The sequence below is a fragment of the Anomaloglossus baeobatrachus genome, chromosome 5 (assembly GCF_048569485.1).
Source record: "Anomaloglossus baeobatrachus isolate aAnoBae1 chromosome 5, aAnoBae1.hap1, whole genome shotgun sequence".
Lineage (NCBI taxonomy): Eukaryota > Metazoa > Chordata > Amphibia > Anura > Aromobatidae > Anomaloglossus > Anomaloglossus baeobatrachus.
In genome coordinates, this window is record NC_134357.1 from 411,138,378 (window position 1) to 411,426,735 (window position 288,358).

The window sequence follows — 288,358 nt, forward strand, 5'->3', positions numbered from 1 at the left end:
CACCACATTGGATTTGAAATGAAACCTCTACAACAGAATTCAAGTGCAGATTGTAACGTTTAATTTGAAGGTTTGAACAAAAATATCTGATAGAAATTGTAGGAATTGTACACATTTCTTTACAAACACTCCACATTTTAGGAGGTCAAAAGTAATTGGACAAATAAACCAAACCCAAACAAAATATTTTTATTTTCAATATTTTGTTGCGAATCCTTTGAAGGCAATCACTGCCTTAAGTCTGGAACCCATGGACATCACCAAACGCTGGGTTTCCTCCTTCTTAATGCTTTGCCAGGCCTTTACAGCCGCATCCTTCAGGTCTTGCTTGTTTGTGGGTCTTTCCGTCTTAAGTCTGGATTTGAGCAAGTGAAATGCATGCTCAATTGGGTTAAGATCTGGTGATTGACTTGGCCATTGCAGAATGTTCCACTTTTTTGCACTCATGAACTCCTGGGTAGCTTTGGCTGTATGCTTGGGGTCATTGTCCATCTGTACTATGAAGCGCCGTCCGATCAACTTTGCGGCATTTGGCTGAATCTGGGCTGAAAGTATATCCCGGTACACTTCAGAATTCATCCGGCTACTCTTGTCTGCTGTTATGTCATCAATAAACACAAGTGACCCAGTGCCATGGAAAGCCATGCATGCCCATGCCATCACGTTGCCTCCACCATGTTTTACAGAGGATGTGGTGTGCCTTGGATCATGTGCCGTTCCTTTTCTTCTCCAAACTTTTTTCTTCCCATCATTCTGGTACAGGTTGACCTTTGTCTCATCTGTCCATAGAATACTTTTCCAGAACTGAGCTGGCTTCATGAGGTGTTTTTCAGCAAATTTAACTCTGGCCTGCCTATTTTTGGAATTGATGAATGGTTTGCATCTAGATGTGAACCCTTTGTATTTACTTTCATGGAGTCTTCTCTTTACTGTTGACTTAGAGACAGATACACCTACTTCACTGAGAGTGTTCTGGACTTCAGTTGATGTTGTGAACGGGTTCTTCTTCACCAAAGAAAGTATGCGGCGATCATCCACCACTGTTGTCATCCGTGGACGCCCAGGCCTTTTTGAGTTCCCAAGCTCACCAGTCAATTCCTTTTTTCTCAGAATGTACCCGACTGTTGATTTTGCTACTCCAAGCATGTCTGCTATCTCTCTGATGGATTTTTTCTTTTTTTTCAGCCTCAGGATGCTCTGCTTCACCTCAATTGAGAGTTCCTTAGACCGCATGTTGTCTGGTCACAGCAACAGGTTCCAAATGCAAAACCACACACCTGTAATCAACCCCAGACCTTTTAACTACTTCATTGATTACAGGTTAACGAGGGAGACGCCTTCAGAGTTAATTGCAGCCCTTAGAGTCCCTTGTCCAATTACTTTTGGTCCCTTGAAAAAGAGGAGGCTATGCATTACAGAGCTATGATTCCTAAACCCTTTCTCCGATTTGGATGTGAAAACTCTCATATTGCAGCTGGGAGTGTGCACTTTCAGCCCATATTATATATATATAATTGTATTTCTGAACATGTTTTTGTAAACAGCTAAAATAACAAAACTTGTGTCACTGTCCAAATATTTCTGGCCCTGACTGTACAAACACTATCCAACAATACCCATTTATGAAGATGGAAGGAACCCTATAAATTAGATTTTAAAGAATAGTAACATTATACCTAAATAATACTCTAGTATACCATCCACATAATACTTTCATTAAGTCCCCAAAAGAGCGCACTTAATATGGCAGTGCAATGCCCAAATAATATTTGGTGGTGAAAGGGTTCTTTTTACTCTAGATGTTGATGGTAGGATCCTGGGTGAGCTTGGGATTAAATATCCCATCCCTGGTGGTCTAGGATAGAGGTGTAGTTTGTAGTATACTGATTTAAAAAATTGCGCAGTTTTATCTATGGTAAGGCAGAGCATTAAAGGCCCATTTACACAGGGCTTTTCGGCCCACTAACAAGTGATGATCAGCTAGACATTACCGATTAGACGCTCGTCTATGGACCAGTTCACTCAGGCCAACAAGAACTTTATGGTAAAGAACATTTTTTTTAAAGGTATGGATTCCTTTAGCGGCTTTTTTTTTACTTAAATGCATGTATTTTTGGCTAAAAATAAGTTTTGCTATTATGTTTCATTAAAAACTTTGCACCATATGCCTTTTATACCCTCTGTGTTGCACTGTTTGTTGTTGGATGCAGAAAGAGTTAACTAATGTACCGCCCCAGGGCTCGGCCGGCTGCCGAGCCGCTCGGATCCGTGCTCGTCGGTGGGTGGCTCGAGCTCCTCCCGGACCCGGGGGTCACGTCGCTCTGAAGGGATGCTGGCGCTACGTGAGGGGTGGTGTTCGGTGGGGAAGGTTCACGGCCGGGGCCGCGGTTGTTTGGGGGTTAAGTTAGTGACGCCACCCACGGGTTGTGGTGAGTGTGGACGTTAACTAGGCTCCCGGGGACGGTGTTGTGCAGCCTGGTGTTGACCCCTCCGTGGGCAGGGTGTGATGGTCCCGGGGCCCGGTGGTTGTGAGGTGCGGGCGGGATGGTGCGGTGCGATGCGCTGCCCGAGGGCACTGTTGTACTCACTATTATAAATACATCGGAGTCTCTGGTAAACCAAAAGGATGGTGGTCGGTGCCCGCAGCCGGCTGCACTTTGCCCCTTACTCAGGTTGGTGGTCCCCGCCTTTCTCCTGCACCTCTGTAGTAGAATGCTGACTTCCTTCGCTTCAGCGACGGGAGTCCGCTCCCCAGCTAGTGGATGTCGGGGAGCCCGTTTGCCCGCAGACGCTGGCCCGTGGGATCTCTATGCCTTGGCGGTGGCTTTCTATCCCCCTCGTTGGGCTGTTGCCTTCAGTCGGGACATGGGTGGGAAAGAACCTAAGGTCCAGACCCAAATCAGTGAATTCGACTCGGTCCAGTGGCTTCTGGGCCTCGTACTGGGTCTGAGTACCCCTCCTTGTGCTCCGGTTTCTGTTCGGTTCCCTGGTTCGGTAGCGGGCTACTACCCTGTCCTGGTCCCTGACGGTTCCACCAGCCATCTTCCCGGCTCCTGCAGGCGGCCACCACTGTCTGCCTCCTAGCCACAGGGTATCCGGGCTCCTACCCAGATCCCTGACAGACGTTACTCCTCTCTACTCCACTTCCCTAACAGATCTCTCTCTCTCTGCCTGTTTTTCCCGCCTCAGGCTATCCGAACTCCTCGGAGGGTGTGGCCAACCGCCTGGCTCCGCCCCCAGGTGTGAACGTCAAGACCTGAGAGGGGTGACTCAGGGTTTTTAGGTTGGCTGATGATACCTTTTTAGGGCTGGTGTTTGTGCAGGGGGCCTACCTGTGACTACCTGGCTAGTCCAGGGCGTCACATTAAGAACCCGTCAGTGAGCTTGTTATAACAAGAGAGTTAATAACTAGTTGAATAGTAACTATTACTAATAGTAATTACTACTAATAGTTGAATAGTACCTATTTGTGTTCGGATTATTCATAATGAATCCTCAAGTACTATTTTGGTATTCATCATGAATAACAAACCTAATGCAAGTCAATGGGGAACCCGTGCATTTTTCTGGGAAATCTTCATGAAAAATGCTCAGGTTCCCCATTTACTTCCAATAGGTTCGTAATTCGTAATGAATACCGGAATAATAATTTGGGATTCATTACAAATAATCCGAACCCGAATAGTCACTGCTAATAATTCTTATCTTCCTTTCTATGAGCTCCATTCAGCTGATTTATGACCACAAAGTTCACCTTAATTGTCCTGTGGTCATAAATCAGTTAGAAGGAGCTGAGCAGTAGGAGCATAACCTGTATAAACTCTCCCATTAGAACAAGCTCGCTGATGGATTCTCAGTTAACTCATTCTGCAGCCAGCAAATATACTGTATATTGCAACAAAGCGACTACAGGAAAAAAACAGTGCAACATTTTTAAGGAAAACCAATTGCAAAAACAATCAGATCCTCTCAGGTTTTAGGAGTTACTCTTTAATCAACACCATAAAAACATCTTACACCTCGTGGCGTGTTTCAAGGTTGGCCTCATGAATATTTTAACAAGTTCCATTAGACCTCAGGAAAGTATCTTTAGAAAAATATTCAGTAATTCAAAAATGTCAACTTTGTAATTGAATTTTGGGGTTCCCAACACTAAAATATGTAAAAGCGCTGAAATATTGCAGGCAAACCATAATTTTCCTTCATTTTAATTAAAATTCCGCCAAGATTATGCCTTCCTCTATAAATCCTGCGCCTTCGATGCTCTTGTGTCAGGAGGATCTGCGATGGTGGTAATAAGGTAGGATGTTAGAGGATGGTTTAATGGAATGCAATTTCTTCATGTCAGTAATCTGCATGAATCTAGTTAAAAAGAGGAAAAATGCGTCACAAAAGTTTTAATGCTTCCAAAATGTTGTCGTTTCCTTTCATCGTTCCTTTTAATCACTACTTGGTATATTTCAGCTTTGCGTTTCCATTCGAGAAATAGACATAAAATTAAAGGGATTGTCTGGTTTAGAAAAAAAAAACTATTCTCAAATGCCTAATTGGGGTCTTTATATCCTTTATGTATTATACAGAAAGGATAACAGTAAGTACAATGTGCATGTCTTAAGCCTGCTTTACACGTTGCAATTTCGCATACGATATCGTATGCAATTTGCAACGCCCCCATCGTATGTGTGGCACGTTCAATTTGTTGAACGTGCCGCCCAAACGATTAACCCCCGTCACACGTACTTACCCTTCCATACGATCTCGATGTGGGTGGCGAACGTTCACCTCCTGGAGTGGGAGGGACGTTCGGCGTCACATCGACGTCACGCGGCAGCCGGCCAATAGAAGCGAAGGGGCAGAGCTGAGCGGGACGTAAACATCCCGCCCACCTCCTTTCTTCTGCATTGTGGGCCGGCAGCCGCAGGACGTAGGTAAGATCTGTTCATCGTTCCCGGGTTGTCACACACTGCAATGTGTGCTACCCCGGGTACGATGAACAATCTGATGTGCAATTCTAGAGAAAGGTATGATGTGCGTGCGATGAATGTTTTAACATTCAATCGCAATCGCACGTACCTGTCACACACTACAATGTAACTTACTATGCCGAATGTGCGTCACTTACGACATGACCCCGCCAACACATTGTAAGATACATTGCAGCGTGTAAAGCAGACTTTAGGCAGAGTGTCCATTAATTTCTATAGGAGCAGTGTAATACTTAATTTGGCCTGTGGGGGCACTGCAGAGGACATAATTCCTTGTTGCCCAGTTACAGCTATTCTCTGGTGGTCCCAGCACTGGAGCCCCCTTTGATCAGAAAAAAAGGGATTATCCAAAGCCAGCAACTCCTTTACTTTAATCTGTATGGATTTACACAGATCCACAAAGTGGAGCTGTATAGTATCAACTCCAATCAACTAATGACTTTAGTAGTACAGCTTCACAAATCTCTGGTAGCAATGGCAGCTAACCTTCCATAACCTGTTCTCAAAAACAGTAGTCCTCCCGATATCATACGTGTGTCATCTGAGCTGATTTGGCTAGGAAAAGCCGCGGTAACCCAGACAGTCCCTCGGCAGCAGCTGCTATAGTAGAAACCTTCTATTACTTGGTGGCCATTTCAAGTAATGGTAATAAATAAATATTTTGAGACTTCCAAACTGATGGCAGATCAGAGTATTGTATTGCATATATGCGGGTGGTTTTTGACCTTTCCTCGTGCCTGCGCATTACAGTACTTTGATCTGTCCTCAGCAGGGCAGATCAAAGTGTGCCTGCGCAGGACCGCAATGCCAGTGTCATGTCCCCACCGGAGTCCGCTCCTGCGACTTCTGCTCCGATCACCAGGCGACGCCATGTTCCCACCATGGATCTTGTTGGTGATTGGAGAGGAGTCGGTGCCCGTGGCTCTGCTGAGCGCAGGCTCCGCTCATCCACTAGGCTGGGTTTCCCTGGAACCTGCAGTACTACTGGCTGACTGTAGGTGGCGTGTGTCTTCCAGCTGAAGTTGCCATCATTCACCTGCAGCCAATGGGAAGACACCACACCCTTCCTATTCCCCTTCCTGTCATGTGACCACTGCCAGAGATAGTTTGTATTCCTGGTTCCTGTGCTGTTTGTATTTTGATTCCTGTGCGCTGACCTTGCTTGTGTTCTGACTACCCTTCTGCCTGTCGTTTATGTACCTCGCTGCCTGATCTGATTTGACCTCTGCTTCGTTTACTGATTACGTCCTTGCCTGCCAATTCTGTCCCTGTTCTGCAATTCCTGGTTTGACCCTGCCTGACTACTACTCTCCGGGCTGCAGCCCTCCACAGGTAGTGATCACCTTGGGCCCTGTGTAATACCAAATCCCTGTATAGGGGTTAAAGAGTTTCAGGGTTCTAGGGGACCTGCTTGGTCAGTGGCTTCCCTCTAGCCTGTCCCTTACAGCCCGTCTGAGTCTGTGGATCCAGGCAGGCATTACAGATAGCGTGTGTGGATGACATAGAACCCATCATCCACGTGGGGCTGGGAAAGAGGATGGTGATTGCAGCACAGAGGAGGCGCCAGACTCATGAGCAGCGACGCCCATTGGAGTGGAGCGCCTCCTAGGTGAGTAAAATAAAGATGTTTTTTACGCTATACTGAACGGCTTTGGCACTTACTGTATATACAGTATTGTAGAATGCTGTATATAAGGGCCAAATGGTGGTGGCCGCAGCTTATCAGGGACAAATCTGGTGACGGGTTCTTTTTAAAGTCTTGAGCAAATTAGTATACTGTAAGCTCTGAAGCTCACCCTAGTGGTGGCAGGTGGCAGCTGGTTGATTCTAAGTGTATCCATTTAGAGTAAAAAACAAAATAGACTACCTTGCAGAAGCTGATGTCCTAAAAAATATCTAAAATATAAGATCACAAAACTGTGAGATTCTTGATAAAAGGCAAGGTGGCAATGGTCAAAATGTAATATTTTAATACGATATATCCCATATGTTAGTATTAATAGATCTCAGGGATGTTTAAGACCGTATTATCAGTATTCTAGCTAAAATAACCAGGGTAGTAGAGGTAAAGAGCTCAGCCTATAGTCCATATATTATTTCACTGTAATAGTTATTTGAAGCCCGCGGGCTTCAGAAATCAATCCTTAGACATTATTAAATTATTCTTAAAATTAGTTCAGCTCCAGTACTAGCATGAAAATGGATATACACAGGCCAGTTGACACGACCGGTTGCAGATAATGACCCATGCTTCCTGTAGCATAGGTCACGGAAACGTAATCTAGTAGCCTAAAATTTGAAGATGCATGCCAGCCAAAGAGAGCTGGTGAAAAAAGGATAAAAATGTGTAGTTAATATCAAGACAGGTTACTCCCCAGCAGAGGGGAATGGCACAAACTACATTTTATTTGCCAATAAGCTGCCCGAGACGACTAATATCTAACTGCCTATGAATGCTGCTTCAGTACCTCTAAGGTCTCAATTCAGACATTCAGTATGGTCCATGGGGTAGTTCACATGCGCAATTTTTCTTTCAGACTGAGTGGTCTGCACAAGATCGCGGACACATGTCCGATTCGGAGCTGAGTGTTAAAATTGGCAATGCAAGCCTATGGGTCTATGAAAAAAATGGACAGTACTTGGATGCCCTCCACAGACTGCTACGGTAGATAGGAAAAGGTAGCAAAATGTTTTTTTTTCTAATCCAGGAAACACTGATTTAACTCAAACCATATTTGGATGAAACTCATATGACTCTTTCTCTGATGAAAATCTGATGAAACAGTAACGCTCGCCAGGAAGGCGAACGGGAGTAGACTCACTAGACCACAGGGGGGACGTGGCTTACCCTGACGTGGGAGAGGCTTAACTAAGCGCCTACTGGGTTTTCACCAGAGTCTCTCATGATGAAGATGGGCTTGGCTGTAGATAGACGTCAGGTACCACTCCCATGGCAGTGTCCCAGGCCATGGCAGCTGACCCCCAGGGTTGGAAACGCAGGAACAGACTCAGTACAGGTGCAGACTGGACGGCTGGTGCAGGCAGATACAGACTGGATGGCAGGTTCTAACTGGAGCTGAGGGTACAGCAGATACTAGAACACAGGTACACGTTAGAAGACACAGGAAACGGGCACAGGAAACATAGGAACTGACAACTAGCAAGCAAAAAAAACAAAAAAGAAACCCCCATAAAATTTAATACTTTATTATATAAATTTCAAAAAGGTGCAAGTAAAAACAGGCTATTCATAGCATACACTTTAGGAGATGGGGCCCCCGGCCAAATTTCCCTAGTATCACCCTTCCTTACCACGGAGGTTGGCACCCTTGTAGATGACGGATTGGCGCCCCCGCTCACCGAGGACTGGCCCTTATGACCCTACACTCAACCTGTAGGTGCTGCTGGTCTAGTTAAGGGCCTTACAAAATCCACAGTGATATCATTACATTCATCCAGAATAGTATTCTTTACTCCTCATACCCAGTATATCATACACTTTTTTTATATTGATATTCGTTGTAGACCACAATGATCAAACAATGATTAAGATAAAGGACAAGGAGTATGGATAATAATAGGACTAAATAGTCAGTTTTAGGGTTATGGCAACATCACCATTCTCCATATGTGTATGCAGCAAATGTCCATCACAATCGATGATAGAAAAGGCCAAATGGCCAGTACTTAGCCACATTCAGCAGCTCATTGCCCTTGCCCGACGCGTTTCTCTCCCATAGCGGGCGATCATTTGGAGGTTCATCAGGGGCTGTCCACAATTAGACCACATCAAGATGACACAATTCTGTCAAAGTCATCCACAGAAAAAGAACAGTCCTCCAATGAGGTAATTTTACCGATCAGGGATCATGCTGCTCACAGATAAGAACACATACTGGCAATACAATGGCTGATGACCATCTGTGAGCAGCATGATCCCTGATCGGTAAAATTACCTCTCCTTGCCTGGCGGGTTGTAGGCCTTCCTTAATGCACTCTTAGTGGGAGCTGCTGCGGCCTGGAGCAGCACAGTGTCCCTTTCTCTATCTTTACTTTAAGATGACTGTCCCCTGTGACGGGCAACGTGAACTGGCAACGTGAACTGTTATGGGACCCGCCGGCTCTGTTCACACTGCAGAGTTTGACAAACAACCTGATGTCTCCTAGTTGTTGAGCCAGAGCTGGGCGTCGCCTTTTTTTATGCACTGTTCAATGGTCCTGCAGGAGTTAATTCCTGCTGACCTGGGGGAACTCTGCTAGAAGCTCAGGATGCTAATTACTAATCACAGCAGTCTCTTCCTACATAAGGTACTGGATTCTGCTGCTCAGTGCTGATAATAGCTCCTGTGACGCCCTGGCCTATCACGTCGTCACAGGGTATTGTGCAATCTGCCCTCCTGTACAATATCCACCTCCTCTTTGGTTAAGGGTCCCTAACCATTGATGTTGCCAAGAACAGCTAATCAAAATCCTAGGAACACTGCACCACACCCACCAGACACACCAGTGGACGGCCTGAGTGGAATAGGGTCGCCCACTTGGGGGGTTGGTTTAGGGAGGGTCAGGAGTGTCAGGAGACAGTCAGTTGAGCAGTGACTCTCAAGAGGAGAGGTCACAGGTGAGGAGCTGGGCTCCTTGAGACTACTAGGTGGCAGACGTTGGTCTGGGCCTGGTAGTAGCTGGAACCCCGGTCGCAGGGGATCATGACAAGGGGCACGGACTGTCGAGGACAACAGCCGGCGGCCTTGTGCCATCACCGGGCAGGGGCCAGGGCATGACGGGGTACGTGGACCCTAGGTCAGGGAGTAGCTTAAGGCATCCTGACAATATACACGACGAGGACGGAGCCTTCAAGACCCGTTCTCCACCCGCTCCAACATTGTGGTACTAGCGCAACAAGGGGGATAGGACTTTCCACACATACAGTCCAGAAAATCCCAAGCGTGAACCCTGAGAGCAAGCTCACCCAGTTAGCCACACTGATGAGTGGGACCCGACCAGTTTTATACTCAAGTGACCAACAAGAGAAACTAGGTGCCAAGGTAAAGGCCACAGACTAACAGGCAACACCAACGGGCACAGAATCCAGGCGTGCTCTCTCCAAGCAGCAGCGGTGTCCAGAACTTTGGTTTACCACAGTTGTCGGTATCAGTGTTATTGGACTGAGTGAGTACACAAACGACCCCTTACCGTCCCAATGGCACCTCCCGTCGCCCTCATTGAGTCCCGGGGCATTCCCCCTACCCGTGGAGGGGTTAAACATCTGGCTGCCCGCACCATCGCCACCGGGTACTCCCCATTGCAGTGGCGGTACTCCATCTTACCACGCACCACAGGTGGCGTCACGAACTGTCCTTACAATCCCCTGTAAATAATCCCCCTTTATTCCTAGTGGCCACGCGACCCCGTTCCCCGGGTCCGGAGATCCCTCGAGCGACCGCGGATCCAGATCCGAGCAGCCCTGCGGCTGACGTGGGGGCGGCACACTCCAGCTTGTCCAGCGATTCCGGGTTATTGTGGTGATGCAATTTTGGTGATCTGTGGTGTGTTTTCTGTGCAGTATCAAAGTTTCCCGGTTGTCAGTTTACTTCCTCCCTTTTATGTGATTTTTCCCTGAACCCGTATTGTCGCTCCTTTGTGTTTGATTGCCGTGTGTATGAGTTTTAGTTCTTCCCCTGTCCGTGTTTAGTTGTGGGGTTTGTGACTATGGTCCCGGTTCACCCATTGAGTGGAGAAGGGGGAGGGTAGTTACACCAGGGCTTTGACATGACTTAGGGTCACGCTGGCGACTCAAACCTTGCTACCACCAAGCGTACCTCTGAGGTAAGGAACAGTGCAGGGTCCCCAGTGTGAGGGCCAGCCTTGGTGTCCTTGTCCAGTCATCTCATCCCTGTGAGAATGAAGTCCATCATTCACATGACCCTAACAGCCAAAGTCTGGCTTCAGTAGTAACGTTTGTATGTGTGGCATGTGATCGCTGAGGTCAGTGATTGGCTGCAGCGTTCACATCGGTTAGGTATGGGATGTTATTGTAGCACCCCTGAATACATCAGGGTGCTACAGGGAATTGCATCCTGTTCCCTCAGGATGCAGGACCTACCCCCCATGGTTCCAAGTTCCCAGAAACCGGTGTCACCTCTATTAGCACCACAAATCCCAATCAACACCTCACATCATGACCTGTCAGATACACCAGTGGGTTGGTCCAGCTGGAAAAGGGCCATCCACCTAGAGGTCAGGCAGACTGGTGGGAGGGAAGTAGAGAGTCTAGTGAGAGCCCTCAAAGAGAGATGAGCTGGGGAGTGTGAGCTCCTGGGGGCTAGAAGGACCGAGGTTGGGTCGCAGACAGTGGTCCGGGACCAGAAGAGTCGGGGACCGGTAGTAGTGACATTGGATAAGGGTGCGACGGACATAATCTAGGAAGACTGTCGGCACCAGAAAGCCCAAAAGAACTGACCGGTACCGAGCACGACGGGGTACAGGAACCTAGGTCAGGAGCTGATTCAACATCCTGGCAATTAACCTGCAGAGGAAGGGGACCTTCAGGGACCTTCCCAGAGCGCTCAGAGACTGAGGGCATTAGCACACTGTGGGGGACAGGGTTTTCCAGAGAAAGCAACCCATTAAAGTCCCAAGTGCCAGCCCTTGGGAGCAAATCTTTACCTAAAAACTGAAGAGTGGGACCTTATAGTTCCAAGCTAGAGGGAGCCACACGGACAAGAAACTGTGCACGGAGGCAGGCTCCGGATTACTATGTGACACCGTGGGACCGGGTACTTGGATGGGCTTCCAACAGCGGCAGCAGCACACAGAGAATTTGGTTTACCTGCAGCGTTTGTATCTGCTTTATAATCCTCATCCAGCACCACGACTACCCACAGTGAGTACCTTGGTCCCCTGCACCCTGCGCTCCAAAATAGCTACCAACACCCCTGAGCCCGGGGCCTTCCTTACCTCTGGAGGGACTAACATCTGGCTGCTTAACTCCATCTGCCCCGGTACTCCCATTACCGCAACCCACAGGTGGCGTCACGAACTTATTCCCTGTAAATAACCCCTTTATTCGGATCAAAGTGTCTGCCAAGCCAGGTCCAGACCCCCTCGAGCCACGATCACGGATTTGAGTAGCCCGACTAACTCCGAGGTGGCACATCATCCCTGCAGGACCAACAGGGACCACCTGAACAGGTATTTTATTAATTAAACACATATCCAGTTCTTAGTCTCCAGAATTTAATGATAATTTAGTGTAGAAATAGTTTTCCTGCGTGGACATTCACTGTAAATTGGTGCAACCTGTGCGGCCGCATAGGGGCTCAAGAGGTCAGGGGGCTCATTTGACTTCCAGAGCAGGTGTAATTGTGCATTTTGATGAGTTCTTCGGCTGCAAAGGGCCCTTAGATTGTTTTGGCACAGGGACCTGTTCTATCTGTGTCCACCAGTGGTAAAACACATCTCCAACAGTGAGCTATTAGGGGCTTTGAGTGATGAGCTGAGAAATGATTGGCTGGTCCAGAAATAGTAATTTAGCAGAATGGATAATATCAATTAACGGTACAAGCAGCTAAAGAAAGATCATGACAAGTAGGTGGATCCTGTAAGTGATATAGGATGACTAGGAAGGATGGCCATGAAGGGCGAGACACTACAGAGGAGGACAGTATATGGGTGGGAGTGGAAGGGGTGTCAGGGAATAAAATAGTGCTGTGCAGAAAGTACCTGTCAGACTCAGCTGAATTATGCTATCTGCAGCACTTTGTTCTATGGATCCCGGTTTAGGTAATAAGTGGAGAGGGTTAGGAGTGTAAAACCACAAGTCAATGAGCTCGCACAGAAGTAATGAATGTATTGATCTGTCAACTTGTCCCATCTGATAGTCTTCGTCTTTGTAGAACCTCCTCTTCACTTTCTCTGACAATTTGCAGAATATCGACCATGACCTCTATAAAGATCTGCAGAGTATCTCACCCTCTCCAGTATAGATTCTGGTGTAAGTTCAGATCCACTAAAAGCACTTTCTTTTAGTTTTTAAGCCCATTGAGATCGTGTAAATTTCACTTGAATATAATGATCCCTCTTATTAAGCCTTTCTTTGGTACAGTGTGAATATACCAACTAAAGTGGGACAAAGAGATCGTGATAGAACAAACCACTACATAAAGATGAAGTATCTACTTCACCTTTCCACTCCCCAGAATTAGTTTTCTTGTAACACAACATTGCAGGCTTTTGTATCCATATCAATTTTGAGCCATCCAGGCTTCTGTAATGTATGGATTACTATCTAATATATAAAGTTGAGTATATGTATGTATGTTTATGTATGTGTGTATGTCCTCTAAAGAAATCCACACCATCGCATTTACAATAATGAAATTTTGCCCAGACACCTCATGTGATTCAGGGAACGTCATAGACTATGTTTGAGGGGAAATTTTAACCCTGCGCTTTACAGTTATTCACCAAAAAACCTGCTTACATTAAAGTCAATGGAACTGGGAACTACAGGTCATTAATAGGTTCTCTGATTGGTTGCTATAGGCAATGAAGGACATTCTTAGTATAGGAAGGTTATGTATGAGATAATATGATTTTGGTAAAGACAGACACACAAAGATAGACACACACAGAGATAGACACACACAGAGACAGACACACAGAGACACACAGAGACAGAGACACATAAATACACACACAGAGACAGACAGAGACACATAAATACACACACAGAGACAGACAGAGACACACAGAGACTGATACAGAGACACAGACACACACAGAGACAGAGACTGTTACAGAGACAGAGACACACACAGAGACAGAGACACACAGAGATTGATACAGAGACACACACAGATACAGAGACAGAGACACATAGAGACCGAGAGACACATAGAGACACACACAGAGCACAGAGACACAGAGACTGATACAGAGATACAGACACACACAGAAACACAGAGATAGACTCAAAGACATAGACACACTGACACACAGAGACACAGACACACACACACACACACACACAGAGACATAGACAGAGACACAGAGAGACAGAGTCACACAGAGACAGACACACAGAGACACACTCAGAGATAGAGACACACAGAGACAGTGACACACAGAGAAAGACAGAGAGATAGACACACAGAGACAGATACACAGACACACAGAGACAGACTCACAGGGCCGACATACAAAGACACACACAGAGACACACAGATATAGAGAGAGAGGCTGAAAGACAGAGAGGGAGACAGACAGAGACACAGGTACTATCCTGGGCAACGTCAGGTACTACAGCTAGTACCAACATAAAAGCCAACAATAAACCTCTAATAAACATGCACACAACACTCAATTCTTTTCATCCCTAAATGACAATCCACAAGTTTTTGCTTTCATGATCTCCTAAATCCTAACTGATCTGTCACCCTGTCCCGTCTGATCGTCTTCTGCTTTGTAGAACCTCCTCTTCACTTTCTCTGATAACAATAGTGGATCTCAATTTTCAAAAGAGTCTATACTGGGGAGGGTGAGGCAGATTTGTGTACAGAACATTGTCGATTATCAATCATGATCTCTCCAAAAATCTGCCTCACCCTCCCCAGTATAGACTCTTTTGGAAGTTGAGATCTACTATAAGGGGCTGTACAAGATTAGAAAACATGGCTGCTTTCTTCCAGATGTAATGTTACTCACATCATAGGGTTGTGTTTAGCATTGCAGCTAAGTTCCATGGGACTATATGATCTAAAGCTGCAGTTCCACTCACAACCTCTGGACAGATGGGGCGCTGTTATTGTAAGGGAGCAGTCATGTTTATAATCTTGAAAAAAACGTTTTAGAGTCTAATAAATGCTTGGTTCTCGTGTTTAGGGAATAGGTATTATTTGAGTTGTTCGTTCTCTCACACATGCAGTTTTATTATCACTATGTTCCAGCCAATATAACCTGCTGTGAATGGAATCCTTCCTTACAAGTCGGCCAAGATGCTTTATATTTCATTGTGATGTCCATCTATGGGTAGGACGAGATGAACAATAACATAAATCAGACCACTTGGCACAATATCTGCATCTTCTCAGCTTCTTTTCTCTCTTCCTACTAAGGTCAGGGATTCACAGGAGAAATGACAGATACAATGTAGAAGAGACTCAAGTGTTGGACATGGCATCTACAATCATCTGCCATGATGGACAGTCCCTACAGCTACTTATAAAAGCTTCTACTGAGTAACCAAGACATGATGATGACAATGATGATGATGGTCTCGCTGGATGCCTGATTGAGTGTTAATTGGAATTTGTCACCATGGTTTTGATACCCCGTCTAGGAGCAGAAACCTTTATTATAGTAATGTGTCACTTACTGGGTTGCTTGCTGCAGTTTTGATAAAAATCCCTGTTATTATATCTGCAGAAGTTCTACCATTTCTCTGAATGCTCTCTGTATAACCACCGATTGAAAGCTTTCTGTGTACACTGTACATAGGCAGAAAGCTGCCAATCAGTGGTGAGAGAGGGGTTATGCAGACCTTATGAATATACTTGACTACCTGACAGCAGGTTAACTAGTCCTCTATTGATAATCTCGTACTATTATAACATTGATTTTACCAAAACTACAGCAAGGAGCTTAGTAATTTATCTATCACTGGAATCAGGGTCTCTGTCTCTATATTATGCTGCTCTCAGATTAGGTTGTAACAAACTGGTGACAAATTCCCTTTAAGGGAACCTCCGTTCTTCCATTAGATAAGACTCCTGGAACTGGAAGGTGAACCTGTAACTATTTGACATTTATGACATGGACTCTGATTATTGTGGCCTTAGGGAGCAGTTCAGTAAGGCAAATTGGCACTAAGACAAAAAAAGGTTGTACGCCTCCGTATCCAGTGTTCTATAGACTACTCACATCACAGTCAACATTCAGACCCTGACTGTGATGGATATTGCTGAGGGTTAGACAGAGGTGTATCTAGGCTCTCCAGTGTGGCGCCCTGGCCTAGCCAGGTCGTCACAGATAACACACAAACACCCCCACCCCCATTAGACAGGGACACCAGCCAAACAAAAATCCTTGTTGCCTCCCTCTAGTGTCTGATGTCCACACCAGGTGGGGCAGAGCCAAGCGGTTGGCCCCACCCACCGAGGAGTTCACAGGCCTGGAGGCGGGAAAAGTGACAGTTGAGTGTAGGAGTTTGAAGTGAGAGGAGCAAGCACTTGGGTGTCTGGGTTTGTGGCCCAGGCACTGACAGCAAGGTTGGCAGACAGTGGTGGCCGTCTGCAGGAGTGGTGAAGCAACGCGGAACCGTAGGACCGAGGTCAGGCGACGGCCCGCCGGTACCGACCGGAGAGCGAAGTGAAGCCAGCACACACAGGCAGGGCCATCGAACCCAGACCAGGCTTGGAGCCGCCGACAATAGTCAAATCCGAATGTGACCGGAACCCCAGGGGTTTCCTAACAGCAAAAGTCCCGATTGAAGGCAACCGCCCACACCGTGAGGGTATACAGCTACCGTCTAAGGCTAGAGACCCAAGGGCCAGCGTCTGCGGGCAAACGGGCTCCTCCGGTACCCATACACAGGGAAGCGGACTACCGTTGGGAATCCATAGTAGTCAGAAGGAGAACATCAAGGTGCAGGGAAAGACAGCCGCCATCACCTGTCCGGGGAGAGACACTACAGCCGGCTGCGGGACCCGTCCATCCAGCCGTTTGGTTTACCGAGGACTTTGTGCATCTCTTACTGAGTGAGTACACCCGTGCCATCCGGCACCGCGCCGCGCTGTCCCTGCAACCCTGCACCTCACCAACCCTGCCTCCCCGTCACATCATCGGGCCCTGGGACCACCAATCCCTACCCACGGAGGGGGAAAACAACATCCCAGCTGCTCCTTACCATCGCTCCCGGGATCCCCGTCATCAGCAGCGGTGGTGCCTATCTTCACCACGACCCGTGGGTGGTGTCACGGACTAAATTCCCCAAACCAACCATCCCTTTCACTCACGGGCGAGGAGCGCCGCTCGAGTCCCCGGATCCGGCCCACCGCTCGAGCCACTGAGCAGCCATCGCAGCAGCGCCGGACCCGAGCGTTAGCGAGCGCAGCGGCGTCCTCCCCGCCCGCGACATCCAGCACCCGGGGCAAGAATTCAGTCTGGCGCCCCCCCCAAGCAATTTGGGTGGTCGTCATGTGACCAGTCACTCATATGTGATTTGCACACTTACAGTCACGTAGTAGCGAGCTTCTCTTAATAATTCTCTCAATGTTCAATGAGAAATGTATGAAGAAAAGCTAATTGTCACATGCAAGTATGAAAATCACATACGAGTGGAGTGGCCATGTGGTGACCAGCGAGCAGAGCTGAATTGTGACAGTGGGTCTATTACACACTGTTAGAACTGAGGATACTACACTACTTAATTTTGTAATTAAAGGGATTGTCCAGATTAGAGATGAAAGTCTGCAGTGACTCTATTAGTGACTTCAGGCTTCTGAATTCTCACAATGCAGGGTTCTGCACACTTTTAGGATTCTCCGGTGCCAGTGATGAGAATGGACGATCATGTGAGCACAGGTATGAGAGTTGTAGACTTCTGGCCACATTCTGGTTTGATGTGTCCAGCCTCAGTCAATTCATTTTCATTGAGCATGTCTGTTCAGCACGTGACCACATCTATGTAAATCGCATACTTGCAGCTTCATAACCTCCCACTCTCACTGCTGGCACCAGAGAATCCTGACAGCGTGCAGTGTGCGCACTGTGAGAATTCAGAAGTCTACAGTCACAGAGTGACACAAGGAGTGACTGCAGACTCATCACAAACTTGGGCAACCCCTTTAATGCTCCTAACAACATAAATAAAAACATAGTAACCCTTAACTTGTCAGACGGCACAAGACTTTATTAAAGAGATTGTCCATTACTTTAACACTGAAGACCTTTCCTTAAGATAGGTCACCAATGTCTGATTGGTCGGAATCTCTCGCCAATCGCCTGTTCTAGGTGCCGTGGCGGTGGTGGCAGGTGGCCGGAAGTGCTCAGTTCTGGATCTGCTCCGTCTTCTGATTGTGGCAGCAGTCTCCTATTAAAAGCAATGAGGCGGATGTGCAGTACCTGGCCGCGGACACCATCAGAGGACAGAGCAGATCCAGAAATAAACATTTCCGGCCACCTGCACCAAGAACAGCTGATCAGTGGGGGTCCCACTGCGCTCACATCAGAAGCGATGCACAAGTGAGACCAAGGCCTAATGATGGGACATAGTTAGTATCACAAATAAACATTTACATTCAGGTACCTTATAGATGATGTTGCCTCTGAGTCGTTTCTTTCTATTCACCTTGTCCTGACGCCATGATGACTTTTTCCACATTCACATCTCGTCTCTGCAGATTTCCATCTTCTCCGGTCTTCTGCAGCACATCCCATCACGATGCCCCTAAAATAGCAGAATGATTATAATACTTCTATTTAAAAATATCTGCCCTACACTGTGCCCCAGAATAAATAATGGTCCCTCACTGTGTTCTCTGCACAGAATATGACCCACACACTGCCCCTTTTATCATACATGCCCCACACACTCCCTCTCCTTTCCATACTACTCTTCACACTGTGCTCTCACTGTATCACCCTATACTGCCCAGTCTTTATACTGTGCCCTCTCATCCCACCCCCTCCTCGCTATGGCCTCACACTGTCCTCCAATTCTGCCCCCTCTTCATACAATGTCCCTCCACTACCCAGTCTCTATTCTGTGCCCCCTCACATTTTTCTCATCCCTTACTGTCTTCCTCACTACCTCCTGCGTTTCCATATACTTTTCCACCTCACTCTCCATCCTGCCCACTTGCTCCTCATACCATGTCACTCTTTATTCTGTGTCCTCAAAATTTCTTTCCCATTTGCTCCCCATACCATGTCTGTATACATCACCCCTCCCTCTCCCCATACATCATCCCCACTCTCCCTCTCCCCATACATCACCCCGCATCCTCCCTCTCCCCATACATCACCCCGCATCCTCCCTCTCCCCATACATCACCCCGCATCCTCCCTCTCCCCATACATCACCCCGCATCTTCCCTCTCCCTATACATCACCCCGCATCCTCCCTCTCCCCATACATCACACCGCATCCTCCCTCTCCCCATACATCACCCCGCATCCTCCCTCTCCCCACACATCACCCCGCATCCTCCCTCTCCCCATACATCACTCCGCATCCTCCCTCTCCCCATACATCACCCCGCATCCTCCCTCTCCCCATACATCACCCCTCATCCTTTCTCTCCCCATACATCACCCCTCATCCTTTCTCTCCCCATACATCACCCCTCATCCTTTCTCTCCCCATACATCACCCCTCATCCTTTCTCTCCCCATACATCACCCCTCATCCTTTCTCTCCCCGTACATCACCCCTCATCCTTTCTCTCCCCGTACATCACCCCTCATCCTTTCTCTCCCCGTACATCACCCCTCATCCTTTCTCTCCCCGTACATCACCCCTCATCCTTTCTCTCCCCGTACATCACCCCTCATCCTTTCTCTCCCCGTACATCACCCCTCATCCTTTCTCTTCCCGTACATCACCCCTCATCCTTTCTCTCCCCGTACATCACCCCTCATCCTTTCTCTCCCCATACATCACCCCTCATCCTTTCTCTCCCCATACATCACCCCTCATACTGTGCCCAAAGATGCTTCCCCCTCCTCAACCTCTCTTCCCACCATACTGTCAAAAGATCATTCCCCCCTCACCCCTACTGTGTCTATAGATACTGCTCCCTTCCCATCCTCTCTCCTCCATACTGTCGTTAGATACTGCCCCCTCCCCAGCCTCTATCACCTCATAATGTGTCCAGTAATAGTTCCCTCTCCCCACCCTCTGTCCTCCCATTCCGTGTGCATAGATACCTCCCTCCTCACCCCATAATGTTCCTCCGTCTGTGTCTTCAGCTCCACAGTGGAGCACTTATCAGCGCTCTCTGCCGCCTCTGCATTGCGGGCCTGAATTCCGGGTCAGCAGTGTGATCAGCTGATGTGATCACGTTACAGGCGTCGCTCTGGCTCGGAAGTAAGCATCGGCGTCACCGCTCCAATTGTCCTCGTGTCTGACAGATACAAGGACAGTTGAACAGTGGGAGCCGCAAGCTGCAGATTCTATGAGTGCGGCTGTCAGCATGACAGCTGCGCTCAGAGAATAGCGGCTCCCACTGCAGAGCGGCAAACGCAGCCCCTTGGGGAGACTTTCACAGCGCAGCATCAAGCAGCCCGAGAGCGCCCCCCTCACAGCTGCGCCCGGGGCAGATGCCCCCCCAGCCCTCCCTAGATACGCCTCTGGGGTTAGAGATGGGCAAACCCGCAGATGTTCGGGTTTGGCGGCTTCGGTTGGACTTAAAAATATAGTCCGGCTCGGGAACGGACTTGAACCCGAAGTTGACCCCAGACACCGAACCCCATATAAGTCTAAGGGATCTGAACTTAAGTGCTATATAATAGTGTTAGTAAGGGCTAGGGCGCTGCAAAAGGAAGCAAAATGGGGATTAAAGCAGGACAATTATACTTACCGTCTCCGCACAGCTGTCACACTGTTTCCGTGTCCACTCATTAAACCTCATGCATACTAATTGTTTCCCTTGCCCACCCTCTGTGATAGCGTCTGTGATTGGATGCAGTCAGACTACCGACATGCCGGTATCTGTGAGTGGTTGCTCTCACTGAAGCTGTCTGGGCCTGAGAATGAAGTGTAAAAATAAATTATTGGAAAAAATGGCATAGGGTCCCCCGTAGTTGAATGTCAAGCGCAAATAAAGCAAAGAGCTGGAGGATGCAGCCCCCAACAGTGTACATTATCTTGGCTGTGTTTCAAAATATGAGGGACCCCATGAGCCTTTTTTTTTAATTATTTAAACAAATAATTTTAAAAAACGGCCTGTGGTCCCCCCACCAATTTTGATAATGGATAAGCCAATGCTGAGGTGCCTGCAGGCAGCTATTTTTAGGCTGGGGAGGGCCCAAAAACCATGGGCCTCTCCACCCTGAGGATATTAGCTCCCATCTGTCTGCTTTCTCTTGGCTGGGTATCAAAATTGGGGGGACCGCAGTCCATTTTTTAAAATTATATATTTAAATAATTTTAAAAAGCTGCATAGGGTCCCTCATATTTTGATACACAGCCAAAATAACACACACAGCTGGGGGCTGCAGTCTCCAGCTGTCTAGTTTAACTCTGCTGGGTATCAAAATATGGGGGACCCAACTCCGTTGTTTCCAATTATTTATTTAATTTTACATTCCATTTCCGGGACCCAGACAGCTACTGTGATGTCAACCAATCACAGATACCGCCACACTGGCATTCTGACTGCAACCAATCACAGATGCTATCACAGAGGGTGGGCAAGGGAAGCAGTGAATACGCATGAGGTTTAATGAGTGGACCTGGAAGCAGTGTGACAGACACGCAGAGAGTTAGTAAATGTAGCGCCGCTGAAAACATCAGGGTGCTACAAGGTTCTGCATCCCCACCAGGATGCAGGGCCTATCCCCTAAAGCCCCGGAAGACTAGTGCCGGTCACATATAAAAAATTCAGGTAATCACAGTTTTCCCCAATAATCCCCCATACAATGGTACAGGGCTAGGGTCGGACCAATGGATGGTCGCCTAGAGGTGGAGCCAAACCAGTCCACTAGTTGACCAGGTGGGAGGGGCGGACTGAGAACAGAGAGTCAAATAGTCTGAGAGAGTCGAGGAGTGAAGGTGGACAGGAGGAGACGTACTGACGCGGGGTTAACAGTGACCTGGTACCCAGGAGAGTAGTTGCTTTTGGAGTACGGTGAAGTACTACCGGAACTACGCACTGACGGGGTACAGGATCCTAGGACAGAAAAGAGCTCGAAGCCGACCTGTTAACACCTGAACAGTGAGGGGACCATCAAGGGCCTCGCTGACCCTAAAAATCCGAAGACTCAGAAACAAAGGGAAAGCTGGGGACAGGACCAGAGACTCCAACCCCACAGGGTTCACGCTACCGTCAGGCAGACAGACGTGGACAAACCACTGGACGGGGACCCCCAGTTGCTCTACGCCATGGGGACCCATTTACCAGAGACAGGTTCAGGGTAAGAAGGTACCAGATCACTACATTGGCACTGGGACGAAGGGGACCTGGAGGTGAAACCAGCCGGCCTCGGGTAACCAGTTACCATCAACCAGCAGTGAGTAAAAACCAGTTGCACTAAACCTCTGTGTGGACTACCTTCTTCCGACGCCCGTCACATCACCCATCCTCTGAGGCCCGGCCCTGCTTGCGGAGGGCATACCATCCAGGCTGCAATTAACACCAGCCCCAGTAGTGACATTCTGCAGCGGCGGCTCCATCTAAATAGCTGCAACACCGCAAGTGGCATCACGTATGAATACTAATCTAATTCCCTGTAAATACACCTCCATTACAAAAATGGCCCAGGGCACGGAACCGGGCAACGGCCACCCCTGCGACATTCCCAAGATAAACACTGCCATACCCCTGGAAGCGACATAAGCATAATTGTCTTTCTTTAATCCCCATTTTGCCTTTTGTTTAATCTGGGTGGCCGAACCCGAACAGTAACATGGACTTCCCTGAGAAGTTCGTATTCGGGGTCCGTGCACTTTAGGTTATTTTAAATACATGGACAAAGTTGGGGGGTTTTGTTGAACCATCAACTTATAAGATTTTGGATCTATTCTGGTGAACTCCAAAGCGTTGGCTAATTTAGAAAACGCATTGTCAAATATACTTTGAAGACATTGTTAATCGAGTGGTCCCTCATTTAAATCCACAAATTAGAAAAGTGTCTGAAAATCTCATCTCTATCCGGATGACCCAGTGTAGCCTGATATTTTGCTGGGGACCATGTAATACTCTGTTTCTCCTGTGGTGGTGCTGCAGAGGACTTGTTTGCTGTCAGTCCCAAATGTCCTAAGTCACCTCAGCTAGAGATTGAATTTCCAACAATAAAATAAGTTCTATAAGAGCGATATGGGAAGGTGATCGGTGATGTGAGCAGAATATGCTAGAACTATAGGAAAACGGTTATAAAATTTGCAGGCAAGGTGACTGGGGACAGGAATATTTCATCAGTCAGTGATCTCTCCTCCAGACGCACTGCACAGGCCATGACCTGCGAGCCTCTAATGAGGACAAGGTGTATGGCTGCCTGCTCTACATATGTATACGGCATTTCTGTAGACGTGTAGTGGGAGGCACTAATCCTTTAATATGGATGTTTTTTTTAAACTGCAGATGTTCAAACCACAAAGGGCACAGCAGGTTAGCCAGTTGTTTTTTTCTGTTTTCTTTTTTTTGCTAAGAGGTTAATGATGTGTAGGTGCAAAGTGACCTAACGATAGTGCAAAATGTCTACAGCAAGCCAACCAGCCAACTCAAGGGACAATGACTTTAGCTGTTGCCTAACCATTCCTGGTATATGAAAGCCGATAGAACAGATCGAAAAGAGCTTGTAAACTATATTTCTGCTACATTTGTTTCTATCTATGCAATAAATATATATTTCATGTCTACTGTATTTTTAATCTATCCATCTTTTATTCTAAAAACTGCTGTGCTTCAAAGTCACATGTAAAAAAACGGATTTTAATCAGACCGCGTAACACTTAGGCTACTTTCACACATCAGTTTTTTGCATTCAGGCACAATCCTTTTTTTCCTGATCCAAAGGATCCGGCAAAAAAATGTAAAACCGTATCCACCGGATTCGGTTTTTAACGGATCCGTTATGCCGGATGCGTACAAAACCGGATCCGGTGGATACAGTTTGCATCCGTTTTTGCATCCGGTTTGTCCTTTTTTTTGAAGGATCAGCTTTTTTAATTAATTTGGTGCATGCGCAGTTTACAAAAACGGATCCGGTAGCCGCATCCATTTTTTACCGCATTGCGCCGGATCCGGCGTCCATAGGCTTTCATTGTAAAACACGCCGTATCGCGCCGGATCCGGCGCGATACGTTTTTTTTGCCGGACAAAAAAACGTTGCAAGACACGTTGCCTCCGGCCGCCGCTTTGACTAATTTTGCTGCATCCGGAAAAAAACGGATGCAACGCAAAGCCATCAGGTACAATCCGGTAACTATGCAAATCTATGGGGATAAAACGGATGCGGTACCGGATCCGTTTAATCCGTTTTTTTCCGGATTGTACCTGATGGAAAAAAACTGATGTGTGAAAGTAGCCTTAGGGTACCTTCACACTTAGCGATGCAGCAGCGATCCGACCAGCAATCTGACCTGGTCAGGATCGCTGCTGCATCGCTACATGGTCGCTGGTGAGCTGTCAAACAGGCAGATCTCACCAGCGACCAGTGAACAGCCCCCAGCCAGCAGCGACGTGCAAGCGACGCTGCGCTTGCACGGAGCCGCCGTCTGGAAGCTACGGAGACTGGTAACTAAGGTAAACATCGGGTATGGTTACCCGATGTTTACATTAGTTATCAGCGCACACCGCTTAGCTGTGTGTGCAGGGAGCAGGGAGCTGCGCACACTGAGCACTGGCTCCTTGCTCTCCTAGCTACAGTACACATCGGGTTAATTAACCCGATGTGTAATGCAGCTACATGTGCAGAGAGCAGGGAGCCGCGCACACTGCTTAGCGCTGGCTCCTTGCTCTCCTAGCTGCTGTACACATCGGGTTAATTAACCCGATGTGTACAGCAGCTACATGTGCAGAGAGCCGGAGCCGGCAGCACAGGCAGCGTGAGAGCTGCAGAGGCTGGTAACTAAGGTAAATATCGGGTAACCACCTTGGTTACCCGATGTTTATCTTGGTTACAAGCTTACCTCAGCTGTCAGACGCCGGCTCCTGCTCCCTGCTCGCTTCATTTGTCGCTCTCTCGCTGTCACACATAGCGATCTGTGTGTCACAGCGGGAGAGCGCCTTTGAAGAAAACGAACCAGGGCTGTGTGTAATGAGCAGCGATCTCGCAGCAGGGGCCAGATCGCTGCTCATTGTCACACACAGCGAGATCGCTAATGAGGTCACTGCTGCGTCACAAAAAGCGTGACTCAGCAGCGATCTCGGCAGCGAGCTCGCTGTGTGTGAAGCACCCCTTAGGCTCAAAATGGCAGAGCCGTAGACTGATTAAAATCTGTTCATTATCATCTAGTTTTGGGCTGCGCCAGTTATTTGGAGTTTTCCTGTGCAAGAGATTTTGGTAATAACATTATGGGCTTCGCATCCATCTTTGCACAAAAAGTGCTGCTATTTTTTGTTTTTACATCTATCTATCCCTCTATCTATCTACAGTATATGGCCACAGCAGACTTCATTAATTACAATTAAGAACATACTCAATATAGTAACCCCATCATAACCGTAACTTTTACTCTGAGGAGATCCTGGATGGCCTGAACCACTGAACAGCACCAGAATACCATCCCCAGTTGCACCACTCCGACTTGGGGCTGACAAATATCTCAGTGCTGTCCATTTTCCAAATTTTAACCTGTTCACAGGAATCCATCCTAGCAGCAACTTAATCATAACCAAGTATGGAGGGTCAGCATTAGGGATGACCTGCCGTAACCCTCAGTCTGATACAGCGCCGCACAATCAACTCTACCCTAACCTACTGTATCCTCACCTATCCCTTGTAGACTGTGAGCCCTCGCGGGCAGGGACCTCTATCCTCCTGTACCAGTCTGTGCCTTGTATTGTTTATGATTATTGTACTTGTCCCTATTATGTATACCCCTTTCACATGTAAAGCGCCATGGAATTGATGGTGCTATAATAATAAATAATACTAATAATAATAATAATCAAATACCTCAAATATTCGGCTTCGCGAATATTTTCCGAATAGGTCGCCGCTATGCAAATATTCGATGCGCAATGTAAGTCTATGGGAAGCCCGAATAGTTCCGAATAGTTGTTATTCGGGTTTCTCATAGACTTACATTGCACATCAAGTATTCACGAATAGTGGCGACCTATTCGGAAAGTATTCGCAAAGCCAAATATTTGGGGTATTCGATCATCCCTAGTTAGCATACCTCTGATGGGACCCCTTACTCCGTTAACCAAGGCCATCCCTGACATAAATGACACTAAAGGCCGCTTTACACGCAACGACATCGCTAACGAGATGTCGTTGGGGTCACGGAATTCATCACACACATCCGGCCTCGTTAGCGACGTCGTTGCGTGTGAAACGCACGAACGACCGCTAATGATCAAAAATACTCACTATATCGTTGTCCAGTCGCTCTAATCTCGATTATCGTTGCTGTTGCAGGGCGCAGGTTGTTCGTCGTTCCTGCGGCAGCACACATCGCTATGTGTGACACCGCAGGAACGAGTAACATCACCCTCCCTGCGGCCACCCGCAATGAGGAAAGTAGGAGGTGGGCGGGATGTTCCGCCTGCTCATCTCCGCCCCTCTGCTTCTATTGGGCCGCCGCTTAGTGACGCCGCTGTGACGCCGCACAAACCGCCCCCTTAGAAAGGAGGCGGTTCGCCGGCTACAGCGACCTCGCTAGGCAGGTAAGTATGTGTGACGGGTGTAAGCGATGTTGTGCGCCACAGGCAGCGATTTGCCCGTGACGCACAACCGACGGGGGCGGGTACGTTCACCAGCAACATCGCTAGCGATGTCGCTGTGTGTAAAGTGGCCTTAATACAACATATAATTAACCACCACCCTATCACTATATTAAGTGTGTGTATATATATATATATATATATATATATATATATTTTATTTTTTTTTTATTATTTATTTATTTATTTATTTATTTTAATAAACAACATTAATAAGGGCCGGTGGGCAGCTCATTCACCAGTCCTGGATCCACAAGACAAGGTGCCCTAATGGCTCTTCCTCTTCTTATAAAAGGTACTCCTTCTTCCCTTTCCACACCCCTAACTACAACCTTCCAACCAATCCTATTGCAGTCCCAAACCATTTGACCTACTCGAATCCTATAACTCCTCCCCCCAGCTCCTGTTGTGCAAACTAGCCAAAATTTCTGTTAACCCCTTCCTGCTCAGACTCCCTATTAATCCTATCTGTGCCATGTTCTTTCAAACTCGTCTTGTCTGGTCTTCCACTATAGCTGCACCCCGTTACAGCCCTTTTCTTTCTGGGAAATCTTACGGAAAAATGTTCGAGCTCCTCATTGATTTCCATTATACTTGGGTGCTTGAGTTGCGCCCATCCGAGCATCCAACTGCTCATGACAAGTACTGAGCAAACAAGCATGGTAGTGCCCACTCATCACTAATTATAACTTCTACCAAGCGCAAACCAATAGTGATGATTGGGAAACTTTATTTTACCCCCTGAAGAATTTAATGATCTTAGACAAGAGAATGGCCTAAAAGGTTTGTTAAAAAAAATATGATGGTTTCCAGAAATAATGCCACTCTTGACCATGGTTGGGTCTGGTATTGCAGCTCAGCCTCTGTGTTTTAATATTTAGGAAAAGTTTTGCATTATCGCATATCTTGTGAACTTTCTAAGCTTTTGCACCAGCAAACGATAAGAACTCGGTTCTTTTAAGAAAATATCTGTTTAATTTGGGGTTATAGTTTGATGCTTTTGGCTTCAGCTGGCAGCTGAATAATCCTGCCGACTAGAACCAGATGTGACCATCTGGGCTTCCATCCTTTTACCTTTGTCTTTCAGTACAAATGACATTGGCAGGCAGCCTGCTGATCGGTGACACGTGATCTTACATTTCGATGATTTGATGTTCATATTGAACGTTGAGATCCCTCGGGACTCCATTAGTACACGCATTACTATAACTTTCCCTTGCTAATAGCTTTCACCAGGTAACTGCATTTACAGGCTGTAACAACTGAAATCTCAGCAGGTTTTAACCATGCTGTGAAATCTAAGGGAATCCAATAGGCATAGCTATAGGGGGTGCAGAGGAAGCAGTTGCACCAAGGCCCTGGGGGACAAAAACCTCTCGACCACAGTGGTGTTATAGTTCCAGTGTTGGTTTTATCATTGACACATTGAAGTGGGACACTGTTGTACATTTTGCACCAGAGCTAATACCAAGTGCTAAACATATGGGGTGAATTTCATAGCCAAAAGGTAAAAATTTGGCATAAGTCATATGATATATGTGATACTGTGCCCTGTGAAGAGGCTAACTCATTTCATCATTCTGTACAGATAATGAAGGTACGAAATAACCTCCATTGTGTATCACTATGCAGGTAAAAAAAAATAGGGGCCAAGGACAATAGCAATGTGTTATTTTTCATTTTAAAAATACTAGTAGTCAGTTAATGTTATGGGGCCTGAATTTCAGAAGGACATGACTGATGCTATCTTTAGTCCTTATAAAATGGGGGCCGAGCAATGGTCGGCAGGGCTCCACTCCACTTCCCTTGACTGAACTTGTGCATGTGTTCCGCCCAGACTGGGGGGTGTGACTTGGGACTTGGGACATCAGGAGTGCATTCGCCATCCCACAGCTGGTCACCATCATGGACATAGAAGGGCAACACATCACACAGAGAGATTAATTTGCAATACAACAACAAACTCTTTATGTGTCTTTCAATCTTCTGGACAGATATGGCCACTTTCTTTATACGTTCCTATTCTGCCACCACCTTACTTTGGAGTACTTTTCTTTACACTAGCCTGTGGCCTGGGTATTAGCCTTCCAGTAGCCGAACTGTTTCTCCCGATTCCCGCCCTCGGATGGCTTTCTAGTCTCTCGACCTGTATATGGGCTTACCTGTGGCACACTGGCCTCGATGCTCAACTGGTCCCTGGTCTCTCTTAAGCCCGTCACGAGGTGAGCCATAGGCTTCAGACCACATGGAGGGTACCTACTGGTTCAGCAACAGAATCTAGTACAGAGCTCACCCTTGCTTGGCAGAACTGACTCACTTCTTGGTCTGTTTGGCTAACCAACCCTCTGCTCTCTCACACTCCTCCCATCCTGGCTCTAGTACCCTCAGCAACCATCTCCTAACTTTATACATTCTACAATCCTTCATGCTAACAGTCCTACTTAACATTTCACCTTAGTCAGGTTATACTATAAAATACTTATTACAATAAAATACATTAACTAGAGGGTGCCGAATGCTGCACTGCTCCAGCTCTACTTTATCGCCAGCCGTGCTCTTCAGCAACAGCACTTAAACAGTTAAACAAGTAGGAGTGAGGTGATCTGACCACCTCCTACACTTAGTTAGTTTATGGTGCACTGCACAGGAATAATCCATGTGCCAAACTGTGCAGACAGTGGCTAATGCATACTGCATTGGTAGAAGAATGGTTTGTAAGCAGAATATTAAATACTAGAAGGTGGCCCGATTCTACGCATCGGGTATTCTAGAATTTACGTATTGTGTAGTTAATGTATGATTTTTGTTATATATATATATATATATATATATATATAGATGTTGTGTGTAGTTACCAAGTGTTTGTGTAGGGCGCTGTACATGTTCTGGGTGTTGTCTGGGTGTGGCGGGGGGTGAGAGCGGTGTTGTTTGTGTGTTGCGTTGTATGTGTTGCGTTGTTTGTGGAGCGCTGTGTGTCTGTAGCGTTGTGTGTGTGTGTTGCGCGGTTTGTGTGGGTGTGGGGTGTGTGTGTGCGTTTTGGTGGGAGGTATGTTTTGTGCAATGTGTGTGTTGTGCGGCATGTGCGTATATTTGTATGTGCCGCAGTGTTTGTGTGTTGGGTGTTGTGTGTGTGGCGTTGTCTGTGTGTGTGGGTGTCTGTGTAGGGCGGTGTTTGTGGTTCCCAGTGTGTGTGTGTGGTGTGTTGTGCAGTGCGTGTGTGGCGGTGTGTGTGTTTTGGGGGGAGGTGGGCACCCCCCATCGTGCTCCATCCCCCATGCTGCGCACCCCCCATCGTGCTCCATCCCCCATGCTGCGCACCCCCCATCGTGCTCCATCCCCCATTCTGCGCACCCCCCATTGTGCTCCATCCCTATGCTGCGCACCCCCCATCGTGCTCCATCCCCCATGCTACGCACCCCCCATCGTGCTCCATCCCCCATGCTGCGCACCCCCCATCGTGATCCATCCCCCATGCTGTGCACCCCCCATCGTGCTCCATCCCCCATGCTGTGCACCCCCCATCATGCTCCATCCCCCATGCTGGGCACCCCCCATCGTGCTCCATCCCCCATGCTGCGCACCCCCCATCGTGCTCCATCCCCATGCTGCACACTCCCCATTGTGCTCCATCCCCCATGCTGCGCACTCCCCATCGTGCTCCATCCCCCATGCTGCGCATTCCCCATCGTGCTCCATCCCCCATGCTGCGCACTCCCAAACGTGCTCCATCCCCATGCTGCGCACTCCCCATTGTGCTCCATCCCCCATGCTGCGCACTCCCCATCGTGCTCCATCCCCCATGCTGCGCATTCCCCATCGTGCTCCATCCCCCATGCTCCATCCCCCATGCTGCGCACTCCCAAACGTGCTCCATCCCCATGCTGCGCACTCCCCATCGTGCTCCATCCCCCATGCTGCGCACTCCCCATCATGCTCCATCCCCCATGCTGCGCATTCCCCATCGTGCTCCATCCCCCATGCTGCGCACTCCCAAACGTGCTCCATCCCCCATGCTGCGCACTCCCAAACGTGCTCCATCCCCCATGCTGCGCACTCCCCATCGTGCTCCATCCCCCATGCTGCGCATTCCCCATCGTGCTCTATCCCCCATGCTGCGCACTCCCCATCGTGCTCCATCCCCCATGCTGCGCATTCCCCATCGTGCTCCATCCCCTATGCTGCGCACTCCCCATCGTGCTCCATCCCCCATGCTGTGCACCCCCCATCGTGCTCCATCCCCCATGCTGTGCACCCCCCATCGTGCTCCACAGTCACACATCAGACAGTATACACGCACACATCTGATCGCATACACTCACACCCCACTTCTGCCTGTGCCCTCCGGTGTGCGGTCCCAGCAGCTGTGCTGCACGCAGTGCTCCTCTGCCTTCTGCCGTCACGCACACATCCTATCGCATACACGCACACATCCTATCGCATACACGCACACATCCTATCGCATACACACACACACACACACTGACGATATCGCACATACGCGCTCACACACTCACAACATCCGGAGATACCACATGCTTCTGGCCATGTGATCCTCCGGCAGGTCCTGGAAGGTCACTGCACGCACAGTATCGCCGCCGAGAAGCAAGCGATATCACGGGATGATGTGAGTGTGTGGATGCGATCTGATGTGTGTGTGTGTGAGTTGTGTGTGGATGCGATCTGATGTGTGTGTGAGGTGTGTGTGAGTGTGATCTGATGTTTGTGTGTGTGTCTGTTCTTATGTGTGTGCGTGTGTGTGTGTTCCGCCGCTGCAGGACCTTGATGCGCTCACCTGGGCGCCGGTGTACGCTGGTAACCATGCTACACAATATTACATGGTTACCAGCGTACCCTGCCCTCCGCTCGCACGGGAGCCCACACCAGCGTACGCCGGCAACCCCAGCAATGCGAGGGTATGTGTCGGCTGGGTTGGCGGCGTACGCTGATGTGGGCTCCCGGGGGTACAGCACTCACGGCGGCGTACGCTGATGTGGGCTCCCGGGGGTACAGCACTCACCTGGGAGTCGGGGCTCCGTGTCGTTTCGGGGAATGCGTGCAGGGGGCGGGGCCAGAGCGAGCGTGCAATGCGTGAGGGGGGCGGGGCGTGGCCGAGTTGCCAATGCGTGCAGGGGGCCCGGGGCGAGAAGCCAATCCGTGTGGGGGGCGGAGCCTGGGCGAGCGGCCAATCCGTGCGTGGGGGCGGAGCTGAGGCGAGGCGAACGGCCAATCCGTGCGGGGGGCGGAGCCGAGGCGAGGCGAGCGGCCAATCCGCTGTTTGTCACCGTAAGGACACAATTTTGGAGCAAGACAGACAGACAGACAGAATAAGGCAATTATATATATAGATACTGTAGCTATGATTGCACACACAGTATTATTTCCTATTCTATCAATTAATTAAAGCTCTAAATCTGACATCCCCTTTAACACTGTTTGGTAACTTGATGCTCTAAAGATACCTGCCCTGTATACATTGGATGCTATTCAGCCAAACTCACCAGATTCTATGGGACTTTTGGCCAATGTGTATGGTTATCTCCCAACACTTCCTAGTAAGATGGCAGAAAAGAGAAGGACATGTTGGATTTCATTATGCCAGATGCTTTGTCCTGTGAAAGGAGTCTACATAGTCTACATAGGAGAATTCACGTCTTCCATCTAAACTTGGGAGACAGTGCTGAATCTGACATGTTGATGGTGGAGTAAAATAAACCCAAAAGAGACAGGGAATAAATGGTTTTAATGGTGATCAAATATAAAAAGTTGTTAAGTTTAGGTCCTTAATTGAATAGAATCAGAATATGAACTGATTGCCGGGTGGTCTGAAGTATCAGTGATATCAGTACAGTGAGTGGTTAGGCGAAAGCCATTGCATTATAATGGCGAAGCATCCTCTGCGAAACATGCGTTGGGTGTGGCAGGGTCCTGGGCCTGGACCTTCTTACCTATATAGCCGGATCTAACGGGTATTATACTCTGCTTTATGCCTTTTTTGTTCTACGCACTGTTGTGAAATATATGTTTCTCTTTTAAACCTTTGTGTTTGTTTTTAAAATGCATTGTAAACTTTATTGCTTTATACAGCAAAAGGGTAACAATGAAAAACAACCAAAAATTAGAACTTTTGACTTTCAGGCTCCATATGTCACCATCTACTACAGCATTGACCATGGGACTACCTTCATTTCATAGACAACCATCTTGGCTATCTCATACAAAAATTTTACTTTCAACTATTTAGCATATGATTAGTTATGCTAAATTTAATTATGCTAAATAGTTTAGATTCTTGTCATGTCACTGCATTGTTACTGTTTTGCTCTTAAAAATCTAAATTGAATTTTTATTATTTTGTTAGTATTTTTTTAAATCTCCTTTGGGTTTCAACACTGCCTGAACCCTTCTAGGCATGCTCTAGATCAGATGAAAGCATGTCTGGGCTGAAATCTGATCCCTGATCTATTCTACGCATTCCCAATATTGGTGCAAACTGGTCAAGTCACTTGGCTATGTATACAGCTTATTTCTTCAACTCTACCCATAAGTGTTTTCGATTTGGTTGAGGTCTGGGGATTGTGGGGCAATCCAGCACCTCTACTTTATTGTCATTGAACCATTTCTTTACCAATCTCAACATATCCTTTGGGTCATTGTTATGCTGGAACACTATGTTGTCCTTTTCATACCTATACTACTTGAATATACAAAGTAATTCATCTGGGGGAGAGGGGAGCCAGCACGATCTGAAATTCAGGAATTGAACTGAAATTGACTCAGTTACCTCACCCCTTTCCACAGGCAATGCTAATTAAGCACCATTCTTGGATCTGGTCCGCCTTTATCAATGGTTGCTGTTTGACACTGGGAGGATCAGTTCTGATATAGTCCTGGTATGTGTAGGGCTTGCTCCACATGCTGGGACCTGGGCTGGTCTCTATCCACAAGTGCCTTTTTTGCAACATGGAAGCGGCTATATACAGGTTGCAGGTATGTGTGCTCCATTATGGTTCTGCTTTTTACTTTATCTAGGAGGCCGCATGGCACATGAAATACAGAATGTAGAGTAGGACCCCCCTATTGAGATTTGCCGTGACGTTGGCAGGGGTGGCTCAAAAAATTGATCAATTATTTGCTAAAAATCTCATTTTTTTTATTATAGTACAGTTGGAATAAATTTGTGAATTTTCACTTTTTATATGATGCATGCCAATTTCAGATCGTGCTGGTTCCCCTTTTTTTTCTCTGTTTTGACCGTAGTTATGCTACAAATTTGGTGTCTGACCAACACCATACCATGCACGCCTGATTTTGGCTTGCAATATATTCCTCCTGTTGGTAGCTGTTCAGACTCAGTTACCTCACCCCTTTCCACAGGCATTGCTAATTAAGCACCATTCTTGGATCTGGTCCGCCTTTATCAATGGTTGCTGTTTGACACTGGGAGGATCAGTTCTGATATAGTCCTGGTATGTGTAGGGCTTGCTCCACATGCTGGGACCTGGGCTGGTCTCTATCCACAAGTGCCTTTTTTGCAACATGGAAGTGGCTATATACAGGTTGCAGGTATGTGTGCTCCATTATGGTTCTGCTTTTAACTTTATCTAGGAGGCCGCATGGCACATGAAATACAGAATGTAGAGTAGGACCCCCCTATTGAGATTTGCCGTGACGTTGGCAGGGGTGGCTCAAAAGATTGATCAATTATTTGCTAAAAATCTCATTTTTTTATTATAGTACAGTTGGAATAAATTTGTGAATTTTCACTTTTTATATGATGCATGCCAATTTCAGATCGTGCTGGTTCCCCTTTTTTTCAAAGTAATTCATCTGGTAGGATACTCACATAAAGCTCAGCATTGATACCACCATCGCTCCTAATCAAGTATCCAACTCCTTCGGCGGTGAAACACCCCCATATCATCAGACTTCCTCCCCCAAACTTGACAGTTCCTTCAATTTCTCAATCCGATCCGTTAGCCCCTCTTTCCCTTGTTTTTTCCAGTCCCATTTGGACCCATCACAGCCCAGTCTATTGATTTTCATCTCATCGCTCCAAATCACCCATTTCCAATCTACTACTGTTGACTTATTTGCATACTGGAGCCGAAATATACATAAATGGTTGCAAGTAACTTTATGTATGAGATAGCCAAAATGATTGTCTATAAATTGAAGGTATGTATATATACCTTTATTCCTAACCTATCCCTCCTGCAGCAACTATTCCTACACTGTGTCTGGGGTAGAGTGAGCGTTGTGGCCCACCAATCACAGTAATGCCAATAGCCAACATGTCTACAGCATTCTCATGATTGACAGATAATCCTTGCATGCATTCCCGTGATTGGCAGGTAATCCAAGCATGTTTAGTTGCTGAGAAACAGCCGCAAAACATGGAAGGCGGGGACTTGAGTATGGCGCTCGAGTACCAGGGATACTCAATCAAGTATCGAGCATACCTGCAGACTCCAATGCTCGGTTGTGTATTGAGCAGTGTCATGCATGCTCGTGCATCACTAGTTACTATACATGGACCATCCACACTCTTACCTACTGGCGCCAAACTTTCCGTTTAATCCACTCCTGATGGCTTATCCCATCAGAGATGCACGTGCACCGTTCAATTCCTTGTCTGGAAACATCCTTAATTAGCTGCAGCACCCTAACCTGGCAGTGCCACAGGCATCACAATGTGCAGTTTAGAAAACAATAAACATTTGGACTCATTTATTGCATTTGAGCCTGTTTTTGTCACGTTTTAAGTGTTTTGTGGCTTTTTTTTGGGTTGTTCCATATTCATCTTTTCATTTGTACCTTCCTTTTTAACGACTATTTTCGTGTTCCACTCACAGATTTTTTTAGTTCGCCACTGTGGGCATAGTTTATGGTTACCAAATATTTAAGTCTGATTCATCATTTGAAACTGTACAAAAAGTTGCATAATATGTCACAAATGAATTCTAGTCCCAACCTGGAGTGATTTTATGTATATCTTAAACTTTGGCTCAATTTTTGCAACAATTTAGTGAAACATGCCATTTCTTGCTCTACAAAATTGCAAAACATGTTAAAGGGGATTCTCAAGCTTTGAAAGTTATTTCTTCTCCACTTGATAGGGCATAATTTCCAATCACCGAAGGACCGACTGCCGTGACTTCCAGTGCCCCCGAGAAATAGGATTGCTTGGCTGATTGCGCAGTGCACATGATGTGGTCGGATCTCAGGATCGCTGACAACCATGGTGGTCGAAGCCCCAGTAATCGGGAAGTTCAAACTTGAGAATATCCCTTTAAAGACAAAAATGATGAAAATATTTTATTTGGCATAACATTCATTAACCATATGTGCCCTTTTGAAGAATTTGGTGAACTAAATGTCTGCACTTACCACAAGACAAAAAAAGAAAAATATGTAACTTCCAAAAATTTGCATATGATGAATGGGGCCCTTTAAATCCATTGACCCGAACAAGCAAACTTTGAAAGGTTTCATCCTTTGACCTTGTGCACCGAATGAAGAATAGGCAGCTCACCTTCCTTACAAATACGTGGTCCAAAAATAACTAGGATGATTAAAAAAACAGCATAAATTTCTTTATACACAAAGTTGGAACTAGATATAACTGGAGAGGAAAGTCTGAAGGCAGCAGGTCAGAGAACTGAGGGATTACAGGGATTACAGGATGGAAGGATGTACAAGGAAAACATCCACATACGTTATATATATTTATATATATATAATATACAGTATATATATCTATCTATAAATGTACATAATTTCCCCGAGTTTTATGGAGTTGGACAGCCGGCCTGCCACGTAGATGCAAGACCACCAGATATAAAGGAAACATATTTTCTTTGGAGAAAAGTCAATCAGTTTACCTCTCTGTGGGAATCTGCTGCCTCCTCATAGATCATCACAGTAGTGATAAGGAAACATGGTGATCCCATACAGCAGCCCCTGATATAAGGCCTGGAGAGCAGATCCTCTAATGAGAGCGATGTGCTATGGCTTACCACTAAGGCCCTCAGCTCCTCTGCCTACTATGTATTTGTTATTTGAGCTGTGAAATAAGGTTTTGATATGATACATATCTACCGCTGACTTTACAGTTCAGACACAGTAATCTCTAAAGGCTGCCGGTCTGGAGATGTGCAGAAGACGAAGGGGGAGCGAAAAATGAAAAGAACTGACATGGAAAAAAGAGCAGGCAATTCGGCAATGATTATAAAAGGGCAAGAATATATTTATCTGCAGTGCCCCCACAGGGAAAATGAGACATTACACAGATCTTAATTAAATCAATAGTTTGGCTGTGTAATGCACATACATCCCAAGTCCTCCAAAAGGAGAGGTGCGCTGTTTCCCCGAAAATAAGACCTACTCCAAAAATAAGCCAATGTAGGATTTTTGGAGCTTTTTTGAGTATGCTTAAAATATAAGCCCTACTCCAAAAATAAGCCCTGGTTGTGGTTCCATAAGGAAGGGTTCAATCAGCTAAAAAAGTTAAAGAATACAGCAGGACTCTTCATCAAAGAAAGCAGACACCTCCAAAAGAAAGCAGGCACCCTCCCCCCCCCCCCCCCCCGAAAAAAAATCACACTCACCAGACCCCGAACGATTACAGTTTGGCAAGTGCCAATAGTGGATGGACTCTCACACAGAGATAATAATATTTATTGACTTGTATAGTACTATTGATTCCACAGCGCCTTATGTGTCGCCCTGGGCAAGCCAGGGGACACAGGTCACACACCACCACACCTTACATCCCAGGTAGGAACACCACAGCTAACCAAAAATCCTTGTTGCCTTCCTCCAGAGGCTGATGATGCACACCAGGGGGTGGGCCAGGCGGTTGGCTCCGCCCACCGAGGAGTTCACAGCTCTGGAGGCGGGAAGTGACCAAAAGATTAGCCCAGGCAGGGCTTGAGTAAACAGCTAAGTGAAGGTAGTGAAAGTGGAAAAGTGAAAAAGGAGGAAAGCAAGTGAGGTGACAAGAAAGAAGGAAAGCCTGAAGGGTCCAGCTTTGTGTAGGACCAGGTCAGCAAGGTCAGCAACAGCGGTGACTGTCCGGAGGGGGACAGTTTGGAAGTTCCTGGAAGGACCCCGTTGGCTGTGTGCCCGGTGGTCTGGAGCAGTGTTCCGAAGGACAGTCAGCACCAGGGCAGGGGCCTCTCGGACCCCGGCAAGGCTAGGAGTCGCCAAATTTGCCAAATCCGTCAGTGAAGGGGACGTAGATCCCCCAACAACAAAGTCCCGATTGAAGGCAACAGCTCAGCCAGTATAGAAGACACACCGCCACCGCCAAGGCACCAGTTTCTTAGGGCCAGCGCCTGCGGGCAAAGAGTAGAGCTCCCCCGGTCCAGCTTGAAGCCGGGGAGCGGGTTACCGGTGGGGACCCATCGCAACCAACAAGTACATCAAGGTGCAAGGAAAAGGGACATCACCGTCACCTACTGGGAGAGCAAGTGCAGCCGTCCGTGGGACCGTCTATCCAGCCGTTTGGTTTACCGTAAAAACTGTGTCACGTCTCAGGCTGAGTGAGTACCACAGTGCCGCAAGGCACAGCGCTGCCCCCGCGTCCCTGCGCCCACCAGGCTCTGCACCTCCCAAGCCATCACCGGGCCCCGGGATCACCAACCCCTACCCACGGAGGGGCAACACAACACCTGGCTGCTCCGCATCACCATCCCCGGGAGCCCCGTATAGAGCAGCGGTGGTGAAATCACCACAATCGTGGGTGGCGTCACGGACAATAATCATCCCCACACCCAACAACCCCCTTTCACTCACGGGCGAGGAGTGCCGCTCGAGAAACCCCCGGGATCCGGCCCACCGCTCGAGCCACCACTGAGCAGCAGCCGCCGGACCCGAGCAGAAGGGGGTGAGCGTAGTGTGCCGACACCCTCCTCCCCGCTCGCGACAACTTGGCGTCACGAACAGGATCTTACCGCTCTGCCGTCTGGTAGAGGTGCGCCTTGTTACCGCCGGAGGTATCCGGCAGAAAAATTTCAGAAGCCGCCATCTTTGGCGCGAAAAGTTCCCGCTCGAGCGTCTTCTCGAGCAGTAGAGGCGCGAAGGCCAAAACCCCGCCCTGAAAGAGGAGGGGCCGGAAAGAGCTAAGGGGGACGAAAACAAGATGTCTGCGCCCGACGGAGCCGCTGGAGGAGCGGTGGTCGCAGCCGCAGCGGCACCCGCGGATGGGAATGGGCCTGCCCAAGTCCCGGCTGTACCGGCGGGAGGTGCCGCGGCCCCCGCGCTCGCTCAGGCCATGCCGTTCTCCTTGCCCTATGCGCCCGGAGCTGCCTGGCTACCGCAGTATGACGGGAAACCGGATGCCCTACAGGCCTTCCGGAAAAAGCTTAACCCGTTGCTAGAGCTGTACCCCCTGACTGATAAGCAACGTGCAGCGATAGTGCTAGGCCAGCTAACCGGTGCGGAGGAGCAGGAAGCGGAGACCTGGGCCGAGGGGGACCGGCTCTCTGTAGCCACCATCTTTGAGAAGCTACAGACTGCCTTCGAGACCCGGACTGAAGCGGAGCTGAGGATGCAGTTTTACCAGTGCCGGCAACGAGCTGGGGATAGCATTCGGGACTATGCTCTACGTTTGCAGACCGCCCTCCGCACGCTGAAGCGGGTGAATTCTATTAATGAGGCGCATAGCAACAAGATGTTAGTGGAGCAATTTGCGCAGGGGATGAGGTCCCCTGAGGATCGTAAACAACTCCGGCTGTGGGCCCTGGAACACCCTGATGTGGACTTTGCTGTGTTAAAGGAGCGGGCTATCAAAGCACTACAGCCCCCAGCTGCCGAAGTTCTGGAGTCCGTCCCATGGCCCGTCGAGACAGCTCCCGTTGTGGCGGCCTCAGCCAAACCAACCTCCCTAATACCTGCAGCCCCGAGCAGCACAGTAGAAGAGCTGGCAGCCCAGGTCCGTCGCATGGACGGGGACCTTACCAAAATCCTTGCTGCACTGCAACCTCTGACCAGATCTCGGCCTCCAGCACAGATACAGCTTGCTGACAGTCCCGAGGATGTTCCCTGGATGCAGCGGAGAAGTGCTAACAACCCGCGGCGCAGACCTCCAATCTGCTACAAGTGCCGTAAGCCGGGCCATTACTTCTGCCAGTGCCCGTTAAACGAGCAACCCCTGGGGCCCCGGGCCAATCCTCAGGAGTAGAACATCGTGGCCCCCCGGACTGGCGAGACCGATATATCGGGGCCCGCCCCATCATCCCCGTGGCTGTGGACGGTATACCAGTGATGGCTCTCTTGGACACTGGATCACAGGTAACTACCATACCGTACACGTTGTACCAGCGGTATTGGGCCATAGACGAGCTGGCGCCCCCAGACAATAGTATAACGTTGATTGCCGCTAATGGACTCCCATTGACCCAGGTGGGGTATAAACAAGTGGCTATGACAGTGGGGCAAGCTGAACTGCAACACCAGGGCATGATTTTGATCATGAATGAACCCAGTGATCATAACCCGAAAATAGTGCTGGGAACCAATGTGATGGAGCACTGCATGGCTGATGTGTTGACCCTATTGCAACAGCTAGCCGCCACAGCGGCAGGGAGCCGACAGAGGGCTGTGCAGCGTGAGATCCGAGCCCTGATGTACCGCCAGCATGTAAGCTCAACAGGAGGGGAGATTGGTGGAGTGAGAGTGATGGATGTTGCTCCATTGACTGTGCCCCCTAGGAGTGAGATGATGATCTGGTGTAGGGCAGCAGTAGGGCCTCAGGGGCGCGACTACCCTGCAATGATGGAACCCATGCCTTCCGAGCACTGGCCCACTGTAATGGCCGCCCGAGGGGTGGTGGATGTGAAGAAAGGGAGAGTGCCTGTGAGAGTGTTGAACTGTGGGGAGGAAGAAGTCAGGCTTCCCCGGTATGCCACCATTGCCAAGCTACTCACCTTAGATCCTCACACTATCCATGAAGCCAGTCCATCCACACTCCCACCTACCACCAACACTTCCTCACCCCAGGGGGAAACAAAGGAGTGGCACCAACAGCTACATGTAGGCACTGATGATACCCCTACACATCTTAGGGCAGGGGTGCACAGGGTGGTGCAGGAGTACGAACAGGTTTTCAGTAAGCACCCCCTAGATTTTGGACAGATCAAGGGGGTCCAACACCACATTCCCACAGGTGAACATCCCCCTATCAAAGAGAGGTATAGACCTATTCCCCCTGCACATTACCAGTGTGCCAAAGATATGTTGAGGAATATGAAGGAGGCAGGGGTTATTCGGGACAGCTGTAGTCCCTGGGCCGCTCCGTTGGTACTGGTCAAGAAGAAGGATGGTACCATGCGGATGTGTGTGGACTACCGGAAGATCAATCAGATAACCCATAAAGATGCCTATCCATTACCTCGTATTGAAGAGTCTCTGGCTGCACTGAGAACTGCAAACTACTTCTCGACCCTTGATCTCACCAGCGGATACTGGCAAGTGGCCGTGGCCCCAGAGGACCGAGAGAAAACCGCCTTCACCACCCCGATGGGGCTCTGCGAATTCAATAGCATGCCGTTTGGGCTGTGCAACGCCCCCGGAACCTTCCAACGGCTGATGGAGTGCTGTCTGGGACATTTAAACTTCGAGACCGTCCTGTTATACTTGGATGATGTGATTGTTTATTCCCAGACGTATGAGGCCCATCTGGAGCACCTGGCCGAGGTGTTCGCGTCCCTTGCCAAGTACGGGATGAAATTGAAGCCCTCTAAGTGCCACCTGCTGAAACCCAGGGTGCAGTATCTAGGGCATGTGGTGAGTGCGGATGGTGTCGCCCCCGACCCTGAGAAGATTACTGCCATCCAGAGCTGGCCGAGACCAACTACAGTGAGGGAAGTAAGGCAGTTTCTGGGTCTGGTGGGGTACTATCGGCGCTTTATAAAGGGGTACACGAAGATGGCTGCCCCCATGCAAGACCTCCTTGTGGGACAGACCAAAGGTGGTAGACCCATTGGAGCCCCACTGTCGTGGGAGGACAAGCATGAGGAGTCCTTTTGCCAGTTGAAGGCGGCCTTGACCGGAGAAGAGGTCCTGGCGTACCCTGATTATGGGTGCCCGTTCATCCTCCACACGGACGCCAGTAACGTGGGGCTAGGAGCGGTCCTATCCCAGGTCCAGGATGGAAAGGAGAAGGTGATTGCCTACGCTAGCCGAAAACTCCGGCCGACCGAAAGGAACCCTGAGAACTATAGCTCCTTCAAGCTTGAGCTATTGGCGTTGGTGTGGGCTATCACGGAGCGGTTCCGCCACTACTTGGCGGCAGCAACATTCACCGCATTTACGGACAACAATCCGCTAACTCACCTGAACACGGCCAAGTTGGGCGCGCTGGAGCAGCGGTGGGTAGCCCGGCTAGCCAACTATGATTTCACCATAAAGTACCGAGCTGGTCGAGTCAACATAAATGCTGATGCACTCTCCCGAATGCCCCATTTGTCAGCAGAGGGGTGCGAGGATGACGACCTCGAGGAGATCGAGTTGCCTGCGTTTCACCAGCCGCCTACTGAGAGGGTACAAGTACATCAGCAACGGGTGGATTTGGACCCACGGCCCAGTCAAGAGTGGCAGGAAGCTCAGGACCAAGCGCCGGCTGTTCGCCTTGTCAAGACTCTGGTGGAACAAGGCGCTACGGGAATAGACCCTGCCGCTCCGGCCGAAGCCCAACGCTTGTGGAAAGAACGGAAACGGCTTTACCTACACCAAGGGAGGCTGTACCGTGAGCTGATCAACCCGAAGACCCATGAGAAAATATGCCAGTTGGTCATTCCTCAAGCTGACGTCGCTACTGTCCTGCGGGCATACCATGATGGTGCTGGCCACTTCGGGTGGAAGAAGCTGGAGATGCTGTTAAGGGAGCGGTTCTATTGGAGTGGGATGCGTGAATCGGTGGAAGCCTGGTGCCGAGAATGCGGTCCTTGTACGCTGAGGAGAAAGGACGAGACTAGCCAGAGGGCACCCTTACATCCAATAGTCACCCATCAACCGCTGGAGCTGGTCGCCCTAGACCATGTCAAGCTCACCCCTAGCCGAAGTGGGTACACCTACGCATTGACCATTGTAGACCACTACTCAAGATTTATGGTGGTAGTCCCCGTTAAGGACCTGACTGGTCGAACTGTTGCTCGGGCGTTCCAGGCTTATTTTTGCCGACCCCATGGGTACCCCGAAAAGGTGCTGACTGACCAAGGCCCGGCCTTTGAAGCAGAGGTGTTCCACGAATTCTGCCAGTTGTACGGTTGCAAGAAAATCCGGACCACTCCGTACCACGCCCAAACCAACGGCATGTGCGAGAAAATGAACCACTTGGTCCTGGGGCTTCTCAAAACGCTACCCCTGGAAGAACGGAACCTGTGGCCGGAAAAGTTACCTGACTTGGTCGACATGTACAATAACATCCCCTCTAGCTCGACGAAGTGCACCCCAGCGTATCTGATGATGGCTCGGCCTGGCCGCCTGCCGGTGGATCTGGAGATGGGGTTGGAGCCCCCAGAAGCACTCCCTTCGACGGCGGAGTGGGAAAGTCGGAGGAGAGCACAATACCGGCAAATCCAGGAGTATGTGGAGAAAAACCTCAGTCGAAGTCGAGAGCAGCAGGAGCACCGGTTCAATCAGAAGGCGTCTGCAAGTCCTTTTACAGCCAGGAGATGTGGTGCTGAAACGGAAGAGGAAGGCCCACAAGCTGGATGATCAGTGGGAGCAAGTCCCTTACGTCATACAACCCACAGAATGGGAAGATGGGAAGGCCTACCAGATCAGTCGTGACCAAGGGGGCACCCTGGCCACAGTTTCCCGGGACCATCTAAAAAGGTGCCCCCCAGCGTTGAAGGCAGAGGCCGAAGTACTGGTTCCTCCACCAGCGGAGAAGGCAGCAGAGGTAATCCACACTGTAATGGGTGACTTCCCAGCAAACTGGCCTACACAGAACGGCGCGGTGATTCTTCCAGTGATACTGTTCCCACAACCCGTGGATGAAGAAGTAGTGGAAGCGGTTAACCGTGAGCCAGAACCAGTGCCAGTGCCCAGGGATGAACCTGTACCCAGCTCCCCTACACCTCCGCCTGCTCCACACTATAGCAGGGAGGAGAAACCGATTGTTTCCTCTACCCCACTGTCTAGCACCACTGACACCGGGCCCCGAAGGTCCACCCGTTCCAACCTAGGTAGACCCCCACTTAGGTACAGGGAGACCGTTCTATGAATAAAAGGGGTCAGGGAATGTACAGAGTGGTTGTTTGTTGTTTGAAAAGTTTGAAAAAGTTGAAAGAATGATAAGAAAATGATGATTACCGAAGTTTAACCTGATTTGCTTTGTGATTACAACCGGCTGGAGCCGGCACCGTTGTCCCCGTGGGGACCGTTTAAAGTTCTGCATGGAGGACTATCCATGGACAAGCCCGTGAACTTGCAGGGCAACCACAAACGTTAAGTGGCTTATAAATATGTTGTTTACCGTTACCGTTTTCCGCAATGCCGCCTCCGGAGAGGCAGGTTGGAGGGAGGGCCCTGAGCAGAGCAGGCTAGGGCCCAGACACCAAAGGAACCGGTGGCTACCCTCTGGAGGGAAGGACAGATCCCGCTCGGGTACCGTGTGCTGGACTGTGGGTCAAGGGGTGCTGCCTGGGTTTTAGGGGCAGCATCAGGGCCAGGTTGCTTGGGTGGGAGAGAGCGGAAACCGTAACCGTAAACCGTTTGCAACGTTAAAAGAAATGTGCCTCCCGTCTTGGGAAGAGTTATTATTAAAAATGTAAATATGTTATATTACTATGTTATCTTTTTCAGAAAAATAAAACCGGTGTTGGACGGCAGCCCGCGGACGGTCTGCATTTTGCTAAGGGGGAATGTGTCGCCCTGGGCAAGCCAGGGGACACAGGTCACACACCACCACACCTTACATCCCAGGTAGGAACACCACAGCTAACCAAAAATCCTTGTTGCCTTCCTCCAGAGGCTGATGATGCACACCAGGGGGTGGGCCAGGCGGTTGGCTCCGCCCACCGAGGAGTTCACAGCTCTGGAGGCGGGAAGTGACCAAAAGATTAGCCCAGGCAGGGCTTGAGTAAACAGCTAAGTGAAGGTAGTGAAAGTGGAAAAGTGAAAAAGGAGGAAAGCAAGTGAGGTGACAAGAAAGAAGGAAAGCCTGAAGGGTCCAGCTTTGTGTAGGACCAGGTCAGCAAGGTCAGCAACAGCGGTGACTGTCCGGAGGGGGACAGTTTGGAAGTTCCTGGAAGGGCCCCGTTGGCTGTGTGCCCGGTGGTCTGGAGCAGTGTTCCGAAGGACAGTCAGCACCAGGGCAGGGGCCTCTCGGACCCCGGCAAGGCTAGGAGTCGCCAAATTTGCCAAATCCGTCAGTGAAGGGGACGTAGATCCCCCAACAACAAAGTCCCGATTGAAGGCAACAGCCCAGCCAGTATAGAAGAGACACCGCCACCGCCAAGGCACCAGTTTCTTAGGGCCAGCGCCTGCGGGCAAAGAGTAGAGCTCCCCCGGTCCAGCTTGAAGCCGGGGAGCGGGTTACCGGTGGGGACCCATCGCAACCAACAAGTACATCAAGGTGCAAGGAAAAGGGACATCACCGTCACCTACTGGGAGAGCAAGTGCAGCCGTCCGTGGGACCGTCTATCCAGCCGTTTGGTTTACCGTAAAAACTGTGTCACGTCTCAGGCTGAGTGAGTACCACAGTGCCGCAAGGCACAGCGCTGCCCTCGCGTCCCTGCGCCCACCAGGCCCTGCACCTCCCAAGCCATCACCGGGCCCCGGGATCACCAACCCCTACCCACGGAGGGGCAACACAACACCTGGCTGCTCCGCATCACCATCCCCGGGAGCCCCGTATAGAGCAGCGGTGGTGAAATCACCACAACCGTGGGTGGCGTCACGGACAATAATCATCCCCACACCCAACAACCCCCTTTCACTCACGGGCGAGGAGTGCCGCTCGAGAAACCCCCGGGATCCGGCCCACCGCTCGAGCCACCACTGAGCAGCAGCCGCCGGACCCGAGCAGAAGGGGGTGAGCGTAGTGTGCCGACACCCTCCTCCCCGCTCGCGACACCTTACATACATTGGCAACACTGTCCCCATTGGGGCTCACAATCTAAATTCTCTATCTGTATGTCTTTGGAGTGTGGGAGGAAACCAGAGAACCCAGACCATACAACCTCCTTGCAAAAGTTCTCCTTGGTGGGATTTGAACCCAGGACTCCAGCGCTGGAAGGCTGCAATGTTAACCACTGAGTCACTGTGCCAATCTGAGTTGTTGTCGGGTAATTCGCCATTCCAGCTGCATTGTACTGCAGCTCTCGTGGATTGGGTACAAGTATCACTCTGTGCGAGTGATACTGCTTCCAGTCACCATGAGGAGCCAACCACTGTAGAAAGCAGGGGGATCTGACAGCGACACAGATTTGTATGTGAGAGCCCATTCACTTGCCAACTCTAATTGGGGTTTGGTAAGCTCGATTCTTTTGGAAGTTAAATGCTTTCTTTTGGGGGTAAATTTAGCAGTAAATGAAGAATAATAAATTGAGCAGGTAATTTAAACCTTTGTAAATATGGTATGTACCCACCGCTATAGGACTGATTCTGCATCAGGAGAATAGCAGCTCAGATAAGAAAATGTGCATCTGAACCAGTAATAGGATTAACACAAAATATTGAAGTTCCAGAAAGTGAGGATATGATTAGATTTGAATAAATGGTGATATTTTTTGTTCAAGAATAAATGTGGATTGTTATTCATTGGAAAATATATGACATCCCCTAAAAATAAGCCCTAGCACACCTTTCACAGCAAAAAATAATATAAGACTGTGTCTTATATCATTATGTATCTGTGGTATTCTGACTTGAACAAAAAAAATTGAATTTTTGTATAATGAAAATGTATGCATTATCCAATACAGTGTTTGAATTGCATCAAGCAGAGATCTTAAAACTGCCAAGAACGGAGACAGAATGTACAATGAAATTGCAAAAGGAAAATGTTGTGGAATTATGAAAATCACACCATCGATAGACATTTTAATGATATGCAAATTATGAGAAATTGGAAACAAAATAGTCAAAACATCTTGATTTATTCAGTATGGAGTAAGAGTGTCATGTTCAGAAATCCTTCACAGTCTTGGCTGCTATCAATAAGGTTATTAATGGCGGTGTGAGGAATGTTCTGCCATGCTGAATGCACTTGGCCATGTAAATCATCAAGATCCACTGCTGCCAACTTCCTTTGCAATTGCCAACCAATGATGTCCTAACTATGCTCGATAGTAAACAAAACTGAACCCCACCAGGCCATGGTAGTGCGCTTAGGCCACAGAGGCTACTTACAGCAGCACAAGCAGCTTGATGTTGTGTTCAAAAACAGCTCTGGGAATTGTTCACCTTGTTTCATGAAGTCCTCCTTGTGGCATTGCCAAAATGATCACCACACCAATCTGTGGCTATCATTGCATCCAAGAGAAAAGTGAGACTCATCTGTGAAGGGGATAGACCTGCATTCTATCCTCCATTGTCGTCTTGCTCTGCAGCATGATAGCTTATGAAAGCCATGGCGTGATGTCAGTGGAACACCTATAGCTGAACATCTGGCTCATAGCCCAGTGTTGTGCAGAGGCCTCCTGATGGTTTCTGTGAACACAGTTTGATAGCTTAGGCTTGGTATGTGACATCTAATTTTACTTGAAGTACAGTATTCTTCAAATCTTACAAGACCACAAGAATTGTAGAATGTATGGTAGCAGGACCCTTCTAGTCTTCATTTCAGGTACACTAACAGTTTGGCATTAAATGTATGAAATTCTATACTGGATACATTGTGATTTATTTAATTTTTTTTAATCATTTGCATATTTTAACATGTCTATCCACCCTATGACTTCTGTAATTCCATGACTTCTTCTTGATATTGCAATTTTAAAGTTGAGGGTACATTATAAATTTCAAGACATAAGACATACAAAGAATAACATTTATTTGCTGAAAGTGGAACAACCTTTTAAGACAAGTTAAAAAGGACTAAGCCACAGTACCAGGCACTGCCACAGCCATGTGTATGGTGCTGTAGCTGAGTACAAAATCAGGGGAGACAATGCAAACCTCATTCTCCTGATTCTGGGGTTTTCTAGGAGGTAAACTGTCACTAATCAAATTGTAATGGCCTATTCTGAAAATAGGCCATCAATATTTAAATGGGCTGCCTTACTAATTACATGAATCCTCTGATTGAGTATCCTGTGATGGAGTAAGCCATCAGTCTGCCCAATAGATGTAAATAGAGCAGTGGTGATGCATGCCACTACCACTCCATTCAAACAGTGGACTTTTAGGACACCCATGCTCAGGATGACTGGGCATCTCAGCGGTCAAAGCCCAAGCAATGATACATGTATTACTGGTGAACAGGTAATGAGTGTATTTAGTTATTGGTGATGTTACCTCTTTAAAGGGGTTGACCAGGACTAACATATTGATGGCCTAGTTATAGGTTAGCTGTGCTGTTTCGGCACTGCACATTGTTTACATGCAGTCACCACCGGAGTAAAAAACAGTTGTGCCAGACCTCCACAGGGTGCCAGACCTCCACCGATCTGATACGGTTAGTCCCGAACAATTCCTTTAAGTCTCAATAAAACCTCTATAAAATCTATATTTGCAATTAATAAAATCAGCAGAAGTTCCTAATTTACACCCTTGTCCTGGAAGAAATGCATTCTGGGGAAATCAATAGAAACAAATCACCAACAATATGTCATGTGTTTCCAAACCCTGATCAGCCATTGTTTAATCCAAAGGGCAATGAAAACCACAAACTTTTTTCAAAATATTCTGCAGAATCCTAAAATAACTTTTTTTTTAATGAAAATCACTGTTTCAGATGTCTGAATGGTCTTTGTGATGAATATGGGTTTTGTTCAGCTCATTGTTTGAGCGCTATGGGATATAATATTCACTATAGTAAAGCTATAAAGAGTGTGGACAGATTTGAAAAGAATCCCTGAAAGTTCTTACAAGTAATATAATGCCCAAGAGAACAAAACAGAGGAAGCAAGACAATGTGTGTCACCCCGTTCACTAAACTAGGGCACGACTGACGTGTCATCGCCCTGCTGCAGTACCTATACGTACATGGTGACAGGAGGAGTTTTATAAACTGCTATTGATTCATTATACACATTTCTGTGCAGACTGGGACTTGTCTATAGTAGGGAAAATGGATTAAAAGCACTTTTTATACCTTGAATACAATCCATTATTCTACTGATCTCTGTTGTCAGCCATTTCAAGGGTGGCTGGAGTACTTTTTAACAGTAATCCTGAGAACAAGTATCCTAGACTAGTATATCTCCATTGTATTTAATGGAACATGCCACAAAACCTCTATATGCCACCTTTTAAAATGCTTTCATAATCACTGGGTGAAGCTGGGGTCAGCCACTTATTTTTACATATATTTTAAAGTGTGGTCAACCATACGCACTCTAAGGCTGGCCACACACATTGGATGGCTGACAAACCCGTTAAACCATTTGCCAAACCTGTTGATATCGGGGGGGGGGGGGGGGGGGTCAGCCGCCATTAGTCTAATGTGCATGGGGGTCTTAAGTCTGTTGGCATAGGAGTTGCTACTAGCAGTAGCTTTCATATTATGGCCAAAAGATCGGGTTACAATTATAAAGAATCGGAAACATGACTCCTAACTACTATGTACTATATAATACTTGTGTTTTTCATCCCAACCATCTAGGAACCAACTTTCTAGAATTTGGGGAGCCATCAGGTCAGATGTATGTCCCAACTTTAGCTACACAGTATGAATGTGTGATGCCCTGGGCAAGCCAGGGGTCACAGGTCATGACACCACCACACCCTACACCCCGGATAGGTACACCAAAGCTACACAAAAATCCTTGTTGCCTTCCTCCAGGGGCTGATGTCCACACCAGGGGGTGGCCAGGCGGTTGGCTCCGCCCACTGAGGAGTTCACAGCCCTGGAGGCGGGAAAAACCAGGCAGATCAGTTTAGGGAGAGTGAGAGTTAAGAGTGAAGTGGTAGAGGAGCAAGAGAGAGGAGTAAAGGTGGAAGTGTTCCCCGGACTGAGACAGCAAGGTCGGCAGACGGCGGTGACCGTCTGCAGGAGAGGCTGCTTGGAGGTTGCCGAAAGGACCGTGGACGGGTGGTGGCCCGGCGGTACCGGAGCGGTATACGAAGAGAAGCCAGCACCATTGGCAGGGGCCTTTCGGATCCCGGCAAGGCTAGGAGTCGCCGTGAATTTGCCAAATCCGTCAGTGAAGGGGACCTCTGGGTCTCCCAGCAACCAAGTCCCGATTGAAGGCAACAGTCCAACCGTTAGAGAGAGACACCGCCACCGCCAAGGCACCAGTTTCTCAGGGCCAGCGCCTGCGGGCAAAGAGGGGCTCCTCCGGCACATATCCAAGCCGGGGAGCGGGTTACCGGTGGGAACCCATCGCTACCAACATAGACTTAGGTGCAGGAAAAGGGACCGTCACCGTCAACTACTGGGGAAAAGCAACAGCAGCCGTCTGTGGGAACCGTCTTTCCAGCCGTGTGTTTTACCGAGAACTGTGTCCCCGTCTCAGGCTGAGTGAGTACCACAGTGCCGTGAGGCACAGCGCTGCCCCCGCGTCCCTGCACCCCACCAAGCCCTGCACCGGCCCCGCCATCCCTCATCCCCCAACTCATCATTGGGCCCCGGGACGACCACCCCCTACCCACGGAGGGGAGAACCAACAACTTTGCTGCTCCCTGTCACCGCTCCCGGGATCCCCATACAGAGCAGCGGTGGTGTCCATACAATCACCACAACCGTGGGTGGCGTCATGGACAATAAACAATCCCAAAAACCAATCCCCTTTCACTCACGGGCGAGGAGCGCCGCTCGAGTCCCCGGGATCCGGCCCATCGCTCGAGCCACCGAGCAGCAGCAGGCCGCAGCAGCCGCGGCGGCCGGACCCGAGCAGAAGGGAGAGCGCAGCGTCCCCTCCTCCGCCCGCGACAAATGTAGCAGTGGAGCAAGGTATCATCAGCTGCTTCCTCCACCGTTCATAGCAGTGTCTAGCATGGAACTGCTCCTGTGAAGGATGATGTCACATGAAGGGGTGAAGCATACATTACATTGCCGAACTTATACCAGGGAGCAGTGGTGTGCTAGTAATAAAGAGGAGCGATATACTGCAGGACATAGCAGTTAATACTAATGATGAGCAGACTGCCTCTTTTTGGTAATCCGGTTCCCTTGGCTCCGCTCTGCAAAAACAGCCTGATCTTTTAAATCCTAAATGGATCCCTAATAAATATGTGTTCACTAAAGGGTGTTTGCTTTGTTTTACCCCTAAATTTGTTATTTTCCCAAAAAAAACGACGTGGGGTCGTAAGGTGAAGTAGACAGCTGTAGCCTGCAAACCACGGCTGGGCACCCCACGCTGTTATTTTAAATTATTTATTTAAAATTTAATAAACAATTTAAAACAAAAAACGTGGGATCCCCCCTAATTGGATCACCAGCCAAGGTAAAGCAAACAGATGTGGAGTGGTATTCTCAGGCTGGGGAGGTCCATGGTTATTGAGCCCTCCCCAGCCTAAAAATATCAGGCCGCAGCCACCCCAGAAGTGGCGCATCCATTAGGTGCACCAATCCTGGCGCTTTGCCTCAGCTCCTCCCGTTGCCCTGGTGCTCTAGAAAATATGGTAATAAATGCGGTTGATGTCAGCTGTGAATTGCCAGCTGACATCAAGCTCTGGTATTAGAAATGAGTAGGTGCTGTCCCAGTCACTGAAGAACAGAACATAGCCTGGGAGAGCTGTCCCTGCAGTCTCACACAGTGCTGTGAGAAGCACTGGGGGGACATTCTGTTCTTCATTGACTGGGACAGTGAGTATAGGATCGTCATAGGACCCCCTTATTGGATTACACCGGACATGGATAAGGGATTTGTAGGGAAATTAATTGGTGGATGAGGGTGTCTCATGTCTTTAGTTCTTTAATAATTTTTTCTTTTTATGCCTTTCATGTTCGCTTTTGGGGAACATTGTTGGCCTATGGACTATGGATTATGTTGGACATTTTTTTATTACAAGTTATAATAAATTGGTGAATGAGGGATGGGGTGTGTTTGTTCAAATCAAATTTATTTTCCTAGATTAGTAATAGGGGGTATGTGATTGACGCCCACCCATTACTAATAACAGGGCTTGATGTCAGCTGGCAATTTACAGCTGACAACAACCCCATTTATTACCTTGTTTGCCACCGCAGCAGGGCAATGGGAAGAGCTAACGCGAAGCACCAGGATTAGTGCATTTAATGGATACGCCACTTCTGGGGCTTCTGCTGGCTGCTATTTTTAGGCTGGAAGAGCCCAATAATCATAGGCCTTCCCAGCCTGAGAATACAAGCCCCCAGCTGTCGGCTTTATTATGGCTGTGTGCCAAAATTGGGGGATTGCAAGCCAGGATTTTTAATTATTTATTTAAATAATTAAAAAAAAAAAAGAGACGCATGGGGTCCCTCTTATTTTGATAACCCTCCAAGATAAGCACACAGCTGGGGGCTGTCCTGGCTGTCATAATATGAGGGACCCCACACCAATTTTTGTTAAAATGTATTTTTACACCGCGATAGAGACGCAGACAGAGTGTGCGATTCCGAGCAGTCAAAAACACTGTCACACCACACAAGATGGGGGTGTGGTTTGAGTGCAACCAAACACAGACACGGGGACTACCGGTGATAGGGATAATGAGGGGCCCCGAAAGTAATGTTACAGCCACGCGGAGACTTCTAAGTATAACATACCTGATCTAATTCCCCTAGCCCTTTATACCACTATCTTAAAGCGCATGATTCAGGTTACTATAGACTTATATGGGGTTTGGCGTCCAGGCAGATATCCGGGATTAATTCCGGGCTTGAACCAGGTTGTTTTAAAAAAATCCGGTTGGACCCGCCAATCCCGGGTATCTGTGGGTTTGCTCATCACTACCCTGAAGCCTTCTTTTTTCCAAACTGAATAACTTCCAGTTTAATAACCTATCTTACTATTACAGTTCACACATTACCTTGGGTTGCTTTTCACAGCACCCACTCTAATTCAGCAATGTCCTCCTTATACACTATGTTCTTCTCATGAGCATCTATGCCTCTTAATGCATCCCATTATTTTATTAGCCTTTGCATTAGATGCCTGGCACTGGTCTGTAAAGCTGAGTTTGCCGTCCACCCATACACCAAAGTCTTTTTCAATGACAGTTTTACCCAGTGTTTTTCAATTAAGTACTTAATTTTAAATTGTATTTCCTCTGCTCAAGTGTACAACCTTACATTTATAAAAAATTATATTATTTAAGCTTACATAAATTCTTATGTAATATTAAACTATCCTCCTCTGAATTGATTACCTTGCAGAGTTTAGTATCATTGCAAATATTGAAATTCTATTATCTATGCCCCCTACAAGGTCATTAATAAATATGTTAAAAAGAAGAGAGCCCAATACTGACCCCTATAGTATCTCACTGTTAACTGTGACCCAGTCCAAGTGTGTTCCAATAATAACCAGTTAAAAATTACATGAAAATGAACACACAGAGTCAGCGAAGATGTGAATTGTGAGTCTTCTGACTGTATGATAAAATACAGTGGAAGTATAGTAAAATCCATAGAGCTTCTATAGATTTGAGATTTACAGAATATGGTGGTAATATTGGCCTATTTATAGTGTGTTGTGTTCAACAACAGTATAAGACTAATGATTAATCCCTGTATAGAGGTACTATTTATTTCTGGCATGGTGGTAACAATTAAATTAACCATTTTTGCAGTGGGCACACATGACTTAGTGCGTCTGATGTCTGATGTCCCTGGCTGTTGTACAGTCTTTATAGGAAGGGGGACATAAGAAGGAACTGCATAGGGACATCATATAAAAGAAGGCTGGACTTGTCTATCCTATTTGTGGATAGAGTTCCCTTTTATAATCAGAGCTAATAGGAGTAGTAGTCTTTCCAATGTCAGGTATTGTAATAAATATACATCTATTATTCCATGCCCTACATATTGTAGTACCTGCTCTTCGGCTGTTGTGCATGAATATATTTAGTTTGCTGGTTTATATCATGTGTATGTATCTGTACTGGGTGGCATCTGTGCATTTTAATACATGCAAATCTTTGTGTAGTTAGCAATATATTTGTTTGCATGAATAGAGACATATAAAGCAGTTATACGTGTACAAGAAAAGCAGACTTCCGGAGAGCTCGCAATGACGTTCCCGTTGCTCTGGAAAACCAGATGTCTCTTTATATGATGACAAAAGATTTATTCCCAATGTAGCATCTGAAGTGTTTGCTGTGGAGTCAGCATGAAATTGCTTTCCTCCTGAACACAGCATTGAACAGTGCAATCACCCCCTTCCCCACCACTTCTCTGCTATTTAAAAGTGTTCACTAGCATTTACTCCATGGCACCGCTATACTATTACCATATCACACGCCACTGATACAGTGTATGTGCATACTGCCCTCACCTGCTGTGTCATATATTATATATTCATAAGGTATATTTATATGGAAGACACTTTATCCTCTATATTATATAAAAAAAATTGTAATGCGCATCATATTATTTATTAATCCATATAACCTGCAGCTACGTCTAATTCTATTACTCCATATAATCTCCCTATATCTCCTCATATTCCTTCATATTGTCGCGGGCGGGGAGGAGGGTGTCAGCACACCGCGCTCACCCCTTCTGCTCGGGTCCGGCTGCTCAGCGGTGGCTCGAGCCGTGGGCCGGATCCCGGGGGTTTCTCGAGCGGCGCTCCTCGCCCGTGAGTGAAAGGGGGGTTTGGGGTGTTGGAATAATGTCCGTGACGCCACCCACGGTTGTGGTGATGTGTAGCACCACCGCTGCTCGATGCGGGGATCCCGGGGATGGTGAAGGGGAGCAGCTAGGTGTTGTGTTGCCCCTCCGTGGGTAGGGGTTGGTGATCCCGGGGCCCGGTGATGGCTTGTGAGGTGCAGGGCCTGGTGGGCGCAGGGACGCGAGGGCAGCGCTGTGCCTTGCGGCACTGTGGTACTCACTCAGCCTGAGACGTTGACACAGTTTGTACGGTAAACCAAACGGCTGGTAAGACGGTCCCACGGACGGCTGCTTTCGCTTTCCCGGTAGGTGACGGTGATGTCCCTCTTCCTTGCACCTGTTTGTACGGTTGGTTGCGATGGGTCCCCACCGGTAACCCGCTCCCCGGCTTCAAGCTGGGCCGGGGGAGCTCTACTCTTTGCCCGCAGGCGCTGGCCCTCAGAGACTGGTGCCCTGGCGGTGGCGGTGCCTCTGTTGTACGGGTTGGGCTGTTGCCTTCAATCGGGACTTGGTTGTTGGGGGATCTGCGTCCCCTTCACTGACGGATTCGGCAAATTTGGCGACTCCTAGCCTTGCCGGGGTCCGAGAGGCCCCTGCCCTGGTGCTGACTGTCCTTCGGAACACTGCTCCAGACCACCGGGCACACAGCCTACGGGGTCCTTCCAGGAACTTCCGAACTGTCCCCCTCCAGACAGTCACCGCCGTTGCTGACCTTGCTCAATCGCCCTGCACTCAGCTGGGCTACTTCAGGCTTTCCTCTCTCTCTGTCACCACTCTTGCTTCCTCCATTACTACTCTTTCTTTCCTCACTTTCACTTAGTTGTTTACACTTGTCCTGCCTGGGCTAATCTGCCTGGTACTTCCTGCCTCCAGAGCTGTGATCTCCTTGGTGGGCGGAGCCAACCGCCTGGCCCACCCCCTGGTGTGAATCATCAGCCTCTGGAGGAAGGCAACAAGGATTTTTGGTTCAGCTTAGGTGTGCCTACCTGGGATGTGGGGTGTGGTGGTGTGTGACCTGTGTCCCCTGGCTTGCCCAGGGCGACACATTCCCCCTTAGCAAAACGCAGACCGTCCGCGGGCTGCCGTCCTACACCGGTTTTATTTTCTGTAAAAAGGGGATAACAGGGTTAAACATAACATATTTACATTTTTAATAATCTTCCCTTACGGGAGGCACATTTACTTTAACGTTGCAACGGTTTACGGTTACGGTTTCCGCTCTCTCCCACCCAAGTAACCTGGCCCTGATGCTGCCCCTAAAGCCCAGGCAGCACCCCTTGACCCACAGTCCAGCACACGGTACCCGAGCGGGATCTGTCCTTGCCCTCCAGAGGGTAGCCACCGGTTCCTTTGGTGGCTGGGCCCTAGCCTGCTCTGCTCAGGGCTCTCCCTCCAACCTGCCTCTCCGGAGGCGGCCTGCGGAAAACGGTAACGGTAAACAACATATTTACAAGCCACTAACGTTTGTGGGTGCCCTGCAAGTTCACGGGCTTGTCCATGGATAGTTCCCATGCAAAAACAACTTTGTAAACGTTCCCCCCCACGGGGACAACGGTGCCGGCTCCAGCCGGTTGCAAATCACACAGACAATCAGGTGAAACTTCGGTAATTATTTTCTTCTTATCATTCGTCAACTTTTTAAACAAACACAGTGGTAGTCCCAACGGGGACTGGGCAACGGTGCTCCGCTGCCCTACTCCGGTTCTTCTGCTAAGGCGGACCCATCCTCTGCCACCAACACATCAAACATGCACTGACATGCCCGCTGCGACAGAGGTACCCGGTACCCATTTCCACCGGTACGCGGAGTATGATAAACCACAGGGTCCCCCACATAGCGGGAACGCTCAATTGCTCCTTCAGCCGCAACAGCGGGCCCGGAGCTGGGGCAGGAGTCGTCATTTCTTGTTCCTGCGTCAGGCGGGTTGCCGCCAGCTGCCGCAGCCTCCTGGTCTCCAGCATCCAACACTTCATCCCCATCTGCAGTAACATGGAGCAGCAGAGTAGGCGAGCTTATGTTGAGGCGCCCCATCAGTGACGGCAAGGGCGATGCATAGGCCGAGACTAGGCCGGGCCCCTCAGCCGCAGCGGCCGGTCAAGGTAGGACATAGGGACGTGGGTCACCAGTCGGTTCTGCTACATCCATTCCCCTTTCGCCCATCGGGGCAGTTGTAATCAGCTCCTCCACCTCGTTGGTCCACTGCTCCAGCATCCGAAAGATCTGATCCTGCTGGCGTTGGTGGAATTGTATCACCCGGGCCTTCATCCAAGCCACAGTCCCGGGCTCAGGGTCTGGCACAGTCTCTACTGGGACTTCAGGCACCACGCTGTTAAGGGGCCGTGGTTCTAGTGGTTCCCCTTGGTGCATTTCAGGGCCGTCCTGGGCGTCTGCAGCCGGCTGGTCCGCCGGAGCGGCCGGGCAGGGTATCGCTACCGGTTGGGCAGGTAGCGGGCCTAATGGCGGGGCGGCAGCAACTATCGCGGGTAGCTGGGAGAGAGGCAGGGTGAGCGGGAGCCGGCCGGGCCCCTCAACCCCAACGGCCGATCCTTCAGGAATACAGGGGCGTGGGTCGCTTACCCGCTCCTCCAAATCCTCTTCTGCCTCGCGTCTCCACATAGCAGCCACTACGTCCGCCATGTCGGTCTCCCACTCCTCCAGGAGGAGTTGCATATGGGCCTGCAGACGGTTACTCAGCGGGACGGTCCGGTCCTTCAACCACGTCGCCGTGCCGGGCGCGGGGGCCCCCTCGTTGCGGGTTGGATCTTGCATCTTGGTAACGAGGTTTTTCCAGGAGCCCAATATCGCTGCAGAGTCCTGGCGTCCCTGCTTTTATAGCTGCAGCTACATGCGTCCAGCCGCCATCGCATCCCCCTTAGCTCTTTCCGGCCCCTCCTCTCTCGGGGCGGGGTTTTGGCCTTCGCGCCTCTACTGCTCGAGAAGACGCTCGAGCGGGAACTTTTCGCGCCAAAGATGGCGGCTTCTGAAATTTTCCTGCCGGATACCTCCGGCGGTAACAAGGCGCACCTCTACCAAACGGCAGAGCGGTAAGATCCTGTTCGTGACGCCAAGTTGTCGCGGGCGGGGAGGAGGGTGTCAGCACACCGCGCTCACCCCTTCTGCTCGGGTCCGGCTGCTCAGCGGTGGCTCGAGCCGTGGGCCGGATCCCGGGGGTTTCTCGAGCGGCGCTCCTCGCCCGTGAGTGAAAGGGGGGTTTGGGGTGTTGGAATAATGTCCGTGACGCCACCCACGGTTGTGGTGATGTGTAGCACCACCGCTGCTCGATGCGGGGATCCCGGGGATGGTGAAGGGGAGCAGCTAGGTGTTGTGTTGCCCCTCCGTGGGTAGGGGTTGGTGATCCCGGGGCCCGGTGATGGCTTGTGAGGTGCAGGGCCTGGTGGGCGCAGGGACACGGGGGCAGCGCTGTGCCTTGCGGCACTGTGGTACTCACTCAGCCTGAGACGTTGACACAGTTTGTACGGTAAACCAAACGGCTGGTAAGACGGTCCCACGGACGGCTGCTTTCGCTTTCCCGGTAGGTGACGGTGATGTCCCTCTTCCTTGCACCTGTTTGTACGGTTGGTTGCGATGGGTCCCCACCGGTAACCCGCTCCCCGGCTTCAAGCTGGGCCGGGGGAGCTCTACTCTTTGCCCGCAGGCGCTGGCCCTCAGAGACTGGTGCCCTGGCGGTGGCGGTGCCTCTGTTGTACGGGTTGGGCTGTTGCCTTCAATCGGGACTTGGTTGTTGGGGGATCTGCGTCCCCTTCACTGACGGATTCGGCAAATTTGGCGACTCCTAGCCTTGCCGGGGTCCGAGAGGCCCCTGCCCTGGTGCTGACTGTCCTTCGGAACACTGCTCCAGACCACCGGGCACACAGCCTACGGGGTCCTTCCAGGAACTTCCGAACTGTCCCCCTCCAGACAGTCACCGCCGTTGCTGACCTTGCTCAATCGCCCTGCACTCAGCTGGGCTACTTCAGGCTTTCCTCTCTCTCTGTCACCACTCTTGCTTCCTCCTTTACTACTCTTTCTTTCCTCACTTTCACTTAGTTGTTTACACTTGCCCTCCCTGGGCTAATCTGCCTGGTACTTCCTGCCTCCAGAGCTGTGATCTCCTTGATGGGCGGAGCCAACCGCCTGGCCCACCCCCTGGTGTGAATCATCAGCCTCTGGAGGAAGGCAACAAGGATTTTTGGTTCAGCTTAGGTGTGCCTACCTGGGATGTGGGGTGTGGTGGTGTGTGACTTGTGTCCCCTGGCTTGCCCAGGGCGACACAATATCACCTCCCTATATCTCCCCCTATTACTCCATATAACCTCCCTATATCTCCTCTTATTACTCCATATAACCTCCCCTATATCTCCCCCTATTACTCCATATAACCTCCCTATATCTCCTCCTATTACTCCATATAACCTCCCCTATATCTCCTCCTATTACTCCATATAATCTCCCCCTATTACTCCATATAACCTCCCCTATATCTCCCCCTATTACTCCATATAACCTCCCTATATCTCCCCCTATTACTCCATATAACCTCCCTATATCGCTTCTTATTACTCCATATAACCTCCCTATATCTCCCCCTATTACTCCATATAACCTCCCTAGATCTCCTCTTATTACTCCATATAACCTCCCCTATATCTCCTCCTCTTACTCCATATAACCTCCCCTATATCTCCTCCTATTACTCCATATAACCTCCCTATATCTTCTCCTATTATTCCATATAACCTCCCCTATGTCTCCTCATATTCCTTCATATCACCTCCCAGAAGGGGAGGGGCCTCAGCCAACAATGCTGATACTACGAAGCAACATATTTTTGTTGGCTGAGGCCCTGCCCCTTCTGGTCTCTTGGGTATGACCTTACACAGGTCCTGCAAGGGAAAAAGTGAATCGTTTGTATAATACTTATGCTAATTCTAACAGGGGGAGTGGACAACTCTGAATACCCCCCCCAGATATTATCTGATCCTCAGCTGCTGTCACTCAAGAAGATGCCGATTTTATAAACTTTACTCTCTTGGGTTTCAAAACCCATACATCCGAGCTGACCACTAAAGGTATGTAGAAAATCAGCCTGATAGTGCCAGTATAGCACTGGCTTTAGGTTATATACGAAAATCCTGGTGGATGATTTCGTTTAAGGCTATGTGCACATGTTGCGTTTTTTTTCACATGGATTTGTTAAGGAAAGTATGAAGCGTTTTTCAGTAGAAGCAAAGTGAATGAGATTTCTGAATTCTCATGCTTGTGTTACTTATTTTTTCCTTGCAGATTTGCAGATTAACATCTGCAGCATGTCAATTCTTGCAGCATATTTCACCACAATAATGAGTGAAGAAAAATACGCAACAGAAACACATGTGGAAAACATGGCAAAAAAAAAATTATAGGCAGCATTTTTCCTGCCAACACATCGAAATTTGCAGCAGAATTTTCAACTGCAAATCTTGAATGTGTGAACATAGCGTTAGTCAATGCCCCTGTCGTCCCCCCACAATTCATTATAAGTCCGTGATAGGCGTTATTAGGTCTTATAAGGAACTGGGGATGGGAAAGGATGCAATCAGGTACTTAGCAAAATTTGGCCCAACCTCCATGTTGGTCAGATGTATGGGACCTTGTGACGTTCTAAATCATATTAAGATTTAGCCCCCCATATAATGATGTCCCCCATCCTGGCCTCTACGTGCAATAATGTCTCCCATCCTGGGTCCCATCCTATAATAATGTCCCCTAGTCTGAGCACCTTGATGGTATATCTAGCAAGCTGAGCCCCTTCCTGGAATAATGTCCCCAATCCTGTATCAAATCCTATAATAATGTCTCCTATCCTTAGCCCTTTCCTGGAATAATGTCCCCCATCCTGGACCAAATCCTATAATAATTTCTCCTATCCTGAGCCCCTTCCTGGAATAATCCTGGGCCCCTTCATGGTATGGTGTTTCCCACCCTGGGCTCTTTCATGGTATAATGTCCTCCATTCTAGGCCCCTTAAAGGTATAATGTCCCCTATCTTGGGGACATAAGTTCCCTATTCTTCTACAACATATTTGAAAAAAAATAAACGATTCTTCTTAACTTTGTCTACTTCCACGACATGTGGCCCTCTTCTATAGCCATTGCAGGAGATGGCAGCTGCTTTTGCATTGCTCGCCATAGGGCATGATGTCACTGCCATGCTCCACCTGTGACAGGCAGGCCGACATCAGCTGGATACCTCTAATTTTTTTTTTAAAGTGATATAACTGGTTGTTATTTATTCCATTGTTCTTGTGATAATGAGATGAGATGTCCAAGCAGAAATTGTTATCATCAGGACATAGGAATAAAATTATTTCGTACACGAGGCCATGGAAAATGCAATACAAAATAAATGTATGGTGCATTTAGAAAATCAGCAAATTGTTTAGTAGGAATGCTCCTTACTGATTATTCACTAGTGTAACCTATAGTATATCGGCGAGCACCCAATAAATGAGGAAATCACTAGTCAGGTGATCAGATCGTTAATGCACTAAAAAATATTATCGGCAGCACATCACCCAAGTAAAAATGCAATGTGCTGCTCATAACATGATACTGTAGGGAGACATGTATTAGTAATCTTTCTGTCCCCATCATTGTTCATCAGCTTGTGTAAAAAGACCAGATAACGAGAGCAGCACAACTTGTTATATAGTCAGTGCATTGACTAGTTGAAATCAGCATGTCTAAATTCACCTACCTTATGGCGACATCTCTCAGACTTGATGAGGCTGGTGTACTTTGATATGTCTGAAAGGCTGTATAATCCTGATATTAAAATAATAATTTATGAGTATGTATTTGATCTCCACCCATTCAACCTGACAGTTGCAGCTTGTTCTGAGCAGTGGGAAATTATAGCTAAAGCAGCAGAGAGGAGGGACACTGAGGAACAGTCAGTCAGTCTAAATTAATAGAGTTTACATTTCAGAAATTACTAGACAACAATTATTTAATTTAGAAAGTACCTTGAGTACATATGCCTCATTAGGTCCAAGAGGTCTATTTAATAATATATCCAGTTTATTTTGTGAAAACTGGTTACAGATCCACTTTAAGGTGGTTTTCCTGTAATACTTCATATAACCTCAGTTTGTAGCCCCAAACCATAAAATGTGTCTATGGGTAAAAGAAGCTTTTATAGAAATATATTGTTATGGACAGTTGCAGAACAACAAGAGTTTGAGAGGAAATGAATGCTGAGTGTGCGGAGCAAAGGTCGCGCTTGCACTGGTTATTTCATCGGGGGCAGCACAAGGTATACAGACAAGCCAGGCTTATTATAGGGGCAGTGGTTCTTTATAGGAAATGCGAGATCAATGAGTTGCTCTATGTCTCCGCACAAAAGGTCACTTGGCAACAGACATACAAATTTGCAAATTCCATGCCATAAATATTTCTATGAGTTCGGATCGGTTGTGCAGTGTCTTGCGGGACATTAAAGGGGTCCTATTGTGTTCTAAGATCCAGGGTACAATCTACGCCATACATTGAAATTGAATTGTTACACAAAGGCCCCCTTCTTAATAAAGGATGCCACAGGGAAAGATTGTGGGGGTTTTATTTAATCCAAAATAAAACAGATTAAAGAAGCTGAATTGGTTTATTTATTGGCTGAATTTCCCACAACTTTTTGGTTTTACACTAATTTCAGTGGATGGCATAAAAACCTCATATTATAGAATGGATTCATAAATTATACAGAATAGAATATATAAAATCACTGTAAATAACATTCCGCAATGACATAATTTCTAAGTAGTCTACAATCCCAGACTGGTGCAGACTTCTACACAGCATATGCCATAGATCCCTGAAAGTTTCTCCTTCTCCACCCCAAAGACATGAAAGAAGAGGTATGCATCGACTCCACTTTACTGAATTTAAATTGGTATTCCCATCTCCAAGATCCTATCCCAATACGTAATAGGTGTAATAATAATATTAGCAAATACCTCCAAATAGAAATGTAGTATAGTTCTCCTGATATAGCCATGTCTCTTACCTCATGTGCAGGGCATTGCAGTTTAAGTATCCATGGTTATACCCCCAAAGAGCTGTCATTATATGATTGGACGTAACCATGGACACCTAAGCTGAAATGCCCTTGAGGTACTGAGAAGGAAGACGTTTAAGGAAGTAGTAGCCACAGATTATGCTCATGAATAGGGTATTGTAAATTGTCTACGGCATTAACAAATAAAACATAACATAGTGATGTGGAAATAGATGGTCAGTGCAGTTGTAGGAAGGTGCAGACGCCGGGTGGTGGGGGCTTCGCACTCCAACTCCAGAAAGAGTCCATGTTTGTGGATCACTTTGGTTGGGGTGTGCAACACTTACTGTTCTCTTCAGGGTGGTGTTCATCACCCCGCAGCCGGTCCCCATCGTAGACACAGTAGTGAAACACTTGACACTGGAGTACTTTTGGCAAACATATCTTGAACAGTTTATCTTCCTTCTCACCGTTCTGACAGACATGCGCTCACTCCTACAGTTCTGCTTCTGTTATTCTGTGAGGTACTCCCTCTCAGCCTATCCCCGCTAACTTCAACCTCTCGTCCGCAAGCTGCCGGGCCTGTGCCTCCGTTCACTCACTCTAGTCTCACAGCTGTCTGCTTCTCTGCCCTGACGGCTGTCTAGTCGAGCGGCTTACCTTAGCCTGTTCAGGTGTTCAGGGTAAGCCATATGCTCCGGACCTCACGAGGATACCTCCGGATTCCCTGACCGTCCGCAGTCCATGCTGCTCTTTAGTCCACAAACCCTCATGCAGAACTGACTCCTCATCAGGCCCGTCTCTGTTACCAACCCACTGGCTATTTGCCACAATGTCCCTCCTGAATGGACCTAAACACTAGGTGGCGCAGGCCGCTACATGGCCTAGGCCGTGCTTCATCAAGGAACTGCATTGCATTGCTAGCAGCAGTACATTATAATATTTCAACTACATTTCCCATATAGGGGAATAGCAAAACACAATAGAATTGGGGATGAATGCAACCACCTGCTACACAGCCTTTATTGATTACAACATATATCAAACCAGTCATAATAAACTTTCTTCTCTGAGGAGATCCTGGATGGCCTAACAACACAGGACAGCACCAGAATAAATACTCCCCAGACGCAATGCTACAACTCGAGGTTGACAAATGTCACAGTGCTGACCCCTCACCGATATTCCCCTGGTCCCAGCAGGAACTAACCATAACTCAATAATGATGGGTGAACATACCTCCAATGTGACCCTACCCCGTTAATCATAGCTATTCCTTACCTTCTCACTTCCAGTTACCATGACAAAGCTATAGAAATTAGTCCAAAATAAAAAAAAACGACACGCCACTGCCAGAATTTCATGTTAATCAAACAAGGAAAATAACATGAGGATGGGAGGGCAGGTTGTTCACTGGTTCTGAATCCGTAGAGAAAACTAAGCGGCTCCTCCTCTCCTTTGAAAGGTGCCTATACATTTCTCTACCCTATCCCATACGTTTCTATCAAATCCTAAACTAAGTCCTTTTCCTTGTGACCTGAACTTTACCCCCACACCCCCTTAACTTTATTTGATGTGCAAAACCACCTGTTAACCTTTTCCTGGCCTAATACTTCCAAACCCTTGACATGTCCGGGCCTACACTCTATCTATGTCCTTTATAGTAGATTCTATATGTCAAGCCTATATGTCATTTATGGCATATATACAGTTAGGTCCAGAAATATTAGGACAGTGACACAATTTTCGCGAGTTGGGCTCTGCATGCCACCACATTGGATTTGAAATGAAACCTCTACAACAGAATTCAAGTGCAGATTGTAACGTTTAATTTGAAGGTTTGAACAAAAATATCTGATAGAAATTGTAGGAATTGTACACATTTCTTTACAAACACTCCACATTTTAGGAGGTCAAAAGTAATTGGTCAAATAAACCAAACCCAAACAAAATATTTTTATTTTCAATATTTTGTTGCGAATCCTTTGGAGGCAATCACTGCCTTAAGTCTGGAACCCATGGACATCACCAAACGCTGGGTTTCCTCCTTCTTAATGCTTTGCCAGGCCTTTACAGCCGCAGCCTTCAGGTCTTGCTTGTTTGTGGGTCTTTCCGCCTTAAGTCTGGATTTGAGCAAGTGAAATGCATGCTCAATTGGGTTAAGATCTGGTGATTGACTTGGCCATTGCAGAATGTTCCACTTTTTTGCACTCATGAACTCCTGGGTAGCTTTGGCTGTATGCTTGGGGTCATTGTCCATCTGTACTATGAAGCGCCGTCCGATCAACTTTGCGGCATTTGGCTGAATCTGGGCTGAAAGTATATCCCGGTATACTTCAGAATTCATCCGGCTACTCTTGTCTGCTGTCATGTCATCAATAAACACAAGTGACCCAGTGCCATTGAAAGCCATGCATGCCCATGCCATCACGTTGCCTCCACCATGTTTTACAGAGGATGTGGTGTGCCTTGGATCATGTGCCGTTCCCTTTCTTCTCCAAACTTTTTTCTTCCCATCATTCTGGTACAGGTTGATCTTTGTCTCATCTGTCCATAGAATACTTTTCCAGAACTGAGCTGGCTTCATGAGGTGTTTTTCAGCAAATTTAACTCTGGCCTGTCTATTTTTGGAATTGATGAATGGTTTGCATCTAGATGTGAACCCTTTGTATTTACTTTCATGGAGTCTTCTCTTTACTGTTGACTTAGAGACAGATACACCTACTTCACTGAGAGTGTTCTGGACTTCAGTTGATGTTGTGAACGGGTTCTTCTTCACCAAAGAAAGTATGTGGCGATCATCCACCACTGTTGTCATCCGTGGACGCCCAGGCCTTTTTGAGTTCCCAAGCTCACCAGTCAATTCCTTTTTTCTCAGAATGTACCCGACTGTTGATTTTGCTACTCCAAGCATGTCTGCTATCTCTCTGATGGATTTTTTCTTTTTTTTCAGCCTCAGGATGTTCTGCTTCACCTCAATTGAGAGTTCCTTAGACCGCATGTTGTCTGGTCACAGCAACAGCTTCCAAATGCAAAACCACACACCTGTAATCAACCCCAGACCTTTTAACTACTTCATTGATTACAGGTTAACGAGGGAGACGCCTTCAGAGTTAATTGCAGCCCTTAGAGTCCCTTGTCCAATTACTTTTGGTCCCTTGAAAAAGGGGAGGCTATGCATTACAGAGCTATGATTCCTAAACCCTTTCTCCGATTTGGATGTGAAAACTCTCATATTGCAGCTGGGAGTGTGCACTTTCCGCCCATATTATATATATAATTGTATTTCTGAACATGTTTTTGTAAACAGCTAAAATAACAAAACTTGTGTCACTGTCCAAATATTTCTGGACCTAACTGTAGTAGATACTGTATGTCATAAGTATTTAACTTCTCAACTCCTTTTCAGCCAAGTGAATTTTTTATTTTTAGCTAACTCCCAACAAAGCTGTATAAAAAATTACTTTTTTCAAGACTAGGTATACAATAATTGACATAATTTTAAGGTGTATATATAATTTATGATTTACTTTTATTCCGTTTATATTTGGTAGGGTGAGAAAAATACTATTCGAAACAACTACTATTTTCTTTTGCATTTCTTTTACTCTATGTACTATGCAGAAAATATAGTATGTTAAAGGGAACGCACCATCAGAAAATATCTACAGGATAGATAAGATAGATAAGGTAAGCTTTCATCAGAAAATGTATACATACTGCACATGTTACATGTATTTATTTTATTTTATTATTTTATTTTTAAATGGCAATGTGTTGGGTTTTTTCACATCACGATGTTTATTTAAATACAAAAAAATATTGATATCACCTCTATGTAAAGCATAGCCATTGCAATGGGAGCTGAATCTATTGCTGGTCACCATGCTGGTAGCTGGCTACCCCAGGATTAACTGCTGAGAATATCATGGCGACTAGCCCAGAGAGTAGGGCATTTAAATCAACCTCCTGATAAACCAAAGAAAAGAGGAAATACGTTAAGGTTTTTCTTGTCCATGAGAGGCTCCAGATTTACATTTTCATCTCTATCATCTGCTTGGAAAGTGATGAGTACCCTTTAATTGCACCTGCCCTGTATCTGCTGATCATAATATTTTGTTATTAAGCACAGTTCACTTTATTATATCACTACAGCACTTTAGTAGGCACTGCACTTTCTTCCGGCAGGGTTATACAGGGACTGGTAAGGTAAAGGGTACTTTAAACACTGCGACATCGCTAGCAATCTCGTTAGCGATGTGACATGCCAGATCGCAGATAAGATTTGCCGAGATCGCACATAGGTCATTTTTTTTTTTTTATAGCGCCGGTCACATGTGCGATCTCGGCAAATTGTATGTGCGATCTGGCGTGTTACATCGCTAACGAGATCGCTAGTGATGTCGCAGTGTGTAAAGCACCCTTAAGTCTACGATGAATGGGGCGCCAATACGTCAATTAGGGTGCTGACCTCCACTGACAGGTAGGGCACAGGAGGGAGTGACTCGTACAGGATCAGCATTACCTTCTTCCTTTTATGTGCACTTGTAGAAAAATGTTCACACCACTTTACACCTGGTTGGGATTTTTAATAATTATATAATAAAAAATATTTTTATGGGTATTTTTTCTTTATGATAAATTTAAATTGCCTGTTAAGTTTGAAAACATGATTAATATTTAGTTACTATATAAATAGAATTTCTTGTTATTTGCTTTTTTACACTGTATATTTATCTATCATCTACTTATCTGATATACACAGTACATAAGCTATCCACTGGCGGACACAGATAGAAAAGGACCCCTGTATATAGGCCCCTTTCAGGCCAATAACTCATCAAAATTCACAATTTCACCTGCTTTGGAGATACAAATGTGCCCCCTTAGCTCTAGCATCCCTGTGCAGCTGCACAGGTTGCACTAATTACATGTCCGCCTCTGTATAAGGCCCCTTTCACACGTCAGTGATTCTGGTACGTTTGTGCTTTTTTTAAAACGTACCAGAATCACTGACATACGCAGACCCATTATAATCAATGGGTCTGCTCACACATCAGTGATTTTTCACTGAACTTGTCTCCGTGCAGCGTACACCCGTGGCCGTGATTCTGCACGGAGACAAGTCAGTTTTTTTCTGGCATCACTGATGACCCACGGACCACACTATGGTGTGATCCGTGTGTGATCAGTGAAACACGTACCAGAAAATCATGGACATATTAAATGTTAAATATTTTCAACTTACCTTGCCTGCGATTCGCTGTGCAGCCTCTGTTCTTGGCCGCTCCTGCCTGGCTCATGAATATTCATGAGGGGCAGGAAAACCCGACCAGGAAGTAGCTGCAGAGAGCGGTGGGCGGATGCTGCAGACCCGAGGAGATCAGCACCATGGACAGCAGCAGTGAAGGCAGGTGAGTAATGTCCATATGCAATCATGGATCACGAATTGCACATGGACAACCCACGTGTGCCGTGAATCACAGAACAGGGAGGGACATGTGCGTGTTTTACACGTCAGTGAAGAACGTCAGTGTTTTTCACTGACGTGTGAAACGGGCCTTAGACAGACAGACAGAGGAACAAGGTGCTCATACCCATTAAAGGACCATCATCTGAACTTGATGGAGTTGGACCAGCGCAATCTTGGAATAACAGACACAAAAAAGGATATATAAAAGGGTCATGCAACCTCTGAGCCTATGAAAAAACATATGTTAGATTCAATACAACATCCAAAACTATAATTGGACAGAGAATACAAAAGGTAACCTTTGAAAGCATATAAAGTACCATATCCTGAGTAGGCGCCATGATACGAGCCTCTGATACTTATTACCTATATATAAGAAGTGACCATTCCTTCAAAAGAAAAGAAAACCAAAAAAATAATAAATGAGGGATATCCCTAAAATTGTCAGGCAATATGCAAGTCTGCAAGACAGCAGCCAAATGCCCTACTGAATACAATGTAGAAAATGGTGCAGCACAAAAATACATCAAGTAAGTCCACATGATAAATACCAAAGAGGCTAGGAGCTATCTCAAGGGTAATGTGGTGCAGAACAAAAATATATCAAGTAAATCCACATAATAAATACCAGAGACGCTCGGAGGTATCTCAACAGTACGGAAGGTAGGACAATAAGTCCACACATCTCTCCAAGGGGTAAAAGACGGGCTTCTGCAAAAGGAATCTTTATATACACATGTACACATCTCTAGCATTTCTCTCTAAACTAATTGCCCAATAATATACTAATTTCTCAAAGTAAACTTCAGCTCCTAGCATCCTTTAAAAGCCTGCCATGGCTGCTCCTGAAATCTGATCAGCCATGCGGTACATAATCCTTATTTCCTCATGTCTCTGTTTATTTCCGAGGACTTGTGTATTGCACATTCCTGGACATAGGGTCCTCATTTGTGTCTAATCATTAACAAATTATACTAGCATGGTATTGGGTATGCTTTATAGCACAATATAAACAAGATTCACAATTATATACTTGTCAGTAAACCACATAGACATTTGTTATGTAATAGAGACAGGCAGCTAGCTTAATATGGCCTCCTTTCTATTCCCTCAAGGATTTCTCCAATTTATGCTTGAGAAGAAAGACAAGGTTTCAGCCTGATCTGCTACTTGACGTCTTCCCAAACATTTTCATCTCTGTTCTGCTCTGATTAGAATTCTTACCATTTTTCTATATGTCCCTTAAGGCAGCTAAATACTCAATTTTTTTTATAAACACACACTAATCAGAAACATCTTATACAAACTTTCCCTCACCCTATTTCACCCTCACACCACCGTTCAACCGTGTTATGTTCCTCTAGATTACAATTACTTTAAAAAGCCCTATTGTCAAGGACTATGGGTGAAATAATAGTTGATGGTTTGAAATCAGTGGTCCTCTGGTAGTTTTTTAGAATGTCACTCGAAGCAAGGATCACCAAGCTACGACTTGCCTACTTTGGACACATGATAAAAGAGAGCAATCACTGGAGAAGGACATCATGGTCGAAAATATAGAAGGAACAAAGCGAAGAGGAAGACCAGCAACCCAATGGCTTGATACTATCAAGTAAATGGCAGAGAATATATTGGTGGACTTATCCAGGCTTATACAAGATCAATATTCCTACAGAGCGTTTATCTATCAAGTTGCCATGGCTCAAGATCGAGCTGAAGGCCATTAAGTAAAAAAGTTACATCTTTTCCCACAAATTCATGCAAAAATAAATACCAACCTAAATTTACCACTTACAGAAAGTACAGTGTGTCACAAAAAACAGTCTTAGAATCACTGGGATTCGTTTAAGCGTTACAGAATTTGGCTTGGTGATTGAGGTCAAAATTGTCTTGGTTACTAAGGGGTTAATCTAATGATAAAAAAAAGTCATCGCTTCCACTGGTAAAATGATAAATCTATCTCTTCATTCTGCATCTAGCTCCTCGCTCTGCCTCTAGGCCCTCTGTCACGGTCGTCTCCCTGTTTTTTAGAGACCAATGACAGCTTTAGGACTGGAGCCTCTCATTTCCATCTGGGTCTCAACATTTAAACAAAGTTTCTTTTGGTGCTTAATGAATTAATATCAGTTTCGTTGTCAGCAGCTCATTGCAGTACATGTCAGCTGCAGCTGATTTGTAGCCACACCCCTTTAGGTTTAAGTAGTTGTGTTTCCCAGCAATCCTTGCTGATCATACAATATAGTTGTATCCTGGCTGCCTTGGTGGAAGGTTCTGTTTAGGATTTCTCCCGAAGTTGAACTTTATCCTTTTTTTGCCATCTCACCTATTTGTCTTACCTACCCTTGTGTCGTATTAGTGCAGCAGTGGAGCTAGCGTCCCTCACCTGCCAGCGCACTTGCCAGGGCATCTACAGGGTTTCTCAGGGTCACAGGTTTCTGCTCGGTGACAGTTGAGATTTGTTTGTGATGTTATTTGTCATGCGCCAGTCGCCCCTTGGTCTGAACGCACATGTCTCACGTCTGTATTTGAACACCATCCACCCGGAGCGTGACACCCTCCATCTGCCTTTAGCTTCTCTCTACTCCCATCGTCAAAGAATCTCACCAGCAACAACTGCCATCTCCTATCTCAGTAATGGAAAAGGCTGCACTGAATACAGATTTAACCTGAGAATTGAGAATTTTGACAATGACTTATCAATTCTGGCAGAGAAAGAAATTTGTCTGATAAGATATATAAGATATATTACACAGTTGCTTATTTTCATGTTTACTATTGATTTATGAAATAAAAATTAAACCGACGGTTATGCTTTAATGGTTTCTTGGAGTTCCATCTTTTATAACTCTTTTCAGAAAAAAAATGTTATCTTTTGGGCAAAAGCAGGGAAGTGACATCACCAGCTGTACCCACTTGAATTATCACCAAAGGCTATGATTTTGTATTGCCTATACCTACTTTTCTTCCATATTGTCACCCTAGAGAAGTAATAGTCTAATTGTGACTTTATCAATACTATAGGGGTGTGAATGTCAGTGTTGAATATAGCTATTTAGCCCTGATGTCATATCCAAAGAGACATCTCCGGTTGTCACATCCCATTTGGCATTTACGTCTGTCCCTTGCAGTACCACTTATCACCAGAGGAAGTTTCTATAGACACACATGCAACAGCGCCCTCACTTTCAATCTACACCAGTTAGCCATTGATCTTTGCAATTCAATAACTTTATAAGAACTACTGGCGAGTGTCTCATTTTAATAAGTAAGATGTGCTACACACCCTTTAATTATTAAAGTACTGATACATCTAAAGATCAAAAAAAACTTTGTAATCTTCACAACAACCTAAGAGGAATTTGGAAATCATACAGAGAATAAGAAAATAGTCTGGGAGTGGCACTCCGTGCCTTGTAGAGGAGCAGCTGGCAGAATTTTAGGACAATTAGGACAGGATTATAGCAGTCGAGTTATGACATGATGAGGCGGGCATCAATTAAAAATGCAGTTTTATCCTGTGCGATAAAAACATGAATTTGGGAGATATTTTACTTGTTTTGGAGGAAAGGAATTAAGGATGTGATGAATGAAAGGCACAACGTGAGGTAAGCAGTGAGCTGGAGCTTCAAGGCGTCAGGGGACTTGTCAGCCTGCACAGAAGCCTATGAGGAATTTGTGACAGAAGTAAAATGTAATCATCGACGTCTTCCAGACAAGAGTGAGGATGTGCAGGACAAGACGGCACAGGAGATTAGGCAGCCGAGCGCACTAAGTACAAGAGGCATTGGGTGTTGTCAGAGATTAATAGGGAAATATAAAAGAACATTATTTCTTAAGGCAAGAACAAGATCCGCGTTTGATGCAGACCTTGTCCTGTATGGGGAATCATTAAACCCAAATTTCCATTAGTCAATCTTTCGTGGGGGGTTCTACTGTAGATATACGAAATAAACAACATTGCCATGATTCATCATTGCCTTTGCACCTGTTTTGTGCCTATTTTTTATGTATTGTGCCTATTTTTTGTTTGCATCCAATTCATGATTACGCCTTTTTAAACTCTATTTTACCATATTTACTTGAGTATAAGCCGAGTTTTTCAGAACATTTTTTTGCATTGATAAAACTCTCCTCGGCTTATTCTCGAGTGAGGGTCCCATAAAAAATTATTCTCACATGTTCTCCATTTCCTCGGTGTCCTCTTATGTGCTTCTTGCAGACCACAGGCACATAGACCCCCTCGATGATTGCGGCCGGTACACGGAGTCGCACTGTTGTCAGCACTTTACTTCAGTTGACTGCTTTGCAGCGCAGAACAGCATTCAACTGAAGTAAAGCGCTGACGGCAGACGGAAGCATTGGCCCCATGTACCGGCCGCGATCATCGAGGTGGTCTATGTGCCTGCGGTTCGCAAGAAGCAGGTAAGAGAATAATTTTTTGTGTGTGTGAACATGGGACAAGAAGGGGACCACTAGGAGGCCATTAGTAAAAGATGGACACATTACTAGAGGACACAAAGATGGGGCACATTATTACAAGGCACAAGAATGGGCAATTTACTACAGGGGACAAGGATGTGTCACATTACTACAGGGCACAAGGATGGGGCATATTACTACAAGGCACATTACTACGGGGCACAAGGATGGGCACATGATGGGCACATTACCACAGGGCACAAGGATGGGGCACAATACTACAGGGCACAAGGATGGGCACATTACTACAGGGCATATTACTACAGGGCATGAGGATGGGCACAAGGATGGGCACTTTACTACAGGGCACAAGGATGGGCACATTACTACAGGAGACAAGGATGGCTCAAATTACTACTGGGCACAAAGATGGTGCACATTACTACAGGGCACAAGGATAGGGCATATTACTACAGGGTATATTACTACAAGAAACAAGGATGGAGCACATTATAACAGGGCACAAGCATGAACACATTACTACAGGGCACAAGGATGGGGCACATTACGGGGAAATAAGGATGGGGCACATTACTACAGGGCACATTACTACAGGAGACAAGGATAAGGCACATTACTAGCGGGCACAAGGATGGAGCACATAACTACAAGGGGGGACAAAGATGGGCACATTACATTTTATTAGTATCTATTTTTATTTTTTAAATTTACCAGTAGCTGCTGCATTTCCCACCCTAGGCTTATACTCGAGTCAATACGTTTTCCCAGTTTTTTGTGATAAAATTGGGTGCCTTGGCTTCTACTTAGGTCGGCTTATACTCAAGTATACACAGTATATATGCTTCCCTGTTTGTTTTTGTTTTCTGCCTTGTGAGCGACTCTAGAGGTTTTTGCCTGAGTTATCAATTGTGACTTTTTAAAAACTCACAAAATTTGATGCAACTTCACTTCAGTACACCTCCTCGTGCATTTTTGACCATGATAGTATTTTGGACCACGTTTTGCAAAGTTTGTGACTTTAGGCTCCAAAAAGTAACAAAAACAGTTCCAGACAGAAAAAAAGACCATTTTTTTTACTATGTGTCAAATTCATGAATCGTATGCGCTATTTTGCAGAATTTGGAGCCAAAAACAGCAACTTAAGACAAAACAGGACCAAATGTGATGGGATGTGACAACCAGAGACGTCACTTTGGATATAACATCAGCGCTAAACAGCGATAGTCAACACTGCCATTCACTTCCCTATATATTGTTACATTCACAACTTAAACTATTTACTTCTCTAGAGCGGCAATATGGGAGACAAACCAATAGCACAGTCTTTGGCATAAAGCTGGTGATGTCACTTTCCAGCTTCAGCCCAAAGAGGGAATGTCTTATCAGGCTGACTGATAAAGGGATAAAATCTGAATCTGAGCGATTTCCTATTTATTGCTTACACAGTGATATACGCCGACCTTCCATATGTCTTAGGGTACCGTCACACTTTAGTGACGCTCCAGCGATCCCACCAGCGATCTGACCTGGTCAGGATCGCTGGTGCGTCGCTACATGGTCGCTGGTGAGCTGTCAATCAGGCAGATCTTACCAGCGACCAGTGACCAGCCCCCAGCCACCAGCGACGCGTGGAAGCGATGCTGCGCTTGGTAACTAAGGTAAATATCAGGTACCCAAGCAAAGCACTTCGCTTAGTTACCCAATATTTACCTTGATTTCCAGCGCACACCGCTTAGCGCTGGCTCCCTGCACTCGTAGCCAGAGTACACATCGGGTTAATAAGCAAATCGCTTTGCTTATTTACCCGATATGTACTCTGGCTACGTGTGTAGGGAGCAGGGAGCCGGCACTGGCAGCGTGAGAGCGGCGGACGCTAGTAACCAAGGTAAATATCGGGTAACCAAGCCAAGGGCTTTGCTTGGTTAACCGATATTTACCTTGGTTACAGCTTACTGCAGGCTGCCAGAAGCCGGCTCTCTGCTTCCTGCACATTCAGATCGTTGCTCTCTCGCTGTCAAACACAGCGATGTGTGCCTCACAGCAGGAGAGCAACGTCCAAAAAATTAACCAGCACTGTGTGTAACGAGCAGCGATTTCACAGCAGGGGCCAGATCGCTGCTCAGTGTCACACACAGCGAGATCGCTAATGAGGTCACTGGTGCGTCACAAAAAACGTGACTCAGCAGCGATCTCGCTAGCGATCTCGCTATGTGAGCAGTACCCCTTATTAGTGTGGAATATGGCTTATATCGTAGATCTTTAGGAAAGGCGTTGATGACTATAGGCCCCTTTACACATTGCAACATCGCTAGTGATATCGCTGTAACTCACCAGTTTTGTGACGTAATAGAGACCTCACCAGTGACATTGCAGTGTGTGACACGCATCAGCGACCTGGCCCCCGCTGTGAGGTCGCTGATCGCTACAAGTTGTTCAGGACCATTCTTTGGTCCTTTGTTTTCCGCTGCGCAGCATGTATCGGTGTGTTTGACACGGTTACAATGACATCGTTAGCGACCCAGCCCATAGGCATGCTATAGCGTTCCCTTTCCAGCTAGGTCGTTCTGCAGGTCCATATCGCTGCTGCGTCGTTGGCCAGATCTGCCTGTTTGACAGCTCACCAGCGACTGTTAGAGACTTTCCAGCGATCCCGGCCAGGTCGAGATCGCTGGTGGGATCGCTAGAAAGTCTCAGTGTGGAAAGGGGCCTTATGAAGTCTGGTCTTAATAAGGCATTTACAAATACTATGACTGACAAGAAAGACTAAATACTACATTCCTTTCCGGGCTACTGAAGTCTTTGAGCGTTAATGTTGGAAAACCAATAAGTTGGCCATATCAGGTTGAACCAAAAAGTTCTGAAGACATTAAATTTCCAAGAAGGACATTTTTTTTATTATGCATAACATAATGATGAATATTTTTTAATTTTCCATTACCTTAAATTTAATTAAAGCCCAAAATGAAAACTTTCAAGCTCAAAATCAAAATTCAAAGTGGAGTCGATAACATCTTCCGATGTCTCTTCTTAGATTTAGGACATTTCCATGTTGGATATATTGTCAGCACCCTGCATCTTAAGGCTGCTTTACATGCTTCAATTTATCGTGCAATCCCATTTGCGATCGCACCCGCCCCCATCATTTGTGCGACATGGGCAATTTGTTGCCCGTGTCGCACAATCCTGTAACCCCCCGTCATACGTACTTACCTTCCAAACGACCTCGCTGTGGGCGGCGAACATCCACTTCCTGAAGGGGGAGGGACGTTCGGCGTCACAGCGACGTCATTCAGCAGCCGGCCAATAGATGCGGAGGGGCGGAGATGAGTGGGACATAAACATCCCACCCACCTCTTTCCTTCCGCATTGCGGGCGGGTGCAGGTAAGCTATGTTCATCGTTCCCGGGGTGTCACACGGAGCGATGTGTGCTGCCTCGGGAACACTGAACAACCGGATGTTCAATTTTTAGAAAATGAACGACGTGTCAATGATGAATGAGAAGGTGAGTATTTCTGCTCGTTCATAGCTGTCACACGCTATGATATCACTAACGATGCCGGATGTGCGTCACTTACGACGTGACCCCGCCGACATCTCGTGGCTGGGCTTCAAGGGAGACTGTAATTTTTACTATATACCACAATACTATTGCATTGCCATGTACTTTATTGAGATGAATCTCAATAAATTAAAATATCATTAAAAAGTTAATTTATTTATGTAATTCAGTACAAAAAGTGAAACACATATATTATATAGAGTCATTACAGAGTGATCTATTTCAAGTGTTTATTTCTGTTAATGTTGATGATTATGGTTTACAGCCAATGAAAACCCAAAATTCATTACATCAGAAAATTAGAATAATTACCACAAAACAGCTGCAAAGGCTTCCCAAGGATTTAAAATGGTACCTTAGTCTGGTTCTGTAGGCTACACAATCATGGGGAAAACTACTGACTTGACAGATGACCAGAAGGCAGTCATTGACACACTCCACAAGGCGGGTAAGCCACAAAAGGTCATTGCTAAAGAATCTAGATGTTCACAGAGTACTGTATCCAAGTATATTAATGGACAGTTCAGTGGAAGGAAAAAGTGTGGTAGAAAAAGGTGCACAAGCAACCGGGATAACACTGTAAACGAAAAAAAAATTCAAGAACGCCCAAAATACATTTTTGGGCTCACTGCAATACCACAAAAAATGCTGTAATAAGCGATCAAAATGTCATATCTATCCTTAGGCTGCTTTCACACATCCGGCTTGAGCTCTGCGGCTCAATCCAGCTGTGCAAGCTATGCAACGGATGCGGTGAACACACCGCATCCTTTGCATAAGTTTTTCCTTTGCGGCCAGTCCGGTTTTTGCCGCTTGCGGCATGCTACTGAGCATGCGCAGTGGCAAAAACCGCATGCGGCGGCCGGATGCGGTTATTGCCGCATCGCGCCGCATCCGGACGCCATAAACATGCATTGAAAAATGCGCCGCATCGGCCGAATGCGGCGCGATGCGGGTTTTTTTGCCGCACGAAAAAAACGTGCCAGGCAACGTTCCATCCGGCCGCCGCATCGGCTAAATCTGCCGCATGCGCCAAAAACGGACGGAAAGCAAGGCCATGCGGCACAATGCGGCACTAATTAAAGTCTATGCAGAAAAAACGCAACCGGCAGCAAAAGAAAACGGTTGCGATTTTCCTGCAAAGTGCCGGAGTGTGCCGCATTGCAGAAACCGGAGGTGTGAAAGCAGCCTAACATGTTATCAATAAAAACATTGACTCGCACCGCATGAAATAAGTGATCAAACGTCTCCATAGACTGAAAAATGAAAACATTATAGGTCTTGGGAAATGGCAACAAAACCTTCTCAAATTTTTTTTGCAAATAAACAGATTTTTTTTCACCAGTAAAATGACAAAAAAACTGGACATGTTTGCTATCGCCATATTCGTACTAATGAGGAAAAAATATTGCGAGATAATTTTTACCACAAAATATACACCGGAAAAACAGTTCCAAACACAAATGTCAGAATTCATGTTTTTTTTTTCACACTTTCTCCACATTTGTTTTTTTTATCCACATTTTACAGTACGCTTTGTGGCAGTAAGGAATGGTGTGATTCAAAAGTACATCTTGTCCCACCAATAAAAGCCCTCATATGTCTATGAGGACAGAAAAATAAAATAATTATGGCTCTGGGAAAAATTAGAGGAAAAAACGAAAATGCAAAAATGGAAATTGGCCTTGTCATGAAGGTGTTAAGAGACAGACACCTTTCAATGAATTAAGCGCATCTTACTCCAGTGCTGCCTTCATTAAGACTGGCATATAAAATGCTAGTCTTCAGGATTAAGGGCCTTGAAGTCTAGTATAGTCTGTACCAAAAACTGACTGTACTGTTTTACTTAAACTATTAAGTTTTGGAATAAGTATTCCATTTTTCCCACTGTGAATGTATTCAATCTAAGACTGAAGTTCGATCCTATTTTGTTTATTTTATGAGAAAACTCAGAAATCAACTACACTTGAAAAAGAAGGAAAAAAATAAGGAAAACTATGAAAATGAAACAGATCTGTATTACAAATCAATATGATTTCACTAAAGGGAATATGTCACAAAGTTTTTGTCACCTGATCTGAGCAGCATAATGTATAGACAGAGACCCTGATTTCAGTAATGTGACACTTATTGGGCTGCTTGCTGTAGTTAAAAAAACAAGCCAAACATATGTTTTATCAGCAGGAATTATCACTATTGGGCTAGTAAATCTGCTGCCTTGTAGTCCTCCATATTCATGAGCTCTATATAACAAAAGCCCTACCACTGATTGGCAATTGTGTGATGCCGCAGGAACGACAAACAACATCGTACCTGCAGCAGCAGCGATATTATGAAAAGGAGCGACGTGTCATTGATCAACGATTTCTGACGTTTTTGCGATCGTTGATCGTCGCTCCTTGGCGTTTCACGCTGCGATGTCGCTAATGGCGCCGGATGTGCGTCACTAACGACGTAACCCTGACGATATATCGTTAGTGATGTCGCAGCGTGTAAAGCACCCTTAAGTATGACAAGATTCCCCATTTATTAGAAGAAGTTAATATATACAGTAACTTTTTTGGGTGTAGCAAAAAGATACAAAACCTAAGCATCTTATTGGTTACATTAGCATCTTGCTACTGATTGGTTATATTTAAACATAATTGGATATTAATTTCAAACTAACGTGTTTATAGGTTATAACTCAAGTATTTGATTAACATAGTGTGGGCCTGTGTGTGTGTACCTCAACCTTATCTGGACATTACATGCTTTCTCAGCAAGAAGCTTCAAGGTCATAGACAAGATTCTTGGAGGCTAAAACATAATTTTCCTTCAGAGATAGCTTGAAGGTCAGTGTGTGCAAGAAATGTATCTTTTAGGAATTCAAACATAAAACCATTGTGTGTTTAGAACACTATACAGAAAAATGGATGTCAGTGTTATATTACAAAATGGATGCCACCGTTACAATGGAAAGCTGCCAATCGGTGGTTGTGGTGAGGATATACAAAGTTCATCGTTCAGAGAACAGATAGATCTGCAACAGATCAAACTGTGATTTATCAAAACTGCAGCAAGCAGTAGTACATCGCTGGAATCAGGGTCTCTGTCTCTCATTATGCTGCTGTCAGATGGGCTAGCAATAATCTGGTGACAGATTCCCTTTAAGAAGCTCAGGGACAACATTCTCACGAAAAACTATTCATGCAGTAACACATAGCTAAAACCAATTTTACCTTAAACATTATACCTGATTGAATATACCCAGCATAGGCCTCAATTATCTCTTGCGTTTTTGTGGTGGGTCATCAAAGGTTGATAAACCTCCCCCTCCATTTAAACCCAGTACCTTATCTTTTCCTACATATCTCTTCCTCTATTCAACCACACTGTAGGATTGATTATACTTTTGTAAAAGCCTGTTCAGCTGACCTCAAGTTAGACATTGCGGAGATAATGGTGTCTAGTATTATCTAATAGCCTTAATGATGATTACCCGATGGCATTTTCTATCTAGTTTATGAGGAACGATAAGACAAAAAAGAAGCCGAGATAAGAAGAATGTCCCCTAATGCATTTCAATGTAATTAGAAATGTTTTGTATGTGATCAGAGTATTGCACTTCAGTCAATTTAAATAATTTATTCTGTTACAGTGTAGTATATAATGGGGAGGGCACAGCCAACCTAGGGCCACTATGTAAAACAAGTATATACCCCCCATCATCCTGTCTGTCCCAGGTAAACACAGACGCATGCATAAAATACACACACACATGGATATACACATAGGATACACAAATATATTCATTAAACTTATGTAAAAATGTAATTAATATATTCTCTACCTAAGAACACCAAAAATGTGGCATCATACTGCTGAAACAAGAGGAAGCTACAGTCAGGGCCAGAAATATTTGGACAGTGACACAAGTTTTGTTATTTTAGCTGTTTACAAAAACATGTTCAGAAATACAATTATATATATAATATGGGCTGAAAGTGCACACTCCCAGCTGCAATATGAGAGTTTTCACATCCAAATCGGAGAAAGGGTTTAGGAATCATAGCTCTGTAATGCATAGCCTCCTCTTTTTCAAGGGACCAAAAGTAATTGGACAAGGGACTCTAAGGGCTGCAATTAACTCTGAAAGCGTCTCCCTCGTTAACCTGTAATCAATGAAGTAGTTAAAAGGTCTGGGGTTGATTACAGGTGTGTGGTTTTGCATTTGGAAGCTGTTGCTGTGACCAGACAACATGCGGTCTAAGGAACTCTCAATTGAGGTGAAGCAGAACATCCTGAGGCTGAAAAAAAAAGAAAAAATCCATCAGAGAGATAGCAGACATGCTTGGAGTAGCAAAATCAACAGTCGGGTACATTCTGAGAAAAAAGGAATTGACTGGTGAGCTTGGGAACTCAAAAAGGCCTGGGCGTCCACGGATGACAACAGTGGTGGATGATCGCCGCATACTTTCTTTGGTGAAGAAGAACCCGTTCACAACATCAACTGAAGTTCAGAACACTCTCAGTGAAGTAGGTGTATCTGTCTCTAAGTCAACAGTAAAGAGAAGACTCCATGAAAGTAAATACAAAGGGTTCACATCTAGATGCAAACCATTCATCAATTCCAAAAATAGACAGGCCAGAGTTAAATTTGCTGAAAAACACCTCATGAAGCTAGCTCAGTTCTGGAAAAGTATTCTATGGACAGATGAGACAAAGATCAACCTGTACCAGAATGATGGGAAGAAAAAAGTTTGGAGAAGAAAGGGAACGGCACATGATCCAAGGCACACCACATCCTCTGTAAAACATGGTGGAGGCAACGTGATGGCATGGGCATGCATGGCTTTCAATGGCACTGGGTCACTTGTGTTTATTGATGACATAACAGCAGACAAGAGTAGCCGGATGAATTCTGAAGTGTACAGGGATATAGTTTCAGCCCAGATTCAGCCAAATGCCGCAAAATTGATCGGACAGCGCTTCATAGTACAGATGGACAATGACCCCAAGCATACAGCCAAAGCTACCCAGGAGTTCATGAGTGCAAAAAACTGGAACATTCTGCAATGGCCGAGTCAATCACCAGATCTTAACCCAATTGAGCATGCATTTCACTTGCTCAAATCCAGACTTAAGACAGAAAGACCCACAAACAAGCAAGACCTGAAGGCTGCGGCTGTAAAGGCCTGGCAAAGCATTAAGAAGGAGGAAACCCAGCGTTTGGTGATGTCCATTGGTTCCAGACTTAAGGCAGTGATTGCCTCCAAGGGATTCGCAACAAAATATTGAAAATAAAAATATTTTGTTTGGGTTTGGTTTATTTGTCCAATTACTTTTGACCTCCTAAAATGTGGGGTGTTTGTAAAGAAATGTGTACAATTCCTACAATTTCTATCAAATATTTTTGTTCAAACCTTCAAATTAAACGTTACAATCTGCACTTGAATTCTGTTGTAAAGGTTTCATTTCAAATCCAATGTGGTGGCATGCAGAGCCCAACCCGCGAAAATTGTGTCACTGTCCAAACATTTCTGGACCTAACTGTATATGCTGCAAAATGCGTAAATTAATCAGTTTACTAATGGAAATTGTGCTTGTTCAGAAAGTCAGAAGATTTTTTTTCGTCTACACCTTCCCACGTTCATAGCCATAGCTGATGTAACCTTTTTTATTTTTATATAAATATTGTTTTTGTAGGTCTTAGTTTTTTTTTTTAGATGAGCTGTGTTTTAAGGTGCCATTTTGCTATAAGTGAAGGAGGAAGGCACCGGCTGCTTGCGCGTCCCACTCATTCGCCAAGGATACCCCGTGAGCAGATGTGACTTCGGGTGGGATACATGACACTAAGGGGCACTTTGCACACTACGACATCGCAGGTGCGATGTCGGTGGGGTCAAATCGAAAGTGACGCACATCCGGCGTCGCAGGCGATATCGTAGTGTGTAAAGCCTTTTTGATACAATTAACGAGCGCCTAATCGTCGTAATCGTATCATCGGTGTAGGGTCAGTCATTTCCATAATTTGGAAATGACCGATGTTACAATGTTGTTCCTCGTTCCAGCGGCATCACACATCGCTGTGTGTGAAGCCGCAGGAGCGAGGAACATCTCCTACCTGCATCCTGTGGCTCACGCCAGCTATGTGGAAGGAAGGAGGTGGGCGGGATGTTTACGTCCCGCTCACCTCCGCCCCTCCGCTTCTATTGGCTGCCTGCCGTGTGACGTCGCTATGACGCCGCACGACCCGCCCCCTTAATAAGGAGGCGGGTCGCCAACCAGAGCAACGTCGCAGGGCAAGTGAGTGCATGTGAAGCTGGCGTAGCGATAATGTTCGCTATGCCAGCTATCACCATGATATCGCAGCTGCGACGGGGGCGGGGACTATCGTGCTCGGCATCGCAAGCATCGGGTTGCGATGTCATAGTGTGCAAAGTGTCCCTTACTGTTTTCTTCAGGCTGGTGTCCATCACCCCGCTGATATTCGTCGTCAAAGACAGTTAGTAACACATGTAATACTGGAGTTCACTTGGCCAACCAGAATCGTTCCCTTCTATTCTTCACACAGTTATGATAGACATGACCTTCTTTACCTTTCTTTCGCTCAGTGTGTGGTACTGCTCCTCGATCTGTGACCCCCAGTATCTTGAATTTCGTCCTCAAGCTCCATGGTCTGTGTCTCCTTTCCCCTTCTTCCTCACACCTGTGTCCGCTGTTGTGTCGCGATAGCTCTCCAGCTAAATGACTCTCTAAGCCCACCGGGTGAGCCGTAGGCTCCAGACCGCTTGAGGGTACCTGACTGGCCCCAGCACCGAGGCCATGTCTTCTCTCACTTCAACCCTATACTGAACTGTCCCTCTTGAGACTTCCCTATTGTCCTCCTTCCCGCATCTGTCACTTCCCTCTTAACCCTGTCTTTTCCACTCTGTTGCGAACCCTGCTCAACCACTGGGTGGTGTCTGTTGACAATAGTCCGCTGTACTGTATCTGAAACCTGCACCTAGCTAGCAGCATTAGTGACATATACAATACGTATAACACAGAATACACAGCATAACCAGTACAGGGGCAAGTCCACCTCCTACATATGCACAACTGTATGTGTTACATTTATTTTAACTTTTAATAAGGCTTAAATAGAGAAAGAAAAAATAAATTGCGCCATTCTTCAGGTTTTGAGGATTTTAGGCAGAGAAAATCCTCTCAAACAGTACTTCCTCTGGCTCACTGTTAGTGTTTCTGCCTTCCATGTCACAGTTTCTGAGTTTCAACTCTGGCAAAAAAAAAACCTACACAAAGTTGTTTGGTGTAATTAAATATCTAGAGGAATAAATTGAGCTCTGTCTACAAGGAGAGCTCTGTATGCAAGGAGAGCTACTTCTACCCAAGGTCCAATGTACTACCACAGAGCAGAGGAGGTGAGAGAACATAACTGTATATAAATGAAGTGAGGAGAAAGCAGCATTGGTGGCAAATTCTGTTCACATAGGCACAAATCAGCTTCCTGGCTGGGGCTCTCTCATCCACTGAGGTAAAAAACTCACCAAATACTCAGTGTCTGCACTTGGCCTTACATTGTTGATTTTTCTGACATTATAGAAATTTATTTAAAGGATTACCCCTTACTTGAATGATTACCCTATATTTAGAAGAGTGCCAACATCCTATTAAAAATGTGACCTGTTTTAACCAATCCCCTTTACAGAACCTCCACTAATATGCTATAATCTATAGGGAAATCTGAGAGCTGTTGGATTTTCCTGCAGTGCCCCTTCAGGGTAAATGAAGCATTACCGAGTTCATATTGAATTAAATGATCTATCTGTACACTATACAAATGTGACTGGTTCTCTAAAGAGATGCTCTTTGTGAACACACTTCTCCCTGGTTAAACACGGGAGTCTTCAACGTGGGACCCTCCCTCTTACTATTATCTCTAAATTCGCATATAAGGTATTTGTATGTGATTTCTTGTCATGCCGGTGTCTTGCACGCCGTCTCAGTACCATCCTACTCACCACTTTCTCCACTCTACTAGTAGCAGGTCTTTTTGCTGAGCTGCTTTGCATCCTCTTGTCTGGAGACTCTCCACCTGGCTATAGGGGGGTGTGGCCAAACTATGTTGGAATTTATATCCACTCTGTCAAGCAGAGTTCCACTTTCCTGGCATATCCCCTGCCAACTGGTGCCATATCAGACAGCTCCTCCATTCACACCTTTGCCTGATTATAGGTTTAGGGTACCTTCACACTTTAGCGATGCAGCAGCGATCCGACCAGCGATCTGACCTGGTCAGGATCGCTGCTGCATCGCTACATGGTCGCTGGTAAGCTGTCAAACAGGCAGATCTCACCAGCGACCAGTGACCAGCCCCCAGTCAGCAGCGACGTGCAAGCGACGCTGCGCTTGCACGGAGCCGGCGTCTGGAAGCTGCGGACACTGGTAACTAAGGTAAACATCGGGTATGGTTACCCGATGTTTACATTAGTTACCAGCGCACACCGCTTAGCTGTGTGTGCAGGGAGCAGGGAGCCGCGCACACTGAGCGCTGGCTCCTTGTTCTCCTAGCTACAGTACACATCGGGTTAATTAACCCGATGTGTACAGTAGCTACATGTGCAGAGAGCCGGAGGCGGCAGCACAGGCAGCGTGAGAGCTGTGGAGGCTGGTAACTAAGGTAAATATCGGGTAACCACCTTGGTTACCCGATGTTTATCTTAGTTACCAGCCTCCGCAGCTGCCAGACGCCGGCTCCTGCTCCCTGCTCGCTTCATTTGTCGCTCTCTCGCTGTCACACACAGCGATCTGTGTGTCACAGCGGGAGAGCGCCTTTGAAGAAAACGAACCAGGGCTGTGTGTAACGAGCAGCGATCTCACAGCAGGGGCCAGATCGCTGCTCAGTGTCACACACAGCGAGATCGCTAATGAGGTCACTGCTGCGTCACAAAAAGCGTGACTCAGCAGCGATCTCGGCAGCGAGCTCGCTGTGTGTGAAGCACCCCTTAGTCGACTTTGTCTTGTTCTCTGTCTGGCTGTATTCTGTGCTGATTCCACTATTATTGACCTGGCTTGTTTACCCGCCCTGTCTGACCTCTCTGTTCTTGACCTTGGCTTTGTACTCCGGAACTTGTGTGGCTTGCCTTGATCTTGGACTGTCCAGGTCTCTGCCTTTGCCCTCTGTACCTTGTGCATCTGCCTTGTACCTGGTGACTACCTGCAGCCAAGCCTATCTTCACCATCAGAGGCTGTTGTGAAAATCCGGTAGTCATTTAGTTATGCCCATCCAGAGTAAGCCTGGCCTGTGGCACAGTAGGTCCAGATCCAGCAGATGTCACATTTCTAAATCAAACGACCCAAATATGTTATTGTTTTAATTTTTATTTTTCATTATCATTCGCAAAATATACAGTCATGACCAAAAGTTTTGAGAATGACACCAAAATTATATTTTCACATGATCTGTTGCCCTCTGGTTTTTATTTGTGTTTGTCTGATGTTTACATCACATACAGAAATATAATTGCAATCATATTATGAGTACCAAAAGGTTATATTGACAGTTAGAATGAGTTAATGCAGCAAGTCAATATTTGCAGTGTTGACCCTTCTTCTTCAGGACCTCAGCAATTCTCCCTGGCATGTTCTCAATCAACTTCTGGACCAAATCCTGACTGATAGCTGTCCATTCTTGCATAAGCAATGCTTGCATTTTGCCAGAATTTGTTGGTTTTTGTTTGTCCACCCGTCTCTTGATAATTGCCCACAAGTTCTCAATGGGATTAAGATCTGGGGAGTTTCCAGGCCATGGACCCAAAATATCTATGTTTTGTTCCATGAGCCATTTAGTGATCACCTTTGCTTTATGGCAAGGTGCTCCATCATGCTGGAAAAGGCATTGTTGGGCGCCAAACTGCTCTTGGACGGTTGGGAGAAGTTGCTCTTGGAGGACATTCAGGTACCATTCTTTATTCATGGCTGTGTTTTTAGGCAAAACTGTGAGTGAGCGGATTCCCTTGGCTGAGAAGCAACCCCACACATGAATCGTTTCAGGATGCTTAACAGTTGGCATGAGACAAGAGTGGTGATAGCGCTCACCTCTTCTTCTCCTAATAAGCTGTTTTCCAGATGTCCCAAACAATCGAAAAGGGGATTCATCTGAGAAAATGACTTTACCCCAGTCCTCAGCAGTCCACTCCCTGTACCTTTTGCAGAATATCAGTCGGTCCCTGATGTTTTTTCTGGAGAGAAGTGGCTTCTTTGCTGCCCTCCTTGAATACAGGCCTTGCTCAAAGAGTGTCCGCCTCATAGTGCGTGCAGAAGCACTCACACCAGCCTGCTGCCATTGCTGAGCTAGCTCGGCACTGCTGGTAGTCCGATCCCGCAGCTGAAACAGTTTTAAGATACGGTCCTGGCGTTTGCTGGTCCTTCTTGGGCGCCCTGGAGCCTTTTTGGCAATAATGGAAGCTCTCTCCTTCAAGTTCTTGATGATGCGATAGATTGTTGACTGAGGTGCAATCTTTGTAGCTGCGATACTCTTCCATGTTAGGCCATTTTTGTGCACAGCAATGATGGCTGCACGTGTTTCTTTAGAGATAATCATGGTTAACTGAAGAGAAACAATGATACCAAGCGCCAGCCTCCTTTTAAAGTGTCCAGTGGTGTCATTCTTACTTAATCATGACTGATTCATCGCCAGCCCTGTCCTCACCAACACCCACACCTGTGGTAATGGAACAATAACTAAAACTATGTTAGCTGCTCCTTTTAAGGCTGGAATGCAATGATGTTGAAATGTGTTTTGGGGGTTAAAGTTCATTTTCTTAGCCAATATTGACTTTGCAAGTAATTGCTGTTAAGCTGATCACGCTTTATGGCATTCTGGAGTATATGAAAATTGCCATTAGAAAAACTGAAGCAGTAGACTTTGAAAAATTAATATTTGTAGCATTCTCAAAACTTTTGGCCATGACTGTATTTTGTGTATTTACATCTTAATTCCTTAAAATTCACTACCATTCTAAATTATGTATAACCTCCATAAATACAGAATATTTGATCAACTGAATATCAATCCTGAGCAGTGGCAAAAGAATAGAGGTATTAACAATTGCATCACCCAGGCACTGGTATTGGGGGGGGCAAAAGGCTTCACTTATATCACAGCAAAAAAGAGTGTAGAGCCAATAGGTTAAACTCATCCATTTTACTGAATGTGACATACTTACGATTTAGGCTGCTCCTCAGAAACTCCAATCCTTCCAGTGACACTTTGCTTTGCTTATGTAACAATTACGTTTGACCACAGCCAAAGGAAGAAAGAGAAGCCAAAATACATTTCCTTTGAAAATGGATCTCCTTAAAATTGGGTCTATTGGGGGCTGTTAGAAGATAACTCATATATCCAATAAGGGGGAACACAAGACGGAAAACATATGTAACACGACAAACACTGAGCCTCGCACCAAACAATGCAACAGATGTTCACATGAAACCTCCACCACTTTTTTCTTTTGGTTAAAGGCCGCAGCTGACGTGTAAAGGAGAAGAAATCTGATAAAAGCCCCGAGACCCGTTGTATCTTATCCTGATCAGCAGACACATCTAATCTCTTCTCTGGCTGACAAAAGGTTACTATGCATCTTTCAACTGATCCAATTTCTTAGATAGATTTCCAGCTCTATGTGAGTGGTTTCAATAAAAACTTCAGTGAGATGGGAAGAGCCAGGATGGCCAGCCTTCACAAGAGATTGGTAACAAGAGACATTTACTGAGATGAGTTTATAGGTGTAAAGGGGGGTTCCGGTAGCCCAGGAGTTCAGCTAATGTGTAGGGATATTAAGTGGTAGCCAGTGGGTCAAATGCCTACCTAAAAGGCTTTCATGCCAGAAAGCCACAGTGGGACACAAGAAGTCTGAGAAAAATAGCAACAGCGGCATCCAAAGCATCTAAAAGGCGTGATAGCATGAAACCAAGTCTTCTCTATTTGGTGTTCCTAAAAGGATACAGGGACTCACTTTGAAGATGACGGATCTCTACGTCACACACAGAAAACTTTGAAGGAATGCCACTTACCAAGATGTTCCAGGAGACCACGATTTCACAATACTTACATATACAGTGCTTTGCGAAAGTATTTGGCTCCCTTTCATTTTTCAAAGTTTTCCGACATTTCAGGCTTCGAACATAAAGATAAAAATGTTAATGTTCTGGTGAAGAATCAACAACAAGTGGGACACAATTGTGAAGTTGAGCAAAATTTATTGCTTGTTTTAAACTTAAAAAAATAAATAACTGAAAATTGGGGTGTGCAATATTATTCGTCCCCTTTAAGTTAATACTTTGTAGATCCACCTTTTGCTGCGATTACAGCTGCAACTCACTTGGGGTGTATGTCTATCAGTTTTGCACATCAAGAGACTGAAATTCTTGCCCATTCTTCCTTTGCAAATGCTCAAGCTGTTTGCAAAGGAAGAATGGGCAAGAATTTCAGTCTATCGATGTGCAAAACTGATAGAGACATACCCCAAGCGACTTGTGCTGTAATCGCAGCAAAAGGTGGCGCTGCAAAGTATTAACTTAAAGGGGACGAATAATATTGCACGCCCCAATTTTCTGTTATTTTTTTTAAAATGAGCAAAAAATTTCGTTTAACTTCACAATTGTGTCCCACTTGTTGATTCTTCACCATAACAGTGACATTTTTATCTTTATGTTTGAAGCCTGAAATGTGGGAAAAGGTTGAAAAATCAAGAGGCCGAATACTGTCTCAAGGCATTGTACATACACGGTTCAGCAGCACACTGCAATTAATGAATACATGAACTACAATATTACTAAAAATTTTAAAAACGTAAGGTGCTTAGTTAGTTTTTATCAACAAGACAAAAGCCATCTAACCACGTCAAGGTGTACCTTTTAACATGGATGATCCCCAAACACTATAGTCATTGTGCACCTGTACAGTAATTCAAAACAAAAGTTTGTGGGCCCTATATTTTTTCTTTGTTGTAGTACATATTGGGCAGTGTGGTCCCCTCCAGGGCTCAGCACTCTTATTAACCTATCTTTCCCATGCAAAGTTTTCATTGCAAGCTATGCCTGGTTCACTTTTCACTCCCAATTCAGATTAAGCTGTTTTTTGGCAACTGGAGTAGTAGGACAATAGTGTTTAGGGACCATCCATAATAAAAGGTACATCTGGATGGCTTTTTTTGCTCTTTGATCAAAAATTCGTAACTAAGTACCTTATGTTTTTAATGCTTGTAGCAATATTGGAGTTCATGTATTCATTAACCGCAGTGTTTTGAGGCACTGTGTATGTACAGTATATGTATGTATATTGGCTACATAGCAAATGTGTACATTAATGTGTTAGGGCCAGATGGACGGGTAGACCCTGGAGGTGGATCCACTGGGCCGAACTCCCGGATGAGGGACAGGAGTCCGGTAGCCGGAGCACTGTAGGTAGCAGGACAGTCCGTGCACTGGGAGAAAATGGAGAAGTCCCTGGGACCACGAGGTCACTGATGGTGGTCCGGGTGACGGAGCTCAGGTTCGGAAGCCGTGATGGTGTCAGGCGGGGTCCGGAACCGTTGGAGCGAGATGACGGGTCACCGCAGGGATCCGAGATGGTACGGACTGTCAGGATGGCAGATGGACAGCGTTCGGGGTTCGAGGTACCGCAGAACCGGATGGCGATGCAGGATCGGCTCTAGAAGATAGAGAGGTAAGTATCTCACAAAACACAAGGAGACCTGACTCCTAGCTTGGGAAAACACGAAGAACAGGCCCCGCTCCCTTGGACATTAACCCCCTATATACCCTGTGACTATGTGCATCATTTCCTGTAATTTGACACTGGCCCTTTAAGAAAGGGTCAGTGACCGCGCGCGCGCCCTAATGCGCGTGCGCGCGGCGCGGGTGCCAGAAGCCAGGGAAGGAAGCTGAGAGGAGGACGCAGGGGAGCCGGCCAGGACCTGGGAAGCCGTCGGGCGCCGGGAGCGGAGACCAGGGGGCCTGGGAAGGACGGGCACCGGAGGTTGGAGAGCGGGGAGCAGGGCAGGTGAGCCGGGGAGCGGAGCTGAGGACCCGGGGAGCGGAGCAGAGGACCCGGGGAGGGGAGCCGAGGACCCGGGGAGCGTGACAGTACCCCCCCCCCCACGCCCCCCTCCCCGCAACCGGGACATGAAGGCACGGATCAGAGGAGTGCCCACGTTCTCCCTGGGCTCCCAGGACCTATCCTCAGGACCATACCCCTCCCAGTCCACCAGGAAGAACTGCCGACCACGTACGGTCTTCATGGCCACGATATCCCTTACCGCATAGATGTCGTCCTCAGCAATAGGAGGAGGAGCCGGGCTGGCGGCAGCGGAGAAGGGACCAAGGACAACCGGCTTGAGCAGAGAGACGTGGAAGGAGTTGGGTATTCTCATTGTGGCCGGGAGCTGTAGTTTGTAGGAAACCTCATTGATCTTGCCGAGGACTTTAAACGGCCCGATGTAGCGAGGACCCAGCTTGTAGGATGGTATCTTCAGTCGGATGTACTTGGAAGCAAGCCAGACGAGATCTCCCGGAGAGAAACACGGAGGATCTAGGCGTCTCTTGTCCGCGTGTCTCTTCATCCGCAGGGTTGCCCGTGCAAGGGACGCCTTAACTGAGTCCCAAATGGTAGTAAAGTCACGGAGTACTGCATCAGCAGCAGGGATGTCCGAGGACGAGGATACAGGCAATGGGACAGACGGCTGAAGTCCGTAGACGACATGGAAGGGAGAACTGGAGGAGGACTCACTGACGTGGTGATTATGGGAGAATTCTGCCCAAGGAAGAAGCGTGGACCAATCGTCATGATGGGCGTTCACGTAGTGACGTAAGAAAGAGGTCAATATCTGATTGACCCTCTCCACTTGGCCATTAGACTGAGGATGGTAGGCAGATGAAAAGTCTAGAGTCACTCCCAGATGTTTGCAGAGAGCCCTCCAGAAGCGGGAGGTGAACTGAGTTCCTCTGTCGGACACTATGTGTGATGGAAAGCCATGCAAGCGGAAGATGTGATGTATATAGGCGTCCGCGAGTTCCTGAGCAGAGGGCAGTCCAGCCATAGGAACGAAATGGGCCATTTTAGAGAATCGATCCACCACGACCCATATGACTGTGTGTCCGGAGGACAATGGCAAGTCCGTAATAAAGTCCATCGCTATGTGCTGCCAGGGAACTGAGGGTATGGGCAGAGGCAGAAGACGGCCGTATGGCAGGTGTTTGGGTGTCTTGTTCCTGGCACAGGAGGAGCAGGCAGAGACAAAAGAGGTGACGTCCGTGCGCAGGGATGGCCACCAGTAATGACGTACAATAGCGCTCCATGTTTTCTTCTGACCTGCATGACCGGCTATTTTCGAGGCATGGCCCCAGTGTAACACTTTTTGCCTGTCAGTCTCAGAGACATAGGTCTTCCCGGGCGGTATCTGGGCCAGGGTGACAGGAGCCACCGGAATAATCTTGCTTGGACAGATGATGGGTTGAGATGTCTCTTCCTCCTGTTCCATGGGCACGAAAGACCTAGACAAGGCATCAGCGCGTACATTCTTGTTTGCGGGTCGGAAATGAAGCTGGAAGTCGAACCGGGCAAAGAACAAGGACCACCTGGCTTGCCGTGGGTTCAGTCGCTGAGCAGTCCGCAGGTATTCCAGGTTTTTGTGGTCCGTGTAAACAATGACAGGGTACACTGCTCCTTCCAGAAGATAGCGCCATTCCTCCAGAGCCAGTTTGACCGCCAATAGCTCTCGGTCACCGATGGTGTAATTGCGTTCAGGCGCGGAGAAGCTCTTGGAGAAGAAACCGCACGTCACCATCTTCCCGGAGGAGGACTTCTGCATGAGCACTGCTCCGGCTCCCGAGGAGGAGGCATCCACCTCCAAGGTGAACTGGCGGTTTAACTCTGGACGGTGGAGTACAGGAGAGGAGGCAAAGGCTCGCTTTAGAGCGCCAAACGCGGCGTCGGCCGCAGGTGACCAGTCCTTTGGATTAGCCCCCTTCTTGGTCAAGGCGGAGAGAGGAGCAGTCAGAGCCGAGAAGTGAGGAATGAACTGGCGGTAATAGTTAGCGAATCCCAGAAATCGTTGGATTGCCTTCAGTCCAGAAGGAGGGGGCCAGTTGAGAATGGAGGAGACCTTCTTGGGATCCATCTGCAGTCCGGTATCGGTGATGAGGTACCCCAGGAAGGGGAGAGAAGACTGTTCGAAGACACACTTCTCGTACTTGGCGTACAGACGATTCTCTCGTTGTAGAACCAGTTGCACGTTCTCTCGGTGGGTCTGGAGGTCCGGAGAGAAGACAAGGATGTCGTCCAGATATACCACCACACAGACGTAGAGAAGGTCCCGAAACACATCGTTCACTAATTCTTGGAAGACAGCTGGTGCGTTACACAGGCCGAAGGGCATCACGCAGTATTCATAGTGCCCATCGCGAGTGTTAAACGCGGTCTTCCATTCATCCCCTGAGCGGATACGGACCAGGTTGTAGGCACCCCGAAGATCCAACTTGGTGAACACACGAGCTCCTCTGAGCCGATCAACCAATTCGGGGATGAGCGGCAGGGGGTACTTGTTTTTCACGGTGATTAGGTTCAATCCCCGGTAGTCTATACATGGGCGTAGGTCACCCTCTTTCTTCTTTACGAAGAAGAAGCCTGCTCCAGCAGGAGAGGAGGATCTCCGGATGAATCCCTTAGCCAGGCTCTCTGTGATGTACGTAGACATGGCCCTTGTTTCGGCTGGAGACAGTGGATATATCCGTCCTCGAGGTGGTGTAGTTCCCGGGAGCAGGTCAATGGCACAATCGTAAGGACGATGTGGCGGAAGTACTTCGGACTCCTTCTTGTCAAAGACGTCCACGAAGGACCAATAGGCTGAGGGCAGTCCCGGTAGGGACTCGGGAACCGGAGGTCGCCGGATGGGTTGTATGGTCTTCAGACACCTCTCATGGCAAGAAGGCCCCCATCGAGTAATATCACCAGTGCCCCAGCTGACTGAAGGCTCGTGTGTCCGCAACCAGGGAAGACCCAGCAGAATTTGATGTGACATATGTGGGAGGACGTAGAGAGCGATGTTCTCGGTGTGCAGAGCACCGATACGCAGTTCAAGCGGCTTGGTGATCCAGGAGATGGTGTCAGAGAGAGGTCTCCCATCCACAGAGGCAATCACGAGGGGCCTGTCGAGTGGAGTAACAGGCACCTGGTACTTGTCCACCGTGGCCTGCTGGATGAAATTGCCTGCTGCCCCAGAATCGAGGTACGCCTCAGCCGTAAACCGCGTCTCTCCCGTTGTTACTTGCACAGTCCATGTGACTGGGTCTGAGAGAGTCCCAGCACCTAGGGTGGCCTCTCCTACCAACCCTAGGCTTTGGAGTTTCCCGGCCTCTCTGGACAGGCGCGTAGCAGGTGTGTGCCCTCTCCGCAGTAAAAGCAGAGACCCTTGGCGAGCCGCTCTGCTCGACGTTGTTCAGACTGTCGCACACGGTCGATCTGCATGGGCTCATGGACGGAGACACCAGAGGCCGTTGACTGGAGTACGGCGGGCTTCCGTGGAGGAGAGGAGTGCCGTACCGGACGTCTCTCACGGGATACCTCTTTGGACCGCTCCTGAAAGCGTATGTCCACTCGAGTCGCTAGAGTAATCAGGGCGTCCAGGGTGGACGGTACATCACGTCCAGCCAGCTCATCTTTGATTCGACCCGATAGTCCTTCCCAGAAGGCGGCGGTTAGGGCCTCGTTATTCCACCCGAGTTCTGAAGCCAAGGTGCGGAAACGGATGGCGTATTGACCCACCGTCAGTGTTCCCTGACGTAACCGGAGAAGTGATGACGCAGACGCGGAGGCGCGTCCGGGTTCGTCAAAGGTGCTGCGAAAGGCCTGCAGGAACTCCTGGAGGTTCTTGGTCATAGGTTCCTCCTTCTCCCACAAGGGGTTCATCCACGCCAGTGCCTCGCCCTCTAGGTGAGACATGATGAAGGCGACCTTGGCTTGGTCGGAGGCAAACAGATGTGGCAGCTGCGTGAAATGGAGGGAGCATTGGTTTATAAACCCCCTGCAGGTCTTGGGATCTCCGGCGTACCGGGGTGGTGTGGCCAAACGCAGTCTGGAAGCATCCGAAGAGGCAGCCACAGGAGCGGGGGTCGTGGCTTGACTAGTGGAGGCTCGGGATGTTGAAGACGTGACTGCCGCTTGTAGCGTGGTCAGGCGGGTGTCCACGGAAGTCATAAAGTTCAGCATGCGGGTCTGAACTTCACGCTGGCATTGGAGTTCCTCATGCAAGGCCGCTAGTGCTTCGGCGGGATCCATGGCCTGTTCTTACTGTTAGGGCCAGATGGACGGGTAGACCCTGGAGGTGGATCCACTGGGCCGAACTCCCGGATGAGGGACAGGAGTCCGGTAGCCGGAGCACTGTAGGTAGCAGGACAGTCCGTGCACTGGGAGAAAATGGAGAAGTCCCTGGGACCACGAGGTCACTGATGGTGGTCCGGGTGACGGAGCTCAGGTTCGGAAGCCGTGATGGTGTCAGGCGGGGTCCGGAACCGTTGGAGCGAGATGACGGGTCACCGCAGGGATCCGAGATGGTACGGACTGTCAGGATGGCAGATGGACAGCGTTCGGGGTTCGAGGTGCCGCAGAACCGGATGGCGATGCAGGATCGGCTCTAGAAGATAGAGAGGTAAGTATCTCACAAAACACAAGGAGACCTGACTCCTAGCTTGGGAAAACACGAAGAACAGGCCCCGCTCCCTTGGACATTAACCCCCTATATACCCTGTGCCTATGTGCATCATTTCCTGTAATTTGACACTGGCCCTTTAAGAAAGGGTCAGTGACCGCGCGCGCGCCCTAATGCGCGTGCGCGCGGCGCGGGTGCCAGAAGCCAGGGAAGGAAGCTGAGAGGAGGACGCAGGGGAGCCGGCCAGGACCTGGGAAGCCGTCGGGCGCCGGGAGCGGAGACCAGGGGGCCTGGGAAGGACGGGCACCGGAGGTTGGAGAGCAGGGAGCAGGGCAGGTGAGCCGGGGAGCGGAGCTGAGGACCCGGGGAGCGGAGCAGAGGACCCGGGGAGGGGAGCCGAGGACCCGGGGAGCGTGACATAATGAAATACAAAAGGTGTGTGGGTCCTTAATTTTTCCAATATTTTTTCTTTATTGACGATACATTGAGTCCTTAAAGTCTCCACCTTTTCTGGGAGTCTTCTTGACATTACAGGAGAGTTGATAATTTTGGTGTTAACCCTTTAGTGACGGAGCTAATTTTCACCTTAATGACCAGACCAAATTTTGCAATTCTGACCAGTGTCACTTCATGAGGTTATAACTCTGGAACGCTTCAACGGATCCCGGTGATTCTGAGATTGTTTTTTCGTCACATATTGGACTTCATGTTAGTACCAAATTTAGGACAATATTTTTTGTGTTTATTTATGAAAAAAATTGAATATTGGCAAAAATTTTGAAAATTTAGCAATTTTCAACTTTTGAATTTTTATACCGTTAAACCAGAGATTTCTGTGACACAAAATAGTTAATAAATAACATTTCCCACATGTCTACTTTACATCAGCACAATTTTGGAAACAAAATTTTTTTTTGTTAGGAAGTTAGAGGGGTTCAAAGTTTATCAGCAATTTCTCATTTTTACATCAAAATTTACAAAACCAGTTTTTTAGGGACCACATCACATTTGAAGTGACTTCAATAGGCCTAGATGACAGAAAATACCCAAAAGTGACACCATTCTAAAAACTGCACCCCCCAAAGTACTCAAAACCACATTCAAGAAGTTTATTAACCCTTCAGGTGCTTCGCATGAACAAAAGCAATGTGGAATGAAAAAAAGCAAAAATTAAATTTTACCTAAAAATGTTGCTCTAACCCAAATTTATTCACTTTTAGAAGAAATAACACAACAAAATGGACCTCAAAACTTGTTCCCCACTTTCTTATGAGCGCGCCGATACCCCACATGTGGTCAGAAACCTCTGTTTGGACAAATGGGAGGGCTCGGAACAGAAGGAGCAATATTTGAATTTTGGAAAGCAAATTTGGCTGAAATAGATTGCGGGCACCATGTTGCATTTACAGGTCCGCTAAGGTACCTAAACAGAAGAAATCCCTCACAAGTGACACCATTTTGGAAACTAGACCCCTCAAGGCTTCTATCTAGGGGTATAGTGAGCATTTTAGATCCACAGGTACTTCACAGATTTTGTTAACGTTACGTTGTCATATTGAAAATTTTAATAATTTTCTCAAAAATGTTGCTTTAGCATCAATTTTCTCACTTTTTCAAGAGGTAATTCCAAAAATTTGACCTCAAGGTTTGTTAACCACTTTTTTATGAGCGCGGTGATACCTCACATGTGGTCTGAAACCTTTGTTTGGACAAATGGGAGGGCTTGGAACGAAAGGAGCAATATTTGAATTTTAGAAAGGAAATTTGGCTGAAAAAGATTGCGGGCACCATGTCGCATTTGGAGGTCCCCTAAGGTACCTAAACAGCAGAAACCCCGCACAAGTGGCCCCATTTTGGAAACTAGGCCCCTCAAGGAATTTATCTAGATGTTTGGTGAGTACCCTGAACCCTCAGGTGCTTCACAGAATTTTATAACGTTGAGCCATGAAAAAAAAAAAAAAAAATTTTACCACAAAATTGTTATTTCAACCAGGTAGCTTTTTTTTTTACAAGAGTAAAAGGAAAAAATTCAGCATAACATTTATTGTGCAATTTCTCCTGAGTTTGGCGATACCTTATATGTGGTGGAAATCAACTGTTTGGGCGCATGGCAGGGCTCGGAAGGGAAGGAGTGCCATTTGACTGCAAAATTGGCTGGAATCAATAGCGGACGCCAGGTTGCATTTGGAGAGCCCCTGAGGTGCCTAAACAGTGGCGGTCCCCACAAGTGACTTCATTCTGGAAACAAGACACCTCAAGGCTTTTATCAAGGTGTATAGTGAGCAGTTTGAATCCACGAGTACTTCACAGAATTTGATAAGCTTAGGTTGCCATATTGAAAATTTTCATTTTTTTCACAAAACTGTTGCTTTAGCATCAAATTTCTCACTTTTTCAAGAGACAACAACAAACCGTGGACCCCACAGGTTGTTATCCAATGTCTTATGAGCACAGGGATACCCCACATGTGGCCAAAAACCTCTGTTTGGATAAATGGGAGGGCTTGGAATGGAGGGAGCACCATTTGAATTCTGGAAAAGTTGAAATAAATTGCGCGCACCATGTCACATTAGCAGGGCCCCTTGGGTACCTATACATCAGAAAACCCCCACAAGTGACCCCATTTTGGAAACTGGATTTTATTCAGGAGTATAGTAAGCATTTTGAATCCACAGGTACTTCACAAAAATGTTGCTGTAGCAACAAATGTCTCACTGTTAGGCTCTGTGGCCATGATCCAGCGACACGGCATCTAGTACACAGTGTCAGCCTCCTGCAGAGATGTGAGTGTTGTCCACGGGAGAACGCAGCTGCCCAAGCCCACGATTTGGGTTCAGGCCGCTGTGGAGCTCTATGCTACCTGCAGAGAACACTCATCTCCGCAGCATAAATTGACATGCTGAGGCTCGGGAAGCTGCGCCACAGGTCGGTTTATGCTGCGGAGAAAAGAAGCACATTGGGCATGGGATTTCTAAAAATCCTTCCACTGTGCTTCTACTGCACAACGCAGCATTATGGACACAGGGAAAACACTCTGCGCCCAAAACGCTGCAAACCCTGATTGTGAGCACACAGCCTAAAATGCTACAATGGATGAATGGATAGATGTCAAACAAATATAACGTCCCATTCCCCTGCATATTCTAAGCTGGCGCCCTTTAGTGCCTTTCATGTGGCACTAAAGGGTGCCTAGCCTTGTATTTAGCCCCCCAAAAAATTAATAATTAAAATACACGACGTGGGGTCCCCCCTATTTTTGATAGCCAGCTAGGGTAAAGCAGACAGCTGTAGCCTGAAAACCACAGCTGACAGCTTCACCTTGGCTGGTGATCAATTTGGAGGGCTCCGCAGGCGTTTTTTAAAAAAAAAAAAAAACGTGGGGTCCCCCCCAAATTAGATCACCAGCCAAGGTGAAGCGGACAGCTGGGGTCTGGTATTCTCAGGGTGGGAAGAGCCATGGTTATTGGACTCTTCCCAGCCTAAAAATAGCAGGCCGCAGCCGCCCCAGAAGTGGCGCATCCATTAGATGCGCCAATCCTGGCGCTTCGCCCCAGCTCATCCCGCGCCCTGGTGCGGTGGCAGACGGGGTAATATATGGGGTTGATACCAGCTGTAATGTCACCTGGCATCAAGCCCTGGGGTTAGTGATGTCACGGCATCTGAACAGATACCCGACATCACTAACCCAGTCAGTAATAGAAAAAAAAAAGACAAAAAAAAAATTTATTTGAAAAAACACTCCCCGAAACATTCCTCTTTTACCAATTTATTGAAAATAAAGAAATTCCGGTCGCTGTAATCCATTTTGGAGGTCCCGCGCCGACTCTGGATCTTCTAGAATATGGGGGGCACGTTCAGGGAACGTATCCCCCATTTTCTGGAAGAGCAAGCTCTCCATGAGCAGTGTGGGTGCAGTAATCTGAGAATACTGCACTCACACTGCCCCGGTCCAACCTAGGGCAGAGTGACCTGCAGTAACCTCATTCCAGAATATGAGGGGCACGCTCACAGAACGTACCCCCCATTTTCTGGAACAGCAGCCTCTCCATGTGAGGAGTGTGGCTGCAGATCACTGCACTCACCCTCCCCCGGTCCACAGTGGAGCCTGTGCATCAGCGACGTCAGCAGGATCCCTGCTTGCAGGGATCCAGCTGACAGCCGCTGTCTGCGCATGCGCCGCCAGCATTGAAGAAGGAGGCGGCGATCGCGGGCCCGGAGCGGCAGACAGGTAACGTATAACCGGGGGCTTGGGCGGGAGGGTGACCTAGTGGGACCTGGGGACACCTTTCTGCCGCATGTGACGTGTCACATGCGGCAGAAAGAGCAGAATGAAGGCGGCCACGCGCTGTGCGCCGCCATCTTCCACGCTCCGGAGGGGGGAGGGGGGTGGTGGCTCTGGAGAACCGGAGGGGGCTCCGGTGACCAGAGGGCTCCGGTGGACCGGAGGAGGGGTCAGGGGGAGGACATTTCCCTCCGATCTGAAATGTTTGATCATTTCAGATCGGAGGGAAATGACTGCAGAGCCGGCGCCGGCGGCAGTTTTCTGTGCGCTTCGGCGCCATTTTGGATGTCCGGTGGGGGTAGGGGTGGGGGTGGGGGGACTCTCCGGTACCGGGGGCTTTGGGGGCACTAGGGGGTTAGATTTCTTTCTCATCTGACATGTTTGATCATGTCAGATGAAAAAGAAATCAGTTTTACCGGCCATTTCTTTTTTTTCATGTGTTCGTCGGTATACGGTGTATACCGCCGATCACATGATCGGGGTCCAAAAAAAACACCCCGATTCATAATCTGGGGGGTCTCAGCTACCCCCGGTAGCTGAAACCCCCGAGATTTTCGGTCGCTGGGGGGCGCTACAGGGTTTTTTCGGGCCGCCGCTTTAAAGCGGCGGAACAGAATAAGTACCCTGTTTTGCCGCCGCTTTAAGTCGTACGGCCGTCGTTATGAGGTTAAAACACTTTATCAGTTAACCATTAATATGTGCCAATAACCAAATGTAGTACATGATCCATATTTATCAGAAGCCCAGCGGGAAAATGGTGGAAAAACATAACACCCGACATGTGAGAACCATGGAGAACCATAAACCCAGCTTGAGAGATAGACAGCCATTGATATTAAAGTTGCTCCTACTTGTTAAACCCAGTTACTTCTCATAGTTGAAACAACTATAATTGTAGGTCAACTGTTTTTATTTTGGACCGGACAACCAATTTCAAGGTGACATACTGGGGCATAATTTTATCGGGCATCCAGGCCTAAAGGTGGTGTCACACACAGCGACGACAACGACGTCGCTGCTACGTCACCATTTTCTGTGACGTTGCAGCGACGTCCCGTCGCTGTCGCTGTGTGTGACTTCCAGCAACGAGCTGGCCCCTGCTGTGAGGTCGTTGCTCGTTGCTGAATGTCCTGCTTCATTTTTTCGTCGTCGCTCTCTCGCTGTGTGTGACAGCGAGAGAGCGACGAAATGAAGCGAGCAGGGAGCAGGATCCGGCGTCTGGCAGCTGCGGAAAGCTGTAACCACTGTAAACATCGGGTAACCAAGGGAAGATCTTTCCCTGGTTACCCGATATTTACCTTCGTTACCAGCCTCCGCCGCTCTTGCTGCTAGTGCCGGCTCCTGCTCTGTGCACATGTAGCTGCAGTACGCATCGGGTAATTAACCCTATGTGTACTGTAGCTAGGAGAGCAAGGAGCCAGCGCTAAGCAGTGTGTGCGGCTCCCTGCTCTCTGCACTGTGACATGTAGCTGCAGTACATATCGGGTTAATTAACCCGATGTGTACCGTAGCTAGGAGAGCAAGGAGCCAGCGCTAAGCAGTGTGCGCGGCTCCCTGCTCTCTGCACATGTAGCGACGTTATGATCGCTGCTGCGTCGCTGTGTTTGTTAGCTAAGCAGCGATCATAACAGCGACTTACAAGGTCGCTGTTACGTCACAGAAAATGGTGACCTAACAGCGATGTCGCTGTCACTATGTGTGAACCCAGCTTTAGTGCAACTGTTACTTTTGCACCCTCTACACCTACTAACTACTCTCCTGAAAATACCAATTATTAATGTAAGTCAAGGAATCCCTAGTAAATAGGAGATTAAGGGGTAGTACAATGGACCACCATTCATTCTGCGTTCCTAACACAACAATTCGCATTGACTTAATCTTAATTATTGATTTACCCAAGTTCTTACCATCTGTTCACCAAGCATAATAAACTCTGCAAAGTAAATCTGTCTGCAAATGTGTTCTGAATCTTCGAAAAGGCTGAAATGATCCAACTTAATACACTGCACCACACCGGGGAGAGAAATTCCCTTCAGTTAATTTAGTGATAAAGTTCCTTTCGGTAAAGTATATTCCACATCGGGCCCGGGCTGCTTTCTCACAATCCCTGTATCTTAATTGAAAACATGGAGACAAAATTAATTATTCTCCTATCTCCCCCTCTTATCAGATTATTATTTCATATACAGGATGGCTTCTGACAGGTGTACATTGGGGGAATGCTGGAAAATGAGGTTATATGCAGGTGAAACACAATAGGAATATGTCCTTTCTGCCAAAACCCTGTAAATTAATTCAAGCTGAACTATAACCAATGTTATCCTCTCTGGTCCAGGACTGATTTCCGCCCATGGAGGTGAATATTTAGTGCTGACGGGGAGAAGGAAAGCTGCTGGGCTTTTTGTTAACCATAATTGACTGCAGTGAGTTAGTAACCCTTGAAATGTCTGAATCTTTTTTAAGAAAAGGACAAACATACATAGTTGCAACCATCTTTGTATGCGACCAGAAACAAGATATGTACGGTATCTGCTAAGGGATTTTAAAATAAGGTCCTACTGGAACAGATTTTGAAGAATACTTACCTTACTATTATTAATTTTTTTACCCTTATCCCATACCAACTACAGACCTGAAAATTTATTGGAGAGAACAATGATTCATACTCTCAGTGTTCATCGGGTGATGATGGATCATCTCAATATACACCTTTATTATGAGAATGAAAGTATAAAACAGCCTTTGCAGGAATCTCTAAAGAAATTGGTCTCAATAAAGCCCCCTGTACACATTACCCACCAATATTGATGCATTTGGCTGACACTTTAATGTCTATGGGGTCACCAGCCAACTGATTGTCTGGGAAGATGTCAATTGGGCATGTCTGATTTTGAACAGCCAATCACTTTTAACCTGGAGAGTAGCCACTGGCAGATATATCTGTCATCAGCTTTCTCATAGTGGACACAGAAGCTCTTGGCTACACGAGTGTTCCTGTGTTTGGGATAGACAGATGCCGATTGAATATTTGTTCGACCCATAGTTTGGCCGACAGCCATGTAATGTATTGGGGGGGCCTTAAGACAGATCCATGTTCTCCATTAGTGTCTATCACACTTGATAACTCTTTTTTAGAATATCTAGGAAGCTCTTGAAAAAAAAAAAAGGGGAGACTTATTGGATTACAATCACAGGTGGCAGATTTCATGCTAATTCTTCCTGTAGCTAAAGTCTAGCAAAAGCCTTAATTCCTTCAGACACTTTAGATAAACAATGGTTTGGCCATGTGTTTGGTTAGTTGCTACCTCGCCTGACTGCCCCATACACAGGAGAGCTTTCTCTGCTGACATCTAAAGGCCCAGTCACACTAAACAACTTACCAGCGATCCCAACAACGATACAACCTGATAGGGATCGCTGGTAAGTTGCTAGGAGGTCGCTGGTGAGATGTCACACTAAGCGACGCTCCAGCGATCCCACCAGCAACCTGACTTGGCAGGGATCGCTGGAGCGTTGCTACACGTGGAAGCATGCTGCGCTTGGTAACTAAGGTAAATATCAGGTAACCAACCCGATATTTACCTTGGTTACCAGCGCACAGCTTAGCGCTGGCTCCCTGCACACCTAGCCACAGTACACATGGGGTTAGGTTACCGTAATTACCCGATGTGTACTGCAGCTACATGTGCAGAGAGCAGGGAGCTGCGCACACTGCTTAGCGCTGGCTCCCTGCTCTCCTAGCTACAGTACACATGGGGTTAATTACCTGATGTGTACTGCAGCTACATGTGTAGAGAGCAGGAGCCGCGCACACTGCTTAGCGCTGGCTCCCTGCACACCTAGCTACAGTACACATGGGGTTAATTACCCGATGTGTACTGCAGCTACATGTGCACAGAGCAGGAGCCGGCACTGACAGCTAGAGCGGCGGAGGCTGGTAACGAAGGTAAATATCGGGTAACCAAGGGAAGGGCTTCTTGGTTACCCGATGTTTACTGTGGTTACCAGCGTCTGCAGAATCCGGCTCCTGCTGCCTGTACATTTAGTTGTTGCTCTGTCGCTGTCACACACAGCGATGTGCGCTTCACAGCGGGAGAGCAACAACTAAAAAATGGCCCAGGACATTCAGCAACAACCAACGACCTCACAGCAGGGGCCAGGTTGTTGCTGGATGTCACACTAAGCAACATCACTAGCAAGTTGTGCACCAGCAGCGATGTTGCTAGCGATGTTGCTTAGTGTGACGGTACCTTAAGATGCTGCTCATGTCTTAGAGAACAAAAGGATCAAATGTCCAAAATGGAACAAGCTGGATCCTTACCTTTCCTGACATTTGTCTAGAGAGAGTCAGAAGCCCCAATACACATTAGACTGTCAGCTGAACATGTTACTATTTGCAAGTTGGTCCGACATTAGCCTAATATGTATGGAGGCCTTAACAATTAAGGCCAATCAAGCCAAAAACTAAACTGCAGATATAGATTATACTTAACAATCTTTTAATATCCATTCACATGTCTCACCTTGAGCAGAAGAAAAGGAACTCTAGTCCTTTACTGACCACGTGCCATTTATAATACTGGTACCTTCTTATGAAGCTCTCTCAGGCTCCCAGGGCAAAGGTCTGCACCCTCTATAGCTATGTCCCTGACTATGATTACTAATATAACAAAGAGCATATTATTATTATTATTATTATTTATTTATAGAGCACCATTGATTCCATGGTGCTGTACATGAGAAGGGGGTTACATACAGAATACATATATAAGTTACAATAGACAGACTAGTACAGAGGGAAGAGGGCCCTGCCCTTTCGGGCTTACATTCTATAGGATTTTGGGGAGGAGACAGTAGATAGTAGATGGGGTGTAGGTTGGGCGGCAGCTCCACACGGTGGTGGGGAGGCAGCTCCGCACGGTGGTGGGGCGGCAGCTCCACGCGGTGGTGGGGCGGCAGCTCCGCATGGTGTTGGGGCGGCGGCTGTGGTGGTGGTGGTGAAGCACTGAGGTCATTGAAGGTTATAGGCATTTCTGAACAGATGAGTTTTCAAGTTCTGTTTGAAGTTTGCAAGTGTAGTAGATAGTCTGACATGTTGAGGCAGCGAGTTCCAGGAGACTGGGGATGCTTGGAGTCGGTTACATGAGGAGCGAATGAGAGAGGAGGAGAGAAGGAGATCTTGGGAGGATCAGAGATTGCGTTTTGGAGAGTAGTGAGAAATTAGTTCAGAGATATACGGAGGAGATAGATTATGGATGGTTTTGTAGGTCAGTGTTAGTAATTTGAATTGGATACGGTGGAAGATTGGGAGCCAATGGAGGGATTTGCAGAGAGGAGAAGCATGGTGGTAATGAGGAGAGAGGTGGATCATTCGGGCAGCAGAATTAAGGATGGACTGGAGAGGGGCGAGCGAGTAAGCAGGGAGACCACAGAGGAGGATGTTGCAGTAGTCGAGGCGGGAGATAATGAGGGGATGCACTAGGGTGTATTTTATATGGCGTTATAAAACACAAAACCATGGTAGACCTGTGCACTAATGCTTGAATTACTGATTTTTATGATACCTACATAGATGTGATAAATATCCTTTTACTCTATCATCTAGGGATACAACTGGACAACTTGTCTCTTCAGGGAGGAAGTAGACAAACTATAGTACCACCTATTGGAAGTAGCAATCCTAAAAGTCAAAAGTGACCCTTTAACGAGCCTTGTCATATGACTTAGGATTTATGCCAGATCAGAACCACAGTTTGCAGACACGGTGTTTCAGGATGGTTGCCCCTCGTCAGTGCAAAGTATGAGATCTGATCTGGCTGTGTGAGAAGCTAAGATGGGGTCTGTGCATCTATACAGATGTAGAAACTACAATGAGTGAACCACAGGTTTTATTGACAATGTAAATTAGGGTTTCACAAAAAAGCAATGATATTTCCTCAAATTATGAATAGTATTATTTTGTTGCCCAATGAAATCTTTTTTATAAAGTTCTGGACCATTTAATACCACATTAATAGAGTTTCCCTATTTCGCTGTAACATAGTAATTTAAGGTGATATCTGTAATTCCATGTTTGCAATCTAATTTATCCCAAATGTTGCATATTAGTCACTTATGACAGGGCGTCTAGTGTTGCCTTATTTACTGCTATCGTGGTAGGAATCTCAAATCTTTCCCACAAGCAAATTGGTTTTAGTCCAAACATCAATGTTAAAGAATTTGTGATTCACCTAAAATGGAAATCTAATGCCACATCAGAAACCCAAATTATTGGAAAATTTAACTCATTTGTAGCCCTTACTCTGTTTAGGAGAAGAGTCCACAGAATACAACCACAAAAATGTCTGGGTCCACAAATCACTATGTTGCAATAAATGAATCGTCTCATCACACATACCCTTTACCTTTACCAGATATTTAACGTAATTGGTGACCATGCGAAGGGAGAATATTCAACAGTTGGAAAGCAACCAGTTTGTTATCAGATCTTTGCTTTTGTGAAGTCACAAATCCCTTCAATGAAGTCCACACATCCTCATGGGGAATATGGAAATGGTAGTCTTTGTGAGACTGGGAATATTAATAATTTAATAATAATATCTATTCATTATATAGCTCCATTAATTCCATAGCGCTTTACATACTTCAGGAACATTGTCCCTACTGGGGCTCACAATCTAAATTTCCTATCTTGTATGTCTTTGGAGAGTGGGAGGAGACCAGAGTACCTGGAGGAAACCCATGCAAACATGGGGAGAACATGCAAACTACTTGCAGATGGTGTCCTTGGTGGAATTTGAACCGAGGACCCCAGTACTGCAGTGCTAACCACTAAGCCACCGTGGAGTAGGAAGCTCTAGAAATTTTTAGTACTGTAAAATGCTTTGATGTTCCTCAAAGCAAATTGGGTCATGCCCAATAAATATCTGAAGGTCAAAAATGTTGGCAGTGTTTTTTCTTAAAAACAATTTTAATGTTCTTGCATTATAGATCGGTCAAATAAACCATTGCTTACCTAGGTCATGGGCATCAGACCCTCACAAATTTCATTTTGAGATGTCGTTAGGGTATGTCAAAAATGATCTTCATATTAGAAGCCTACATCAAGTCCTCTTACATAAGTCACATACAAGTGCACAAACATTGACTCATAAGTATTAAGGTCTTCTGATCATGACCGTCAAGCAGCGCATGACCAGGAGTAAAGGCACTGACCCTATGAGCTCACAATCAGTATCACTGCATTTCTATGTGTCACCGTCATATGTTGAAATGTCACAAAAGTGACAGAGAGTTGTATCACACGCCACCGCCCTGACTGTGAACTCAAGCCTTTACCATGCCCGGCGGGGGAAACAATGGGTCCATTTTATCCAGCAAGAGACAGATAAGGGGAGATGTTGACCCATATATACTATCACGATGGAGTGACCCGATGACTATCAGGCTGAGAGAACTATGTGGGAGCAGGAAATGAAAATGCTATTAACTCTGCACATAAGAAATTCAAGTACATTTTTTTGCAGATTTCTATTTTTACCCTCCCCCATTCCAACATGTATCCGTGATAATTGCACTGGGCTTGTTTTCAAATTATTATATTGAAGCAATTTGTACTGGGTTCTATAACATTTGTTGGAAATGTATAATTTATCCTTATTTAACCTCATCCAGAAACTCCTTTTTTAGTTTACATACCTCTACATCAATGGTTTCCAACTAGTGGCTTTTCAGTACTGTGTGCTCATCAGTGTCAGGTCTTGATGAATTTTGCAATAATTAGAGAATAACAAGTTGGAGAACACTCCGGAAGCAGCAAAACATTTTCTGCATAGGCCCGGCATGCCATTGCTATGTGGTCCAATGATGGAAATGAACTAGAGAAATTGCCACCATTTCCTAATCTTATAGCCTGAACTGGTGCATACTGAACAATATCTAAAATAGCAGTTGAACTCAAGTAAATTAGAGTAGGACCCAGATGAGAGTTACACCTTGACGTGGTATCTTGACACAAGTAAATTTGGCAACCTTTATTTGCTAAGTAACTCATATTTTTTTTTCATGTTTTCTTGACAGTAATGCGTATTCATATTCCAATGTTCACCATCTACATTCTTGTTTTTTTTCTCCTTCCCTTTACTTGAGTGTAAGGGTATGTGCGCACGTTGCTTTTTACCTGCTTTTTACCTGCTTTTTTGCTGCTTTTTCTTCTGCGCTGTTTAATGCCAAAATGGATGTGTTCTTCTATTCAAGCAAAGTCTATGGGAATTTGGGTTTCTTGTTCACACTATGTTGTTCAAAATGCTGCCTTTTTGAGGCAGAACTTTGGTCAAAAACTCAGCTTTTCAAAGAAGCAACATGTCAATTGTTTTTGTCATTTGGGTTTTGCACTGCAAAGCTGAGTTTTTGACCAAAGTTCTGCCACAAAAAGGCAGCATTTTGAACAACATAGTGTGAACAAGAAACCCAAATTCCCATAGACTTTGCTTGAATAGAAGAACACATCCATTTTGGCATTAAACAGCGCAGAAGAAAAAGCACCAAAAAAGCAGGTAAAAAGCAGGTAAAAAGCAACGTGCGCACATACCCTTACTGCTATTTTAGACAACAATGGAAATGAGGCAGAATATGCTCAATTGGTTTTATTTTCTGCTTGAGGCAGACTCTGGGTAAGTTGGCTCCCATAAGTACAAACCTCACTGTCGCATAGCCCAATGAATAATGATGAGGACGGAATGACAGAAGATACAGTTGTTCTTTCTCTATGCAATACATGTTATCGGCAGCACCTCTTGTTTATACCAGCAGACGTGCTGCCGATAACAATGATTTGATCATCCGATGAACAATAATTTTTCTCATCCGTCAGAAAAGCTTGTTTACCATTTTCGTACTGGTGTAAATATATCATAAGATACAGGTTTGCTGCTCCTGTACAGTGCAAAATTCATACTAGGGTCATCTTACTTCTCTCTTTGTAGAGTTATTATATTATGACCAATCCACAAAAAGTAGTCAGGTACTAATTCAGGGGCCTTGATTTACTAGCGAACTGTAACAACAGGAACACCAAAAGTTAAACATGGTATATGACGTTAGTATTTGAGAATTTTATTATGACATTATTTGGAAACGGATATGAAAGTATTACTTGGCTCTATACTAAGGGGTACTTTGCATGCTGCGACATCGCTAGCCGATGATAGCGATGCCGAGCGTGATAGTACCCGCCCCCGTCGCACATGCGATATCTTGTGATAGCTGCTGTAGCGAACATTATCGCTACGGCAGCTTCACATGCACTTACCTGCCCTGCGACGTCGCTCTGGCCGGCGACCCGCCTCCTTCCTAAGGGGGCGAGTCGTGCGGCGTCAAAGCGACGTCACACGGCACCCATCCAATAGAAGCGGAGGGGTGGAGATGAGCGGGACGTAAACATCCCGCCCACCTCCTTCCTTCCGCATTGGCGGTGGAGGCAGGTAAGGAGAAGTTCCTCGCTCCTGCGGCTTCACACAGAGCGATGTGTGCTGCCGCAGGAACGAGGAACAACATTGTATCTCCTATTGGTGCGCCATTATGAAAATGTCCGACACTACACAGATCACCGATTTACGACGCTTTTGCGATCGTTTATCGGCGCATCTATGCTTTACACGTTGCGACGTCGTTACCGACGCCGGATGTGCGTCACTTTCGATTTGACCCCGACGATATCGCAGTAGCGATGTCGCAACGTGCAAAGTACCCCTAAGAGTCGAATTTGGATGCTACATATTACTTAAGTACTATATGGTGGTGTGTTCTCTATATGGCAGTATTATATTGGAGCAATTGAATAGTGTTATAATTCCAAGAACGTTTTTCTAAAAATGGCAAGTGCAGCCCCCTACATTTCTTGTTGTTTAGTGCCCTATTTTGTACAAAAACAGCACCAATTATGTGAAAGTAGGATCAATCAGGTCACTTAGGCACCAGAACCTCACTGCCTCCTATAGCTATATGATGCCTTTTAAATCACTGTTGTCTATAAGAAAACTAATTTTCACAATCTAACTGAAGAAAGACAGAAGCTTTGAGGAATTTCAACTCACTACTGAGTCTTGACCCAGCCATGGGAGACTTCTTGTGTCTTATGTTCTTATCCATTCTTTATGTAATGTATAGAAGGCTCCCTAATCTAATGAGTATAATGTGCCGTTATAATGGGTTACAGGGTCATTCCCATGTAAAAGTCAGATGACCTACGGAAAGCTCAGCCAAGGGAAAGAGAAAGACTTTGACAACAGATGAGAACCAAATGGCCTATCCCATCTGCCAATTTCCCGTCTTGAGTCAGACTCCATCGTACTCAAGAGGAACTTTCATGTTTGAACATAAAAAGTTCATTCATGAAAATGACGGCTTTAGTCCACACATCACAATATGTTATAGCCATTTCAGGCTGGTTGTAAAAGAATTAAGCCAAATAAAAGGTGGACATGAACCGCTCTTCTCATCTGGTTGTAATACCCAACCCTGTAATAGTCTCCTACAAAGAGATTTTCCAACTAATTGAATAGAACTGGACTTCTGGGAAGGGCTGATAACTTACATATGACATGAATTGCTATTGTCCAGCCCTTTCTTGCATACTCTATTTTTTGCAAGAATATGATAGGCCTTAGAGACATGTACCCCCACGCCTGTAGGCCTGATGTCCTCTGAGAACATCACCTTTGACCAGAGGACTTATGTCAAACAAACTATGAACTCCTGAACTTATTAATCACGGATAATTCACCCCAAACCCCAGCAGTTCTGTACTGAAAATCACTTCTGGAAAATATTCACTCCCTCTGGACATCTGGGCCAAAGGAGAGCCTATCCTTTCTGTGGCCTTCACTCACACAATGCCAAACGGACATGAAACAAATTTATGAAAATGTCTCAGATTTCATGAGGAATAGGTCACAGATTTAATTTCTGCAGCTCAGCACTTTGTGACATTTGCACAAATCAGTTCCCTATGACAGCTTGAAGGTGTCGGAAGGTTTTATCTGAGGAACATTTTCTTAAATAAAATACGTAAGGTGAGGAAATTTGTACTGTTAATATATATTGGAAATGTTACAGCATGTGCTTCTTAATGGGTGAGATATACACATTCATTTTTTAATCTAATTTATTTAGCAATCTGCTAAACGATGTCATATGTGGCCAAAATAAACTGAAGGATCCAAAGTACCTTAAAGGGAACCTATCACCAGGTTTTTCCCATATAAAATATGGCCACCATCTGTATGCCCTTCTATAATGCTGTTTATATGTCGCAAGGCCGATCTGCATAACAGATAAAAGATTTTATATTACACCCACCTAAAGGGTGGTCAGGTCTGATGGGCGTCGCTGGTCTTGATCCTCATTCCCTGATTTTTGTGGATGATGCTTCCTACATCATCTACACAGTGTCTTCCATTGTGCTCCTGCGCACGTGCACTTTTCTCCATCCTGCTGAAGAGATGAGCAAAGTATTGTAGTGCGCATGGACGGGCACTCTTTGGTCTTTGTCCACGCAAGCGCAGTACAGTACTTTGTTCTGCACTTAACTGGGCAGAGTGAAGTGCATGTGCGCAGGAGCGAGATGGAAGACACTGTGTGCATGATGTCATCCACATGAAGCAGGGAAGGAAGATTTGACTGGATCAAGACCAATGACGCCCATTGGACCAGACCGCCCCATAGGTAAGTATAAAAGATTTTTTTTATGTTATGCAAATCATCTTGGGGACTTACAGTGGATATGAAAAGTATTCAGACCCCTTTAAATTTTTCACTCTTTGTTTCATTGCAGCCATTTGATAAATTCAAAAAAGTTTATTTTTTTCTCATTAATGTACACTCTGCACCCCATCTTGATATAAGAAAACAGAAATGTAGAAATTTTTGCAACTTTTTTAAACAAGAAAAACTGAAATATCACATGGTCATAAGTATTCAGACTCTTTACTCAGTATTGAGTAGCAGAACCCTTTTGAGCTAGCACAGCCATGAGTCTTCTTGGGAATGATACAAGTTTTTCCACACCTGAATTTGGGGATCATCTGCCATTCTTCCTTGCAGATCCTCTCCAGTTCCATCAGGTTGGATGGTGAATGTTGGTAGACAGCCATTTTCAGGTCTCTCCAGAGATGCTCAATTGGGCTTAGGTCAGGGCTCTGGCTGGGCCAGTCAAGAATGGTCACAGAGATGCTCTGAAGCCACTCCTTTGATATTTTAGCTGTGTGCTTAGGGTCATTGTCTTGTTGAAAGGTGAACCTTCAGCCAAGTCTGAGGTCCAGAGAACTCTGGAGGAGGGTTTTCTTCCAGGATATTTCTGTACTTGGCCGCATTCATCTTTCCTTCAATTACAACCAGTCATCTTGTCCCTGCAGCTGAAAAATACCCTCATAGCATGATGCTGCCACGACCATGTTTCGCTGTTGGGATTGTATTGGGTAGGTGATGAGCAGTGCCTGGTTTTCTCCACACATACCGCTTAGAATTATCACCAAAAAGTTCTATCTTCGTCTCATCAGACCAGAGAATCTTATTTCTCATCGTCTGGGAGTCCTTCATGTATTTTTTTGGAAACTCTATACGGGCTTTCATATATCTTGCACTGAGGAGAGGCTTCCGCCAGGCCACTCTGCCATAAAGGCCCGACTGGTGGAGAGCTGCAGTGATAGTTGACTTTGTGCAATTTTCTCCCATCTCCCTACTGCATGTCTTGAGCTCAGCCACAGTTATCTTGGGGTTCTTCTTTACCTCTCTTACCAAGGCTCTTCTCCCATGATTGCTCAGTTTGGCTGGATGGTCAGGTTAAGGGTACGCTCACACGAGCGTGAAAATCGGACGAGTGCAATGCGAGAAAATCTCGCATTGCCCTCGGACCTATGTTAGTCAATGAGGGAGAGCAATTAGTCAGCTTTTCTCGCATCCAGATTCTGGATGTGAGAAAAGCAGCAGCAAGGTGCGATTTTCCGCTAGAGCCGTATCCCTCGCACCGAATCAAGTGAATGGGTGCGAGAGATACATCGGACTGCACTCGGATGTTATCCCAGTGCAGTGCGATAGACGTACAGGCTGACAATGGAGGAGACGGGGGGTGGGGGGGGTTAACCCCTCCCTCTCCTCCGCAGCGCCCGTCCTCAGTTTCACAGCTGTGACCTGATTGCAGGATCGGGTCACAGTCGCATGACACTCGGCTCACGCTCGCAGCAGAGCCTGAGCCAGGAGTCATTAGCGTATCGCATCCAATGCTGCCGCATCAGATGCCATACGCTCGTCTGAATCCAGCCTTAGGAAGAGTTCTGGTGGTCCCAAACTTCTTCCATTTAAGGATTATGGAGGCCACTGTGCTCTTAGGAACCTTGAGTACTGCAGAAATTCTTTTGTAACTTGGCCAGATCTGTGCCTTGCCACAATTCTGTCTCTGAGCTCCTTCGGCAGTTCCTTTGACCTCATGATTCTCATTTGGTCTGACATGCACTGTGAACTGTGAGGTCTGATATAGGCAGGTGTGCGCCTTTCTAAATCAAGTCCTATCAATTTAATTTAACACAGCTGGACTCCAATGAAGGAGTACAACCATCTCAAAGAGTATCACAAGGAAATGGCAGCATGTGACTTAAATATGAGTGTCTGAGCAAAAGGTCTGAATACTTATGACCATGTGATATTTCAGTTTTTCTTGTTTAAAAAATTTGCAAAAATTTCTACATTTCAGTTTTTTTCTGTCAAGACGGGGAGCAGAGTGTACATTAATGAGAAAAAAATGAACTTTTTTTGAATTTACCAAATAGCTGCAATGAAACAAAGAGTGAAAAATACTTTCCGTACCCACTCTTATTTACCCATTCTAGAATGCTGTATATAAGAGCATACATGTGGTGACTATACTTTATATGGGGAAAACCTGGTTAAAGAAGCCCATAGGTGTATAAATCTATATAGATAAATCTTATGTATCAACACAAGGGCCTGCATGGAGAACATTTTTGTAAATTTTAGAAGTACCAGAACTTCACAAACTTGGGCGTTTGTCCAGATTTAAAAGTTATCCTTGGTGAACAGTTTTGCATAAATTTTGCATCATGCTTTCCATCATTTAGGATCCTGAGGACTTCACACAATTCACAATGCAGGGAATCACAGGTGCTGTGGGGTTCCATTTAGTTAGTTCGTATTGCACCCATGTGTCTCATTTGGCTCAATCCAATTTATACTAAGGCTATGTGTGCACTTGGCATTTTTTTCTGCATTTTGGCTGCGTTTACAACTGCACTGTGTCATTGACAAAATGTATGCGTTCTGATTCCCCAGCAAAGTCTATGAGAATCATGCAAAATTTGTGCACACTATGCTTTTGGAAATGCAGCGTTTTGATTGTCAAAAATTTGTCAAAAACCCATGTGTTTGAAGAAGCAACATGTCAATTGTTTTTGCCATTTTGGCTGCGTTCTACACCCATTGAAATCAATGAGTAGTAGAAAATTGCTGCCAAAATGTTAAGCAGTGCGTTTGCATTGCATTATTGTTGCGATCCGCATGTTTTTTTAACATAACAAAGGCAGGTCTTTCGTCTTTCTCTCTCTGTCGGTCTGTCGGTTGGTCTCTCTCTATCGGTCTCTCTCTATCTCTCTCTCTGTCCATACCGGTCTCTCCCTCCCACCCCCTCTCTCATACTCACCGATCCACGATCACTGGCGCGGCGCTGCACGGCGTTCACACTGTGGCAGCTTCTTCTCTTTTGAAAATGCCGGCCGCTCATTAATCCATTATTTCCTGCTTCCTCCGCCCTCCGTCGCCTATGATTGGTTGCAGTCAGACACGCCCCCACGCTGAGTGACAGCTGTCTCACTGCAACCAATCACAGCCGCCGGTGGGCGTGTCTATATCGAGCAGTAAAAAAAATAAATAAATAATTGAAAAAAAAAACCGAGGTGCGGTCCCCCCAATTTGGATACCAGCCAGGGTAAAGCCACATGGCTAAAGGCAGGTAATCTCAGGATGGGGAGCTCCACGTTATGGCGGCCCCCAGCCTAACAATATCAGCCAGCAGCCGCCCGGAGTTGCCACATCCATTAGAAGCGACAGTCCCAGGACTTTACCCGGCTTATCCCGAATTGCCCTGGTGCGGTGGCAAACGGGGTAATAAGGAGTTAATGGCAGCAGCCCATAGCTGCCACTAAGTCCTAGGTTAATCATGGCAGGCGTCTCCCCGAGATACCTTCCATGATTACCCTGTAAGTTAAAGAAAATAAACACACACATCCAAAAAATCCTTTATTTGGAATGAAAGACAAAAAAAACACCCTCTTTCACCACTTTATTACCGTAATCCCTCAAAAACACCTCCAGGTCCGACGTAATCCACGCAAGGTCCCACGACGTTTTCAGCTCTGCTACATCGGAAGGTGACAGGAGCGGCAGTAGAACACCGCCGCTCCTGTCAGCTCCATGCAGCAACTTAAGTGAGTAGCGCGATCAGCTGTGCTGTCACTGTGGTTATTAGCAGCCACCGCTCTCAGGTGGAGGACTGCAGCTGTGGCCGTGAGTAACCTGAGTGAAAGCACAGCTGATCGCCTGACTCACTGCAGTCACTCAGGGAATTTGCGATCACAGGTGAGGCCTTCACGTGTGACCGCAAATCAAGCCGTGGCACATGCACAGAGCTGCGCGATCACAATGAAGTCGGGTGAAGTTCATCTGAGTTCATTCGGATCGCGCGGCTCTGTTTCGCAGCCAGCCATGCTCTTTTTGACAGTGCGGTCCCACTCGGCTCTGCTCCAAGTCTATGGGGATGCTACAGAGCTGAGTGGGACCGCACTGTCAAAAATGTGCGTTCTGGATGCTTTTCCCACTCTGTCTATGGCAGAGCAAGCATCCAGAACACATGAATTCTCCAGGAATGTGCGCACGTTGCGTTCTGCCGAATGCGTCTCAGAACGCAGCTTTTTCGGCTGCATTCTGAGATGCACAGGCAGTGACTTACACGCTGCGGAATTGAACGCAAAGTGCGCACATGGCCTAACATGCATTCTGTGACAAATTGTATATGTGCAGTGGGCCATAGGTTACTGTAGGGCCTTATGCAGCCAATTGTGGACTGGGATATCAAAGGGACCGAAAATACAGTTCTGTGTAAATTGTAGTTCATGTAGGTTAAGTTCCAATGATGAGTATTCTATGCATTTTTGATGTAGGTTGTAATAAAATCTCATATGCTTTATTTATCTGTGGATTTTCATTATCTCATTCAAATTCAACAATCTGCAAATAAAGCACAAATGTACCGCAAGAGAAATTGACAAGTTGCAAATTTCAAAATAGCACCGAAGATCAGTTTACGCAGCATAATAAAAAAGCACAGTGGGTATTAGATTTGTATAAGGCCACGTGCAGCTGTTTAGTATTTGGTCAGTTTTTTTTACAAGACAAAACGAGGAGTGGGACAATCAGAGGAAAAGTATAATAGAAACACGTCACCACTTCTGTATTTATCACCCACTCTTGGTTCTGTCTACAATATTGAAGTAAAAACTCACCCAATACTCACACTGCACATGGCGTATGGGTTCAATCACACAAACAGATGTTTGAACAATGTGATTGTAGCTCATGATGAGCAAATGATGACAGAGAAGTGTTTTTATAGGGCGAGAATTGAGAATGAAATGGTTGAATATCGATCGCTGCATCGTAACATCGAACATCGGGCATTGTGATCACACAGACATAATCTGGACTGGATTTGTGTTTAACGTTTAAATGCCATATTTGTCACGAGTGTCTCTCTAGGGTGAGAGATGTGTGACGGTTTTGTGACCTGAGCTTCACTGATTCTTGTTTGGGTCAGCATATTAAACATATGTGCTTTTTTTTGGCACTTCTGCCAGAAATAGAACCTTCTGTTCCTGACCACTCAGGTGACTGTACATCTCTAGGAGCTGCTAGATATCTGCTGCCAGTATCCAGTTGTTGGAGCGGTGTTGTAGGAGCTTGTCTAGCTTCTGTTATGTTGTTTTTCCCCTGTCTGTCTATCTACCACTGTGTTGTATTATTTGTATTGGTGTGACTAGCGCTCTCGGCGGCCTGCTCACTAGCCAGAGCGAGTGTAGGGCTAGCTAAAGTGCGAGGTATCCTGTTCAGCGACAGGTTGAAATAACCCATATAGGGATGTTAGGAGTGCAGGGTAAAGCCTCAGGTGAAATCAGGAGGTGTCCCCACTCCCCTCTCCCTACAGCCAGGGCCCACCATTGTTATTGTGTTCCCGATGTCTCCCTTGTTCGTTGTGTGTTGTGTAGTGCGCTAGATGTCTATAGGTCTGAATGCAATTGTCAGTGAATGTGGACACTCGCAACTCCGAGTGTGACAATATTTGATACTAATTTTGAATACATGAATTCATAAAGTATTGTACAAAAATTTCTATTGACACAGTACAAAGAAAACGTAATAGAATTAATGATACAATGTTCGATAATCGGTTTCATGGTTTGGGTGAACAGTAGAATTTGCAATGATAATGATGAACAATATGACACAATTATTTCTTGGTTCTAGTGTTCCAACTGAAGAAATGCTGCGAAACACAATCAACCAATCACTGAAAGCCGTACTGATTCAGGACTTGAATTTTCACTTCTACTTTTATCTGGCGGAATCGGTGAACGTGTGAACAATTTTCATTAATATTACACAATTTTCAAAAGATGGCCAACAATTTTTTTGTTCGCATAAACGATATAATGCACGATGAATGAGCATTTTTTTAACACATAGTTTAGTTGCTCAACCCATTAACATTACACAATTATCGTAAATTATAAGTCAATAAAGTTAGAATTTAGCACATCATTGGCCAGTCTAAAGGCCTTAAAGGGAATCTGTCACCAGGTTTTTGCTCCCTCAACTGATAGAAGCATAATGTAGAGGAAGAGAACCTGATTCCAGTGATAGGTCACTTACTGAGCTGTTTACTGTCATTTTGATAAAATCAATGTTTTCTCTGCTGCAGATCTAGCAGTTATACAGAAGAGCTCATGAATATGCTGGATTACCGCTGCACGCCAAGTAGTCCTCTAATGATAATCTACTGCTGATTAATCAGTGATTTTATCAAAACTACACTAAGCAGCTCAGTAAGAGATACACCTCTGGAATCAGGATCTCTGCCCCTATGTTATGCTGCTCTCAGATTAGGTGGCAAAAACCTGGTGACAGATTCCCTTTAAGTCTCTTAAGGGGGCTTTACACGCTACGACATCGCTAATGCGAAGTCGTTGGGGTCATGGAATTTGTGACGCACATCCGGCCGCATTAGCGATGCCATTGCGTGTGACACCTATGAGCGATTTTGCATCGTCGCAAAAACGTGCAAAATCGCTCATCGGTGACATGGGGGTCCATTCTCAAATATCGTTACTGCAGCAGTAACGAAGTTGTTCCTCGTTCCTGCGGCAGCACACATCGCTCCGTGTGACAAAGCAGGAACGAGGAAGCTCTCCTTACCTGCCTCCCGGCCGCAATGCGAAGGAAGGAGGTGGCCGGGATGTTACGTCCTGCTCATCTCCGCCCCTCCGCTTCTATTGGGCAGCGGTTCAGTGACGCTGCTGTGACGTCGCTGTGACGCTGAACGAACCGCCCCCTTAAAAAGGAGGCAGTTCGCCGGTCACAGCGACGTCGCCGGGCAGGTAAGTATGTGTGACAGGTCTGGGCGATGTTGTGCGGCACGGGCAGCGATTTGCTCGTGTCGCACAACAGATGGGGGCGGGTACCCACGCTAGCGATATCGGTACCGATATCGCAGCGTGTAAAGCGACCTTTACTCTATGCTGGATCTCTACTGTGCTTCTATACTATATTTTTGGGGTAAGAAACTACGCAGCAGGAAAAAAGCACCAAATACTCATTCTGAGAACAAAGCCTAATACTTTAAAAGCTGAAGCAGTTTTTTCATGGGGTCTCTAACACTATATGTGGTTGATGTTTGCTGTACAGTAATACGTTGGGATGTGTGACATGATCATGACACTATTCACACAGTGGTGACATCACATTTAATGACTACAGTCACGTTTCTTGCCATTGGATGAAGTAATAACATGTACTGATGATTGCTAGGAAGTGGTGGCAATTGGGAAGGTGCCCTCCAAGCCAGTATATGAACAGGTTCTGTGATATGTTGCACTGTTATACTTTAGAATTATCTATATAACAGTTGCCCTTCATTTTACCTTTGGCTCTTAGTCTATGATCACTCCATCTATCCCTGCCCTTTCCCTGCTCTCCCCTTACTATCTCCCAGTCTTCTGTCTCGTCCACCCTTATCATTTTATCCCTACTTATAACTTCCCTATTTATCCTATTGTTCCACTTCACACCGTATCGACTTTCTCCTGGAATGGATCCAGACTCCCCCATCATCCACCTTGTGCGGGTCTCTTCAAAATTTATAGCCTCCTCTGCTCAATAGGATCCATTACCCTCATAGATAAATCATGCATATATTAACCAGAACTCAAATGCCTGCAATAAAATCTTTCTCTTTCTTTTCACAAAGTCATTTATAGGTGACATTTCTGCGGGAATAGAGACAGAAGCAGGGCATTACATGGGGGAGCATTCAGAGGAACTGCAGATGAGGAGGAGGCTACTGTAAAGTCTATTGTAGAAATACAGTATGTCACAAATGTGAGTACACCCCTCACATTTTTGTATATATTTTATTATATCTTTTCCTGGGACAACACTGAAGATATGACACTTTGATACAATGTAAAGCAGTCAGTGTACAGCTTGTATAACAGTGTAAATTTGGTGCCCTCTAAATAACACAACACACAGCCATTAATGTCTAAAAAACTGGCAAGAAAGGTGAGTACATCCCTCAGTGAAAATGGTCAAACTTTGCACCATTAGCCATTTTCCCTCCCCAGTGTCATGGGACTCATTAGTGTTACAAAGTTTCTGGTGTAAATGGGAAACAGATGTGTTAACTTTTGTGTTATCGCTCATGCACGCTCTCATACTAGTCATTGTAATTTCAACATGGCTCCTCATGGCAAAGAAATCCCTGAGGATCTGAAAAAAATAATTGTTGCGCTACAGAAAGATGGCCTAGACTATAAGAAGATTGCCAACACCATGAAACTGAGCTGCAGCACGCTGGCCAAGACCATACAGTTGTTTAACAAGACAGATTCCACTCAGAACAGACCTTGGCATGGACGATCAAAGCAGTTGAGTTCACATGCTCAGTGTCATATTCAGAAGTTGTCTTTTGAAAATAGACGTATTGCTGACAGCATTGCTGCAAAAGTCAAAGGGGGCAGTGGTCAGCCTGTCAGTGCTGAGACCAAATGCTGCACACTGCATCAAATTGGTCTGCATGGCTGTCATCCCAGTAGGAAGCCTCTTCTAAAGATGATGCACAAGAAAGCCCACAAACTGCTGAAGACAGGCACACTAAGCACATGGATTCCTGGAACTATGTCTTGTGGTCTGATGAGACTAAGATAACCTTATTTGGATCAGATGGTGTCAAGGCTGTATGGTGGCATCCAGGTGAGGAATACAAAGACAAGTGTGTCTTGCTTATAGTCAAGTGTGGTGGTGGGAGTGTCATAGTTTCGGGCTGCATGAGGGCTATAGGCTGTGGGGAACTACAGTTTATTGCTGGAACCATGAATGCCAACATGTACTGTGACATACTGAAGCAGAACATGATCCCCTATCTTCGGAAACTGTGCTGCAGGACAGTATTCCAACATGATAACAACCCCAAACACACCTACAAGACGACCACTGCCTTGCTAAAGAAATTGAGAGTAAAAGTGTTGGACTAGCCAAGCATGTCTGCAGACCTAAACCCTATTGAGCATTTGTGGTGCATTCTCAAACGGAAGGTGTAGGAGCTCATGGTCTCTAACGTCCACCAATGCCAGGATGTCATCATGGAGGATAGAAAAGGATTCCAGTGGCTCCTGTGAAGATCTAGTGAACTCCATGCCCAAGAGAATTTATGCACTGCTCGAAAATAATGATGGACATACAAAATATTGACTCTTTGGGCACAATTTGAAAATTTTCACTTAGAGGTGTACTCATTTTTGTAGCCATCGGTTTAGACATTAATGGCTGTGTGTTATTTAGAGGGCACACCAAATATACACTGTTATATAAACTGTACACTGGCTACTGGCTACATTGTATGAAAGTGTCATATCTTCAGTGTAGTCCCATGAAAAGGTATAATGAAGTATTTACAAAAATGTGAGAGGTGTACTCAGTTTTGTGACATACTGTATGAACTACTAGTGGGTATTATTGTTAATCCTGTATATATACTGGTAGTATATACCGTATGTTATATATTTAACAATGAGGCTTTAAGTTATATACTATGAGATTTTGCCAGCCATGAAAAAAAAAATGATAACTATTTCATAGCATGTAGCCTCTATTGCATAAGATTAGATCCTACTGCAAAGTCCAGAATGTTCCCAGGAAAAGGGGAGATCTGCCGGACTAACAGAAAATACTAGGATTTGAAAATACCTCCCAAAAAAACAGCACTTTGTGTGTTTTCTGTGCATCAGACTCAATCCTAGTGTCCAGATACGTATTTATGGAGAACAGGGCAAGGAAGAAGGCTAATCCTACAAAAAAGAGCCTTTAAAGGTGTTATCAAGGACCACTTTTATATTTTTTTTGTGCTATGTGCCTAAGAACTAACAGGCAGGTGGTTGCCAACCACCTGCCTCTTCTGCCTAGCGCTGACCTCTGCCATCACATAATGGTCATAGCCTGCTCCTGCCGGCAATTCAGTGACTTCTGCTGATGTGGCGCCCCTGAGGCTTCAGTCACCACAGGGTACTGCACCTCATTTAAGGTGCAGTATACATCTCGGGTAAGGAGGGGGTTAATCACCGGTGTTTCCACATTTCACCTTACATACAGCTTAGGTTCCCTCCCACCGGGGACTGGACTAGGGTAGGCTGGAGGGGTGGCCATCACGATGCATGCAACTTTCCCGGTCACTAGGACAACCACCTGGGAGGCGGGCACCACTTGGGGTATAAGTAGGAACAACTCTTACACAAACTATAGTCAAGTCGGGACTTCAGTTCTGGCAGCACGACACTACTTTCTTCCTTCTTTTTCTACATGGAGTTAGAGGCTTGGAGCGGGAAGCCCAGCCCAGGTTCCTCACTTATTGAGGGGAATCCCTTGGGAAAGGACACTTTCAAATACCCGTGGCTACCTCTAACTTATCCAGGATTGGCTGGAGCCCATCACAGCAGAGACCAGTACCCCCGGGCAACCAAAGGACAGTGAGTAAAGACCTGGAACCGCAACTGCCATGTCCGTCCCTCATTGCCGGTGCCGGCGCCTTGCACTTCGGTTCCAACGGCCACAATTACCACCCTCATCCTCCCTGGAGCCTAGCTTCGCCTGCAGGAAGCTGAACTTCCTTAGCTGCGACACCATCCACCATAGAGCACTGCGACTGCAGCGGCGGCTAATCCCTGGCTGCATACCGCAGGTGGTGTCACCAGACAACTCCCAACATCCTCATCCCACCATCATCCCATCCTCCATCCTCCACTCCTTTTTATTGTACCCCTCGGGGCCACGAAACTGGGCAAGGGCCACGCGTGACATCCCCCTGACATCACCGGCCCGGCGACGAGTGCAGTTTAACCCCTGCCCCGTGGGTGCAACACTGACGTCACATCAACGGAGCAGCGACTTGTTTTTTACTCTGCTCTGCTGACAGGGCATGACTACCCGACAACATGCTGATTGACAGTAGCTGCCCAATGCTGCCCTGCGGGGAGCCGTTTGTCAGTCAGTATGACAATGGCAGTAATACCGCGTCGATAGAGGATCCCAGTAGAGGAGGAACTATTCTGTTAATGGCGAGCAGCTGAATCGCTGGCAGAAGTAGTCAGTGACCGCTCAGTACCGGCAGATAACAGCGCCAGGCACAAGAGGCAGGAAGTTATCAACCACCTGCCTACTAGTATATTTAGGCCCTTAGTAAAAGAAAAAAATAGTCATGGAGAACCTCTTTAAGAGAAGGAACAGGCATGGAAGGGAGCGAGAGGCTTGTTTGTAGCAACTTACTTTGTGGTGAGGTAATGATCGTACTGAGGGCCGGACTGGCCATAGGGCAATTCTGGCAAATGCCAGATGGGCCGGTGCCTGTATTAATTTTGGCCACTCTGTCTGCAGTCACCGCCGCTCTCTTCTGCAGTGTGCATGCGCCCAGCATTAGTTTCCCTTGCGCACACTTGCACAGCTGAAAGCAGCAGGAGACAGCGCGCTGTACTGTGCCGTCCCGGCCCTGCTGTACAATCGTGTGCACAAAGCAAACTATGCTGCCCGCGTTACACACCGCAAGGAGAGCAGCGGTTGCGGTGACCACAGCTCCCGCCTTCCTATTCAAATGTATTTTCGTCTGTCAGACGTAAATACATTTGATCAGTGATAGCGTCGGGACTTGAACTTGGACGTGCGTCTGCGTGATGACGTCAGCACCTTCACGTCATCACCGTGCTACTGTCGCCGTAGAGACAAGTTGGGCAGCACGATCCGTGGAGGAGCCAAAGATGAAAGGAGGGTCATTCCGTGTCAAGTGGACCAGTGGTCCCCACTCGACGTTCTCCGATTTTGCTGAAAATTTATAAGGATGTACATGTATGTTTGAAAAGAGGTTCTGTAAATTTTTAGGGCCAGATCTCAAATATATTGGGCACTGTTGACCTTTCACTGGAGGCCCCCCCCAAGGCTGTGGCTTCAGCTAAGAGGATTTTGCAAACTTTGGCACATAGCCATTAGAGTTCTATACTGGCTATGATGCTGAAATTTGGCATACTAGCTCAACTTTTGCTGCTAAACGCGATAAAATTATTACCAGCTATGACAAAACAATATTTCGGCCGCAATTTTGTGTCAAAGTAGCTTGCAAAACGCCTCGCATATAATTTATGCCAAACTTTGCCCATATATAACTCAAGACCAAAAACCAATAGGAACTGGTGCTTTACCCTGTACAACAAACATCTTCATGACTTTGCATTGCTGCAATATCACGGTCAAAGCATATGTATTTGTGGAAATATTCACACCCACATATGATGACAAACTTAAAAAAAAACAAATTTTACCTATTTTTAGGTCAAATTTCCCAAAAAGGGTACCCCTAAAATATATTATTTCTGTTATCATTTGAAAGAGCACATTTTTCTCTACAAGGATCATTGGGGGTTTTTTGGAGTCTCTCCATTTAAGAAAAGAAAAATGCCACTGAACATGGTGTTATTTATTAATACGCAATGAATGCTAACTGCACTATTCAAACCCTTGCGTTGGTCCATGGTGGTTATACCACAACCAATTCCCTAAGAATTGGTATTATAATCCTATTAAGAATTGTAATAATGCTGTCTTTCGAGAATTGGCAGCCCCATCGCCTAGGAGCCATGGCCGATAGCCGTGCAAGGCAAGTCGCGGGTGGTCTCTTTATCGCAGGTTCCAAAGCCTGAGGGTGGGTGTCTTTGCCTAGGATCCCAAGCCTAATATTTTTTTTCTGAATGTGAACACAGCTCAGCCCCTTTCGGCCATGTTTTTTCCATCTCCTATATAAGACAGTCCTTGGTTACCCCTCTCCACCCACAGCAGTTTTTAATTGCAATGAGATGACACACAGTTAGGGTCACAGAGCTAGGGACCCCAATATAGAGATATACCTTGACGAGGTTTTGGGGCTCAGTTACATTGATCAATGTGATTGCTAAATATCTCCTTTTTCCTAATATTCATAGCAGGTATGCAATTCATTATTCACATGTTCAAGTTAGCAAGTAGCATTTTTCATTGTATTTTCCAATATTTTTCCATATGCTTGAGGCATTATACCATTATCTAAGTTTGATGTGCAGCCTTATCCTTATATAGTATGTATTTTTTTGGCTTGCACTCAGAATATATATATTAGTGCTCACTTCAGTTATCCTATTCAGTTATATATTATATAGAGAGGCTGTGTGGGGGCTGGTATATTATATACAGAGGCTGTGTGTGTGGGGTATATTACAGAGAGAGGCTGTGTGTGGGCTGGTATATTATATAGAGAGGCTGTGTGTGGGCTGGTATATTATATAGAGAGGCTGTGTGTGGGGGGTATATTATATAGAGAGGCTGTGTGTGGGGGAGCATATTATAAAGAGGGGCAGTGGGGGGTATATTATATAGAGAGGCTGTGTGTGGGGGACTATATTATATAGAGAGGCTGTGTGTGTGGGTTATATTACATAGAGAGTCTGTGTGGGAGGGTATATGATATAGAGAGGCTGTGTGTGGGGGGCATATTATATATAGAGGCTGTGTGGGGGTATATTATATAGAGAGGCTGTGTGTGGGGGGTATATTAGATAGAGAGGCTGTGTGGGAGGGTAAATGATATAGAGAGGCTGTGTGCGGGGGGTATATTATATATAGAGGCTGTATGGGGGGGTATATTTTATAGAGAGGCTGTGTGTGGGCTGGTATATTATATAGAGAGGTTGTGTGGAGGGGTATATTATATAGAGAGGCTGTGTGTGGGGGGTATATTATATAGAGAGGCTGTGGGTGGGGGGATTTTAATATAGAGAGGCTAAGTGTGGGGTAGTATATTATAAAGCGGGGCAGTGTGGGGGGTATATTATATAGAGAGGCTCTGTGTGGGGGGCTATATTATATAGAGAGGCTGTGTGTGGGGGGTATATTATATAGAGAGGCTGTGGGTGGGGGGATTTTAATATAGAGAGGCTGTGTGTGGGGTAGTATATTATAAAGCGGGGCAGTGTGGGGGGTATATTATATAGAGAGGCTCTGTGTGGGGGGCTATATTATATAGAGAGGCTGTGTGTGGGGGATATATTACATAGAGAGGCTGTGTGTGGTAGGGTATATTATATAGAGAGGCTGTGTGTGTGGGGTATATTATATAGAGAGGCTGTGTGTGGGGGGTATATTATATAGAGAGGTAGTATGGGGGGATATTTTGAAGAGGGGCAGTGTGTGAGATATTTCGGATAAGAGAGTATGTATATGGGTGGAGATATTTTGTGAAGGAAGCACAGCAATTATTTATTCAGGGGTGCAGGATGTAAGATATTTATATTTAGGGATATGATACTTTTATTTTTAAAGGCACTGTGTGGGGAAGTGCTGCTGAAGAACAAAGAGGGAGGTCTTCAGAGACGAGCTGTTTGCATGAAATCTCATGATGGCGTCTTTAATATGTGGGGACAAAAGGGACGGGAACTATTCCGATCAAAGAAGATGTCATCTATAAGGTACCTGGATATAAATGTTTATTTGTGATACTGATTCGTCTTATCAGTACTGTAGTTGCTATATGGTCTGGAGTCTGATAATTATTGATAACAACAACTCCCAGCATCTCCTTACCATTTTTAAGACAAGCTGGGAGTTGTTGGTTCATGGAATACAATTGTGCATGGGGCTAAGCATGGTGATTTACTGATGTACTGACAGTGGTTTTTATGCTGCATTCATGTGCTGACTGTGGTTCTGACGCTGCATTCATGTGCTGACTGTGGTTCTGACGCTGCATTCATGTTCTGACTGTGGTTCTGATGCTGCATTCATGTGCTGACTGTGGTTCTGACGCTGCATTCATGTGCTAACTGTGGTTCTGACGCTGCATTCATGTGCTGACTGTGGTTCTGATGCTGCATTCATGTGCTGATGGTGGTTCTGACAATGTATTCATGTGCTAATGGTGATTCTGGTGCTGCATTTATGTGCTGATGATGGTTCTGGTGTGGCATTCATGTGCTGATGATGATTCTGATGTGGCATTCATGTGCTGATGATGGTTCTGGCGTGGCATTCATGTACTGATGGTGGTCCTGGCACTCCATTCATGTCCTGATGGTGGTTCTGAAATTGTACACATTTAACAATCCAAAATAAGTTTCATGGCTATGTTAAAGCTTAAAAAACCTCAAAACTTTGTTTTGAGATTATGAGGAGAATTTGGCAAGATTGTGGTCAGTTTCTGCTCCAAAAATAGTGTAATTTAGCATATGTTTACACATTTTTTTGAAACAGAAACTCAGAAGAATCTCTCTAAATCCTTCTCAGATATTCAAAACTTGGCGTTGGTGATGTATTCATGTAAGTACCCCTTCCATGACACTGACTGCTCACATTCTCTTGGTGTTTGATGGGTACTTTTTGTTATGAAAAATACAAACTGCTGTTGCTTCTGGTGTCTATAATTGTTTGCAGAAGATGTTGAAACCCATGGCATTTTTTCCTGACCCATCTTCTGTGTAGTTGTACAGCTGTTTCCTAGCACCTATGGTATTGACCATCTTTGTTTTTATATATTTTTATTTACCCATTGTTTTTGTCACATATTCTTTATTGTGCTTTTAAGAAACAAACGCAACAAAAGGTATCCAGGCATCTTCGAAGCCTTCCCATTGATCTGCATTGTACAGCACAGAGTGTTTTTCAAGTGGAAAACACCAGAAGAATGGAGCGGTCACTTCTTTTAACCACTTAGTGGTTTTAGAAACCTGAAGTGATTAAAACATTTTCAAAAGCCTGAACCTGTGCACAGGGAGTAGATGCAGATGTTTATTCATTGTGACTATTTTTCATAGACGTTTCCATGGCGGGATCTAGCCTTAAAAATGTCATTGCATATTCCCTAAGTGGTATGCACCCAAAATTATCACCAGTGACAACAACAGCTTCCCTGATCACCTATCTGTAGAATAGGCCATCAATATTAGTTCAGGGGATCTGATTTTGTATCCCTGCCCATCAGCTATGTGGCCGCAGCATTATGTGGAGCGCAGCATCCTCTTCATTATCTGTGAGACCCAGCTCTGTAGGAAAAATAGCGCCTTCACCAGGTCCTGCTACTAAGAGCAATAAATAGGTCTGAGCTGTAATACTGGACGCAGCCGTGACTACATGTTATATGGTCGTGTTACACAATCTACAAGTGCACAAAGATATTACACATTCACCACGTGACAAGTGGGCCTGTGTACCTCCAAATGCCAGGGCTGAATTTTGTCCCAGTCCGGCCCTGATCGTACCTGATGGTAATTTCTGGAAGTTGGCAGATAGGCTATGGGTTCATATTATGGACTGTGTAGGCACTCCCTGCGTAGCATTATGACACCTGCATGAGGTGCCATATTCTTTCAATGAAGGACTATCCCTACGGAAACCATTGTTTCTGCATGGATATTATATTTAGTGAACATTGCACATTTTACTAATTATGATCAGTCTATTTTTTGGTATTTTTCTTATTAATCTTGCTTTTAAAATCTAGTAACAAGCTGTTGTAGAGAATTGGAAAATCATGGCGGCTCTCTTCCAAAATCAGTGTCTCACCTGTCCACAGGTTGTGTGTAGTATTGCAATTGGGCCTCACATAGACCTGAGCTATATAAAGACAGGTCTGGCACTAATTTTGTAAAGCAGCTCTGTTTTCTTAAACCAGCACAATCATACATTCTGGATTATTCGAGAAATACCAGTATTTATTCTGTAAGTGCAGAGATACAACCTAAAATAAAATAGTTACATAAAATGTGCTGCGGTCACTTCATAATTGGAGGCTCCGTCTTCTGTGAGACTGTATTCGAAATTCAGGAAAGGTTTATAGAAATCTCTGCATTATCAGATATTGGATTAAAGAAATCTCCCTGTATTTTTATATTTAAGTAACTACCCCTAGGAGTTTACAATGTGTGGACGATGTTTTCTATCGGCAATGTCAGGTCATGCAGGACAGTCAGCTTTTGTGGAGGTTAAGTGTGTCTGGGGTGCAGGGGACATTAGTCAGAATCCACATGTACAAGATGGGTCTTTAAAATGCTGGAAACATATAGTTTGTCCTGGAGGCAGAAAGCTTAAGTCAAAGAGCAACAATTGCATGCGGCTCAGAGAGAAGCAGGCGGCCGGCAGAAGGACTGGGGATGATTTTCTAGAGCTTCTGGTTTAACAAGAAGAGAACCAATTAAAAATGGCTTAATAGTAAAGAAATGGAAAAATATACTGCAGGAAAAATAGATAAACAGGCCTGCTGGAAGAAAAGGAACCCTGGCAAAAAGAAATGGAAAAATAGATGGATGGATGGCTGGATGGATGGATGTATGGATAGATGGATGGATAATGTGATAGACGGACAGATGGATGGATGGATGAATGGATAAATAAATAGATATATAGATAGACTAGATAGGTTAGATACATAGATAGGATAGATACGAGTATATAGATAAGATCTTTTCGATGGACAAATAAATAGGATAGATACGGTAGATGGATAGATAAATAGATAGATAGATAGATGGATAGAGGGATAGATAGAGGGATAGATAGATAGATAGATAGGTAGAAAGATGGATAGATAGATAGATATAGATAGATAGATAGATAGATAGATAGATAGATAGATAGATAGATAGATAGATAGATAGATAGATACAAAGATATATTGATAGGATCGATAGATAGATATAATAGATAGAAAGATAGATAGACAGACAGAAAGATAATTGTTGGACCACTGGGTGGCAGACTTGGTTTTTTACCATAGTATTGGATTCCTCGGCACGTCACTTTCTCAGAAGGCCATGTCTGTGTGACTCCTTGAACATGTCCTACTGAACATTAAAGACCAGTTTTGTAGTTCCAGAAGGAAGGTCAGCAGAGCCCTGGGGCATGAGGAGCTGCACTGACTTCCATCCCTTTAATCACTGGGCGTAAATCAAGACATGTAACTGATCTGCTCAGTAAACCTTACCAGTAGATCTCCCCAAATAATAACTCACCCCCCTAATAAAATTGCCCTTCAGACAGAATAATAACCAGTTAAATATCGCACTGGCGCAAGGTCATCCCTCTCTGACTCTTCACCATTGATCATGCTGCCAATTAAACATGACACTGTCACAAGATATCATTACTGTACCATGTGATTGATCATTTAACCTCATGCATCTAAGCTATAGGAAAAAATAAGACAGACACATAGCAATTAAAATATACAAAAGACAGTTCCACTTTAGGTGTAAGATCCCAGTCAGGGATGTGCATAGAAATCATGGGGCCTCATGGCAAAAGTTCTAATTGCCCTACACCCCCCTTAAAAAAAAAAGTTAAAAAGTTAATATACGGCTGGGTCACATAGGAGCATATCTCACAACTTTGCAGCCCTTACAAAGTAATTTCCCCCCTACCGAAGCCCCTAGATTTTCCTTTCATTGCACCTATAGAGTGTAATGCCAACAACAGTGTCCCACAAACACTGTATGATACCCCCACAGTGAATTCCTCCACAGTACCGTCCACATGCATAGTATGATGACCCTACTGTACCCTGCCTCAACTAACCTGCCAAAGTATGGTGACCCCAACACAGTATGATCTCAAGCAGTGACCCCCACACAGCCCTCCATGCAGTGTAATGGGATTACATACAGTATAATGACCCTCACAACTCTTCACACTGTATAATGACCGCCACACAGCCATCAAATAGCCCTCTATAAAGTGTAAAGTGTAAAGGTGCCCTCAAATAGCCCTGCAAATATTATAATGGACTCCACATAGCCTTCCAAATATTATCATGGTCCCCACATAGCCTTCCATATAGTATAATTGGCCTCATATAGTCTTCCATATAGTATAATGCACACCCTATAGTCCTCCATGTAGCATTATGCACCCCCATAGTCCTCCATGTATATTCTAATGACCCCACCATAGTTCTCTAAATAGATTAATCTGCGATGCCAATACAGATGAAAGCATGATGCTGGCCTGGTGTTGGCGCTGGCACTGCCCCCCCAGCCCCCTGACTCATGGGCCCCATAGCGATGTCATGGTCTGCCACCATTAGCAGTATGCCACTGATCCAGTCCATCCATTAGCACCATTGCAGGGGAGAGAATGTATAGAGGGGTAGCTGCTCATGTCACTGTAACTCTATGGGAGCAGCACTCTGTCTTCTCTCACGCCAGTCTAATGTTTATTATATATCCTAAAAATAGACGATCGATCATATTGAAAAATCACATTGAGATAATGTGTGAAGTGATTTTATTATAATATATATTGTTCCCATAAGTGTGACAGCCATAATATTCCCATAACAGCGAAAGCCATAATGTTCCCATAACAGCAAAAGCCATGGTGTTCCCATAACAGCAAAAGCCATAATGTTCCCATAACAGTAACAACCATAATGCCCCCATTACAGTGACAGTTATAATGATCCCATAGCAGTGACAATCATAATGCCTCCACAACAGTCACAGTCATAATGCTCCCATAACAGCGACAGCCATAATGCTCCCATAACAGCGACAGCCATAATGTTCCCATAACAATGACAGCCATAATGTTCCCATAACAATGACAGCCATAATGTTCCTATTACAATAACAGCCATAATGTTCCCATAACAGTAACAATCAAAATGCTCCCATAACAGTGACAGTCATAATGCCCCATAACAGTGATAGCCATAATGCCGCATAAGAGTGCCAGTCATAATTCCCCCATAACAGTGACAGCCATAGTGCTTCCAGAACAGTGACAGTCATAATGCCCCCATAACAGTGACAGCCATAGTGCTTCCAGAACAGTGACAGTCATAATGCCCCCATAACAGTGACAGCCATAGTGCTTCCAGAACAGTGACAGTCATAATGCTCACATACCAGCGACACCCATAATGTTCCCATAACAGTGACAGTCATAATGCCCCTATAATAGTGAGTGACAGCCCTATTGCTCCCATATTAATAAGTCAATCTATCCCCATAACAGTAACATTCATAGCTCCATAAAACAGCAAGTCAAATTACCAATAAGGAACAGACACAAACCTCTTATATTAATGACAAATTGCCCCCATAACAATGACAGACCCCTTTAACAGTGAGTTGTTTTTTTTCAGTATAACAATGACTTCCACATTAATCATGTATGAATAGGAGTCACAGTGCCCCGCTAAGTTACAATCACAGCGCCCCACTACCAGTCAGTGACTTTTTTCAATAACAGTGCCAGCCACAATTCCCCTATAAAAGTGAAAAGCGGTATGGAGGTACCAGAGCCCTGATAGCAGTGCCAGCCACAATTCCCCTATAACAGTGGTATGGCAGTACCAGGGCCCTGACAGCAGTGCTAGCCAAAATTCCCCTATAACAGTGGTATGGCAGTGCCAGGGCCCTGACAGCAGTGCCAGCCACAATTCCCCTATAACAGTGGTATGGCAGTACCAGGGCCCTGACAGCATTGCCAGCTACAATTGCCCTATAACAGTGGTATGGCAGTGCCAGGGCCCTGACAGCAGTGCCAGCCACAATTCCCCTATAACAGTGGTATGGCAGTACCAGGGCCCTGACAGCAGTGCCAGCCACAATTCCCCTATAACAGTGGTATGGCAGTACCAGGGCCCTGACAGCAGTGCTAGCCACAATTACCCTATAACAGTGGTATGGCAGTACCAGGGCCCTGACAGCAGTGCCAGCCACAATTCCCCTATAACAGTGGTATGGCAGTACCAGGGCCCTGACAGCATTGCCAGCTACAATTGCCCTATAACAGTGGTATGGCAGTGCCAGGGCCCTGAGAGCAGTTCCAGCCACAATGCCATTTCTTTTACCTAGTGACATCACAATCCTACTACTGGCTCAGTGATGTCAGCAGGGACTGCCCTTTTGTCCTTTCTGCCTGAACTATAGCGGGTTTGTACCTATGCATTCATAGACCCACCCGCCAATGTGCAGGCAATAGGGGCAAACATCAGTGCTTGCTGCCAGAACTGAACCACTAAGAAACCTGCTGATCCAAAAGAAAAATCTTTCCTTCCAGAAATCTCAGAATTCTCCCCCTTTTTGGTATATAACGTAGAACACACAAGATCATCACACGATATCTACACTGTATGTTGGCAAACTCTGTATCTTTACCGCTACAATCTGTTTATAAGGAGCATATAGTAAAATATGATTGTATAAGATCACAAGAGGATACACACCGAATATTCCCAAATTGTATCTACGTCGTCACACTGTTAAGGGGGCTTTACACGCAGCGATATCGCTAGCGATATCGCTGGTGAAAGCACCCGCCCCCGTCGTTTGTGCATCACGGGCAAATCGCTGCCCGTGGCGCACAACATCGCTACGAACAGTCACACTGACTTACCTGCCTAGCGACGTCACTGTTGCCGGCGAACCGCCTCCTTTCTAAGGGAGTGGTTCGTGCGTCGTCACAGCGGCGTCACTAAGCGGCCGCCCAATAGAAGCGGAGGGGCGGAGATGAGTGGCTGTAACATTCCGCCCACCTCCTTCCTTTCTCATTGCCGGCGGCCGCAGGTAAGCGGTAGTTCCCGAGGTGTCACGCATAGCGATGTGTGCTGCCTTGGGAACGACGAACAACCTGTGTCCTCAACAATCAACGATTTTTTGAAAATGAACGACCTGTCAACGATCAATAAGGTGAGTATTTTTGATCGTTATCGGCCGTTCGTTGGTGTCACACACAACAATGTCGCTAAAGGCAGCTTTACATGCGATGATTATCGCACCTGCCCCCATCGTTTGTTCAACACGGGCAATTTGTTGCCCGTGTCGCACAAAGTCGGTAACCCCCGTCACACGTACTTCCCTTCCAAACGACGTTGCTGTGGGCGGCGAACATCCTCTTTCTGAAGGGGAGGGACATTCGGCGTCACAGCGACGTCACTCAGCGGACGGCCAATAGAAGCGGAGGGGCGGAGATGAGCGGGACGTAACATCCCACCCACCTCCTTCCTTCCGCATTGCCGGCGGGACGCAGGAAAAGCTGCAGTTCATCGTTCCCGGGGTGTCACACGGAGCGATGTGTGCTGCCTCGGGAACAATGAACAACCGGCACGCAGAAGGACGTTCGATTTTTTGAAAATGAGCGACGTGTCAACGAGCAAAGATAAGGTGAGTCTTTTTGCACGATCACAGTCGCTCGTAGCTGTCACACGCTACGATATGTCAAACGATGCCGGATGTGCGTCACTAACGACGTGACCCCGACGACATATCGTTAGATATATTGTAGCGCGTAACAAGCCCTTTATGATGCCGGAGGTGCGTCACGGAATCCGTGGCCCCGGCGATATATCGTTAGATACGTCGTTGCGTGTAACGGGGCCTTTAGGCTTACCCTGTGTTGTATATAATGGAGCTATATATCTCAGTGAGACTCACACTGAGTAATGTAGTTATGTTATCTAAGATAATCTTGGGCTGAAATCTCGAAAATATACCGCACAGAATGAAAATATTATCTTTACAAATAGCTTCTCGCAGATCGTAATGTCTCATAATGGATATCTGTCACGTTCTTTAGTGTATAGTCATGGCCAAAGTTTTAAGACTAGAAGAAACTTAGATTTTTACAAAGTTTGCTGCTTCCGTTTTTACAGTGGCAATTTGCATTAACTCTAGATTTTTATGAAGAGTGATCGTATGAAATGCAAATGTAGATCAACCATGCATGAGATCATCAACAACTTCAAAGAGACAGGTTTAAAAGGAACCTATCAGGTCCAATATGCACCCAGTACCACGAGCAGTTCTGGGTGCAAATTGCTAATCCCTGCCTAACTGTCCCTGTATACACTAGCAGAGATAAAGAGATCTTTAGAAAAAGTATTTCTAAAGATCTTATATTGTATGCTAATAAGCGAGGGGCCTAGTCCCCTGGGCATTAGTTCCCTGGCCAGTCGCCCCCATTAGCATGTCAGTATGCCCCTGTGGGTGTGCTATCATGCTAATGAATATGCAGTGTCACAGGATGATCTCACTCACCTCTCCGCTGCCAATGCGTCCGAAGGGGATTTCGGCTCAGTGTGCATGACCCCAGAGTTTGGGTCATGCGTACTATGAAGCCGGGTGTACACGTCCTGGCTTCAAACTGAAGGAGACCTAATTTACCCAATTAGTGACTTCCATTGGAATTCAGGTAAAGTCCGGGATCCAAACCGAACGTTATTGAACATCTAGCTAAACACATTGAACCGAACTTTCATGGGTCTGGTCATCTATATTCAGGGTGCATAAGGAAGTGACCTACAGAAGCGCCACACTAGCGTGAAACAGTCACCGTTGTCCAAGGCTTCGGCTCCCCCTCCCTGCACTACATGTCACCAGTGTTTGCACAATAAAGAAGACTTGATCTCATCCCCCGGTGAGTTGCTGCTTTTATTTTTTTTTTCCTGTATTGGATCAAACCTCAAAATGCAGGTGAAACAACCAAATAAAACACAGAAATTGTGATAAACTCCAAGCACTGATTAGACAAGAATGTGTTGTTATCAGTCAGGATTTGGCCCAGAAGCTCCAGAATGCCAGGGCGAAGCAGAAGACTTGAAAACTAAGGGACAACACTGTAAATATTGATGGCCCAATATATTAGGACTGGTGTTATTCATGCTGGAGTCAGACACTCCTGATGCATGAAGAGGTATACACTTACTGTGCTTCCCAGAAAATAAGACACTGTCTTACAATTTTTTTGTGCCCCGGAAAAAGCGCTAAGTCCCCCTTCACACGCACATGAAAAACACGTGCGTGTCTTCCGTTTTTTCGGGTCCGTGTTCCGTATTTTATGTCCGTTTCTCCGGTACGTGTGACATCCGTGTGATGGCTTATGCTAGCCGTGTGTGCGTGTGATACGTACGTGTAATCTCCGTGTGTTGTCCGTGTGAAATGTTCCATGTGTGATGCACAATGACGTTGCTACATATCCGCTGACAGCAGACAACGATGCGCGATGAGAATGAACTCGGGTGACCGCTAACCCTCTGAGTGACTGAAGAGAGCAGCGCGATTAGCGCTGCCGTCACTCAGGTTACCCGCGGCTAGCTGGAGTCCTCCACCCGAGACCGCAACTCACCTGTGACTTCATTGCTGATCGCGGAGCGCACTTCAGTCACTCGGGAGACTTGCTGTCACAGTTGGAGGGGAGGATCCAGCGGTGGCCGCGAGTGACCTGAGTGTCATCATCGCTGATCGCGCTTCTCTCCTCAGTTGCTGCGTGGAGCTGACAGGAGCGGCGGTGTTCTACTGCACCTCCTGTCACCTTCATGTAGCAGAGCTGAGAGCGTCGCGGGACCTCCGTGGATTACGCCGGACCTGGAGGAGTTTTCGGGGCTTAATAAAGTGGTGAGCGAGGGTGTTTTTTTTTTTTTTATTATTTCAAATAAAGGATTTTTCGTTGTGTGTGTTTATTTTCTTTAACTTACAGGTTAATCATGGAAGGTATCTCGGGGAGACGCCTGTCATGATTAATCTTGGACTTAGTGGCAGTTATGGGCTGCTGCCATTAACTCCTTATTACCCCGTTTTCCACCGCACCAGGGCAATTCAGGATGAGCCGGGTAAAGTCCCGGGACTATCGCATCTAATGGATGCGGAAATTCCGGGCGGCTGCTGACTGATATTGTTAGGCTGGGGGGCTCCCCATAACATGGAGCTCCCCATCCTGAGAATACCAGCCTTCAGCTGTGTGGCTTTACCCTGGCTGGTATCAAAATTGGGGGGGACCGCACGCCGTTTTTTCTTAATTATTTATTTATTTATTTTTACTGCTCGATATTGACACGCCCACCGGCAGCTGTGATTGGTTGCAGTGAGACAGCTGTCACTCAGCGTGGGGGCATGTCTGACTGCAACCAATCATAGGCACCGGTGGGTGGGCAAAGCAGGGAATACGAGATTGAATAATGAGCAGCCGGCTTTTTCAAAATAGTAAAAGCCGCCGAAGTTTTTTTAACAGCTGTGTAGCACTGCGCCGGTGATCGGGGAACGGTGAGTATGAGAGAGGGGGGAGACTGACCAACAGACTGAGAGAGGGACAGACAAGAGAGAAAGACCGACCAACGGACTGAGGGAGATTGACTGACATACACAGAAAAAAAAGATTGACCGACATCGCTTCAAAAAAGCACAAAACGTACACGGACCATACGGAGATGCATCCGTGTCACGTACGTGTGCTCACGGACCCACAGACTTTCATTGGGTGCGTGTGTGTGTGTTCCGTGCAGAAAACGGACATGCATCCGTGTAATACGGATACACATACATATCACGGACACGGACACACGGACCGTACGGAAAAACGCATGTGTAACTCCAAACATTGAATAACATTGGAGTACGTGTGTCCGTGTCTCCGGTACATACGGAAACGGACCAAACACGTACAGGAGACACATGCATGTGAAGGGGGACTAAAGATTATTTTTGGGGTAGGGCTTATTCTCAGGGAAACACGGTTGAGGAAAAATTTGGTCCTCAAAAAATGTAGATCCCACTTCTCAGGAGAGTCATAGTTACCAGACCCAGTCATCTACGTCGCTCCCAGGTCCTCCTGCGATCTTCGGCGGGCAGCAGGTATACTACATGCCGTCCTCCCCTTCCTCTGGCTGACACACACTCATGCATACATACACACACATCAGATCGCACACACAAACTCACCACATCTGGCGATACCGATTGCTTATGGTCGGCAGAGTATACTGGGACAAGGTGCAGTAGAGCGCAATCACCTGCGGGTGGAACGCATAGAGGACCTGCGGGTGAAATACATCAATGCGTTCCACCGCCGGGTCCTCCATGCGTTCCACCCGCAGGTCCTTGCACTCCACTGCACTGCGTCCTAGGTCCTTATGCTGGCCAGAAGCAATCGATATTGCTGGATGTGGTGAGTGTGTGTGTGCAATCTGATGTGCGATTGTGTTTGTGTGTGTGCGATCTGATGTATGTGGGTGTGCGATCTGATGTGTGTGGGTGTGCCATCTGATGTGTGTGGGTGTGCCGTCTGATGTGTGTGTGTGTGTGCGATCTGATGTGTGTGTGTGTGTGTGTGTGTGAGCGATCTGATGTGTGTGGGTGTGTGATCTGATGTGTATGGGTGTGTGATCTGATGTATGTGGGTGTGCCATCTGAAGTATGTGGGTGTGCCATCTGATGTGTGTGGGTGTGTGATCTGATGTATGTGGGTGTGCCATCTGATGTATGTGGGTATGCGATCTGATGTGTGTGGGTGTGTGATCTGATGTGTGTGGGTGTGCGATCTGATGTGTGTGGGTGTGTAATCTGATGTTTGTGGGTGTGCATTCCATTGCAGGTCCTTGATGCGTTCTGCTGCAGATCCTCCCGATCGGCATCTGGTGAGTATGATCGTGGGGTCTTCTGTCTTCTTTCTTCTGGGGGTGTCTGCTTTCTATAATTAAGTGTTCTGCAGTATTCTTTAACTTTTTAGCTGCATGGACACTTCATTATTGAATGGCAAATAGGGCTTATTTTTGGGGTAGGGCTTATATTTAAGCCTTACGCTGAAAATGCTCAAAACTCCTGCTAGGGCTTATTTTTGGGGAAGCACTGTATTGAATCTGTCCCTCCTAGAGTAATGCCTGCTTTACACGAGATGACCGATTGTGCGATTTCACGATCGATCGTACCCGCTCCCGTTGTTTGTGCGTCACGGGCAAATCGCTGCCCGTGTCGCATAAAGTCGTGAAACCCCCGTCACACGTACTTACCTGCTGAGTGACGTCGCTGTGGGCAGTGAACACCCTCTTCCTGAAGGGGGAGGGATGTTCGGCGTCACAGCGACGTCACACAGCCTATAGAAGCGGAGGGGCGGAGATGAGCGGGACGAAAACATCCCGCCCACCTCCTTCCTTCCGCATAGCCGGCGGGTGCCGCGGGACGCAGGTAAGCTGAGTTCATCGTTCCTGGGGTGTCACACGAAGCGATGTGTGCTGCCCCGGGTACGATGAACAACTGGCGCCATTTTAAATAAACAATATTTTGAAACTGAGCAACGAGTACACGACTCACGATTTGTGAGAGATACAGCGTCGCTCGGAGGTGTTACACGAGACGACGTCGTGAACGATGCCGGATGTGCGTCACGAAAACCGTGACCCCCGACGATGCATCGCACGATAGCTCGTCTTGTGTAAAGCACCCTTAAGGTTTGTGATGTATCAAATGCCACCACTCATCAAATTCATGACCCTACACCCCTGTCTCGCCCCATTTTCTCAGAGCTGAATGAAAATGGTAAGAACACCATACGTTGCATCATTTTAGCACAGCCTCGAGTTGGGCCAAACTATGCAACTTTTCAAAGCTTTTTTCACAAGAATACTGGTGTTAAAGCTTTAATGAATCAGGCCCCGAATCTACATAAACTTGATGTATTTGTCAACAGAAGCTGAAAAACTTATGAAATGCTTCTAATTGTACTTCAGTAACCATAGAAACATGTAAGGGTGTGTGCACACAATGTCTTTATTCTGCCGGCAGAGAGTATTTATAGTCGAGGCGCTTCAGAAAAACATCGGCGGTCTTTTTCCTGAAGTGACTTTGTGGCGTCTTCTCTGTATTTTATACTATAGTAGTGAGCGATGTCTTAGAAGAAGCCGCCTGAGGAATGAGCATCTTACTTATTTTAACCACTTTACAGTTTCCAAAGCCTGAATGGTTAAAAAAAAGTAGCAAAAGACTGAACTGCACAGCAATGTTGTTTTGAAATTGCTGTGCATTACGTACATTTTTTTCTGTGGTTTCCGCCTCAAAAAGAGGTAGTGTGTATCTAAAAAGATCTAAAAACAATGAAGCAGCAAGTGGTGGAAAGCAAAATTTGTGTCAGTCTCAAGGTCACAATCTTACATGATGAAGACCCCTTGCTTTGCCAAGTTTGACTGAGCTAAACCAAACATCGGTGTTTCCTAAACGCCAGTCCTCATGGCCCCCAACAGTTCATGTTTTCAGGATTTCCTTAAAGGAAATCTGTCAGCAGGTTTTTCCTATGTAATCTGAGGAAAGCATGTTGTAGAGGTTAAAAACAAAAAATTAACTATGCTTCTCTTATCAGGCTGTGTGCTGTTGTTTATTTAAACTAAAAGCTTTATCACCTGGTGATTATCATTGCTAGACTACAATGTCAAGTACATATCATTCTGGCGAGTCCCTTTCTGTGATTGACACCTCAGTTTCAATGTACACTTTATAATGAGAGCCTGGCATGGGCGAGACATAGCTCTCAGCTCTGCTGCGCTTTGAAATCTAAAAGCTCTGATTCTGTTAGGCTATGTTCACACAGGGTATCTTTTGTTATGTGCGTTTTGAGTGCATCTTGAGACTGCATCTCATTTTCTGAAAACGCTCCCGTGGCATGCGTTTTTACCGCGTTTTACCCAATGCGTTTTGTAAGTGAAATCTATTGACTGGAAGGCTCAAAAACGTGGTAAAAACGCAAACAGAATTGACATGCTGCATCTTGGCTGCATCTTGAAAAACGCAGCCAACAAAAGATGCCCAGTGTGGACAGCAAAATAGAAATCTCATAGACTTAAGCCGGCTTTACACGCTACGACATCGCTAATGCGGAGTCGTTGGGGTCACGGAATTCGTGACGCACATCCGGCCGCATTAGCGATGCCGTTGCGTGTGACATCGATTAGCGATTTTGCATCGTTGCAAAACAGTGAAAAATCGCTAATCGGCGACACGGGGGTCCATTCCCAATTATCGTTACTTCAGCAGTAACGAGGTTGTTCCTCGTTCCTGCGGCATCACACATCGCTGCGTGTGACGCCGCAGGAGCGAGGAACGTCTCCCTACCTGCCTCCCGGCCGCTATGCGGAAGGAAGGAGGTGGGCGGGATGTTACGTCCCGCTCATCTCCGCCCCTCCGCTGCGATTGGGCGGCGGTTCAGTGACGTCGCTGTGACGCCGCACGGACCGCCCCCTTAGAAAGGAGGCGGTTCGCCGGTCACAGCGACGTCGCCGGACAGGTAAGTATGTGTGACGGCTCTGGGCGATGTTGTGCGGCACGGGCAGCGATATGCCCGTGTCGCGCAACAGATGGGGGCGGGTACGCACACTAGCGATATCGGGACCGATATCGCAGTGTGTAAAGTAGCCTTTAGCTGGGAGAAGGAAATGCATGCATCTAGGTACAATTTTGTGACCTCAAAAATGCACCAAAAACACAGCAAAAGATGTCCTTTGTGAACATAGCCTTAGAACGCCTGCAGCCAGTAATCTAAGTGATACGTCATTGGATTCTGAGTCTCTTTGCCTACATTATGTTACTCTCAAATGAGGCAGCAAAAACCAGCTGACAGATTCCATTTAATACTGTACAAGTGATGGGATTATTATGAAGGCATTAGAAGTTGCCATAGGTTCTCTCACCTGTGCAATACTAAGGAAGTCCTGATAACATGATCTGTTTGGGGACGTGACAACTAGAGTTTTGGAAACACTGGTCTAATAGATTGCTTGACATTAACCCTTTGAACCTTTTACCGGGTTATCCCCAGAACTTTAGCTAATCATAGGTTTGGCATAAACCTTATTAAGGTGGTAGAAATGGAGGACATCCAGATGTCTAAGGAATAATGAAGTTTTATTAGCCTCAAACTAAGTTCTCCAGAGAACTACAGTCCATTACATGGGTTCTGTGTAATACTATATTTCTCCTGTCGAGGCACTGCAGAGAAACTGAACACTAAGACACTTTGTGATCTGCTCCTCAATGAGAGACCCTTCTAACAAAAAGAGAAGGTCTAGGTGCCTTTAAGACTCCATGTTGCTCAGTTAGATGAATCATATGAATCCTGATACTGACCTGTTGCAGATTGGGGTATTCCAAAACCTATGACTTATGCGGGCGTCACACGGGACGATCTATCGTGCGATCGCACAAGCGATCGTACCCGCCCCCGTCGTTTGTGCGTCACGGGCAATTAGTTGCCTGTGGCGCACAAAGTCGTTAACCCCCTGTCACACACACCTCCCGGACGACCTCGCTGTGGGCGGCGAACATCCTCTTTCTGAAGGGGGAGGGACGTACGGCGTCACAGCGACGTCACACTGCCGCCAGCCAATAGACGCGGAGGGGCGGAGATAAGCGGGACGTAAACATCCCGCCCAACTCCTTCCTTCCACATTGCCGGCGGGATGCAGGTAAGCTGTGTTCATCATTCCCGGGGTGTCACACGGAACGATGTGTGCTGCCTCGGGAACGATGAACAACCGGCGCACAGAAGATGAAACGACTTTTTGAAAATGAACGACGTGTCAACGAGCAACGATAAGGTGAGTATTTTTGCTCGTTCACCGTCGCTCGTAGCTGTCACACGCTACGATATATCAAACGATGCCGGATGTGGGTCACTTACGATGTGACCCCGCCGACATATCGCCCGATATATCGTCCCGTGTGACGCCCGCATTAATCTTCATTGGGAAAGAATTCATGTCCACGGCAGCGGATGGACTTTGTGCAATACTTTGCAATTAAGGGTTCGACTTTCATAGCTCACAAGAATGGTGGTGTCCAAGTCACTTGTGTGAATGGCTCATTTGGTGCACTTGCTCGCTGCTGCTCAATTCATTCTCAATGGGTCGGAGTAGATAACCAAACGTTACACTCCGTCAACCCTATTGGAATAAATGGAGAAGCAATATCTACGCAACTGCAACACCACTCACAGAGGACTCAAGTTCCCAGCAGTCGGGATCAGAAACGTACCACTGATTCTGTGCATAGGTGATAAAGTTGAATTTTGGGATAACCACTCTAAATGCAGCCACTATACAGATTTCAGCTGGTCCATGCAGTGGTTAAAAAGCAAAATATCCTGATACATTGATTTGGAAAAAAGAATATTTTCCAAAGTCCTGCACTATAATAGTTTTTTATATCTCGAGGTATGCTTTACTCACCGTGACTTGGATGCCTACAGTGCCCCCTAGTGTTGGAATATGAAAATCCTTCACCTAAAGCTTCAAAAGATATTTCTTGCCAAATGCATTTGACTAATGTGTATAAGGGAAAGAAGATGACATAGAAAAGACAGACAGAACGCTTCTCACAGAGGCTTACACCCTAAAGACGATGGGTAATGACATAATAGAATGACACAATAGATAGAATCCATGGATCAAGGATCTGAAAGAACAAAAGAGGGGTTATAAATAGATCTTCCAGGATAAATCACACAACCAGACATCTTGAGAGCAAGATCTAAAGTGCACGGAGGAGCAAAGAGGATGGAAGCAGCAGAGGCTGAAGAATGTGGTGTTATGAATCTAAGACTTTATAATAGGGTTAAAAGTCCAAGAGATAATGCAATAATGGTGTACAGGCAGAACAGTATAGAAATGTCTCCAAAAGGATCATATTAGAGGATATGAGAAAAAGTGCAGCACAAGAGAAAGGGGACAGGAACATATATAAAAACATTGTATAGATTTCAGATGATAGATAGAGGGATAGATAGATCTATAGATGATAGATAATAGCTAAATAATAAATAGATAGATGATAATAGAAAGAGGGATGGATACATAGATAGATAGATAGATAGATAGATAGAGGGATAGATAGATGATAGATAATAGCTAAATAATAGATAGATGATAGATAATAGAAAGAGGGATGGATAGATGATAGATAGATAGATAGAGGGATAGATAGATGATAGATAGATAGATAGATGATAGAGAGATGGATAGATAGATAATGATTGATTGATTGATTGATTGATTGATAGAGAGATAGATAGATGTTAGAGAGATGGGTAGATAGATGATAGAGAGACAGAGCGATAGATAGATAGATAGACTGAACTTCAATATGTTCGATCCCTGGTTTTCAAGGGAGAAAGTTATCACCAGGGGTGTCTGGTAGAAGCTTAATCCCCTCTTCCCATCCAAACTTATGTATGAGAAGTCAGGGGAAAAACTGTCAGTCGACAGCTACTGAATGAGTATTTTAATTTCTCTGTTGTCATCTATTTCCGCATTAGCAGGCCATAGTGCCAGCCAGGACGTGTACATTTCCGTTGGGTATCGTATACTATTTACTAGAATAAGATGTTCACCACACTTCTCAGTAGTGCACACACCCTGGAAGGCACCTTCATCAGCGCTGCCCACGTCGTAATGTGGAAATATGAAAAGCCACTTGTGTGTTTATTTATATATTATATATATATATATATATATATATATATATATATATATATATATATATATACAGTACAGACCAAACGTTTGGACACGCCTTCTCATTCAAAGTTTTCTTTATTTTCATGACTCTGAAGATTGTAGATTCACTTTGAAGGCATCAAAACTATGAATTAACACATGTGGAATGAAATACTTAACAAAAAAGTGTTAAACAACTAAAAATATGTCTTATATTCTAGGTTCTTCAAAGTAGCCACCTTTTGCTTTAATTACTGCTTTGCACACTCTTGGCATTCTCTTGATGAGTTTCAAGAGGTAGTCACCGGAAATGGTTTTCACTTCACAGGTGTGCCCTGTCAAGTTTAATAAGTGGGATTTCTTGCCTTATAAATGGGGTTGGGACCATCAGTTATGTTGTGCAGAAGTCTGGTGGATACACAGCTGATAGTCCTACTGAATAGACTGTTAGAATTTGTATTATGGCAAGAAACAGCTAAGTAAAGAAAAACAAGTGGTCATCATTACTTTAAGAAATGAAGGTCAGTCAGTCCGAAAAATTGGGAAACTTTGAAAGTGTCCTCAAGTGCAGTGGCAAAAACCATTAAACGCTACAAAGAAACTGGGTCACATGAGGACCGCCCCAGGAAAGGAAGACCAAGAGTCACCTCTGCTGTGGAAGATACGTTTATTCGAGTCACCAGCTTCAGAAATCGCAGGTTAACAGCAGCTCAGATTAGAGACCAGGTGAATGCCACACAGAGTGCTACACCAGATGACCTGGCCTTCACAGTCACCAGACCTGAACCCAATCGAGAGGGTTTGTGGTGAGCTGCTCCGCAGAGTGAAGGCAAAAGGGCCAACAAGTGCTAAGCATCTCTGTGAACTCCTTCAAGACTGTTGGAAGACCATTTCCAATGACTACCTCTTGAAGCTCATCAAGAGAATGCCAAGAGTGTGCAAAGCAGTAATCAAAGCAAAAGATGGCTACTTTGAAGAACCTAGAATTTAAGACATATTTTCAGCTGTTTCACACTTTTTTTTTTAAGTATTTCATTCCACATGTGTTAATTCATAGTTTTGATGCCTTCAATGTCAATCTACAATTTTCAGAGTCATGAAAATAAAGAAAACTCTTTGAATGAGAAGGTGTGTCCAAAGTTTTGGTCTGTACTATATATATATATATATATATATATATATATATATATATGTGTGTGTGTGTGTGTGACGCCCTAATAAAATCAGGGTGTCACAGACGACTGCACCCCTCTTCTAGGTGCAGGAGTCTCTCCTCTTTGGTACTCCATCACAATCCCCATACTGGTACACAACACCAGCCATCAAAATCCTAGTCACCTCCCTATGACAATAAGGACACACCAGTGGGCGGGACCAAACAGATGGCAACACGCACCTAGGGGTTCTGAGGAGTGATGGGAGGGAACAGTGACAGTTGAGAAGAGAGTTGACAGTTGAGTGGAGGAAGACGGTTGTGAGGAGAGGAGAGTGAGAGACGGTGAACAGAGTAGTCAGGAGTTCGAGCTCCTGGGCTACCGGACAACTGACTAGGTGGCAGTCGGTGAACAGGGCCACAGGCGACGGAGATCCGGTTGCGGGAAACCTTAAGTGGACCGGGGCAGGGTCGTAGCCCGTCGGTACCGACAGCGGGAATCCGGTCCGGAGCCGTGCACAGACAGGGTACCTGGACCCTAGGGCAAGGAGACGCTTTAAGCCCCTTACCAATTGACTAGCCGGGGACAAGATTTCAGGTCTCGTCCCACAGGAGGCCCAGATAGAGCGCGACGGAAGCCCAACAAGGGGGATAGGGCTCCGCAATTGCCTGCTAAGATCCCACAGGTCAGTTCCCGTGGGCCACAGCTCCCAAAAGACAGTAACACCGGGAGTTGAGTTCCCCGTTTCACACGGAGTGATTACAGTAAAAGACTTAAACACAAAGTGCAAGTGGAAGGACTCCTGTTCTACAATACTGGGGTGTGGGATCCGAACACCCCCCCCCTCCAGAGGCTACCGGCTGCTGGTGATTTGGTTTACCATCTGGACTCTGTGTCAAGTTATTTCAGGAACTGTCATTACACCAACACCATTCGATCCAACCCTGCAGATTGCACTCCGCCACACTATCCCACCTGTATCGGGGTCGCGGGTCAACACCTCCCCTACCCGTGGAGGGGAGAACATCCAGCTGCCCCACTCCACCACTCCATCAGGCCCAGGCACCATCTCCAGCGGTAGCGACGGTGCCACCAAAATCACCGCACACTACGGGTCGCGTCACTGACAAACCTCCCCTATATATATAACACCCCTTTTTCACTTGCGAGCGACAGATGGGTGCTCAGGCCCGAGTCCGGCTTCCCCTCGAGCCACCGCAACGAACCCGGATCCGAGCGTCTCGAGCAGCCCCCCTGCCGCGTTCTGTCCCCCTGCCCGCAACATTTTATATATATATATATATATATATATATATATATATAGCACCCGAGGCTGAAATGTTCCCAGTGGGGTGCAATATATTCCATAAGCTATATGCTTATGGGGTTAATTTGCGGCTCGTGCCTCACCCTACTGACAGTTGTGTAAATACAGATCATGTCTCTGGGATGTTGGGTCTCATGTAAATTACAACGTAGGGAACAAGATTTGCAAATATAATATTGAATGAAATGTGACTGCATTTGCATTGCTAGCAGGTGCCAGCACCGCCTCTTGGAAAGTCTACGGCTCAGCTGTCAGTCACAAAGATCCTTCACTTTCTTCTGAGAGAGTTACCTGTCTGGAATCTGCCTTGTATTTTATGTCCTCTTGTAGTGTGTGGTCCATGGTTATTATGACCAAAGCTGACCATAACATTGGTGCAACCTGTGCAGGCAGACAGGGGCCCAAGGTATAAAGGTGCCACCTCTACCTCCAATTGTGCTTTATGATGAGATTGGACTCCAAAGGGACCATATACTGTTCTGGCATAGGGGCCCCCATCTGGCTTTGTAAGGGGTTGTGCAAGTGATGCATTGTCTAGTCCTTATTTTTATGAACCTTACTATGGAGTCCTGAGTCCTGAGCCAATGTGAACATAGGCTAAAACAGCAACTATCATTTTGAAGGATCTGGCTTATCCATGTATTACAAGAGCAGTCAATTGATTTTAAAGAGGATCTCTCAGTGGATTGTTTTCAACTTAAACTAAAGGCCACGTCTCACTAAGCGACATCGCTAGCGACATCGCTGCTGAGTCACGGTTTTGGTGACGCAACAGCGATCTTGCTAGCGATGTCGCTGTGTGTGACATCCAGCAACGACCTGGCCCCTGCTGTGAGGTCGCCGTTCGTTGCTGAATGTCCTGGAGCATTTTCTTCAAAGGCGATGTCCTGCTGGGCAGGACGCATCGCTATGTTTGACACTGTGTGACAGGGTCCCAATGACAGCAGAGATCGTTATACAGGTCGCTACTGCGACCTGTATCGTTACTGGGTCGTTGGTAAGGTCTGACTGTGTGACATCTCACCAGCGACTTACCAACGATCCTTATCAGGTCGCATCGTTTTCGGGATCGCTGGTAAGTCGCTAAATGTTACGGGGGCTTAAGTACCTCCTCTAATTCGCACTTCTCCACTGATTCTAGAACAGCTTCTCTCCTTTTTATGTGCCTCTCCACTTCAAAGATATGCCCCCCAGAATCAAAGGTGCCCAGCCAACAGAACTTCTCTGTGGGCGTTTGCTTTTTCTCCTCTGATGTCGGACAATCAAAATACAGTTGAACCCACAGAGATGTTCTGTGGAATACGCCCAGTTGGTTGAAGGTTATATGTGATCCATTATTACCGGGGGCATAACTTTGGAAAAGAGGGACACAGAAGAAAAAGAAAAACTATTCCAGAATCAGCAGAGCAACACCAAATGGAGGAGGCAGTTAGTTCACTTTAAAAAGTCTAGTGGAAAATCTTAAAGGAAACCTGTCAGGTGCAATATGCACCCAGAACCACGAGCAGTTCTGGGTGTGTGCCACCCCCGTAATAGCCGACGGGCTGCTCTGACCCGGATCCGCAGTGGCTCGAGGGGTCTCCGGATCCGAGGCGGCGTTGTGCGGCACCCTCGGAAATAAAAAGGGGGATTTGTTGTGGTTTTGGGATAATGTACATGACGCCACCCACGGTGTGTGGTAACGTGAGGGACCACCACTGCCGGTTTTGGGGAGCCCGGGGACGCTGGTGTGTGGCAGCATGAGTTGTTAACCCCTCCGTGGGCAGGGGAGTGGTGTCCCGGGGTCCGGTGATGGTTGGCGTGGGGAACCCGTCAAGTGCAAGGGGGATAACGTGTACTCACACAGTCCAAAGTCACTGACGCTGACACCAGGTAAACCAAACTCTTGAGCACTCTGCAGTCCTTGGGCGAGCACGCTGGGTCCGTGCCCTTTTGGTGTTGCCGGTTGACCTGAAGCCTTGTCCCTTGGCACTGTGTGTCCTACGTGTGGATCCCTTACACTTGAAGCGTTTCGGGTCCCGCTCACCTGCGTGGCTAGCAGGGTGAGCTTGCTCTAAGGGTTCATGCTTGGGATTTTCTGGACGGTTGTGGGAAGTCCTATCCCCCTCGTTGCGCTAGTACGCCGATTCTGGAGCAGGTGGGAAACGGTTCCTGAAGATTCCGTCCCCGTCGGGTGAATTACTGGGCTGCGTGAAGCTACTTCCCAGCCTAAGGTCCGCGTACCCAGTCGTGCCCTGGTCCCTGCCCGGTTGTATCACAAGGCAGCCGGCCCGCTCTCTGTAGCAGCACCGTGCTCCCTGCCACTACCCCCTGCGATCGGGGCTCCAGCTCCTTCTGGCCAGGCTAACGTCTGGCACCTGGGACGGGTACAGGAGCCCAGATCCACAGCGTGACCTGTCACTGCTGAACTTCAACTCTCCTCTCTCTAACTCTAACTGCACTGACACTTCTGCCCTCCTTCTATCAGCCCCCCATCTGGGTTGCCCTATTCCCCTCAGGCCGCCCAATGGGTGTTTGGTGGGTGTGGTGCAGAGTGTTCCTCAGGATTTGTGGACACCTGTTGGTAGCAACACCAAAGTGACAGGACCCGTAACCAAGGAGGAGTGGGTACCATGCAGAAGGGCAGATTGCACGGCACCCTTGTGACGACCTGATAGGCCAGGGCGTCACAGGTGCATATTGCTAATCCTTTCCTAACTGTCCGTATACACTAGCATAGATAAAGAGATCTTTAGAAAAAGTATTTCTAAAGATCGTTTATTCTATGCTAATGAGGCCAAGGACCAGTCCCAAGGGCGTTTCTTCCCTTGGCTAGTCAGCCCCCTTAGCATGTTAGCACGCCCCTGTGTAGCGTACTAGCATACTAATTAATGCGCAGCGACGCCGCACATACCTCAGTCTTGATGGCGGCTGGCAGAGGGTGAATGCACACTGCACATGATCCGGAGTCCCCAGGACTTCCAGTCATGCACATTATACTTCACTGAAGCCGGGAAGCTTACACCCAGCATCAATTTAGTGTGCATGATTGGAAGTCCCGGGGACTTCGGATCGTGTGCAGTGCGCAACCATCCTCCGGCGGCCACCATGAAGAGTGAGATATGTGCAATGTCGCTGCGCATTCATTAACATGTTAGTGCCACGGAAGCGTGCTAACATGCTAGGGGGGCCAACTAGCCAAGGGAAGAAACACCCTTGGGACTGGTCCCTTGCCTCATTAGCATACGGTATAAGATCTTTAGAAATACTTTTTCTAAAGATATCTTTATCTATGCTAGTGTATACAGGGACGGTTAGGCAGGAATTAGCAATATGCACCCAGAACTGCTCATGGTTCTGGGTGCATATTGCACCTGACAGGTGAGGTTCCCGTTAAATGGGCGCAGTGAAATACTACATTTCTCCTGCGAGGTCACTGTAGGGGAACTGAATGGTGGCTTGACTAGTCTATAACATCTATGAGATGTTCCAAGCAGGACAATGGGGATTGTTTTAACGATAAAAGGGTACTACCCGAAAAAGACGACCCCATTAACACTCCATGTAAGCACTATACAGCAGCATAAGGAGCAGTGAGGCGCAGGGAATGGCATCCAACCAGGCTCTGTAGTGTACATGGAGCCTAAAGCCTTAGAAAGTAGCCACAGGAGAGGGGTGTTCATATTTATTCTCTTTGGCAGAAATTACTAGGTCAAAAAACCCCTATGGCATTGATAGCAATGGGCACTCGGGGCTATATACCCCAAGCCATGGCAGTCTGAGTGTGACAGTGATGTCTGAGCCGCTTGTCGGCCATATTCCAGAGCGACCCTCGCTGTGTATGATGGGCTGACAGGCACGTCAGCATATTTTATACTTTCAGCTGTAAAACAAGCAATATAAAAGCTGACAACTTTACAGGCTCCAAAGTAGAGACGAGAAAGAAATATACAACACACTAAAATACAAGCGGCCATTAAGCCTTGTAATTCACGCACATAAAACAAACAAGACAATTATTCCTTCTGCATATAAACACCTAAAGGAGAAAAAAAATCTCCCGCCACCATCTGCTGTAAGGAGGCTTGTGCCATCTTCAGGAGCTGCTTAATGCACACATACTCCGCGTATGCCCCAAGCCATGTGCCTGATTACAGTATACAGCGGTGGGCTGCTCGGCCTGGCACACATTGCTTGTAATTGGCAGGAAGGGGCAGAGGTTTCTAGTTTGCGTTGTGTGCTGGATACATTATGTTCCCAGTGATTGTAAGCATAGAAGGAAAATAACAGAACGCCTCCTGCTGCCACTGCCTGCGCTGAGTAGGGTCATTTACAAATGGGTATAATGATTCTCCCTGTGTGCCCGGGGCACGGTATGCTGATACAGGGAGACTGCAAGCAGATAAACAGAGTAGGATGCATCATTTGGCGGCTCCATCCAGGACCTTCAGTTAGTGCTGCCATCTTGTGGCAGGGCTCTGTTCTGCGCATTTTGTAATGCTGGATTTCATAACTGACACAAGTGTTATATGTGCTCCAGTCTATTAAATTGGGGGTGAAAGGCATCACAATGTGTTCTCTAATGGGCAGGAGAAGCGTCTTCCCCACAGACTGAAAAAGAGATATAATGTGTTACTCCTAGCGCAAGTGTCTGACATCCCATTAATTGAAGAACATCACAGAAAGTCCCTTTTTCATACTCGGTTCACTCCCGAGATGTGTGTTTAAAGGGAATCTGTCGCCGTGTTTTTGCTACCTACTCTGAGAGTAACATAATATAGGGGCAGAGATCCAGATTCCAGCGGTGTGTCACTTACTGGGCTGGTTGGAGTAGTTTTGATAAAATCAGTTTAATCAGCAGGAGATTATCATTAGAGGACTACTTGGCGTGCTGCCAGGTAATCCAGCATATTCATTAGCTCTGTATAACTGCTAGATCTGCAGCAAAAAAAACAATGATTTTATCAAAATGACAGCAAATAGCCCAGTAAGTGACACATCACTGGATGTGGACACTCTACTGTCTTGTCAATTATGTAATTCATGTTATGATTTAAGTTGTGCTGCTGTGATACCATAATTTCCCACGGGATCAATAAAGTCTATCGTATCGTAATCTGGGTCTCTGTCTCTACATTATGCTGCTCTCAGATGGGGGAGCAAAAACCTGCTGACAGATTCTCTTTAACCATAAAATAATAAATTATAGAGCATCTTTTCATTGACATTATTTTATATTCCTCTGTTGGTCCTCCTGGAAATTTCTAAATAAACTATCAGTTGGTTGTAGAGATGAGCGATTTGATTTATGCTGCTCCAGGCCAACGTCCACCACCATCTGGGCAGCACGGTGGCTCAGTGGTTAGCAGTGCAGTCTTGCCGCACTAGGGTCCTAGGGTCAAATTCCACCAAGGAAGAAATCTACAAGGAGTTTTTTTTTTTTATTAATTATTATTATTATTATTATTATTATAGCGCCATCAATTCCATGGCGCTTTACATGTGAAAGGGGTATACATAATAGGGACAAGTACAGTAATCATAAACAGTACAAGACACAGACAGGTACAGGAGGATAGAGGTCCCTGCCTGCGAGGGCTCACAGTCTACAAGGGATAGGTGAGAATACAGTAGGTTAAGGTAGAGCTGATTGTGCGGCGCTGTATCAGACTGAGGGTTACGGCAGGTTGTAGACTTGTCGGAAGAGGTGGGTCTTCAGGTTCCTTTTGAAGGTTGTCAAGGTAGGCAAGAGTCTGATATGTTGTGGCAGTTTATATGTTCTCCCCAAGCTTGTGTTGGTTCTCCAGTTTCCTCCCACACTCCGAAGAGTGTCTAATACAGTCACTGACAGAAGTTCTGTCGCTTATCCATTTTATGTAAATAAAAGCTTATAACCTGACTTTATATTCATCCATTGGTTTTATAAATTACTCTTTTGAAAGCTGAAACCCTCCCAAATTTGGTTTAGGTTATGCAAATAAAGTTGCTGAAAAGCTGAAATATTGATCATTTAATGAACACAGAAAGGTCAGATTTTGGCAAGACAAAAGTTTTGTTGCTCACAGAAAGTAATGTGAAATTCAAACAAATAATTAACTTCTAATACAAATATAATTTGCATAACATTGGTGAATGAAGTTGTGGTGCTATTAGAGCCATAATTAATGTTTTGTGTGACTTCCATGAGCTTGAAGGACTGCATCCATGCGGTTCAACAATGATTCATACAATTTATTGATGAAGTCATAAGGAATAGCAAAGAATGCAGTCTTACATGCCTCCCAGAGTTCATCTAGATTCTTTGGTTTTGTCTTCCAAGCTTCCTCTTTCATCCTACCCCAAACATGCTCAATGATGGTCATGTCTGCTGACTGGGCTGGCCAGTCCTTGAGCACCTTGATCTTCTTTACCAGGAGGAACTTTGCTGTAGAAATGGATGTATGAGATGGAGCACCATCCTGCTGCAGAATTTGACTCCTTTTATGATTTGGAATGTAAGAGGTAGCTAATACGTCTTGATATTTTAGGCTATTGATATTTTCTTCCACCTTGTAAATGTTTCGCACACCGCTATACTGAATGTAACCCCAGACCATGATCTTTCCACAACCAAACTTAACTGTTTTCTGGATCCATACGGGCTCCAGTAGGTCTCCTGCAGTATTTGTGGTGGCTGTGGTGTAATTCATCAGAGAAATCCACCGTCTGCCACTTTTCCAGCATCCATCTGTTTAGCAGGATGTGGGACTTTGCAAATGCCAAATGGTTTTTTAATTACATTTTGTTTAATGCTGGCTTCTGGGCACTGATTCGACCATGGAGGCCATTTCGAGACAGAATACTACAAACTGTTCTAGTTGACACAGGGACTTGAAGCGACAAGGCCTTTTGGAGCTCTGCTGCAGTGGAACAGGGGCTGGGTTTGGATTTTCTAACCAACAAACGTTCCTTCTGAGCAGTTGTCTTGAGGGGTCTGCCGGACCTGGGCTTGTCAAAAACATCTCCAGTTTCTTGAAATCTTTTTTTAATTCTTTGTACTTGTCACTGAGACACATTAAAGGTACCAGCCACCTCTGCAGTGGATCTGGTCTTCAGACTCTTGATGATCAAGGCCTTGGTCACAGAGTGGATTTTTGGCATGTTGTCAGAGGTCAAGTTGCAGTTCAAGTGAAGGTCTGGGGTGCTGGGTTTCTTTTTATACACACTCACTAATTAAACAATCATTTAGTGAGTACAGGTGAGGATGTAAACTAGGATTGGGTGCATTATATGACAAGGCGACAAAACTTTTGTCCTGCCAAAATCTGACCTTTCTGTGTTCATTAAATGATCAATATTTCAGCAACTTTATTTTCATAACCTAAACCAAATTTGGGACGGTTTCAGCTTTCAAAAGAGTAATTTATGAAACCAATGGATGAATTTAAAAATCAGGTTATAAGCTTTTATTTACATAACACGGATAAGTGACAGAACTTCTGTCAGGGACTGTATATATTTTCAAAATTTTGTGTTTGTTGCTTAAGGCAAGAGTGTTCTACGCTCAAGGGAAAACAAAATGGTGAAGTCTAATGTGATATTCACAGCAACTGAGAGCAGAGGATTGATAAAATTCTTGTTTCTACAAGGAAAGTCCGAGAAGGATATTCATGGTGATATGTCGCAGACATTGGGGGATCAATGCCCTTCATATTCCACAGTTAAGAACTGGGTTGTCAAATTTAAAACAGTCCACTTCAGCACCAATGATGAGGATCGTCCTGGACAACCGAGAGTGGCTGTTGTTCCGGAGATTGTCCATGCTGTGCACAACCTCATACTGGAGAATCAACGAATTTCAGCTACAGCAATAGCAGACATCAAGGGGGATTCGTGTTTGTGTCATTATCCATGAACATTTGGACATGAGGAAGCTATCTGCAAAGTGAGTCCCCAAATGTTTGACAACAGATCAGAGAAGCATGTGAGTGAAAACTTCCCGGTCCATTTGTCACCGTTTCCGGACTGATATGAACTTTCTGGATTGACTGATCACTATGGATGAGACCTGGATTAATTTGTATGTCCCTGAAAACAAAGAACAGTCAAAAGAGTGGCGGCACAGTGGTTCTCCTCGTCCAAAGAAGTTCAGGGTGCACAAATCAGCCACTAAGGTGATGGCGTCTGTGTTCTGAGATAAGGAGAGGGCATGCTGCTAGTGAACTACCTTCAAAAGGGTTCCACTATCAATGCAAGGTATTACATTGAACTTTTGGACCAACTGAAGGCTGCTCTGAAGGCCAAAAGGCGCGGCAAGCTGTCCAAAGGAATCTTGTTCCTGCAAGACAACGCCTCCGCTCACACTGCACAAGCAACCTGGGCAAAACTCGCAGAGCTGGGCTTCCAGGTGGTTGACCACCCACCTTATTCACCAGATCTAGCTCCCTCCGACTATCATCTGTTTCCAAACCTGAAGAAACACCTCAAGGGTACCAGATTTACCACCATTTCTGATGCCATTGCTGCTATAGATGCCTGATTTGAGGCACAACCGAAATCCTTCTTTTTGCTAGGCTTACACAACTTGGAATACCGATGTAAGAAGTGTGTTGACATCAGTGGAGAGTATGTGGAATAAATGTAAAGTTTCATCATCCTATCTCGTTTCTTTCTGGGTAAAGCCAAAGACTTATCAGCAGCCCCTCGTACGTACCGGAATCACGGACGTGTGAAGGGAGCTTTGAAGAATAACATGAAACATTCCAAAGCTAATTGAAAAAGTCAGGTGTCATGTTTTGTTTTTGTTTTGTTTTTTTAAATAAAAATATCACAAAAAATTCTTTGTTTTTCAGCTGAATTTACCAAACATCATGCACCACTTTAAACTTGACACAGAATCTGCCAGCACAAAAAGGAAAAAAAAGCAAAAACAACCTTAAAAAAAATCAATTAAAGGGATAAACTGGATCCTAAGATCTCACCCCTTATTAATTTGCTACTTTTGTGCCAGAAATGTGCACAAGATGTTAATGGTAACTTTTGGTGCACTGTGTTGCATGTTCCTTTGTAAAACAATACCTCTTTCATACAGCCTGCACCCCTATTCTCAAGCAAGGTGCACATAATAATATGGTGCATGTCATAAATGACACCTAAATAAATAAATAAATATAAATCGCCCCTATATAGCCAAATACCTTTCCCTTTTCCTGCTTGGCCCCATTTACCCACTGGTAGTAGTGGAGGAGGCAGCCAGGATTACCATATAATTGCATGGTTCCTGTGTCCATCTCTTGGTTCACAATTTGATAACTGCAAGTTTCGACTAGATTCACCGAATAAGTGGCAACAGGGCAGAATAATCCATTCGTCAGATTTAATAGCCGGAAATGGAAGATTGAGTGATTTTTTTTTATGACCCAAGTAAGCTCTAGTTCACATGCATGTCCTACTTTAGAAAAGCTCAATTATGGCTGCTGGAAATAAATAGTGCAGAAGAATGTAAAATATTGACTACAGGTAAAAGCCTCCAGATGAAACACTGCGCAGCACTGCCACCTGCTGGAGGTTATAACACATTACATCTCATTTTAGACATTTAACCCTTTCCAATTCAGTTTCCAATCCATTCTAAAGCAAAATTATTTTTTTTACTAGTTTGCCAATATTTTTTCCATTTTTTTATTTTTTGCAGAACTAATTGTTCTTTTATAGAGCATAAAAAATGGACCAAAACAAAAAATCTATTTTTTTTATATTTCCTACAGTTAAAGTGAATCTGTTACCAGATTATACAATGCAAACTGCATAGATTTTTAATAGATTTCTTAGTCCTAATGACATAGGTGTACTTGCTTTTAAAGGGGATGTTCACTACTTGGACAATCCCTACTCATTCACCTTGTTCACTCCCGTAAAGATAAGTTAGCCTATTTATTTAATCGTATGAATGTATACCTTACCATCATAAAAAAATAGACACCTGACAATAGACAGTGATTGAAAAATATCAAAAGGATAAAAATCAAAGTTGAATATCAAGATTTTCTATATATGCAATAGCGTTATCATTTACAATATAGAAATCCTTCTTGTCACCATGGTAGGATCTCAGGGGGAGCTCCTCAACAATGTGCTGGACAGTTTGACGATCTGCTCCACAATCACAGGTCGGAGAGTCATATTTTCCCCACTTATACATAAAATCTGCACAGACGCCAAAGTTTGTTCTGATACGATTTAGAGTAACCCATGTTTTCCTTGGTAGATTGAAGCCTGGTGGAGGGTTTTGTAAATTAGGGAGCATTTGGGGATCACCTTCTACTACATTGACCCAAAGTTCTCGCCATTTCTCCTCTAAATTGAAGTCTTGTTCATGCAAGGTGATTGCAGTTCGGATGGGTGGGTGTCTTGATTTCAATCGTTGTATTGTAACATCTCTGATATTTTGGTGTATTGGAAGTTTTTCATTATTCACTACTTTATTGTATTCTTTAAGTGGGAGCTTTTATCTTCTTAGATTTGCGGGTGCGATATGACTCAGCACAGGTAACCAGTGAACAGGTGTAGGTCTAATAGCACCAGATATTATACGCAAAGAGTTGTTCAGCTGAGTGTCAATTAAGTTTACATGACAGCTATTTAACCATGCTGGAGCACAGTATTCTGCAGCAGAGTACACCAGGGCAAGAGTAGATGTTCTCAAAACAGATGTTGCCGAGCCCCAGGAGGATCCACAAAGTTTCTGAATAATATTATTACGTGCTTTCAGTTTCTGCGCCAATTTATCCAGATGGGATTTAAAAGTTAGACTTCTATCAAGGGTTACACCTAAGTACTTAGGATTGAAATTGTGTTAACAGATTGGCCTTCAAATTGTACTTTAAGTTCAGTCTTAGCACTTGCATTGTGTACATGAAAGCAACAAACTTCCGTTTTTGATGGGTTATGTTTTAATCTCCATTGTCGGAAGTACTTTCCCATTACACTAAGATCTTTTGTAAGAACATCTTCTGCTTCCTCCATTGTTTTGCTTACCATATACTCACCATCGATGGGGCCGCGGTTCCAGCAGTGTCTGACATTGCATTGTCAGGGCGCACGTGACATTGTTATGACACGAGCGCCCTGCTACCAATCAGCACCGGCGTCCTTCACCCCGCCTTTAGATATCTCAACAAGATGTAAGCGCAGCGCTGACTTCCTGCTCAAATGTCCGAAGGTTAGGAGAAGGAAGCCGGCACTGATTGGTCACTGGAACCGACACTGATTCAGACATCGCTGGAACCGTACCATAGGTGAGTATAGGCTTATTTATTTTTCTGGAGTGAACAAAGGGAATGAGATGGGTTTGTCCAAGTAGTGGATAAACTTTTTAAAGGGAACCTGTCAGGTGCAATATGCATACAGAACCACGAGCAGTTCTGGGTGCATATTGCTAATCCCTGCCTAACTGTCCCAGCATCTATTAGCATAGATAAAGAGATCTTTAGAAAAAGTATTTCTAAAGATCCCATATGATATGCTAATGAGAGTTGGGACTAGTCCCCTGGGCATTGCGCCCCTTCCTAGTCGGCCCCATTACCATGTTAGTACGTCCCTGTGGGTATGCTATCATGCTAATGAATACGCAGCATTAGAGGATTATCTCACACACCTCTCCGCTGCCATCGCCGCTCGACAGGGGATTTTGGCTCAGTGCATATGACCCCGGAGTATGGGTCATGCGCACTACTTCAGTTTGAAGCCAGGACACGTACACCCGGCTTCATAGTGCACATGACCCAAACTCTGGGGTAATGCGCACTAAGCTGAAATCCCCCGTCGGGTGGCGATGGCAGCGGAGAGATGATCCTGTGATGCTGCGCATTCATTAGCATGTTAGACCGCCCATAGGGACGTACTAACATGCTAATGGGGGTAACTAGCAAGGGAAGTAACGCCCAGGGGACTAGTCCCCCCGCTCATTAGCATACGGTAAAAGATCTTTAGAAATTCTTTTTCTAAAGATTCCTTTATCTATGCTAGTGTATACAGGGACAGTTAGGCAGGGATTAGCAATATACACCCAGAACTGCTCGTGGTTCTGGCTGCATGTTGGACCTGACAGGTTCCCTTTAAAATGGCTGTGTAATTGTTACTAAAATGAGCATTTTAGGAATCCAGCTAGAACTGGACTCATAAAATGGGCGGCACGGTGGCTCAGTGGTTAGCACTGCAGTTTTGCAGCGCTGGGGTCCTGGGTTCAAATCCCACCAAGGACACCATCTGCAAGGAGTTTGTATGTTCTCCCCGTGTTTGCGTGGGTTTCCTCCCACACTCCAAAGACATACAGATAGGGACTCTAGATTGTGAGCCCTAATGGGGACAGTGTTGCCAATGTATGTAAAGCGCTATAGAATTAATAACGCTATATAAATTAATAAAATTATTAATTAATTATTATAAAATGCCTGTTTTAATATTAGGAAAACTTTCACAAAGGATTATGGATACAGCCATTCCTAAAAGAATTCTCACAGTGAGTACACCAGCCTCATCAGGTCTGAAGTTTCTATTTTATAATGTATGAAGTTTGTATTGTGAAATCTGGTGACAATTCTGCTTTAAGTATTTGTTATAATGAATCACATTTACCCTAATTCTGCTGAGTATCACTACAGTAGATGCGTGCTACTTATTGGCTGTTATATGGTTATTAGTGCTGAAAACAAAAATCCCCATTATGGTTTTAAACAGTATGTCCAGGAGATGCCATCACTGTATGAGCTGTAGGGCCCCGACCTGTGGGAACTCCCTGATTCTGAGAGTGAAGGGGCCGCAATTCTTATTTAGTGCTGCCTCCCCTTCACTGTTCTTCCCTGCACTATGGTATTTCTCACCACCCTCTGTGCAGACAACTGTAGAATGTCAAAAAATAAAGGCGAGGGCTACACAGCGATGTGTCACACGACACGGAAATTGCTGATAGAGTGAATAGGGTCCAGGACAGAACAGTGAATGGCAGACTTACAGCAGTAGGCTAGGCCTGCTGCCCATCATTCTCAGGATAAGTGGGCATCCTAGACGTTAGTCCCTAGTAATATGCCATCCTTTTATTTTGGAAGATGGGAAGACCCCTTTAAACATATCAAGCGGGCAGTTATGTACACAGCAATAAAGGGCTATTCCCATCTTCTACATTTATGGCATAAATGATAAATGTGTATTCCATGGCCGAAACCACGTGATGTGAAGTGTGGGCCTCGTTGCATGCCGCTGTCATGGCAGAGGTAACCACACATGTGCCACTCTTTCCATTCATCTTCATTGGCGCTCCAAAAATAGCTGAGCAACCACTGCCTTGAATATGGCGATTGTAGATGGAGATTAAAGGGTACTTTACACGCTGCGATATCGGTATCGATATCGCTAGCGAGTGTACCCGCCCCCGTCAGTTGTGCGACACGGGCAAATCGCTGCCCGTGTCGCACAACATCGCTTTCACCCGTCACACTGACTTACCTTCCCTGCGACGTCGCTCTGGCCGGCGATCCGCCTTCTTTCTAAGGGGGCGGTTCGTACGGCATCACAATGACGTCACACGGCAGCCGTCCAATAGCAGAGAAGGGGCAGAGATGAGCGATCGGAACATGCCGCCCACCTGCTTCCTTCCGGATTGCTGGTGGACGCAGGTAAGGAGATGTTCCATGTTCCTGCGGTGTCACACATAGCGATGTGTGCTGCTGCAGGAACGGCGAACAACATCGTACCTGCAGCAGCAACGATATTAAGGAAATGAGCGTCGTGTCAACGAGCAACGATTTTTTCACGTTTTTGTGCTCGTTAATCATCGCTCATTGGTGTCACACACTGTGATGTCGCTAACGGCGCCGGATGTGTGTCACTACCGACGTGACCCCGACGATATATCGGTAGCGATGTTGCAGCGTGTAAAGTACCCTTAAGAGGTACAATTATAAGAGACATTCATTCATAGCATATACTATAGGTTTCTAGAAGGCAGGTGTTCCACCTCCAGGTCCCCCAAATTTTTGCCGGATTCAGAATGGCATATTTCATGGTCCATCTACAGATTGCAATGTCTGGACTAACTGCATGTCTATCGACTCAAGCATACAACTTCATCAACACAAAGAAACCGTCACTTTGGGTTGGGGGACACTCTGAGCCAGTGCGGGCAATGCGGTCTGTATTTGGACTGTAAAATACGCTCGAGTGATCCTGAAATTAAAAACTGAGGTTCTGAGAGTGCAATATACAGCTTTCTTAACACCAATATACTTGAGCCATAAGCACAACTGGATCCTACGTCCTTTTGACCCATATGAGATGACAAATACTGTTAAAGACCCGATATTTGGGGGTCCTGGTGGATATTTTTCATTGTAGTTCATGAAGTTCAAATTACACCATAGCCACAGGCTACTGGTAAATCAAGATATGCCTGCAGGTGTAACGTTGGGTGCGAGAGGACTCCCAGCGAGCGGCGAAAAATATCTCCTAACACTCACCTGAGACTGAGTCCTGCACTCCATAATGTCTCTAGATGGGTCCTTCCCCTCATGTTCCGTCACGTGCCTAGGCCTTTGCTGGTACTGAACTCACCCTAATTAGTGTGAAGGCCAGCGACATGTTAGTCTTGGCACTGCAATAAGACGACACAAGGAAGGTAAGACAAACAGGTGGGGAAAGACACAACAAATAGCACTCCATGGTTTCTCTACAAATAAACTTCTCAGCTGCAACAGAACCAAACAGCTGAGCTTCTCCAGAGACAGGTTCCTTCAAAGAGGACAGTATAGAATGAACTATAGGAAGGAGTGAGCAGTGGATATTTAGAGCAGAAGGGAGTGGTTGCAGTTGATATTACAAGTACCTGATAAATCACTGCAGGATAGAAAGGAACTGTCAGCACTGGATGGAATTAAATAATCTCCAACTCAGGGTAAATAATGAGCGGGCACTAAAGAGGACCTGCAATCAAATATATATGGTACTGTGACCTTTTGATCCCAGATCACCCGGGGTCACATCAGGCTGTGACACAGTCCTGATATGGTACAGCTAAATCAGGTACACAGAACCCGTATTCTCCTTTCACTCACTCATAAGTCTCTTTTCGGTTATTTCATGCAGTTTTCCATGTCACATTTGTACCTTTTAATATTAATGGGGCTAAAGTATAAATGACAAATTCAGCTCTGCTACATCTCCATAGGTATGGCAAAAAATAAGATCTCTTCAAGGGGAATCCCACCTAAATTAATGTTTTCACGCTGTATAGACAGGTCTCTTATAGACTCACTTTCCTTCACATGAAGCAAAGATTTAATTTATTGCCCTCGTTTGGCCTTATCTACCCTGTGAGGTTCAGATACGGTAATTGCTGAGGCACCAAAGGCAAATGCCTTATCAGACACCCCAGCTACACCCAACATATTAATGACATTGGTGTAGGTCCATGAGTACATTACAGTTTCCCAAATAAAAAGGCCACTCTGCTTTATTAAAAGGGCCTGAACCTTTGGTCCTGTATAGAGACGTCTACAACTAAAAAAATTTTTATGGGTGAGTAGTATGTTGTAAAGATGTATAACGACTGCACAGATTCAGTTCATGGACAGATACCCATTTATAGGGGCATCCCGATCCTGGACAATGTGCTCTTGTGAATCTCCCATAGAAGTGACTTGAAAGAGCTACACATGCACCGTCACATCCGTGAAGAAGCCCACAAGACGTGGGGACCCTGTTGTCAAGACAGGACGTTAATAAATGGAAATATGCCATTAGGGCATGAATCCCCCCTCACACCGCCCTGCACTGTATAACCCCAATGCTCGAGAACTATCCATAGAAGTGTTTTACCAGAAAGAGCTGATTTGCAGTTTCACACAAAAGGAACTGGGAAGACTCTGGCTGCTTATGTGCAAAATCTAATGTGCCAGCGAGCATGTGACAACAGTGATTTCTACCACTTGTGATTTGTGTGGCCCATACCCGCCAACATTTTATGCAAGCACTGCTTCATAAATAAGCAAAAATGGCAAAAGTGCGATGTTAGGCATTTTCTGCTGCCAACCTTCCCCTAATTCTCTAATCATTACCATAAGCCTCCTGTGGCCGCAAGACACGCGAGCTGATAACAGTGAGGAGGATCACAGACCGGTATCACAGCGACATCTGGTGGTCATGCCAGCATACTGCATGTGAGATAAGAATATACAGATTAGTATAAGTATTATTATTATTATTATTATTCTTTATTACTATAGCGCCATTTATTCCATGGCGCTTTACAAGTGAGAGAGGGTATACAGTGCCTACAAGTAGTATTCAACCCCCTGCAGATTTAGCAGGTTTACACATTCGGAATTAACTTGGCATTGTGACATTTGGACTGTAAATCAGCCTGGAAGTGTGAAATGCACTGCAGCAAAAAAGAATGTTATTTCTTTTTTTATTTTTTTTTTTTTTAAATTGTGAAAAGTTTATTCAGAGGGTCATTTATTATTCAACCCCTCAAACCACCAGAATTCTGTTTGGTTCCCCTAAAGTATTAAGAAGTATTTCAGGCACAAAGAACAATGAGCTTCACATGTTTGGATTAATTATCTCTTTTTCCAGCCTTTTCTGACTAATTAAGACCCTCCCCAAACTTGTGAACAGCACTCATACTTGGTCAACATGGGAAAGACAAAGGAGCATTCCAAGGCCATCAGAGACAAGATCGTGGAGGGTCACAAGGCTGGCAAGGGGTACAAAACCCTTTCCAAGGAGTTGGGCCTACCTGTCTCCACTGTTGGGAGCATCATCCGGAAGTGGAAGGCTTATGGAACTACTGTTAGCCTTCCACGGCCTGGACAGCCTTTGAAAGTTTCCACCCGTGCCAAGGCCAGGCTTGTCCGAAGAGTCAAGGCTAACCCAAGGACAACAAGGAAGGAGCTCCGGGAAGATCTCATGGCAGTGGGGACATTGGTTTCAGTCAATACCATAAGTAACATACTCCACCGCAATGGTCTCCGTTCCAGACGAGCCCATAAGGTACCTTTACTTTCAAAGCGTCATGTCAAGGCTCATCTACAGTTTGCTCATGATCACTTGGAGGACTCTGAGACAGACTGGTTCAAGGTTCTCTGGTCTGATGAGACCAAGATTGAGATCTTTGGTGCCAACCACACACGTGACGTTTGGAGACTGGATGGCACTGCATACGACCCCAAGAATACCATCCCTACAGTCAAGCATGGTGGTGGCAGCATCATGCTGTGGGGCTGTTTCTCAGCCAAGGGGCCTGGCCATCTGGTCCGCATCCATGGGAAGATGGATAGCACGGCCTACCTGGAGATTTTGGCCAAGAACCTCCGCTCCTCCATCAAGGATCTTAAGATGGGTCGTCATTTCATCTTCCAACAAGACAATGACCCAAAGCACACAGCCAAGAAAACCAAGGCCTGGTTCAAGAGGGAAAAAAATCAAGGTGTTGCAGTGGCCTAGTCAGTCTCCTGACCTTAACCCAATTGAAAACTTGTGGAAGGAGCTCAAAATTAAAGTCCACATGAGACACCCAAAGAACCTAGATAACTTGGAGAAGATCTGCATGGAGGAGTGGGCCAAGATAACTCCAGAGACCTGTGCCGGCCTGATCAGGTCTTATAAAAGACGATTATTAGCTGTAATTGCAAACAAGGGTTATTCCACAAAATATTAAACCTAGGGGTTGAATAATAATTGACCCACACTTTTATGTTGAAAATTTATTAAAATTTAACTGAGCAACATAACTTGTTGGTTTGTAAGATTTATGCATCTGTTAATAAATCCTGCTCTTGTTTGAAGTTTGCAGGCTCTAACTTATTTGCATCTTATCAAACCTGCTAAATCTGCAGGGGGTTGAATACTACTTGTAGGCACTGTACGTACAACAATCATTAACATTACAAAACAGACTGATATAGGAGGAGAGAGACCCTGCCCGCGAGGGCTCACAGTCCACAGGGAATGGGTGATGGTACAATAGGTCAGGACAGAGCTGGTTGTGCAGTGGTGTACTGGACTGAGGGCTATTGTAGGTTGTAAAAACAACCTCCACTTCAAAAATATTATGTATTGCAAAGTGTGCACAGTACCAACATTCCAAGCTGTACTATTGAAAAAAATGAGATTTTTGGCAAAAAATTGCAATTTTTCGAGCCACCCCGCCAACGTCACGGCAAATCTCCTGGGGCAGTCCTAACACTAAAATATTTTTATTTAAAGTGTGCCATGTGGCCTCACATATGCAAAATTAGGACTGCACAGCACGTACCTTGTGCTTTTCAGTCACCGTCTCCATGACTGATTCATGGTTGTGGGCGGGACAGGCCCGAGCACATGCTGCTTAGAATAAATAGCCAGTGGACGGGGTTGGATGGCAAGTGTGAACAGCCACCAACCGCCAAAAAATCAGGACAGATGGAAAAATAAACATGAGGTGCACTGCAAGATGAGAATCAACTGGGACCCTATATAACAAGAAAAAACAGCATAAAAACAACCTCCACTTCAAAAATATTATGTATTGCAAAGTGTGCACAGTACCAACATTCCAAGCTGTACTATTGAAAAAAATGAGATTTTTGGCAAAAAATTGCAATTTTTTGAGCCACCCCGCCAACGTCACGGCAAATCTCCTGGGGCAGTCCTAACACTAAAATATTTTTATTTAAAGTGTGCCATGTGGCCTCACATATGCAAAATTAGGACTGCACAGCACGTACCTTGTGCTTTTCAGTCACCGGCTCGAAAAATTGCAATTTTTTGCCAAAAATCTCATTTTTTTCAATAGTACAGCTTGGAATGTTGGTACTGTGCACACTTTGCAATACATAATATTTTTGAAGTGGAGGTTGTTTTTATGCTGTTTTTTCTTATTGTAGGTTGTAGGCTTGTTGGAAGAGGTGGGTCTTGAGGTTCCTCTTGAAGCTTTCCACGGTAGGGGAGAGTCTGATGTGCTGAGGTAGAGCGTTTATTATTTATAATTATAGCACCATTCATACCATTAGCTTTTTACATGTGAAAAGGGGGGGCGCATTAGTATAAGTATTATTATAATTTACCATTGACAAATCAGTAAATAATGTTAGTAAAGAATCCCATTTTTATAAAAATGGCCATTATAAAAAGGACTGCGGTGACACAAAGCAGATGTGTTTATCACAGATCTCTATCGCCATTTAACCCCATAGCGACGGCCTAACGTCTCAAGACGTCGGAAAAACAGGGTACTTATTCTGTTCCGACGTCTTGAGACGTCAGGCCGGAAAAACCCTGTAGCGCCCCCCATCGACGAAAAATCTCGGGGGTTTCAGCTACCGGGGATAGCTGAGACCCCCCAGATTATGAATCGGGGTGTTTTGTATGCACCCCGTTAATGCGATCGCCGGTATACACCGTATACCGGCGACAACATAAAAAAAAAAAAAATGGCTGGTAAAATTTATTTACTTCTCATCTGACGTGATCAAACATGTCAGATGAGAAATAAATGTGAGCCCTTAGTGCCCCCAAAGCCCCCGGTACCGGAGAAATCCATCCAACCCCCCCCCCCCCTCCGGAAAATCCAAGATGGCGCCGACGCGCGCTGAAAACTCCCGCCGCCGCCGCCTCTGCATTCATTTCCCTCCGATCTGAAATGATCAAACATTTCAGATCGGAGGGAAATGTCCCCCTCCTGACCTCTCCTCCGGTACTCCGGAGCTCTTTGGTCCCTGGAGCCCCCTCCAGTTCTTCAGAGCCCCCCTCCGGAGCGTGCAAGATGGCGCCGACGCGCGCTGAAAACTGCCGCCGCCGGCTCTGCATTCATTTCCCTCCGATCTGAAATGATCAAACATTTCAGATCGGAGGGAAATGTCCTCCCCCTGACCCCTCCTCCGGTCTACCGGAGCCCTCTGGTCACCGGAGCCCCCTCCGGGTCTCCAGAGCCACCCCCCTCCCCCGCATTCATTCTGCTCTTTCTGCCGCATGTGACACGTCACATGCGGCAGAAAGGTGTCCCCAGGTCCCCCCAGGTCCCACTAGGTCACCCCCCATCACCCCCCCCCCAGCCCCCGAGCCCCCGGTCATACGTTACCTGTCTGGTGATCCGTCCCGCGATCACGCCGCCTCCTTCTTGAATGCTGACGGCGCATGCGCAGACAGCGGCTGTCAGCTGGATTCCTCCCCCGGTCCACAGTGGAGCAGCCTGTGCATCAGCGACGTCAGTCTTGCAGGGACGCTGACGTCGCTGATGCACAGGCTGCTCCACTGTGGACCGGGGGAGAGTGAGTGCAGTAATCAGCAGTCTCTCCATGTGAGGAGTGTGGTCCTCACATGGAGAGACTGCTGTTCCAGAAAATGGGGGGTACGTTCTGTGAGCGTGCCCCTCATATTCTGGAATGAGGTTACTGCAGGTCACTCTGCCCTAAGTTGGACCGGGGCAGTGTGAGTGCAGTATTCTCAGATTACTGCACCCACACTGCTCATGGAGAGCTTGCTCTTCCAGAAAATGGGGGATACGTTCCCTGAACGTGCCCCCCATATTCTAGAAGATCCAGAGTCGGCGTGGGACCTCACGGATTACAGCGGATTACAGCGACCGTAATTTCTTTATTTTCAATAAATTGGGGAAAGAGGAATGTTTCGGGGAGTTTTTTTTTCAAATAAATTTTTTTTTTGTCTTTTTTTTTTTGTCTATTACTTGACTGGGTTAGTGATGTCGGGTATCTGTTTAGATGCCGTGACATCACTAACCCCAGGGCTTGATGCCAGGTGACATTACAGCTGGTATCAACCCCATATATTACCCCGTCTGCCACCGCACCAGGGCGCGGGATGAGCTGGGGCGAAGCGCCAGGATTGGCGCATCTAATGGATGCGCCACTTCTGGGGCGGCTGCGGCCTGCTATTTTTAGGCTGGGAAGAGTCCAATAACCATGGCTCTTCCCACCCTGAGAATACCAGACCCCAGCTGTCCGCTTCACCTTGGCTGGTGATCTAATTTGGGGGGGACCCCACGTTTTTTTTTTTAAAAAAAAAAAACGCCTGGGGAGCCCTCCAAATTGATCACCAGACAAGGTGAAGCTATCAGCTGTGGTTTGCAGGCTACAGCTGTCTGCTTTACCCTAGCTGGCTATCAAAAATGGGGGGGACCCCACGTCGTTTATTTTAATTATTATTTTTTTGGGGGGCTAAATACAAGGCTAGGCACCCTTTAGTGCCACATGAAAGGCACTAAAGGGCGCCAGCTTAGAATATGCAGGGGGTGGGACGTTATATATGTTTGACATGTATCCATTCATCCATTGTAGCATTTTAGGCTGTGCGCCCACAATCGGGATTTGCAGCGTTTTGGGCGCAGAGTGTTTTCCCTGCGTCCATAACGCTGCATTGTGCAGTAGAAGCACAGTGGAAGGATTTTTAGAAATCCCATGCCCAATGTGCTTGCCCAATGTGCTTCTTTTCTCCGCCACATAAACTGACCTGTGGCGCAGCTTCCCGAGCCTCAGCATGTCAATTTATGCTGCGGAGATGAGTGTTCTCTGCAGGTAGCATAGAGCTCCACAGCGGCCTGAACCCAAATCGTGGGCATGGGCAGCTGCGTTCTCCCGTGGACAACACTCACATCTCTGCAGGAGGCTGACACTGTGTACTAGACGCCGTGTCGCTGGCTCATGGCCACATAGCCTAAAAGTGAGACATTGGTTGCTACAGCAACATTTTTGTGAAGTACCTGTGGATTCAAAATGCTTATTATACTCCTGAATAAAATCCAGTTTCCAAAATGGGGTCACTTGTGGGGGTTTCTAATGTATAGGTACCCAAGGGGCCCTGCAAATGTGACATGGTGCCCGCAATTTATTTCAACTTTTCCAGAATTCAAATGGTGCTGCTTCCATTCCAAGCCCTCCCATTTATCCAAACAGAGGTTTTTGGCCACATGTGGGGTATCCCTGTGCTCATAAGACATTGGATAACAACCTGTTGGGTCCACGGTTTGTTGTTGTCTCTTGAAAAAGTGAGAAATTTGATGCTGAAGCAACATTTTTGTGAAAAAAATGAAAATTTTCAATATGGCAACCTAAGCTTATCAAATTCTGTGAAGTATTCGTGGATTCATACTGCTCACTATACACCTAGATAAAAGCCTTGAGGTGTCTTGTTTCCAGAATGGAGTCACTTGTGGGGGACCGCCACTGTTTAGGCACCTCAGGGGCTCTCCAAATGCAACCTGGCGTCCGCTATTGATTCCAGCCAATTTTGCAGTCAAATGGCACTCCTTCCCTTCCGAGCCCTGCCATGCGCCCAAACAGTTGATTTCCACCACATATAAGGTATCGCCAAACTCAGGAGAAATTGCACAATAAATGTTATGCTGAATTTTTTCCTTTTACTCTTGTAAAAAAAAAAGCTACCTGGTTGAAATAACAATTTTGTGGTAAAATTTTTTTTTTTTTTTTCATGGCTCAACGTTATAAAATTCTGTGAAGCACCTGGGGGTTCAGGGTACTCATCAAACATCTAGATAAATTCCTTGAGGGGCCTAGTTTCCAAAATGGGGTCACTTGTGTGGGGTTTCTGCTGTTTAGGTACCTTAGGGGTCCTCCAAATGTGACATGGTGCCCGCAATCTTTTTCAGCCAAATTTCCTTTCCAAAATTCAAATATTGCTCCTTTCGTTCCAAGCCCTCCCATTTGTCCAAACAAAGGTTTCAGACCACATGTGAGGTATCACCGCGCTCATAAAAAAGTGGTTAACAAACCTTGAGGTCAAATTTTTGGAATTACCTCTTGAAAAAGTGAGAAAATTGATGCTAAAGCAACATTTTTGAGAAAATTATTAAAATTTTCAATATGACAACGTAACGTTAACAAAATCTGTGAAGTACCTGTGGATCTAAAATGCTCACTATACCCCTAGATAGAAGCCTTGAGGGGTCTAGTTTCCAAAATGGTGTCACTTGTGAGGGGTTTCTTCTGTTTAGGTACCTTAGCGGATCTGTAAATGCAACATGGTGCTCGCAATCTATTTCAGCCAAATTTGCTTTCCAAAATTCAAATATTGCTCCTTCTGTTCCGAGCCCTCCCATTTGTCCAAACAGAGGTTTCTGACCACATGTGGGGTATCGGCGCACTCATAAGAAAGTGGGGAACAAGTTTTGGGGTCCATTTTGTTGTGTTAGTTCTTCTAAAAGTGAATAAATTTGGGTTAGAGCAACATTTTTAGGTAAAATTTAATTTTTGCTTTTTTTCATTCCACATTGCTTTTGTTCATGTGAAGCACCTGAAGGGTTAATAAACTTCTTGAATGTGGTTTTGAGTACTTTGGGGGGTGCAGTTTTTATAATGGTGTCACTTTTGGGTATTTTCTGTCATCTAGGCCTATTGAAGTCACTTCAAATGTGATGTGGTCCCTAAAAAAATGGTTTTGTAAATTTTGATGTAAAAATGAGAAATCGCTGATAAACTTTGAACCCCTCTAACTTCCTAACAAAAAAAAATTTTGTTTCCAAAATTGTGCTGATGTAAAGTAGACATGTGGGAAATGTTATTTCTTAACTATTTTGTGTCACAGAAATCTCTGGTTTAACGGTATAAAAATTCAAAAGTTGAAAATTGCTAAATTTTCAAAATTTTTGCCAATATTCAATTTTTTTCTTCAATAAACGCAAAAAATATTGTCCTAAATTTGGTACTAACATGAAGTCCAATATGTGACGAAAAAACAATCTCAGAATCACCGGGATCCGTTGAAGCGTTCCAGAGTTATAACCTCATGAAGTGACACTGGTCAGAATTGCAAAATTTGGTCTGGTCATTAAGGTGAAAATTAGCTCCGTCACTAAGGGGTTAAATATTGATCTTGCTTAACATCTGTAACAAGATTATGGGGCTTATAACACCAAAATTACAAGCTACCCCTATCTTTATATTGAGAACTAGGCTCTATAGAGCCCTTTTTGAATGGACTTCTGTTCCATTCATTGTCTATGGGACTGTCAGATATAGTGGAGCATGGTGATCGGTAATCCCATAAAGAATGAATGAAGCAGAGGTAGAGGATGTGCTTCATTCAAGAGTAAGCACTTCAACAGCATAGGCGATAAGTCTCTGATTGCAGACAGCCAAGAACAGTGCTGGAAGTTTTCTGTTCTCTCCGTCTGTCCCATGTATTTTGAATGGAGTGGCCGAGTGCCTATGTTTACGGGAGAAAAAGGATCTTCGGTCATGATCCATGCAAGAACCAGCTATCGGACTCCAAATAATCACCAACGCACCAGCTACACTCTGGATGGGAGATACTGTAAGTTTTAATTGTGAATATTACAAATTGCCCTACTGGACAGAAGACACCAGTAATGTTTCCTCAATATTGGTACCACAGACAAGTGCATCTCAGTAAATTAGAATATCATCAAAAAGTTAATTTAGTTCAATATAAAAAGGGAAACACATATATTATATAGTCATTACACACAGAGGGATCTATTTCAAGTGTTTTTTTCTGTTAATGTTGATGATTATAGATTACAGCCAATGAAAACTCAAAAGTCATTATCTCAGAAAATTGGAATAACTACTACAAAACACCTGCAAAGGCTTCCTAAGCATTTAAAATGGTCCCTTAGTCTGGTTCAGTAGGCTACACAATCATAGGGAAGACTTCAGACTTGACAGATGTCCAGAAGGCAGTCATTGACACACGCCACAAGGAGGGTAAGCCACAAAAGGTCATTGCTACAGAAGCTGGCTGTTCACAGAGTGCTGTATCCAAGCATCTTAATGGAAGGTTGAGTGGAAGGAAAAAGTGTGGTTAAAAAGGTGCACAAGCAACCAGGATAACCGCAGCCTTGATTGTTAAGAAAAGGCTATTCAACAAGTTGGGGAGATTCACAAGGAGTGGACTGCTGCTGGAGTCAGTGCTTCAAGAGCCACCACACACAGACGTATCCAGGAGATGTGCTACAAGTGTCGCATTCCTTGTGTTAAGCCACTCATGACCAATAGACAACGCCAGAAGAGTTTAACCTGGGCCAAGGAGAAAAAGAACTGGACTGTTCCTCAGTGGTCCAAGGTGATTGAGGTCTAGTGGTTTGGGGAGCCATGTCATCTGCTGGTGTAGGTCCACTGTGTATTATCAAAACCAAAGTCAGCACAGTCGTTTAGATGGAAATTTTGGAACACTTCATGCTTCCCTCAACCAACAAGCTTTGAAGAGATGGAAATTTCATTTTCCAGCAGGACTTGGCACCTGTCCACACTGCCAAAAGTACCAATACCTGGTTTAATAACCACAGTATCACTGTGCTTGATTGATCAGCAAATTCACCTGACCTAAACCCCATAGAGAATCTATTGGGTATTGTCAAGAGGAAGATGAGAGACACAAGACCCAACAATGCAGACGAGCTGAAGGCTGCAATCAAAGCAACCTGGGCTTCCATAACACCTCAGCAGTGTCACAGGCTGATCGCCTCCATGCCACACCGCGCTGATGCAGTAATTCATGCAAAATGAGGCCCGACCAAGTATTGAGTGCATTTACTGTACAGACTTTTTAGTAGACAACATTTCTGAGTTTAAAATAATTTTTTCAGTTGGTCTTATATAATATTCTAATTTTCTGAGATAATGATTTTTGGGTTTTCATTGGCTGTAAGCCATAATCATCAACATTACCAGAAATAAACACTTGAAATAGATCACTCTGTGCGCAATGACTCTATATAATATATGCGTTTCCTTTTTTTTAACATAAATTAACTTTTTGATGATATTCTAATTTATTGAGATGCAATTGTAAGCGGACTGGCTCGGTGTGGCTGTGGTTCTTCTGCTCTGTACATTGCTTATATCTGGCTGCTGCCAGAGCTGCTATCACCTAATTATGGGGAGTGCTGGGTGCCAGACACCCACAGATCTGATATTAATGACCTATACTTAAGATATCAGTGTAGTGGAAAGCCTCTTCAAAGAGGTTTTCTGTTCCTAGGCGCAATTTATTAATAAAACAAAAACAGCAGGCATTCCTCATCCTCACCAGGTCCAGCTCTGAGTCTCTTCTGCCTCCTCTCTCGCCGTCTGCCATTGTCTACATCACGTAGACAGCACTAGAGCCAGTAAGTGATCTTAGCTCTGCCCCAGTGTCACATCAGCGCTGCAGACAATATAACACAGATGCAGACACTGAGTGTTAGTGCCCCTGAACCCATTAGGGAACTACTAGGTACTGCATCCTGACTAAGATGCAGGGCCTACACCCAGGGACGTGGAAGACCAGTGCCGGTACCACCAAAACACATAATGAATCCCAGTTCCCTCTCCCAGCCAGGGTGACAGACTAGACATGGACCCAATGGATGACCACCTAGGGGTGGAGCCAGTCCAGTCCACTAGCCGACGACCAGGTGGGAGGGGACAGACACAGACAGAGACACAGAGGAGTCCCGGTAGTGACAGTTGAAGGGGACGGACGTGTCTCCAGACGGGGTCGTGTAGCAGTGACCTAGGTGGCGCAGGAGAGGGGTTGCCAGTGAGGGTACAGCCAGGTACCCCTGGAACCAGAGCACCGATGGGGCACAGGGCCCTAGGTCAGGCGAACGCTTCAGGCTACCTGACAAATACCTACACAGTGAGGAGACCTACAAAGACCTCACTGACCCAGGAATCCGGGGCCACCAGCAGTAAAGATAGAGCCAGGGACCGGAACAGAACACCGACCCTACAGGGTTCACACTGCCCGCTGTACGGACAAGAGACTGCTAACAGACAGTAGGGGGACCCACAAATGCTCCAAGCTACGGGGTTCCACCAACCAATGAAAGGTGCCAGGGAAAGAGGCCACAGAGTCACCACACCGGCACTGGGACTACAAGGACCAGGGGTCTGAACCAGCCGTCCTCAGAGCAGCAGCACCAACAACTCAGTGAGTAAACCAACAGTTGCACAGGATTCCCATCGTGTGGTTTCCTTTCTTTCTGCACCGGATCCCACCATCCACTCCCTGGGGCTTAACCCTACTTGCGGAGGGCCTATCATCCAGGCTGCCATCACCATCACCCCACTTGGTAAAATACTGTGCAGCGGCGGTTCCATCACCATGACCGCAACCCGCAAGTGGCATCATGATACAAACTCTTTAACCTCCCCTGTATATATAACCCCTTTTAAAAAGCATCCCCAGAGCCACGGAACCGGGCATCGGCCGTTACACAATTGTGACACAGCATCCCTGTAGATATATGGCCCGGGACCGAGTACCCCATAGCTCTGGGCGACACATTGGACCCGAGGAGGATAAGTAATGCACAATTAGTTTTTTTAAACAAACAGCAGTCGGGAGACGGGTTTTTCCTAACCCCTGTAAGTCCCTGCTCAGTCCTCTGTCCTAACAGACTGAGCCTAAAAAGGAGTGAAAAGGGGATTGTGGATGCAAAATTTATAGTATATCCAGTTCTGACTATCAGACCCTAAAAAAGCCGAAAGGTAGAGACCCCAAAGCTATAACGTGTCCATGTGACACAGGTACGTGGCTATGAGACAGACGGACGGGGCCGAAATAGGATTTTAAAAAATGAAGAAAAGGGTCCATAATCACTTGTACAGGACTTGACTGTCCGACAGAAGCTGGGGCCAAACTCACCTCCGGCTGTGGGCCGCCATATACTTGGGGGCAGGTGCTTTCAGAACTCTGTCTGCACTATTATAGTCGCCCCATTAGAGGATGGATATGTCCGGTGACAACTCCGCAATGTCTCACAGTAGACGCCTCATGGATTGTCAGCCCGCTTTCCTGACATTCTTACAATTCTGCCCTATTAGACAGGTGCAGGGGCTGGAGAACGGATACCTGCACTGTACCCATGAGCACATTTACCTCCCAGGGATCACACTATCAGCCATAGGTGGAGGGCACATTTACTTCCCAGGGCTCACAGTGGCAGTCATAGGTGGAGGGCACATTTACCTCCCAGGGCTCACAGTGGCAACCATAGGTGACGGGCACATTTACCTGCCAGGGCTCACCGTGGCAGCCATAGGTGGAGGGCACATTTACCTCCCAGGGCTCACAGTGGCAGCCATAGGTGGAGGGCACATTTACCTCCCGGGGCTCACAGTGGCACCATAGGTGAAGGGCACATTTACCTCCCAGGGATCACACTATCAGCCATAGGTGGAGGGCACATTTACTTCCCAGGGCTCACAGTGGCAACCATAGGTGGAGGGCACATTTACCTCCCAGGGCTCACAGTGGCAGCCATAGGTGAAGGGCACATGTACCTCCTGGGGCTCACATTGGCAGCCATAGGTGGAGGGCACATTTACCTCCCGGGGCTCACATTGGCAGCCATAGGTGAAGGGCACATTTATTCCCAGGGCTCACAGTGGCAACCATAGGTGACGGGCACATTTACCTGCCAGGGCTCACAGTGGCAGCCATAGGTGGAGGGCACATTTACCTCCCAGGGCTCACAGTGGCAACCATAGGTGACGGGCACATTTACCTGGCAGGGCTCACCGTGGCAGCCATAGGTGGAGGGCACATTTACCTCCCAGGGCTCACAGTGGCAGCCATAGGTGGAGGGCACATTTACCTCCCGGGGCTCACAGTGGCACCATAGGTGAAGGGCACATTTACCTCCCAGGGATCACACTATCAGCCATAGGTGGAGGGCACATTTACTTCCCAGGGCTCACAGTGGCAGTCATAGGTGGAGGGCACATTTACCTCCCAGGGCTCACAGTGGCAACCATAGGTGACGGGCACATTTACCTGCCAGGGCTCACCGTGGCAGCCATAGGTGGAGGTCACATTTACCTCCCAGGGCTCACAGTGGCAGCCATAGGTGGAGGGCACATTTACCTCCCGGGGCTCACAGTGGCACCATAGGTGAAGGGCACATTTACCTCCCAGGGATCACACTATCAGCCATAGGTGGAGGGCACATTTACTTCCCAGGGCTCACAGTGGCAGCCATAGGTGGAGGGCACATTTACCTCCCAGGGCTCACAGTGGCAACCATAGGTGACGGGCACATTTACCTGCCAGGGCTCACAGTGGCAGCCATAGGTGGAGGGCACATTTACCTCCCAGGGCTCACAGTGGCAGCCATAGGTGAAGGGCACATGTACCTCCTGGGGCTCACATTGGCAGCCATAGGTGGAGGGCACATTTACCTCCCGGGGCTCACATTGGCAGCCATAGGTGAAGGGCACATTTATTCCCAGGGCTCACAGTGGCAACCATAGGTGACGGGCACATTTACCTGCCAGGGCTCACAGTGGCAGCCATAGGTGGAGGGCACATTTACCTCCAAGGGCTCACAGTGGCAACCATAGGTGACGGGCACATTTACCTGCCAGGGCTCACCGTGGCAGCCATAGGTGGAGGGCACATTTACCTCCCAGGGCTCACAGTGGCAGCCATAGGTGGAGGGCACATTTACCTCCCGGGGCTCACAGTGGCACCATAGGTGAAGGGCACATTTACCTCCCAGGGATCACACTATCAGCCATAGGTGGAGGGCACATTTACTTCCCAGGGCTCACAGTGGCAGTCATAGGTGGAGGGCACATTTACCTCCCAGGGCTCACAGTGGCAGCCATAGGTGAAGGGCACATGTACCTCCTGGGGCTCACATTGGCAGCCATAGGTGGAGGGCACATTTACCTCCCGGGGCTCACATTGGCAGCCATAGGTGAAGGGCACATTTATTCCCAGGGCTCACAGTGGCAACCATAGGTGACGGGCACATTTACCTGCCAGGGCTCACAGTGGCAGCCATAGGTGGAGGGCACATTTACCTCCCAGGGCTCACAGTGGCAACCATAGGTGACGGGCACATTTACCTGCCAGGGCTCACCGTGGCAGCCATAGGTGGAGGGCACATTTACCTCCCAGGGCTCACAGTGGCAGCCATAGGTGGAGGGCACATTTACCTCCCGGGGCTCACAGTGGCACCATAGGTGAAGGGCACATTTACCTCCCAGGGATCACACTATCAGCCATAGGTGGAGGGCACATTTACTTCCCAGGGCTCACAGTGGCAACCATAGGTGGAGGGCACATTTACCTCCCAGGGCTCACAGTGGCAGCCATAGGTGAAGGGCACATGTACCTCCTGGGGCTCACATTGGCAGCCATAGGTGGAGGGCACATTTACCTCCCGGGGCTCACATTGGCAGCCATAGGTGAAGGGCACATTTATTCCCAGGGCTCACAGTGGCAACCATAGGTGACGGGCACATTTACCTGCCAGGGCTCACAGTGGCAGCCATAGGTGGAGGGCACATTTACCTCCCAGGGCTCACAGTGGCAACCATAGGTGACGGGCACATTTACCTGGCAGGGCTCACCGTGGCAGCCATAGGTGGAGGGCACATTTACCTCCCAGGGCTCACAGTGGCAGCCATAGGTGGAGGGCACATTTACCTCCCGGGGCTCACAGTGGCACCATAGGTGAAGGGCACATTTACCTCCCAGGGATCACACTATCAGCCATAGGTGGAGGGCACATTTACTTCCCAGGGCTCACAGTGGCAGTCATAGGTGGAGGGCACATTTACCTCCCAGGGCTCACAGTGGCAACCATAGGTGACGGGCACATTTACCTGCCAGGGCTCACCGTGGCAGCCATAGGTGGAGGTCACATTTACCTCCCAGGGCTCACAGTGGCAGCCATAGGTGGAGGGCACATTTACCTCCCGGGGCTCACAGTGGCACCATAGGTGAAGGGCACATTTACCTCCCAGGGATCACACTATCAGCCATAGGTGGAGGGCACATTTACTTCCCAGGGCTCACAGTGGCAGCCATAGGTGGAGGGCACATTTACCTCCCAGGGCTCACAGTGGCAACCATAGGTGACGGGCACATTTACCTGCCAGGGCTCACAGTGGCAGCCATAGGTGGAGGGCACATTTACCTCCCAGGGCTCACAGTGGCAGCCATAGGTGAAGGGCACATGTACCTCCTGGGGCTCACATTGGCAGCCATAGGTGGAGGGCACATTTACCTCCCGGGGCTCACATTGGCAGCCATAGGTGAAGGGCACATTTATTCCCAGGGCTCACAGTGGCAACCATAGGTGACGGGCACATTTACCTGCCAGGGCTCACAGTGGCAGCCATAGGTGGAGGGCACATTTACCTCCCAGGGCTCACAGTGGCAACCATAGGTGACGGGCACATTTACCTGCCAGGGCTCACCGTGGCAGCCATAGGTGGAGGGCACATTTACCTCCCAGGGCTCACAGTGGCAGCCATAGGTGGAGGGCACATTTACCTCCCGGGGCTCACAGTGGCACCATAGGTGAAGGGCACATTTACCTCCCAGGGATCACACTATCAGCCATAGGTGGAGGGCACATTTACTTCCCAGGGCTCACAGTGGCAGTCATAGGTGGAGGGCACATTTACCTCCCAGGGCTCACAGTGGCAACCATAGGTGACGGGCACATTTACCTGCCAGGGCTCACCGTGGCAGCCATAGGTGGAGGGCACATTTACCTCCCAGGGCTCACAGTGGCAGCCATAGGTGGAGGGCACATTTACCTCCCGGGGCTCACAGTGGCAGCCATAGGTGGAGGGCACATTTACCTCCCAGGGCTCACAGTGGCAGCCATAGGTGAAGGGCACATGTACCTCCTGGGGCTCACATTGGCAGCCATAGGTGGAGGGCACATTTACCTCCCGGGGCTCACATTGGCAGCCATAGGTGAAGGGCACATTTATTCCCAGGGCTCACAGTGGCAGCCATAGGTGGAGGGCACATTTACCTCCCAGGGCTCACAGTGGCAACCATAGGTGACGGGAACATTTACCTGCCAGGGCTCACCGTGGCAGCCATAGGTGGAGGGCACATTTACCTCCCAGGGCTCACAGTGGCAGCCATAGGTGGAGGGCACATTTACCTCCCGGGGCTCACAGTGGCACCATAGGTGAAGGGCACATTTACCTCCCAGGGATCACACTATCAGCCATAGGTGGAGGGCACATTTACTTCCCAGGGCTCACAGTGGCAACCATAGGTGGAGGGCACATTTACCTCCCAGGGCTCACAGTGGCAGCCATAGGTGAAGGGCACATGTACCTCCTGGGGCTCACATTGGCAGCCATAGGTGGAGGGCACATTTACCTCCCGGGGCTCACATTGGCAGCCATAGGTGAAGGGCACATTTATTCCCAGGGCTCACAGTGGCAACCATAGGTGACGGGCACATTTACCTGCCAGGGCTCACAGTGGCAGCCATAGGTGGAGGGCACATTTACCTCCCAGGGCTCACAGTGGCAACCATAGGTGACGGGCACATTTACCTGGCAGGGCTCACCGTGGCAGCCATAGGTGGAGGGCACATTTACCTCCCAGGGCTCACAGTGGCAGCCATAGGTGGAGGGCACATTTACCTCCCGGGGCTCACAGTGGCACCATAGGTGAAGGGCACATTTACCTCCCAGGGATCACACTATCAGCCATAGGTGGAGGGCACATTTACTTCCCAGGGCTCACAGTGGCAGTCATAGGTGGAGGGCACATTTACCTCCCAGGGCTCACAGTGGCAACCATAGGTGACGGGCACATTTACCTGCCAGGGCTCACCGTGGCAGCCATAGGTGGAGGTCACATTTACCTCCCAGGGCTCACAGTGGCAGCCATAGGTGGAGGGCACATTTACCTCCCGGGGCTCACAGTGGCACCATAGGTGAAGGGCACATTTACCTCCCAGGGATCACACTATCAGCCATAGGTGGAGGGCACATTTACTTCCCAGGGCTCACAGTGGCAGCCAAAGGTGGAGGGCACATTTACCTCCCAGGGCTCACAGTGGCAACCATAGGTGACGGGCACATTTACCTGCCAGGGCTCACAGTGGCAGCCATAGGTGGAGGGCACATTTACCTCCCAGGGCTCACAGTGGCAGCCATAGGTGAAGGGCACATGTACCTCCTGGGGCTCACATTGGCAGCCATAGGTGGAGGGCACATTTACCTCCCGGGGCTCACATTGGCAGCCATAGGTGAAGGGCACATTTATTCCCAGGGCTCACAGTGGCAACCATAGGTGACGGGCACATTTACCTGCCAGGGCTCACAGTGGCAGCCATAGGTGGAGGGCACATTTACCTCCCAGGGCTCACAGTGGCAACCATAGGTGACGGGCACATTTACCTGCCAGGGCTCACCGTGGCAGCCATAGGTGGAGGGCACATTTACCTCCCAGGGCTCACAGTGGCAGCCATAGGTGGAGGGCACATTTACCTCCCGGGGCTCACAGTGGCACCATAGGTGAAGGGCACATTTACCTCCCAGGGATCACACTATCAGCCATAGGTGGAGGGCACATTTACTTCCCAGGGCTCACAGTGGCAGTCATAGGTGGAGGGCACATTTACCTCCCAGGGCTCACAGTGGCAACCATAGGTGACGGGCACATTTACCTGCCAGGGCTCACCGTGGCAGCCATAGGTGGAGGGCACATTTACCTCCCAGGGCTCACAGTGGCAGCCATAGGTGGAGGGCACATTTACCTCCCGGGGCTCACAGTGGCAGCCATAGGTGGAGGGCACATTTACCTCCCAGGGCTCACAGTGGCAGCCATAGGTGAAGGGCACATGTACCTCCTGGGGCTCACATTGGCAGCCATAGGTGGAGGGCACATTTACCTCCCGGGGCTCACATTGGCAGCCATAGGTGAAGGGCACATTTATTCCCAGGGCTCACAGTGGCAGCCATAGGTGGAGGGCACATTTACCTCCCAGGGCTCACAGTGGCAACCATAGGTGACGGGAACATTTACCTGCCAGGGCTCACCGTGGCAGCCATAGGTGGAGGGCACATTTACCTCCCAGGGCTCACAGTGGCAGCCATAGGTGGAGGGCACATTTACCTCCCGGGGCTCACAGTGGCACCATAGGTGAAGGGCACATTTACCTCCCAGGGATCACACTATCAGCCATAGGTGGAGGGCACATTTACTTCCCAGGGCTCACAGTGGCAGCCATAGGTGGAGGGCACATTTACCTCCCAGGGCTCACAGTGGCAGCCATAGGTGACGGGCACATTTACCTGCCAGGGCTCACAGTGGCAGCCATAGGTGGAGGGCACATTTACCTCCCAGGGCTCACAGTGGCAGCCATAGGTGAAGGGCACATGTACCTCCTGGGGCTCACATTGGCAGCCATAGGTGGAGGGCACATTTACCTCCCGGCGTTCACTTTGGCAGCCATAGGTGAAGGGCACATTTATTCCCAGGGCTCACAGTGGCAGCCATAGGTGAAGGGCACATTTACCACCCAGGGCTCACAGTGACAGCCATAGGTGGAGGGCACATTTACCTTGCAGGGCTCACAGTGACAGCCATAGGTGAAGGGCATGTGCCACCCCCACGTCAGCAGTCAAGCTGCTCGGATCCGGATCCGTAGTGGCTCGAGGGATTTCCGGACTCGGGGGTCACGCGGACACTCAAATAAAAAGGAGACGTATATGTATTGGGATTGCTGTAAATACTTCGTGACGCCACCCACGGTATGTGGCAAGATGTGGTGCCACCACTGCTGTTGGGGAGCACCCGGGGCGATGGGATAGCAGATGGATGTTAACCCCTCCTTGGGTAGAGATGGTTGCCCCGGGGCTCAGTGTCCAGAACACGGTGAGTGATGTAGGCCGGGGATGGCGCGCCGGGCCGGAACGGAAAGTGTTGATGTACTCACTGTAGAATAATTGCACACAAGCCTGTTGGTAAACCAAGGTGTCAGTGGCCTGCTGCCGTGTCCGGGTGTACTCAGGTCCCACACCCGGCTGGTGTACCGATGTCCCTTCTCCGGCACTCTGTAATTTTCCTCACTTTTGGACGACTCCATCTGGCACGGGGAAGTCCACTCCCGGTATACTTTGGTGGGAGACGTGCCCGCGAAAACTGACCCTTGGCATTTCAGTGGGTGTTTGCGGATACCATAACCCACTGCAGTGGGCTGCCGTTTCGCTCTATCTGGGCTAACACTTCTGGAGCTAGGCCTGAAGCCTGCTCCCGCCCTGGTGAATTAGAGAAGGGGCTTGCAACCGTCTTCTAACTTGGGTCCAGGTACCCCGCCTGTGCACGGTTTCCGGACCGGATCTCCGCTGTCGGTACCGGCGGGCTCCAACCCTGTGCCGGTCCACTCTGGATCTCCTGCGACCGTATTCCCGTCTCCTTTAGACACGGTCCACCGCTTGCCACCTAGCCAGTAGACCAGGGCTACTACCCTGTCTACCCTTCACTAGGCTCAGCTTTCCTCTGACAGTCTATCACTGTCAATCCTCTCCACTTGACCTCCAACTCCAAACTCCATCTAAGACTCACTTGTTCCCGCCCCCGGATCCTCAAGACCCCTAGGTGGGCGCTGCCAATCCGCCTGGTCCTGCCCACTGGTGTGTCCTTCTTACCCTGAGGGGGTTGGCTAGGATTTTGTGGCTGATGGGACCTTGTGTGGGAAGGTGTTACGTGGGGTGTTGTGTACTTCTGTGACCACCTAGCGGCGCCAGGGCGTTACAGGTACATTTACCTCTCAGGGCTCGTAGTGGCAGCCATAGATGAAGGGCACATTTACCTCCCAGGGCTCACACTGTCAGCCATAGGTGAAGGTCACATTTACTTTGCAGGGCTCACAGTGGCAGCCCTAGGTGAAGGGCACATTTACCTCCCAGGGCTCACAGTGGCAGCCATAGGTGAAGGGCACATTTACCCTCCCAGTGCTCACACTGTCAGCCATAGGTGAAGGGCACATTTACCTCCCAGGGCTCACAGTGGCAGCCATGGGTGGAGGGCACATTTACCTCGCAGGGCTCACAGTTGCAGCCATAGGTGAAGGGCACATTTACCTCCCAGGGCTCACAGTGGCAGCCATAGGTGGAGGGCACATTTACCTCGCAGGGCTCACAGTTGCAGCCATAGGTGGAGGGCACATTTACCTCCCAGGGCTCACAGTGTCATCCAGGAGTGGAGGGCACATTTACCTCGCAGGGCTCACAGTGGCAGCCATAGGTGAAGGGCACATTTACCTCCCAGGGCTCACAGAGGCAGCCATAGGTGGAGGCACATTTACCTCGCAGGGCTCACAGAGGCAGCCATAAGTGGAGGGCACATTTACCTCCCAGGGCTCACAGAGGCAGCCATAGGTGGAGGGCACATTTACCTCCCAGGGCTCACAGTGGCAGCCATAGGTGACGGGCACATTTACCTCGCAGGGCTCACAGTGAAAGCCATAGGTGACGGACACATTTACCTTGCAGGGCTCACACTGTCAGCCACAAGGGCACATTTACCTTGCAGGGCTCACAGTGGCAGCCATGGGTGAAGGGCACATTTACCTCCCAGGGCTCACAGTGGCAGCCATGAGTGGAGGGCACATTTACCTCCCAGGGCTCACAGTGGCAGCCATGGGTGAAGGGCACATTTACCTCCCAGGGCTCACAGTGGCAGCCATGAGTGGAGGGCACATGTACCTCCCAGGGCTCACAGTGGCAGCCATAGGTGAAGGGCACATTTATCTCCCGGGGCTCACACTGTCAGCCATAGGTGAAGGGCACATTTATCTCCCGGGGCTCACAGCGGCAGCCATAGGTGAAGGGCACATTTACCTCCCGGGGCTCACAGTGGCAGCCATAGGTGAAGGGCACATTTACCTCCCGGGGCTCACAGTGGCAGCCATGGGTGAAGGGCACATTTACCTCCCAGGGCTCACAGTGGCAGCCATAGGTGAAGGGCACATTTACCTCCCGGGGCTCACAGTGGCAGCCATAGGTGAAGGGCACATTTACCTCCCGGGGCTCACAGTGGCAGCCATAGGTGAAGGGCACATTTACCTCCCGGGGCTCACAGTGGCAGCCATGGGTGAAGGGCACATTTACCTCCCAGGGCTCACAGTGGCAGCCATAGGTGAAGGGCACATTTACCTCCCGGGGCTCACAGTGGCAGCCATAGGTGAAGGGCACATTTACCTCCCAGGGCTCACAGTGGCAGCCATAGGTTAAGGGCACATTTACCTCGCAGGGCTCACAGAGGCAGCCATAGGTGGAGGGCACATTTACCTCCCAGGGCTCACAGTGGCAGCCATAGGTGACGGGCACATTTACCTCGCAGGGCTCACAGTGAAAGCCATAGGTGACGGACACATTTACCTTGCAGGGCTCACACTGTCAGCCACAAGGGCACATTTACCTTGCAGGGCTCACAGTGGCAGCCATGGGTGAAGGGCACATTTACCTCCCAGGGCTCACAGTGGCAGCCATGAGTGGAGGGCACATTTACCTCCCAGGGCTCACAGTGGCAGCCATGGGTGAAGGGCACATTTACCTCCCAGGGCTCACAGTGGCAGCCATGAGTGGAGGGCACATGTACCTCCCAGGGCTCACAGTGGCAGCCATAGGTGAAGGGCACATTTATCTCCCGGGGCTCACACTGTCAGCCATAGGTGAAGGGCACATTTATCTCCCGGGGCTCACAGCGGCAGCCATAGGTGAAGGGCACATTTACCTCCCGGGGCTCACAGTGGCAGCCATAGGTGAAGCATTTACCTCCCGGGGCTCACAGTGGCAGCCATGGGTGAAGGGCACATTTACCTCCCAGGGCTCACAGTGGCAGCCATAGGTGAAGGGCACATTTACCTCCCGGGGCTCACAGTGGCAGCCATAGGTGAAGGGCACATTTACCTCCCGGGGCTCACAGTGGCAGCCATAGGTGAAGGGCACATTTACCTCCCGGGGCTCACAGTGGCAGCCATGGGTGAAGGGCACATTTACCTCCCAGGGCTCACAGTGGCAGCCATAGGTGAAGGGCACATTTACCTCCCGGGGCTCACAGTGGCAGCCATAGGTGAAGGGCACATTTACCTCCCAGGGCTCACAGTGGCAGCCATAGGTTAAGGGCACATTTACCTCGCAGGGCTCACAGAGGCAGCCATAGGTGGAGGGCACATTTACTTCCCAGGGCTCACAGAGGCAGCCATAGGTGGAGGGCACATTTACCTCGCAGGGCTCACAGTGACAGCCATAGGTGACGGACACATTTACCTTGCAGGGCTCACACTGTCAGCCACAAGGTCACATTTACCTTGCAGGGCTCACAGTGGCAGCCATGGGTGAAGGGCACATTTACCTGCCAGGGCTCACAGTGGCAGCCATGAGTGGAGGGCACATTTAACTCCCAGGGCTCACAGTGGCAGCCATAGGTGAAGGGCACATTTACCTCCCGGGGCTCACAGTGGCAGCCATAGGTGAAGGGCACATTTACCTCCCAGGGCTCACAGTGGCAGCCATAGGTTAAGGGCACATTTACCTCGCAGGGCTCACAGAGGCAGCCATAGGTGGAGGGCACATTTACCTCCCAGGGCTCACAGAGGCAGCCATAGGTGGAGGGCACATTTACCTCCCAGGGCTCACAGTGGCAGCCATAGGTGACGGGCACATTTACCTCGCAGGGCTCACAGTGACAGCCATAGGTGACGGACACAGTTACCTTGCAGGGCTCACACTGTCAGCCACAAGGGCACATTTACCTTGCAGGGCTCACAGTGGCAGCCATGGGTGAAGGGCACATTTACCTCCCAGGGCTCACAGTGGCAGCCATGAGTGGAGGGCACATTTACCTCCCAGGGCTCACAGTGGCAGCCATAGGTGGAGGGCACATTTACCTCCCGGGGCTCACGGTGGCAGCCATAGGTGAAGGGCACATTTACCTCCCGGGGCTCACAGTGGCAGCCATAGGTGAAGGGCACATTTACCTCCCGGGGCTCACAGAGGCAGCCATAGGTGGAGGGCACATTTACCTCCCAGGGCTCACAGTGGCAGCCATAGGTGACGGGCACATTTACCTCGCAGGGCTCACAGTGACAGCCATAGGTGACGGACACATTTACCTTGCAGGGCTCACACTGTCAGCCACAAGGGCACATTTACCTTGCAGTGCTCACAGTGGCAGCCATGGGTGAAGGGCACATTTACCTCCCAGGGCTCACAGTGGCAGCCATGAGTGGAGGGCACATTTACCTCCCAGGGCTCACAGTGGCAGCCATAGGTGGAGGGCACATTTACCTCCCAGGGCTCACAGTGGCAGCCATAGGTGAAGGGCACATTTACCTCCCGGGGCTCACAGTGGCAGCCATAGGTGAAGGGCACATTTACCTCCCAGGGCTCACAGTGGCAGCCATAGGTTAAGGGCACATTTACCTCACAGAGCGCACAGTGGCAGCGTTGTGTGGAGCGCACATTTATTCTCACACATTTACTGTTTTACACTCTAATATGTAATAAAACCCGTAATGGTGACATTGCAGGAAAACGTCACTTATTACAGCAGAGAGAGGACTCCACCTCCTGTCACCATGTGCCAAGGGCAGCACGGAAAACGTCTGCCTTACCGAGAGCAATGCTGGGTATTGTAGTCTTTGCGTCTGACACGCTCAAGCCCGAAAGATGATATCAGACTACAAATACCGTGGTGCATCGCGGCGGAGACCGGCCAATAACTTTCTTGACTCGTGAAGGACAGAGGTTACGCATGCGCAGGAGGCTGCGTGTCGCATGTGGAGGTCAGAGCTGTGAGGAGGTGAGTGCGGAGAGGCCGAGGAGGCTCTGCTGACCCGGAGGGAGGGGAGAGGACACCGTGAGGGCAGAGGGAGCTTCTCAAGAGTAAGAAGCTAGTAATTAATGGAGATAATGATTGGTGGTCCAGGGGGTGCACTGTATGCAGAGCTTTTTCACCATTGCATTAAGTGGTTCTCAGTTGTGGTGAACTACTGCTCCCAGCATCCTGGGAAGTGTATGCTTGACATGGCCACTAAGCTTTCCTGACGCAGAGATGACTGTATGGTCCTTGGAAGTCTGCTGCCATCAGTTTAATCTGTAGCATTCAACAATCAGTGGGAAAATGCCTTGTGCGCCATTAGATGACAGGCGGCAGAGGTATTATCCGCGGGGGAGGGTACAGCATCGAATATCGCAGCACGAGGAGCGGCTCCGTACAGCCATGGTGCACACGGCTCTGCTGTGTATGGGCTTCTGGAGGACAAGCTTCCAAGAGTCATCCTATTTGTATCCTCTCCATATAATAGGACCCGACCACCGGGATCCCACATATCCCAGGAACTGGGCTCTAGCTGAATGGAGAAATGGCTGAATATTCACACCTACACCCCATTCATTGTCTATGGGACTGATGCTAGAAGCAGAGAACAGTACTTAGCCTTTTCCAACAGTCCCATGTAGAATGAAGCAGCGGTGCAAATGTTCGGCCATTTCTCCATTTAGCTTGTCCTCTGCAAGGCCACCTTACTGGGATGGTTGGGGTTGTAGTGGTGGGACCACCAGGGATCAGTATGGCATCACCTACCCTATGGGTTAGAGGTAACTTAGCATTTGGAGAATAAACCCTGGCTTGAAAAATCCCATCATGCACTCTGGGTCGTCTTGTTTTTGATAAGACATTCTGCTATAATGGCCTCCTTTCTAATAATATCATTAGTGATGAGTAAATATACTCGGCACTATTCATTACTCGCACGAATATTAAGGTATTTGGGATTTTTGATACTCAAGTATTTTGGTATTCGACTCGTGAGTTTCGAGTAGCCACATGTTTGGTGCCTGATTTTCAGCCACTAAACATGCTGGCATTGTCTTCCAATCACAGTAATGCTATAGCCATGTTTGCTACTGGCATCACTGTGATAAAGACGTGTGGTTCTCCCACCTATTTGTGATAATCAGCACATGTAAAGGTGACAGCTGTGGACTGGTATTCTCAGGCTGTGAAGGTCCATGGTTATTGGGCCCTCCCCAGCCTAAAAATATAAGGCCACAATTGGCATGTCCATGAGATGCGCCAATTGTGGTACTTTATTTGGCTCATCCCGATTGCCCTGGTGCGGTGGTAATCGAGGTAATATATGGGGTTGATGTCAGCTGTGAGTTGTCAAAAATCACAGCTGCCATCAAGCCCTCGGTTGGTAATGGAGAGGTGTCTGAGAACCCCCACCCATTAACAACCCTATAGGTAAAAAAAACACCCAAAAATCCCATATTTTAAATAATAAAATGGTAATAAAAAAAAAATACACACACCCTCTTTCACCCAATTTTCTAATCTCAAAAACATCGTCCTAGGTCTGAAGTAATACACATGACGTCCCATGACTATCCCGGCTATGCTACATCCAGAAGGTGCAGCGATGAGAAAACACAACCAACCACTGCAGCTCTTGGGACACACTGAGGGCAGCGGGGGAGCCGGCTATGAGAAGCGGTCATGTTGGTCGGGTCACTGGAGTTCATAGCCGGGTTCTCACAGTATCAAGTGTGACCACCGGTAAACCTACTACCGGATTGTGGGACATGGTGGCACAACAGTCCAGCAATCTAGTCACCGAAGTTCAAATTTAGGGGCTCCCCTGCTGCCCAGAGTGAACTCTGTTGAACCCGCTTACGGACTGCTTGAGAGCAGCAGAGGAGCCTCCAGAGTGTGAACTCCAGTGACCTGACTGTCGGATTGTGAGAGATGGCGATACAGCAGTGAGGCGTGGAAACCCTAAAGGAGCCTTTAAGGTTCCTGGAGTTCCTAGCTACTGGGAAATCTGGAGGCTGTGAACTCACTGCTGGACTGTCCTGCAGCCATGACACATAGTCAGACACTCCGGCACAGAGTTCACCTGAGGTCTCTTCTGGCAGCTCTCACGATTCTGTGTGACCCGGAGGCTGCAGTGAGCGGTAACGTGTTCCACCATGGCCTCCAGATGTAGCAGAGCCGGACTAATCGTGGACGTCGTTTGGCATACGTCAGACCTGTGGGGGTTTTGGGGGTTAAATGGTAAGAGAGGATTATTTTTTTTTTCTTCCTTTACTTACAGGGTTAGTAATGGGGGGACAGATCACAGCTGACATTAACCATTTATTTTGCCCTGCTTGCCACAACACCATGGCAATCGGACTGAGCCAGGTAAAGCGCCACAATTGGCGCATCTAATGGAGGCTCCAACTGTGTGGCGGCTGGGGAGGGCCTAATGACCATGGACCTTCCCAGCCTGACCAGTCCGCAGTCCGTTTATCTGCTCTGGTTATCAAACATGGGCAGGAGCCTATTTTGTTTGTTTGTTTTTTTTAATTTAAAATAATGCCTTGGGGGAGCCTCTATTTTTGATAACCAGCCAAAATAAAGCACACATTTGGGGGCTGCAGTCCACAGCGGTCTACCTGTGCTGGTTATCACAAATAGGCGGGAGACCTCACGTCAACGTGGCGAAATAATGACAATATTATTCCCAGAAGCGACTTGTGTTTCACAGATGCATCCAGGCGTCTTCCCCATGCTATTCCCATTCATTTCAGCATTTTTATAGCCCCACCAGACATCCTGGGAGGGTCCGCCAAAAAAATTATTCGAGTTTCCCATTGACTTGCATTAAATTTGTTATTCATAACAAACACCCAAAAGAAATATTCAAAAGAAATAAACGGAACCCAAATATTTCACTTTTTCGCTAATATATTATGTCTTTTTCATATAATATAGCTGTGTAATAGGAGGCCTTGTGGCAGCCTGTATTCTGTGATTCCTCCTCCACCATCAGAAGTGTAACGGCCTCCTGAGCATCCAAGGGCTCCAGGCATAAAATACAGGGGAATGGCGCCACCTGCAGGCAGTTTAATTTCCTCAGTCTCATTCTTAGCGGTGCTTCCCCTCCCCCCCTCTATATTCCTGGTATATTATTATTGACTTGTATATTGATCTCTTGGTAATAGCGATGTTTTATGTCACTGCAGGCCCTGAATTAAAGAAAATGGCAGCCAAGTTGTTTGAATCGATTGGAAAGCTTGGTCTGGGGTTGGCCATTGCTGGAGGCGTTGTAAACTCTGCCTTATATAATGGTAAGTAAATTTTTGCTGTTGTCATGATTACTGGGAATCGTAGCTGTATATTGGCTCCAGAGCTAAAGCTTGAAAACTTGTTAAATGGTCTATGGGAATATGGGAAAGTTCTCCCCCACTCTTTGGATAGGTGATCCCATGGCTTTACATGAGCTACATCAGTCAGCTCCTGGAGATCCCACGTGTTCATTCGTACAGCTTTCTTAACCAGGTATTTGCTTTCTGGCTTTACATGCGCTCTGTGCATGGTTCAGATCAAGCGCAGTGTTCTTGTGGAGCAGACAAGCGTACACCTGGCTAAGAAGGCTGCGCAAATGAGAAGTGCGCATGTGCGGGATTTCTAGGAGCGGACGGTGACGTAACTCATGTAAATCCATGGTATCACACCCACAGGGGCGTGATACCACGGAAAGAGTGCAAACTAGACGGAGGCGAAGAGACGCCCTGGGGACTACTCCCTCTGCTCATTTACATAGGGAACACGTAAGTTCTAAAACTTTTTTTTTTTTTTTTTTTCATTAATTTTACACACTATTACAACACAGGGATGCTTGTAGGTTAAAAGTCATGGGACCTGACTGGTTCCCTTTAAGTAATGTCTTTGCTTACATCTTCTCATGATGCCTTTTTATTGTGTCAGTGAACTGTATTGTATATTTGTCTCCACACCTCCCTTATTCCTATGTTTTATCGTCCTGCAGTGGATGCAGGTCACCACGCCGTCATTTTTGACAGATTCCGAGGTGTGCAGGAGCTGGTGGTGGATGAAGGTACACATTTCCTTATTCCGTGGGTCCAGAAACCAGTAATATTCGACTGCCGTTCACGTCCCCGTAATGTCCCTGTAATTACAGGAAGCAAAGGTGAGAATAAAACCTCATCACTATGTGTGATTGACAAGTCTGTAGCATGAAGGTGCTTCTATATGAGTGTGTACCTATGTATATGGAGGGGGTATTTTATTAATCACAATCATTCCATCGCAGATCTGCAGAACGTAAACATCACTCTGCGTATTCTCTTCCGTCCGATCGCCAATCAGCTGCCACGAATCTACACCAGCATTGGAGAGGACTATGACGAGAGAGTGTTACCGTCCATTACTACTGAGATCCTGAAGTCAGTGGTGGTGAGTGTGCAGAGAAATGTATCATTACATAGTATTCGCTGTGGTTTCCTCCTGCCTAGCAGGACTAAGTGCCATAACAGGGCATGGCCAGGGGTTGTTCTGGTGAGACAATCCCTTAAGTGGAATTGGAAAATGATCTGTTTATAAAAAAAGATTTGATAGTCTTCACAACTAGTCTCCCTGTAGAGAAGACCATGGATTCTGATGTCTCACTTCTCAATCACTGAATACGCAGTCCTGTGTATACAGGTTAGAAAGTGTACCGCCCTGTGCTCGGATCCGGACCTTCAGTGGGTGGCTCGAGGGTCTCTGGACCTGGGGGTCCTGCGGTCACTCCAATCAAAAGGGGGGGGGGGGTGGTTTGGGGACGTAAGTATACGGCAGAAGCCGTGTTAAGTTCGTGACTTCACCCACGGGATGTGGTGAAGGTGGACACCACCACTGCGGTTACGGGGCACCCGGGGGAGATGTTTGGCAGCAAGTTGTTAACCCCTTCGTGGGCAAGGATGGTGGCCCTGGGACCCGTTGGGGTGCTTGGCGGTTCAGGGAGATGGGCGGCCGGAGGGCACTGATGTACTCACTATTAGTAAACACACGAGTCTCTGGTAAACCAAGGTGATGGTGGTCGGTGCCCGCGGCCAGCTGCAGTCTGGTCCCCCACCCGGCTGGTGGTCTGTCTTTCTCCCGCATCTGTTTGTGATGGTGGACTACCTGCGCTTGCAACTACAGGAGTCCGCTCCCGGCTTGTGGTTGCCTGAGGAGCCCTTTGCCCGCAGACGCTGGCCCGTGGGATCTCTGAGCTGTGGCGATGGCTTTCTATCCCACTCATTGGGCTGTTACCTTCAGTCAAGTCTTTGGGTGGGACAGGACCTCTAGTCCTGGCCGCAATCAGTTAATCAGCTAGCCCCCAGTAGCTTCTGGACCTATCTTCAGGGTCTGAGTACCAGCCTTTTGTGCTCCGGTTTCCGAGTCGGTTCCCCGGGTCAGTACCGGCGTGCCACTACCCTGTCCCGGTCCACCTCTGTTCCACCGAGCCGTCTTCCTGCAGACAGGGGCTTTCGTCTGCCTCCTAGCCTGAGGTACCAGGGCTCCTACCCTGGCACCTGCTCAAATTGGTTTCTCGCCTCCTCTGGAGCTGCTCACAGCTCCAGCCCACACACCTCTCCAACTTGAACTCTAGACTGTTGTTTACTTTCCCGCCTCAGGCTGTCTGAGACTCCTCGGTGGGCATCTTCCAACCGCCTGGTTCCGCCCCCTGGTGTGTCCATCAAGCTCTGAGGGGGGGTGACTAGGGTTTAAATGTGTTTTATGTATGTTACCTATGAGGGACAGGTGTAATGCGGGGCCCTATCTGTGACTACCTGGCTGGCCAGGGCGTCACAAAAGCACTGACCGTGTCTCCTTGACTGGGAGTACATTCTGGTTTTACATGATCTCTGGAAGTAAGCTGAAAACAAGCTGCTGGACCCGAGGAAATACAGACTAAATTTCTGCTGTAACTGGGGCTATCGGCAGCCCTAGTTACTGGGGAAATCTGCAATGAAACAAATGTAACCATGTTCTCAAATGCCACCCTTCCCCAAAAGGTTTTCTAAGCCCTTATGGGTTGTACAAGATAAATTGGGCAAGGCGGGGAATGGGAGGCAAAACCTAAAAAAAAGTTGCTGTAAGTATGAATTGCTGTTGCTAGCTCTGACCCCCCCCCCCCCCCCCCATCAAGGAAAAAAAAGTACAATATGTATAAAAATAACTTCTACGGAAAGGGGAACACTTGTTTTTTTTTTTTTTTTTATGTATTTCTTTACAATGTCAGCACAAAAAAAAGAAAACGAAAGTAAAGATTGGCTGTATGTATCAAACATCGGCTCCATGATTTCAGCCATGTATGTTTGACTCTGAAATGCTGTGGTGTTTTAGAGAAAAGGCCCCCTTTACACATCTGTGATTCTAGTATGTGTGGTGTCCGTTTTCACATATTCTGGCAACACAATCACAAGCATACTCATTAAAATGAACCACACATGTCTGTGATTCACATGGGGATATGTTTATTTTTAGTGTCATCATGGATAACCAGGGCAAGTAGAAGTCTATGGGTCCATGCAAAACACGTACAGCACATTGACATCCATGTGACACCGCAACTGAATGCATTCAAAGATTTACTGACTTTAAGTGTTAGATGTGCTAAGATGATAGAGATTTTACAGCTACTAACCAAATAAATTATAAAAGAAAACATGAAGACCACCCCCACCCCCCACTTGTTTTTGATAACCAATAAAGGTAAAGCAGACAGCTGCAGGCTGGTTATTGGGCTCTTCAAAAGTCTTTCAAAACAACAATAGTAAACACCCAAAGGCAGTATTGAGAGGCAGAGGAACCAGCTAAAATATACAATAAATATCAGAAGGAGGTGAGGGAGGGGAAAAAACTGACCCTAAAATTCCCTACTTCGCAGTAGAGGGTATGACGCCCTAAGGGTATGTGCGCACGTTGCTTTTTACCTGCTTTTTACCTGCTTTTTTGCTGCTTTTTCTTCTGCGCTGTTTAATGCCAAAATGGATGTGTTCTTCTATTCAAGCAAAGTCTATGGGAATTTGGGTTTCTTGTTCACACTATGTTGTTCAAAATGCTGCCTTTTTGAGGCAGAACTTTGGTCAAAAACTCAGCTTTGCAGTGCAAAACCCAAATGGCAAAAACAATTGACATGTTGCTTCTTTGAAAAGCTGAGTTTTTCAAAGCGCAGAAGAAAAAGCAGCAAAAAAGCAGGTAAAAAGCAACGTGCGCACATACCCTAAGACTCGAGATGCCCCCTCTCAACATTGGGGACTCGCTAGAAATCTCTATTAAATTCCCTACTCTCAATACCCTAAAACGTGATAATCAGAGAGTGATTTACACAAAAAATCATACCGATATTAACATGTGCTGAATTGCAAAATGACTCCATCTTTGGAAGATGTTGGTCCAGAATACCAGTCTCTACGTGTTTCCCACCCCCCCCAAACCCAGTGCTTTGGGGTTCATCAGGGGACAAACGGATAAGGCTACTTTCACACATCAGTTTTTTTCCATCAGGCACAATCCGGAAAAAAATGGATCCGGCGCCGTATTTTTTTCCCCATTGATTTGTATTGGCGCCGGATTGTGCTGGATGGCATTGCGTTGCATCCGGCTTTTGCCGGATCCGTCGTAATTGGCTAATGCGGCAGTCGGATGGAACGTCTCTGGTAACGTTTTTTCCTCTGACAAAAAACTGCATTGCGCCATTGATCCGGCGCAATACGGCGTGATTTACAATGGAAGCTTATGGACGCCGGATCTGGCGTAATGCAGCAAAAAACAGATTCAGCCGCCGGATCCGTTTTTTTTAAACTGAGCATGCTCCAATTCATTTGAAGAAAGTAAATTAAACGGGTCGCGCAAAAAAAAGACAAAACTGGTGCGTCGGATCCAGTTTTTGACGAATCAGGTATACCGGATCCATCAAAAAAAGGATCCGGCGCATCAGTCTTTGCATATTCTGCGCCGGATCCGTTGCATCAGGCACACGCCGGATTGTGCCTGATTCCAAAAAACTGATGTGTGAAAGTAGCCTTAGGAGTCCTGAGTACGGGATGCAGTCTCCCAGACATAAATTCCTTTAGGATGATTCCACAATTGTTGTGTTGTGTTTTTTTTTTTTTTTGTTTTTTTTTTTTTTTTTTAACCATGTTCACTATATTGTAAAACTGACCTGACACTGATTCCCCAGGTCACTTTGCGTTCGTGGATGCCAAACATGTATAGTTTTACTTTTATTTAAAGTAGTTAAAATATTAATTCAGAAATGTGGCATAAAAAAAGAATTGCTCTTTTTTTCAAAAATTTTCTGGAACCCGTAGCATTCTCATTTTTCACGATCTTTGGCTCACTGCCAGCTTTATTTATTTTATTTATTTATTTTTTGAATTGATCTCCTGTGAGTGAAAAAGCTCAGCAAGCATTCCCAGGTACTGCATCGTGACTGGGGTCATCCGCAGACCTCCAACTTTTCGGCGCCTTGTGACGCCGGAGATCATTAAATGCTGCTGTGAGTTTGACAGTGAGATTTAACTAGTAAACGGGCATGGTTGGCTCTGCCTACACGTCACCTGAAAAAATAGTCTTGCCGCGCTAGCCCTCGTTAAAGGGACAGACACGGCCTTGGACGTATAATTATGTCCAAGGTCATGAAGGTGGTTAAGGCAGACTTGGGTCACCCCCTTTGCCAAAATCTGCAATTTCAGGAGGAGCGTCCGCTCTTCTCTTCTCCAGATCCAGCACCACAGGACTGATCTTGATGACTTTATGCTTAGATCACTGTCGCCAAGTTGTTCTTTCACATAAACCGGTGTTTAGCATGACCTTGCTCAGAACTTTCACTGCTTATCTATTACAGGCCCGGTTTGATGCAGGAGAACTGATTACCCAAAGAGAGTTGGTTTCAAGGCAGGTCAGTGAAGATCTGACAGAGAGAGCCGCAACATTTGGTCTCATCTTGGATGACGTGTCCCTGGTAAGTTAGTACAGGGGATTCTATGTAGTTCCTGTGTATTATGTCATTGATAGTCTTAAGTAGTCAGAGGATCTTGAATTAATGTAAAGCCCAGCAAACTGTCTGATCTTAGTAATTTCACATTCTGCAGGTTGGCGCAATAGGATGCAACAGATAGAAGATATTTCTGCAGGAGCAGACTACAGAGTTTGATTGTAGTCTAGTTCTGTTGAGTCATGTGTGTCCTAATTGTAGTCTTCTAGCTCACAGCCTGCTGGAGTCAACGGTATCGTTGGTTTCACAACATCTGTAACTACGATGCTTGGAGAATCCTCTCATCCCCACCACTCAAATGTATCATGTTGAACTGGACACACAATAGTGCTAGCAAAGCAGAACAAAACATTATTTATATTCCACCTCTTCATGGTGGAGCTAACATTTTTCTTCCAAAAATAAGACTGTCTTATACTTTTAAAAAAAAAAAGCATAGTTATAAAAAGCACTAGGGCTTATTTTTGGTAGAGGTCTTATTCTTGGAGAAACATGGTTGGGGGTAAGTTTACCTCCCCAAAAAAAGCAGACCCCTTCTCCCCCCCCCCCCCCCCTTCCTCCCCACTTCCCAGGAGATTCATACTTACCAGACCCCCAACGTCTGCGTGGCTACCTGGTCCTCCTGTGTTCTCTGGTGGGTGCTCCCAGCAGGTATGCTGCACGCCATCCTCGTCTGCTTCTGGCCGACACTCGCACACAACAGATCAAACTCACTCACCACATCCAGCGTTACAGAATGCTTCCGGCCGCAGGGAACGATGGGAGGAAGTCACATGTTCGTAGATCCTGTAAGCAAGCATTGCAGCAGGTCCTTTCCCTCCACTGCACTGCCTCTCAGGATTCTGCCGGCAAAAATAAATCTGTCGTTGGATGAGGTGTGTGTGTGTGTGTGATCCGATGTTTGTGTGTTGGGAGATTGGATGTGTGCTGGGGTGCGATCACTGCAGGTCCCTGCTCGGTGTCTGGAGAGAATGATTGCGGGGTGCCCGTTGTCTACAAGTGTCCTGCAGTATGCTTTAACTTTTTTAGCTGCATCTACACTTCATTATTGAACTGTGACGAGGGCTTATTTTGGGGCAGGTCTTATATTTAAGCCTTGCTTCGAAAATCCCGGCTAGGCCTTATTTTTGGGGGAGGTATTCTTTTTGGAAAAACACAGTATTGGCATTTAAAGTATTTGGCACTTAAGTTACCTTTTTTGTTACGCCCTAGTGCAGGGGTCTCAAACACGTGGGCCGCATGCGGCCCCTTAGGGTAGTTCGTGCGGCCCCCAGGCCCGTGCCCCTGGTCACTATCGCGGCAGGGGCCGCAGCCACTGTCTGCACTTTGTCAGATGAATGTGTTGCTGGCGCTCCGCTCTCGCGCCGGCAATACAATCATCTCACACAAATCACTGACAGTGACACTGCAGCTGCCGCGATAGTGACCGGGGGCACGGGCCTGGGGGCCGCAGGAAGCAGAGATGAGGCAGCGGAGGGGGCGCAGGACAGGTGAGAAGAATGGTGTTTGTGTGTCGTTAACCCCTTAGCGACCTATGACTTACTGGGTACATTATGGCTCCCTGGTACTTAAGGACCCATGACATACCCAGTACGTCATGGTGAAATCACGGCCCCGCTGGCTGCGATGGCTGCAAATACCTTAGATTCGGGGAGGAGGGGACCTCAGGAGGGGTGGTGTCTCCTCCCCGGACCTACGGAGGCTGTGATTGGCTGAGCGGCGTTCGTCAGCCAATCACAACAACTGTTTCAGCCATTGAAAATCGCTGAAACATTGAATTCCAGCCAAGATCAGGGCAGCTGTAGCCCTGATCATTGGCTGGAGCTGGGTGACCTGTGTTTCACCCGCCCCCAGCTCTGATTGGAGAGACCGGCCTTGTGACCGATCTCTCCAATCACTGTGGATTTGGGGCCGGAGACCGCCCCCTCAGCTTCACTCCGGCATCTGTGGAAGGTGAGTGGAGCTGCTGACCCATTACTACAGGATGGGGACAAAGTGCGCACATTACTATAAGATGGGGATAAGGCTGGGAACATTACTATAGGATTGGGACATTACAAGGATGGGCACAATACTATTGGATGGGGACATTATTACTATAGTATGGGGACATTAGGATAGGGACTAGGATGGGCACATGACTATAGGATGGGGACAAGGCTGGGGACATTACTATAGGATGGGGACTAGGATGGGCACATGACTATAGGATGGGGACATTACTACAGGATGGGGACAAGGATGGGCACATTACTATAGAATGGGGACAGTACTATAGGATGGGGACATTGCTACAAGGGGACAAGGATGGGGAACATTACTATAGGATGGGGACAAGGATGAACACATTACTGCAAAATGGGGACAAGGATGGGGAACATTACTTTAGGATGGGGACAAGGATGAGCACATTACTGTGGGATGGGGATTAGGATGGGGCACAACTACAAGGGGACAAGGATAAGCACATTACTGTGGGATGGGGCACAATACTACAAGGGGACAAGGATGGGCACGTTACAACAATATGGGGAACATTACTAAAAGATGTTGGTCAAAATTTCTATATAGTGCTAATTGTAAGACTATTAGTTACAAGAAAGGGATAAAATCTAAAAAAAAAAAGGTTTATATTTAAACAATGTGCACATTTGCTATAATGAACAAGTGAAAATGTTGAATATCAGTCATCCCAAGGTGTGTAAAAAAAAAATAAATTATAAAATAGGATATATATATATATATATATATATATATATATATATATATATATATATATATATATATATATATATATACCAATAAAAATTTCACTTTGTCCTGCAAAGAATGCGGCCCCCTAAATTATTATTTTTTATTTTTTTTTTCCTCTGTGCGGCCCATACACCCAGCCGAGTTTGAGACCCCTGCCCTAGTGGGTGTTATCAGATATTTTTCACTTGGGACATGTACTTCTCCCTGTATAAGTTGCCGTAAGGCCCCTTTACACAGAGACTTTCTAGCGATCCCAACCTGGCCGGGATCGCTACAAAGTCTCTGGTGAGCTGTCAAACAGGCATACCTGGAAAACGACGCAACAGCGATCCGGACCTGCAGAACGACCTAGCTAGTCATTGGGGACGTTGTAAACATCTTTTTGAAAGGGAAGTCAATAACTAAGTCGCTGTAAAGGCCTCTACACACTGAGACTTTCTAGCGATCATGCTGCACAGCGGGAAACAAAGGACCAAAGAATGGTCCTGAACAATTTGTAGCGATCACAACTTCACAGCAGGGGCCAGGTCGCTGATGTGTTTCACACACTGCAATGTCGCTGGGGAGGTCGCTATTACGTCACAAAACCGGTGACGTTACAGCGATGTCGTTTGCGATGTTGCAGTGTGTAAAGGGGCCTTAATAGTAAGCACCAGGGAAAAAAGAAAACAAACCTCTCCACCATAGCGTAGGTTTTTCATTGTGTGAGATCTAATGATACAGCTCCGATCTAAAAGTCTAAAGCTGGTGTCACACTAAACGACAGCGACAACGACGTCGCTGTTACGTCACCATTTTCGGTGACGTAACAGCGACCTTGTAAGTCGCTGTTATGATCGCTGCTTAGCTGTCAAACACAGCAGAAGCAGCGATCATAAGGTCGCTGTGCTACATGTTCAGAGAGCAGGGAGCCGCGCTTAGCGCTGGCTCCTTGCTCTCCTGCAGCACACATCGGGTTAATTAACCCGATGTGTGCTGCAGCTACATGTCACAGTTCAGAGAGCAGGGAGCCGCGCGCACTGCTTAGCGCTGGCTCCTTGCTCTCCTTGCTACAGTATACATCGGGTTAATTACCCGATGCATACTGAAGCCACATGTCACAGTGCAGGAGCCGGCACTGGCAGCAAGAGCGGAGGCTGGTAACCAGCGTAAACATCGGGTAACCAGGGAAAGGTCTTCCCTTGGTTACCCGATGTTTACGCTGGTTACAGCTTACCGCAGCTGCCAGTGCCGGCTCCTGATCGCTTCATTTCGTCGCTCTCTCGCTGTCACACACAGCGATGTGTGTGTCACAGCGGGAGAGTGACGACCAAAAAATGAAGCTGGACATTCAGCAACGACCGGCGACCTCACAGCAGGGGCCAGGTCGTTGCTGGATGTCACACACAGCGACAGCGACGGGACGTCGCTGCAACGTCACAGAAAATGGTGACGTAGCAGCGACGTCGTTGTCGTCGTCGTTATGTGTGACACCAGCTTTACCTTCTGCATGATTAAGTGTTGAGATTAGAGCACAGATGACTCGCCTCTCAAATAGGGTTCCTGTGGGGAGGTGCAGCACAGCTGGGTATAGCTGTGTCACATTACAAACCCTTCTTTCAGCTCTTTTCCTCTTGTAGCACTGTCAGCTTTGCACCCTCACTCTGCCTATCCTGAGAGGAGTCACATTTATGTGTGTGTGCTCACCTGACAAGCTGAAGGTACATCACTGTCCATTTAACTAAATTCTCCCCTCTGTGGTGCTGTGATATCGTGCTACAAGTTATAGGTTCTCTGCAACAGCCTTCTAATCTCTGTCAGCAAAATCCCAGTCTTTCACAAGTGGAGCAGATGTCACAATACTTGGCACATTGCAACAGCGATATCCATTTCTGATAATTTTAGATATTGTGAAAGGAACCTGTATTTTGCCGAAGCTCCTGCTTGGGAGTTTTACTGCTCTTTCTTGGGAGTGTCGTGGCTGTATGCAAGTACCTTGTAGAATATTCTTCTCTCCATAGACTCACTTGACCTTTGGTAAAGAGTTCACCGAAGCCGTGGAAGCCAAACAAGTGGCCCAGCAAGAAGCAGAGAGAGCCCGATTCATCGTGGAGAAGGTAAAGACTTTCAGGGGATATATATACGTATACTCTATTTTAAAAGGATTTTTCTCAATTTTATAAGCAAACACAATTACCATCACACAACAGTTTTTAATTGGAGAAAGGTCCTGGTTAGTGATAATGTGAGGTGTATCATTAGGTGGATGGCGCTGCAAGGAGATCATGTTGTTTTTTGTTTGTTTTTTTTTCCTCCCCAACCCCCCTCATTTTATATGTATTATTTCATGTCCCCCATATGTGACAATTTAAAGACGTTTGGTGCTGAGACTATACTAAGGCCATTTATATGGATGACCTAGGAAACCTCATCTTTCTGACAATGTAAACCTACAGCAACTAATGTAGTGCATGATTTATTCTTTTTTTTTTTTTTTTTTTCTTCCCTTATTTTTAGGCAGAGCAACAGAAAAAGGCAGCCATTATTTCTGCTGAGGGAGACTCTAAGGCAGCCGAGCTGATTGCAACGTCATTATCAGAAGTCGGGGACGGCTTGATTGAGCTGCGTAAACTAGAAGCTGCTGAAGACATCGCATACCAATTATCCCGATCCCGTAATGTCACATACTTGCCCTCAGGACAGTCCACACTACTACAACTGCCGCAATAGTCCGAGGGATCATCTCCTCCATCCCAATTATTGTCTGTGTCCCCAGTAAGGTGTGAATCTCCAGTTCAGGAAGCAAAGGACTGTGCTAGAGTCACCGTCTTATATGCGGGAAGGATCCAAGTGTAGTAATATACGGGGGAAGGTGCAGAAATTGGTAATCTGTAACACATGCAGTCTTAGTTCCCTTTACTCTAAAATGCAGTTGACTCACACAAGGGTATACACCATCTGTGCCTCCTGTTACACCACAAGTCCAAGATGTTACCTGACCAATAATTTCATGTAATTATAAAAAGAGGGCATTTGCCCTTGGTTTCCAAATTTCCCCAAAAAAATCAGACTTTTCATTAATAAAAAAAAAATATACGGTCATTGTGTTTAAGTGTTTATTTTTCTATTTATATATTTTTTTTTTTTATTTTTTTTTTGGGCTTATCGAAACCAGGGGTTTGAATTCTCAAGAGAGTTTGACATCTGTTTATAGTAGGTGATTGTGTATCCCATGATTTTACAATGCTTGAGAATGTTTTACTGTCTCTTATTTCTCCTGAAAGTTTATGAATATATTGACTACCTGGTGTTAATATTCCACTTATCAATGTGGACCAGTCATTGCTATAAACCAAAGAAAATTATTAAAACAGACAGGATTTCTTTAGGGCAGTGCTACATGACAACTTTGACTGTTACACTTTCTTTGTCGCTCCATTGGGAGACCCAGACAATTGGGGTGTATAGCTATGCCTCCGGAGGCCACACAAAGTATTACACTAAAAGTGTAAAGCCCCTCCCCTTCTGCCTATATACACCCCCCGTGCTCCCACGGGCTCCTCAGTTTTCATGCTTTGTGCGAAGGAGGCAGACATCCACGCATAGCTCCACAGCTTAGTCAGCAGCAGCTGCTGACTATGTCGGATGGAAGAAAAGAGGGCCCATAACAGGGCCCCCAGCATGCTCCCTTCTCACCCCACTCTTGTCGGCGGTGTTGTTAAGGTTGAGGTATCCATTGCGGGTACGGAGGCTGGAGCCCACATGCTGTTTTCCTTCCCCATCCCCTTTAGGGCTCTGGGTGAAGTGGGATCCTAATCGGTCTCCAGGCACTGAGACCGTGCTCCATCCACAGCTCCTGGGGACTCTGCTGGATAAGGAGCCGAGTATCGTCAGGGACAAGGCCCTGCTACTTTGAGGTACTCTGTGTCCCCGTGGGGACCGCGCACAGAAACACTCCAGCGTTGCTGGGTGTTAGTGCGCCGGGGACCGCAGCGCTGACCGCGCTTGTGCCATCACACACTGCAGCGTGGCTGGGTGTGTTAGTTTACTGGGGACTACCGCGCTGACCGCGCGCTGCCATTTCACACTGCAGCGCGACTGGGAATGTTAGTACGCTGGGGACTACCGCGCCGACTGCGCTTATACGCCGGCCGCGCTTATAACTTTAGTCCCCGGCTTTTTGCGGCCTAGTCTCACTCTTTTCCCGCCCCCAGGCCTGCCAGTCAGGGGAAGGGCGGGACGCTGTACAGGACGTCAGCACTGGGGCTGGAACATGCTTTGCATACTCCACCCCCCTCACTGTGCACAGTGGGGCACCAGATTCCCGCACTTTCTAGGGCACGCCCACGGCCCCCTCCTCTCCTCAGGACGCCGGCAGCCATTCCTGTCAGCTCTTCTGACGCTGGAGAGGGGAGACAAGCTCGGGGAGACCCAGGCAGGGATTCTGGTGACCACACAACCGCTTTGAGCGGGCGGTAAGCAGCACCTGAGGTGCTGGCCCCACTAGTGCAGAAGTGTACTTATAGATTATATGATTAAAGGCTATACTTTACACTGTATGTATACTTTACACTGTATGGTGCACGGTTGATTTTTGGCTATATACCCTCCTGGATTGCTCAGAGGAGACAACAGCATGTCGTCCACAAGAAGCAAGGGTGCCAAAGCACACGCTTACTATGCTGCCTGCGCCGCATGTACGGCTATACTGCCGGCAGGTTCCACTGACCCTCATTGTGTGCAATGCTCGGCCCCTGTGGCACTTACTCAGCCGGAGCCTTTGCTAAGGGTGGCCCAGGGGGAACCACCTGCTAACACTGTCCAGGTGACAGGGACGGAGTTTGCAGTTTTTACTGAAAGACTTTCTGAGACTATGGCTAAGATATTAGAAGCCTTGCAGTCCAGACCGGTATCTCAGACCATGGGCACTGTGGAATCATTGCTCCCTTGTCCCCCTCAGTTGGAACAACAATGTCCTCCCGGGGTGTCTCATAGATCCCAGGGTGAGGTCTCTGACACGGACCGCAGCCCCAGACCGCCTAAGCGAGCTCGCTGGGAAATTCCCTCGACATCATCACATTGTTCAGGGTCTCAGCGGGAGGACTCTCTGTATGATGAAGCGGAGGTAGCTGATCAGGATTCTGATCCTGAGGCCGCTCTCAACCTTGATACTCCTGATGGGGACGCCATAGTGAATGATCTTATCGCGTCCATCAATCAAATGTTGGATATTTCTCCCTCAGCTCCTCCAGTAGAGGAGTAAGCTTCTCAGCAGGAGATATTCCGTTTCAGGTTTCCCAAGCGTACAACGAGTATGTTTCTGGACCACTCTGACTTCAGAGAGGCAGTCCAGAAACACCGAGCTTGTCCAGATAAGCGTTTTTCCAAGCGCCTTAAGGATACACGTTATCCCTTCCCCCCTGACGTGGTCAAGGGCTGGACTCAGTGTCCCAAGGTGGATCCTCCAATCTCCAGACTGGCGGCTAGATCCATAGTTGCAGTTGAAGATGGGGCTTCACTCAAGGATGCCACTGACAGACAGATGGAGCTCTGGTTGAAATCCATCTATGAAGCTATCGGCGCGTCTTTTGCTCCAGCATTCGCAGCCGTATGGGCACTCCAAGCTATCTCAGCGGGTCAAGCGCAAATTGACGCACTCACACGTACGTCTGCGCCGCAGGTGGCGTCCATAACCTCTCAAACGTCGGCATTTGCGTCCTACGCTATTAATGCTGTCCTGGACTCTGCGACCCGTACGGCGGTTGCAGCCGACAATTCGGTGGCAATACGCAGGGCCTTGTGGCTACGGGAATGGAAGGCAGATTCTGCTTCCAAAAAGTGCTTAACCAGTTTGCCATTTTCTGGCGACCGTTTGTTTGGTGAGAGATTGGATGAAATCATCAAACAATCCAAGGGAAAGGAAACATCCTTACCCCAGGCCAAACCAAACACACCCCAACAGAGGAGGGGACAGTCGAGGTTTCGGTCCTTTCGGGGTGCGGGCAGGTCCCAATTCTCCTCGTCCAAAAGGCCTCAGAAGGATCAGAGGAACTCCGATTCCGGAACTCCGGAGGTGCCGCTACCAAGGCGGCTTCCTCATCGCTTACGGCCTCCTCACACCGCATCCTCGGTCGGTGGCAGGCTCTCCCGCTTTTGCGACACCTGGCTGCCACAGGTAAAAGACCGTTGGGTGAGAGACATTTTGTCTCACGGTTACAGGATAGAGTTCAGCTCTCGTCCTCCGACTCGATTCTTCAGAACATCTCCGCCTCCCGAGCGAGCCGATGCTCTTCTGCAGGCGGTGGGCACTCTGAAGGCAGAAGGAGTGGTGGTCCCGGTTCCTCTTCAGCAACAGGGTCACGGTTTTTACTCCAACCTGTTTGTGGTTCCAAAGAAGGACGGGTCTTTCCGTCCTGTCCTGGACCTAAAACTGCTCAACAAACACGTAAAGACCAGGCGGTTCCGGATGGAATCCCTCCGCTCCGTCATCGCCTCAATGTCCCAAGGAGATTTCCTTGCATCGATCGATATCAAAGATGCTTATCTCCACGTACCGATTGCTCCAGAGCATCTGCGCTTCGCCATAGGAGACGAACACCTTCAGTTCGCGGCACTGCCGTTCGGCCTGGCGACAGCCCCACGGGTTTTCACCAAGGTCATGGCTACAGTAGTTGCGGTCCTCCACTCTCAGGGTCACTCGGTGATACCTTACTTAGACGATCTGCTGGTCAAGGCACCCTCTCAAGAGGCATGCCAACACAGCCTCAACGTTACTCTGGAGACTCTCCAGAGTTTCGGGTGGATCATCAATTTTCCAAAGTCAAATCTGACACCGGTCCAATCGCTGACATATCTTGGCATGGAGTTTCATACTCTCTCAGCGATAGTGAAGCTTCCGCTGAACAAACAGCGGTCACTACAGACAGGGTTGCAATCTCTCCTTCAAGGTCAGTCACACCCCTTGAGGCGCCTCATGCACTTCCTGGGGAAGATGGTGGCAGCAATGGAGGCAGTCCCTTTCGCGCAGTTTCACCTGCGGCCTCTTCAATGGGACATCCTACGCAAATGGGACAGGAAGCCGACGTCCCTAGACAGGAACGTCTCCCTCTCTCAGGCAACCAAAGCTTCCCTTCGGTGGTGGCTTCTCCCCACTTCATTATCGAAGGGGAAATCCTTCCTACCCCCATCCTGGGCGGTGGTCACGACGGACGCGAGTCTGTCAGGGTGGGGAGCAGTCTTTCTCCACCACAGGGCTCAGGGTACGTGGACTCAGCAAGAGTCCTCACTTCAGATCAATGTTCTGGAGATCAGGGCAGTGTATCTTGCCCTAAAAGCGTTCCAGCAGTGGCTGGAAGGCAAGCAGATCCGAATTCAGTCGGACAACTCCACAGCGGTGGCTTACATCAACCACCAAGGCGGAACACGCAGTCGGCAAGCCTTCCAGGAAGTCCGGCGGATTTTGATGTGGGTGGAAGCCACGGCCTCCACCATCTCCGCAGTTCACATCCCGGGCGTGGAAAACTGGGAAGCAGACTTTCTCAGTCACCAGGGCATGGACGCAGGGGAATGGTCCCTTCACCCGGACGTGTTTCAGGAGATCTGTTGCCGCTGGGGGATGCCGGACGTCGACCTAATGGCGTCCCGGCACAACAACAAGGTCACGGCATTCATGGCACGATCTCACGATCACAGAGCTCTGGCGGCAGACGCCTTAGTTCAGGATTGGTCGCAGTTTCAACTCCCTTATGTGTTTCCTCCTCTGGCACTGTTGCCCAGAGTGTTACGCAAGATCAGGGCCGACTGCCGCCGCGCCATCCTCGTCGCTCCAGACTGGCCGAGGAGGTCGTGGTACCCGGATCTGTGGCATCTCACGGTCGGCCAACCGTGGGCACTACCAGACCGACCAGACTTGCTGTCTCAAGGGCCGTTTTTCCATCTGAATTCTGCGGCCCTCAACCTGACTGTGTGGCCATTGAGTCCTGGATCTTAGCGTCTTCAGGATTATCTCAAGAGGTCATTGCCACTATGAGACAGGCTAGGAAACCAACGTCCGCCAAGATCTACCACAGGACGTGGAAAATATTCCTGTCGTGGTGCTCTGCTCAGGGTTTTTCTCCCTGGCCATTTGCCTTGCCCACTTTTCTGTCCTTTCTTCAATCCGGATTGGAAAAGGGTTTGTCGCTCGGCTCCCTTAAGGGACAAGTCTCTGCGCGCTCTGTGTTTTTTCAGAAGCGCCTGGCCAGACTTCCACAGGTACGCACGTTCCTGCAGGGGGTTTGTCACATCGTCCCTCCTTACAAGCGTCCGTTAGAACCCTGGGATCTGAACAGGGTGCTGATGGTTCTTCAGAAACCACCGTTCGAGCCAATGAGGGATATTTCTCTCGCACGCCTTTCGCAGAAAGTGGTTTTCCTAGTAGTAGCAGTCACTTCACTTCGGAGAGTGTCTGAGCTAGCAGCGTTGTCATGCAAAGCTCCTTTCCTGGTGTTTCACCAGGACAAGGTGGTTCTGCGTCCGGTTCCGGAATTTCTCCCTAAGGTGGTATCCCCTTTTCATCTCAATCAGGATATCTCCTTACCCTCTTTTTGTCCTCATCCAGTTCACCAATGTGAAAAGGATTTGCACTTGTTAGATCTGGTGAGAGCACTCAGAGTCTACATTTCTCGTACGGCGCCCCTGCGCCGCTCGGATGCACTCTTTGTCCTTGTCGCTGGCCAGCGTAAAGGGACACAAGCTTCCAAATCAACCCTGGCTCGGTGGATCAAGGAACCAATTCTCGAAGCTTATCGTTCCTCGGGGCTTCCGGTTCCCTCAGGGCTGAAGGCCCATTCTACCAGGGCCGTGGGAGCGTCCTGGGCCTTGCGGCACCAGGCTACGGCTCAGCAGGTGTGTCAGGCAGCTACCTGGTCGAGCCTGCACACTTTCACGAAACACTATCAGGTGCATACCTATGCTGCGGCAGATGCCAGCCTAGGTAGGCGAGTCCTTCAGGCGGCGGTTGCCCACCTGTAGGACGGAGCCGTTACGGCTCTATTATGAGGTATTATTTACCCACCCAGGGACTGCTTTTGGACGTCCCAATTGTCTGGGTCTCCCAATGGAGCGACAAAGAAGAAGGGAATTTTGTTTACTTACCGTAAATTCCTTTTCTTCTAGCTCCAATTGGGAGACCCAGCACCCGCCCCTGTTTTTTTGTGTACACATGTTGTTCATGTTGAATGGTTTCAGTTCTCCGATATTCCTTCGGATTGAATTTACTTTAAACCAGTTTATAATTTTTTCCTCCTTCTTGCTTTAGCACCAAAACTGAGGAGCCCGTGGGAGCACGGGGGGTGTATAGGCAGAAGGGGAGGGGCTTTACACTTTTAGTGTAATACTTTGTGTGGCCTCCGGAGGCATAGCTATACACCCCAATTGTCTGGGTCTCCCAATTGGAGCTAGAAGAAAAGGAATTTACGGTAAGTAAACAAAATTCCCTTCTTTTCAAGTGACCAAAGTTCACTAGTTTTTGCTGCTACTTCATATCTCGGTACTAGTGAATGGGGTCACAATGGCGTCAAATGGTGCTGCAGCCCACAAGATGGAAAAAAAAAATCTGATGTAGAACCCTCAGACTCTCAATAAGGCCGCATTCACGTGTATTGCCCTGTGATGTAGCTGTGGAATCTGGCGCACTTTGGGTGTGCGACAGGTTTTGTGGCCAAAGTTCCGTGTATCCCTAGTCTGAATTTTTAATCTTAGGCTATGTTCACATTTCCGTGGTGGGTTTTTTTTTGTTTTGTTTTTTTTGCATCAGACACCTGCGTTGCTTGACTCTTGTGACTGATGCGTTGTACAACGGGTGACAAGAAAATGGAATTGATTGTCATGAGAAAGCGGTTTCTTTTGGTGAAATTATTTCAGTATAAAAACGAGAGAGAACGACCAGCTGATCGCTCTCAAAAGCCGGCCGACCAGCTGATCGCTCTCAAAAGCCGGCTGCCGGGCGATCAGCTGATCGTTCCTGCCTCTGGAACTGAATTTACAATGCATCATTGTTTTTAACTGTGCGCTTGCGCACAGTAAAAAAAAAAAACGATCTGCACACAAAAAACGTTAGTGTGCATTGCTACTGCCTGACGGTCAGTCAGTAAACGACTGATCCGTCACGCGGGGATGCAACGCTGGGCCATTAGTCACAATCCGTCACTAATAGTCTATGGGGAATAAAAACTGATTTCTGCAAAATATTTTGCAGGGTACTGAAATTCCACAAGGCGATGGATTGTTACTGATGCAAAAAGACGGAAGTGTGAACATAGCCTTACAGTACCACACAATAGACCGTAATCATTATGCAGTGCCTACTAAAATCTGTAACCTTTCATTGTCCTGCTGGATGTTAACAAGGTCTCCAGATGTGATCTTAAGTATTGGATTGTTACAATAAGCTACCTAGAGGTTACTAAATTGTTCATTTCAATGTTGCCATCATAAACCTACCTGTCAAAACAATAGCCAACTTTTTAAAACCACTGAAGTGACCTGAATACCACTCGTTGTCATGTGACAATAGCATCTAGTTCTGGTGACAACTTCAGCAGCCAGTGAGCGCTCAATTTAAAAAGTTGATGTACTGGAACCAGGGAAAATGGGGCAAGGATCTAAGTGATTTTTGCCAGATTGTGATAACTGAGCCTCTTAAAGAGGGCAAATGAGCCAAAGGTGAAAAGTCTTGTTTGACTAACACTCAATAATTCTGGTTCATTTCCACAGAAGAGCGATTGTAGCGCTAATTGTTGAAGAGGGCGACCCAGCGCCATGTCGACTACAAAGTTTCTACAATGAGCTCATGAGCATCAGAACTGGATGATGGTGCAATGGAAGAAGATGGCCTAACCTGACAAATCACCTTTACCACTTTAGACTTATTCAAATAAAGTTGAGTGTGCTTCACTTTAAGGGGTACTTTACACATTCGACATCGCTACTGATATATTGTTGGGGTCACGGTTGTTGTGACGCACATCCGGCGCCGATAGCGACATCGCAATGTGTAAATCCTAGGAGCGACGATGAACGAGTGCAAAACAGTCAAAAATCACTGATGTGTGTCACGGCGTTCATTTTCATAATGTCGCTGCTGCTGCAGGTACGATGTTGTTTGTCGTTCCTGCAGCTCCAAACATCGCTGTGTGTGAAGCCGCAGGAACGACCAACATCTCCTTACCTGCGTCTACCGGCAATGAGGAAGGAAGAAGGTGGGTGGGATGTTTACGTCCCGCTCATCTCCGCCCCTCCGCTTCTATTGGCTGGCCGCTTAGTAACGCTGCGGTGACGCCGAATGCACCTCCCCCATGAAGGAGGGATTGTCCGGCGGTCACAGCGACGTCGCTGAAAAGGTATGTGCGTGTGAAGGTGCCGTAGCGATAATGTTCGCTACAGCAGCGATCACCAGATATCGCATATGCGACCGGGGCGGGTACTATCGCGCTCGACATCGTTAGGGGTACTTTACACGTTACGACATCGCTAAGTCTAAAGGGTGAAGTTTCTCTTTGTGGAGAGTGCTATGTTGACACCTATAAGTCATGCAGTGCTCCCCTGGGAATTGAAGTATGAAAATTACCTCTTCAGACAGAGTATTGAAAATGTGGTGTCACCCATTTGGATGTGTTTTGCACATAATCAGTGCAAATGAGGGTTATTCACATAATTAAATTCCTTGGGAAAGCATCATATGGCCTACACGTTTACCTATACCACCTTAGCATTCTCCACAAGGGGAAGTTTTGTTCCTTGGACCCTCTTTCAGAGACCACAGTCAAATAGATTTCCTGCATTACACTGATGAGATGCAAATACCTGAAACGTGTGCAAATTAGGTTTCTGGTTTGGCTTCCTATCCTAAGTCATTTGGCAATACCAGTTTGGTTTTTTTTTCAAAGGGTATGACTTTTAAGATTACTTCCAATATGTAGCACTAGAGTTCTAATCCTCTTCCCCATTGAAGAGGCGAGTCACTTGAAGAATGGCACCAGAAAGCTTTTTGGACGGAAGACATGCTGGTGGGCGCAGTGAGGGTCTCTCTGCAATGTTCTAATGATAAACATTTGGTCATGACATTTCATGTGGATGTGAGCTATATGTACTAATCCTTGTGCAGACGAAACTCACCATTTTTGGTTATTGGTATTCATTAACAGCAAGTACCTCTTTGTGCCCTGTCACACTGCAGTTAAATAATTGTTTGAGGAACATTACCCAGCACTCCTCATTATTTAACGACTTTCAGCTCAATCTCGAACCTTGGTAACTTGGATGAACAGTTTGTAGGAAGATCGATCTTGGCAAAGCATAGATGGGTCCACTAGGGTGTTCTCTGCCTTTTTCTTGACATTATGAAGCCATCAAGTTGCTGGTCGTACTCTTTGCCTTCTTCCTTCCAATTTTCCGAACATGACGTCCTTCTCCAGTGATTGCTCTCCTTGTATGATGTGTCCAACTTGTAGCTTGGTGATCCTTGCTTCGAGTGATATGACTGGCTTGGTTTGTTCTAAAATTGATTGATTTGTTTGTTCTTGCCATCCATGGTATTGATAACTTCCTTCTCCTTCTCTTCTGTCTTATTCTTTTATAGTCCAAGTTTTGCATCCATATGATAAAACAAAAAAAGACCAGACTATGTAGGAGCTATATCTTCGTCATCATGGAAAGGTTCCTCGATTTAAAGACTTTCTGCAGTGATTTCATTGTTGACTTACCTATAGTTATTCTCCTATTGACTTCTGGTGTCATTGCTGCATCTTGAATGCTCATTGACTGAGTAGTTGAAGTCCTTTACAACTTCCAGGTTGTCGCCATCCATCTTAAATGTGTCCTGATCGTACTTGACAGAGTCTATATGTTTTGTTTTCTTTGTATTGCGTAGGAGTCCCATGTTTGAGCTTTCCATCTTGACACTGTATGAAGTACTTTATTCCACTTACGCTTGTTGCTATCAATGTAGTGTTGTCTGCATATTTAAGATCGTTGATACATCCAGCAATTTTGATTCCTTATTTTTTGGTAGTTTCATCCTTCCTGAAAATAGCTTCTGCATTTAGATTGAGGAGAAATGGTGACCAGATACAGCCTTGCCTGACACCTTCCTGTACCTTAAAACATGTTATGTCACCAGGTTCTGTTCGGACTGTTGCTTCCTGGTCAATGTAATTGTTCCTGATTAGTCTGATCAGATGGTTCGGCACACTTACCGTATTTTTCGCTTTATAAGACTCACTTTTGTTCCCCCAAATTTTGGGGGAAAGTAGGGGGTGCGTCTTATAAGCCGAATATACGGGGGGTGTGTGTATGTGTATATATATATATATACATATACACACTGCAGGGTTCAGGGGAGGCGGGGGGAGTGCTGCTGGGGGCAGGTGAACGCTGCGGGCGGCAGCCTTAGATCTCCTGCTCCCGCTCATTTAATATGCACAGCCGCTGTCCATCACCATGGTGCTGAAACTGCACCGCAGTGACGGGCTGGGGGAGCGGTGCATATTATATGAGCCTGTGCCCCCCTGTGATGGCACATGCCCCCCCCTGTGTTAGATATGGTCCCCATGCTGCTGCTCATCCTAAAATAAAAAAGCTTTACTTACCCCCTCCAGCGTTTCTCCCCGGTGTCCCTGCTTCCACTGTGATCAGGCACGCAGAGAAGAAGTCACTTTGCTGTGCCGATCACATGACCACACCGAGAACCAGGAAGTGGAGGAACAGAAGCACGGAGGAAGACAGGAGGGAGATCAGCGCTGGAGGAGGTAAGGAAAGAGTGTTTTATTTTACTATGGGCAGCAGCATGGGGGTGATATCTAACACAGGGGAACGTGTGCAATCCATAGGGGGCTATAGGCAGCACAGGGTAACGTATGCAATCCATAGGGGGCCATAGGCAGCACAGGGGAATGTGTGTAATCCATAGGGGGCCATAGGCAGCACAGGGGAATGTGTGCAATCCATAGGGGGCCATAGGCAGCACAGGGGAATGTGTGCAATCCATAGGGGGCCATAGGCAGCACAGGGGAATGTGTGCAATCCATAGGGGGCCATAGGCAGCACAGGGGAATGTGTGCAAACCATAGGGGGCTATAGGCAGCACAGTGGAACGTATGCAATCCATAGGGGGTCATAGGCAGCAAAGGGGACTGTGTGCAATTAATAGGGGGCCATAGGCGGCACAGGGCAACGTGTGCAATCCATAGGGGGCCATAGTCAGCGAAGGGGAATATGTGCAATCCATAAGGGGCCATAGGCAGCACAGGGGAATGTGTGCAATCCATAGGGGGCTATAGGCAGCACAGGGGAACGTATGCAATCCATAGGGGGTCATAGGCAGCAAAGGGGAATGTGTGCAATCCATAGGGGGCCATAGGCAGCACAGGGGAACGTGTGCAATCCATAGGGGGCCATAGGCAGCAAAGGGGAATGTGTGCAATCCATAGGGGGCCATAGGCAGCACAGGGGAATGTGTGCAATCCATAGGGGGCCACAGGTAGCACAGGGGAACGTGTGCAATCCATAGGGGCCCATAGGCAGCACAGGGGAACGTGTGCCAGCACAAGGGGGTATATTCAATATAAGGGGGCCATATCCAGATTAAGGGGGCTAATTTTAGTATGGGGGGCTATGAGGGACATATACCCTATATGATTTGTTAGACGGACACTGGCATTATAAGATGGACCCCATTTAACATTAAAAAAAAAATTCTGTTTTCCTTCACCAAATTGGGGGGTGCGTCTTATAATCAGGTGCGTCTTATAAAGCGAAAAATACGGTATATCTTTCATGGTATTCCAAAGTTTCTGTGATCCACATAGTCCAAGGCTTTGCTGTAATTGATGAAGCAAAAGAAGAGCTCCTTGTTATATTCTTTGGCCTTTTCCATTATCCATTTAACCCCTTCATGACCTTGGACGGATCTATCCGTCATGGAGCGTGTGAGGTTAAGCCCCGCCCCCTGCCGCCAGCAGGTTGCAGCTATCGGCGCACATATCAGCTGTTTTTAACAGCTGACGTGTGCCTGCATGTTCTGAGTGGAATCGCATTCCACCCGGAACATTTAACCCCTTACTTCTCACTGCCAAAGTCTGGCAGTGAGATGTATATGCGCTCGGCCATGATTTTTACTTACCGCCGCCCCCACCGGAAGTCACGTGCGCAATCACGCGACTTTCGGTGGTTGCCATGGTAGCACAGGGTCATGTCATGATGCCTGTAGCTATCATGACTCACTTCCTCTCAATGCCGGAATACAGCCGGCATTGAAAGTAAAGCACCAAATCTGCAGTTCTCAGCTGTGTAGCTGAGATCTGCAGATAGATAAGAGCGATCGGATTGCTGATCGCTATAGAACAAAAAACCAAAAAGTTCAAATCACCCCCCTTTCGCCCCATTGAAAAGTAAAGGGTTAAAAAAATAAAAAATATATAGACATATTTGGTATCGCCGCGTTCAGAAATGCCCGATCTATCAAAATATAAAATCAATTAATCTGATCAGTAAACGGCGTAGCGTCAAAAAAATTCCAAACGCCAAAATTAAGTTTTTTTTGTCGCCGCAAGTTTTGCGCAAAATTCAATAACAAGCGATCAAAATGTAGCATCTGTGCAAAAATGGTACCATTAGAAACATCAGCTCAAGACGCAAAAAATAAGCAGTCACTGAGCCATAGATCCCAAAAAATGAGAACGTTACGGGTTTTGGAAAATGGCGCAAAACGCGCGCCACTTTTTTTGGACATGCTTGTGAATTTTTTTTCACCCCTTAAATACAAGTAAACCTATACATGTTTGATGTCTACAAACTCGCACTGACCTGAGGCATCACATAGATACATTAGTTTTGCCATATAGTGAACACGGTGAATAAAACATCCCAAAAACTATTGTATGATCACACTTTTTTTGCAATTTTTCTGCCGTTTTCCAGTACACTATATGGTAAAACTTATAGTTTCATTTAAAAGTATAACTCGTCCCGCAAAAAACAAGCCCTCATATGGCAAGATTGACAGAAAAATAAAAAAGTTATGGCTCTCGGAAGAAGGGGAGCAAAAAACAAAAACGGAAAGTGCCTGGGGGCTGAAGGGGTTAATATTAGCAATTACATCTCTTGTTTCTATGTCTTTTCTAAATCCTGCTTGTTCTTCTTGCAGCCGTCTTATTAGGATCTTCAGTATTATTTTGCTGGCATGAGGTATGAGCGTAATACTCCAATAATTTCCACAGTCGGTAGCATCTCCGTTCTTCGGAATTGGAATAAACGCTGATCTTGTCCAGTCTTTGGGCCATTTACCAGTTGTCTATACAGTCATATGAAAAAGTTTGGGCACCCCTATTAATGTTAACTTTTTTTCTTTATAACAAATTGGGTTTTTGCAACAGCTATTTCAGTTTCATATATCTAATAACTGATGGACTGAGTAATATTTCTGGATTGAAATGAGGTTTATTGTACTAACAGAAAATGTGCAGTCCGCATTTAAACCAAATTTGACCGGTGCAAAAGTATGGGCACCCTTATCAATTTCTTGATTTGAACACTCCTAACTACTTTGTACTGACTAACTAAAGCACTAAATTGGTTTTGTAACCTCATTGAGCTTTGAACTTCATAGTTAGGTATATCCAATCATGAGAAAAGGTATTTAAGGTGGCCACTTGCAAGTTGTTCTCCTATTTGAATCTCCTATGAAGAGTGGCATCATGGGCTCCTCAAAACAACTCTCAAATGATCTGAAAACAAAGATTATTCAACATAGTTGTTCAGGGGAAGGATACAAAAAGTTGTCTCCGAGATTTAAACTGCCAGTTTCCACTGTGAGGAACATAGTAAGGAAATGGAAGAATACAGGTACAGTTCTTGTTAAGCCCAGAAGTGGCAGGCCAAGAAAAATATCAGAAAGGCAGAGAAGAAGAATGGTGAGAACAGTCAAGGACAATCCACAGACCACCTCCAAAGACCTGCAGCATCATCTTGCTGCAGATGGTGTCAATGTGCATCGGTCAACAATACAGCGCACGTTGCACAAGGAGAAGCTGTATGGGAGAGTGATGCGAAAAAAGCCGTTTCTGCAAGCACGCCACAAACAGTCGCCTGAGGTATGCAAAAGCACATTTGGCAAGCCAGTTACATTTTGGACAAAGGTCCTGTGGACTGATGAAACAAAGATTGAGTTGTTTGGTCATACAAAAAGGCGTTATGCATGGGGGCAAAAAAACACGGCATTCCAAGAAAAGCACTTGCTACCCACAGTAAAATTTGGTGGAGGTTCCATCATGCTTTGGGGCTGTGTGGCCAATGCCGGCACCGGGAATCTTGTTAAAGTTGAGGGTCGCATGGATTCAACTCAGTATCAGCAGATTCTTGACAATAATGTGCAAGAATCAGTGACGAAGTTGAAGTTACGCAGGGGATGGATATTTCAGCAAGACAGTGATCCAAAACACCGCTCCAAATCTACTCAGGCATTCATGCAGAGGAACAATTACAATGTTCTGGAATGGCCATCCCAGTCCCCAGACCTGAATATCATTGAAAATCTGTGGGATGATTTGAAGCGTGCTGTCCATGCCCGGCGACCATCAAACTTATCTGAACTGGAATTGTTTTGTAAACAGGAATGGTCAAATATACCTTCATCCAGGATCCAGGAACTCATTAAAAGCTAGAGGAAGCGACTAGAGGCTGTTATTTTTGCAAAAGGAGAGGATCTACAAAATATTAATGTCACTTTTATGTTGAGGTGCCCATACTTTTGCACCTGTCAAATTTTGTTTAAATGCGGATTGCACATTTTCTGTTAGTGCAATAAACCTCATTTCAATCCAGAAATATTACTCAGTCCATCAGTTATTAGATATATGAAACTGAAATAGCTGTTGCAAAAACCCAATTTGTTATAAAGAAAAAAGGTTAACATTAATAGGGGTGTCCAAACTTTTTCATATGACTGTATCTGTTAACACAGGCGTGTGATGACATCAACTGCTGCAGAGGTAAAGGGGGTCAGCCTGTCAGTGCTCATACCATACGCTGCACTCTGCATCAAATTGGTCTGCATGGCTATTATCCCAGAAGGAAGCCTCATCTAAAGATGATGCACAAAAAAGACCGCAAACAATTGGCTGAAGAGAAGCAGACTAACTACATGGATTACTGGAACCATGTCCTGTGGTCTGATGACACCAAGATACGTATTTGGTTCAGATGATGTCAAGCGTGTGTGGCAGCAACTAGATGAGGAGTAGAAACACAAGTATGACTTGCCTACAGTCAAGCATGGTGGTGGGAGTGTCATGGTTTGGGGCTGCACGAGTGCTGCCGGCTGTGGGGAGCTACAGTTCATTGAAGTAACCATGAAAGGTAACATACTGGGACATAGTGTAGCAGAGCCTGATTCCCCTCCCTTTGGAAACTCAACATTATAACAACCCCATACACACCTCTAAGGCTGCTTTCACACTTCCGTTGTTTTGCATCAGTCACAATCCATTTTCTGACTGATATGACGGCTGCGTTGGAGATTGTAGTACAACTGATGGGACGGATCCGTTAAAAAAACGGATTCGTTGTAGCAGTTTGTACCAGAATCCAGCTGTGGCCAAGGGTAACCTGAGTGACGTCACCGCTGAAGTGCGAGCGACGTTGTTCTACAGCCACTCCTGTCAACTTCCAATGTAGCCGAGCTGATAGCGTCGTGGGACCTTGTGTCGATTACGCCGGACCTGGAGGGGTATTTAGGGATTAATAAAGTGGTGAAAGAGGGTGTTTTTATGTCTTTTATTTCAAATAAAGGATTTTTCGGTGTCTGTGTTTATTTACTTTCACTACAGATTAATCATGGGGGGTGTCTCATAGACGCCTGCCATGATTAACCTAGGACTTAGTGGCAGCTATGGGCTGCCATTAACTCTTTATTACCCCGATTGCCACCGCACCAGGGCAATTCGGGATGAGCCGGATAGAGTCCTGGTACTGTCGTATCTAATGGATGCAGCAATTCCGGGCGTCTGCTGGCTGATATTTTTAAGCTGGGGAGCTCCCCATAACGTGGGGCTCCTCAGCCGTGTGGCTTTACCTTGGCTAGTATAAAAATTGAGTGGGACCGCACGCCTTTTTTCTTTTAAATTATTTAATTATTGTACTGCACGATATAGACCCGCCCACCGGCGGCTGTGATTGGTTTCAGTGAGACAGCTGTCACTCGGCGTGGCGGCTCATCTGACTGCAACCAATCATAGGCGCCGGTGGGCGGGGGAAGCAGTGAATACGAGATGGAATAATGAGCGGCGACGTGTGTGCTGCGATGACGCTATGGACGCTGTGAACAACTTGGCCGCATGATTGAAGTCACAGACTTTGGAAGTAGTGGGGATTAAACAGCAGCAACATGCACTGACCACCGCTGCAGAGGTTTCATCCCATCCAAAGGTTGTCTCCGAACCTAAGGTAAAATTGCCTGACTGCTTCGACAAGACAGAAGTAAGTTTTCCATTTTTTCCTCTTCGTGTAAACTGTCTTATCGCCTCTGTCCAGTATCTTCTGGAGGACAGGCTCAGCGTTTAGGCATTGTTATGTATTTGCTTTGTGGGCATTCTCAGGCTTGGTCATTTTCTTTTCCTGAGGATTCTCCAATATTTATGAAAACCAGAAGGAAGAAGCGGCACTGTCCACAGCCCATGCAGGAAATAGACATTTTGGTACAAAACCGAATAAGAGGAGTGAGCACTTGGCTGGATCGATCTTGCCTATCAGGTAATTACCGCTGCAGCAAATGTCATCTGCACATCACTTCTGATCCATTAAAAATCGTTCGGTTCACTCATACAGTAAAAAAGTTTATTTAATGCAAAACTAAATTTGTTGTATACATTGTGTTCTGCCCATGTGGCAGATATTATATTGGAAAGACAATCAGATCCTTACACATACGTTTTAAGGAACATCATAAATCTATTGTTACAGGTAAAGCCATACCTCCCAACCGTCCCGGATACAGCGGGACAGTCCCTCTTCTGAGCCTTTGATCCCGGGTCCCGCCCGTGAGGCTGTTTATCCCGGGCTCCACCCACCCACTGTAGCCCCGCCTCGCTGTTTCTCCCTTCTACTATTCATTACAGAGCCGACCGCGCACCTACTCCTGTGACTGCTGCTGAGGTATGAATCACCCCCTGCAGCAGAGCGACCCCCCCCTGCAGCAGAGCGATCCCCCCTCCCCCAGAGCCGACCCCCCCCAGTCCTGGAGCCTGCGTTTCTCTGCAGCTGTTCTCTGATTCCCCGTGTGCGGCTTCTCACTGCTGCAGACACGCGGGGAATCAGGAAGCTGAGGAGACCGTGCAATCAGCACTTATCTCCTGCAGATAGCAGTGGCAATAACCTATGCAGAGTGACATCTGCAGGCTTCTATTACCGATCAGTGGTCTCCTGCCTGTGGAGCTGCTGGGTCCTAGCTTCCCAACAGCTTCAGCTCTGCTTTATCCTGGCTCCTCTACCAGTTAAAGGGAACATGTCAGCAGAAATTTCACAATAAAAATAAAAGATTCCCCTCTGCAGCTCCTGGGCTGCATTCTGGAAAGGTTCCTGTTGTTATTGTGCCCCCTTTGAGACCTACAAAAATACTTTATGAAGTCTTACCTTTTTGTATGCAAATGTGTTTTTATGGTCACGGGGGCGGGCTGTCTGGCGTCCGTTATTCCCCCTCCTGCCGCTTTACGCAGTCCCCCATTGCTCATTTACATACACAAGGACGCCTTCCTCATGTAACTGTCCTCCCGAAGTTTTGCGCATGTGAACGCTTTTTCAGGTGATTGCGCAGGCACGAGATTATGGGCGGCGCTGTGATTGTCATCAGCAGCGTTAACCAAGTACCCGCCCATAATCTCGTGCCCGCACTTTTCCCTCTGACTCCACCATTATGCGCAAGTGCTGGCCATATGAACCATGTTACCTATTACTGCTTGCACGAGATTATGGGCGGGTACTTGGATGACTTTGCTGATGACAATCACAGCGCCGCCCATAATCTCGCGCCCATGATAATAGGTAACGTGGTTCATATGGACAGTGCTTGCACATAACGGTGGAGGCAGAGTGAGAAGCGCGGGCACGAGATTATGGGCAGGTACTTGGATGACGCTGCTGATGACAATCACAGCGCCGCCCATAATCTCGCGCCTGCGCAATCACCTCAAAAGCGTTCACACTTTGCACAGTGCTTACTCCCGCGAGAGTGGCACTGGGCATGCACAAAACTTCAGGAGGACAGTTACATGAGGAAGGCGTCCTCATGTATGGAAATGAGCAATGGGGGACGGCGTACAACGGCAGGAGGGGGAATAACGGACGCCAGGCAGCCCGCCCCCGTGACCATAAAAACAGATTTGCATACAAAAAGGTAAGACTTCATAAAGTATTATTTTAGGTCTCAAAGGGGGCACAATAGCAACAGGAACCTTTCCAGAATGCAGCCCAGGAGCTGCAGAGGGGAATCTTTTATTTTTTTTGCTAAATTTCTGGTGACAGGTTCCCTTTAAAGGGAACCTGTCAGGTGCAATCTGCACTCAGAACCAGGAGCAGTTCTGGGTGTATATTGCTAATCCCTCCCTAACTGTCCCTGTATACGCTAGCATAGATAAAGGCATCTATAGAAAAAGTATTTTTAAAGAGCTTATATCTTATGCTAATTAGCGCGGGGACTAGTCCCAAGGGCGTTACTTCACTTGGCTAGTCGGCTCATATAGCGTGTTAGTACTCACACAGGGGCGTAATAACATGCTAACATGCTATGCGAGCCGACTAGCCAAGTGAAGTAACGCCCTTGTGACTAGTCCCCGCGCTCATTAGCATAAGATATAAGATCTTTAAAAATATTTGTTCTTGATCTCTTTATCTATGCTAGTGTATACAGGGATGGTTAGGCAGGGATTAGCAATATGCACCCAGAACTGCTCCTGGCTCTGAGTGCATATTGCACCTGACAGGTTCACTTTAAAGGGAACCTGTCACCAGATTTGGGGCCTATAAGCTGCGGCCACCACCAGCGGGATCTTATATCCACATTCTAACATGCTGCATACCTCCCAACCGTCCCGGATACAGCGGGACTTTCACGCTTTACGTTGTTTGTCCCGTTGCCACGGGCGGGACGGCCAGCTCCCGGGCTCCGCCCACCCACTCTCTCTCCGCCTCCCTGCTTTTCCCTCCTACCATCCTAGTAGACGTGGCATAGAGAGGAGCGCTGCCTGTGCTGCTGCTGGTACAGTAAACTAATCTCCCCAGCGCTGATTTCCCTCCCTCCCCCCTCACCCCCGGCCGCCGCCTGTCTGTGCGGGCGCCCCCCTGCCGCCTGTCTGTGCGGGCGCCCCCCTGCCGCCTGTCTGTGCGGGCGCCCCCCGCCGCCTGTCTGTGCGGGCGGCCCGCCGCCTCATTGTGTGGGCGGCCGGCCGCCTCTCTCTGCGGGCGGCTGGCCGCCTCTCTGTGCGGGCGGCCCGCCGCCTGTCTGTGAAGGCGGCCGGCCGCCTGTCTGTGAAGGCGACCGGCCGCCTCACTGTGGCTGCCTGCGTGTCCGTGCTGGAGGCCCGCCGGCTGCCTGCGTGTCCGTGCTGGAGGCCCGCCGGCTGCCTGCGTGTCCGTGCTGGAGGCCCGCCGGCTGCCTGCGTGTCCGTGCTGGAGGCCCTGCGGCTGCCTGCGTGTCCGTGCTGGAGGCCCGCCGGCTGCCTGCGTGTCCGTGCTGGAGGCCCGCCGGCTGCCTGCGTGTTTGTGCTGAATGGGTGTGGATGGGGAGTGGATATGGGCGTGACTGTGAAATGGGTGTGGTTAGGGGGCGTGGCCTAAAAATTTGCCGCGGCGCGCTACGCGCGCCGCAAACTTTGTCCCTCTTTTCCTTCTTTAAAAGTTGGGAGGTATGGGTAAAGCTTACCCTCGCTTGATTGCTCACGTGAGAGCCATGATGGTAAAACAGATTTGTTGCCATTTGCAGGTTTGTTGAGAGTCAGCCTCCCTCCCCAGGGACGTCAATTACACACATTCTTATTAAAGGCAGAGGCCCATATGATTATTAAGTTTCAAGCACAAGGTTACCTAAATGACAGAAATCATCTATCTGTTTTTTTGTAAAGTAAAAAGAAAAGATAATAAACAGAGAAACAAAAATTAGTTTTATCTAAAAACGTATGTGCTGTATTATACTGTGTATATACACTGTATATATAAAAAAAAACAACTATTATTAAACTGTATGTGACAATGACTTACGTTAAATCAATATATGACGCACCAATTTTTTGTCAACGTGACTCCTTGTATTTTTATGCAATTTTCAGTTCACCAGTGTTAGATTACACTGTTAGATTTGTCAGAGTAAGGGATAGAATAGGGGCTTCGCTGCCCTATGATGAATAGAGTGGCGGACATTATAGCGGGGAAGCTGACTGTTCAGATTGCTGTATCCAAGCATATTAAAGGGAACCTGTCAGCTAATTTGTGTTCTAACCTAGTAGCAGTGTGATATGTGACCTAGTAACTCCTTCCTACCCTCCCTGTGTTGTAATATTGTGTAATGTGAATGTATGAAAATATGTTTTATTATTTACATGTACCCTATGTAAATGAGCATGGGCTCTAGCCCCATGGGAGCCGTATCACCCTGTGGGCGTTTGCATGTTTTCCATGATATCACGCCTCTGTAGGCGTGATATCATGGATTTACATGAGGGAGATACCAACGATCCTTGAGATCCCACATGTGCGCACTTACCATTCCCGCAGCCTGGTAAGAATGGTAAGTACGCACGCGCGGGATCTCAAGGAGTGACGGTACGTCACTCATGTAAATCCATGGTATCACCCCCACAGAACGTGATACCACAGAAAACATGCAAACGCCCACAAGGCAATGTAATGTCCATGGGGCTAGATCCCTGCTCATTTACATAGGGTACACGTAAGTTATAAAACATATTTTTATACATTCACATTACACACTATTACAACACAGGGATGGGTAGGAAGGGGTTACTAGGCCACACATCACACTGCTACTAGGTTAGAACACATAAATTACCTGACAGGTTCCCTTTAATGGTAAGTTGAGTGGAAGGAAAAAGTGTGGTAGAAAAAGGTGCACAAGCAACTGGGATAACCGCAGCCTTGATAGGATTGTTAAGAAAAGGCCATTCAGAAATTTGGAGGAGATTCACAAGGAGTGGACTGCTGCTGGAGTCAGTGCTTCAAGAGCCACCACATACAGATGTATCCAGGACATGGGCTACAACAGCTGCATTCCTTGTGTCAAGCCACTCATGACCAATAAACAATGCCAGAAGGTGTTACCTGGGCCAAGGAGAAAAAGAACTGTACTGTTGCTCAGTCATCAAAGGTGTTTTCAGATGAAATGAAATTTTGCATTTCATTTGCAAATCAAGGTCCCCGAGTCTGGAGCAGGAGTGGAGAGGCCACAATCCAAGCTGCCTGAGGTCTAGTGTGAAGTTTCCACAATCAGTGATGGTTTGGGGAGCCATGTCATCTGTTGGTGTAGGTCCACTGTTTTATCAGGACCAAAGTCAGCACAGCCATCTACCAGGAAATTTTAGAGCACTTCATGCTTCCCTCTGCCGATAAGCTTTTTGGAGATGGAAATGTCATTTTCCAGCAGGACTTTGCACATGTCCATGTGTCGCCCAGGGAAGGGGACGGTCGGTCCCGGGCGATTGCAATAGGGAATGTCACTCTGGTGGCCGTTGCCCGCTCCCGTGCCCTGGGGCCGCTTAATAAAAGGGGGTATTTACAGGGGATAGTAGAGATAATGTTCGTGACGCCACCTGTGGGTTGCAGTTAAGAATGGAGAACTGCCGCTGCTCAACGTGGGTACTCCCAGGGATGGTGATAGTGGCAGCTGTGGTGGTAGGCCCTCCGCAGGTAGGGCTGTGCCTGGGAGATGTATGGTGTATAATGATGGAGACCACACCAGGTTAACTTTAACAGTCTCTACTCACATGGACCCTCGGCCTGCTGGTTCCGGTCCCAGGAGTATCAGTGCCAATGTAGTGACACAGGTTGCTCTGTCCCTGGCACTCTCTGTAGATTGAGTCCCCAGAGCTTGAAGCGTTTGGGCGCCCCGACTGTCCCTTTTGGGGTACAGTCTCCTTCTCCGTACGGCGAGCAGTGTGGACCCTGCGGGGAGGTAAGTGTCCGAACCCCGATCCTAGTTTACTGCTGATGCCCCCGGATTATTTGGTTCGATGAAGTCCATGAAGGTGTGCTCACCGTGCAGGTATTTATCAAACCGTTTGAAACTTGACATTTCACCTAAGGCCCTGTGCCCCATTCGTGCTCTGGTCCCAGATATCTCGGTACCCATCCTGGCGACCTCTCTCCTGTGCCCCGGGGTCACTGTTACACGGACCCAGCTCAGGCACATCCGCACATCTCCTCCATGTGCTCTCGACTTCTCACTGACTCTGACTGACTGACTGGCCCCTCCCACAAGGCTGGCTATACCCAGGGACTCGTTCCCATGGCGACCATCCCCTTACATGGTTAACCCTTTAGGCCCAGTGTGGAGAGGAGAACTAGGATTTTAGATGTGTGTTGGTGGAATTGGCACTGGTACTCCAGGTCCCAGGGGGTAGGTCCTGCATCCCCAAGAGGATGCAGTTGCTTATAGTGCCCTGAGGTTCTCAGGGGCGCTACATCCACACTGCCAAAAGTACCAATACCTGGTTTTATAACCACAGTATAACTGTGCTTGATTGGCCAGCAAACTTTCCTGACCTAAACCGTATTGTCAAGAGGAAGATGAGAGACACCAGACCCAACAATGCAGATGAGTTGAAGGCTGCTATCAAAGCAACCTGGGCTTCCATAACACCTCAGCAGTGCCACAGGCTGATTGCCTCCATGCCACGCCGCATTGATGCAGTAATTCATTCAAAAGGAGCCCTGACCAAGTGTTGAGTGCATTTACTGTACAGACTTTTCAGTAGCCAACATTTCTGAGTTAAAAATCATTTTTTTCAGTTGGTCTTATATAATATTGTAATATTCTGAGATAATGACTTTCCGGTTTTCATTGGCTGTAAGCCATAATCATCAACTGAAATAATGTGAACCTACAGAATTGTTCACATTCTGCACTATGTGTTCTGTCTGTTTAATCAAGAATATTTTTTCAGCATAAAAATCCACTTGGATATTATTAATTAGTTATTATGGTATACTACGGGTCAAATGTAAGTTCATATCTTTATCTGGGACTTCAGTAGTAACATATTGTTTATACCATGTGTCTCTGGATTTAAAGTTGGCTCATTAACAGAAATAAACACTTGAAATAGATCACTCTGTCTGTAATGACTCTACTTTGCACGCTGCGACATCGCTACTGCAATCTCGTCGAGGTCAAATCGATAGTGACGCACATCCGGCGCCGGTAACGACGTCGCAACGTGTAAAGCCTAGATGCGTCGATAAACGATCGCAAAAGCGTCGTAAATCAGTGATCTGTGTAGTGTCGGTCATTTTCATAATGTCGCACCAATAGGAGATACAATGTTGTTCCTCATTCCTGCGGCAGCACACATCGCTTTGTGTGAAGCCGCAGGAGCGAGAAACATCTCCTTACCTGCCTCCACCGGCTATGCGGAAGAAAGGAGGTGGGCGGGATGTTTACGTCCCACTCATCTCCACCCCTCCGCTTCTATTGGCCGCCTGCCGTGTGACGTCGCTATGACGCCGCACGACCCGCCCCCTTAGGAAGGAGGCGGGTCGCCGGCCAGAGCGACGTCGCAGGGCAGGTAAGTGCGTGTGAAGCTGCCGTAGCGATAATGTTCACTACGGCAGCTATCACAAGATATCGCATGTGCGACGGGGGCGGGTACTATCGCGCTCGGCATCGCTAGTATCGGCTAGCGATGTCGCAGCGTGCAAAGTACCCCTAAGAGATAATCCAATATGTCAGGGCTTCAGCGTTGTGGTCGAAGAACAGGTATAATCATGAACAGTATACCAATCATGAGTGCCGCATTTTAAAACCAGGGGAGGGGAGAATTTGGGTACAAAGGATCACAAAGTTTAAAAAATACGAAGATTACTGAGCCTAGGAGGAGATCATAGAACTAATTAAAAGTGAATAAGGAATATGTCTGCAAGTGTAGTACATGTGAAGCTGCTAAAAGTACAGAGAAACAATGATATAATAAAAATTATGCCAGTGAAATCCAATTGTGAGATATCTGTGGATGGGGAGGCCCAATATACAACAACCCTATCAAATTAAGTCACAATTTACACATAAGCTGTGGCAATATTTCTAAGGTTATCTTCTGTGGCCATGAGGATGCAATGTATTACCGCCCTGAATTCATTCTCTGTGAACTTTTCCACATATGATCTACCATATACAGTACTAACACTAAGTAGCAAGTATTTGTAAAGTGTAAAGAAAATTATATATGATTTTAAAAATATTTAAAAATATAAATCTGAAAATTGTGATGTGCATTAGTATTCATTCAACCCACTGTAGTCTGATACCCCTAAGTAAAATCCTGAGTGACCAATTGTCTAAGAGTTCACGTTTGCATTTTGCAAAAAGCTATGTGTGTCCCACAGCTCGCATGTGGAAGAAGGTGCCGTGGTCAAAGCAGAACTTTTTGGGCTAAATGCAAAACGCCATGTGTGGTGAAAAATTAGCATTGCATATCACCCTGAAAACACCATCCCCACCGTCAAACATGGTGGTGGCAGCATCATGCTGTGGGGAGTCTTTTCTTCAGTATGGAAAGGGAGTTGATATTAATATGGATGAAGCTAAATAGAGGGTAATCATGAAGGAAAACCTGTCACGGGCTATAAAAGATTTGAGACTGGGGCAAGGGTTCACTGTGCAACAGGTCGATCCTAAACATACTACCAGAGCTACAATGGAATGGTTTATTCATGTGTGTCAATGGCCCAGTCAAAGTCCACACCTAAACCAAATTGAGAATCTGTGACGGGTTGAAAATCTCTGATCACTGACACCTCCATCCAATTACGCTGAGCTAGAGATATTTTGCAAGTATTCATATCTCAGAGATGTGGTCAGATTACCGCTCACTCACACAGGGAATACAGCGGAATCGTGTTGGCATTCACACTGCGCGGTGCCACAGTTTGGCAGTCACAAAGAATGACTGCAGACTTTGCTTCTAAGACCTGAAATCATCAAGCTATTTTATTACTTAATGTCCTTGTCCAACACCAAAACTGATTTTTTTTATAGGCTAATCTGTGCTGGATTGTAATGGGCAAAGCCTCCCACAGTGTTTTTTCTTGTACCTTCACTTCCTCCATTTTTTGGTTCAGTGCCTCCATGCTGGCTGTTTACATGCTGTTCTTCATGATTAGGCAACTTCCTGTGTTTATTTTTTCTACCGCACAGCCAGTGCTAAACCCTGCCCACTATATACTCCTCTCTGCCCACCTTTCTGTAGACTGCCCACACCATTAAACCAAACACCCCTTTTCCAAACGCAAAGAAAGGATCAAAACAGAAATTCAAATAACTTTATTGGAGAGTATCAAAATTTACAACCACTCTCATCTTTTAACACCACCATCTTTGGAAGGGTAAGGTCGCAGCTCATAAAATTGACCACCGGAAGTTTTGGGGTTATGCCGCCGGACTCTCGACACGTTACCCATAGCCGATCTTCCGCCATCTGCTGCGACGTAGTGCCCCTGAACCCATCAGGAGCTACAAGGTACTGTATCCTGTCAAAGATGCAGGACCTACCCCCAGGAACCTGGAAGACCAGTGTTGGTAACAGCAAAACATATTATAATCCCTGTTTTTCCCTCTCCCCACGGACTAGTGACAGACTAGATTTGGACCCAATGGATGGCCACCTAGGGGTGGAACCGATCCAGTCCTCTAGACGACAACTAGGTGGGAGGGGTCAGACAGTCAGTAAGTGAAAGTGAGAGGAGATGGACATAACCATACTGACGGGAGTGTGTAACAGTGACCTGAGGGCCCAGGCGTGTGGTTGCCGGTGGAGTACGGCGGAGAACTCCCGAAACAATAGCACCGACGGGGTACAGAGCCCTAGGTCAGGCAAATGCTCCAGATAAAATCTGCACAGTGAGCGGAATATCCAGGACCTCACTGACCGTAAAGTCCGGGGGCACCAGCAGTGACGGGAGAACCAGGGACCAGAACAGAACACCGACCCTACAGGGTTCAAACTGCCTACCGTACGGACTAAAGACTGAGAGACTACAAGGAGGGGACCCCCAGATGCTCCAAGCCATGGAGACCCACCAACTTAAGTAAGGTGCAGGGGAAAGAAGCCACTAGGTCGCCAAATTGGCACTGGGACTAAGGGAACCAGTGGTGAGGACCAGCCTGCCTTCCTCTGGGTACCACCCATCCAACCGCTGTGAGTAAAGCCAGCTTTACACGTTGCAATTTCGCATACGATATCGTATGTGATTTGCAACGCCCCCATCGTATGTGCGGCACGTTCAATTTGTTGAACGTGCTGCACAAACGATTAACCCCCGTCACACGTACTTACCTTCCATAAGAACTCGATGTGGGCGGCGAACGTTCACTTCCTGGAGTGGGAGGGACATTCGGCGTCACATCGACGTCACGCGGCAGTCGGCCAATAGAAGCAAAGGGGCGGAGCTGAGCAGGACGTAAACATCCCGCCCACCTCCTTTCTTCTGCATTGCCGGCCGGGAGCCGCAGGACGCAGGTAAGATCTGTTCATCGTTCCCGGGGTGTCACACACTGCGATGTGCGCTACCCCGGGTACGATGAACAACCTGACATTCAATCCATGAGAAATGAACGACATGCGTGCGATGAACGTTTTACCGTTCAATCGCAATCGCACGTACCTGTCACATACTGCAATGTACCTTCCGATGCCGGATGTGCGTCACTTATGACGTGACCCCGCCGACGCTTCGTAAGATACATTGCAGCGTGTAAAGCCAGCTTAAAGAACCCGGTTACACTGCAATCCCGTCTGTGGCCTACCTTCTTTCCGCGCCTAACTCCATCACCTACCCCCTGGGGCCCAGGCCTTACTAGCGGAGGGCCCAACATTCAGGATGCCACTAACATCAGCCCCAGTGGTGAGAAACTGTGCAGCGGCGGTTCCATTACCATAACCGCAACCCGCAAGTGGCATCATGATACAAACTTTATAAATACTCTCCTGTACATAACCCCCTTCAAGCGACCCTCAGGGTCACGGAACCGGGCAACGGCCACCCAGTCATCTGTCCCCGTAAATATACGGCCCGGGACTGAGTACCCCATAGCCCTGGGGCGAGTCATATACTCCTCTCGGCCCGCCCACTGTATACCTCACTTTGCCTGCCCAGTGTATTCTCTTCACCGTTGCCTACCCACTGTATACCCCGCTCTGCCTATCCACTGTATAATGCTCTCTGTCCGCCTACTGTATATGTACCGTCCCGGTGTTCGTCGGGCTGATTGGATCCAGGATCATGGTGACTCGAGGGGCCCGAACCTGGCTTGGGGGACACTTTGATCTGTGAAAGGGGGATGTTTACAGGGGAGAAGTTTGTGACGCCACCTGTGGGGTGCGGTAATGAGAGTACCGCCGCTGCTGTAAGGAGTACCAGGGCAGATGGAGTTAAGCAGCCTGATGTTAGTCCCTCCACAGGTAAGGATTGACCCAGGCTCAGGGGTGTTGTTGATGGTTATTTGGGAGAGCAGGGTGCAGGGAGACCAGGGGGTACTCACTGTGGGTAGTCGTGGTGCTGGATGAGGATTATAAAGGAGACACACACGCTGCAAGTAAACCTAATTCTCCGTGTGCTGCTGCCACTGTGGGAAGCCTATCCAAGTACCTGGTCCCACCAGTGTCACATAGTAATCTGAAGCCTGCCTCCGTACACAGTTTCATGTCCGTTTGGGTCCCTCTAGCTTGAAACTATAAAGTCCCGCTCTTCAGTTTTTAGTTGAAGATGTGCCCCCCAGGGGTGGCACTTGGGACTTTAGTGGGTTGCTTTCGCTAGAAAACCCTGTCCCCCGCGGTGTGCTGATGCCTTCAATCTCTGAGCTCTTTGGGAAAGTCTCTGAAGGTCCCCTTCCTCTGCAGGTTAATTGCCAGGACGTTGAACCAGCTCCTGACCTAGGGTCCTGTACCCCATCATACTCGGTACCGGTCAGTTCTTTTCGGCTTTCTGGTGCCGACAGTCCTCCTAGACTATGTCCGTCGCACTGCCACCGGTCCCCGACTCCTCTGGTCCCGGACTACTGTCTGCGACCCAACCTCGGTCCTTCTAGCTCCCCGGGAGCTCCCACTCCCCAGCTCCTCTCTCTTTTAGGGCTCTCACTAGACTCTTGTACTTCCCTCCCACCAGTCTGCCTGACCCCTAGGTGGGTGGCCCTTTTCCAGCTAGACCAACCCACTGGTGTGTCTGACAGGTCGTGATGTGAGGTGTTGATTGGGATTTGTGGTGCTGATGGAGGTGACACCGGTTTCTGGGAACCTGGAACCATAGGGGGGTAGGTCCTGCATCCTGCATCCACCCACTGTATTCTTCTCTGCCCACCCACTGTATACTCCTCGCTGCCTGCCCACTGTATACTCTTTTTTGCTCACCCACTGTATACTCCTCGCTGCCTACCCACTGTATACCCCTCTCTGCCTACCCACTGTATACTCCTCTCTGCCTGCTCACTGTATACACCTCTCTACCTGCCCACTGTATACTCCTCTCTGCCAGCTCACTGTGTACTCCTCTCTGCCTGCCCACTGTATACCCATCTCAGCCCACCCACTGTGTACTCTTGTCGGCCCGCTCACTGTGTACTCCTCTCTGCCGCCCACTGTGTACTCCTCTCTGCCCATGCACTGTATAACTCTCTCTGCCCGCCCATTGTATACCCCTCTCTGCCCGCCCACTGTTTACCGGTCTTTGCCCGCCCACTGTGTACTCCTCTCTGCCTGCCCACTGTATATGTAGCACCCCACGGGACCTGCAGGGCATAACTCGTCACCAGGCCAGTGGTTTTGTGGGGTTGCTGTGAATGGCCTGACCCGGCTCCGTGGCTCTGTCGGCTACAGGCAAAGAGAGAGTCAAAAGGGGGAACAGGGGTTTGCTTTGCAGCGCCACCCGTGGTGTGCGGCTAGGGATTAGCCGCCGCGAGATGTCGCTCTCCTCCGGGGCTGATGTTACCACAGCTCAGGTAGCCCAGCTCCCCGCAGGTGGAGCGATCTCCAGGGAGGACGGTGGCAACGGGGGAAGGGTAATTGGCGCCGAAGCGCGAGGCATCGTCGTCGGCAAATCAGAGTCTCACACAGGGGCTGCGGTTCCAGGTGTTTTACTCTCAGTTCGTGTGCTGCGCCCACAGAGTACCAGTCATCGCTGTGATGGGCCCCAGCCGATCCCGGATGAATTAGAGGTCACCACCGGTGATGTGAAGCATGTGAGACCTTCCCCTGTGTGCCTTGTAGTGTGGATCCCCATGGCGTGAATCTACTTAGGGACCCCAGTGTCCTTGGCTTTAGTTGCCGTCCAGTACACAGCCAGTGCAAAACTTGTTATGAACCAGACCGTGGCCGTGACTCCTGTCTCTATCTGTTGCTGTGCCTCGGGATCTCTGTGATGGGCAATGGGACATGAAATCCCCTTTCCCTTGCAGATTCTGGTAGTCCATCATGAAGTATATTCTACCCTAGGGCTTCTGCACCCTGTGTGATACTGGTCCTGAAGGAGCTGTTAGGGCTCACCCTCTGGCTACCGTATGAACTCCTCTGTCTCACAGCTCCACCCAGTAGTCTCTTGCTTCTCTCATAGCCTCTTGGTGCCTATTCGGCCCCTCTGGGGGGAGCCGTTAAGCATCCCCCCAGAGGCCTTGCACTTCTCTGTCTGAATCTGCTCTCTCTCCTGTGTCCTGGACTGATCTGAGGTAAAACTACTTCTAAAGTGAAACTAAGTGTGTTTGTTCACTTCTCAGGCAGCCCCCACATTTTTGATGACTCAACAGTGCTGGGGAAATACCCATTTCTATGGTGCCCACCTGCAGTCTAGTCTGGCGGAAAACCACTTAAGTGTATTGTGTAAGTGAAAACCAGTGGATAACCTCTTCTTACCCTGGATGAGCATTGCAACTTAAGTCAGAAACAATGCCCTGTGGCGACTGAGCCTCAGGGGCGCCACAGGGGCGCCACATTCTCCCACAGTAAATCGCAGCACTCCCGGGCTGCAACAAAACAAAGTTAGTACACCACAATTTTTGTTATGCAGAGAAAATATGAACATTCTTCCTCTTATGGGAGGCAATATAATTTCAACACTTCAAACTCCACAGACTTCACACCATGGAATAGAAAAGAAAGAGAGAAAAGAGGGTGAGAAAGAGAGAGGAGAAAGGAAAGAAAAAAAGCAAAAACATTCTTCACATTATACTGTAGCATTATATAACTATCTACAACATATTTACTTTCATGCTTCTATCTGAGCCGCTGCTGGTAGTACCAGAGGACAGGTTCTGGCCCCTCCCTGGTTCTGTACACTATACGACATCCTCCAGTATAGAGTCCAGTTCTTCCACAGCAACCAGAGATCAACAGTCCAGTCCAATGGCAAAGTCAGTCCGAGTATACACTTCCCCTGTGTTCTGCGGCAACCATAATGCTCCCGAAGGGTACGGCATGATGCTCCCTAAAGGTATGGCATAACAAACGGCACCACCGGAGCTAGTGATCGTGCCGCAGCATCAGCAACGGGCAGCTTAACGACAAGTCCTTGTTTACAGTAGGTCTCTGGCAGTGGGGCTCTCTTTCGCGCTCTTTCTCGGCTCCACCCATGCTTTCGCGCTCTTTTTGGGTTCCGCCCATGATGGCACACCCCTACTTTTCACGCCAAATGGTTAATGGCGGGCAAACAGTTTTTGTAAAGTCCATGAAGGCGCACAGTAACCGTTGTTATGGGCTCGCGACCCTGCTCGCAGCACCAAATGTAGCACCCCACGGGACCTGCAGGGCATAACTTGTCACCGGGCCAGTGGTTTTGTGGGGTTGCTGTAATTGTCCAGACCTGGCACCGTGGCCCCATCGGCTTCAGGCAAAGAGAGAGTCAAAAGGTGAAATGGGGGGGTTTGCTTTGCAGCGCCATCCGTGGTGTGCGGCCAGGGATTAGCTGCCACTGCAAGATGTCGCTCTCCTCCGGGGCTGATGGACCGCAGCTCAGATAGTCCAGCTCCCCACAGGTGGAGTGAGCCCCGGGAAGGACAGTGGCGATGGGGGAAGGGCCGTTGGCACCGAAGGGCAGGGCGGCGGTGCCAGCAAATCAGAGTCTCACACAGGCGCTGCAGTTCCAGGTGTTTTCCTCACAGTTCATGTGCTGCGCCTGCAGAGTACCGGTCATCGCCGTGATGGGCCCCAGCCAATCCTGGATGAATCAGAGGTCACCACCGGTGTTGTGAAGCATGTGAGACCTTCCTCCTTGCGTCTTGTAGTGTGGATCCCCATGGCGTGAAGCTACTTAGGGACCCCAGTGTCCTTGGCTTTAGTTTAGTTACCGTTCCGTATGCAGGCAGTATGAAAATAGTTATGGACCAGACCGTGGCAGTGACTCTTGTCTCTATCTGTTGCTGTGCCCCAGGATCTCTGTGGTGGGCAATGGAACGTGAAATCCCCTTTCCCTTGCAGATTCTGGTAGTCCATCGTGAAGTATGTTCTACCCTAGGGCTTCTGCACCCTGTGTGGTACTGGTCCTGAAGGGGCTGTTGGGGCGCACCCTCCAGCTACCGTATGAATTCCTCTGTCTCACAATTCCACCCGGTAGTCTCTTGCTTCTCTCTCAGTCTCTCGGTGCACGTTCGGCCCCTCTGGGGGGAGCCGTTAAGCATCCCCCAGAGGCATTGCACTTCTCTGTCTGAAGCTGTTCTCTCTCCTGTGTCCTGGACTGGTCTGAGGTAAAACTCCTTCTAAAGTGACACTAACTGTGTTCGCTCACTTCTCAGGCAGCCCCCACCTTTTTGGTGATTCACCAGTGCTGGGGAAATACCTGTTGCTATGGTGCCCACCTGCAGTCTAGTCTGGCGGGAAACCACCTAAGTGTATTGTGCAAGTGAAAACCAGTGGTTAACCTCTTCTTACCCGAGATGAGCATTGCAACTTAAGTCAGACACAATGCCCTATGGCGACTGCGCCTCAGGGGTGCCACATATACCCCTCTCTGCCCGCCCACTGTATACCTCTCTCTGCCTGTCTACTGTATACCCCTCTCTGCCCTCCCACTGTATACCCCTCTCTGCCTGCTAGTGATAGGCAGTCTGGCTCTTTTTGGTGATCTGGCTCACATGGCTTCCCCAAAAATAACCGGCTCTTTGGATCCTAAATGGATCCTTATTAAATATGTGTTCACCCCAGGTGAACACATATTTAACATGATTTTAGTGTGATCAAAACTCTGTCCACCCACTGACAAAACCCTGCCCACTTGCAATGGGAGAATTAAAATTTAAAGTGGGTGAGCTTTGTACAAGTGGGTGGGGTTTCTTTCCTCGAACATAGAAATTTTACACTCAGTGAGAGCCATTAAGAGAATTAGTGGCTCTCACAGTAGGGGGCTGGCTATTTGTGTCAGATTGTTCGAAACCAGCACATCACTATTGCCTACCCATTGTATACTCCTCTCTGCCTGCTCACTGTATAATCCTTTCTGCTAGCCCACTCTATACTCCTCTCTGCCTGCCCGCACCACCCTCATGGCCAAAACTCTACTTCTGAACTGCCCCATGTAGCCAGTAGATGGACTCAGCAGAACGGTAGATGTCACCTTGTTGTTATTATGTAGTTTGCAGCAGACACCTGCAGAAAACATAGTATTTATGCACTGTGTGAATACGGTCTTAGAGACACCAAAAAGTATTATGCTAAATATTGAAGCGTATATAAAAATTAAAAAGATACTCTTTTCCATTTTGTGTTGTGTCACCCCATTGTAGAGACATTCACATTTGTTTCTAGTGGAGCACAATATGTGAAATCTCTGCTTGTAGTGCAACTGGACATTTCTTCCGTTTCCTCTGGCGATGTGTGCTTTCATGCTTCCATCCAAGATGCTAACAATCACAGCTCAGCAGCGTCTGAGCTTGCTGAACAACTAGATCAGCTGCGGAGCTGTGATTGGCAGCATCTGTGATTAGCAGCATTTAGGGAGATGTGTGGTCAGACTTCCCTAAGAAAAAAAATACAACTAAAAAATGATCAAAATGTTCTGTATACCACAATAAGAGCAAAACTCAAAAGAATACAGCAGCACTCTGTAAGCGCCAAGACATAGGCACACATAAAATATGGATATATAAGAAAATGGTATCTTCAGCTCACCTGCTACCCGGACTGTTCAGCCTTGCGGGTGCCTGGAATCCTTCGGTCTATCCCAACCGGTAACAAGCAACGTTGAAAGGAAAAAGAGGGCGATCCGGCACAAATCCTCCTTATGTTAAAACATCCAAGACTTTATTAAGACATCGTTAAAAACATCGTGAAGACCGAAAATCCACTTAGATGGTAAAAGTAAGGGTCATGATAGCTTTACACATTTCGGACTATTAATAAAAACAAAACAAGTCCTTAATCATAAGTGTATGATTAAGGCTTATGATTAAGGACTTGTTTTGTTTTTATTAATAGTCCGAAACGCGTAAAGCTATCATGACCCTTACCTTTACCATCTAAGTGGATTTTCGGTCTTCACGATGTTTTTAACGATGTCTTAATAAAATCTTGGATGTTTTAACATAAGGAGGATTTGTGCCGGATCGCCCTCTTTTTCCTTTCAACGTTACACATAAAATATGACATTTAAACATCCACAATATTGTGTTAATGAAAACGTCAATTTGCTTCACAAAAAAGCAAAACCCTCAGAATGCTCCATTGATGGGAAAGTAAAAATATTACAGGGCTTGATTAATGGCGGCACAAACCAAAATGTCTGTCTTTTTTTTTTTCTTTAACAAAATTCTGAATTTCTTTTCAGCACTTCATTTTTTTTTTTTAATTTATGTTTTCTATCGCCATAATCGTAACGACCTGGCAAATTAGATTTCCACTTCATTTTTCCAGTACAATGAATGCTGTAAAAACAAAACCACCAAAAATGATGGAATTACATATTTTATTATTTCACCGCACTTGGAATTTTTTCATATTGTTCAGTTCAGTGCAAAATATGGTAAAATAAATGTTGTATTTCAAAAATACAACTCGTCTCGCTAAAAAAAAAAAATCCTTTATACAGCTATGTCAATTGAAAAATAAAAAAGTTATGGCTTTTAGATGTAGAAGAGGAAAAAACAAAAGCATAAAATTGAAAAATGTGCCACAGTCCTGAGGGAGTTAGGCTAAGAACGCACTTTGTGTTTCCACCTGCGTTTCTGCTGCTTTTTAGGTCCGTTTTGAGAAGCACCTTTTTCATGCCAAAAGGCATACGTTTTGATTTTCCAGCAAAGTCAATGGAAAATGGTAATTTTCAGACCACACTTTGCGTTTCTAAACGCTGTGTTTAATTTGCATATTTTGTGGCAAAAACCATGCGTTCAAAGAAGCAGCATGTCAGTTGTTTTTGCCATTTTGTCTGCGTTCTACACCCATTGACATCAATGAGTTGTAGAAAATTGCAGCTAAAATGTGAAGCAGTGCGCTTGCATTGCATTATTATTGCGATCCACATGTTTTTTTTTAACATAACAAAGGCAGTTCTTTCGTCTTTCTCTCTCTGTCGGTCGGTCTGTCTCTCTCTCTCTATGTCTCTATCGCTCTCTCTGTCCATGTCTGACTCTCCCTCCCACCCCCTCTCTCATACTCACCGATCCACAATCACCGGCACGGCGCTGCACGGCGTTCTCACTGTGGCGGCTTCTTCTCTTTTGAAAATGCCGGCCGCTCATTAATCCATCACGTATTCCCTGCTTTCCCCGCCCACCGGCACGTATGATTGGTTGCAGTCAGACACGCCCCCACGCTGAGTGACAGCTGTCTCACTGCAACCAATCACAGCTGCCGGTGGGCGTGTCTATATCGAGCAGTAAAATAAATAAATAAATGAAAAAAAACGACGTGCGGTCCCCCCCCATTTGGATACCAGCCAGGGTAAAGCCACACGGCTGAAGGCTGGTATTCTCAGGATGGGAAGCTCCACGTTATGGGGAGCCCCCCAGCCTAACAATATCAGCCAGCAGCCGCCCGGAATTGCCGCATGCATTAGATGCGACAGTCCCGGGACTTTACCGGCTCATCCCGAATTGCCCTGATGTGGTGGCAAACGGGGTAATAAGGAGTTAATGGCAGCAGCCCATAGCTGCCACTAAGTCCTAGGTTAATCATGGCAGGCGTCTCCCCGAGATACCTTCCATGATGAACCTGTAAGTTAAAGTAAATACACACATCCAAAAAATCATTTATTTGTAATGAAAGACAAAAAAAAACCCTCTTTCACCACTTTATTAACCCCTCAAAAACACCTCCAGGTCCGACGTAATCCACGCAAGGTCCACCAACGCTTCCAGCTCTGCTACATCGGAAGCTGACCGGAGCGGCAGTAGAACACCACCGATCCTGTGAGCTCCATGCAGCAACTGAAGTGAGTCGCGCGATCAGCTGTGCTGTCACTGAGGTTACTCACGGCCACTGCTCTCCAGTGGAGGACTGCAGCTGTGGCTGCGAGTAACCTGAGTGAAAGCCAAGCTGATCGCGCGGCCCACTGCAGTCACTCAGGGGATTTGCAATCACAGGTGAGTCCTTCACATGTGACCGCAAATCAAGCCGCGGCACACGCACACAGCTGCGCGATCACAATGAAGTTGGGTGAAGTTCATCCGAGTTCATTCTGATCGCGCGGCACTGTCCGCAGCCAGCCATGACAGTGCGGTCCCACTCGGCTCTGCTGCAAGTCTATGGGGATGCTGCAAAGCCGAGTGGGTGCGTTCTGTGAAAAATGTGCGTTCTGGATACTTTTCCCACTCTGTCTATGGCAGAGAAAGTATCCAGAACGCATGAATTCTCACCAGGAATGTCCGCACTTTGCGTTCTGCCGAATGCGTCTCAGAACGCAGCTTATTCGGCTGCGTTCTGAGACGCACACGCAGTGACTTTTACGCTGCAGAATTGAACTGCAAAGTGCGTTCTTACCCTTAAGAATAAAGAGTCGTTAGTCCAGAGTTTCAGAAAAGAGACTGCTCTCTCATTGGCCTCCTTCACACATCTGTGTCTCCGGTACGTGTGACGTCCAGTTTTTTCACGTACCGGAGACACAGACACACATATACCCATTAAAATCAATGGGTCTGCGCACACCTCCGTGTTTTTACAAGGATGCGTGTGCGCCACACGACGACATGTCTGCTTTCTGCTAGCAACACGGGTGTCACACGGACAACACGTGGATGTGATCTGTGTGAAATCAGTGTGACATGTGCCGGAGAACACACGTGTCACATAAAAATAAACAATTTTTATACTTACCTATCTACAGCGCTGCTGTCTCTGCTTCTGCTGTTGCTTCTGGGCCCACTCATTATGCTTCATGCATATTCACTGCACTCACTGCGGACCTGGAAATAGCAGCAGCGCTGGAGACAGCAGTGTTGGGGGCAGGGAAATATACAAGTTCATGCTATCTGTGTGCTAGCCGGATGTTACACTGATAGCACAGGCAGGGCTGTATTTTGCCTTCGTGCTGCCCTAGGCACTTTAAGTGGTCGCGCCCCTTAGTGACAACGTAACACTGAGTTTTCGCACACGACATCTGTTTAAGGCAGATCTACTCTGTAAAACACTTGAAAAAGTATCAATGAGAAACAAAGGGCACTAACCCCCCACCAATGGGGATCACCACGGGCACATCAAAACATAGCATGAGTATAAAATATTCCCACCACACCGTCCCCACTTATATACTGTGACTGTCACACTGCCCCTAATAAACTACACACTGCCCTCCCTTATAAATTATACCCACCACACCTTCCTCAATTATGAAATATGATCTGCACATTGACCTCACATCATGCTGCCCCCTCCTCACAATGTCCCATGCATGCTTCCCCGTCCTCACAATGTCCCATGCATGCTTCCCCGTCCTCACAATGTCCCATGCATGCTGCCCCCTCCTCCCAATGTCCCATGCATGCTGCCCCCTCCTCACAGTGTCCCATGCATGCTGCCCCCTCCTCAGTGTCCCATGCATGCTGCTCCCTCCTCACAATGTCCCATGCATGCTGTCCCCCCTCACAATGTCCCATGCATGCTGCCCCTCCTCACAATGTCCCATGCATGCTGCTCCCTCCTCACAGTTTCCCATGCATGCTGTTCCCTCCTCACAATGTCCCATGCATGCTGCCCCTCTCCATGAGCTCCTAATGCTGCCTTCCTCTTTTCCATAATGACACCTCCATGCTGCCCCATTCATCATACTAAGACCACCACACTAACGCTTATGCTGAGACACCCCTCCCACACACACACACACACTACCCCACTCTTGATATTGACTCCCCTACATTGCTCCACTCCATACTGAGCCCACACATGCTGCCCCTTCTCCATACTGAGCTCCCAATGCTGCCCCCCTTTCATTCTGAGTCCTTACACTCCCCCCCATCGATTTTGTCATTGCACTATCCCTCAACCCTTGTCCTCTGTCTCTAGGATTGGCCCCTCTCTCCCATTCCCCCAGCATCAGCCTCTCTCCCCCCAGCGTCCCCCAGCTTCAGCCTCTCCCCCCCAGCCTCCCCCAGCTTCAGCCTCTCCCCCCCCAGCTTCCCCCAGCATCAGCCTCTCCCCCCCAGCTTCCCCCAGCATCAGCCTCTCTCCGCCAGCTTCCCCCAGCATCAGCCTCTCTCCCCCAGCTTCTCCCAGCATCAGCCTCTCTGCCCCCAGCATCAGCCTCTCTTCTCCCAGCCTCCCCCAGCATCAGCCTCTCTCCTCCCAGCCTCCCCCAGCATCAGCCTCCCCCTCCCAGCCTCCCCCAGCATCTTCCTCCCCCAGCATCAGCCTCCCCCAGCATCAGCCTCTCTCCTCCCAGCCTCCCCCAGCATCAGCCTCCCTCAGCATCTGCCTCCCTCCTCCCAGCCTCCCCCAGCATCAGCCTCTCTCCTCCCAGCCTCCCCCAGCATCAGCCTCTCTCCTCCCAGCCTCCCCCAGCATCAGCCTCTCTCCTCCGAGCCTCCCGCAGCATCAGCCTCTCCCAGCATCAGCCTCCCTCAGCATCAGCCTCTTTCCTCCCAGCCTCCCCCAGCATCAGCCTCTCTCCTCCCAGCCTCCCCCCTCCCAGCCTCCCTCAGCATCAGCCTCCCTCCTTCCTCCCTCCTAGGGTCACCCTAGAGTCTGACCACTTGTATCTTGGGGTCTCTATACCTGCATCTTGAGCCCTTCACCTACAGTATCTCCCCTGATGAATCCTGGCGGAGGAAACGCGTCGGGAGGTTCCATGGTGATGAATCTTTAGGGCCAATTTAATCAGGGTCAGTTTGGGACGGTCCTTGTAAGGGCTGGAGCTAATGGGGCTTGAGGGTTCAGCTAGTTCCTGCCAGGGAGAGAGCTCCTGCCCGGCCATGGACAGCCACCCGATTCATCTATCCTGATGACCCCCTTCTAACTACTGACCTGCACCTACAACTGGGTGAGACCATTCCATTTCTCTATTTATAATTGCATGATGTATAAATGAGCCGGTCATTATAAGCAAGAGGCAATAATTATACCTATATGTTTACTGCCGTGATTATACTCTGAATTAAATCCAAGAAACACCACTGTGATCTTGGATGGATTTTTGTTAGGTTATGGTTGGTAATTGTTGGTGTTTTACATGTACGAAAAGCTTGTTTTTTTGGGGGATTTAGTAACCCCATACTGTATATTACACTGGTGAGTCCTATTGGGGGGCTTGGTTCCCACTGGAATATATCCTCCCATGACCCTAACCTGACTAATAAGATTATAGGTTGTTGCCCCATTTATCCGGCTCATAGCAGTCATCACTTTACAGTGTCTATGAATCTTGGACACTGATTTGGCGTCGAAGCCCCTCAATGTCCATCTGGTGATTATGGTCTATCATTGACGGACACCACCGGGGGGGCTCCAATGCTATCTTTGTTGGTCCTCTTGGACATGAGTATTGTTTCATTTTTTTGCACAAAAAATTAATTTATAAATTGCAGCACTACGCAATTTTTTTTTTTAATAATTCTAATAAAAGTTATGTATTATTCCCTTTCTCACTGCTGATATTTATCTTAATTTTGAGAGGTAATTTGGGAACGGCTTCTCATCACCTGTTTCTATACTGCTGGTAATTGTTAGCATCATCCTCTCCCAGCATCAGCCTCCCTCAGCATCAGCCTCTTTCCTCCCAGCCTCCCCCAGCATCAGCCTCTCTCCTCCCAGCCTCCCCCCTCCCAGCCTCCCTCAGCATCAGCCTCCCTCCTCCCAGCCTCCCCCAGCATCAGCCTCCCCCAGCATCAGCCTCCCCCAGCACCAGCCTCCCCCAGCATCAGCCTCTCTCCTTCCAGCCTCCCCCAGTATCAGCCTCCCTCAGAATCAGCCTCCCTCCTCCCAGCCTCCCCCAGCATCAGCCTCCCCCCTCCTAGCCTCCCCCAGCATCAGCCTCCCCCCTCCTAGCCTCCCCCAGCATCAGCCTCCCCCCTCCCAGCCTCCCCCAGCATCAGCCTCCCTCAGCATCAGCCTCTCTCCTCCAAGCCTCCCGCAGCATCAGCCTCCCCCAGCATCAGCCTCTCTCCTCCCAGCCTCCCTCAGCATCAGCCTCCCTCAGCATCAGCTTCCCTCCTCCCAGCCTCCCCCAGCATCAGCCTCCCCCCTCCTAGCCGCCCCCAGCATCAGACTCTCTCCTCCCAGCCTCCCCCAGCATCAGCCTCCCTCAGCATCAGCCTCTCTCCTCTGAGCCTCCCGCAGCATCAGCCTCTCCCAGCATCAGCCTCCCTCAGCATCAGCCTCTTTCCTCCCAGCCTCCCTCCTCCCAGCCTCCCCCAGCATCGGCCTCCCCCCTCCTAGCCTCCCCCAGCATCAGCCTCCCCCCTCCCAGCCTCCCCCAGTATCAGCCTCCCTCCTCCCAGCCTCCTCCAGCACCAGCCTCCCTCCTCCCAGCCTCCCCCAGCATCAGCCTCCCCCAGCATCAGCCTCTCTCCTCCCAGCCTCCCCCAGCATCAGCCTCTCTCCTCCCAGCCTCCCCCAGCATCAGCCTCCCTCAGAATCAGCATCCCTCCTCCCAGCCTCCCCCAGCATCAGCCTCCCCCCTCCTAGCCGCCCCCAGCATCAGCCTCTCTCCTCCCAGCCTCCCCCAGCATCAGCCTCCCTCAGCATCAGCCTCTCTCCTCCGAGCCTCCCGCAGCATCAGCCTCTCCCAGCATCAGCCTCCCTCAGCATCAGCATCTTTCCTCCCAGCCTCCCTCCTCCCAGCCTCCCCCAGCATCAGCCTCCTCCCTCCTAGCCTCCCCCAGCATCAGCCTCCCTCAGCATCAGCCTCCCTCCTCCCAGCCTCCCCCAGCGTCAGCCTCCCCCCTCCCAGCCTTCCGCAACATCAGCCTCCCCCAGCATCAGACTCTCTCCTCCCAGCCTCCCCCAGCATCAGCCTCCCCCTCCCAGCCTCCCCCAGCATCTTCCTCCCCCAGCATCAGCCTCCCCCAGCATCAGCCTCTCTCCTCCCAGCCTCCCCCAGCATCAGCCTCCCTCAGCATCAGCCTCCCTCTTCCCAGCCTCCCCCAGCATCAGCCTCCCCCTTCCTAGCCTACCCCAGCATCAGCCTCTCTCCTCCCAGCCTCCCCCAACATCAGCCTTTCTCCTCCGAGCCTCCCGCAGCATCAGCCTCTCCCAGCATCAGCCTCCCTCAGCATCAGCCTCTTTCCTCCCAGCCTCCCCCAGCATCAGCCTCTCTCCTCCCAGCATCAGCCTCTCTCCTCCCAGCCTCCCCCCTCCCAGCCTCCCTCAGCATCAGCCTCCCTCCCTCCCAGCCTCCCCCAGCATCAGCCTCCCTCCTCCCAGCCTCCCCCAGCATCAGCCTCCCCCAGCATCAGCCTCTCTCCTCCCAGCCTCCCCCAGTATCAGCCTCCCTCAGAATCAGCCTCCCTCCTCCCAGCCTCCCCCAGCATCAGCCTCCCCCCTCCCAGCCTCCCCCAGCATCAGCCTCCCTCAGCATCAGCCTCTCTCCTCCGAGCCTCCCGCAGCATCAGCCTCCCCCAGCATCAGCCTCTCTCCTCTCAGCCTCCCCCAGCATCAGCCTCCCTCAGCATCAGCCTCCCTCCTCCCAGCCTCCCCCAGCATCAGCCTCCCCCCTCCTAGCCGCCCCCAGCATCAGACTCTCTCCTCCCAGCCTCCCGCAGCATCAGCCTCCCTCAGCATCAGCCTCTCTCCTCTGAGCCTCCCAAAGCATCAACCTCTCCCAGCATCAGCCTCCCTCAGCATCAGCCTCTTTCCTCCCAGCCTCCCTCCTCCCAGCCTCCCCCAGCATCAGCCTCCCCCCTCCTAGCCTCCCCCAGCATCAGCCTCCCCCCTCCCAGCCTCCCCCAGCATCAGCCTCCCCCAGCATCAGCCTCTCTCCTCCCAGCCTCCCCCAGCATCAGCCTCTCTCCTCCCAGCCTCCCCCAGCATCAGCCTCCCTCAGAATCAGCATCCCTCCTCCCAGCCTCCCCCAGCATCAGCCTCCCTCCTCCTAGCCGCCCCCATCATCAGCCTCTCTCCTCCCAGCCTCCCCCAGCATCAGCCTCCCTCAGCATCAGCCTCTCTCCTCCGAGCCTCCCGCAGCATCAGCCTCTCCCAGCATCAGACTCTCTCCTCCCAGCCTCCCCCAGTATCAGCCTCTCTCCTCCCAGCCTCCCCCAGCATCAGCCTCCCCCTCCCAGCCTCCCCCAGCATCTTCCTCCCCCAGCTTCAGCCTCCCCCAGCATCAGCCTCTCTCCTCCCAGCCTCCCCCAGCATCAGCCTCCCTCCTCCCAGCCTCCCCCAGCATCAGCCTCCCCCCTCCTAGCCTCCCCCAGCATCAGCCTCTCTCCTCCCAGCCTCCCCCAGCATCAGCCTCTCTCCTCCGAGCCTCCCGCAGCATCAGCCTCTCCCAGCATCAGCCTCCCTCAGTATCAGCCTCTTTCCTCCCAGCCTCCCCCAGCATCAGCCTCTCTCCTCCCAGCCTCCCCCCTCCCAGCCTCCCTCAGCATCAGCCTCCCTCCTCTCAGCCTCCCCCAGCATCAGCCTCCCTCCTCCCATCCTCCCCCAGCATCAGCCTCCCCCAGCATCAGCCTCCCCCAGAACCAGCCTCCCCCAGCATCAGCCTCTCTCCTCCCAGCCTCCCCCAGTATCAGCCTCCCTCAGAATCAGCCTCCCTCCTCCTAGCCTCCCCCAGCATCAGCCTCCCCCCTCCCAGCCTCCCCCAGCATCAGCCTCCCTCAGCATCAGCCTCTCTCCTCCGAGCCTCCCGCAGCATCAGCCTCCCCCAGCATCAGCCTCTCTCCTCCCAGCCTTCCACAGCATCAGCCTCCCCCAGCATCAGACTCTCTCCTCCCAGCCCCCCCAGCATCAGCCTCCCTCAGCATCAGCCTCTCTCCTCTGAGCCTCCCGCAGCATCAGCCTCTCCCAGCATCAGCCTCCCTCAGCATCAGCCTCTTTCCTCCCAGCCTCCCCTCCTCCCAGCCTCCCCCAGCATCAGGCTCCCCCCTCCTAGCCTCCCCCAGCATCGGCCTCCCCCCTCCTAGCCTCCCCCAGCATCAGCCTCCCCCAGTATCAGCCTCTCTCCTCCCAGCCTCCTCCAGCACCAGCCTCCCTCCTCCCAGCCTCCCCCAGCATCAGCCTCCCCCAGCATCAGCCTCTCTCCTCCCAGCCACCCCCAGCACCAGCCTCTCTCCTCACAGCCTCCCCCAGCATCAGCCTCCCTCAGAATCAGCATCCCTCCTCCCAGCCTCCCCCAGCATCAGCCTCCCCCCTCCTAGCCGCCCCCAGCATCAGCCTCTCTCCTCCCAGCCTCCCCCAGCATCAGCCTCCCTCAGCATCAGCCTCTCTCCTCCGAGCCTCCCGCAGCATCAGCCTCTCCCAGCATCAGCCTCCCTCAGCATCAGCATCTTTCCTCCCAGCCTCCCCCAGCGTCAGCCTCCTCCCTCCTAGCCTCCCCCAGCATCAGCCTACCCCCTCCCAGCCTCCCCCAGTATCAGCCTCCCTCCTCCAAGCCTCCCCCAGCACCAGCCTCCCTCCTCCCAGCCTCCCCAGCATCAGCCTACCCCAGCATCAGCCTCTCTCCTCCCAGCCTCCCCCAGCATCAGCCTCCCTCAGCATCAGCCTCCCTCCTCCCAGCCTCCCCCAGCGTCAGCCTCCCCCCTCCCAGCCTTCCGCAACATCAGCCTCCCCCAGCATCAGACTCTCTCCTCCCAGCCTCCCCCAGTATCAGCTTCTCTTCCCCCAAGTCTCCCCCAGTATCAGCCTCTCTCCTCCCACCCCATACGCAGATCTCCAGTCTGCATTAGAGACACCCCCACGCTCCTTATGAATCTTCAGCTCTGCGAGCACTTACCTGCTCCAGGGCCCGCCGTCATCTTCCTGGCTCACGTGAGTATCCTCTTCTGACACCGGCTTCCATCGCGGCGTCCTCTGCGGCGTCCTGCTGTGAGCTCTGCATGTGAAATCCACACAGCATTGGACGCAGCACAGAGGAAGGAGCTGATTGGCGCGCCTGTGACCCCGGAAGTGCAGGCGCCGGCAGTTCCGGGGTCAATCAGCTCTCTGTGCCCGGCCGCCGCAGTTTGTCTGCATTCGCGTCTTAATTGACGCGGATACAAATAAATAAAGGTGCGCCTCTCCCCCCTCCCCCCTCCGAAAATACAGCGGATTTAATGAATGTGTAAAAAAAAAAAATAATTTTTTTTTTACTGCTAGAAGGTGCCGCCCCCCTGCATCCTGCCGCCCCAGGCACGGGACCACGGGTGCCTAATGGTAAATACGGCCCTGAGCACAGGGACAGCACACATAAAAGACATATACATGGACATATGCACACACCTAGACCTTGGATCGTGCAAAACACTAATGTTGTGGGAATGGGGCCATTGGTGTAGAATGAAGGTCTGCTCCGAGCACAATAATGTGTTTACTAGATGGGAATCAGTGACCACATAAAACAGTTTATAGAACAATGTGAACTTTGTACATCGTGCAGTGATACACAACAGAAAGAGCCGTTACAACCACATGTAATCCCAAACAGACCACGGAAAAAAATAAGAAAAGACCTGATCACATGGAATCACAAAGAATACCTGATAATGCTGGATTGTTTTTCCAACTTCTGGGAAGTGGATTATTCACAGGACACAAGGGTGAGAGCTGGGATTTAAAAACTCAAGGCCAAGTTGTTCTCTGACTACACCACTCAATTTTCATCTAAAGAGTTCAGAAATATGAGCAAAATGTAAGAATTTAATCATCAGAAATCACTACTGGGATACGCAAAAAAAAAAAGCAATGGCAAGGCAGCCAGCAAAAACAACTTTACAGGAATCTGTCACATACTCACCTGTCAGGCGGTCTGGTCCTATGGGCGTCCCTAGACTTGACCTGGCGCCTCCTAGTTTCTTGCAATTGCGGTCCTCCTTCTTGCGTCGTGTGGATGACGCGTCCTATGTCATCCCCACCGTACCCAGAATTGTTCTTTTGCCCACGCGCACTTCTCTCTGCCCTGCTGTGGGCATTGTTCATTATGTCCATTTTTTCATTCTGAAGACGCTCTGTCCATAACAACACAAGTCAATGGGACATTCAGACGTCTTTTGGAGGAAATAAATATATGTATGACAAAACATGTAACTGCAATAATTTTGGTGGATAAATACTTGATTTTCTGAAACAATTTCAAGGGTGTTAACACTTTCAGCCATGACTGTATACAGTAATGAGCAAAAGGATAACAATGAAATTAACGTTTAACTTTCAGGCACCATATATCACCATACACTATATCTTTGAGCATGAGACTACCTTCATTTTATAGACACTCATCTAGGCTATCTCATATAAAAATTTGACTTGCAAATATTCAGCATATGATTAGATATACAGATTCTTGTCACGTTACTGCATTGTTACTGTTTTGCTCCTGGTGTTTACATTTTTTTTTCTTTTTGTATACTACAAATTACAACCTGTTCTCACATTTCCTAATAGCTCAATGTTTTATTAGGTTGATTCCCAAGCAAAAGGTCATTGATTCAAATTGAGGAGCAGTCATGAAAAAGATTCCTCAAGAAAAGAGAAACAGCATAATCGAGCTCACCGCTAGTGGTCTCTCGGCCAAGAAAATTGCAAAACTGCATAATGTGAATGCCATGACAGTTGGAAGAATACGAACTTAAGTCCATCCATACACTCAAAAGCCAAGAGGTGGACATCCAGGCAAAATATCAGTCAACAAGTTGGTTTGGAAGGATAACACATTTTTGTTTAAAACGTGATGCAGGAGATATCTAAAAATAGCGAACTTAAAATTGATGGATAAGGTCAGTAGAGGTGTGCCGCCCCCACGCCAGCCGTCGGGCTGTTCGGATCCGGATCCACGGTATGGCTCGAGGGGCTCTCCGGACCCAGGGGTCGCGCGGCCACTCCAAATAAAAGGGGATTGTACGGGATTTGATGTAAAATGTCTGTGACGCAACCCACGGTGTGTGCTGAGATGTAGCACCACCGCTGCTGTTATGGGATATCCGGGGGAGATGTGATGGCAGCTGGATGTTAACCCTTCCGTGGGTAGGGATGGATGTCCCGGGGCCCAGTGTCTCTATGCTAAGGATGGTGACTGCAGGGGTCGGCGCACCCGGTCAGGCCGGGGATGTTACTCACGGTCGAATAAATCACATAAGTCCTGTGGTAAACCAAGGTGATGGTGGCCGGCTGCCGCCGACGGGTGTATCTGGTCCCACACCCGGGCTGGTAGTCAATGTCTCTCTCCTCTGCACTCAGTATGGTGGACTTCCCGGTGTGTAACATGGGAGTCCGCTCCCGGTCTTTTGGTTGGGAGCCGTGCCCGTCTGACGCTGACCCTTGGGATCTACGTGCCCTGGCGGTTGCCCTATCCCTCTCGGTGGGTGGTTGTCTACTTTTCGGGACTTAGGTTGGGACAGGACCTAAAATCCTGCCCTCAATTGGTTAATTAGCTAGGCCATCGGTGCCGGTCCTGGCTTCAGGGTCCAAGTACCCCCTCTGTGCATACGGTTTCCGGGTCGGTTCTCCGGTGTCGGTACCGGTGGGCTACAACCCTGCCCCGGTCCACCTCAGATCTCCGGCAGCCGTCTTCCCGTCTCCTGCAGACACTGGCTACCGTCTGTCATCTAGCCAGCACGCCAGGGCTCCAACCCTGACGCCTGTCAGTTCTAACTTCCCCTCAACTCCCACTTCAAACACAATCTAACTGTTTTCCCGCCCCAGGTTCTCCAGACCCCTAGGTGGGCATTCCCTATCCGCCTGGTCCCGCCCACTGGTGTGTCTGTCCTACCCTAAGGGGGGTGACTAGGGTTTCAGGTCAGCTGATTTAACCCTGTGTGAGATTGGTGTTATGCGGGGGCTCATGCTGTGTGACTACCTGGTTTTCCAGGGTGTCACACAAGTTTGTAAGCTGTATATTAAACAGAAGCAATGGACTAGGAACGGACTAGAGGAAAATTGCATTTATTTTGTGGAGTCCAAGAGAGTCAAGGCATTAGCTATGCAATAGGAATTTACTGGGCACCTCAGGAAAGGTTAACAAGGGGAGGTTACCCTGAAGTAACAGCCCCACTCATATCTATCTTATATATTATAGAATGTAGAGAGTTTGGTGCAACAGGGAAGCATAAAATAAGAAGGATAGTAAGGAATGGTACTCTAAAATCAGTGTTGGTTTTATAGATTAGCTATTGAGACGGATCAACTCAATAGATGTGGAGTGTTATAGTCTTTCTACTGGGTTTCCGGTATTTTAATAAGGTGTTAAGCGGCTTGTTCCAGACCTACAGTATACAGGAGGAAAACTTGTGCAAGCACTGATACAAGCATTCAGGGTGTTAAAGAGCCCAGAGTCAGACCTGGGAGCTTGGGAAGTAAGTATGGAAAACTTGTTAAATAGATGGAGCACAACTACACCTCAAGGAAAGACAGCAAAGAGACTAAGTAGCCCGTGAGTGGAAGATCAACCCAATGTTGGTATCAACCATAGAATGTATTATGTTATTAACTGCATGGAGAGAGCTACCAGGAGCGTATTGTACACTTAATCCCGTTATAGGTTGCCAAGACACAGAGATTCCAGAAGCTCCCTCTACGGTTTGGTAGTGAACTGAAAACACCTCTTAGTCCACTGCGCAAATGTTCATGTGAAGGTGTTCATGCATTTACACCCAGTGGTAAATCTCTATTTTAGCTTACATCTCTAGATGCTTTCAAACCAAAGGTATTTTTGAATATGTGTCAAGTTGTGTGAATGGGGAAAAAGAGTAAGGCCCCTAGGGACAGGTCTCCTCATTTTCTAAGGTATTTGTCACTTTAACCCTAGCAATTGGTAAAGTTCGTAAGGGATGGATTGAATGTTCGTTACAGTTAGGCAGTGTTCCTTACCGCAGTCACCTTAGGAATGGTGATATCACTCCCTACTCAAGAAATTCTGACATTACTTGTAAAGACCTACGATCTGATGAAAGTCATGCCTCTGCTGAAAGAATGCCATTCCATGATTGCCCGTAACCAAAAAATAAGGAGGTGCTCAAAGAAACCACATGGTAAGGCCTAACTACAGGTTGTGACAACCGGCAGTCCCATCACATCTTAGGTACTTAAAACACTTTAAAAGCAAGCTGCGGGAGAGGAACGGAAAGCCTGTCAGGGAAAGGGGTGTACATAGGATAATGAGGTGGGTCGATCTATGAACTGTGAGGGTGAAACCATTCCAGAGTCTGACCAGTCAAACTTGGAAAAAGACGACTTTGGGTAGGTGGATACCTTAAGATTGGCAACGACATGACAGCAGAGAAAAGGCGACAAAGAGCTTCATTCCTGAACCAAGAAAGATTCAGGAAGACGAAGACGAATTTCTGAGGATGGAGAAGGTATATTGACTTTCATCTCATTGCTCCAAATCGCCTGTTTTCAATTTTCCACTGTCCACTTTTCATACTTTCTTTGCAAACTTCAGCTGATGCTTTCTATAATGGTTTTGAAGTCGAGACATCTTCCCTTTTTTTGAGGCCACTTTTCCAGATTTGTGTAATATGTGTCACATGCTGTTTGCTTGGACATCTGTGATCTCACTATTATGAAACATACGTGCCACCTCCACTGCCATGTATTTCGCACCAGAACTGATAGACCTTGTGATCAGTTGACTTAATGACTCCAATATTTTGCCTGGTCAGCCACCTCTTAGCATTGAAATGGATGGACGGACTTTATTTTGTATTCTTCCAACTGTCATGGCTCTCACATGATGCAGTTTGCCAATTTTTGTGGCCTAGAGACCGCTATCGATGAGCTGGATAATGCTGTTTCTTTTTTCTTGGGAAATCATCTTCATGACTGCTACTGCTTCAAGTCGAACCAGTGATCTTTCTCTTGGGAATCAACCTAATAAAGTACTGAGCTATTAGGGAATGGCAGAACATGTAATTTGTAGTACACAAGAAGTAAAAAAAAAATCAAGCACCAGGAGGAAAACAGTAACAATGCAGTAACATGACAAACATCTGCAACTAATTATATCCTAAATAGTTGCAAGTCAAATTTATGTATGAGATAGCCAAGATGATTGTCTAAAAAATGAAGGTAGTCTCATGCTCATAGATGTAATGGATGGTGAGATATAGAGCCTGAAAGTCAAAAGTCCAACAAAATTGTTACCCTTTTGCTTGTCACTGTATAAATCTGTATGTCAGACATTCCCTTCCCCTCACCACAAGTACATACACAGAGTATCTGCTGAAGGGAAGATTACTTGGACAATAAAATGTCCAGCCAAAAGCAGATGGACAATAGTTGATCTTCTGAAAACTTGAAAACAGGTTCAGAATAGTGATGTGTTGGTCGCGAACGAGCCGAAACAAAGATCCGGCTCCCTGCTATGACTAACAGGAGCCAGATCGCCAGTGAGAGCCACTAAATTCTGTAAATGCCTCTCACTGGGCGTAAAAGTCTGATGTTCAGTAGCCGAAACCCCGCCCACCTGAACAAAACCCTGCCCACGCAACAATTTAATTGGCCAGTTGTAAGTGGGAGGGGTTTAGCCAATGGTGGGCGGGGTTTCATTAGCGTTAATATAATCTTAAATATGTGTTCACCTGGGATGAACACATTTAATGAGGAGCCAAGAACGATTTGAGAGAGCCAACTCTTTTTAGTGAGTGGAGCCATGGGAACCAAATCACCAAAAAGAACCGGACTGCCCATCACTAGTTCAGCTAGGATGGGGGGGATGAGTTTCAGTCAGTGGGTGGGGAAAACTAGACTGTTTACCTCATCCCCCTCACCTGTGACTGGACACTCCACCATTTCTGCTGGGATAAGTAACTTCTGGGACCTCGGCATTAACACCCCCATCCTTTACCAAGTAACTAACTTGGGTGAGAAATAATACTAGGTAATTGCGGGTTTCATTGTGTGCTATTACCTATTACTGTGTTTTTGCAGATAGTTTAATATAAACTAAAGACTTGTGATTTGTATAATAAATAATCTTTTTTAGTATACGGGTTTGTCTCAGCTAGTCCCCCTTCTTACTTACATTTAGCAAAAGGAACAGGAAAAGTTGAGGCATTTTTGAATAGTTGAATATTAATTATTAATAGTCAAAGCTGATATTAATAATTAATCACGGTGTTTGTGACCCACATCCGGCGTCATTAACGATATCGCAGTGTGTGACTCTTATGAGCGACCTTAAACGTTCGCAAAAGAGGTCAAAATCGTACAAAAAATTGTTTTCAGCTTATTAGCGAAGTTGTTCCTCGTTCCTGCGGCATCACACAGCGCTGTGTGTGACACCGCAGGAGCGACGAACATCTCCTTACCTGCCTCCACCGGCAATGTGGAAGGAAGGAGGTGAGCGGGATGTTACGTATCGCTCATCTCCGCCCCTCCGCTTCTATTGGACGCCTGCCGTGTGACATCGCTGTGACACCGCACGAACCGCCCCCTTAGAAAGGAGGCGGTTCGCCAGCCAGAGCAACGCCGCAGGGCAGGTAAGTCCGTGTGACGGGGAGTAAGCGTAGGTTGTGGGCCACAGGCAGCGATTTGCCCGTGTCGCACATCCGACGGGGGCGGGTCCGATCGCTTGTGATCTCGCTAGCAAGATCGCAGCGTGTAAAGCCCGCTTTAGTCTCTTGCCTACTGTCTTATTCATACTTGCTGTCGTCTTCATTTGTTTCCAGTGTCACTCCGGTCGGTCTGAGGCACTTTGCGTCCTGTTGGCAGCTCCAAAGTTTGATGGAGCATGCCCGAGATCACAACTCAATACAAGTCCATGAGAGCCTTTTACTGGCCTCATAGATTTGCATTGAGTGCTTGTGTTGTAACTTCTAACTTCCAGCCAGTCAAAAGTTATAGGACAGAAGCTGCATCGAAAAAGAATGAAAACGCCAGAGAGTGAGTATAAGACAGGGGGCAGGGGACTTAAATTTAAAGCAAAAAATATTGGAGTGGTGCTTTAAATGATCTTTACACCCCCAAGGTCAATAAGAGGGCATCCAGATCTGCTCTTCTGTGTGGCACTACTCACATAAGTCACCATCTGGATTACTGCTCCTGTTTGCTAGACCAGGTGCTAATGCAACAAGCTGACAGAAAGCCGCAAGACACACATCGTGGGCCCGAGAGATACAGGTTGGGGACCCCTGCCATTGATCATCAGAGGTACGAGTGCTATCCATGAAAACATGGATAATATTTGTATATGTAAAACTGTTGTTGTAGCACCCAAGGATATGGGGTACTCGGTTCTGGGCAGTGTAAATCTTGGAAATGTCACGATGGTGACCGTTACCCGGTTCCGTGTCCTGGGCCGTTTTTTGTAATGGGGATATTTACAGGGGATTGGTGAATAAAGTTTATGTGTGACGCCACTTGCGGTTTTGTGGCTATATGTAGGGAGCCGCCGCTGCTGAATGTCTATACTGGGGCTGATGGTATTAGCAACTAGTATGGTAGTCCCTCCGCAAGTAGGGTATTGCCCCAGCGAGTGTATGGTGTGGTGGACGTCGGAAGAAGGAGTCCAGACAGGTATTCAGTGCAACTGGTTTACTCACTTTGGATGTTAACTGGTTGCCCGAGGCCGGCTGGTTTCGCCTCCCCTTCGTCCCAGTGCCAGTCTGGTTCTCTGGTAGCTTCTTCCCCTATACCTGTCTCTGGTACGTGGGTCCCCGTGGTGTAGAACACTGGGGGTCCCCGTTCTGTAGTTTGTCCACTTCTGTCTGACTGACGGTAGCGTGAACCCTGTGGGGTTGGAGTCTCTGGTCTGGTCCCCAGTTCTCCCTTTGCTACTGAGTCTTCGGATTCTTTAGGGTCAGCAAGGTCTTTGATGGTCCCCTTTGCTGTGCAGGTGTTAACAGGTCGGCTTGAAGCTCTTTCCTGTCCTAGGGTCCTGTACCCCGTCGGTGCGTAGTTACGGGAGTACTCCACCGTACTCCACCGGCAACCACTTCTCCTGAGTACCAGGTCACCGTCAACCTGAGTCAGGACGTTGCTCAGTCACACCTTTACTCCTCCACTGTCCACTCTAGACTCCCTACTCTCTACAGTCTGCCCCTCCCACCTGGTCAACTAGTGGACTGGAGTGGCTCCACCTCTTGGCAGCCATCCATTGGTCCCATCCTAGCTGGGTACCATTGTATGGGGGATTGTTGGGGAAGACTGAGATTACCTGGGTTTTTGGTGTTACCGGCACTGGGGTTCTGGGTCCTTAAGGGGGTAGGCCCAGCATCCTTGTGGGGATGCAGAACCTTGTAGCACCCTGATGGTGTCAGGGGTACTACATTGTCCTAATAAGCCCTCACATACAAGTCACTTTCCACTGAAACTAAAGGTCCTTTTATGTTAGATGATTTACGGCATTAAACAACGGCCAATTTGTGAATATTTAAAAAAAATTAGCAGTTGTTTAAAATTATACATACAGGAGACGAATGCAGATTTTGATGCAGATTAAAACAAAACAAAAAAAAAACATGAGTCAAAAATCGCAGTGTGTGCACAGGCTCTATCTAATACAGTACATTGATGATATGTTGTACAACAGAAAAGATAATTTCACCCTATAAGCAAGAATTTTGCTTGTTCATCAGATTATCGGCAGCCTGTTTACACTGCAAGGTTATCCTGAATCAAGCGATCCTTGGAAGACTATAATCTTTCAGAGTAAATTATATTTAAGCAATAGAACAACTGATGTGTCTCTCAGGTAATGTTCGTCATTATTTTCTGGAAATCCAACTACCTTGAGGTCTATAGACCTCAAAACATTAGTCACACAAAAACCCCAAATATTCCTTATACTACAGATAAGTGATTTCTTGCTGATCACTGGATATCTGACCACTAGGACCCCCAGAAATCCCAAAATTGGGGCTTTGCAGTCCCATCCTGAATGGAGTGGAGGTGCCCATGCTCGGCCTTCGCTTCATTCACTGTCTATGGGACCTCCTGGAATAGTTGAGTGCCGGACTTGGCAGTCTGAATAACAGTGAATGGATTGGAGGCTGAGCATGAGATGACTTTTTTGACGGGGAGAAGTGGAAAGGGGATAAAGCTTTAACTGACCTGAAAAAATGAACAGACTTGGGATCTTAGGTGTAATGTACTCTAGCAATAAACGTAGGTACACATGTGCCACCCCTGCAGCGGTCTAACCGCTCGGATCCGGGGGTGATTACTCGTGGCTTGAGGGTCTCTGGACCCCGGGACTAGGGGCCACTCTTAAATGTAAAAAGGGGGTTATTTACAGGGGGAGTTAGGTAGTTTGTGATGCCCCCCGTGGTGTGCGGTAATAGGGAGTACCGCCGCTGCCGTTGGGAGTACCCGGGGGTGATGGAGTGGGGCAGCTAGATGACGTTACCCTCCATGGGTAGGGAAAGGCCCCGGGACCCTGTATGGTGATATGGGGTGAAGGGGGAGCGCAGGCTCGCTGGTTGCAGGGTTTAATCTGGTACTCACTCAGCACGAAAGCAGACGCTGACAACGTGGTAAACCAAGTCTCTGGGTGCCGCTGCCCTCTTGGGGGAGCTCGTCCGGATCCCGTCCCCTGCAGCACTGCCTGGTGTTCTGTGGCCTTCCTCCTGGCACAGTATTTTAGAGTGTTCAAGTGGCCCATCAGCTTGGAGCTTTCTGGGCCCCGCTCCCTACTAAGGGTAGCAGAGGAGCTTGCTCTCAGGAGCTCACGCTTGGAATTTCAGTGGGCTGCTTTGCTTGGAAAGCCCTATCCCCCTCATTGCGCTAGTGCCCCCAATCTCTGAGCTTCGTGAGAACAGTCCATATAGGCCCTGTCCTCCACAGGTTAATTGCCGGGTTGCTTGAAGCCTCTCTCCGACATAGGGTCCATGTACCCCGACGTGCCTTCGGTCCCAGCCCAGCTATTGAACTGTGGCTGCTGGCTATCCTCCAAGACTAGCCAAGCACCAAGTTCCAATCTCTTGCGACCAGGTCTCCGACTCTTCCGGGTCCAGACCGCCGTCTGCGACCTAGTCTGTTTCTCTCCTGGGAGCTCCCACTCACAGCTCCCTTCGACCTCCTCACAGCTCAAGGGCTACCACTGTTCTGACTTATCACCTCCCACCTCCCTGCCTGACTCCTAGGTGGGCGGCCCTATTCCAGCTTAGCAGCCCACTGGTGTGCATGACAGGATGTGGTGCGAAGTGTCACTAGGATTTGTAGATGCTGGTGGAGGCAGTACTGCAAGATGGGAACCCAGAACCATGGGGGGGTTGACTCCTGCACTAGGAGTAAAGAGTGTGCAGTACCCTGTGACGACCTGACTAGTCCAGGGGCGTCACACACATGTGGTCAAAATTGTTGGTATCCCTCGTTTAATGAAAGAGAAACCCACAATGGTAACAGAAATAACTAAAATCTGACAAAAGTAATAATAAAGAAAAAATCTATGAAAATGAACAAATGAAAATCAGACATTGCTTTTCTACCATGCTTCCACAGAATTTTTAAAAAATAAAACTCATGAAACATGCCTGGACAGAAATGATGGTTCTCTTAACTTAATATTTGGTTGCATAACCTTTTGATGCAATCACTACAATCAAACGATTCCTGTAATTGTTAATGAGCACCTCTCGACAGGTATTTTGGCCACTCCTCAAGAGCAAACTGCTCCAGTTGTCTCGTGTTTGAAGGTTGTGTAACACCCCGGGGTCGGGGGTGCAGATCCTTTGCGTCGTCACGGGTTGGTCTGGCCCGGTTTCATGACCCCGAGACATACAGGAGGGAGGAAAGGCGGTGGGAGGCAGGATGGAGGATGGGGGTGGTAGTGACGGTTAGTAAAGTCTTTTATGATCATGACGCCACCTGTGGTAAGCGGCCAGGGATGAGCCGCCGCTTCAGGTGCTGCTCTCCAGGGCTGATGATGAGGATCGCAGCCGGGATGGTGTTGCTCCTCACAGGCAGAGCGGGATTACCCCGGGAAGGAGCTGCCCCAGAGTACCGATCTCCACCACAATGGGCTCCAGCCGATCCCGAATCCATGGAAGGTCAGATTCGGTGTGTGTCAATCTATGGGCCCTTCCTCCTTTGATGCACCCAGTATCGGATCACCGTGGTGTGAAGCACTTGGGGATCCCGGTATCAGTAAAATGTCTTGTTCGGTATGCTGATAGCGCGGTTCCGATGTGGGGCCGGTCGAGGACCTCAGCCCCGGATCCTATATGCTGTTTTTCTGCAGACTCGGTGGGACGGGTCCGGTGATTGTTCTAGCCGTTCCCTGCGACCCTTGCAGAGTTGGTAGACAACGTGAAGTATGCCTGTCCTAGGGTTCTGTCCCCCGGTCCTGTGGAAGCAAACGCCTGCTTCTCCCTAGCGACCGTGTTAAACGCCTTGTCCCACAGAATTGCTCGCAGCATGTCCTCTCTGCTCTGGGTCTGAAGCTGTTCTATATTCTGTTTGTTGTAGTTGTGTTGTGTGTTCCAAGCTGCTGCTCCAAGCCGCTGCCACCAGCTGGTTCACTACTCTCACTAGGTCAACCTGCTTTTCCCACTGTGTGCTCTTAACTCCCCCTGGTGGTTGCTTCTCCCTGACCCTGAGTCCCCGGTTTCAGTGGATCGGGGAGCCCTTGGTGCGGTGGCGTCCTGTAAACCTACTACTGTAGTGACCCCCTACTGTGACCTGACCATGGCCCGGTCCCCATTGGGGAGGGCAACCCAGTGTTACTGCATGTATGTGTATGTGTAAATGGAAACCAGTACCAACCTTCCTTGGACCCAGGATAAGTACTACACCCTCAGCCTCAGGGGCGCCACAGTTGCCTTTTCCATACGGCTTCTTCCAGCTCTTTCCAAAGATGCTCAATAGGATTTAGGTCAGGGCTCAAAGAAGGCCACTTGAGAATAGTCCAATGTTTTCCTCTTAGCCATTCTTTGTTGTTTTTAGCCTTGTGTTTTGGGTCATTATCCTGTTGCAAAACCCATGACCCTTGACTGAGACCAAGCTTTCTGGGCAGCACATTTCTCTCTAGAATCCCTTGATAGCCTTGAGATTTCATTGTACCCTGCACAGATTCAAGACACCCTATGCCAGATGTAGGACAGCAGCCCCAAAACATAACCAAGCGTTCTCCATGTTTCACAGTAGAGACAGTGTTCTTTTCTTGATATGCTTGATTTTTCCGTCTGTGAAGATAGAGCTGATGTGCTTTGCCAAAAAGTTTCATTTTTTTCTCATCTGTCCATAGGACATTCTCCCAGAAGCTTTGTGGCTTGTCAAGATGTAGTTTGGCAAATTCCATGATTTTTTTTTTCAGCAATAGTGTCCTCCTTGGTCGTCTCCCATGAAATCCACTTTGACTCAAACAATGACAGATGGTACGATCTGACACTGATGTTTCTTGAGCTTGAAGTTCACCTTTAATCTCTTTAGAAGTTTTTCTGGGCTCTTTTGTTACCATTCCTATTATTCGTCTCTTTGATTTGTGATCAATTTTCCTCCGGTCACGTTCAGAGAGGATGGCTACAGTCCTATGGATCTTAAGTTTTCTGAATAATATGTGCAACTGTAGTCACGGGAACATCAAGCTGCTTGGAGATGGTCTTATAACCTTTACCTTTAACATGCTTGTCTATAATTTTCTTTCTAAACTCCTGAGACAACTCTTTCCTTCGCTTCCTCTGGTCCATGTTGAGTGTGGTACACACCATGTCACGAAACAGCACAGTGAGTATCTGAAGCCCTATATGCAGGCCCACTGACTGATTACAAGATTGTAGACACCTGTGATGCCAATTAGTGGACACACCTTGATTTAACATGTCCCTTTTGTCACATTATTTTCAGAGGCACTATCATTTCTGTCCAGGCCTGTTTCATGAGTTCTATTTTTTTAAAAAATTCTTTGGAAGCATGGTTGAAAAGCAATGTCTGAAAAGCAATGTTCATTTCATAGATTTTTTTATTATCACCTTTGTCCGATTCAAGGTATTTCTGTGACCATTGTGGGTTTTTCTTTCATTAAACAAGGGGTACCAACAAGGGGTACCAACAATTTTGACCATGTGTGTAGATCATTTAGGACTGCACAGGTTGCTTAATGTGGAAATCATTCTTTCAAAACTGGTCAGTTCAACATTTTGAGAATTTTTAGAATTTTATTTCTCAGAAGATTAGTTTCTGTTCCACTGGATATGCAAACCTCTGGAGCCAATGGTAACTAACGTGCAAATGAAAAGGAAGTGAAGGTCAAGAACTTCTGCATATGTGACTGGCGGGAGGCGATGGAAGGTCATGTGTTCCACACAAATACAAATATTTTATTAATGATGATGTATAAGAATAGAAAAACAGCTGCTTTTTAGGGAAAAAAAACAATCACACACTTGTTTGCTTATCTGTGAATAGTATCTGGTATTGCAGCTCAGATCTGTGAAAGTAAATGGGCATGACACAGTTTTTGGAAAAAGCAACCATTAATCCCTTTAACGGTATTTACACTCAACATCTTTTAGACATCGACGTATCTGCAGAGTTTACAATTCTTTGAAGTGATTTTTTACCAATTTTCAGTGGGTTCCAGGTGGAATCTACGTGAAAAAGACATTGTGTGCACATACGGAGCAATGAAAATCCAACATAGGAAAAAACTAAAGTGTTATGTTTGTGGGTATTCAGTAATAAGCTTGGTTCTTGTGTCTCCAAATCATCACATAGTAGAATTGATTATTATGTTTCTCCGAAAATAAGGCAGGGTCTTATATTATTTTTTTATTCAAAAGCTGCGCTAGAGCTTATTTTCAGGGGATGTCTTATTTTTCTTCCATAAACAGCAATTCACATTTATTCTTGCACACAAAACTCAAGTTATTCAATTATAGTCATATCACATTTTGGAACATCAACACAACTCTCCAAACCCTGTGTGTAACATGTGTGTATCTATTTATTTATCCTTACATCTATCTATCTATCTATCTATCGACACACTCACTCACACATACACTGTTGTTAGGGCCAGATGGATGGGCAGACCCGGGAGGTGGATCCACTGGGCCGAACTCCCCGATGAGGGAAAGGAGTCCGGTAGCCGGAGCACTTTAGGTAGCAGGACAGTCCGTGCAGTAGAGCACAATGGAGAAGTCCCTGGGACCACGGGGTCACTGATGGTGGTCCGGGTGACGGAGCTCAGGTTCGGAAGCCGGGATGATGTCAGGCGGGGTCCGGAACCGTTGGAGCGAGATGACGGGTCACCGCAGGGAACAGAGATGGTACGGACTGTCAGGATGGTAGATAGGCAGCGTTCGGGGTTCGAGATACAGCAGGACCGGATGGCAATGCAGGATCGGCTCTAGAAGAGACAGAGGTAAGTATCTCACAGAAACACAAGGGGACCTGACTCCTAGCTTGGGAAACACGAAGAACAGGCCCCGCCCCCTTGGACATTAAACCCCTTTATACCCTGTACCTTAGTGCATCATTTCCTGTTAGTGGACACTGGCCCTTTAAGAAAGGGTCAGTGACCGCGCGCCCTAATGCGCATGCGCGCGGCCCGGGTGCCAGAAGCCAGGGCAGGAAGCTGAAAGGAGGAAGCAGCAGAGCCGGGCAGAGGCTGGGAAGCCGACGGGCGCCGGGAGCGGGGACCAGGAGGCCTGGGAAGCGCGGGCAATGGAGGCTGGAGAGCGGGGAGCGTGGCAGGTGAGCCGGGGAGCGGAGCAGAGGACCCGGGGAGCGTGACAGTACCCCCCCCCACGCCCACTCCCCGCAACCGGGACAGGAAGGCACGGATCAGAGGAGTACCCACATTCTCCCGGGGCTCCCAGGACCTATCCTCCGGACCATACCCTGCCCAGTCCACCAGAAAGAACTGTCGACCTCGTACGGTCTTCATGGCCACGATATCCCTTACCGCAGAGATGTCGTCCTCAGCAATAGGAGGAGGAGCCGGACTGGCAGCAGCGGAGAAGGGACCAAGGACCACCGGCTTGAGCAGAGAGACGTGGAAGGAGTTGGGTATCCTCATCGTGGCCGGGAGCTGCAGTTTGTAGGAGACCTCATTGATCTTGCCGAGGACTTTAAACGGTCCGATGTAGCGGGGTCCCAGCTTGTAGGATGGTAACTTCAATCGGACGTACTTAGAAGCAAGCCAGACGAGATCTCCTGGAGAGAAACATGGAGGATCCAGACATCTCTTGTCCGCGTGTCTCTTCATCCGCAGAGATGCACGTGCAAGGGATGCCTTAACTGAGTCCCAAATGGTTGTAAAGTCACGGAGTACTGCATCAGCAGCAGGGATATCCGAGGAAGAGGATACAGGCAATGGAACAGACGGCTGTAGTCCGTAGACGACATGGAAGGGAGAACTGGAGGAGGACTCACTGACGTGGTGATTATGGGAGAATTCAACCCAAGGAAGAAGCGTGGACCAATCGTCATGATGGGCGTTGACGTAGTGACGTAAGAAGGAAGTCAATATCTCATTGACCCGTTCCACTTGGCCGTTCGACTGAGGATGGTAGGCCGAAGAAAAGTCCAGAGTTACTCCCAGATGTTTACAGAGAGCCCTCCAGAAGCGGGAGGTGAACTGAGTTCCTCTGTCGGACACAATATGTGATGGAAAGCCATGCAAGCGGAAGATGTGATGTATATAGGCGTCCGCGAGTTCCTGGGCAGAGGGCAGTCCAGCCATAGGGACGAAATGAGCCATTTTAGAGAACCGATCCACCACGACCCATATGACTGTGTGTCCGGAGGACAATGGCAAGTCCGTAATAAAGTCCATTGCAATGTGTTGCCAGGGAACTGAGGGTATAGGCAGAGGCAGAAGACGGACATATGGCAGGTGTTTGGGCGTCTTGTTCCTGGCACAAGAGGAGCAGGCAGAGACAAAAGAGGCGACGTCCGTGCGAAGGGATGGCCACCAGTAATGACGTACAATCGCACTCCATGTTCTCTTCTGACCAGCATGACCGGCTGTTTTCGAGGCATGGCCCCAGTGTAACACTTTTTGCCTGTCAGTCTCAGAGACATAGGTCTTCCCAGGCGGTATCTGGGCCAGGGTGACAGGAGCCACCGGAATAATCTTACTAGGACAGATGATGGGTTGGGATGTCTCCTCCTCTTGCTCCATGGGCATGAAAGACCTGGACAAGGCATCAGCGCGTACATTCTTGTCCGCAGGTCGGAAATGGAGCTGGAAGTCGAACCTGGCAAAGAACAAGGACCACCTGGCTTGCCGTGGGTTTAGTCGCTGAGCAGACCGCAGGTATTCCAGGTTTTTGTGGTCCGTGTAAATAATGACGGGGTACACTGCTCCTTCCAGAAGATAGCGCCATTCCTCCAGAGCCAGTTTGACTGCCAATAGCTCTCGATCACCGATGGTGTAATTGCGTTCAGGCGCGGAGAAGCTCTTGGAGAAAAAACCGCAAGTCACCATCTTCCCGGAGGATGACTTCTGCATGAGCACTGCTCCGGCTCCCGAGGAGGAGGCATCCACCTCCAAGGTGAACTGGCGGTTTAACTCTGGACGGTGGAGTACAGGAGAGGAGGCAAAGGCTCGCTTTAGAGAGCCAAACGCGGCGTCGGTCGCAGGTGACCAGTCCTTTGGATTAGCCCCCTTCTTGGTCAAGGCGGAGAGAGGAGCAATCAGAGCAGAGAAGTGAGGAATGAACTGGCGGTAATAGTTGGCGAATCCCAGAAAGCGTTGGATTGCCTTCAGTCCAGAAGGAGGAGGCCAGTTGAGAATAGAAGAGACCTTCTTTGGATCCATCTGCAGTCCGGTATCGGTGACGAGGTAACCCAGGAAGGGGAGAGAAGACTGTTCGAAGACACACTTCTCGTATTTGGCGTACAGACGATTCTCTCGTAGTCTTTGTAGAACCAGTTGCACGTTCTCTCGGTGGGTCTGGAGGTCCGGAGAGAAGACAAGGATGTCATCCAGATATACCACCACACAGACGTAGAGAAGGTCCCGGAACACGTCGTTCACTAATTCTTGGAAGACTGCTGGTGCGTTACACAGGCCGAAGGGCATCACGCAATATTCATAGTGCCCATCGCGAGTGTTGAACGCGGTCTTCCATTCGTCCCCCGAGCGGATACGGACCAGGTTGTAGGCACCCCGAAGATCCAACTTGGTGAACACACGAGCTCCTCTGAGCCGATCAAACAATTCGGGGATGAGCGGCAGGGGGTACTTGTTTTTTACGTGATTTGGTTCAATCCCCGGTAGTCTATGCATGGGCGTAGGTCGCCCTCTTTCTTCTTTACGAAGAAGAAGCCTGCTCCAGCAGGAGAGGAGGATCTCCGAATGAATCCCCTAGCCAGGCTCTCTGTGATGTACGTAGACATGGCCCTTGTTTCGGCTGGAGACAGTGGATATATCCGTCCTCGAGGTGGTGTAGTTCCCGGGAGCAGGTCAATGGCACAATCGTAAGGATGATGTGGCGGAAGTACCTCTGACTCCTTCTTATCAAAGACGTCCGCGAAGGACCAATAGGCTGAGGGCAGTCCCGGTAGGGACTCTGGAACCGGAGGTCGCCGGATGGGTTGTATGGTCTTCAGACAGTTCTCATGACAAGAAGGCCCCCATCGAGTGATATCACCAGTGCTCCAGCTGACTGAGGGTTCGTGTATCCGCAACCAAGGAAGGCCCAGCAGGATTTGATGTGACATGTGTGGGAGGACCTAGAGAGCGATGTTCTCGGTGTGCAGAGCACCGATACGCAGTTCAAGCGGCTTGGTGATCCAGGAGATGGTGTCAGAGAGGGGTCTCCCATCCACAGAGGCAATCACAAGAGGTTTGGCGAGTGGAGTTACAGGCACCTGGTACTTGTCCACCGTGGCCTGCTGGATGAAATTGCCTGCTGCCCCAGAATCGAGGTACGCCTCAGCCGTGAACCGCGTCTCTCCCGTTGTCACTTGCACAGTCCATGTAACCGGGTCTGAGAGAGTCCCAGCACCTAGGGTGGCCTCTCCTACCAACTCTACGCTTTGGAGTTTCCCGTCCTCTCTGGACAGGAGCGTAGCAGGTGTGTGCCTTCTCCGCAGTAGAAGCAGAGGCCCTTGGCGAGCCGCTCTGCTCGACGTTGTTCAGACTGTCGCACACGGTCAATCTGCATGGGCTCATGGACGGAGACACCAGAGGCCGTTGACTGGAGTACGGCGGGCTTCTGTGGAGGAGAGGAATGCCTTACTGGACGTCTCTCACGGGACACCTCTTTGGAGCGCTCCTGAAAGCGAATGTCCACTCTAGTCGCTAGGGTAATCAGAGCGTCCAAGGTGGACGGTACGTCACGACCAGCCAGCTCATCTTTGATTCGACCCGAGAGTCCTTCCCAGAAGGCGGCGGTTAGAGCCTCGTTATTCCACCCGAGTTCTGAAGCCAAGGTGCGGAAACGGATGGCGTATTGGCCCACCATCAGAGTCCCCTGACGTAACCGGAGAAGAGATGAAGCAGACGCGGAGGCGCGTCCAGGCTCGTCAAAGGTGCCGCGAAAGGCCTGCAGGAACTCCTGGAGGTTCTTGGTCATAGGGTCCTCCTTCTCCCACAAGGGGTTCATCCACGCCAGTGCCTCGCCCTCTAGATGTGACATTATGAAGGCGACCTTGGCTTGGTCGGAGGCAAACAAATGCGGCAGCTGCGTGAAATGGAGGGAGCATTGGTTTATAAACCCCCTGCAGGTCTTAGGATCACCGGCGTACCGGGGTGGTGAGGCCAAATGAAGTCTGGAAGCATCCGGGGAGGCTGCCACGGGAGCGGGAGTCGTGGATTGACTAGTGGAGGCCCGGGGCGCTGAAGATGTGACCGAGGCTTGTAGCGTGTTCAAGCGGGCGTCCACGGAAGTCATAAAGTTCAGCATGCGGGTCTGGACTTCACGCTGGCGTTGGAGTTCCTCATGCAAGGCCGCTAGTGCTTCGGCGGGATCCATGGCCTGTTCTTACTGTTAGGGCCAGATGGATGGGCAGACCCGGGAGTTGGATCCACTGGGCCGAACTCCCCGATGAGGGAAAGGAGTCCGGTAGCCGGAGCACTTTAGGTAGCAGGACAGTCCGTGCAGTAGAGCACAATGGAGAAGTCCCTGGGACCACGGGGTCACTGATGGTGGTCCGGGTGACGGAGCTCAGGTTCGGAAGCCGGGATGATGTCAGGCGGGGTCCGGAACCGTTGGAGCGAGATGACGGGTCACCGCAGGGAACAGAGATGGTACGGACTGTCAGGATGGTAGATAGGCAGCGTTCGGGGTTCGAGATACAGCAGGACCGGATGGCAATGCAGGATCGGCTCTAGAAGAGACAGAGGTAAGTATCTCACAGAAACACAAGGGGACCTGACTCCTAGCTTGGGAAACACGAAGAACAGGCCCCGCCCCCTTGGACATTAAACCCCTTTATACCCTGTACCTTAGTGCATCATTTCCTGTTAGTGGACACTGGCCCTTTAAGAAAGGGTCAGTGACCGCGCGCGCACCCTAATGCGCATGCGCGCGGCCCGGGTGCCAGAAGCCAGGGCAGGAAGCTGAAAGGAGGAAGCAGCAGAGCCGGGCAGAGGCTGGGAAGCCGACGGGCGCCGGGAGCGGGGACCAGGAGGCCTGGGAAGCGCGGGCAATGGAGGCTGGAGAGCGGGGAGCGTGGCAGGTGAGCCGGGGAGCGGAGCAGAGGACCCGGGGAGCGTGACAACTGTACATACAGTTAGGTCCAGAAATATTTGGACAGTGACACAAGTTTTGTTATTTTAGCTGTTTACAAAAACATGTTCAGAAATACAATTATATATATAATATGGGCTGAAAGTGCACACTCCCAGCTGCAATATGAGAGTTTTCACATCCAAATCGGAGAAAGGGTTTAGGAATCATAGCTCTGTAATGCATAGCCTCCTCTTTTTCAAGGGACCAAAAGTAATTGGACAAGGGACTCTAAGGGCTGCAATTAACTCTGAAGGCGTCTTCCTCGTTAACCTGTAATCAATGAAGTAGTTAAAAGGTCTGGGGTTGATTACAGGTGTGTGGTTTTGCATTTAGAAGCTGTTGCTGTGACCAGACAACATGCGGTCTAAGGAACTCTCAATTGAGGTGAAGCAGAACATCCTGAGGCTGAAAAAAAAGAAAAAATCCATCAGAGAGATGGCAGACATGCTTGGAGTAGCAAAATCAACAATCGGGTACATTCTGAGAAAAAAGGAATTGACTGGTGAGCTTGGGAACTCAAAAAGGCCTGGGCGTCCACGGATGACAACAGTGGTGGATGATCGCCGCATACTTTCTTTGGTGAAGAAGAACCCATTCACAACATCAACTGAAGTCCAGAACACTCTCAGTGAAGTAGGTGTATCTGTCTCTAAGTCAACAGTAAAGAGAAGACTCCATGAAAGTAAATACAAAGGGTTCACATCTAGATGCAAACCATTCATCAATTTCAAAAATAGACAGGCCAGAGTTAAATTTGCTGAAAAACACCTCATGAAGCCAGCTCAGTTCTGGAAAAGTATTCTATGGACAGATGAGACAAAGATCAACCTGTACCAGAATGATGGGAAGAAAAAAGTTTGGAGAAGAAAGGGAACGGCACATGATCCAAGGCACACCACATCCTCTGTAAAACATGGTGGAGGCAACGTGATGGCATGGACATGCATGGCTTTCAATGGCACTGGGTCACTTGTGTTTATTGATGACATAACAGCAGACAAGAGTAGCCGGATGAATTCTGAAGTGTACCGGGATATACTTTCAGCCCAGATTCAGCCAAATGCCGCAAAGTTGATCGGACGGCGCTTCATAGTACAGATGAACAATGACCCCAAGCATACAGCCAAAGCTACCCAGGAGTTCATGAGTGCAAAAAAGTGGAATATTCTGCAATGGCCAAGTCAATCACCAGATCTTAACCCAATTGAGCATGCATTTCACTTGCTCAAATCCAGACTTAAGACGGAAAGACCCACAAACAAGCAAGACCTGAAGGCTGCGGCTGTAAAGGCCTGGCAAAGCATTAAGAAGGAGGAAACCCAGCGTTTGGTGATGTCCATGGGTTCCAGACTTAAGGCAGTGATTGCCTCCAAAGGATTCGCAACAAAATATTGAAAATAAAAATATTTTGTTTGGGTTTGGTTTATTTGTCCAATTACTTTTGACCTCCTAAAATGTGGAGTGTTTGTAAAGAAATGTGTACAATTCCTACAATTTCTATCAGATATTTTTGTTCAAACCTTCAAATTAAACGTTACAATCTGCACTTGAATTCTGTTGTAGAGGTTTCATTTAAAATCAAATGTGGTGGCATGCAGAGCCTAACTCGCGAAAATTGTGTCACTGTCCAAATATTTCTGGACCTAACTGTACATACCAGCCTGTCTGCCCTTCAGCTTTAAACCCCTGCAAATAAGAGACCTTTGGTCACATGACTGAAGTCACCAAAGGTCCTTAAACAATCTTAACCTTGGAATACAAATGTTGGTGTCCCTAAGAGAGTGAGTGTGGCGCCCCTGAGGCTTCCGTCGCCAAAGGAACATTGCACCCCAGCCAGAGGTGTGATGTCCCATCCTGGGTAAGGAAAGGAGTAAACGCCGGTCCACAGGCAAATTTGCACTACACCCATTGTTAGGCACACACAGGGACCAGGGACAGTGGCAGCAAACCCCCCCAGGCTGTATGCTGGGGGGCCGTAAGACCCATCCCTGCTCCCATAGGGTAGGGCTTAGCAACTGGGTAGGTGGGAGGAGCCAGCCGAGTGTAGAGCAGATGCAGGAAGGTTAAGTTTCAGTTTGCAGACAGAGTGTGAGGTGAGAGGAGTTGAAGTAAGGAGGAGAGCTGAGAGGAGTAAGAAGAGTAGTGCTCTAGTCAGTCAGGAGCAAGAAGGAGAAAGTGACGCTTCCTGATGAAGACCCTGGGACCCAGCTAGGTCCAGGTGACACCACAACCAAGAAATACAGAAGGGATTCCAGGCCCACTGAACTGATTTCAAGCACAGGGCCTGTTCCACCGGAAGATCAGGTGGAGGGATCAAGCTGCAGATAGGGGACGGTCCCTAGAAACTGGAGGAAGAGAAGTCAATTCCAAAAGTGAAAACCGAGGTCCAGGGTGGCTGCAAGCTCCCAGGGCCACAGCCCACTGCAGAACCTCTTGGAAGAGGGTGAAGTTTCAGCTAGGCTAGCCCCTTATCCGGAGGCTGTAGTGGAGGCCAAGCCAGGTTTATCCAGCAAAGGCAAGGCTTAGAAGACAGCTGAAGAGAGGAACACAATAGAAGGGTGCACCGGCTTTTATTCCCAGATCTACCCGGGATCAGCGGAGGTCCCTGACAGGGGGTTCCAGCCGTCCAAAGGCACAGTGCGCAATAAACCAGGAATTGTGAGTAAACAACTTGAAACTGCACCCTTGGTGTTGCCTCTGTTATTTCATCTGCACTGCATAGACTTCCATCATAGCATAGACTTCCATCACTGCATAGACTGTAATAAGCACCAACTGTTGCCCCGGGGTACCGCTCCACCTGTGGGGAGCAGGACCATCCAAGCTGCCATTCCACCAGCCCCGGAGGCCCCATACAGCAGCGGCAGCTTAATAGCCGCAAACCACAGGTGGCGTCACGAATAATATAAACTTTAAGCACCCCCACGGAAGCCATATTAATTGACTCCCGCCAGGGTCACGGAGTCGGGCCCCGCCACCACTGACTACCCCCGGACTAGTCCGGCCCGACACCGGGTGTCCCATAGCCCTGGGGTGGGCGAGTCATGGGAGCCCTGAGAAATTGTGCATTTTGACTAACACCGCCCCTGACTGTGACTAGGGCTTATTTTTGGAGTTGGGCTTATATTTCAAGCATACTCCAAAAATCCTGAATATTTTGCCAAAGCTTATTTTCAGAGTAGGTCTTATTTTCAGGGAAAAAGGTATTCAGAATTACCCCAACAGGAAATGGGCTGATACTAAATTTAGCTGCTAGTCTGGACATAGTAATACTCAACCCTAAAGTAAATCCCCTGAATGGAAATAACAAAACCATCAGCGTGCCATATGTCACAAATAGTTTCCCTGTCATAGCTGTACTGTATGTGTGCTCATTCCTTCTTCACCTGTACATGAGCTAATCAGAGAGGAGAGTAGCAACCAATAGCATTACCATAAAACATCTGACAAGGCTTTAAAGGGAATATGTCAGCAGGTTTTCGCTATATAGTCGGAGAGCTGCATGATGTAAGGGCTGAGACCCTGATTCCAGTGATATGTCACTTACTGGCCTGCTTGTTGCAGTTTTAATATAATCAGTTTTTTACCAGCAGTAAATTATCACTAGAGGACTTGTTGTCTTGTGCCATATAGTCCTTCTGCTCTTTGTAACCCCGCCCCACTGCTATTTGGCAGCTTTCTGCCTGTGCACAGTGTACACAGAAAGCTCCCAATCAGTGGTGTGGATGAGGTTATACGCATCTCAGCATTCAGAGAACTGGTAGATCTGGTGCAAATGAAACAGGCTGCACTTGCGGCTCTCTAGCCTCTCTCCCTGCCCACCGCCATTCTGTGGTCACTAACTAACAAGTCAATCTTGTCTGAGTGATCTGCCTCCCCACCTACAGTTAGGTCCAGAAATATTTGGACAGTGACACAAGTTTTGTTATTTTAGCTGTTTACAAAAACATGTTCAGAAATACAATTATATATATAATATGGGCTGAAAGTGCACACTCCCAGCTGCAATATGAGAGTTTTCACATCCAAATCGGAGAAAGGGTTTAGGAATCATAGCTCTGTAATGCATAGCCTCCTCTTTTTCAAGGGATCAAAAGTAATTGGACAAGGGACTCTAAGGGCTGCAATTAACTCTGAAGGCGTCTCCCTCGTTAACCTGTAATCAATGAAGTAGTTAAAAGGTCTGGGGTTGATTACAGGTGTGTGGTTTTGCATTTAGAAGCTGTTGCTGTGACCAGACAACATGCGGTCTAAGGAACTCTCAATTGAGGTGAAGCAGAACATCCTGAGGCTGAAAAAAAAGAAAAAATCCATCAGAGAGATAGCAGACATGCTTGAAGTAGCAAAATCAACAGTCGGGTACATTCTGAGAAAAAAGGAATTGACTGGTGAGCTTGGGAACTCAAAAAGGCCTGGACGTCCACGGATGACAACAGTGGTGGATGATCGCCGCATACTTTCTTTGGTGAAGAAGAACCCGTTCACAACATCAACTGAAGTCCAGAACACTCTCAGTGAAGTAGGTGTATCTGTCTCTAAGTCAACAGTAAAGAGAAGACTCCATGAAAGTAAATACAAAGGGTTCACATCTAGATGCAAACCATTCATCAATTCCAAAAATAGACAGGCCAGAGTTAAATTTGCTGAAAAACACCTCATGAAGCCAGCTCAGTTCTGGAAAAGTATTCTATGGACAGATGAGACAAAGATCAACCTGTACCAGAATGATGGGAAGAAAAAAGTTTGGAGAAGAAAGGGAACGGCACATGATCCAAGGCACAGCACATCCTCTGTAAAACATGGTGGAGGCAACGTGATGGCATGGGCATGCATGGCTTTCAATGGTACTGGGTCACTTGTGTTTATTGATGACATAACAGCAGACAAGAGTAGCCGGATGAATTCTGAAGTGTACCGGGATATACTTTCAGCCCAGATTCAGCCAAATGCCGCAAAGTTGATCGGACGGCGCTTCATAGTACAGATGGACAATGACCCCCAAGCATACAGCCAAAGCTACCCAGGAGTTCATGAGTGCAAAAAAGTGGAACATTCTGCAATGGCCAAGTCAATCACCAGATCTTAACCCAATTGAGCATGCATTTCACTTGCTCAAATCCAGACTTAAAACGGAAAGACCCACAAACAAGCAAGACCTGAAGGCTGCGGCTGTAAAGGCCTGGCAAAGCATTAAGAAGGAGGAAACCCAGCGTTTGGTGATGTCCATGGGTTCCAGACTTAAGGCAGTGATTGCCTCCAAAGGATTCGCAACAAAATATTGAAAATAAAAATATTTTGTTTGGGTTTGGTTTATTTGTCCAATTACTTTTGACCTCCTAAAATGTGGAGTGTTTGTAAAGAAATGTGTACAATTCCTACAATTTCTATCAGATATTTTTGTTCAAACCTTCAAATTAAACGTTACAAACTGCACTTGAATTCTGTTGTAGAGATTTCATTTCAAATCCAATGTGGTGGCATGCAGAGCCCAACTCGCGAAAATTGTGTCACTGTCCAAATATTTCTGGACCTAACTGTATAACCTTATGCAGGAGCCATCATTCCCAGGGGCGGCAAATGCACAGTAATGTCCTGAAGACATTGCTAGACAAGGACTATTGATCTCTAAGGTGCCACCCACAGGATATGACAGCGAATGCATGAGATCTTAGGTGGGGGGTGGCAAGTTATTTAGACAAGAGGGGCTTGTCAGTTACTGACCGCAACCTAAGGATAGGCTACTCAGTAACAGAAATTTATATTGTCCGTGGAGTACAGGTACAAGACATGTGCAAGATGCTGGACACTTCCTCCTCCCATTTCAGTGTCCGCTGCTGTGGCGCCCCTGCGGCTTCAGGCGCCACAGGGTATTGTACCTCACTCGGGGTGCAGATACAGAGGAAGTCGTGACCGGTAATCACCACCAACACACTCATCCAACACAAACACAGGAGCCCTTCCACTGGGACTGGGATAGGGTAGGTGCTGGCGTGGCCATCATGATGTATGGGACCTCTTGCCCACTAGTTCAGCAACCCGGGAGATGAGGCACCAACAGGGGAAGTCAGGAGCCACCTCGCACACAAGTCAGTCTAGAAGATACCTTCGGACGCAGCAGGCGTCAGGAGGGACTCATGAACAAGCAAGCAAAGGCACGGATAGTTCGGGGCGCGTGGTCTGGAGCTGGAGGCTCGACCCAGGTTCTTAGAAAGCAAGAGGGATCCCAGGGTTCACGGGAAGTGTGGAAAGCACCTGTGACCTGTTCCACGGCCCAGGAACTGGGGTGGAGGGAAATCATCGAAAGGTGACGCACAGATGGAAAACACCGGCCTCGACCTACGAAGTATCCGAGATCAGCTGAAGCCCATTACAGCGTAGCCCGGGACTCCAACGGCGGTGTGTTTCCAATGAGTAAAAGAACTTGAACTGCACCCTCTGAGTCGTCCCATCACTACTGGCGTTCGCATCTTCGCGCCTCGTCGCCATACTACTACCACCAACAGCATCCTCCCTGGGGGCCTAGCTCTACCTGTGGAGAGCTGCAACGCCCAAGCTGCACCACTATCTGCCCCAGAAGAGAGAAGTCCCGCAGCAGCGGTTAATAATTGGCCGCACACCACAGGTGGCGTCACGAACAACTACCCCCATTGTCCCCATCCCTAACTTTATTGACACTGCTGGGGTCACAAAACCGGGCAAAGCCACCACGGCGACCCAGGAGAAGCACCACGGCCCGGTGACGGGTAACTCAAGACCCCATGGGTGTGTGAAGCCCAGCTACAGTAGTCGCCCCAGGGACATCATTCCACCTTCAGGGACCCCACAGGGTCTTCTTTGGTAAAATGGCTATAGGTATGTCAGTTTTATATGATATGTGTCGTCACGCCACTCACGGTTTGCGGTCAGGGATATGGGTGACCGCCACTGCAATTTAACGAGCGTCTGGGGCTGATGGAGTCTGCAGTCGGATGGTGTGGTCTCCCGTGAGTGAGGCTGGCCCCAGGGGCTAAGGTGTGTAGAACAACAGGTCCCAGAATAACTCAGACTCAGTCCGGAAAGTCTTTCAACTCGTTTTTACTCACTGTTGCTGTTATCGTGAGGTAACCCGGACGATGCTGAGACAAACCAGGTGGAAATCAGGAGCTCCTTCAGGCCGATCTGAGCGTAACCATTAATTCGCCTTCCTAGCACTTCTTTGTTTGGATAACCCCTGACTTGAAGTACCGTGGGGTCTATCCAGGGAGTCGCTACTGCCTTTTCTCCCTTTTTGGCCCGTTTGCCGTCAGTGTGGACCAGCTGAGATGGCTTCAAGCTCTGTCTCCTTGTGGGTCTCTGTGTTGCTGCTGAGGCCTGGACTCTGTATGGTTGGTGAGGTACCTCTAGTCCCCTCACCGGCAGGTTTAGCAGATCAATAAATGGACGTCTACTCTAGGGACCTGTTCCCTGTGCGTGCCTAGTCGCCAGCAGTCCCCGTACTCGACTGACTCTCTCTCTGTATTTCTGACTGACTCACTGGTAACCATTTTCCCCCGCTAACGGCTACTTCACGTGCAGGGTCTGACAAGTGGCTGCGCACGTGTCCCTTAGCAACTCCCGCGCTCCACTTCCAGACTGGCTCGCTCCACCTCTTTCCTTACAGCCTCTACATCTTAGCTCCCAGCCCCTCCACTACACCCCTTGTTCAGAATTGAAGGCCAGACCCCTGTAGGGACTGCCCAAGGGTCCCATCTAATGGTGTGGGAGAGCTGGTTGCTATGTGTCTGTGCGTACACACCTCATTCTGGCCATTAGGATTACCTGGAAGTACTGTCTCAGCATGGGTGCAGTACTCAGTGGCGCCTGACCAGGTCAGGGGCGCCACAGGTGCGTCATAGCATCTTGTACATGTCTTGAACCTGCCCTCCTCGGACAATATAGACATGCTGCTGAGTAGCCTTGTCATTCCAGCCTGTGCTGTCCTTTATGACCCCATAAGCAGGGTGATAGCTATATCTAACATTACAAATGGGTGATAAAGTCTCAACACAGAGGTAACTGCCTGTAAACTAGGGCAAGTTTCCATGTCTGTGGTTAGAGTAGAGATGAATGGATTGATTTGCGGAGGATTGCATTCAAGGCGAATTTCCTTAAATTTGTGGTGTTATGCAAGTTCAAGCATTTTGAGATTTGTGGTTTCTAAAAAAAAAAAATCCTTGCACCATTTCACACACTGTTGAAGCATAAGAGAGCAGGCAAATGCCATTGTGCGTTGCCACGCGGCTTTCTCATAATGCCCTGCAGCTATGACTTCTTACAGATGGTGGTCAGTACCTGGGCCATGACAGATCAGTGGTTCCCAATGGAGGACAGTTTGTATAACAGTCATTTTCCATCTCCAGAGTCACTAGGTAGATCTCTCCCTTCTGTAGAGTGTGAGCTCTTATGGAAAAGAAGCATGGAAAAAAGCATTTTTTCAGCTACTTGTTTCTGCCAAAACATGCATTTTTATGTGCAGATTTTATGCACATAAAAACTCAACGTGGGCACATACCTGTAAGATCTCATGGTCTTCTTCACTAAAGGCTGCTTTACACGCTGCGATCTCGCTAGCAAGACCCGCCCCCATCGTTTGTGCGTCACGGACAAATCGCTGCCTGTGGCGCACAAAATCGCGCGGACCCGTCACACTACTTACCTGCCTAGCGACGTCGCTGTGACCGGCGAACCGCCTCCTTTCTAAGGGGGCGGTCCATTCGGAGTCATAGCAACGTCACTAAGCGGCCACCCAATCGAAGCGGAGGGGCGGAGATGAGTGGGACGAACATCCCGCCCACCTCCTTCCTTCACCATTGCCGGCGGCCGTAGGTAAGGTGAGGTTCCTCGTTCCTGCGGTGTCACACATAGCGATGTGTGCTGCCGACGAACAACATCGTACCTGCAGCAGCAACGATAATTGGGAATAGGGGAGCATGTCAACGATTAGCGATTTTGCACGTGTTTGCGACGATTTTCTATCGCACGTAGGTGTCACACGAAACGACATCGCTAATGCGGCCGTATGTGCGTCACGAATTCCGTGCCCCCAACGACATCGCTTTAGCGATGTCGCTGCGTGTAAAGCGGCCTTTACAGTTCCCTTGGCACTAATCTATTGATGTTTCTGGAGTGTGTCTACAAGGCACAGTTCAGAAGTCAGTGTGTTTCACATACACTCGTATATTTTTTTTTTTAGTATCGGTGTTTTGGATTCGGATTCATCAGTGGTTTTTTTACGTATTTATAAATAAATAAATGACAGAGCTTCTTCTATTCATTACAATGGACAGTACAGAGAGCAATCTGTGTGCTGTTTCTGATTTTCATGGAGCCCCGAGCCCTAAAATTGTATTGGCACTTTTAATCCATGCTGCCCAAATAAAATGGACATGTGAGCATGTAAGGAGGTGGACCTATGGTCATGTTTCCCCCGTGAATGTGTCACGCTCCCCGGGTCCCTTGCCTTGCTTCCCGGCTCCCCTGCCACGCTCTCCGGCTCCCCTGCTTCGCTCCCCGGCTCACCTGCCACGCTCCCCGGCTTCCCTGCCTCGCTCCCCGGCTCCTCTGTCAGGCGTCCCCCGCTCCACAGCCTCCAGGCCCCATCACCTGCGGTCCCCAGGCGGCCCGGTCCCCGCTCCCGGCGCCCGTCGGCAGCTTTACTCCAGCCCGGCTCTCCTGCCTCCTGTTCACCGCTCCCTGCCCTGGCTTCTGGCACCCGGGCCTCGCGCATGCGCATTAGGGCGCGCGTGCGGTCATTGACCCTTTCTTAAAGGGCCAGTGTCCTCCAACAGGATATTGAAGGATCAGGTACTGGGTATATAGGGGGATCCTTTCCAAGTGGGCGGGGCCTGTTCTTCGTGTTTTCTAAGCTAGGAGTCAGGTCTCCTTGTGTCTGTGATATACTCACCTATCTCTCTCGTAGAGCCGCTCCTGCCTCGCCTACCGGTCCTGACGATACCCGAACCCCGAACGGTGACGGCCTGCCATCCCGTCAGTTCCTGCCATCTCCGATCCCTGTGGTGACCCGCCTTCTCGCTCCATTGGTTCCGGACTCTGCCTGACGACATCTCGGCCTCCGAACCTGAGCTCCGTCACCCGGACTACCATCAGAGACTCCGTGGTCCCAGGAACTTCTTTACTCCACTCCTCTAAACGGACTGTCCTGCTAGTGCTCCGGCTACCGGGCACCTTGCCCTCGGTGAGGTGTTGAGCCCAGTGGATCCACCTCCTGGGTCTGCCCGTCCACCTGGCCCTAACAGAATGCATGATAGAGATAAGCGTTAGTAATGTAAGATAGGAATGTATAATGTGTAAGATGTAGCAATGTTGATAATGTTATGTGAAATGTTTCTGTATAATGGAAGGCATAGCAGTGTTATGTAGGATGTGATTATGGAGAGCATTATAATGTGTGTGTGTGTGTGTGTGTGTGTGTGTGTGTGTGTGTGTGTGTGTGTGTGTGTGCGTGTGTGTGTGTGTATGTGTGTGTGTGTGTAGAAATGAAGGTAAAAGGTCAAGTCTTGCCAGCAACAGGCTGTAGGGGCAGACAGGATTAATGTTGCAACTATCACATGGAAACAGGTTTACATCCAGAACTTCAGACAGGGAATAGTTTGCAGCTAGAGCAGATGTGATTCTGAGTACTCAGCAAGGAAACATGACATGGGTGTCCTTACAGGAGGTGAAAGGTACTGTGATGGGGTACTCACTCAGCTTGCTGGTTGAGGTATCAACAGGAACACTTTTCATTTAAAAGTTCAGCAGGTTTATTACTCCTTCATAAACTGCTTCAGCAGCACAGCAACAAAACAGCCCTTTCCAGCATAAAGTCCCAAACAGAACACAAGAAGTCCACATATGTATCTCTGCAGGGTTCACCAGCACAGGATCTCTCACCCAGATCCAGAAGATGTTTCAGTCTCCTCACAAAGACTCTGTAGTGTAAAGCACCTCTCACACAGGCTGCTCTTTGCACACTCCGCCATGTCACAAACATCAGTCTCCATTTTACAAAAAAGAAACACAACCATGGGCAGAGGTATGTACATTGCCAGACCTGCCCATCTCTCTAGCTATCTGTAATACCTGTCCCAGAACACCCTAATAATCCTTATGGCACTACAAGTACTAGAGCAGATATCAAGGTTTACACCACTTTCGTGATACTTACCTTCCACCATGTTACATACGTTCCCCCTCTGCCTAAAGCCATAGGGCTTGGCACCTTTCTTTACCAAACTAGGGAGACATCTCTAGTAACTGAGCTTCCGCACCTGAGACACAGTCTCTGACTGTCATTAAGCCCTTTTTGGTAAGTGATGCTCTCTTTGACTCAGACATCACACCAATTGCGTAAGACCTTTGTCAGACCCCTTCCTCAGTGATCATTTCATAGGTACTGTCTGGTCTGTCTCTGGGTTATCTCTCTTTTTGCAGCCTTACTATGGGTTTTTCTGTCAGGCCGTCTTCGGCTGTTTCTCTATCGGCGAATTGCTCCATCCGTCTTAGCAGCTAGAGACCAGTCACTCAGTTCCCACATACCCTTGGACTCCATGTCAGAGTGCATTGATGGCTCAGCACTTGTACCATATCCTGATGTGTAATTGGGTCCTCTATGACCTCAATTCCTTTCCCTCCAGGACCGTCTTCTCTTGACAGACAAGGCAATACGTTTATAAGGTGCATCTCATTTCTCTTTCTCTGGGTCCCAGCCCGAAAGCGGTCGCCACCTAGTACCAACTTGACAAAGTTGTTCTTTAATCTTGCATCCTTCCAGGATGCTTCCTGCTTCACCCCTTCTAGGTTCTAGGTATGCACTATGATATTCTAGAAGCATCTGTACATTTTCAACACATTCCTTCATTCCTGCATTGACAAATGGAACCATACCATCTTCACATGGTATCTTGGTTTCATTATGTCTTCCAATTCTCACACTCACAACTCTGGTTTTATCCATGAACTCCCGAGTGATTTTTCCACTCTTTCCATCCATTTTCTCAACAAGATTTCTGGGGACCTGGATGAAATCTTCCAGAAGTTCCAGTAACTTGTGAGTAGAGATGAGCGAACCGGTCGCGGTTCGGCTCGAGGTCGGTTCGCCGAACGGGGGTCCCGTTCGAGTTCGGTTCGTCGAACGTTCGACGAACCAAACTCGAACCTATAGGCTATAATGGGAGGCAATCACAAACACATAAAAATGCATGATAAATGTACACAAACAGTTAATAAACATTGCCATAACACTTACCGGTCCCCGCGATCCCTCCTGCACTCTGTCTCCTGCCGCTATTCCATCCGATGATCGCTGAATCCTCCCGGTGACCAGCACTGCCAGCAGAGAAGCAGGACCTATCGTGACGTCAAAATAGCCATGTGACCAGTCACGTGGCTATTATCTCATTGGCTACAGACTGGTCACATGACTATGACATGTCATGTAGGACCTGCGAGTGCATCTCTCCGGTACACGGTGCACATTTGTGTATTGCCGTGTACCGGCGATATGCTCTAGCACACGGACGACTCCCCATTCCGTCAGGGACAGGCTGACACAGCCGGTCATTAACGGAGATCACCGTTGCCATAGCAACGCAGTTAGTGGTGACGTCACCGCTAACTGCGGCTCCGGGAGCACCGTTGCTATGGTAACGCGTCTGTCAGCATTACCGCTGTTACCGCTAGCAGCACTGATCACTCACGGAGTGAAGGCTGCACGCTGCTTCCCGATTGTAGTGAGGATTGTAGTGAGGATGAGGTGCCCCAGCCCATGATGGGCTGGTGCACCTCATCCTCACTACAATCGTCACTACTACTACACTAGTGAGGATTGTAGTGAGGATGAGGTGCCCCAGCCCATGATGGGCTGGTGCACCTCATCCTCACTACAATCGTCACTACTACTATACTAGTGAGGATTGTAGTGAGAATGAGGTGCCCCAGCCCATGATGGGCTGGGGCACCTCATCCTCACTACAATCCTCACTACAATCCTGAAGTGCAGTTTCTTCAAATTCATTTAAAGGCACTTGGAACGCTGAAATTGCTGCTTATAATTTAAGCCTCTATTAAAAACCTCTTATCAGCGCTGGTTTATTGGGGATTTATTGGGCTGACAGGGGGTAATAAAGATGGAGTCTCTAATGTGTTTGTGTATTTATTTCTATTAAAGTATTTTTTCTCTGTGTGGTGTCTTTTTTTTAACCCTTTATTAAAGATTCTTAATGGCCGGGTCAAACGTGCCTGACATTAAGAATCTCTGGCTTAATACTGGCTAGTAAAACAAAGCCAGTATTAACTCATGATTACCCAACAAGCCACCCGGCTCCAGGGCTGTTGGAAGAGTTGGATACAGCGCCAGATGATGGCGCTTCTATGAGAGCGCCATTTTCTGGGACGGCTGCGGACTGAAATTCGCAGCAGAGGCGCCCAGAAACCTCGGGCTAACCTGTGCTGCGGATTCCAATCCCCAGCTGCCTAGTTGTACCCGGCTGGACACAAAAATGGGGCGAAGCCCACGTCATTTGTTTTTTAATTATTTCATGAAATAAGTGAAATAATTAAAAAAAAAAGGGCTTCCCTATATTTTTGGTTCCCAGCCGGGTACAAATAGGCAACTGGGGGTTGGAGGCAGCCCGTAGCTGGATGCTGTACCTGGCTAGCATACAAAAATATGGCGAAGCCCACGTCATTTTTTTGGTGGGCAAAAAACGTCTGCATACAGTCCTGGATGGAGTATGCTGAGCCTTGTAGTTCTGCAGCTGCTGTCTACTCTTCTCCATACAGACACACAGCAGCTGCAGAACTACAAGGCTCAGCATACTCAGCATACTCCATCCAGGACTGTATGCAGAAGTTTTTTGCTGCAAAAATTATGTGGGCTTCGCCATATTTTTGTATGCTAGCCAGGTACAGCAGGCAGGTATGGCTGCCCCCAACCCCCAGTTGCCTATTTGTACCCGGCTGGGAACCAAAAATAAAGGGAAGCCCTTTTTTTATTATTTCATGAATTTCATGAAATAATTAGAAAACAAATGACGTAGGCTTCGCTCCATTTTTGTGTCCAGCCAGGTACATCTAGGCAGCTGGGGATTGGAATCCGCAGCACAGGTTGGCCTGAGCTTTCTGGGCCCCACTGCTGCGAATTGCAGTCTGCAGCCGCCTCAGAAAATGGCACTTTCATAGAAGCGCCATCTTCTGGCGCTGTATCCAACTCTTCCAGCACCTGCCTGCTATACCTGGCTAGCATACAAAAATATGGCGAAGCTCACGTCCTTTTTTTGTAGTTTTTTGGCCAAAAAATTAAAAAATGCTTCCCTGGATTTTCCATTGCCAGTGAAGGTAACACCAAGCAGTGGAAGTTAGCAGCCAGTAGCTGCTTGGATTACCCTTAGCTAGCAATACAAAAAATGCAGCGGGAGCCCATATATATTTTTTTTAATTATTTATTTAAATAACTAAAAACAAAATGGGCTTCCCTGTATTTTGATTGTTGGACATCACAGTGCTGTAAAAATAAATCTTTAAAAAAAATGACATAGCGCTCCGCGGTATTTTTGATTCTCAGCGCAGATAAAGCAGACAGCTATGGGTTGTCACCCCCATCTGCCTGTCGTTACCTTGGTTGGCAATCAAAATACAGGGAAGCCCATTAATTTTTTCTATTTAAAAAATAGTTAAAAAAAAAAATGACGTTGGGTCCCCCCATTTTTGATAGCCAGCTAGGGTAAAGCAGACGTCTGTAACCTGAAAACCACAGCTGGCAGCTTTCCCGTGGTTGGGGATCCAATGTGGAGGTCCCCCCAGGCTCTTTTTTTATAATTATTTTATAAATATTAATAATTACACAAAAAAAGTAGGGTCCCCTCCAAATTGGATCACCAGCCAAGGTAAAGCGAACAGCTGTGGTCTGGTATTCTCAGGGTGGGAAGGTCCATAGTTATTGGGCCTTCACAGCCTAAAAATAGCAGGCCGCAGGCACCCCAGACGTGGCGCATCCACTAGATGCGCCAATCCTGGCGCTTCACCCCAGCTCATCCCGTGCCCTGGTGCAAAGGCAAACGGGGTAATAAATCGGGTTGAGACTAGCTGTAAAGTCACCTGAGATCAAGCCCAGCAGTTTGTGATGTCATGGCGTCTATTAGATACCCAACATCATAAACTGCCAGTACTAACAAAAACAAAAAATCGACAAAAGAAATTTATTTGAAAAAACAGTCCCCAAAACATTTCCTCTTTCACCAATTTATTGTAAGAAAAAAAATAAAGGGGTCCCATGACGACTCTGGACCGTCTAGAATATGGGGGGGGGGGGGAGACACTCAGGGAACGTATCCCCCATTTTCTAGGAGTGCGGACCCTTCATGTGAGGAGTGTGGGTGCAATGAATCTGCACTCACTCTCCCCGGGTCCACAGCAGCAGAGTCCATGTCGTAATGGTTGCTACCAAAGCTGCAATGCCCTGCTCATGAGGTAAGGGCATGCCTAATCAGGAGAACTACTGTAGAGGAAGCTCTGCTCACTGGTATATAGGTGCTCAGAGGTAATAATAGATAAAATTAGTGAGTAACCTTGGCACTCTAAATCTCCCAGACTAAGTCAGTAAAGCTGGTGTCACACACAGCGACAACGACAACGACGTCGCTGCTACGTCACCATTTTCTGTGATGTTGCAGCGACGTCCCGTCGCTGTCGCTGTGTGTGACATCCAGCAACGACCTGGCCCCTGCTGTGAGGTCGCCGGTCGTTGCTGAATGTCCAGCTTCATTTTTTGGTCGTCACTCTCCTGCTGTGACACACACATCGCTGTGTGTGACAGCGAGAGAGCGACGAAATGAAGCGAGCAGGAGCCGGCACTGGCAGCTGCGGTAAGCTGTAACCAGCGTAAATATCGGGTAACCAAGGGAAGACCTTTCCCTGGTTACCCGATATTTACCTTCGTTACCAGCCTCCGCCCTTGCTGCCAGCGCCGGCTCCTGCACTGTGACATGTGGCTGCAGTACACATCGGGTAATTAACCCGATGTATACTGTAGCAAGGAGAGCAAGGAGCCAGCGCTAAGCAGTGCGCGCGGCTCCCTGCTCTCTGCACATGTAGCACAGCGACGTTATGATCGCTGCTTCTGCTGTGTTTGACAGCTAAGCAGCGATCATAACAGCGACTTACAAGGTCGCTGTTACGTCACCGAAAATGGTGACGTAACAGCGACGTTGTTGTCGCTGTCGCTTAGTGTGAACCCAGCTTAAGTCACAACGGATAGTAATGCAAAATCACTCTTTATTGGTCCGTATTAAGAAAAAAAAAATTTTCATAAGCATATATGTTTTTGTCCAAAACAAGTTACAAATGACGTTTCGGCCTGAGCCTTCGTCAGATTGGACTTATCTGCATGTAATCATGAAAAATGACAATAATCAGTATCACATAAGAGTGAGAGAACAATAACATAAACTCAAACAATGTAGAGGTACAATTGGGATGCAGCAAAAAAATTGCAACACAGCAAGAAATGAAACACATGATACAAATGTCATAATACAGTACAAGGACAATATAGTAATGACAAATATGGGGTCAGAGTAGGCTTAGACAGCTCTGGTACGAAAGAGATGTCAATCATAAAGTAACACGTGCAGTAGGTGTAGAGCTACACTATGCATGGCAGAGCTAATGGGTAGACCGACCATAGAAAAAGAACGGAGAAAAAGTGGAGAAAAAATGTAGAAAAAGTGGAGAAAAAGTGGAGAAAAAATGGAGAAAAAGTGGAGAAAAAATGAAGAAAAAGTGGAGAAAAAGTGGAGAAAAAAATGGAGAAAAAGTGGAGAAAAAATGTAGAAAAAGTGGAGAAAAAGTGGAGAAAAAGTGGAGCAAAAATGGAGAAAAAGTGTAGAAAAAGTATAGAAAAAGTGGAGAAAAAGTGGAGAAAAAGTGTAGAAAAAGTGTAGAAAAAGTGGAGAAAAAGTGGAGAAAAAATGGAGAAAAAGTGGAGAAAAATGGAGAAAAAGTGGAGAAAAATGGAAAAAAAGTGGAGAAAAAACTGAGAAAAAATGTAGAAAAAGTGGAGAAAAAGTGGAGAAAAAATGTAGAAAAAGTGGAGAAAAAATGTAGAAAAAGTGGAGAAAAAGTGGAGAAAAAATGGAGAAAAAGTGTAGAAAAAGTGGAGAAAAAATGTACAAAAAGTGGAGAAAAAGTGGAGAAAAAATGTAGAAAAAGTGGAGAAAAAGTGGAGAAAAAGTGGAGAAAAAGTGGAGAAAAAGTGGAGAAAAAGTGGAGAAAAAGTGGAGAAAAAATGGAGAAAAAGTGGAGAAAAAAATGGAGAAAAAGTGGAGAAAAATGGAGAAAAAGTGGAGAAAAAGTGGAGAAAAAACTGAGAAAAAATGTAGAAAAAGTGGAGAAAAAGTGGAGAAAAAATGTAGAAAAAGTGGAGAAAAAGTGGAGAAAAAGTGGAGAAAAAGTGGAGAAAAAATGGAGAAAAAGTGGAGAAAAAAATGGAGAAAAAGTGGAGAAAAAGTGGAGAAAAAGTGGAGAAAAAAATGGAGAAAAAGTGGAGAAAAAAATGTAGAAAAAATGGAGAAAAAGTGGAGAAAAGGTGGAGAAAAAGTGGAGAAAAAAATGGAGAAAAAGTGGAGACAAAATGTAGAAAAAGTGGAGAAAAAGTGGAGAAAAAATGTAGAAAAAGTGGAGAAAAAGTGGAGAAAAAGTGGAGAAAAAGTGGAGGAGAAAATGTAGAAAAAGTGGAGAAAAAATGGAGAAAAAGTGGAGAAAAAGTGGAGAAAAAATGTAGAAAAAGTGGAGAAAAGGTGGAGAAAAAATGGAGAAAAAGTGGAGAAAAAATGTAGAAAAAGTGGATAAAAAGTGGAGGAAAAATGTAGAAAAAGTGGATAAAAAGTGGAGGAAAAGTGGAGAAAAAGTGGAGAAAAAATGTAGAAAAAGTGGAGGAAAAGTGGAGGAAAAGTGGAGAAAAAATGTAGAAAAAGTGGAGAAAAAGTGGAGAAAAAGTGGAGAAAAAAAATGGAGAAAAAATGGAGGAAAAGTGGAGAAAAAGTGGAGAAAAAGTGGAGAAAAAGTGGAGAAGTGGAGAAGTGGAGAAGAAGTGGAGAAGTGTTTGTTCATGCCAGATGGGAGATAAATAATTTTTTACCGGCGCTGTCATTTACTGTAACGTGATCATCGGTGTACGGTGTATACCTGTGATCACGTGAGCGGGGACCGGAAAAACCGTCTAGAATCATGATCTCCAGGGTCTCAGCTAGCCCTGAAACCCCGGAGATTTTCTGACTCTGGGGGGCGCTATTCACTTATTTCTGCCTGCTGTTTATAAACGGCAGATCAGAATAAAGGTCCAGTCACACTAAGCAACTTACCAGCGATCCCAACAACGATAGGGATCGCTGGTAAGTTGCTAGGAGGTTGCTGGTGAGCTGTCACACTGCGACGCTCCAGCGATCCCACCAGCAACCTGACCTGGCAGGGATCGCTGGAGCGTGGCTACACGAGTTGCTGGTGAGCTCACCAGCAACCAGTGACCAGCCCCCAGTCTCCTAGTTACAGCACACATCAGGTTAATTAACCCGATGTGTGCTGCAGCTAAATGTGCACAGAGCAGGGAGCAGCGCACACTGAGCGCTGGCTCCTTGCTCTCCTAGTTACAGCACACATCGGGTTAATTGCCTGATGTGTGCTGCAGCTATCTGTGCACAGAGCAGGAGCCGGCAGCACAGGCAGTGAGAGCGGAGGAGGCTGGTATCAAAGGTAAATATCGGGTAACCAAGGACAGGGCTTCTTGGTTACCCGATGTTTACATTAGTTACCAGCCTCAGCAGAAGCTGGCTCCCTGCTCACTGCACATTAGTTGTTGCTGTCTCGCTGTCACACACAGCGATCTCTGCTTCACAGCAGGACAGCAACAACTAAAAAATGGCCCAGGACATTCAGCAACAACCAACGACCTCACAGCAGGGGCCAGGTTGTTGCTGGATGTCACACACAGCAACATCGCTAGCAACGTCACAAAAGTTGTTCGTTACCAGCGATGTTGCTAGCGATGTTGCTTAGTGTGACGGGGCCTTTAGGCTACATTAACACGACCGATCCATTTTTGTGGTCTGCAAAAAACAGTCCGTTTTTTTTCACGGGTGCATCCGTGTGGCATCCGTTTCCGTTCCGTAGACGGTCCGTATGTCATCTGTTTGTCATCCGTGTGCCTTCCGTTTTTTTGTGTACTGCAAAAAAACTGAATGAGGGTAAATGCATAAATTTACCGAGGATCCATAGCTTCATCCTACATGAGGCGGTCACATGTTCACTCCAGTGCCATTTTCTACTGCTTTTCACAGCGTAGAGCGCTCTGGTGATTTTCTTGTGCTTGTGCACTTCATATCAGTCTTTTCTGTCATTATAATGGCAGAAAGACACATAATGTCCCACTCTCCTGCATTTTGTAATGTTGAACCCTTTGGTGCCTTTCATGTGGCACTAAGGGGTGCTTAGCTTTGTATTTAGCCAAAAAAATGAAAAAAAAAATGACGTAGGGTTCCCCCTATTTTTGTAGCCAGCTAGGGTAAAGCAGACAGCTGCAGCCTGCAGACCACAGCTGGCAACCTCACCTTGGCTGGTAATCCAAAACTGAGGGCACCCCATGCTGTTATTTTAAATTAAATAAATAATTAAAAAAAAAAAAACACGTAGGGGTCCCCCCAAAATTGGATCACCAGCCAAGGTAAAGCAGACAGCTGGGGTCTGATATTCTCAGACTAAGGAGGTCCATGGTATTGGACTCTCCCCAGCCTAAAAATAGCAGGCCGCAGCCGCCCCAGAAGTGGCGCATCCATTAGATGCGCCAATCCTGGTGCTTTGCCCCAGCTCATCCCGCGCCCTGGTGCGGTGGCAAACGGGGTAATATATGGGGTTAATACCAGATGTGTAATGTCACCTGGCATCAAGCCCTGGGGTTGGTGAGGTCAGGCGTCTATCAGATACCCGACATCACCAACCCAGTCAGTAATAAAAAAAAAATAGACGACAAACACATTTTTATTTGAAAAAACACTCCCCAAAACATTCCCTCTTTAACCAATTTATTAGAAAGAAAAACAAATCCAGGTCTGGTGTAATCCAAGGGGTTGCCATGACGATCCACACTGTCCCAGTCAATGAAGAGCAGGATGTTCCCCATTGGCTGGGAGAGCAATGCAGTGACCTGAGCTAACATCAATGGGTCAGCCCAGGTCACTGCAGGGGATGACAAGTGCTGCTGTCAGCGAGGTACATTACCTGCGCTGATCTCCAGCACACTGACAGCCCCTGTCACTGAGTTCAATGACCGGCACCTTCACAGCCAAGCATCGCGAGAGGCCCGTGACGTCACCGCTAGTCAGTCTCGGGTCGGAAGCGAGAGATGATGTGACAAGCGGCGGCCATGGAGGACAGTGACAGCGCTGAGGTCGGGATGGCGGGACTTCATCACCGCAGGTAAGCCGAGCGGGACCATGTGTGTGTGTGTGTGTGTATGTATGTGTACATGCCGTGGGCAGGAGGGGGCGGAGCGAGCTGAGCGGGGAAGTGTGGGCTTCCTGCACGTAACTAGGATAAACATCGGGTTACTAACCAAAGCGCTTTGGTTGGATACCCGATGTTTATCTTGGTTACCAGCTTCTGGCAGGCTGCCAGCGATGGCTCCTGCACACTGTAGCTGTAAAAAGCCCTGCTTTTTGCTGCTAGAACCGTTCTCGAACGTATCTAGAACTATCGAGCTTTTGCAAAAAGCTCGAGTTCTAGTTCGATCTCGAACAGCCCCCAAAATCACTCGAGCCTAGAACTGGAGAACCTCGAACCTAGAACCGCGCTCAACTCTACTTGTGAGCTCTCTTCACAACTTCATCAGTGTTCTGCCTTCGTCCACGTGTGAGCTGTGTGGACTCCGGCATACAGCTAACCTTCATCCACTGTTTCAATAAACAGACTGTGTTGCCTTTAAGTCTTTATTTATTAAATGATGATGGATAGGTGGATGATCATAAGAAATGGATGATTAATTGGTAAAAACTATAACAAAAGATACATATCTAAATCAGTACAGGCATATCACAAATAACAGAATGACATACATAGTAGTACTGGTATTTACAGAATCTGCATAACATAGAGAGCAATGCATATGACTGAATACAACATTTACACTGCTGATGCTGCCCCACACCTGCTCTGCATGTATCACGGCCTATGTAATCTAAGTAGAGCCACTGTTACTTCACAGTGCCTACATAACAACTGTACACATATTCTAACATAAATATGTAGTTTAGTACAATGATTCCTACCGGGATCCACTAGTCAGGAGGAACGATTGAAGAAAAGGAACTGGAGCCAGCTATAGCACCTCTGAATCCTATGGAGGCACCAAGACATCTGCGTCTCCAACTCAGGAAGGGAAGGAAAAAGGGCAGTCCAAGGAAGTATCTTTTCCTTAAAGCAACAGGCTCCAACCCACAGAAATACTGTGGAGATGTATGAGGAAAACACTTAAAACATAAGAAAGCCAACAGTGACCTCTTGTGGGCAACAAACGATATTACCCTTATCCTATTTAATGAATAGAAGACAGAACACTCCCCGCTTGGCGTTAACCAATGCCACTATTGGACTCCTGAGGAGATAACAACAACACAAGTTCAGTGACTGGTCTGGTGAACAGTTGTCATGCTTCCCGGTCCCCTGGTCCCGTCCTCCGGTTCCCGTGCCCCGCACTCTGGTCCCCGTGGCCCGCTCCCCGGTTCCCGCCAGCGTCCCCTGCTCACCACCCCGGTCCCGGTCCCGTCCTCTGCGCCTGCACCCTCCTTGTGTCCTGCTCCCCGCTCCCAGCGCTCCTCGGCGACATGGGACACACAGCCGGGCGCTCCTGCTTCCTCCTCACCGCTTCCTGGACTGGCTTCTGGCACACGGGCCTCGCGCATGCGCATTAGGTCGCGCGTGCGGTCATTGACCCTTTCTTAAAGGGCCAGCACCCAGAAACAGGATATTGCATAGACAGGTACAGGGTATATAAGGTTTCTCTTTCCTGGTGGGCGGGGCCTGTTCTACGTGTTTAGCAAGCTAGTGTTCAGGTCCCCGTATTGCTTTGCTCTGTGCTTTGCCTTTCATTAACCCTGTCCTGTCTCGTAGAGCCTATCCTGCCACGCCAGTCGCTCCAAACCAAGTCTATCCCTGGACCCTGACGGTGACGTCGGCGGATGTTCCACCACCTCTGCAGCTCCGCCAGTCTCCAGTCTCTGGCTCCGTTCGGTGACCCGTTCCATCGCTCAGCAGGTTCCGGATCCCGCCTGACCCTATCACCCGGCCTCGGACCCTGAGCCTCGTCACCCGGACTACCGTCCAGAACTCCGTGGGTTCAGCATCATCCACCTTTCCTGCTTCTCTACGGACTGTCCAGCTACCTATAGTGCTCCGGCTGCCGTGCATCAGGACCCTCTGGCGGGGTGACCAGCTTGGCTGCCTTCTCAGGGGAAATCAGTGTACGGTCCAGTGCTTCCACCACCCGGACGTAACAGCTAGAACAGGCCATGGATCCCGCCGAAGCACTAGCGGCCTTGCAGCAGGAACTCACACGCCAGCGTGAGACCCAGACCCGCATGCTGAACTTCATGTCTTCTGTGGATGCCCGCCTGAACGCGCTACAAGCGACGGCCACATCATCGGCATCTCGAGTTTCCACTGTGCAATCCACGGCCACTGCTTCCGTGGCAGACTCCTCGGATGCTTCCAAACTCCGTTTGGCCTCACCACCCCAGTACGCCGGAGATCCCAAGACCTGCAGGGGATTCATCAATCAATGCTCTCTCCATTTCAAGCTGCTGCCGCACTTGTTTGCCTCCGACCAAGCCAAAGTCGCGTTCATGATGTCCCATCTAGAGGGAGAGGCATTGGCCTGGATGAACCCCTTGTGGGAGAAGGAGGATCCGGTGACCTCCAACATCCAGGAATTCCTGCAGGCATTTCGTGGCACCTTTGACGAGCCCGGACGCGCCTCCGCGTCTGCCTCATCTCTCCTCCGGCTACGTCAGGGGACTCTGACGGTGGGTCAATATGCCATCCGTTTTCGCACCTTGGCTTCGGAACTTGGGTGGAACAACGAGGCTCTAACCGCCGCCTTCTGGGAAGGCCTCTCGGGTCGTATTAAAGATGAGCTGGCTGGACGTGACGTGCCTTCCACTCTGGATGCCCTGATTGCCCTAGCGACTCGAGTGGATCTTCGCTTTCAGGAACGATCCAAAGAAGTGTCCCGCGAGAGGCGTCCGATACGGCACTCCTCCCCACCCCAGAAGTCCATCGCTTCCCAGTTGGCGTCACCTGGCGTGTCTACCTCCGAGCCCATGCAGATTGACCGCCTGAAGCAGTCGGAACAACGCCGAGCGGAACGACTAGCAAAGGGTCTCTGCTTCTACTGCGGTGGTGGCACACACCTGCTACGCTCTTGTCCCGAGAAGCCGGGAAACTCCAAAGCCTAGGCTTGGTAGGAGAGGCCACCCTAGGTGCTGGGACTCTCTCAGACTCCGTTACATGGACTATTCAAGTCACTACAGAAGAGACCCGGTTCACGGCAGAGGCGTATCTCGATTCCGGAGCAGCAGGCAACTTCATCCAGCAGGTCACGGTGGATAAGTACCAGGTGCCTGTCCTCCCACTAGAGAAACCGCTGGTGATCGCCTCTGTTGATGGGAAACCCCTCTCTGACACCGTCTCCCTGATCACCAAGCCTGTGGAAGTAAGGATCGGTGCTCTGCACACCGAGAAGATCACCTTCTACGTCCTCCCGCGCATGTCTCATCAGATCCTGCTGGGACTTCCATGGTTACGGACACACGAACCATCGGTCAGCTGGAGTACAGGTGAAATCACCCGATGGGGCTCCTCGTGTCACGAGAGATGTCTGAAATCCATCCAGCCCGTCCGACGCCCTCCGGTTCCAGAGTCTCTACCAGGACTGCCTTCTGCCTACTGGTCCTTCACGGACGTGTTTGATAAAAAGGAGTTAGAGGTACTACCGCCTCATCGTCCCTACGACTGTGCTATCGAGTTATTGCCAGGAACTACGCCTCCTCGAGGACGGATATACCCCTTGTCCCCTGCTGAAACACGAGCTATGTCTACCTATATCACCGAGAGCCTAGCTAAGGGGTTCATTCGGAGGTCCTCGTCCCCTGCCGGAGCGGGGTTTTTCTTCGTCAAGAAGAAGGAAGGTGATCTGCGCCCTTGCATTGACTACCGGGGATTAAACCAGATCACCGTAAAGAACAAATACCCTCTGCCGCTTATCCCCAAACTATTCGATCGGCTCCGAGGAGCCCGTGTATTCACCAAGTTGGACCTTCGTGGGGCCTATAACCTGGTTCGTATTCGCTCTGGAGACGAATGGAAAACTGCATTCAACACTCGGGATGGGCACTATGAGTATTGTGTCATGCCCTTTGGTCTCTGTAACGCTCCGGCCGTCTTCCAAGAACTGGTGAACGACGTGTTCAGAGATCTCCTCTATGTCTGTGTCATGGTGTACCTGGACGACATCCTGGTCTTCTCTCCGGATCTACAAACCCATCGAGAGAACGTGCAGCTAGTCCTCCAGAGGCTTAGAGAGAATCGTCTGTACGCCAAGTACGAGAAATGCATCTTCGAAAAGTCATCTCTTCCCTTCCTGGGTTATGTAATCTCGGACACTGGCCTGCAGATGGACCCAGAGAAAGTGTCTGCCATCATCAACTGGCCTCCTCCTTCCGGACTGAAGGCTATCCAACGCTTTCTCGGCTTTGCGAACTACTACCGTCAGTTCATCCCGCATTTCTCTGCCTTGACTGCACCTCTCTCTGCCTTGACTAAAAAAGGAGCTAATCCTAAGGACTGGTCTCCGGCGGCCGATGCCGCGCTCTGCTCCTTGAAACAGGCGTTTGCTTCTTCCTCAGTTCTCCATCGCCCTGAATTGAACCGACAGTTCACCTTAGAGGTGGATGCCTCCTCCTCAGGAGC

The 288,358-nt window shown here is 47.7% G+C and overlaps 1 protein-coding gene and 1 long non-coding RNA gene across 3 annotated transcripts; one reads left to right on the forward strand and one right to left on the reverse strand.

Annotated features, from left to right (window-relative positions):
• Nucleotides 1-33,595: 33,595 nt before the first annotated feature.
• LOC142310230 (uncharacterized) lies at nucleotides 33,596-160,212 on the reverse strand. The gene is made up of 3 exons (XR_012754109.1): nucleotides 160,088-160,212; nucleotides 35,984-36,158; nucleotides 33,596-35,883 (listed from the first exon to the last, which is right to left on the reverse strand). It is a non-coding gene; the product is annotated as an uncharacterized LOC142310230 (long non-coding RNA).
• A 24,879-nt stretch (nucleotides 160,213-185,091) lies between these two features.
• Nucleotides 185,092-200,022, forward strand: PHB1 (prohibitin 1). Of its 2 annotated transcripts, none has more exons than XM_075350234.1 (7): nucleotides 185,092-185,171; nucleotides 188,381-188,485; nucleotides 189,187-189,348; nucleotides 189,472-189,614; nucleotides 194,038-194,154; nucleotides 198,942-199,037; nucleotides 199,438-200,022. In XM_075350234.1, the coding sequence occupies exons 2-7, from the start codon at nucleotides 188,398-188,400 to the stop codon at nucleotides 199,648-199,650; spliced, it is 819 nt and encodes a 272-aa protein (XP_075206349.1). In that variant the 5' UTR covers nucleotides 185,092-185,171; nucleotides 188,381-188,397; the 3' UTR covers nucleotides 199,651-200,022. The 2 variants fall into 2 exon arrangements, with proteins under 2 accessions (XP_075206349.1, XP_075206350.1); XM_075350235.1 differs by having other exon boundaries at nucleotides 185,166-185,254.
• The last annotated feature ends 88,336 nt before the right edge of the window (nucleotides 200,023-288,358 follow it).

What these genes read in the sequence shown, in the direction of transcription:
- PHB1 (XM_075350234.1), top strand. Translation starts at nt 188,398, where the DNA reads ATGGCAGCCAAGTTGTTTGAATCGATTGGAAAGCTTGGTCTGGGGTTG. An exon ending in TGTAATTACAGGAAGCAAAG is followed by an intron (nt 189,349 to 189,471) that starts GTGAGAATAAAA and finishes ATTCCATCGCAG; the next exon opens with ATCTGCAGAACGTAAACATC. An exon ending in CCCGATTCATCGTGGAGAAG is followed by an intron (nt 199,038 to 199,437) that starts GTAAAGACTTTC and finishes CCTTATTTTTAG; the next exon opens with GCAGAGCAACAGAAAAAGGC.